Raw genomic sequence first — 288,358 nt, forward strand, 5'->3', positions numbered from 1 at the left:
GATTCAAATCAAGTAATCATCAAGGCTTGAGCCTTAGGAAAATGTTTTTGTCCTTGCCATAGGATGTTGGCTACTTCTTTCAGCATTCATAAAAATGAGTCACAAAGACACATGGTGACTTACCTGAAAGTTGACAGGAAACAAAAGGACAGTTGATGTAGTTTTGTTAAAGAAATACAACTCTCCACGGCCTCCAATAAACTGAGGCCTCTGAAGTTCAGCTAATGATACAATCTGATGAGCTGCTACAAACTCTGTCTCACCCTAAGTGGTGAACTAAAAGACAAAACACTGGCTCCCAGTAATTGGAATGGGTATATTCTGGAAGTCCAGGGTTATAAGCAATATCTGATTTCTTGGCACTTCCTGTGTACCTACCACCAGAACAGTTGGATAAAGCCTCCAATAAAAAAATTTATTTGAGCCCTGGTTGAGGTTTCATAGTGGTTAGAGCATTGGCCTGGGCAACTAAGGGTCATGGTTGGGTGTGTGCAGAAGACAACCAATCAATGTGTCTTTCTCACCAATGTTTCCCTCTCTCTCTCCCTTTGCCCTCCTTTCCACTCCCTCTAAAAATCAATGGAAAAAATATCCTCAGGTAATGATTAACAACAACAAAAATTTTATTTGAGTTTCAATTAAGCATGGCAGATTAACCGTAGGCTCCTCTTTCTCCTTGAACCCCAATAATGTGATAGTTAAGAAGGATAAAAGGATATAATCTCAAAAGCAAAGAGAATGAGAGGCAAGACAATTTCAAGGGAAGATTTAATAAAATTTTTGAGGATACAAAATGGATTCAGTAACTAACTGACTTAGCAGAGTTGAGAAATTTTTAACTAAACACTTAAGAAAGAGAATACTGACAGGAAATATGCCAACAACACCCCCACAGCACCCATGAAGGGTGCAGGGCTTAGAGATACCAGGTAAGTGTTAGTGTGAAATTGAACACAGGTAAATTTATTGACAGTTTAGATGGAGAGTAGTTGACTTCCCAGCTCTCCTCCCCAATCAAGCAGAACAAGTAACTACCACTTCACTAATTTCCAAAAAGAAAATGAAAGATTTATTCTTTGAAGAAACCTAAAGAGAAAGGACCCATACTGAAGAATGCAGACTGTGGCAAGGTATAAGAATGAACTAAAGTGTACATATTGAACTGTTGGACTCTAAGACCTGATATTGTGACCAGAATTCTCTAAAGAAACTGAATTGCTTGAAATAAAAGATATCTACTTAGTGATTTTTGGCATCCTCCGTCAAAAAGACAAATTCAATATCTACACATCCTACAGTAAACTCTATGAGTCAAGCAGCTTGATGTACATGTACACAACTTCCAATACACTTTTAAGTGATTCACTCTTAATTATAAGCAGACAGCTAAGGATTGCCAGACATTCGAGGAAATCTTGAAATGTCTAAGATGAATACCAAATTAAACAAAAGGATCTCAGAGGAAGAAAAAAACATGAAACCATAAAAAAACTACACTAATAAAAGACAAAGATGCTAATATACCATACCTTCGCCACACCCACCAGCCAATCAGAAGAGTATGCTAATTAACCAACAAAGATGGCAGTTAATTTGCATACACAGGTGCCCAGCGAAGACTGAAGACAGTGTAGAAGGAAGCCAAGCACTGTAGAAAGGAGCCAAGCAGGGGAGAAGGGAATGGATTGGAGGTAGCAGAGACGGGAGCGGAGCTGAGGCAGTGGACACGGGAGGGAGCCAAGGTGGTGGGGAAGGGAAGGAGCCAAGGCAGCGGGGAAGGGAGGGAGCCGAGGCGGTGGAGGCGGGAGGGAGCAAAGCGGCGGACACGGGAGGAAGTGAGGCAGCAGAGAAGGAAGGGAGCGAAGCAGCGGAGAAAGGAGAGAGCTGAGGTGGCAGAGACGGGAGGGAGAGGAGGGTGAAGCGGCAAAGGGAGAGAGCGAGGCTGCGAAGAAGGGAGTGAAGCCCGCCTCCCTCGGTGGGCTTCGCTCCCTTCTCTGCTTCGCTCCAGTCTCAGGAAGCCCTATTCTTGCAGGAATCTTCCTGCAATGGGCCTCTAGTTAATCTTATAATTAATAACCTCAGAGAGATAATGAGAGTGGCAAATGCTTATGGAGGCTCTTGCTTTGGGTCAGGGACAGTTCTAAGCACTTTAAATGGTTAGAACAGCTCTTAGAAATGAAAATATGCTAACCATAATTCAGAATGCAATAGAAGATTTAAAAGATCATTTCAAGAAATCTCCCACAAAGGTAAATCCCAGGAGAAATAACAGAGTTAAAAGTATCTACCTGTAGAGGTAGGGCTAAGGTTGGGAAGAGATGGGGAGGAAAGTCTTAAACATGAACTTTTTAGTAATTCTTTGATTTAAAAACTATGTGATGATATAACTGTGATAAGGATAAAAATGAAATTTTGTGAATTTCATTTAACTAGGACTCTGAGTAGCAACATTCCAGGGCACTCCATTCTCCCCACCCCAGCCTCTGGTCTCCCTTCTATGACCTATGAATGGCAGAGCCCACAAGCTTAGTATTAAAAAGTGGAAACTCTGAAGGATACAGATACAGATTCAAAAGGCTTAGCTGAATATACTTTCTAGCATTATTAGTTATGCAACCCTCCAAGTTTAAGTTGACAAGAAATTGACTAGGATATTAAGTTGTACTGTCAAAGGGAGACAATAACAAGTCTGTGATTGTTTAACAACCCAGGCAATACAAAAGTTTAAGTGGCTTGACCAGTGGGAAGGGGCTGTCAAGTCAACACAGCCTGAGCAGAAAAATTGACCCTCATGCCCCTTCACAATGACCTTGAGGATAGTAGAAAAGGACTGTGTGCTGGTAAGTGGACTGTAGGGTGACCAAAAGACAGTCAAGGACTCAGAGATGCCCATGAGATTCTCAGGTCCTGTCATGTATCCCAGTGGTCTTCAAACCATTTTACACTCTTAAAATTTTAAAAAGTTATGTACCTTGGCATTTAATATTATTAATTAACTAGAGGCCCGGTGCACAAAACTTTGTGCACTCGGGGGGCGGGGGGAGGGGGGTCCCCCAGCCCGGCTTGTGCCCTCTCGCAGTCTGGGACCCCTCAGGAGATAACGACCTGCTGGCTTAGGCCTGCTCCCGGGTGGCAGAGGGCAGGCCCAATCCCTAAGTGCAGCCCCTGGTCAGGCTCAGAGCAGGGCCGATTGGGAGGTTGCAATGCCACCCTCAGTCATGCTCAGGGTAGGGCCGATTGGGGGGTTGGGGCACCGCCCCCGTCACACTCAAGGCAGGGTTGATGGGGAGGTTGCGGCGCCACACCCTGTCACACACAGAGCAGGGCCAATCAGGGGGTTGGGGTGCTGCCCCCTGTCACTCACAGAGCAGGGCCCATCAGAGGGGTTGGGGCTCCATACCCTGTCACACAAAGAGCAAGGCCCATCAGGGGGTTGGGGAGCTCCCCCCTGTCACTCACAGAGTAGGGCTGATAGGGGAGTTGGGGCACCGCCCCCTGTCACACACAGAGCAGGGCGGATCAGGGGGTTGGGGCGCTGCACCCTGTCACACTCAGGGCAGGGCCAATGGAGAGGTTATGGCTCTACCCTGTCACACACAGAGCAGGGCCCGTGGGGGGGGTGGTTGGGGCGCCGCACCCTGTCACACACAGAGCCACAGGGCAATCAGGGGATTGGGGAGCTCCCCCCTATCAGGCATAGAGCAGGGATGATCAGGGGGTTGGGGCACCTTCCCCTGTCACGAACAGAGCAGGGAGGATAGGGAGGTTGTGGCCCCTCCCCCTGTCACACACAGAGCCACAGGGCGATCAGGGGGTTTGGGCGCTGCCCCCTGTCACGCTGATCCCGGTGCCGGGAGCCTTGCTGCTCCACTGATCCCGGTGCTGGGAGGCATATTACCCTTTTACTATATAGGATAGAGGCCTGGTGCATGGGTGGGGGCTGGCTGGTTTGCCCTGAAGGGTGTCCTAGATCAGGGTGGGGGTCCCCACTGGGGTGCCTGGCCAGTCTGGGTGAGGGGCTGAGGGCTGTTTTCTGGGTGGCGAGTGACTGAAGCTCCCAACCGCTCCTTGTTTTCTTCTTGTTGTTTTTTTTTTTTTTTTTTTTAATTCTGGGCCAGCTTTAGCTCTGAGGCCTCGCTGCTGAAAACATCGATACAATGTTTCGGTCCGGCTGGGTTTCAGTCCGGCTGGTTTCTGGGGTTTTGTTTACCTTCTTATTTGCAACATAGTACATAGTTGCTTAGAGTTGCAGCTGAGAGGCCGGCAAGTGAGGCGGGGAACCTTGGAGTCCGCATCAAGCAAGCCTCATGTTCACTTCAGTGCCTGGCTGCCGGCCGCCATCTTAGCTGACAGTTAATTTGCATTTACTCACTGATTAGCCAATGAAAAGGGTAGCAGTCGTACGCTAATTACCATGTTTCTCTTTTATTAGTGTAGACTAGAGACCTGATGCATGAAACTTTGTGCAAGAGTAGGCCTTCCTTCCCCTGGCCGCTGGCCGCTGGCACTGGCTTCCCTCTGGCACCGGGACCCAGGCTGGGTTCCCTCTGGCCCCAGCTTCATCAGGAAGGACGTCGGGAATGAAGTCCAGAAGACTCCAGTCTAATTAGCATATTGCCCTTTTATTATTATAGATATTAATTGTTATTTATTGTCTTTCATAGTAAGTGTAAATTGTTGCAAGTAATATAATCCCTGGTATGTCATAAATATTGACACCTTAAACTAAAAATACATAATTGTCTAATATTTTCCATAATAAATTTCAATGATTAAAGTAATCTAATTCTTGGCATATTGCCAATATTGATATTTTAAATAAAATAAAACTGTTAGATTACTCTCAACTGTATCAAATGGACTGTAACACTATGGAGATTTTATATCTATCATCACTCACTTAAAAAATGCATGAACATGTCTATCTTTGATAGTCAGAAATTTTACACTTCTCTCCTTGAACTTATATTTCACTCTATAGAGTGGAAGGTACTTATGATATATGCATCCAATAAAGGACCTGTATCCAAAATATATAAAGAACTACAAACCAATAAGAAAAAGAACTCAATTGAAAAAGGGGAAAATTACTTAAATAAGCACTTAAGGTATACAACTTGATTAGGCATCATGATTATACAAATTAAAAGCAAATGTAATACCACTATAAGAAGGAAACCTCAAAGAAGGAAAATATCTAATATTGGCAAGGATGTAGCGCAATCAAAAGTCTCATACACTGATCGTGGGAGTGTTAATTGATACACACACGTTGGAAAATTATCTGGCAATATCTATTATTGCTGAACATATGCCTTTCTTATAAGCCTATATACACAAAAGATGTGTGTACATATGTTCACCAAAAGAGACAAAAATCATGAACATAGCAGCACTTTTATAATAGCCCAAAACTGGGAATTACCCAAATGCCTATCAAAAATGGAATAAAAAATAAATGGTGGTATATTCACATAATGGAATACTATTTAGTTATACTCTTCAATGATACTATTCAGAAGGATCCACAGCTTATCACAACAGTACAAAAAATTCTCAAACATAATTCCAGGTGAAGGAAGCCAGATACAAGAGTAAATACTTATTTCATTTATGTGGAGTTCTTAATTATTTCTTTTCTGGGTGTTAGTTTATGCAGATGAATTTATTTTGAAAAAACTTATCAGACTTTACACTTATAATTTACACATTTTTCTGCATGTGTATTAGGCTCAATTTAAACATTAAAAAAAAAAACTCTGCCCCATGAAAAGTGTCTGTATTCTTAGCAGAGCATTATTACAACCTAGAGGCCTGATTCATGCACGGGTAGGGTCCCTAGGCCTGGCCAGCAATCAGGGCTGCTCTATGGGGTGACCAGCAGGGCAATCGGAGGCCCCCACTCAAACCTGCCTTGGCAGGCCTGGCGCAGCCCACTCACCAGCCCTGCCCCCCACCGCTGCGGACGGTCACCTCTCTCTGTGGGGCAACTGGCAAGGTGATTAGGGGGCCTACCAGCTGGGGCCTGAGGGAAGCTCCTGCATTGAGCGTCTGCTCCCTGGTGATCAGTGCATGTCATAGTGACCAGTCATTACGCCGGTCGTTCCTCCAGTCGGTCTATTTGCATATTAGGGTTTTATATAGATAGAGTAGAGGCCCAGTTCACAAAATTCATTCACTTGGGGGGGTCCCTCAGCCTGGTCTAAGTGCTCTCGCAGTCCAGGACCCCTTGGGGGAGATCCGCCTGCCTACTTAGGCTCAATCCCTAAGCCAGCAGTCAGACATCCCACTCACAGTCCAGGGCTCTCTCAGTCCGGGACCCCTCACTCCTTACCACCTGACTGCAGTGGAGGCTGCTGTGCTTGCCAGCCATGAGCCCGGCTTCTGGCTGAGTGGCACTCCCCCTGTGGGAGCGCACTGACCACCAGGGGGCAGCTCCTGCATTGAGCATCTGCCCCCTGGTTCTCAGGGCACATCATGACTGGTTGACAAGTTGTTTGGTCGCTTAGGCTTTTATATATATATAGATGTTGTTGTTGTTGTTGTTTTTATTTTGTGTCACTTACTCTTGACTGAAAATTGAATTATATGCAAATAATTGTTGGAGAGCCATTTTAGGTTGTAAGTGTATAAAATCAAATACACTTTTAAAAGTTCATAACATTTTCAAATGTGAGAAATTCAACCTTGACCTTAGGCTTTTACATCCAGAAGTCTTTTTCACATCCAGAGTTGGCTATTGTTCATTTTCAATTTGGCCCCTGTTCATTTTCAAGTTATTCATGTCATTAATCACCTCAATTCTACACATTTTCCTAAACTTTCACCCAGGATTTGGTTATGAACCCTGTTATCTGTCACTAAAGTTTCTGGAGTTTTCTGAAAGGCAAGATAGACATCTGACCTCTTGGCTTCTGCTCCATGTTCCCACAGGGATATTTCAGAGGTTGGGGTTTGACCCAGGCTTCGGTGGCAGTGATGTAGGCTATGGAGTGCTCTTGGGACTGGGTAGTTCAGATGTCTGGCTGGAGAAAAAGAGAGACAGACATTTGACTCTGAGGAAAGCAAGGGTCCCTGAAGTAATAGTTAATGGTGGACTGAGGACCAAAGCTTCTACTGCCTGAGTGTTTCTGGCCTAGTTATCTAAACTATATGAGCTATACCGTTTCCTCATTAGTATATTGGTGATAGTAATACCCACTTGCATCATAACTATAAGAATTTAAACCAAATTGACAAACACTCTGTACTTGAGTAGATGTTCCACAATCCCTGCCTGTTATTTAGCTATTAGACTGGAAGCTCCTCAAGGTATGGACTATGCATTCAGTTTTGTCCTCACTGAGCAGCAGTATAAGTGCCCAGTAACTAATTGTTAAATAAATTGGTTAATGAGTTAAACTTAGGCTGTGCTACCTACACACACACACACACACACACATACACACACACACACAAAACCCAGTTATGGCAAGGTTCTTGAGGAAAAGATGAAGGATTAGAGATGAATTTCCGGTTAGTAACCAAATAGGATAGTTATGACAAGTACAACAGCCCTTTGGCCACCAGAGCTCAGCTCTTTTACGAGTAGCCTGTTTCTCTGCTACTGTTTATCAGAGCAGGATGGTTGTTTCATGAGTTTGTTTCATGTGTCTTGCAATTAATTCACTACATGGCCACCAGGAGTCGGCATTAATGTCAGAAGGTCAGTGTGCCTATTGCTCCACACAACCTTTCATAAGGAGAGCTGGGAAAGGGCAAACTCCAAAGCCAGGAAACTGAGATTATTGATATTCATCATTAAGGAAATACAAATGGACTTTTTTGTCTCAGCAATTTTAATGTAATGCTCACAAGTATTATTCATTCAGTATATAGTCATGTGCCACTGAATGGTGGGGAGAGACTTCTGAAGAATGTGTCGTTAGGGGATTTTGTCATTGTATGAATGTTTAGGAGCCACAATGAACAAAACAACATGAGCTAAATCCAGCACAAGAGAGAATGATGCAAACAAGACTCAAGGTAAGCACCAGATATATGAGGCCACTACATGCAAAACACAGCTATTGTTTTACAGCAAACTTTTTTAATAAATAGAAAGAGTACATTCTAAAGCAGCAATAAAAAGTATAGTGTAGTAAATACATAAACCAGTAACATGGTCATTTATTATCAGTAAGTATTATGGACTATACATATTGTATGTGCTATACTTATATATGACTGGCAGAGCAGTAGGTTTGTTTACACCAGCATCACCACAAACACGGGAGTGATGCATTGTACTAGGATGTTAGGACAGCTACAGCATCACTAGGCCATAGGAAATTTTGCACTCCATTATAATTTTATAGGACTACTGTCTTATATACAGTCTATCATTGAGACACAAGATTGTAATAACTTTTCTTCAACTGGAAATTCATGTGCTTAATACAATTGTCTTTCCATAGCTTGTGAGCACCTGTTTTTCTTTTTAAAATAATATTATGAAACCAAGGCTCCTGTAAGAACTCAACCTGTTTCACTTTATGGTAGCAATTGACTTTTGTTTGTCATCACTATTCACTTTTATGGGGCTGCCCTCACTTCTCCTCTCAATACTACCCCAGAAATCTCTGAAACTATCATTGTTCCCCAACAACTAAGATATTCCAGAATTACCTTGCATTTCCTGCCCACAAATTTAGCAGTAGCTACCCTCAAAGGAGACTTGACTCATTTTGGAGAGAGATAGTATAAAGTTCTGAAATCTGGATTTTATATCATTCATACCATCCCTGGCAGTAAACTACCTAATATTAGAATCTGTGTAAGTGACTTTAGTAACATAGGAGGGCACTTTCATAGTCAGTAAGTCAGCTATGTATGTGAACTAATTGGTATTTATCAGGATGGTTATAATGGTGGGTTTTCACTGCAATGCATGTTGATCTCCTGGTAGTAGTGAAGTAGGTTCAAAAACAAAAACTGAGTCCTCTAAACTGGTAGAAATGCATAATGTGTCCAAATCTATACATAGCCAAATACATTTCTAGCTAATTTCTCCCTACATTATCAAGTACAGTATAGAAAATTTTATTAAGACACTCTGGCAAAATATCCCTTGGTTCTCAGTTAACAGAAAAGCAATTCAATCAAATTAAACCCATTAGTCTCACTGTTCTCACCATTACTGCCCTGGGAGCACCCTGGGATGGAATATTTATTCTGTACAGTTGACCAGTGAGTATAGCGGCCCTGGGTTTCCTTTGACTTTCACTTTGTCCGAAGTAGGACGTTTTATTACAGCCTGCCTAAATTTTTTTCTATTACCTATCAGTTATGACTGCAGAAGTTAAATTTGTTATTTCATGCATAGTTTACAGATAAACCTTTTTCTCTATAAAGAATATCTTTTTTTAAATTAATCTGCTTGAGCTAATTCTATTACTTCATACCAAAGGGTCTTAATTTTTAAAGCTGGGCTCAAGTAATTGGCTATTCTAAAATAAAATGTCTTCAACATTTTAATCATGGACAGTCATGATTGAAAAGCTGCTCTTTTCTGACAAAAGTCTACAGGAATCGGAATTCATTGGCACATTTCCAGCAGGGTAAATTGAAAATTTTAATCAGGGTCTGAGAATCTGACCATTCCCAAAGAGTAGGGAAGTCAAAGGTGGAAAGACATTCACCTCAGCTGTGCTCTTTTAACTGAATTATTAATGAAGGAAGAAGATATTAAACTCTTATAAAAGTCTCTTCATGGGCTTCATTAGAATCTTTCCTCTCAGTCTATCTGAATCTTCCAAGGGAATCCTGCTTAGGGCAAATATTGATTTCAGGGTCTGCAAAATCTTCTAAGCGGCTTCGTCTTTGGGATTCTCAGTCCAGGCAACTCATCAGAACAACAGCGGCTTTTAGAAGAAACTAACTCACCCTGTAGAGCATATTAAAATGGCCCATGCTGACCCGTCCCTTTATCCTGAGACCCTCATCTGGAACAAAATTCTGTAGAGCAGAGGTTTTAATGCAGATGCTTGCAGAGGCCAGCAGACAACATAAATGGCTTAGGCTGACTATTGAAACGCAATTGGGGGAGGTAAGCTATGGGGAATTGCTTCACATTTGTCCACCTCCTGGCTCCCATAGGGCCAGATCTTAGGATGTCAAATCTTCCTACTTCTCAAGAGAAACTGGCTTGTCTGTAAATTTGTTTATTGTAGAGATGTCAATGAACAAGAATGGAATTGATCATGCCATCAACTCATGACTTATTATCTTCATTTGTTCTTTATTTTATTTTATTGAGTTTTATCTCCATCCTGTATAATCCAATGTATCTCTTTCTCCATCGGTTCCCAATCTAAAATATTTAATATTTGTACTTTTAATATACCTTCAATATTTTTATTTGCATATGTATGTGTGAAAGTGTCTTTAGAATATGGACATTACTGTTTGTGTATGTTAAATTTACATATAGTATTGGACTATAAAAATTATGTTTACCCATGTGGCTGAATAACTACTTAGTTCATTCTTTGAGATTGTAGACTACATTTAACCTCATTATTTCCTGTTCTTTGCTACCATAAATAATGCTGTGGTAAACATCTTTATAAATACCTCTTGTTTCATCCTTGCAAAAATGTCCCTAGTGTTTATCCAATAATTACTTAATTATCAACAATTACTTAATTACCTAATTCCACTAAGTATTGCCTTATTCCCTTTAAAGTGAATATACCAGTCCACCCCACCAGCAGTGCATGAAGTTTTCTATCCCCTCACCAACATTTGATATCCAACTTTCTAATTTTTTGCTCTTCAGTATACAGTATATCAGAGTTTAATTTGTATTTTGTTGATTATTATGAGGTTAAACATTTTCTGTCTATGTATTTTTAATTATTAGGATATCGCAACCAAATTCCTTGCCATTTTTCTGTTGTTTCTCTTTCTTGCTTATTTATAGAAATTCATTCTGTTATTTAAGAAATCAATTCTTTGTGGGCACTAAATTTTTTCTATAGGTCTTCTTCCATCTTCTCAGACTCTGTTGCAGCTAGGAGTGGCCAGGTAACAACTAATTTTTGTGTAATGATATAGATTATTTTTTCCCTTTGTAGTTTATGTTTTGAAAGATTTGTTTTTAAAATCTACATCTTAAATAAGAAAGAAACCTTCTTGTAATTTCTTTTATTAGCTTTAATGTTTTACCTTTCACATTTAATGTTTTAATCTATCCATTGATCCAATTTAATTTTTTACCTATCCTATATTGTACCTATTCTATAGTCTATCCAATTTTTCTAACACTATTTATTAAATAATCTATCTATTTTCCAAAGATCAAATACCAAGTATACTCATGAAGGTGTTTGTTATAATTTCTGTGCTTTGAATAATGTCTTAATATTAGGTAAGATTTCTGCTTCTCATTTTCTAAATTAGCCTTGCTACTTACAGACCTTTATTCATCTATATACAGGGTGGGGCCAACGTAGGTTTACATTTGTGAGTACATGCAAAACTCTGTTTTATTCTTGTATTATTATTTATTAATTATTGTATTATTTTCCATATGAACAACTGTAAACCTACTTTGGCCCCACCCTGTAAATTTGGGAATCAACTTGCGGAGATGAACACTCAAACCAGTTTTGCTGGGATTTGCCTTGAATACTTAAAATATTAAATTGTCTTATCCATGATTTAACTTTCAATTAGTTTCAATTAGTTTCTTTTATATGCTTTACTCATATAGATACGATGCATTTAAATTAACTCTAAGGTACATTATAGATTTTGTTTCTGTGGACACAGGGATTAGTATGCAAAAGTATTTGAAACCACTTTTTTTCTTGCCTCTATGGTAGAGACTAGAAGGTAAAACACTCAACTTTCAGACACTACTACAGCATGAGGGCCAAAGAAAGTCTCTGTGAAGGGAATTTCTTCCCCACCCCACTGCTGCAACAGACACCAAACTGATATCCACCTGAGACACTGCAGTCCTTTAATTAATAACTAGAGGCCCGGTGCATGAAGTTCATGCATGGGTAGGGTCCCCAGGCCTGACCTGCAATCAGGGCCAATCAGGGCCTTCCGGCTGGTGGCCGGGGCCTTCTTTCCTTCCACACTGCCCCCTGGTGGTCAGCACACATCATAGCAAGTGGTCAAACTCCTGAGGGGACAATTTGCATATCAGCCTTTTATTATATAGGATCTGTATGTAACTGTATTTAGTATATTTGAACTATATATATGACGTAATGATGTAATTTAATGATAGCAAAATCCTGGCTGAGATTTCTTCAATGAAAGAATCTCAAGGGAAAGAGGTGGGGGAGAGGGGGAATTTTAGAGCTATATTAGCCAATAGCAATGTTTGGACCTTATTTGGATCTCAACTCAAACATAGAAACTGAAAAAAAAATAATTTGTAAGACAATTGAGGAAATGTGAATATTGAAAACTTAATATCATTAAGGAATATTTTCAGGTTTGAAAATGGTATTATATTTACTCTTTAGGGTTCTTATATTTTATATATATACACACACACACACACTGATGGTGTCTGGGATTTCTTCAAAATAATCTTGAGGCCACATCTTTATAATTATTGAACTTGGCTGATAGGTGCATTGGCTTCATTAACTGCTATCTTACAGGTGTGGTTGAAGTTTTACATTTAAATGTTTATTTTAAAAGAGAGTACTAATTTTTTGTTATTTGTATTTTCTGAATTACATCTATTCTTTCAAGGGCCAGTTTTTTGTTTGATTATCATGGTTCTTCTTTTCCAATATATTAACCCTCCTCAAAAATATCTGGTGACTTTTGGTTGCCTGCTTATTTATTAATTAATGACTAAATTGATACCTGGAGGTGCATGACATGAATTTCCTCTGCTGTTGGTATATCTTGTTATCCCTTTTTTAACACCAAAGTGTTGTTCCCCAACTTCATTGATCACATTTATAACCACAAGTCAATAACTCTCTATATAACATTTTGATAGAGTACCCAGAAACTTGGGAAATAAGCAGTTTACCCTGAAGGTGTTACAAGAGCTCTATAGATCCAGGAAAAGTAAGGTCCCTCCTGCAAAGCATTAATGTTTCTGAAAAGAGAGTGTGGGGACAGGGAGGAAGCCGTAGATTTTTCCTTCATAGGTCCCGTAAGAATAAATAAATATTTTATTAGGTAATCTGGGTTTGGTCAAGATGAAAGAAACCCCAGAATTAACTGGCTTAGACAAAGAGTGGAGTTTAGAGGAAAAACATGATAGTGTCTCTTGGCAGAACCAGGGCAAGGAAGCCTGGATGCAAGTGGGCCCTGGGCCTTTTAGAGCCTGGCCCAGGCTCTAAACCACAGGATTACTGTCTGGAACAGGATTACTGCCTCCCATCTCTGCTCCCACTAACTGCTGACTTTTTTTCTCCCTCCATACTGATCAGTTTTCTCTTCCTGATGGAAGTCATCATAGATGCTATCAGTTCGAAGCTTTACTTTTTGCAAATAGAATCAGTACCAAAGGAGGCGTGGTCTATCTCCAAGGGCTGGGTCAGTGGCCTGATCTGGATTTTTTTTTAATCTTGTTAATTTTGAGAGTATTTTTGCCTCTAAAGTTTTCAAAGTGTGAAATCCCATACTCTCTAGGGAATATGGTTTTATCTCTTCTTTTCAATAGTTAGCTTTGTCACTAGCTTCTAGATTAGTAGTGTGATGCTGTGTTGAACATCCAGGTCAGAAGCAGAAGCAGAAGAAGGAAGAAGAGGAGGAGGAAGAGGAGGAGGAGGAGGAGGAGGAGGAGGAGGAGGAGGAGGAGAAGGAGAAGGAGGAGAAAGAGTGGAAGGGGACAGGGGAGGGGACAGGGGAGGGGGAGGGGAAGGGAGGGGAGAGGGAGAGGGAGGGGGAGAGGGAGGGGTAAGGGGGAGGGGGAGAGGGAGGGGAGAGAGGGGAGGGGGAGGAAGAGATAAAGATAAGAAAAATAATGCGTTAATTGTAACATCTTTCCAGTTTGCCAGTATAAATACCTCCACCATGGCCATTTGGAAGCTACCAGCGTCAGTTATGGAACTCGGTCTTGGGAAGAGCTGCACACAATCAGTGCTCAAGCTGGTGCAAGCAGCATTCAGTACAGGGCTGCTTATCGTTTACTTCTTTAGCCTCTATTTGCATAATGTTAGGTAGCAGCAAGCAGCCTTTTCTTGATCCTGATGCTTCAGCATCCAGTAGCAAAATGCTTGTAACCTTGGTGCTACATTTAATTAAATGTTAGTGGGCCCTTGGAACTCGGTGTCAGGACTGAGAAGGAGGATGTGCCATGTCAGTTAGAGATGCTGGCCAAGGACTAGAGGAAGGAAATGCCCCTGCAGTGCCCACATCCGTCAATTAAGACTAGGTGTCTCTGAACCCCACTGCTTAAATCCAATGTCTATTTTTATCTTTTTTTTGCTATAAGCCACTTATGGAGAAAGGGGGCGTGATAATTTAGCAACTTATTTAACCTCTTGCCTTTAATCCTTTTAAGCCTTATCAATTCTTTCCCTTTTGTTTTCTGAGTCTTAAAATGAGGGTATTAGAATACACACCCCATATGGCTTTTGTGAGCATGAATGAAATAATTCATGTACACATGAGTTTAGAGCCTGGCACTAAATGTTCAATGTTTCAATTATTTGAAACCTTATTTGTGTTTTGTTCATGAATACTACACCAGAGCATTGTATAATGTGGTCTATTTTACATTTTAAACGTATCCTTCTAGTACTTGTTTTCTAAGATTGGTGTGTTTTTTGGGGGGGTGGAAAAATAAAGAATAGCTGTTAATCTTTTCATTTTCAGTGACTATTGTTTGGTTTTTCACATGGAACTGAGAAGGAACTTTCAGTTAATCAGCGTAAGCCCAGGTGCACTCCCCACACAGCACCTACTGTTCATCATTAGGTCCCTCTGGCCCCTCCCATTATCTCACTGACAGCCACTCCCACTTGCTCTCCAGGGAAACACCCTTTCAGTCCATACAAAACACCCTGATCAAAGCAATCTACCTCAATTTATGACTAAGGAAAAAAATTAAGAAAGCAAACAAAAAATAATTTAAGTCCTTCTAATACTGGTGAATAGAGCAGTACTATTTGAAACCAGAAATGACTGAAGAAGTTTGTCTCTCTCAAGAAAGTAAAGGCAATCAGACCTAAGTTATCCTACATAAAAAGTCAGAATTTGAGTTTTCTGCAAATTGAATTTTCTAAATTTCCTGGGCAGGAAAGGAGGCTGTCTTTTTGGATGGGCATCGAGGTGGTCAAGGCAAAAGCAATGGCTACAGGCTGTGATTGCGATCTGGGATCAAGGTCAGCTAGAATGGTTATGAGATTTTTACAAAACCTCAATATCTAATATCCGGGATTTGGTTGTAGGATGCATCACACATATCCTGTCAGTCATCCTAAAAATGGAAAACCCACTAGACATATAGCATTATGTTCAGAGTACTTTAGAGAGAGAAGGTCAGATGCTCAATGGGGTTTCAATGTTGCCTTCTCCTGGCTGAACGAACTATGTGTAATGAGGGAACCATCAATGACAGCAAAAAAACATCATTTTTGCCCTGGCCCGTGTGGCTTACTCAGTTGGTTGAGTGTCGTCCCATGCAGCAAAAGATAGCTGGTTCGATTCCCAGTCAGGGCACATGCTCAGGTTTCAGGTTTGATCCCCAGTAGGTGGCATGCAGGAGCCAGCCAATCAATGTTTCCCACTCTAAAATTAATAAAAACATATTTTTAAAAACAAAACAGAATTTCAATAAAACACACACACACAACTTAATTTTCCTCAAGTCAGTATCTAGGAAAATTCCCAAAAGTGGAGGGAAGGGCTGGCAGCAATTCTGGCCTGTGGACAGGAAGAGGTGTCCTTAACGGACTCCGTGATGAAGGCTCAGCAGAGTCCCAGGGTCCATTCTTCTCTCCCACTTAAACCTCCCAGCAAAGGCCAGAGCAGAAGCAGAGCACTTAGGACACAGAGCATGAGGGTGAATATCCTGGGGTCATCAGCATTCAGCAAACTCTAAGACAAAGGGGCTGTTCAAAGGCAGTGACCTTTAAGAAGCAGACATTTTCACCATTTTCCCTTGTTGCTTGCTATGGAAAAAATCTGGTCTTTTACTTACAGAAAATTCTAGAACCAAATATTAAGAAGAACATGGACTTGGTTCACCATAGTGCACAATCGCTTCAATATACAGTTTGGGATAGGATCAGAACTGATGATGGAAATCTTGTGATCAATGTGGGGAAGTGGGAAAGAGTAGTAGACAGAATGTCCAGAATGCCCTGTGTTTGGTTAACACAGGGAACTAATCTCAGCTAAGACCCCCCTCCTCCCTCATTCTTTCCTCCCTTTTTTTTCAATTGTTCCAGGGGTTGTTTGTTTTAATGCAGATATGTAAATTAAATTAAAATGATGTAAAAATTCATTTTTAATTAATTTATTAACATTTAATTAATTTATTTTAATACATAAATAAAATTAAAATACACCGTGTCCTTTAGTCCCCACCAGCATCACTTGGGAACTCATTACAAATGCAAATTCATCCAGGGATTCTGATGCACAACCAAGTTTTGAAACCAACGTTCTAGTCCAGTGACCCTTAATCCTGGCTGTGTCTTGAAATCACCTAAAAAGTTGGAAAAGTACCACTGTCTGTGACCCATCCCCAGAGATTCTAATTTGATTGGTTCAGGATGTGGTTATGGGTGTGGGAATTTTTTAAAATTCCTTCACGTGCTTATAATGAGAAGCCAGGACTGAAAACCCACTGGTTCAATGTAGTCACTCAGATCAACTAGATTCTGGGAGTGTGATGATGGGATGGGGACGAACCTCCCTCCCAAGTAGAGATTTTGGGGTCCGTGTAAATTTTTCTGTCCCTGACGTACTCCCTTTCTGGCCCTGGTAGGTAAGACTGAGTTGCTCTGACTCTGCCCTCGGGTGGAGCTCAGCCCAGCTCTTACCTTTCTTTTCTGGTATCTCCTTGGCCTTTTCGAGTTCCTCTTCCCCACCTAGCCACAGTTTTGGTCGGTTATGCCAACCGAGGCAGGTTTGGAAAGGTAATGGGTTTCATCCAAGAATTCTGTGTCTGAAAGAACATTGTTAATTTCTCACAAGCAGATGCTCAGGAAGCCACCGTTGTCTTCTTCTCCAGGCAACTTAGGACAGAAAAACGGGCGCAAAGGTTCCAAAAAGAAATTACTGCACTTATAGATGAGGGCATCATTTCTAACATCAAAAAACTTGATTTCTTCCATCTCAACATCTAGAAAAATCCCTACCCGGCTAAGGCTGGGGCTTGCAGAAATGGTGGTTTCTGGGATGGAGCTGAAGTGGATTGTTCCTGCCTTCATGCTGATGACCCAGAAGCCTTGCTCAGAGGAAAAGCCACTCTTCCTCCTTCTGTCCACTGATTCCTTGCAGACTCCAAGAGCCCACCCCCTCCCCTCTTCCACTTCCACCTCCCAATAATGGCGACCAGATGAGAAGCATGGGGTGCCTAGAACACAGGCCATGTAGGCAAACCTCTGGGTATCTTCTATTGAGTTGTGGTAGATCTTCCCACAGTGGACTTGTCTCAGGTCATCAGAGAGGACTATGCTAGAGTTGGCGGTGGCTGCATCCAGAGTCATATGCTCCTGGAACCTCTGGAACACATCTCGCCTGGACAGACTTCGCTCCAGTAGAAACCCATGCTGTTGGATGCAAATAGTGAAGATTCTGACTTGCCATTCCACCAAAGGAAATTCTGAGATTACTTCTCGACATAAGGGGCAGCTCAATTTCAGATCCTCCCTTTTCAGCATCCATTTTTGGATGCAATTATAGCAGAATATATGCATACAGGAGAAAGAAATGGGATTGGAGAAAGATCTGAGACAAACTGGACAGATTATATCCTCTTGCAGACTTGCCATGGTTTCTCAAGGTCATGCCTTAACAGTAAACTGAGCTGAAATGGCCCTTTATTAGCTTCCAGGAGTAATCGGGAGCCTCAGTAGAGTATCTGCTCTTCAACAATCAGGATGTGCCTAAGTGCAAAACAAAAAAACCTATACTAAAAAAGGGTAATATGCTAATTAGACTGGATGGACCAGACATCTTCTGGATGTCTGACTTCCTTCCGGACAAAGCCACGGTGGTGGGGGTGAGGCAGAGATGGTTAAGGGAGATCAGACCGGCAGGGGATGGCAGTTGGGGGCAATCAGGCCAGCAGGGGAGGCAGTTGGGGGCAATCAGACAGGCAGTTAGGGGTGATCAGGCAGGCAGGCAGGCAGGCAGGCAAGCGATTAGGAGCCAGCGGTCCCAGATTGTGAGAGGGATGTCTGACTGCCAATTCAGTCGGACATCCCCCAAGGGTTCCCAGATTGGAGAGGGTGCAGGCCAGGCTGAGGGACACCACCCCCGTGCATGAATTTCATGCACCGGGCCTCTAGTCCTATATAATAAAAGGCTAATATGCAAATTGGTGGAACAACCAGTCGCTATGATGCGCACTGACCACCAGGGGGCAGACGCTCAAAGCAGGAGCTGCCTGCTGGTGGTCAGTGTGCTCCCACAGCGGGAGCGCCGCTCAGCCAGAAGCCCTGAGCTGGGCTCACAGCTAGTGTGCTCAGTGGCGGTTGCAGGAGCCTCTTCTGTATCTGTGGCAGTGCTAAGGATGTCCAACTGTTGGCTTAGGCCTGCTCCCCAAAAGGCCTCCCAGACTGTGAGAGAGCACAGGCCAGGCTGAAGGACCCCCCTTCCCCAGAGTGCAGGAATTTCGTGCACTGGGCCTCTAGTAAATAATATGAAGCTTTCTATAGTGTATACATGAAAGTGACACTAAGTCACTGGAGAATCATAGTCAAGGCACAATCTTTGGGGGGGGGACGGGGGTGAACTATGAAAACTCTCCAAACTCGAGGTGGTCAGAATAGAGAGAAATAGGACAGCAGATATTGTCTTTTCAGTTAGGGCAGTGTACCTTGTGTATCTTCAGGACAGTGTATCTTCAGGAGTGGAGTCCAACTTAAATGGGATCTAGGAGAGCAGTCCCTGCCCCTGGACTGTATTCCTTTGTAGGTTATCTGCCTTCAAGAAAAATTATTTCCACACTTAGATACAATCATAAAAATAAAGCCGGAGAACCAAGATGGCAGCATAGGTAAACACCTATACTTGCTGCCTTTCACAACCACATCAAAATTACAACTAAAAGGCAGAACAACGACCACCCAGAACTGTGGGAAAGCTGGCTGAGTGGAAGTTCCACAACTAGAGAGGTGAAGAAAGCGCATTGAGACTGGTAAGAGGTGCGGAGGCGCGGAAAGTGCTGGTACTTGGATGTGCTGCTCTTTTAATCAGGAGGGAGTACAAGCTCCTGCTTTCTCTGAACTCCAGTCCTGGGCGAGATGCTGGGGGATCCAGACACATATGGAGAGAAACTGGACTGTCTGGCATCAGGACAGGCACACAAGGTTGGCTTTTTCTCAGAGGTGCTCACAGTGATCATTATTCCTGCATGGGAGCATGGGACACAGAGATCCAGGGACCTCTCTAGTGCAGAACTGACTGGCAGCCATTGCTGTTTGCTCTGCCCTGGTGATTCCCAGAGACCCCGCCCACCCAATTTACAACCCCACCCAAGCTGTGTGCATTGTCTTTTGCATATGAATGGCCTGTCCTTTCTCTGCCTAAAACCTGTCAAACTGCAGCTGGGTCAGAGAGCCCCAGAGCTTCCAAAAGAAGGCCCAAGGCCTGGCAGCAGCAGCCTGACTTGCTTCACAGCTGGGCCTCGTCTGGGCACTTCCAAACACCAAACAAAGAGGAGGAATCTACAGATTTCTCTGTAGCTTTTGCCGGGCAGCCCCAGATAGTGGCTGACCTTGCACCTTCTTGGAGATCTAAGAGCCAGTGTACCCAGTGGTCAGAGTGAGATCATACCGGATTACAACTCTCTGTGGGTTATGTGCACAGTCTTATAGTTAAGCCTTGATTGTTGTAGGTATCACTGGGAGGAATTGACCTCCAGGCCAATTGGCTGTGAGATTCAGCTGTGTCTACAGTGGGAGAACTTCTGTGCTGGAGACACCCTTCTAAGGCAAGACTTGCTTCAGTGGGGCTTTGGTGCTCACTGAGTCTGCCCCCTGAGTGTGTCCCTTATGGATCTGAGGAGTTGTAATTGGATGGTCCCATTCTGACCACTGGGTACACTGGCTCTTGGATCTCTAAGGAGGTGCTAATTTAGCCTCTACCTGAGGCTACCCAGCAGGAGCCAGGGAGAGATCTTCAGATTTCTCTTCTTTGAGGTTTGGAGGTGCCCAGATGAGGCCCAGCTGTGAAGCAATGCAAGCTGCTGTGGGGCCTTGGGCCTTCTTTTGGATGTTCTGGGTCTCTCTGACCCAGCTGCAGTTTGTTAGGTAATTTTAGATTGTAAAGGGCCTGGCTATTCATATGCAAAAGCCTCTGCACACAGCTTGGGTGGGGTCTCAGGGAATCAACAGGGCAGAGAAAACAGCTATGGCTGATCCTCAGCCCTGCTCTAAGAGGCCCTGGGTCTCAGTCTCCCAGTAATCGCTGCAAGCACCGCTGAAAGCCACCCTCGAGTTCCGCCTGCTGCCAGACAGTCCAGTTTCTCCCCGTATGAGTCTGGGTCCCCAGAGACTCGCCTGGAGCTAGAGTTCAGAGCTGTGAGGGGCTTGTGTCTCCCTCCCGATTGAAAAAGACAGCCGTGTCCTCAGTTGCCAGCCCATTCTGCTCGCGCCTCCGTACCTCTGCACTTTACATCTGCACCTCCTCTGAGTCTCAGTGTGCTTTTCTCTTTCCTTTTAGTTGTAGAGTTTCCACTCAGCCAGCCTTCCTGTGGTTCTGGATAATGTCCGTTTTGTCTTTTAGTTGTATTTTTGAAGTGGTGTGCGAGGCAGCAATTTCAGGTGTTTACCTATGCCTCCATCTTGGTTTCTCTAAGCTGACTTTTTAAAGGCAAATTGAAAATGGTGCTTGTAATCTAAAAGTGCTTGCCTACCCCACCTTTGAAGGTTATCTAAGCATAACATTTTGTAAAAAGAAAGAAATGCTATATGTATAAAACTTGTCCTTTGCAGTGTTATCTATGATCCCAAATGACCCAAATTGATGTAACTTTATTATTGTATACAATAATGAAGGGATTCAGTTCATTATAATACAGCTAGCTATTGAATGTGATGGGTATATTCAAGTGAAAACCCAGAAAATTCTTAAAGAAATAATGTTATAAAATAAAAAGGAACAATTTTAAGACCATATATGTAGTTGAAAACACAGACAACTATATGTACATATGAAAAAATGACCTACAGTTAATATGTAAAAATTTAAATAATGACAGAATGGAAATTGAATAAAGGTCTCTGACACAGAATAAGATGGATTCTTTCCTGAAATCCAAAGATAAAGGTATTTAAATGTTAAGTTGTAGCCAAAGAGAGGAATGGGACAGCAGAAATATTTCAGTTGGAAGTTACCTGGATGTAGGGACTTTCAAGGAAGGTCTGAGCTCTCACCTCTGCCTCTCTTGGACTTTGTTTCACTCTGAAGTAGATTTGAGCTCAGATGCTCTGGCTTTTATAGTACTTAAGACACACAGTATCCACTCAAAATGAGGGTGGTGATCCCAAATGATTGGCTCAACTACACCCAATCAAGTAAACTCCATCTTAATCTTATCAAATTTGCAACCAATATCTGTCATGATTTTTTTTAATTTTCAATTGTAATTTATAGTCAATATTATATTAGTTTCAGATGTACAGCATAATGGTTAGACATTATATAACTTGTGAAGTGATCCTCCTATAACTCTAGTACCCATGTGAAATCATATATAGTTATGGCAATATTATTGACTATGCTGTACTGTACATCCTCGGGATTATACTGAGTGGCCAGATTATTATGTCCACCCCATCAGTACAATGAAGCAAATTAGTTATGCAAATAATCCTGTCTAATAATAGACAAACATGGTAATTGACCGTACCTTCGCTACACCTCCCATTGGCTAACCAACAAAGATGGCGGCTAATTTGCATACTGCAGGCAGATCCCACTGCACTGCCTTGCCTGGGGCTGGCAGCAGTGCAATCCCCACCCGCTGCCCTTAGTTGGGGCGGGCGGGGGGGGGGGGGGGTCCGGGCCTGCCATGTGCAGGGCGGGGCGGGTGGGCAGGATCCCGGCCTGTGTGTGTTGGGTGGGTGGGGTGGGCAGGGCGGGGCAGGCAGCAGTGCAATCTCCACCAGCCGCCCTTAGCGGGTGGGTGGGGGAGGGGTCCAGGCCTGCTGTGTGCAGCCAGGGGTGGGCGGGGCAGGCGGCAGCAGGATCCAAGCCTGCCATCTAGGACCAGGGGAGATGGGGCAGGCACCTCGGGATCGAGCGTGGTTATCTCCCGAGGGGTCCCAGACTGTGAGAGGGCACAGGTTGGGCTGAGGGACCGCCCCGCCCCCCCCCCCCCCCCCCCCCGCCAGTGCACAAATTTTTATGCACCAGTCTTCTAGTAATAATAATAAAACCTTGAGAGTATTTGCTTAGGAAGTTTTCAATATTCAGTATTTTTGGAAGTATCAATGAAGTACTGATGGGGTGGTCATAATAATCTGGCTACTCAGTGTATTTTGTAACTGCCCATGTGACATTCTCAATCCTTTGACTTTTTCACCCAGCTCCCCAACCCTTACCCTGTAATATCTTAATACCGCATTACAACATAAAACAATGTGCATAAAGATCTTATAATTTTTTGAATAAATGTTAATTATGAATGCTTCTATGAGCTAAGATTAAATCACAAAGTTTAATTCCATAGGTTCCTGATTAAAAATGAAATAGATTTTCAGCCCGTCTGGCATGGCTCAGTGGTTGAGTGTCCTCCTATGAACCAGCAGATCATGGTTCGATTCTCAATCAAGGCACCTGCCTGGGTTACAGGCTTAATCCCCAGTGTGGAGCATGCAGGAGGCAGCCTATCAATGATTCTCTCTCATTATTGATGTTTCTCCCTCTCTCTTCCTCTCTATATGAAATGGCCTTTCACACAAGCTAGGGAGATAAGATTCAGCTATGGTGAGGGAGGGTTGTATGTCTGCCCTATCAGGAATCTGATACATTTACAAACAAATGATATGTTTGCTCAAAACACTATTTGTACTTTTCAAAAGGCAGCAGCTGTAGTGAGATGACTTTGCAGCCTCCACTTCTCTGCAATCCTCACCCTCCCATCCTCTCTGCCACCTGGCTGTACATAAAGTGGACCCTCTCCCTGTTTGCCTCTCTGAATTAGAATGCCATCAAAGCCTGGTAATGGCACTCCCACTCTCTCCTGTGGTGCTCCAGGAACATAATATTTTTGGCACTTGGAATATGTAGAAAATTCCACTTCTACACTTATGTTAAAAGACAGACTCTACTAAAAAAAAGTTAGGGATGCTTGGGGGGTGTACTCAGTGGTTGAGCCTTGACGTATTAACCAGGAGGTCACAGCTAGATTCCCCGTTGGGGCACATGACAGGCTTTCATGCTAGATCTCCAGTGTGGGACCTGCAGGACGCAGCCGATCAATGATTCTCTCTCTTCTTTCTTTCTTTCTTTCTTTCTTTCTTTCTTTCTTTCTTCCTTCCTTCCTTTCTGTCTGTCTGTCTGTCTGTCTTTCTTTCTTTCTGTCTTTCTTTCTTTCTCTCCCTTCCTCTCTGAAATCAATAAAAACGTATTTTTTTTTAAATGTTAAGGATGGTTAGACTCTAGAGTTGCATGTAATATATAATTCTCTCTCTGATCCTATTATGGAGCTCTTACTTTTCTTCTGAATTGGTTTATATTTTTTGATAAAATATTTTGGCAGAAAAATAATGTTTACATATTTTATTTACAATGTGTGTTCCTGTCTGTATAATGACAGGCAACAGAATTCCGTACCTACAGCAAATTATCTGTAAAAATAACAAGCTCCAACCTGAGGGTTTATGTAAGTTTCAATGACCGTAGGCTACTGACTCTCACATAAAGTAGTACTGCTTAGTCACTCAAGTGGGCCCACCCTTTTTCCCTCAGGATCAGACCCTGAGCAGAGCCCAGTGGGGGACAGTGTGAATTTGAGTGAGTGGTGAGTGCAAGAATAAGGACACACATGTGACCCTGCCCCTGAGCCATTTACCTTGTGGTTTCAAGAGCCAAATAGAAGTGTTTTCAAATTATTCATATGCTTTCTCCTCTGGCTTAGGGCTGTTGAAATATTTTTGTGTAGGTGACAAAGTCTGAGTCAAAATAAATTTCCTTTCCACCTAATTATCTGACATTTAATGTATTACCGAATGCAACCTGGGAATCTCTTAAACTGAAATGAGCCTCACCCCCACTCTGAGAATAGAGGTACTTCAAGGCAATTGCATCCCATCCCACTTACCAGCCTCACAGATGTCAGAGACTAGACAAGGATCCAGGTACCATAACGTCCTCTTCCACCCATTTATCTTTGGTGGCTGCTTACTGCTCTTCAATTGTACACCAGAATCCCTACCATGTCCTCCTGGCTCCCACCCCTCTCCAGTCTCATCTGAAATCCAGACACAGAGCCTCCTTTCATTCCTTCCCCCATACTCCCTCACAATTCATACAGTTTGGTTCTCGGCTGACCAGAATCAGCCCCAGCCAGCAGCCAAACTAACACCTATTCTTCCATCATTCACATACAATGGATGTGTCAGTCCTCCAAGGGAGTGTTCCCCAGACTAGGGTCAGAAATCCCTATTATACCCTCATTGTACCCTTCATCTTTCCTCCAGGTAAATTGTCACCATGTTACACATTTTTCAATTGGAGCACATGATTCACCTGTGGCTCCCTCACATTAATATATCACCCCTACTAAGCACTTACTATGTGGTAGGCATTTTTCTATGTACTTTACATGTTTTCTCACACTGATTCCTTGTAGGTCTATAAAGTAAATGCTGTTATCAGCTTAACCTCTCAGATGATGCATTGAAGACTCGACTACCACCAAGCTGTAAGTCCTTGGTGTGTTACTAATTCTCTCTGGATTGTCTACCTCTGCTCATCTTTCACATGAGACAGTAATAAACTTCTATCCTATTGAAATCGGTGTACCTTAGTGATTTTTCTTTCACAAATCCAATCCAATCCAATTGAAGTCTAATTAAAATAGGTGCTAATCTAATTATTTCTGTTTCTGGAACTATGGATCCATGCTGTCTTGAGAGTCATAGTAACTCATAAAACTTCATTTGGGGATTAAAAACCTGGATCCAATCTACATTTTCTACCATATTTTGCATTTCACTGATAGTTTCTCACCTAACTCAAGAGACAGGTATGACTCATTAGATCTTCTATACTTCTAAATATCCCGGCCAGTACTTGTCAGCTACACATTAGCTCTTGGGTTTTTTTTACAATTCCATTAGTGAGTTCCTTAGCATGGCATCATTGCAAAACAGGAAATGTAATGACTAATTTAGCAGAGTCAGCACAGTCCTGTGAACTCAGCAGAGGATGCCTGGTGCAGTCGAATCTCTCAACTATCATGTACACACAGCACATCATCTTAACAGCATGCTGACCGTGGTCATGGGGTAAGTCCAAACAAACTAATCAAAATAACTGTCCACCTTCAGATGAGCCAGCAACACACCAAGCCTTGCACACAAATGTCTATTGAATGTCTGTTATCTTTGAGATTCTCTGTTAAATACTGAGGGGAATCCAAGAAAAATAGAGTGATACAGTCAATGCCTTGTATGTTACAGCATAATTAAGAGAGGTAAGAGAAATCTATGAGAAGGTAAACAATGTCATGAAGTAAACAAACAGTGTGTGGGTTTTTTGTTGTTAATCCTCACCCAAGGATATTTTTTCCATTTATTTTTAGAAAAAGTGGAAAGGAAGGAATGAGGGAGGAATGGGGGTGGGGAGGAGGGGGCGATAGAAGGAGAGAGAGAAACATCAAAACATCCACCTGAGAGACACATCCATAGGTTGCCTCCTGCACCAGCACTTGCCCTGACCTGCAACCCAGGTACCTGCCCTTGATCAGGAATGGAACCCAAGACCTTTCGTTTCTCTGGCAGATGCTCCAACCACTGAGCCATGCCAGCCAGGGTCCATATATACCTTCTTAGCCACATCTTCATATAGATACAAAGGACAATATATTTTGGTTTGTTTTTAGATATCCTCTTTTTAGAACCCTTATACACTTTAATGCTCATTTCTTAAAATAGCACCAAAGATCTCTGAAATCGCTATCAGCTAATCTATCCTATGTGAAAGAAATGGAGGAAATTGGTATAGCTTTACTTTTCTATCCAAGCCCTCCTCCCACCTAAAATAATTCTAATTATCCATGACTATCCACAGGAAGTGTCCAACAAGTATCATGAATTGATAGTTCATAAGGAATTTACTTAGTGATACATCTAATCCTACCACAAATAATGTGCTACTATATCCCTGTATCCTATGCTTCTACTATAGGAGCTAGCAAGACATATAAGTATTATGTGAGGTATGCATAGTTCTAAAACTCAGAAGAAGGATCTGGGCTATAGACATGGGTGCAGAAGGGATTAGCATGTACATTTACTGGGAGAGAGCAGAGTGATTGGGATTACCTGTGCAAGCTGTGCAGAGTGAGAAAGGAGGGACTAGGACAGAGCCCTCAGGAACAGCAGCATTTAGAGTGGAGGTGGGCAAAGTCTGGCCTGCAGACAGTGAAATCATTTGGTCTGGCCCTGTCAAGGCATTAGAGGTGAACTAATTAAATGTCTGACCAAATATAGCAAGCTAATTTTTTTGGTTGTTGTTAATCCTCACCCCAGGATATTTTCCCCATTGATTTTTTTTTTTTTTTTTTTTTTTTTTTTTTTTTTTTTTTTTTTTTTTTTAGACAGAGTGGAAGAAAGAGGGAGAGACAGAGACAGGGAAACATCAGTGTGAGAGAGACACATCTATTGGTTGCTGCCTGCATGCATCCCAGGGGACCAGGGTAAAGCCTGCAACTGAGGTACATGTCTTTCACAGGAATGGAACCTGGGACCCTTCAGTCCGAGGGCTGGTGCTCCAACCACTGATCCAAGCCCGTTAGGGCTAACAGACTAAGTTTTAAGTTGATAATGTTGTATAGCCAAAGAATGATGTTATAAATATCCAAATGGCCCCTGGCAGAAAAGCAATCCCCAAAAGAGATAGTGTCAAAGACATTGGGGAAAGAGATCCCCTACAATCAATAGTCCATTGGGGGCACTTCTGAGGGTGCCTGGCAATTCAACCTTACTGGGCCTTAGGTGCCAGCAGAGTGAATCCGGCCAGGAAAAGTCAAAGCCGGGAGTCCAGGAGATTGTGGAATTGGACAGAGTTCTGAAATCTAAATGGACAAAGAAGTCCGGAAAAATAAATATGATGTAGTATATTTGTCCAAGTGTGAAAGGCCAGGCAGGCCACACACACTGCAAAACAGAGGTCAGAGCAAAGCCTCCAATCTAAGGACACAAATCCAGATAGGAAGGAAGTTGGGAAAGTGTGAATGTGGGCATGTCTACTTAAATTATGAAATCTCAGTGTAATGAAGTGCTGCACACACTTACATATAACATCTCTCCTTTCCTCTAAGAACTCTTATTCTAGGGAAACACTCTTTTTACAAATGCCTGTTACAATGTTGACCAAGGTCTCCTTTGTTACTGTTTAATAATGAGCAGGTATTAGAAATTATTTCTTTGCTTACTAAGTTTTTGAATCTTTAGCAAAACTACCCAGATGCCTGTCTCTTCTGAAATAAAAAAGTTAATTTATCCTGCATACCTTTTATTTATTTTTTTTCTTGATCAACTTTTAATTATTTATTTATTTTTAATTATTTTTTAATTTTTTTATTACAGTTGACATACATTATTACAGTTTCAGGTGTACACCCCAGTGATTAGACCTTACATAACTTGCAGTGATCATCCCAATAAATATAGTACCTATCTGCCACCATACATAGTTATTAGAATATTATTGACTATATTCCCTATGCTGTACTTTACATCCCAATGACTATTCTGTGACAACCAATTTGTACTTCTTAATCCCTTCACATTTTTCACCCATTTTCCCTCAACCACCCTCAAAACACTCTCTGTGTCTATGAGTCTGTTTCTGTTTGTTTGTCCGTTTATTTTGATTTTTTAGATTCAGTTGTTGATAAATATTTATTTATTGTCATTTGATTGTTTTTTGGTTTTTGTTTTTCATTAATTCTCACCGGAGGAAAAACATCCACGTGAGAGGGCCACATTGATCAGTTGCATCTCGCACAGGCCACGATGTTCATTGAGCATCCTTATAACCAGTGTTTTGAGCTCTGCATCTAGTAGATTGCTTCTCTCCATTTTGTTTAGTGTTTATTTTGTGGACCAAAGGGGCCACATGCTGACCTAATAAGCTCAGGAGGGTCCTGCATGGCAGTCTTGCAAACTCGGAGACCTAAAGTAACCACAAAGGATGGTCTGAAATTAAACTTTAACTAAAAGCAGCTATGGTGGGCAGTTACGTCCTAGGCCAGTATCTTCAACTGACAAGGTCAACCTTTACCTTAACTGAGCCTATCTGTCTTTTTTGCATCTATGATAACATACCCTTGAAATGTCTGGGTAACTTGTTAACTTTCCTTTTTCTGGAGTCCCTGGGGCACAACCAAATGTGCTGGGTGCCAGAACAGTTATTACAAATTCCTTCATTAACATGTTAATTGACCCTGCACCCACCTAAGTATGTGTCCATCATTTTACTTTTTATCTAATCCCAAGGGTTTCCCCTGTTTTGCTTTATCCCCCTCCTTAATCTATCACCAATGAATTTCATGTAACCCGCCTTTGATTGCAATGTATAAAATGCAAATGTAACCCCGCCATTCTCCGGAGCATTATCTCAATTCATTGAGGTTCTACTTCCCGGCATATGTCGACAGTTTGGCTCAAATAAACTCACAAAAATTCTTTTCAGGTTTCAATGGGTTTTTTTACGTTAACAATTTTATGGAGTTTTGTTCTGTTCTTTCATTTGGAATATGTTTCTTCATCTCCTCCTTTTGGCAGCCTCCCTGTGTTTATTTCTATGTATCAGGTATAGTTGCCACATTTTCCAGGTGGAGTGGTCTAATGTAGTAGGTGTTCTCTAGGACTCATGACACAACCTCCCCAATCGCCCAAGGTGGCCCCTCAAGGTACACACCCCGTGTGGGCTGTGTACACCCTCTTCTTGCAGTTGAGCCTTGATTGCTGGTGTCACATCCATGGGAGGGATTTACCCTCAGGCAATCAGCTGCAAGGACTGGCTGTGGTCCTCTGACCAACGTGGAGGACCAGCTGTGCAGAGGTCTCCCACACAGAGCAGGACTTACTTCAGCGGGGCTCTGGTGCCTGCTGAGTTCACCCCTGAGTGTGTTGCTTGTGGAGGTGGTTGGGTGGTCATGCTTTGACATGGTCTGAAGCTGCCCGCTGGGTGCATTGCATACCTTTTAAGGCTATTGGAAAATGATGGCTCAGTTTAGAGGAGATGTCATGTAAAAATATAAACATGTTTTAAAGTAATCAAAAAACATAGTTGACTAATTAAACATGGCCTTGTGAATACACACTGATGCTCAAATTAGTCGACCCATGATGTTGAAAAGTCAAACCACAAAGTCCTGGTATTTTCAGCATGTGCTTATAAAATGGCTTTTCTTTGTGTTACCCGACATAATCTTTTTCTAGGGATTAATAAACTATGAAGCACAGGGCGGTCAGCACATCATATAACTGAAAGATAACGCCATGCATTGAAGAAGAGTTTTGAAGCACAGATTTTTTCAGACTTAAATTAGAGAAGCTTAGCATTCTTTGGGGTCATAGTAGTTCAAATCACTGCAGTTTACTGTACTGATTCAGCAAAACCAAGTTCTTCCTCTGACAGGGCTGGAAAAAAACAACATTCATGTCCAGAGATTCAATGTCTTCCCAGTCAGTCGCCCCTGCAAGGCTGAGATGCTCCGGAATTTGTGTTGCATATTGCCATCTACTGGGTCTTTTTCAGAACTGCAGCCCAGTCTTCATTATGATCTTAATCTTGATGGCAAGTAGAAACCCAACCAATGAACACCACTTGCCTTTAGCTTGTGGGAGGTTTTGTAAATATTATTTAAAAATGAAAATGATATGCGCACACTTATGCTGTTAGATTCATTGAGACCCACAGGATGAGGATTTTAGGAATGTTAGGGTAAAATTAGATAAGAAATTGTTTCACTGAGGAGAAATCAATTTATAAAATTTATAATCACTTTTCTTGGCATCAAAGAGAACAGTTAATAAGGTATTCAGGTTTTTAAAAAATAAATCCAAAAACATACAACTCTAATTAGGATGACTGAATTATGTATGTGGAGAAGAACATAATAATACAAGTCTGTTTTATTTGCTCTTCTAGCATTATCAGGCATCAATTGTTCAAATATCAACAGTCTACATTTGTTCCATCCTCTGCTATTTTCATTTGGGACCTAACTTCTGGTCATTTCTCTGCAATAGTGAGGCCAAAGGAAAGGCGGTAACACACATCCACATCGCTGAACTGTCTCACACATTAGCTGAGTTTGTTAGCAATTCTGTTAGGTCAGTGGGGGAAGAGATTTTGAAATTCAAATACAATTCCATTATGAATTTAATCCACCACATCACTAATACTCCTAACTGAATACTGGATTTCAATTTAAGAGGTAATTATAATCTGACTACTGCATAGTTGACACACAACTTGTACCTAATACTAGTGACCCCTGGGTAAGGCCAGATTTGCAAGGTGCCAGCTGGCTACTGAGAGGCACTGTGCATTAGCAGAGAGCCTGAAATGACACAGTTCCAAATACGTTTTTTCCTGACATGATAGGCATGGTCTTGCAGCAATTGCTCTGGGCAGAATAACAATGTGGGATGATTCCTTGAGTAGGTAGGTAAGAATTCAGTCCCTGGGAAGTGTTGGAAAAGAAATAGTCACCACAGCCTGGTGGGGAGGAGAGGAAGTGTTAGAAAGAGGAGGGAGGTGTCACTCCTGCTGTGCAATTTCATTCATATTGGTTCTTACCCTCTTGTTCCTCAGCCCAAACATTGACAAGGCTCCATTACAATATTTTAAATTTGTTATATAAAAGGAATGAGTTGTTTTGTTTTGATTTGTTTTGCATTTTGGCGGCCAGTTTTACTTAAAGAACTTTTGCAAGAAGGACTTGTTTTTGAAACTTCAGATCTCTACAGATATTCCAGAAACAATTTGAACTCCCTTTTAAGGAAAGCTAACAGTTGCAAAGGCAAAGTTGCCCCTTAAGGAGAGGAGAATATGGCAAAAATTCTGTGCTTTGGCTGTTCCACCCATTTGTTTCCCTCTGGACTGATTCAACATTTCGGAACAAACCAGCTCCTGTAGAGTTCGAGGAGGCTTCAGACCTCTCCCTGTGACCATCCACTGCTCTCACTCCTCAAGGGACTGAACAAAATCGCCAATTCCTCTCCCCTGAAGTAAGATGGGTTTGTAGATGAGGGAAGTTTTTCATCCTTTCTCATGCTCCAAATATCTATTTATTTCATCATATTTCTGAATCGTTTTTAGGAAGGGCAAGGCCAAGCGAAATGTCATTTGGACCCTAATTTTAAACATCTGCTAGAATGATGCTCATACAACTTAAGTCTGAAACCCTCCAAGCCTCCTGCTGTCCCCTCCCCTCTGCATGTGCTTACCCAGTTTGCTCACCTGTCATAGCCAGTCACATCCCCTCACACTCTACCATTGTCCCAGGCTAAGACACCCCTTTCTCTGGTTCTAACTGCAAGGTAGCCCTGCATCTATCTGTCCCTCTTCCAGTCTTTCTGTTACTGAGAACCCACCATTCTTTGACTCTTGGTTAAAACTCTCCAGTGTATCCCCATTGTCCCCAAGATAAAGACCACAATCCTTACCCAGGCCATGTATTGCTCAGTGTCTAGACATTGTCTACCTCTTTGGTCTGAGTACCTACCACCCTCCCCCTATATTCTCATGCATGGTCCTGCATTCACATCAGTGAGGTGCTAAGGCCCTCCCAGTGTCTGGGCATGTACTGATGAAATGTGTTTTTGGCCTGAGAGGCCCCTCCTTCCCTTCATCCCTGCTTTATTTCTCCTCATTCTTTAAACAATGTTTTCCCTGAGCCTCCATCTAAGTTTCACTCCTTTGATAACTGCCTCAAAGAATCTTCTTCTTTTTCTTTGGAGCAATTAGCATATGATTGTTATTAATATTGTGTTTTTATTACTACCAAATAATAAACTTATTCATAATCTCTTTCTTCTAGTAGAGCAGTGGTTCTCAACCTGTGGGTCACAACCCCTTTGGGGGTCGAACGACCCTTTCACAGGGGTCGCCTAAGACCATCGGAAAACACATATATAATTACATATTGTTTTTGTGATTAATCACTATGCTTTCATTATGCTCGATTTGTAACAATGAAATTGGGGGTCACCACAACATGAGGAACTGAATTAAAGGGTCGTGGCATTAGGAAGGTTGAGAACCACTGTAGTAGACTAAGAACAGTTTCTGCTCACCTTTACATCCTGAGCCTCTAGCCAGGATATGGTCTATGCAGTTTCATAAAAAGTTTTGAAAGACTCCACACCTGCTCTTCTTAAAATTCTTAATTTTTTAACAAGGGCTCTTCACATTTTTACCTTGAACTTGAGCCTGCAAGTTATGTACCTGATCCTGCAGCTAGCATAATGCTTGACACACAGAAGGTACTCAATAAATGTATTCTCAACAATGATTAAAGAATAACTACACTTAGAATGATTAATATACAGGTGATTATGCTGCCAGTCTTACAAAAAATTACAGTCTCATGAATTTCATGTGCAATGGGAAGGCCTTATCCCTGGGTTCACGAAGCAAAATCAGTAACATATTGAAACCAAAGGCCTCCAAACCCTGAAGCTTGTATCAATCTGATCATGAAAGAATTAACAGACATCCAGGCTTTTTTTAATCATCATTGACCCATCCATCATTCATCTTATGCAACAATAATTTTTAAGGCTCTACTATATACCACAAGATTTGATAGATACTGAAGGTATTACATAAAGTGTCATGGAATTGGCTAAAGAAACTCACACTCTAAACAGGTAACCCTACTAACCATAACTTTAATGTGTAGTTGCACTACTCTTGATGTGTGTGTGTGGGTGGGGGGCAGGGGCGGTGAGGGGGACGAGAACGTTTGAAACATGAAAGAGGGTATGCTCAAATAATGAGTAAGGAAGCTAGTACAACTCCTGTATGTAATATACCATACTCTTTGTAACATAAGAATAATGTGTGTGTCTTCTGTTCCCTGATGGCTCACAGTCTCCTTAGAAACCAAGAAGGCACATTGTACTCCTCTATCTCCCCACTACATGCACAGCACAGTACCAAGCAATGTATTAAAGTTCCTATTGAAATTAGTTAAATTTACAGACACTTTTTGAAAAAAAATGATACTTCAAGTACAAGTCGCAAAAAGTTGAGTGATGGATAGAGAGAAGAGCTTTTCAAAGGTATCAAATAATCAGGGAAAAACTTTAATGCTATTTCTCTTGCCAAGAAGCTGCTGAAATCAGTCTTTATGGATCCATAAAGATACTCAAAAACGATGACCCAACAAAAGAGTAGAATGGTCAGATTTGTGACTGAGCATCCTTTTTTTAAAAAGTGAATTTATATCCAACTGCTTTAGATATTTATAAAGTAAGAAGCCTCAGAAGCTTGCTTTAAAACCATGTTCAAAAACTACCACATGTGAACAGGCCTAGTACCCTGGGCTATTTGACCTATTAAAACACAAAGATTCTCCACTACTTCAGATAGTCATGGAATTTTTCTTTCAAATTTATGTATCAAGGCCTTACTATGAATAGATAGTGAGGGGACTTCTTTATGAATCATTTCCCTATTATCATGGTTCATGACTTTTTATAATGTAATTATGGTGGCACATATCATTTCATAATTGTGATTCTAGAAATGGAAATGAGAGGTAATTGAAAGGACAAAGTTACTCAAGAAAATGCAAATGCCATTTTATTTGCAAATTAAATTCAAAATAAAATAAAGTGGGTGTAGAAACTGATTGCAAAATTAATTGAAAGAAACATTTGGAATACTTCTGTGAGGGACATCTGTAAGAAGCTCTTCTGCTCTGAGATACTTTTCAGACAGTAAAGTTCTTATTCCTGTAAGCTAAAACTTGAGTGGAAGCCAGACTAAAGGCAGATCTTCAGAATATATCAGAATAGCCAGGTTTATACTGAGTCCAAATGGGGAACTTGTAGGCTTGTCTGGCCTTGAACCACATGGAATAGGGAATTTTTCTAATGTGAGTGCCTCAATATTTAGGCTAGAGTGTGTTTGTTTTATAAAATATATTTTTATTGATTTCAGAGAGAAAGGGAGAAAGAGATAGAAACATCAATGATGAGAAAGAATCATTGATTGGCTGCCTCCTGCACGCCCCCTAGTGAGGATCAAGCCCCCAACCAGGGCATGTGTCCAGACCAGGAATCAAACCTTGACCTCCTGATTCTTAGGTAGACACTCAACCACTGAGACACACCAACCAGGCTCCAGAGTGTTTGTTTGTTTCACATTTGCCTTCTCTCTCTCTCTCTCTCTCTCTCTCTCTCTCTCTCTCTCCCTGCTGATTAAAAAAATAATAATAAGTTGGAGACATCAAGGCATTTTGTCTCTACTTTTGTCACATACTTTAGCATGTGGCTCTTAAGAACAAAGAAATTCTCCTTCATAATCACAATATCATCATCACAATCATAAATTAAGGTATAGCCTGGCTGATGGTTCAGTTGATTGGGGCATCGTCCTATGCACCAAAATGGTTACAAGCTCAATTCCTGGTCATAGGTTGTGGGTTCAATACCTAGTCAGGGTGCATACAGGACTAAGTGATCAATGTTTCTCTCTCACATCAATGTTTCTCTCTCTCTCTCTCTCTCTCTCTCTCTCTCTCTCTTTCTTTCCCTTCCTCTCTCTCTAACATCAATAAGCCTCAGGTGAGAATTAAAAAAAGAATCAAGCTGTAAGGCTCTACATTCTATTTGCTTGGCGTGTCTCTTAAACCTCTTTTATTTTACAACAGCCCACTACCACCACCACCTGTTTTTTAACGTTTTTCAGGACACTGACATGCTGATAAGTCCATGACAGTTGACTTGTAGAATGTTCCTCCTTCTGGGTTGTGTCCTCATGATTAGGTTCAGGGCAAACAGGGTCATCGTTTTTAAAAAGTAGACCACAACAGTGTTTACTGCTCATTGTATCTTTGAAGGACAGACAATTCTTAAAAAAGAAATAAAAAATATGAGTTGATCTTTTTAAATATTTAAAATATCAAAGAGAAGTATTGTTGATTTGTTTTAGTACCAGATTCTTTAGATTAGGTTAGAACAGTATATTCATGAGATGTGTGTGAATCTTGAAATTTCTGAGCATGTTTTCAAATCATTCATCCACACTCACTCAAAAACCCTCTTTTCTTCCTTTACTGAGAGATGTTTGAACTCGAGAATTTAGAAAGTGATTGTTCATTATCCAAATTCTTTTTAAAAGAGAAAAAGGAGTAGGCAGCACTGCAAAGGACGGATCTTCATTGCTGGGATAAGAGACAAAATTTATGACTTTCCCACTGAATCCTCAGCCAATTTTGCCCTTCCCCAGTCCCCACTTCTCCAGAGATTAATACATGCTTGAATTGGAGTAGTCGTTTCCTCCCTCTGCTCAGTGCCAGTTCTCAGAGGAAACATCCATTTCGCTCTTTGATTCTGGTAGCCCAGAGACAGCAATGAAAGAACCTGCTGCTTCCTTGACTGTAAGGATTTTATTTGGGGGGCTGCAGGGCAGGAAAGAGTTGTAGGATGTGTGTGCAGCAAGCGTGGGTGTGAGAATGATTTTCCCCAGGACCAGCTAGTTGGCCTGGAGCCCAGAGTGAGCCATTCATCTACCTTAAATTGCACCATGAAGCAGAGATGGCCAGGGGAAGTCACTAAATGGGCCTGCCACTTGCTGCCAGTTTTTATTGTGTTTGTCTCCTTGACATGGGATGTCCTGGAAACTGATGCAGTTTCCAGCCTCCTCCTCTAGGGGGAGTAAAAAATCCATCTCTCAGTGGCTCAGTAATCCATAGGTGAAATAAACTAAAATATGAGTATCTATATATATAAAGAGGTAATATGCAAATTTGTCCAGGATGCCTTAATAGTCACGACCGGCTCCAAGCTTTAACAGTCACGACCAGCGTGGCTCAGAGCACACCCCCACCCAGCAGACATACACAGGGGTGGAGGCCTGCTCCAAGCTGCCCCGGCACAGCTCGGGGAGCAGGCCCTCAGCAGACACACACAGGGGGGCCTCTGTGCATGAGCTGCAGAGGAAACACCTTTTCTGACCGCTCATTGGCTAAGCTCCCGGTACACCACTCACAGTGTTCTTGGTAACTTGGGTAATAAGAATCCAAAAAGGTGCCCTAGCTGGTTTGGCTCAGTGGATAGAGCATCAGTCTGCGGACTGAAAGGTCCCAGGTTCAATTCCGGTCAAGGGCACATGCCTGGGTTGCGGGCTTGATCCCCATTAGGGGACATGCAAGAGGCAGCCAATCAATGATTCTCTCTCATCATTGATGTTTCTATCTCTCTTTCCCTCTCCCTTCTCTCTGAAATCAATAAAGATATATTAAAAAAAAAAGAATCCAAGAAGGTGATCTAGGGTTTTTCCACCTCACTCCTGGAGGAAAAAACGAAGGTCTGCTGCTGGAGGGGCTAAGAAATGTCATATCCTACCCTATCCAGTTAGGCTCAGTGGATAGAGCCTCGGCCTGCCAATCACAGGGTCTGGGTTTGATTCTGATCAAGGGCACGTACCTAGGTTGCAGGCTTCTCCCTGGCCAGGGCCCAGGTCAGGGCTCATGCACAAGGCAAACAATCGAAGTGTCTCTCTCACATTGATGTTTCTCTCTGTCTTTTCCTCTCTCTTCCACACTCTCTAAAAATCAATGGAAAAATGTCCTCAGGTGAGGATAAAAAAAAGAAAGAAAGAAATATCATATCCTATGAAAGAGACGTCTTGAAAATGCCTAAAGAAAGTTGTCATTTTTTCGTGGTGAAGGGACTGGAGTCCGTGTTCATGAAAACACCTTGGCAGCTGCGGCAGCCAGCAGTGGCAGCAGCAGCAGGGTGATGGGGGTGACGCCTTCCCCTGATCAGCCTGGTCACCTCTTGCAGAGGGAGGCCAGACTGTGGTTTAGGCATGTTCCCCGTAGGCTGTCCCTATAGGACATCCCCTGAGGGCTCCCGGACTGTGAGAGGGGGCAGGCTGGGCTGAGGGACCCCTGCCACCCCAGTGCACGAATTTCATGCACCGGGCCTTTAGTTTTACTATAAAAAGCCAAAGATGGATCTACTCTCACATTCCTATGGTCCTCTATTACCAGATGCAAAGATGGTCTCAGTTGTTGATGAGCAGTCCAATTTCTAAGTCCGGAGTGAATGGTAAAGATGAAAGTGCTCTTGATATAGACATGGAATCTATCCAGACATCTGATGGTCAAGACTAGATCCAACTTAATCCATTTTGATCTGAAAATGTTTACCTTTAACATTCAGCATCAGGTTGCAGGAAAAAGAAACATGAAATAATGCATATAAATAAACCTGGCTGAGCTTCTTAAAACATGAAGCCAATGTCTGGAACCGTTTCTAATCAAGGACACATGAGTTGAAAGCCTAGGGTTTTGTTTTTGTTTTGTTTGTTTGTTTGTTTCTTGGTTTCAGTTTTGTTTTACATTTGAAACAAGGAGAAATTTTTGATCAGGCTACATGGTGGATTTAGCCAAGCCTCAGTTGGCCAATTGTCCTGGCTGCCTGGGCCTAAGGAATTTCTCAGGACAAGGGATTTACAGGGCTAAACCTAGGACAGTCCTGGTCACCTGGCAAGCCTGTGCACAGCACCTAAAACATGGATTGCTTTGTCTTGTCCTATTGATCTGATATTCAGACCAAAGAATTTAGAGAAACAAAGTACTCACTCTTCAGTGAATAAAAAGTCACCAAATAATATCTTAACATTCCAAAAGATTAATGTACATTTAGGAGAGTCTATAGACTTTTGATTAAAATTAGTTAAGTTGGGATTTGGGGGAAAAATGTTCATCAGGAATCTGAAATATTGACATAGATTTTAAATTTCCTAGAATAGCCATAAAAATAAAAGAAATATACAATTACAACTGTAAAATTTTACTCATGTATCTAAATTTTAAGAGCACGTGAGCGGTGATTTGCACTAATTTATGATGGGCTCCACAGATAAATATGAAATCAACCTAAATTAGTTAAAATATATATTATTATATTTGTATATAGAAGTCAATAAATCCCTACTAACTGTATTAACTTATCCTATATAATAAAAGGCTAATATGCAAATCGACTGAACGGCAGAATGACTGGTCTCTATGACACACACTGACCACCAGGGGGAAGATGCTCAATGCAGAAGCTGCCCCCTGGTGGTCAGTGTGCTCCCACAGGGGGAGTGCTGCTCAGGCAGAAGCTGGGCTCATGACTGGTGAGCACAGCAGCAGTGGCTGGAGCCTCTCCCGCCTCCATGACAGCACTAAGGATGTCCGACTGCCGACTTAGGCCCGCTCCCCTAAGCTGGCAGTCAGACACCCCCTGAGGGCTCCCACACTGCAAGAGGGTTCAGGACAAGCTGAGGGACCCCCCCCCCCCAAGTGCATGAATTTTGTGCAACAAGCCTCTAGTCAGAAATAAAGTTTGAACTTACCTATTTTAAATCTAATAATGGCTTGCTTTAATTATAAAGATGAATTTAAAAAAATGTTGTGATTCCAAAAATTCAAGTGCTTTTGAAATTTTGTGCATTTTTGAATCTTCTTTTTAGTTTTAGCACCTTTAAAAAATGTCTGTTAGATAAACATAACTAGATATCCATTTAACCCAGTTATTTTAAGTTTCAGACACCCTAAAACTCTGCTAAATGTTCCCCTATAACTAAAATTTAAATTCTGTCACTGACAAATTCAGAAAAGCACCTTTTTTCAGTTTGCAAATACAAATGCTTCTCAACTTACAATGGAGTTATGTCCTGATAAAACCATCATAAGTTGAAAATATCCTAAGTCGAAAATGCATTTAATACATCCAATCTACCGAATATTATAGCTTAGCCTAGTCTACCTTAAATGTGTTCACTCTTATACTAGCTTACAATTGGGCAATTATCATGATTTTCATTTCAAGAATAATTGTTTTCCTCTTCTCACCAGAAGCAAGAGATACAGATGGGCATTTTGTAGACATGATGGGATGCTAAAACACAGAACACAGTGTGCAAACAATGCTGGCAACACAGTCCATACAGTATCGGTTGTTTACCCTCATGATCGCATGGCTAGAATGGGAGCTCTGGCTAGGCTGCCACTGCTCAGAATCACAAGAGAGTATCAGACTGCATATTGCTAGCATAGGAAAAGATCAAAATTCAACATCTGAAGTATGGTTTCTACTGGATGCATATCACTTTTACATAAAGTCAAAAAATTGTAAGTCAAACATTGTTAAGTCAGGGAGCACCTATCGTTCCTAGGGCATTTACAGTTGGAAATGGGATATTGGTGAGCTGCTATTGCAAACTGGAAACTTAGTATTTCATTTTGGAATGCTTCTTTATATAATTAAGTTAGCGTATAACAATTAAATGTTCTTTTTGAGATGAAAAATCCATATTAAATGCTTTACATATGTTATCTGATTTAATCCTCATAACAATGAGAGATACTATTCCTATTTAAAAGATAAGGGAACTGGGGCATAGAAGGATTAGGAATCTATGGAAGCACAAATAGTAAGAGACAATCTAATCAAAAACCCTCGCTCTTAATTACCACTTAATCTTGCCTGCAGCAAACATTACTTTGGTTTCTCCAACACAGTGGTTCTCAACCTGTGGGTCACGACCCCTTTGGCGGTCGAACGACCCTTTCACAGGGGTCGCCTAAGACCATCCTGCATATCAGATATTTACATTACGATTCATAACAGTAGCAACATTACAGTTATGCAGTAGCAACGAAAATGATTTTATGGTTGGGTCACAACATGAGGAACTGTATTTAAAGGGCCAGTAGGGTGAGAACCACTGCTCCAACACTAAATCCTGGTTCTCTCCATCCCAACCTGGTTACCAACTTTACCAAGTGCAGCACACAGACCCAGATAGATAAGGACTAAAAAGCTCAATCGCATCTCGGTAATGAGGGCAATTTTGGCGACTTTAGCAAGAGCAGTTAAGGAACAGTGGGGCAAAAGCCAGATACCTGTGAGTTAAGAAAGCAGAGTTGAGGGTCTAGCCCATTCCTTTGAAAATTTTAAGTTCTCAAAAAAAGGTGAGAGACTTGATGGTGGCTACAGAGAGAAGTGGCCTCGAAGCCAGTTTACTTATTTAAGAACCTATAGAAAGGGCGAGATCGGAGAGAGGGAAGGGTTGGGACAATGACTTTAGGACTGAGAAACCAGAAAGTTCTAAGAGGCTTGGAGGATGTGACTTAGGTCAGTGGCCTAGAGGACTTGAACTTGAGAAAGATGCAAGTTTCTGAGACAGGAAGGCAGATGGTGGAATCAGTGAGGGTGTGGACAGAGGGAAGCATGCAGATACCCAGCTAGTGGGGATGAGGGGCTGCCCTGGGACCTTACTGTCCTTGATGTAGGAACAGCAAGGTCACCGCCAAGACAGAGGAAAAGGGCACTCAGAGGGGGTCTGAAGAGTCCTCGTGAGGGTGTGGGAACAAGTGAAAGCATTGGCAGGAACTCGTGAGGATGCAGCTGAGACAGGAGACGGACCACCGCTGGCAGTGTCCTTGATCTGCCAGGGGGCGTGCCTTTCCATCCTGATTGTTGACACTTCTGAGCTCCGGAGCAGAGGCGGCAGATAGACTCAGGACTCCGTTTTGTGCAGAAGCAGTGAAACGGTTTAGTGACGAAGAAGTAACACAACTGACAAAAATCATTAAGATTCTCCACTCTGCTACTCAGGCCAGAAAGGAAATGAGGCCCGTGTGCCAGCTGTTGGTGCGGTCCTGTCTCCCTGTCACATATTTTCTAATGCCCCCATTCAAGACCTAGTCAGCCCGAAGTTAAATCCTATGTCTAGAATATTTCCCAGAGAGTTCAAGTATTTCACAGATTGTAAGCTTGACCTACAAACACTGCTCCTGATGTGTAAGGAAACGGACTTTTAAATCAGACCCTTACAGCAAAATACCAGAAAACAGAAAATACATGCTAACCTCTACCCATCCTGCAAAGAAAACCAATGGGTATGACTCTGAATCCTGAACAACTTCTGTAGTGTGGTCCTTGGAAGGAATTTCTCCCCTGGCTGTCACAGTCAAGAATGTGTCCAGCTTCGACAGTCACTCTAATGTAACAACGCCCTCTGTTGGTTCATATCATTGACAGAAATGTCACATGTCCTTACCTGAGATAAAAGAATCTTCAAAGTGGAAGACAGGTTTGAGATTATTTAAGTGACCTCTTTTCATTTTCAGAGAAAGAAACTGCAGCCCAAGGGGGTTAAAGCATTTTTTAGCCAGAATCAGGATAGGAATCGAATTCTGCTCTTATACCCTCCCATCCCTGAAGTTAGAACTCAACTCCTTTTTTTGGTGGTGGTGTTTCCTTTCTTTGAAATTGTTTAATGACTCTTAATCTGAAAAGCTTGAAAATAAGCATTTAAAAGCATTTTAGAAGCCACCTAGAGACATCACTCAGGAAGTATTTGCTGACAACTTAGACAAAGAGATTGTAGCTTGCAGGTTTAATGTAACTGAAAGCAGGGATGTATAAAGAGGCAGAATATCAGACTAACACCCTTATTCCAAAACTTACTGAGTGACTAAATTATTAAGTTAACCTCTTTAGATGTCTGTTATTTTTCTGCAGAATAGGTAGAAAAATACTATTTTACAAGGTTTTTCTAAAAATGTATATGCAGAGTACCTAACAGAGAAACTGAAATCCAGGGACTATTTAAAAGAACAGCTATTACTGGTGCAGTTGTTATGAAAAGACTTTGCTTCAATTCTGTGATTGTAGAGAAGACAAGCAGATCTTATTTCCCTGATCAAAAGCTGTCAGGGGGCTCAGAGCTGGCTTCCTGTGAATCAGCAGGGAAAACTTCATCTCTGAGATCATATTCTTTACATTTGAGATGCAAAGACATCAAGTCTGCAATATCTCCAAATGCTAAGGTTTAAGTTAAAGATGTTTTTTTTTTTTAAATATATTTTATTGATTTTTTACAGAGAGGAAAGGAGAGGGTTAGAGAGTTAGAAACATCGATGAGAGAGAAACATCGATCAGCTGCCTCCTGCACATCTCCTACTGGGGATGTGCCCGCAACCCAGGTACATGCCCTTGGCCGGAATCGAACCCGGGACCCCTCAGTCCGCAGGCCGACGCTCTATCCACTGAGCCAAACCGGTCTCGGCAAAGATGTTTTATTTGCCTTTTAACCACCAGGTGGTGGGGGCTGGTCCCTGCACTCGCCTGCCTCTTCTCTCTCAGTCTCGGCATCTGGCGTGAGGTACTCCCAGCCCACCTCATGCCCTAGGAATGCTCACAGCTCACCTCTCTCCTAGCACCTGGCACCATTGTTGATTTTTATCTGTCTTTCTCAATGCATCATGAGTGCCTCAAGGGCAAAAAATTAATTTCACTCCTATTAGTATTCCCAGCCTTTAGATAACAAATAAGTGTTCGTGGTGAATTGATAAGAGCAGGTCCTGCCCAGCCTTGCCTTGTGCTTCGGCTCTTTGGAACACTCAGCTTCAGTTCTCGATTAGCTTAATGGGCACTTTGGCTGGTTGAACTGAGGCATCTGCACACAGATGGTTGAAGAAGGTGGGCAGACCGGACAGTTGCACCCTCTGCTTCTCTTCCATCCAACGTGTCCTGATTTCCAGCTATTTCCTTGAACGTCCCTGTCCAGTGAGAAGCAACTTCGAATAAGAAAAGAATTGTAAATGAGAGAGGCTGCTTAGGCCATATCCCAGTACAATTTAGGTATTTATAATAGTGTTGAAGAAACTCAAATCCCTTACTATGTCAAAAGCTCATTAAGTTACTAGGCCAGCATGTACAAGCTAACTTGGGATAAGTTAGCCAAAAATTAAAAATAAAGGCAAATCCAGTTTCCCCCATGAGCAGGTGTGTACCCTTAGAAAATCTTCACATGCCTCAGCTGGTCAGTGGCTGCTCTGAAAATGTAGAAAGGGGATACGGCTCTCATCTATATACAGGGAGCCAGGCAATAAAGGAAGAAATGCAGAGTTTTATTCTTTCTTGAGGAGGAAAACTAAAAAGAAAGAAATTCTCACACATCATGTTGTTGTCCAAGGTGTGAAAAAAACTAGAGAGAGGCAGGGGTCGGACGACTGTGGACGGTGCTGTTTCACAATCTACTCGGGACCCCACAGAGGCCCTTTTGCTGCCAGACGTGAGCACCTTTGGGATTTAGCCCTTTTCAATCCTCTTTTTGGACCAAGTTTCTCCCGCACCCTTTCAGGCAGCGGGGAAGGATTGCAGTTGGCGCAGTGGACTGTGGCCTCAGGGCATGTGATACAGTTGAACAAACCCAAATAAATGGGGTGACCTGAAGTGTCAGGGGCTTCTAATGAGGCCACAACATACACTGCAGGCTGCTCAGGTGGAGGGAGTCTGCTCACTATCTTTGAGCAACTTGTCCAGGTATTTGCCTCCTAACTCTACCTAATCCCATATGATCCAATTTTATATTTACCTTATAGTAATTTTTAAGCACTTCTGTGGTATTGCTCAAGGGACACTTCTGGAAGCCTTCTAAAATTTCCGAAATCTGTAATACAGTTAATTACAAGTAATTATTTCCTTTGTCTTTCCTCAGTGAGAGGCTAGGAGATGCTTGCACACCAACTTTCAATGACATTGACAGGTGGTCAATTAGGCTCACTCTCACTAAGAGATTTGTTCCCATAATCCTGCCTTTGTCACAGCCAGTGAAATTCAAATTGATTACAAATTTCGACTTGCCTTGAGTCCTCAAAGGTAACTAGTGAATACTAAAAACTTAAATGTCCCAGCCTGCCACAGCCTTGAGTAATATTCACCCAAGGCAAATGTCTGCTTTGTGTCTCATGTATCAGGTATTTCTGCTTATCTTGTTTTCTGCATTCATTTATTGATTCATTATTCAATAAAACATTTGCTTGGCCCTGACTATGTGTGAAGTCCACAAGATACAAATTAAATAAAACACAATTTATCCTTACCAACTTCACAACGTGCTGAAAGAAGATAAATAAAAATGTATTACAACATGATGAGAAAATTGCCATGGATCAGATTGTTTGGGGTTTTTGTTTTGTTTTTGTTTTTAGAAGGATAACCTTTTTCTTAGTTATGAGCCCACAAACAAAAGAGGTTCTAAGAGCAAAATCCTGGACTTGGAACAGATTTCTTCCTGGAACCATAGTAAATTATTTTAGAGAAATTGAGAATTGGGAAGGGTTCACCTTTATGGCATTTACTATCATTGAACAAACCCTGTGGAGACATCCTTCATTATAATGTAGTCAAATCTGTCTTTTTCAGTGCAGTCTCTGTCACTGAAACATAAAATCTTATTCCATAACTTTACTTAATGGCATCTAATGCTCCAGAGAGGTCTAAAAGGATGAGGACTGAAGAAGAACAAACAATTTGATCAAACAATTAGAATGTCTTTGATTGCATTTAGAGAGCAATTTCTGTAAATTTGTGCGTTTGGACCCCAGATTGTTAGAGTACAAACAGTAAGCACAGCCTGATATTTCAAGAGGCTTTGTGTGGATGGAGTAAACACTAGCAAAGTGTATGGGTGGGAGGAATGCTGACCTCAGGTCATACTGACCTCAGTCTTTTACTCTAGCAGATCGCATGCCTTTAGAGAGATGGTGTCCTTTTCTCATGGTGTGGCTGTGACCCTCTTTGGTGATTAGTTCTATCTTCCAAAAGAAGTTCCATGACCCCTGTATTAGGTGACATCTCAGGGAAAATGGAAGTCATGCATCATCAGTAGTGGTAACAAATGAGTTTGAACCATTTATCCACATCATTTCATTTCAGCTTTAAGTGTCAAAATGAGATAAGTAGAAAGGTATCATTTCACAGAAGAAGAAATGAATATCAGAGCATTTAAGTAACTGACTAGGCCCACTGTGGTTCCTCAGTGTGAAATACCAGACTAATTCTTAACCTCAGATACATATAGTTTTGTGAGTGACATAGGTATATTAAAGAAACAACAAAAAGTTCCCAAGAGAATACATACTAGTATCAAATTAAATACCATAAAATACTATAATGCTTGGAACTAATAATAGATACCAAACAGGTAGCTGAGAAAGGGTCATATCAATGTTGGCTGACTATTATATATATTCCTTATAGTAAATTTTTAATCACTTTTGTAGTATAGATCATTGGTAGTGCTCAAAGGATACTTCTGGAAGCCTTTATAAGATATAATGGAAATATTAGTATTTCGAATGAGAGTTGTATTTTGGCAAGTAGAGAGAAAGAGAACATTTCCTACAGGAACATAATGAGAAAGAATGAAGGTAGGAATGTAAGGCCTGGTATGGAAAACAAGGGGAGGTAATGAAGGGCTGGCCTGTAGAAATAGCCTCATTAGGAGCAGGATATCAGGCTGGAGAGGTAAAGCCCAAATTTGAAGGACCTAGAATATCAGTGTGAAATGCTTAAAACTGAATATTTAAGTGATGTAGAATCATTGCAGGTATTTTCAAAGAGAAAGGAAATGATTAAAGAAGTGCTTTTTAGTAAGAGTGGGGTGACCAAGATCATGCAGAGCAGATAGAAGGAAAAGATGCTGGAGGCGAGAAAGAAGAGTTAAAATGCTAAAGCCACCATCCACATGTGAGGTGATGAGGTATTTAGGATGATTGTGGGGATAGAAGGCACAGGAATAAATTCAGAATCACAGATGCTGAAAAACTACTTCCCAAGAACAGTCCCAGGGAGTGAAGATAGTCTCATGCCAGTGAACAAAGAGAGGCAAAGGGATACATTTTATATATATTATACATTTTACATAACACTAGATGCCTGATGCATGAAATTCGTGCAAGGGGCTTGGCCCCTGCCACCACAGCTTCGTCCGGAAGGTCATTCAGTCTAGATAGCATAATACGCTTTTATTATTATAGATGTACTTTTCATGTAGTATAGTTTTTCCTATAGTATATATATTATATTATATTATATTATATTATATTATATTTACTATATTAATATATGCATACATTCCACTGTGCTCAGGTTGTAGGCACCCAATAAAGTGCTGTTCTTTGCTCCCCCTCCAGTGCCCAGGAGATGACACAGCTTAAGAGTAGAGCCCTAGCTGGTTTGGCTCAGTGGATAGAGCGTCAGCTTGTGGACTGAAGGGTCCCGGTTCAATTCTAGTCAAGGATACATGCCTGAGTTGTGGGCTCGATCCCTAGTGGGGGGCATGCAGGAGGCAGCCAATCAATGATTATCTCTCATCATTGATGTTTCTATCTCTCTCTCCCTTTCCTTTCCTCTCTGAAATCAATAAAAAATATATTTTAAAAAGAGTGTAGACATGAAACTAGGATTGTGAGAATAGATGAGCCCTCAGATGCAATAAATGTAGGTGGGTTTTTTTTTTAATTAAAGTCCTGAGAAGTAGGATCCCAGGAGCACCCACAGTTAATGGATAGGAGAAAATAACAAAGGCGATTAAAGGAGCAGGGGAGAGTGTAGTTTCCTCTGACAACTGCACAATTAACCTCTAAAGCATTAGCTTTAAAGCCTTAAATGCACTGTAAAGGGTGTCAATGGTGAAGTTAATCACGAAAGCAGAGTTATTCTGCCAAAGAGACCCATTTGAAAGTGAAATAGAGGTCAAAACCCCACTCTGACATGGAAATTGGAAACTGCCAGATGTTCCCATGCTGTGGGATAGTTCAAAAAGGGCAGAATTGACAGATTATTAACCATACCAGCTGGCATGGTGGAATTTATGTTTTCTATGTTATGTGACATGCACAATCATAACAGAAACATTAAAAACCTGAGTAGGTTCAAGGCAGGTTACAACACAATATAAACCAAATTTCCCTGTAATAAATATAATTAACAGCAGAGGGCACACTTCAACGCCTGGCAAACTCTCAAGGTAGACAAACTCCAAAGGGAGGAGCTTTTTATTTTCTGAGAACTTCTGCTAGCAATAGAACATTTTCACACACAAGAAGAAGGGGGGAAAAAAACTATGCCTTTGTAAATAAATTATAAACACAATAGTTAGATCCTCAGGTCCTAAGGCTCCATTTTTTACAATTTTTTTCATGCTTTTTGCTAATGAGAAACTTTATCTGAAGTTATTAATACAATAAATCAGGATGGACTAGTTATAAAATGCCTCAAGACAGTAGAGTGATTTCTATGGCCTTTCTAATGTATTTCAGACTATTCACCTGATGACACAGACAGCATTTCCATAAAATTGCAATTTCTTGGCCTATAATGTCTGTATCCAAACACACAAAACAAAAAAACAAGAGGGCTGTGCTCTGCAACCAGGGCTCTAACAAATTGGGGCTGGTTAAACACCAAGATGTTTTACAATTAAATCAAAATCCTATTTATAGTCTTTAATTTTTAAATTAAAGTATTTTGAATCATTTACAAACCACACTGGCAGATCTACTACTCAAGGCAATAGACTGTGTAGTTTGTCCATATTTTAAGCCAGCTATTTTCGAATTATTATGAAAAATATGTGTAAAAGTAGGCTTTGTCTCAAAATGTTATCATTGGATTTGTACCTTGTCCTTAGAAAGTACAAGGATTTTTCAAATGACAGTTTCTGCCAGTCAAGTAGGACACTTTTTTTTATTATTAAATCTTTATTGTTCAGATTATTACAGTTGTTCCTCTTTTTTCCCCCATAGCTTCCCTCCACTTGGTTCCCACCCCATCCTCTGCCCTTCCCCCCCTTCCCCCCCCCCCCGCACTGTCCTCATCCATAGGTGTACGATTTTTGTCCAGTCTCTTCCCACACCCCCACACCCCTTTCCCCCACAAGAATAGTCAGTCCACTCCCTTTCTATGCCCCTGGTTCTATTATAATCACCAGTTTATTCTGTTCATTAGATTATTTATTCACTTGATTTTTAGATTCACTTGTTGATAGATGTGTATTTGTTGTTCATAATTTGTATCTTTACCTTTTTCTTCGTCTTTCTCTTCTTAAAGGATACCTCTCAGCATTTCATATAATACTGGTTTGGTGGTGATGAACTCCTTTTGCTTTTTCTTATCTGTGAAGCTCTTTATCTGACCTTCAATTCTGAATGATAGCTTTGCTGGGTAAAGTAATCTTGGTTGTAGGTTCTTGGTATTCATCACTTTGAATATTTCTTGCCACTCCCTTCTGGCCTACATAGTTTCTGTTGGGAAATCAGCTGACAGTCATATGGGTACTCCCTTGTAGGTAACTAACTGTTTTTCTCTTGCTGCTTTTAAGATTCTCTCTTTGTCTTTTGCTCTTGGCATTTTAATGATGATGTGTCTTGGTGTGGTCCTCTTTGGATTCCTTTTGTTTGGGGTTCTCTGTGCTTCCTGAACTTGTAAGTCTATTTCTTTCACCAGGTAGGGGAAGTTTTCTGTCATTATTTCTTCAAATAGGTTTTCAATATCTTGCTCTCTCTCTTCTTCTGGCACCCCCATAATTCGAATGTTGGTACACTTGAAGTTGTCCAGAGGCTCCTTACACTATCTTCATATTTTTGGATTCTTTTTTCTTTTTGTTTTTCCGGTTGGGTGTTTTTTGCTTCCTCATATTTCAAATCTTTGACTTGATTCTTACGATCCTCTAGTCTGCTGTTGGAACTCTGTATAATATTCTTTATTTCAGTCAGTGTATGCTTAATTTGTAGTTGGCCCTTTTTCATAACCTCGAGGGTCTCACTAGATTTATTAAGGGTCTCACTAAATTTACCAGCGGTTTCTAGAAAATTCTTGAAAAACCTTATAAGTGTGGTTTTGAACTCTATATCCAGTAGTTTGCTTTCCTCCATTTCTGTCATTTGTGACCTGTTTCTTTGTCTCTGCATTTTTTATGCTTCCCTGTGTTGATAGAGTGGCTTTTTGTGCTAGGTGTCCTATAGGGCCCAGTGGCTCAGCCTCCCCAATTACCTGAGGTGGACACTCTTGGTGCACCCCTTTGTGGGCTTTGTGCACAGTCTTGTTGTAGTTAAACCTTGATTGTTGTAGGTATCACTGGGAGGAATTGACCTCCAGGCCAATTAGCTGTGAGAATCAGCTGTGTCTGCAGTGGGAGGACTTCTGTGCTGGAGACACCCTTAGGGGCAAGACTTGCTTCAGTGGGGCTTTGGTGCTCACTGAATCTTCCCCCTGAGTGTGTCCCTTATGGATCTGAGGAGTTGTAATCTGGATGGGCCCACTCTGTCCCTTGGGTACACTGACTCTTGGATCTCTAAGGAGGTGCTAATTTAGCCTCTACCTGAGGCTACCCAGCAGGACCTATGGAGAGATCTGCATATTCCTCTTTTTTGTTTGGGGTTTGGAGATGCCCAGATGAGGCCCAGCTGTGAAGCAATGCAAACTGCTGTGGGGCCTTGGGCCTTCTTTTGGATGTTCTGGGTCACTCTGACCCAGCTGCAGTTTGTTAGGTAATTTTAGATTGCAAAGGGCCAGGCCTTTCATATGCAAAAGCCTCTGTGCACAGCTTGGGTGGGGCGGGGTCTCAGGGAATCAACAGGGCAGAGCAAACAGCTATGGCTGATCCTCAGCCGTACCCTAAGAGGCCCCGGGTCTCAGTGTCCCTGTAATTGCTGCAAGCACCTCTAAGAGGAAGCTGCCCTCGAGTTCCGACCGATGCCAGACAGTCCAGTTTCTCCCCATATGTCCCCAGAGACTCGCCCAGAAGTGGAGTTCAGAGCAGTCGGGAGCTTGTGTCTCCTTCCCAATTGAAAAAGACAACCACGTCCTCAGTTGCCAGCCCTTTCCGCCTGCGCCTTCGTACTTCTGCACTTTACTTCTGCACCTCCTCTGAGTCTCAGTGTGCTTTTCTCTTTCCTTCTAGTTGTAGAATTTCCACTCAGCCAGCCTTCCTGTGGTTCTGGGTGATGTCCTTTTTGTCTTTTAGTTGTATTTTTGAAGTGGTTGTGCGAGGCAGCAATTTCAGGTGTTTACCTATGCTGCCATCTTGGTTTCTTTCTGTAGGACACTCTTTTGAATACCAATGTATTTTTATTTAAATGCACACTTTTTTATGGCTTCATTGGCTTCTACAAGGTATGTCATTAATCACATCAGGAGTCAGCAAATTTTACTCCTTCAACTCTGGAGCCAAATCCAGCTCCCTGCCTATTTTTGTATGACCCAAGCTAAGAATAATTTTCACATTTTTAAATGGAGATAGATAGATAGATAGACTACTTTGCAACATAGAAATCATATGAAATTCAAAGTTCAGTATCTATAAATATTCAAATTTCATTAATAAAAATATTGTACATATTTATTTTCTCTTTTGTTATATAAATGCCTATATGACATCCTCAATTTTGTCTCTTAACCTACATAGCCTAAAATATTTTATTTACTATCTGGCTCTATGCAAAAAAAGTTTTGCCAATCCCTGAACTATTCCAAACCCCCAAACCATTATTTAATGATTTTTAGACTCTTTATAAATAATTAAAGACTTTGCCCTTTTAGCATTAGAAGCAAATAGTCTACAGTAGTGGTTTGCAAAATTATCTGTACTTTAGAAACATCTGGGTAGCTTTAAAATATATTGACACCTATATTCCAACCCAAGAGATTGAGACTTAATTGGTTTTGCTCATTTCCTGAGCATTAAAAGTTGTAAAAGATGCATAGATGATTCTAAGGTGGAGTTCAGGAGCCACATTAGAATCTACCCAACTTGACCTGGCCCCTCCCTTCTGCAGACAGCCATGTTGTTCCTCTTGCTGATTCCTTAGCACATGGCCCACCATAGCTGCTCCAAACCCTCCAAATTCTCCATAAGCCTTTCATTCTCACTCCCCCAGGCTCCATTTCTACTAACAAGTGACCTCCTCGTCAACTTGACTGAGAAGATCAAAGCCAATTCATCACAAGCCTGAATATATTACTTTCTGAATGGAATTCCTTCCTTAGTCCATCCTAATCTGTCCATCCCTTCTAGAAGGAATACTCTCTAGTGGTTAAAAAGAGGTGTTGAATCAGGCAGACCTGAATTTGAGTCTCTGTCCTTCTACTTACAAGACTTGCTCACTAATTAAAGTATGATCCTCAGACTAGCATCGCCAGCATCCCCTAAGCACTTGTTAGAAATGCAGAATCTCTTGTCCCACCCAGACCTTCTGAATCAGAATGTGCATTTTAATGAGATTTGCTATTGATTGGTGTACACATTAAAGTTTGATAATGATGGTGCTAGGAAGCTTTTCATTTCACTGCACACCCAGGCTGAGTCTCTTCTTGGCCCTTCGACAACAATATCTGATGTATTAAATGCTGGCGGTGCCCTTGATGGTGACTTCTATGTACAAAAAAAGGTTTTCTCGAGTTAAAAAAAAAAAGTTGATCTATTGGCCATGCACAACATAATTGAAATTAGAAGAAACTAGGTTGGGGAGAGGAATGGTTGCAAAATGCAGGGTCACTTTGATGCAACTGAGAAAATGATACTCCCTCTGAGCATTCATGACCTCGTAGGTGCACACCTGGTGAGCTAACAGAGTTTTGTGCAATTTAGAAAAACATATTTCTCCAGGCTCCTGCTGCCCTGTTTCAGAGTGCAAGGCCAAATGCATCAGGTGCTCAGCCAGGTCTCCTTAGGCAGTATGTGGCAACTTCAGAGATAAGATTTCAGGAGGTCCTGAACTAGGGTGTTGTCAATTAGAAAGAAAAACAAGATTGGATTCCAGAAAATGCCAAAATGATGGAGGGAAATGGGGGAAAAGGTAGGGTAGAAAATGGGCCTGGGATTGTTACGTAAGACTTCTGAGAAGAGGTAGGATCTGACTCAAATCTCAAAGTTTTGTATAGCTGAGATACAAATACTCAATATGTTCTGAACAGTATTGGATTATGAGAGAGACAATTTTTAGTGAGGACACCAGACAGCAAGAAAAAAGCAGTGGACTATTTTAGGAGAATACTGAAGAGTCTGGACTCATTAGGCTATGAATATGAAACCATTTTATTTTCTTCCAATAACTGTACCCGATATGCTAGAACAAGACCCCCTCCCCCCACAACATCTTAGCCCTACTCCACTTCAGTCACTTTATTTGATTAAGATTTAATGTTATATCCAATTCACTTTCTTCTCCCTTTTCCCAGCCAGGGGCATGGTCTTTAGCAGATGCCTTGCCCCTTCCTCCTCTTCCCTGTAATATGTCATCTAGAGTTGGGGCAGGACAGAGTGAGGTTGCATTACCCCACCCCACCCCCCTTAATCACCATGCCCTGCATGGCTGTGTTTCCACATGCTTTCCTCTCACCAACACAGTCCCTCTAAGTCACAACTCCAGACCCTGGCAGTGCCTTGCAAAATGGGGCCTCATCTCTGGCTGGCCTTGGATGGCTTTGTTGTGTCACATTCTTTTGTCCCTCACTGTAGTATTCCTCTAGAGACCATTGCCTCCAAACGCTAACTTCCTTGGCCAGTTCCTAGACCTGCAACACATACATATGGGAGCTACCTCAGTATTTCTTGAAAAAGGGTACATGTCAATGCAGAGAATGAGCAACCTGGTGACCTCTCCAACCAATGGACTCTTCCCCAACATGCAAGTGCATGTGCATGCACATCTGTGAGCATGTGCTCATACACACACACACACACACACACACACACACACACACTCACGAGATTAGAAGCAGAAATGAGCACTTCACTCCCTCAAAAGACTTTTCTTGTCAGTTTTCTTATATTAGCAGGAGTGAGGAATGGTGGGGTGCTATTGCCATGTCTGCTGGAATAGTCCTTCTCAGTGAGCTCTGTAAGGAGATAGCAGGTCACAGTATGTGCATTTCTTAGAGTTTAAAATCTGGGGTACATTCTCAGCTTTGGGTTTTACTGATGATTCTGGGACAATAGAGAAAATCCCACTTAGACTTGATGTTACACTGTTACAAAATCAAGAAATTACTTCTCCGAACAGGGAAGTTGTTTGCCCATTATCAAAAAAGATATGAATTGAAATACCAACACCACGCTCTTTCCATTGGTTCTTGATAAATTGATTTACCTGCCTTTAACTTGAAAGCTTTGAACTACCTGACTGCAGAAAAATTAGAGGAAACACCCATATTTTGTAAGCACAGCCATCAGTTTTTCCCAGTGAATACTACAAACTGATACAACTAGCCATAGAACTGAATGTTAAGCTTACTCATCAGCTGCAAGCACATTATGTGTTTTGTTGGTTTAAGAGAAAAAGTAAAATCCGCTCCCCATTATCCATTGTATCTATTACCCCCTGTTAACGGTGAAATGGGTCCAGGTGTTAGACCAGTGGAGTCAGACCAGGCCTTGATTCAGCAATCTCAGTACTTGAGTTCTGGCTAAGAAAGAATTCAGAGCCAAGACTCAAAGGATAAGAGAAAGTTTATTTAGAAAGTCAGAGAGGTAGAAGTGAACTTCAGAAGAAATGGGCTCAGGGAACAAGTTACAGAGGCAAAGATGGGCTCTTGGAGCTTAGGACAAAGAGAGAAATAAGGAAAGTACACCTGGGGAAAGTGCGTGTGGAAAGGCATAGGTGTGCTCTGTACAGAGAGCTATGCTGTGTCCTCCATCTGAGGACTTTTAAAGGGAGGGATTTTAGGGGAGATCCTAGGGGAGGATCTCAATAGAATATTCATCAGCTTTCCTAGTGTGTCCTTTCAGGCTCATGATCTCCACTAACTGGTTGGCGCCAGGGCAGGGGGTCATTAGTCAATGTAGCTGGTCCTGATGTCAGCCTGTGGTCCTGTGCCTGGTTTTGCTGCTTTTCTGGGCCTACAGCTAAAACATAACTGAGGCCTAGATGTATTAATTGCAGAGCAGAACCTCATTGTCCTGGTGGCTTAATGCCTAAGGGCTATTCTCTGCCCCCTTGTTCATTCTTTCTCTAAGGAGGTCTAACTCGAAATGACTGACAACATGCTAGGGGAGGAAAGGTCAGGAGGCAGTAAGAACTGCATAAACAGCAATCTGCTGGGGGAGGAAAGGTTACCCTGGGGGCGAGGTCCTTTTTTCCCAGTTTTGCCCATTGCTAGGCACCCAGGGCTTTCTTCCCTGGTGACCTGCTGTACCTGGCCCATTATTCCTGCTCTGCTCATGTGCTACTGCCTGCCACACCCCCACAGATGTTGACTTGTTGAACACTGAGCAAGCATTAAAGGGCATGAACACTTTGAGCAGCTAATAAATGAGGAAGAACTTTCCTGGAGAACACTGTTCCATCGACATCCAGACATTCCAACCTATAGCCACGAACACCTCCAGAAAGGCCAAGTTGGAGATCATCTTAACTAAACATTTAGTTTGCAGTTAGGACAGGTCTATCCAAGCAAAGGGAGAAAGAATGTTCTACCACTAGCTACAGCATTTGGTTCATCTCGGAGAAACAAACCAGGATCATTTGCAGACATGTTTAGAGGTAGGGAGGACACTGAGCATTTACATACTTAAATCAAGTTACTGAATATTTATGCAATTTTTTATTTTACTGGGGATTAGAAGGTTTGCCTGTGTGGAGACACTACTCTGAGAAAGCCAGTGCACGGCAGTGTCCAGAATCTGGTTCATAAACACTACCAGGTCAGATGAAGATGGTTTTGAGGCAATGTAAGTTAAATATTACTTCAGCAAGCAAGTATTTATGAGCACTTGCTCTGTACAGAGCTCTGTGCAGGGGTTGTACTTTCTTGCTCAATATAATTTCTCCGTGAGCCAGAAATATTTTCTATCCATGTTTTCAAAAAGCACAGTGGAGAGATATGGTGGTTTGGCCCAAGTTCTCGATGCCTTGTCCATCCCTATCATTGCACTGGTCCATGTTGTGCAGGGCCAATCATTGGTGCTTTCCAGAGAGGAAATCTGCTTTCTCTTTCTTGATGTAATTTATTTTGAGTTGGCACCAGCTGGGAAATTCTTGCTTGCTTCACTTAATTGAGCTGTCAGTCCGATCTAGATTTTTTAAAAAAGGAAGAAAGGAGGAAAAAAAAAAGGGGAGAGAGGGGGACTAAGGTTAATTCAACCCCTATGTTTATAGCTTAACCCATGGCTTTTTGAAGTGGAATTAATATGCCATTTACAGATACTCAATTTTGTAGGGGAAGGAACTCCAGAGAGATATTCAAGCATTACTGTTAAAGAGCCATCATTAAGGATCTCACTGTGGTTAAATGATGCATTTCCCTCATTTTTATATGTATCCTCTTCCCCTTGACAAGTGGTGATCAGTAAATATTTAATGGATGAATGAAAAAATAAATGTCCTAAGGCAACCTGAGTGCTTATGTTCCTGCCCGCAGGAACTAAGAATCTTTGGCACCAGGAGAAAGGAGACAAAGGCTCAGCAAAGGGCTGGTGCTACCCAGATGAGATATTTTTGGCCAAAGAATAACTCATAGATTTATAACATTTTAAATTATAGCAGAAACAGTAAAAGTTGCTATTGCTAGATCTTTCTTATATCCTAGAACAATGAAAATTCAATTTTCTTTGTATAAATTGCTTAGTCCTGTTTAATTCAAAGAACCAAGAAATCAATTATCTTATTGAAAGAGATTTTTTTAAATGCAGAAAAAAGGAGACAGATTTCTTTCTTCAGAGCTAACCTGAGAGTACAAAGCCATGAAAAAGAATATGCCTCTTACTTGAGAGGTGGCATTATGTTTGAACTAATGCCACATATAAGACATCAATTTTCTGCTAATGCCACTGAGAAAAGATGAAGAGCTTCCAATGGTTTGGAGGCAGCTCAGTGATGACCAGGAGCCTACAGTCCATTTGCCAAATTTATCTCAGAAATGGAAGAAGAATGAAGTGAAAAAACAAAATTTATGTCTCCTCCTCACCCCCCCAGTCCACAGCTAAAACATCAAGCTCCAGTGTGAGAGATTAATGCAATATTATTCTTCAAGTGTTTTGTTCTCAAATATGTGCTTGCCTGCTCCAGGGGCACTGATATTTAGGAGAAATTGCAACATAAATAATCCAACTAACAGGCATTGTTATGGTGTCTTTGTTTTTCTTTAAAATAATTCAACATAAACAGGATGTGTTGAGTAAAGCCTTAGGTGTCCTCTGTTGTGCTAAGCAGAAATTCACACCGCAGGGATGGTTAGTAAGCTAGCTAGTTAGTAGTTAGTTGGGGGGCCCATACTCCAGAGGCCAGCACAAGTCTTCAGGTTTCTTTTACTCCGTTCACCCCAGAGGCTGGGAAATTAGTATAAAGCATATTAGAAATGGGCTGTCCATTATTAAATTATATAAGGAAGAGCTCAAATTAAATAGTTTCAAGAAACTTCCTACTCTAGAATAAGAATTTAACATGACCTCTCTGGCCTGTGCCCCTTGTCCTATATGCAGCTGAAAGGTCAAAAAGACTTCTGTTTGCTTGATGTCAACTCTCAGGATAATGGAATCCTGCATCCAGGAAATCATTGTGTCTGCATCCACTAAACCTCCTATGTCACATGTAGTTGATTCACCTAAAGACACAGAGCTAGGACTGATAGGGGGACTTATAACCTGACAGATAGAGCACCTACATTAATCTGAAAAATAATCATATTATTTTAAATCTTAGAACACATATACTAATGTGAATAGGGGGTTAAGTGTTTCTTAAGTGTCTTTTTCAAGGCCTGTGGGAAGCAATTAGGGAGGTGACTTAGTTGTGACTCCAGCAAGCAGAACCGATAAGCACATTCAGACTGACCCACCAGGAGTCAAAATATCATCTCATCAATGTCATCTCATCGCCTGATGACTAAAGGACAATAGCTGACATCTATGGACCTCCTAGGTTGCACCTAGCCCCTTCCCTTATAATCCTGTCCCCTGCACCTTGCTGTAAGACAGGATCCGAATGCTTGTAAGCATCCTGTCTTCTTGGTTGGCTAGCCTTCTCAATAAACACCTTATATGATTCAACCCTGACTTCGTTATTGGACACAGCAATAGACAGTCCAAGCCCAACCGGTGGTTTCCTGGTAACAGGACTTCCTCAGCTATAAAAGTAGAGTAAGCTGGCCTGGCTCTACTGAGTATCAAATGGTAGCAAATGTCTGCATGTGACTCTGAATTTTCTTTGAGAATTTCTTTTATCATCAACTCTCATCAGAGTGGTGAGATAGGAGCCTTCATCAAACTTCTGGAATGTCCTATTATCCACCAAAAGTAACTTCAGAGATGTGCATTTCCAAAATGGTCTGGGTCAGTTTATAATAGATAATTAAGTTTAATAGGAAGAGCAGAGTCTGCTTTCTAATTTGCTTTTCAAATGTTGAAAAGTACAGCTCAGAAGAAAGTTCCTTGAGTTCCAGGCCTCTCAAGCCTAAACATTGACAATCCTAGCTGCTGATTACAGGGACCATCCCTGCTGTGACTTCAGCCTAATCCTCAGGATCACTGACACAGGTTGTTTCATGCTACACTCACCAGTTGCTTCCAGCTATGAATGCTGCTTTCAGCACTTTGGCATTTGCTTTGATTTTCTATCTTGCAAAATTTACATGTTCCCATGTGTCCACATATGTTCCCATAGGCCTAGAATATGAATGCAGAAGATTAGTCTAATGAGGAAGATTAGTGAACATTTAGACAGACTATATTCCACTAACATGAGCACTGGCTTCCAGGAATGCCAAACATGCAATCAACAATTCAACTTTAAGCCATATTAAATACAAGGCATCAACGTAGATTGTGTTCAGCAACTACATTTTCAGCTGAGACCAAATCATCTCAAATGGACCAAAACTTTGGGTTAGAAGTAGCTTAGACAAAAAGTATTTGATTCAACATTTTGAAGGTTTGATGATGGCAAATTGGCTCATCACAAAATTTTTAAGCGTATTTCTCAAGAGGGTCTCCAAACATTTTACCAGAGTTTTTATTTCTTAGTTTTTAAAGCATTGTTGTGCTCACTTAGCAGATGAGTAAACTAAAGAGTAAAAATTCCTATGTTTAGTCCTCCAAGAGTATACACAAGGACAAAGACCAAATGAAAGTAGTGACTCTGAGCTTATTTTGTTTAAAATCCAAATCTTACAGGTAGATAGTCTTTAAAAACTAAGAGCTACAAAGATTATAAAGAAAAATAGCAGCAGATTGCCTCACCCTTGCCTATACCTATTCCTGCTTTTCAATATCCACCATGTCTCATTCTTTTAACAATTTCTTCTAATGTTCATACACATTTATAAATAATATATACATGCTGCCATTCTTAGTTTACACTGTAATCTATTAGTTTCCTATTTTGGAAGTTGAAGTTTCTACCAGACTCTTGAATCCATCAACAAGATTAAATTTATACAAAGAAGTCAGAATATGAAGAGAAAAGAAGGTTTGAGGAGAATTCTTTGGAGAAATTTATGATAGACCACCGTTTTTTGTTGTTGTTTTTTCCACCCAAAGGGTAGGGATGCAATGTCAGTTTCAACTTCCTTTGCTTGAAGTCCAAAGACAATGGGCTTCAAAGCGATCATCACAGGGACTCACACATGGTCCCTCCAGTGGAACACAAAAAACATGTCTCTAACTTCTGTCCAGGAAATCCTGAGGGGAAGAGAAGCCAGCAGGCTGCTTTGGCAGTAAGACACAGTAAAAGCTGAGTCTCTGTTGGGAAGAAATTGTGCTCCTCTCTGATAACAGGTGAAACGTCTGTAAAACTCAGAATCAGGTGTAGAACCAATGGCGGTGTGGTTGATACAATCTAAGGTGACCGCCAATGAGTCACAACCCTGTACAATCCCTCTCAGAATGTGGGGAGAACCTGTGTCTTGCTATTAGCTGAAAGCATATGGAGAAGTATGTCACTACCTTGATTAGGTAAAGATGGTGGGATAGTGACTCCTGTCATTATATGACTCCCTCTTTGTAAACTGGAGAGAGAGATTGTCCTTCTCTCTTTGAAAGAGTCGCCACCTTGCTGTCAAAGGGCCTATGGTAGGAACACATGGCAAATGGCTTCTTGGAGCTGAGAACAGCCCCTGGCTGATGGCCAGCAAGAAAACAGGGATCACCATTCTATAACCACTCAGAACTGAATTCTGCCAACATTCACATTAGCCCATCGGACACCTTGACCACAGCTTGGTGAGACCCTGAACAGAGGACCCCACTGAGATAATAAATGTGTGCTATTTTAAGCCACTAAGTTTCTGGTAATTTTTTTTTAAGCATCAATAGAAAGCTAACATGATCAGAATGCTGTTCTGAGGTGATACAGAAAGGATCCTGTCCAAAGCACAGGAGGGCTGTGGGGTAATCATCTAAAACCAGAAGTTCAATAAAGATTCCGAGTGTCCTGCCACAGGACAACATGCACTGCCCGTCAGGGCAGAGGGACCTGATGACAGGATCTCCAGGTCAGGGCAGGAGAGGTGAACTGCCTGACAAAGTCTAGAGAGCACAAAGCCACCAACGGCCATTCATTCCCTAACCCAGTAGTGTGTTAGTAAAACAGCTATCCAGAGGGGGGAAATTCTGATTTATATAGTATTTGCCAATGTCTGTCATATAGATATGCCTACCATAACTGACTTTAAGCTACCATCAGTTTAACAACCAGCTGATTATTTTCCGGATATTTAACAATTGGCTCTTGGGAACTAGTGTTGTAGCCCACACTGCTGCCCCTACTTCCTCCACCTCCTCCCTTCCACTCTGGATGGCTCAGCCAGCCAAAGGAGAAGGAGAGTGAGGGGAGAGAGCAGAAGCCTGACATCAACAACAGGTCTCCAGTGGGGAGGGGGTGAGAAGAGACTTAACCCTGAAGGGAGATTGAAGTGTTGGTTAATACCTCCTACTTGACTGTTAGAGCGTTGAGATGCCATGTTTGTGACTTCAGAAAATGAAGAATTGCCTATTATACAGGAATGGGTGAAAGGTCATGGATGAACCCAGATTTTCATGCACAGGCTCACATGCACATGCTAACTCCCCCCCCCCCCCCCCACATATACACGCACATGAACACTCTTATAATATGCTAACAAAATAGATTTTCTCTGTAGGTTAACTATTCACAGTAGTGATACAAATACAGTGCTATCATTTTGTGCTTTTTTACTATTTCTTAATAGTCTCCTCTTTTCTCCAAATGAATGGGGTTTCTCATAAATTCCAAAGCTCCAAATATACAAATGAATGATTAAATGAAAAGTCAATTTCCTAACATGCTTCTCTGTTTGAAAGTGCTGCCACAGTGTCAGGAAGCCAGTCCCCTGCCCAACACTGCTTCCCTAGTTAAGGCTTGCAGGAAGGCAAGCTGCTCCAAGGCATCTCAGGAGACACCAGGGGGAAAAAAAACCCATCAGATTTCAAAGGCAGTGAGAACCGAGTGGCTTTGCTCCGCTAAACAGACCTGACAGCTAAATGAGAAGAAACATGGGACTAAGCATGACTATTTGCTTCAGGAAACTCACAGGATGCAGAAGAGGAAAGACATTTAAACTTTGGGTGGAGCTGGACCTCTGGAGTCAAGATGAGTCTATACTATTTCCCCTGGATTTCCACTCCTAAATTCTCTGGTGAGTTATTTGGGAGCAGTTTGTGCGGTTGCCATGGGTTACCCCCTTTTAGAACATTCGCCAGGGGAATGAAGCCCTGAAATTTCCCTCCATGTATGCCGAGCTCTGGAAGAATATCAGTGTGAGTCATACGTCAAACAGCTGTACATGAGCTGCACATGGTAGCTGCTCTTTGTACACATTATTATGGCACTTCTCAAACTGAACCCCTGCCTCCATTGATTCCATTTGAGTGAAACTCTGGCAAATAAACAATGATTAATGGAAGGAGCTCAAAAGTAATAAGTTTCATTAATATATGTATATCTTCATAGAATTTTGGACTATCCTTGCTTTTAGCTGCTGACCTTAATACTCACTTCACTAAGAAAAAAGAAGCAATTAGACGAATATCTCCACAGGTTTCTACAAATTATCTACCTATATTCTCTGTGTTCTCACCTCCTCCACAGATGAAATTTCCATTCTCCTAAGCATCAGCTCTTCTCTCTGTTTGCTGGATCCCAACCTTCCTGCCTAACCAAGGATGTCAGTCCACCAATTCTTTTCTCTATCTCTTCAACCATTAATTTTTCACTAACAGTTGAATCATTTCTATCAGGATGCAAACATGCTATCATTTGTCCCATCTTAAATAGAAAAAATTGCTTGTTTTGACCCCACTTATCCTATCAACTCCCTTCCTTTGCTCTCCTGTGCAGCACATTTTCTGTCTGTCTCTACTTCCTTTCCTCATTATATCTTGGATCTACTCAATCAAGCTTTTGCCCTCACCTCTCCACTGAGAATTTTTGACAAAGTTATCAGTAGTTTCCAAGTTACCAAATGCAATGGTCAGTCCTACTTATCTGTCAGCTCAGCATATGACAGGGTTGATTGCTCGCTCCTCCTCACGTGGTTTCCAGGATGTAACACTTCCAGTTGTCTTTCTCCCTCACTGGTCACTCCTTCCCAGTTTCCCTGATTGGTTCTTCTACTTTTCCCTGAAGACTTAGAATTGGAGAGTCCCAAGCTCAGTCCTTGAACTCTTCCCTTCTCCATCTACCCTCACTCCCTTAGTGGTCTCATTAAGTCCCAGGATGCCCTCATTTATATGTTGATGACTCCCAAGTGTAGATCTCCAATGCAAACCTCTCTCACAAATGCTAGGCTCATTTAGCCAACTGCCTCCTCTATATCTTCATTAGGATGTCTAATCTCTCAAATTTAACATCCAAAATTGAACTTCTGACCTTCAACCTGCTCCACCTGCAGCCTCCTCGATCTCCTTTCGGGGTGGGGGCAGCTCCATCCTTCTATTTGCTAAACCCAAAAACATTGAAGTTATTCCTGGCTCTTCTCTTCCCCCACATGCCCCATACAACCAGTCAGCAGATCGTGCTCGCTTTACCTTCAAAATATATCAAGACTCTGACCACTACTCATCAACCCCACTGCTCCGAAACAGACCTGACAGCTAAATGAGAAGAAACATGGGACTAAATAGTCACTGTTCTCTCACATCTGAATTACTATAATGGCCTCCTAAATAGTCTCCTGGTATCCACTTTGCTGTCTAGTGTATTTTGCAATACAGCAGGCAGAGCAATTAATTTGAAACATAAACTGTGTAAAGCCCTACAGTCCTCAGCATTCCCCTGCAGGACAATTGCCTCAAGGGAGGCCACTGCAGGCTCTCCAGGCTGAGACCAGCTTCCTGAGTCAGAGAGGAAAAGCTGCTTCTACAGGCAAAATAAGCAGAATTTAGATGTTCAATTTCTTCAGCTACATCAGATCCACCTGCATGTTCCTATCCCAATTTTCAGGGTCTACTACTTCCCAATCAATGCCATAACTTCAACATAAGAGATCCTGAGTGGGTTTCGATTCAATTTATCGCTTCTGGTTAGAATACTGACTGTCACATAGGTTTCTTGTCATTAATTGTTGTCTAGTTTGTGATTTGGTTTGATCTCCTCGTTCAACCAAGATATCCTGGTTAAATCCTTGTTTGAAAGAGTTATTTTAAATTTCTAAATGAATATATATTTTTAAAACTATTCTATCCTTGTAAATGTCAGCTTTTGTTGTACTGTTGTGAGATAATATGTTCTGATGGTTTCTTATTTCTTTCTTAACTGTATTAAGATTTTATGTGTAGTCTAATATCTGGACAATATTTGTAACTGTTTCTTGCATGTTTGGAAAGCAAATGCATTCTCTACTTTTTGAGCTGGTTAATACATTAATTTGGTTTAGCAAATTTCCTCTAGACTTCCATATTTTGTGTTGGCTTGATTTGTCAATTTCTGACAAAAGTACAATAAGGCTTATACTTAAAAATCTGTAAAAAATAAAACAAAATAGAATATCAGTGACAACTCTCATTTCATACAGAGAGAAAACCCAAGTCCTTATCATGCCTACAATGCACCCACTGCCTCATCACCCCTCTCTCCTTTTCTCCTACACTTATCCTTCTCTCCACTCAACACTTACTCAATTCCTTCCAGAAGTCTCCTTGCTGTTCCCCAAGCATGACCTTTACTCTGTTTCCTCTGCTTAGAATGCTCTTCCTTAGGAGCCACATGGCTAATTCCCTCATCTCCTTCAAATCTCTGATCAAATCTCACCTCTTCACTAAGGCTACCCTCTCACCTTATTTAATATACAATTGTTCCCCACTCCTAATTGGCTGTTTCAACCCTGCTCTATTTTTTTCTATTTTTCATAACATTTATATCACCATCTAACACCCAATTTAATTTGTTTATTCGTTCTTTTCCATCTTCTCTACTTAAAAGAAAACTCTGTGAGAAACAAATGTTTGTCTGTTTTATAGACTAATAATAGGTACATTCCAAAATCCTAGAACTGTGCCTGGCTTTGTAAACATTAATGATTTAAAAACTATTTTTTAGACCAAGGCTTTGATTTTGGTCATCCTTTCTGGGAATGTTCATTGCATTCTAAGACTTTTCTCAACTCTCTTTGGAAAAAAATTGAGCTCTACATTTTCAATAGGTCTTGTTATGATATCATGTCACAATGCATAAATGTTTCAGTTCTGTGATTGAAAAGTGTAATGTGGTTAATATAAAAGTATGCATTGCTTCTCAAAAGATTACCCATGGTCTGTGCTCCTTCATTCTTTTTGGCTAACTGTCCTCATTGAGAATTCCCAGGAAAATGTACATACATTTTTTTTTCAATTTCAGAGAATCCAGGGAACCCTTGACACCTCTTCATGAATCTCTACATATTTATGGACCTCAATGAGAAATATCATCACACATATCCTCACAGAGACGGGTACATATACTTAGGATTTAATTTACACAATCTCTCTGATTTCTATCTTTTTCCAATATTTTTTTAGCAGTACATTTTTCTTTTTTTAAATTTTCTGCCACATGTGACCAACTTGGTTTGGTTTGGTCTGTTTATTAAAATAACTTTAGAGTGCTTCAGTTTCACAAGAAGCTTGCATGTACAGGACAACCATATGAAAATCCTGCTTGAACTGTGTATCACGTATAAATTTTCACTTCAAAGCAAATGGACTGCAAGATGAAGATGTGGAAAGAATTCCCTCATCCATAAATATTTCATAAGCTTTGGGGCTCATGGTTGTCAAGTGGCAAACTTACAAAATTCTGTATTTATAAATAAAAAGCACAGGTTTCATGCAATTTGTGTGAAAAGCTACTTAACCTAACAATTATATTCCTTATGCTACTGGCTATGGTCCCTGAGCAATTGTTTATTATAAAGACTTAGAAGTCCGTATAGGGAAATGTCATAGGCACTCTGTTTGATAACAAGTGATTTTGTAACACTTGGAGTGTAGGAGACACTCCTGCGCCACAATTATGCAGCTTCCCTGACTCAACAATAGGGCCATTGCATCAGAATCTCCCAGGTGGGGCCCAGGCATGTAGACTGATAAACCTCCAGATGCGTTTTTCAAGATAAGTTGATAAGCACTACACAGGCAGTGGGAAGCCATGCTTTTGTTCCCCTCTTTTTTAGCTTTTATTTTGGAATAATATTTGATTTATAGGAAAGTTGTTAAAATAGTACAGATTCCCATATGCCTTGCACCCAGCTTCCCCTAATCTTAACACTTTACACATCCCTGAATGCTTGTCAAAACTAAGAAATTAACATTGGCACATTGCCATTAGACAAACTACTAACTTCATTCCGATTCCACCAGTCTTTCCAGTAATGTCCTTTTTCTGCTCCTGGATCCAATCACCACGTTGTATTTAGTCGTTACTTCTCCTTAGTCTCCTCTAATCTGTGAAAGTTTCTTAGTCTCTCAAATTTTTATGAGCTTGACACTTTTGAGGAATACTGGTCAGATATGTTGGAGAACATCCCTCAATTTCAGTTTATCTGATGTTTTCTCATAATTCAGAGAAAGAATACCCCAGAAGTGACATGCCCCGCTCATTGCACCATATGGGGACATAATGTCAAAATCACTTATTGCTGGTGATGTCAACCTTGTTAATGTGGTTAAAGTGCCATCTGCTAAGTTTCTCCACTCTGTAGGGACAATCTCTCTTCTAATGACAATTTGACTAGGTCTAGCCTACACTGAAGGTGAGGACAATTAAGCTGATTTCCTGGAGAGGGAAGTAGTTATCTATATCTATTATTAGGAATTCTTCTCCAAGAAAGATTTGCTTCTTCTTCTTTATTTATTTTTTGTTTATTCAATCAGTTATTTATACTAGTATGAAACTAGGGATTTATTTTTAATTTTTAGAATTATAATACAACTTTTTTTTCCCCTCAAATTCAACCAACTGAGCCAGTTGATCAGCGAAGAAGACCAACATGGAGAAAAGTGGTCCAAGAGCTAAAAAAGAAAAAAAGAAAAGAAAGAAAAGCCAAATGGGAGTGGTGTCTAGAAAGGAAAAAGGGTAGAGAGCTCAGAGAATGGAGTGGTCAACTCTGTCAGTGCCACAGCCACAAATGAGGGGGAGGTGTCTAAGGACTGAAAGAGGCAAGAATGTTGAAGTGACATGTCAACTCACCTTCCAACAATGTGAAGAGGGGGGAAAGGGAAAACGTAGTGTGGTATTTTGAAGTTATATAGCATGAGAGGTATTGTCTCTTTCTTCCTCTCCTTATTAGGATAGCAAGACTGAAGGCCCAAAGGCAAGACTGAAGGTTACTGAAATATGACTGGGCCAGTTACCTTTATAGCCCACAGGCCTAATGAGGAACTATTGTGAAATGTGAAGAAGATGCAAGTTTTTAGTGTGGGTCAAGTGAGGGCAGAGCTGACAGAAAATACTGTGAGCCTTCACAATTTACACATGGAGAATGCAAGAAGAAATAATAAAGAAGGTCATTTCTTTAAAATGGTGTTTGGGGGAACTATTGTTATACATAATTAGAGCAAGAGTTAAAAATTCTGGGATTACTTAAAAAATACACACACAATTATACAACTTTGTGCTTTTTACCCATGATATGTTTTCTTAACTCAGTCAATCTATAAAGCCCAAGTAGTTCAAGAACAATAAATAATATATTGTGTTTCCTGTAGTTTCAGATATGTAAGAACCTTGAGTATGGATAGAACTCCAGTTAACCACTATAATACTGTGAGAAACCTCTAAACCTCAAAAGAAAAATCTACATTTCATTCCTCACGTGGGAGTAAATGTTTTAGATTCATCAAAACAACTTCAACTTTATTTATGCTACATTTCATAGAGGAATGTATTAAAAACATAAATAACACTGAACTGAAATATAATGGTTTATTTATTGAGTCACTCTTTAAAAAATAATGTTAGTCACAAGAAGTTAACTATTTCCTTTTGGATTACAAGCTGGTATTTCTTTTCATGTGAACAGATGCATTTATTTACAGTTAAATATTTTAAAATTTTTTAATTAAAATAAAAACACTGGTTTAAGTCCAACTTTGAATGCATACATAAATTCTACTCTATACTCTGTTCTTAATATACTACTATACTATACCATACATATTATACTCTACTCTGTACCTATTACAATGTAAATATATTCTGCAGAAGAGCCTTCACGGTGAAGAGTGACAGAGTCTTGAGTCACAACCGAAGTTCTGTTGCCAAGTGACAAATCACTGGCCCTCTCTGGATTTTGTCGGAGGACATTTTGCACATTCTTTGATTACTCTCCTACATTAAACATGTGTACATCCATTTTCATCTCTGGAAAGCAGAGAGATAGAATCTTTTAATGAGTAGACAAAGGAAAAAGAAATGTATGGACTTACTGAAGATAACGAACAAAGACATCAAAAGAACCGGCATGAAGATAGGAACTCTCACTTCACACCAACCAGCATAGTACAGCGGCCAACAGCACAGTCCCTGGATTCCGGAGCACCTGGGCTCAAATCCAATCTTTGTCACTTACTAGCTGAACCCCTGGGCATTATGTAACATCAGTATCCCCATCCTAAAAATGGGCTGACAATGGACCTTACTGCCTAGCATTGATGTAAGGATTGAAGGAGTTAGTATAAGAAAGATGCTTAAAACACTGCCCAATACATGTAAAGTCTCAAGAAATGTAGCTGTTCATGTTATCTGAACTTTTTCATATTTAACCTTTAAGGGTTTGAATTTCTTAAGTCAAACCTGGTGTAGAACTAGTGTTCAAAAAGCCACACAACCTGGGCTAGATCCAGATTTTAAGTGGCCTGAAGATTGTACAATTTGGGAGACCTTTGTAAGAAACTAGAACACAGAACACAATTATGAATTATACATGCAGCAGAGCCCCTGTTAGGAGCCAGGCATTTGACGAGCCTGAAGTTTAAACATCATTAGCATCTTCATATATCCCTCCGCTGCCCTCCATGGTCACGTTATAGAATACAGCACGTTGCTATACTTGGAAACTCTCCGTGCTCTTGTAAAACAGAACAACTGTAAGAATTCTAAAAATCAACCACAACATAGCCCTGACTCCACTGTGAGGTTCTTAGATCCCCTAGAGCTCAAGGCGCAGAGACTCACAGAATGCTTGGCGTTGGAAGAGGCCGCCTGGATGTTTGTACGGTTAAAGCATGCTGTACGTGCAGGCCAGAGGCTAGCTCTGGAATTGCTGGGGCCTGAGAACCGGGAGGAGTTGTGAGGCTGCCAGGGAGCCGGCCCCAAGCAGCTGCGTGTGGTGCGTGTGTTTAGAGCCAGCATTCTCAGACAGTTTCTGGGAGGGCTCAAGTTACAGAACGCCTGAGTGAAGTTAGCTGTTACTTATTCCACAAGAACAGAGCTGAGGAGGAGGAAAAAGGGAGAAGGATAAAGGAGAGAGAAAGCAAAAGGTATTTCCTGTCTTTCCTCTTGAAAGGCAGTGAGGCATGTTCCCTCATGGCTTCCCTGTGACAGGACAAGACTCCCATGAGGATGTCACCAGCTAGCAGTGAATGGAAAGCCAGGCCGTTGGAGAACAGGAGCATATGGAAGCAAACAACCTGGGAGAAACTTCTTTTTCATCTTTTTCCCCTTAGTTTTCCTTGCAAGCCATCCATAACCCTTGCAGTTGTCATTATTTATCTACACTAAGCAAGCTTAATAGTGAATATACTGATTGAGTTTCCTTTCCTTTGGGGGAAGGCGGGCAGTCAAGAAGGGGGTGGTCTTGTGGAAGAAGAAAAGAGGAACATTGCAATTATCTTTATAGCTCATCTGAAAACTTTTTCTCTGTTGAAGAGGCAGCATAGGTCAGCGATTAACATGGCCTGGCTCCACTACTTTTTAGCTGCTTCCTGAACAATGGGTAAACCTTTCTTAACCTTAGTTTCCTTGTAAGTGAAATGAGGAGGAACATGGCGCCTGCTCATGGGAGTGCTGGAATGGTAAGACTGAATGAGACAAGACAAACCAACCTCCTCGCAAGGCACCTAGCATCTATTCAGTGCTCTAAAGTGTAGCTATTATTATGATGACTATCATGCATGATATTTTCTTAATCCACTATATCAATTACTTCATGGGCCAAAGGAAATATGGTCTAAAGTTTTCTTGAAGGTCACAAATACTAAACCTTTTCTTCTTTTTCTTTATTGTGGGCTTTCCCCCTCAAATTGTAGACTTGTTCTTTTAATTTTTTAATGTGAGAAGTCACCAGCTAAAGGTCCCCAAGTTGACATTTCTATAGAATACTGGCTATTGCTGACTTTTTAAAAGAAATATGCTTTAGATAAGAACATAATGTTTGGAAAGTTGTCATTAACATCTTATTAAAACAGTACTATATGTTGAAATTTCAGTCTTCCCGAAAGCTTTTCTTGGAAAGACATCCAGACCAGTTGCAGAAGAAAGCCTGGCCCTTGGCCCTGGGGAGTTTATAATTTAATAGCACAACTGACTGTACACAGAATCATATAAATAAATGTGACAGAAGCACATGAACAGATATTTATACGTGGCTGAGCACAGCTGCATAGGTTTACACAGGTGCTAAATAATATATCGAGAAGGAAAAATTAAGAAAGTGGTGGTTGTTACAGTGCTTGGCAACTAGAATACAGAGCAATATAAGTTTGAAATTGCATAGAACTACACACACATGGTCTTCATGGTTGCCAAATGGAATATGTTGAGCTTAAGGAAGCTCAGAGTATAGTGAAGAAAAACAGAATTCCAAGTTATGGGAAGAGCAGGTATAATGGATTAGAAATGAGGGGAGTTGAAGTGTTCTGTTGACAGTTATCTGTGACTAACATCTGAGCACTTTCATTTGCCGGGACTAGGGCTTTACAGGAATCATCTCATTTAGCTCTCACAATAACCCGAAAGGTTGTGTCCTTGGTACTCACATTTTACAGATGAGGAAACTGATGCTTAGAGAAATTTATTTGACCAAATGTGGATCTAAGAGTCAGCAAATGCCTCTACTGGGACTTGAACTCAGGTCTGTCTGATTCCAAAGGTCCCTCTTAACCTATTTTTCTACTTATTGCTGAAAACATAAGAGAGGTAAAAGGGACCATTTTAAAAACAGACAGTGGGATGAAAAACTGGGGAAGAGGAGCCTTGGATAAGGAGAAGCCAGCGAGAGGGACACCAAAGTCACACATCCATCTTCCATCTAAAGCATCACTAACACAGTCTTCCTTTATTATTAAGCAAGTTGCGTTTACCTGAAAACTTTATCTCCCTAGCAAACACTGCAGCATCACAACACCACACAGTAAAAAGCAGGCCATCTCAAATATGCATGTAGATAACCAGAGAGAGGACTGGTTTCCACTTGGTGACCTGGCTAATTGGTAACTAAACTAGAAAAACATCTGCTGCCTAATAACTACTCTACCAGGCAACCACCTGTCGAGTTCCCTATACAGCATTCTCTGTAAACCTACCTATTCGGATGAGTGGAGTCTCTGGGGAAGGATGGGCCTGGATTCAATAGAGTCCAGGCTTGAATGCCTATTGGCTTTGTGACCCTAGTCAAGCTTTGTAAGTGCTCTAGCCAATATCTCTAGCATAAGCATAACAATCCTATCCTATCCTTATGGAGTGGATTAACTGAGATGATACATGTGAAACACTTAGTACAATGCTTAGCCCAATGCCCATAATAAGTGTTCAATCATATTAGCTGTTGTTATTAAAGAGATGATATGACAAGTAAAGCTCTTTATAAGCTCTTCAAAGCATTTTTCTCTTTGCTACTGAAATCAGCAATGTTATTCTTATGTTGGGGATATAAAATTCTGCCATTTAGTGTCTTTGTATTAGGCAAGCACAGTTTTGCCATGGGTGGCACCACTTAGGTGGGATAAAGATCCAGTTAAGTACATACAGTACATTGGAACTCCAGCAATCAAATCCTACAGCTTCAATTGTTGTGGGGAAGTGGGGGAAACCACTGCCAATTTGGGCATTTTCTCTCAGGCTTTTTGTTTCCCTCTGGCTTCCTATGATGCTCACTGCAACCGGGATTGCAGTGCAGTTTAATGCTGGGGTGCTGTTGGGTCAAAATGATGTGGGGGGTGCAGGGGAGTATAATCTATGCAGCTGCTCATCATTACTCAGATAAGCTACAAAAGCCTCCCAATTAACCTTCTTGTGTCATAAAGCCAATCAGGACATGAAAACAAGAATTTCTCATTTACTGAAATGATATTTAGCTTGTAATTGCTGTCTGGGAATGTTGAACCAAGTAGAAAGCATTAAGAAAATTGCCCTCCTCCCCACAAATTTAAGCTTGGTGATTATTTAAAACACACACACACACACACACACACACACCATGAATGTCATTTGGTAGCCTTCAGAGGAAGAAAACACAGTAAATAAAATGCAGCATTTACATAAATAAGGAACCTATCACACATCACCATAAAAACTTTATAAGGCTAGTCAAATGATAGCATTTTTTGAGATCTTACTGTGTATATGTCACTGTGCTAGGTTGGATGGACAATATAATATTAAGAGTGAGAAGATTAACCCTTATTAATGTTGCATCTAGAAGGCCCTGAAATATTTATTGGAGTGAATTGAGTTTAACTGCATATTGAATTGCATTAGGACAATTATGAGACACTGTTATTATACTTAAATCTCTAATCTAGCTAAGGAATCAAAATATAAATGCATGAAATTTTAAATAATACAACTAATGAATAATAATATAAACTATAATTTTTAAAAATTTGAAATAATAGTAGACCTACCGGAAGTGCAAAAATAGTACATGGAATTCCATGAGCCCTTTACACAGCTTCCACGGTGCCATCTGATATGGTTGTAGTACAATATCATATTCAGTTTTCACCACTTTTTACCTGCCACTCATTTGAAGTGTGTGTGTGTGTGTGTGTGTGTGTGTATGTGTGTGTAGTTCTATACAAGTTAATAATAGGTACAGATGTGTGTAATCATCACAAAGAAAATCCTTCAGACTACTTTGTAATCATACCTACTCCATTCCTGTCCTCTGGCAACTACTAACTGTTCTCCATTTCTATTGTTTCTTAATTTCAATAACATTATACAAATAGAATCACATAGTATGTAACCTGAAAAGATTGACTTATTTACTAAGCGTAATGCCCTTGAGACCCATCCAAATTGTTGCTTGTGTCAACAGTTTATTCTTTTTTATTGCTGAGGACCATTCCTTAGAATGCACATACCAATATCTGTTTAACCATTTTCCCATTAAAGGACACTTGGTTTGTTTCCAATGTGGGGCTATTATAATTGAAGCTGCTGTGAGCACTCATGTCTATGGGATTTTGTCAGTTTCCATTCCCATTTCTCTGTGTTAAGTGACCAGGGGCACAAATACTAGGTTGCATGGTGGGTCCGTAGTTTATAAGAAACTGCCATACATTCCTGTCATCTATGCAGGAGAGACCCAGTTGCCCTGTGTGCTCTCCAGTGTTTAGGTTTACTGCTAGTTTTTATTTTAGCCCTTCTGGCAGGGATGTGGTGATATTTCATTGTGGTTTTTAATTTGCTCTCCCTCAATACACAATTCCAATTTAAGAGATGTTGCAAAAGAGTCCATTGATTTCCAAATTATATGGACACATTTTCTCTTGCATTTTGGTAGCTCTCAGTATTGACTTTATGTAGAATCACCTTGGAAACTTTAAAACCATCTGAAAGCCCAGACCATACCTCAGACCAATTAAATCCAAATCTCTCAGGGTAGACCCAGGCATCATTACTTACTTGTTAATATGCACCCAATGTTGAGAACCAGTGTGGAATCTAATTACTACATGGACACCAGAAATCGAATCATACTTTGCCGGCTCCACACAACCTGTACTGCAGATAAAGCCCCATCTCATCTTCAGGCTCCTCTAGATCTTATTCCCTGCCTGTCCCTCGAGCCTCATCAACCTCCATTTTCTGTCTCCCATTTTAAGTTCTGGTGGAAACGAAGTATTTGTAGCTTGTTGCATATATCATTACATTTTATGCAAAATTTCTGCAGTTAGAACCTGAGATGTGTGTTTTTTAGCAAGTACTCCAAGTGATACACAATATCTGAAAGATACTCTATTGCCACAGATTACAAAGGGAGTTAGTTATTTGTTCATTCCTCTATTTTTCATTTATTTACTCATCAAATAAATATTGAGTACTTCATATCAACCAGACACTGGAGAGAATAGCTTCTGGTCAGTGGTGGAAGGTCCTGGCAGACAAGTAAAGATGTGACCAGTGGTGAATTAGGACAGGGGTTCAGAGAGCTCACAGGACTGGCACTCCACCCAGTTACAGAGTCAGTAGCTGTAGCTTGAGGGTTGAAGGGTAGGTAGGAATTAGCCAGGCAAAGAGAAGCAGAGGAAAGGATAGGGTTTTTCTAAAAGAAAAGAGCATGCTTAAAGCCTCACAATAAAATGACATGTCTTGTTCAGAAAATTTTTAAGACCTTTGGTATGACTGGAGCAGGAAGGGAAAGGAATAAAGATTAACATTGAATATTCAAATGCTGTAATTATATTACTTCTCTAATAAGGAAAGATCAATACATAAGAATCAATGGCTGTGAATGGGTTAAGTTGCTGTTCTAAAACAAACAGGAAATACTAAGTGCAGCTTGAAGGGTTTTTGAAGATTCCATTGGAAATAGTCCTCACTTCATTAAACTCTATTAACAGTATTTTTTAAGCTTCTAACCCTGCCCTGGGATGGTTGGCCTCAATGTCAGGGTCAAGAGATTTGCTTCAGGCACTTACTTCAGACCCTAACTTTTATGGGAACTAAGTACTCTCTCTTAATCCAAGTGTTCATCTCTGCCCCTAAATGACACCAACACTTCACTTTTCAAATACATGTTGGCTGTGCAGCTGAGCGTCCCCAGCAGATGTCATGCTGCTGCCTGCAGACTCAGAGAAGCTGCCCTCCCAGCAGTGATTGTATATTGGGGAGGGCATAGTGGGGATTAAAACATAAGATTCAAATCAAATCGCTTCAAATGGCTAAAATTACCACAACACTGGATGGGAACCAGAAGGAGATAAATTCTTCCAATGAATTGCTTAAAAATATATCAAGAAAACTAAAGAGGAAAATAAAATGAAATTTCATTTTTAAAGCATAATTTTTTTTTTTTTTACAGGCAAGTCCCATCTCACTGGGGAGCTTCATTGTTTCAATATGAGTTTAAGTTCATTTCAGGATATTTTAACTTTATTCATGTTTTGGCAAAATTTATGAGCTACAGATCATTTCCTGAAAATAAGATATTCTGACAGTCGCTGCCAACACTGAGGTAAATTTCACTTTATCAAGCAAAATTGACCAGGCTTACAATTTTAAAAAAAATTATTTCAGATGCTCTGAAGGGACTTTTCTCCTTCCTCTAAATCTCTGGGAAAAATAAAACCATGTTTTCCACTTATGGGAACAATTCTGCAGCAGGAGACCCTGACCTGGATGTCACCACTGACTAGCTACAGATTAGGACTTGCCAATACCATCACCATTGTGGACATAAGAAACGTCCAAACCTATAAGAATTTTTATGGATTATTTGAGCCAAACTGATGACAATTGCTGGAAAACAAAATCTCAAGGTATTGAAAAAATGCTCCAGAGAATGAATGGGAGTTTGGCACCTTATTTTATTTATTATAATCAAAGGAGAAGGTGTAAGGAGGGTTACATGAAAGCCATTGTTGATAGATTAGAGAGGCAGGAGAAAGCAAAGGATGGGGAGAAGGGTTGAATCTCTGAGACTGAAAAGAAGGAAAATGAAGCGATGAATGCTTCTCTTACATTGGTGGGTACAGGACAGTTAACAATTAACACAACAACCAATAACAATAAGGGGTTTTGTGGTCTCTGCTCCGGTGCAGTGATTGTGCCTTGAGGGGTCTGGAAAAAGAAAACTACCCTGACATTCCATAGATGCAAAAAGGCAGTAGAAAGGCTCAGTTACAGCAAAGAGTGACCTTTGTCAAGAAAAATTCCGGCCTAGGACGTCACTACTTGCCTTGACTCACTTTCAGCTAGAAAGTTTTAATTTCAGACCATCCTGTGGTTACTTTAGGTCTCTGAGTTTGTCAGGCCCACCATGCAGGCCTCCCCTGAGCTTGCCAGATGCAGTGTGTGGCCCCTTTTGGTCCACACAACAAAGTTTTAATGAAGCACCTTTCTGGACATGAGGTCATGTAGAGAGCATAGCAATGGGGCAGATATTGTAATGAACTTGAGGGTATTTCAGAGGCTCACAGAGCAGGACATCTGAAATCAGGGCTATCTTAGAAAATCTAGGGCATCCGGTCACTGCTGCTGCCCTGGATTGATTTACAATCTAAACCATGTTGACGTGGGTAAAGATGAGGTGAAATGAATATTAATCCTTGAACATGAAGTAAGAATGGTTAAGAATTTATATTCTCAACCAATTATCTTTTTTCCCATAATTTGCAAATCCTTTGAGGGCTCAGAACTCTGATGGAAGGGGACACCAAAAAGGCCTCACTGGCCAGCCTCTTCAGCTACTCATCTTTGCCACATTATGTAACAAAATGAAAAACAAAACTCTCTCTTAACCAGAATTGAACCATGGAAGGGTATGTTTGTGTGTGTGTGTGTGTGTGTGTGTGTGTGTGTGTGTTGGGAGAGGCCAGAGCTTGAATATAATACTAAGGAGATTCTACCATGTCCTTATCACATATTTTAAGCCAATATTTATTCCATTCTTGACTGCACTTTTTGAAAGTTAACTCTCTGAGAGGCCAGCCCTAGTTCTTCCTGGGGACAGTCTGAGTGTAGGAGGGTCTTTGTCTCCTGATATTAGTCCATGTTCACCCAATTTTGGCCCTTTGGTTAATGGAGCATTCAATATGAAAATAAATAAAAATAACACTGCCAACCTTGAGGCATTGGCCTTCCCCAAACGACTACATTTTCTCTCTTCCCCACCCATCTCAAAAATTAAGTAAGACAGTCAGAGGAGCAGCAAATATCAAACCACCTTTTCCCTCCCTTCCTCCCTCCGTTCCCTCACCCTCAACAGTTCTTGAATCTTCCTCCTCTGCCCTAAAAGTGTCTTGTTTTTTTTCCCCCTTGCTGTACTCTGACAGCCAAAAATATTGAATGTGATTTGAAGAAATAACATTATATTATGGAAACATTCTTCTATTAAGACAGCTGACAACATATGCTAGTGCACATACTCATTCGTTAGATTGCTATGCCATTTTTAGGGCAGAGAGAGGGTTTGGATGCAGTCTTCATGCTATTTTTCAAATTGTGTGTGCTGTGGGGAAAAGGCAAAGCTTGAAATTTTCCATTTTTGCAAGTTTATGAGGATTAGGGAGTATTTTCTCCACCCCATGATTTAATATGACTAAAAATTGTCTGTTAATTCCTAACAAGATTTTAATATAATAAAGCCCTAATAATCTCTGAAAAGCAAAACATAGCCTATTAATAGGATTCCTTTCAGGGAATGGCATAGGTACCTTGCCAAGGTCTGGCTCAGCAAAGATGGGAAAGTTTACTCATCAATGTGGCCAGTTCAAGTCTTCAAGTTCCATGTCTTTCTGCAAGTGTGAGCTTTCTTTCAAGCTCTCAAATGAACTCCTGGCATGTGTATAAGCTGGCTGTTTTTCCCTGCCCTTCCCTCCCTTTCTCTTTTATAACCCTAACTCCTCTCTCCCACAAGATCTACGCTGCAGGATGGTGAAAGGAAATGATTTCATCTGGGTGGAGAGGGAAAAGATATAACGTTAGTCCCAAATCATGGAAGTCAAATGTGCTGTACAAGACGAGCAGCTGCTGGGCCAAGGCTGTCTCTGTAAGTGGTAGGGCCTTGTTGTTGCAGCCTCTCCAAGGGATGGAGCAGCACAGTGTGACCAAGACTACACAATTCTCTATCCTACGGCCCTTTCCCTTTTTATTTTAGCAGGAACATTTCTCTCCAGAGGTCTAGATTACTGCTCTGGCTGCCACATCTCTCCTAAACTGTAGAGAGAGGTAAAAAGACATGTAATGCTCTCTGCCTTGGACTGTGCAAAGTATCTGTTGCTTAGATCTTTGCATAATGTGCTGACGCTGAAAATGAATCTAGAAATATATTCCGAAAATAAGATGCTTTTAAAAACTTGGATTTTATTTGATCACAAATGAGGAAAGCACAGTCAATCCTTGGGGGGGGGGGGGGGGGGGGACATTACAAGGCATGTGCTAATTAGACTTGTTCTTGCTCATGCCATCCTTTATCTCCAGCATGCTACACAGTGGAGTGGAACACATTGAAGTGGCCTGGGTGTCAGGGTGACAGGCGCACCCAGAATGGTTGTTGCTGGGCTTCTGATACACATTAGAGGACATGGAGTCAGCATCTGGGCTCATCAAACCAACCTTCTGGAGAGTGCAGATTGGGAATAGCTGTGAACTTACTACCTTAAATGTCAATTTTGTTCTTGTGTGTCCGTTAACCATTTTTGGATGGATATATTTTAATATTTGCATATCTCTGTCCTCACAAAAATGATTTTCAGATTATTTTGTTTGTTGACCAGGGTTTTTATTATAAAAGTTCACCATCTGACCTACCTCTCTTTTATGTTCCTTTGGAGCCAGGAGAGGAGACAGTCTTCACAAGAAAATAAAAGAGCTGGCCAGAGGTTTAGACCTGAGATGAGCTCATTAAATGTAGTGATTTGAGGTGAGTAGGAGCCTTTCAGAAAGCATTATGACATTATGGTGAAAACCTAAAACTTATGCAAAGGCTTAAGAATCGAAAGAGTGGAGAGGAAGTGACGACCATGAGCACTGACTTTGTACATCAGTGATGAAGGGAATGAAGAAGATAGACTGATAACTTAAGAAATAGGAAAATAGAAGAAATATTTACATTTTTAAGATGTAAGATGGCCTAACCATTTTGTAGACAAAGGAAGTGCTTACAGATGCAAGTAAAATAGGAGATAGTTGATAAAGAGTCAAAGAGGCTGGAGGACTGAGGTCAGGAGTCTGTTTCCTATTGTTAGAAGAAAAATTGATATAGTGTTTTTAGAGAGCAATGTAACACTATCCATCAAAATTTTAAATGTGTATATCCTTCAACCCAGCAATTTCATTAATACTATTCTGCCCCACAAAAAAACTAACGCAGGTATACAAGAATATCCATTATAATATTAGTTACTAGAGGCCCGATGCACAAAATTCTTGCAAGGCCTTGGCCCCGGCCCCCACCCACTGCAGCTTTGTCTGGAAGCAATGATGTCCAAAAGGACATCTGGTCTAATTAGCATATTATGCCTTTAATATTATAGATAATGGAAAAATATAAAGAACCTAAGTGTCCTTCAACAAAGGAACACTTAAATGAATTATGGAAGACCTCTTCCACAGAATGCCATATAGCTATTAGAAACAATAAGCAAAATATGTATATACTGAAATGGATTAAAACTCAAAATATTTTTCCACTGCAATGTAAGCTCTACTGGGGCAAGAACCATGTCTGTTGTCTCACCTTTGTATACCCACGCCCAACCATAGAGCTTGACCCACAGTAGATAGGTGCTCAATAAATAGCTTTTGAATAGAATAGCTGTTGAGTTTTAAAAACATGTTGCAGAATAACGTTTATAATGTGAAAAATTCATGTTTGTTTTATGTATTTATATATTTGTTATATGTATATGTATATGTATATGTATATGTATATAAAAATTCTGGAAGACTACTCAGCAAATTAAAGTAATTATCTTTGAGGAGTAAGATTGATTAGAAATGGAGGAAGAGAAGCACATCTGCTTTTACTCTAATTACCTCTGTTATTCTTAAATTTTTACATGCATTCATTTATTGCTAATTTAATTATGTCAGTAAAATATATAAAATCACTAAAAAAAATGGAAGAAGAGTGCAGTACAATGCATTAACCTAAGCAAGGTTCAAGAGCTGCTCTTTTCTAAAAGACAATAGTGAATGATGGTAAAGTTACATAAAGGCGGAAAAACTAGGAAACCCAATTGTTTGTTTCAATAAAGTAGCAGCCTGTGTCATCCATGAGAGTGAGAGCATGGGTGACAGACTGGCATTTGAGAAAGGTGGAGAAGGTTCAGAACATGTACTCAGTTTTAGAGCCATGGAATCCAGCCACTCACTTGACAAAAAGCTTTGCCAAAGAACACATGGTTTGTGAGTGATAGTGTCAGTCCAGTACAACAGCTTCTAAAAATATGCAAAAAGGATTCAAAACAGATGAACACGTGGATTGCTGGGCATTGCTGAGGACCCTGATAAGGAAGGACTTGTGATATAGAGTCTGCCCTATACGATGGCATTCCATGTTAATGCCAGGTACCCTGTGAGCTGGAGTAGAAGAAAGGAGAAATAGGTGTCAAAAAGGCAAGCTGGTGAGGGGAGATGGTGATGAGTCCTGAGAGGCAAAAAATTTTTCACAACAATAAATAAATAAGCAGAACAAGGGGCTGGAACTTGTCAGCTAGTGAGAAAAATTCTGAGCTTAGGAAAATGGCGGCAAAATGAGAGACTGACTGTTGCACTAATGATTGATAGTTTGGCTTTAGACTGATTGACTCAAATGAGTGGCAGGCCACTTGGTTGCTCTACTTCTTTTTTTAATTTATATTTATTTTTGAAAGTATTACAGATGTCCCCTTTTTTCCCTACTGACCCCCTCCACCCCACACTCACACACACACCCCAGGCCTTCACCACACTATTGTCTGTCCACTTTCATTCAAAGAATCATAGCTATGCTTCTTTACCTAATGTTATGATTAGGTAAGTAGAGGGTGGTGTTACTCCAATTGTAAAGGCAGTACATACTAGCTTAATAAAGCATGAAATAACATCAGTGAATCAAAATGTCTGCTGGTTCCCAGAATTGTCGGGATGAATCCAGACCTGCTACTTGGACAGGTTTAGCTACAGTATCAGACCTTCATTAAAGCAGTGGTTAATCAAGCTTAAATCTGCCGGGTAACCTGCTGATATTGTGCCTTCTGCCCAACTCGAACTGACTTCTCCGATGTCCTACCATGATGTCCAGCCATGATGCAGTGAGGGAATTGCCAGGATGGGGGGTGGGGTGGGGAGACCAGAGCATATGGTATTGTCCAAGAAGGGAGCAGCAACAGCTGTTTAAGTTATTAAAAGGAGATGGAGCTAGGGAGACGGAAGGCACAGACAATGTTCTTCTGATCTCTCTGAGATTGCGTTGTGTTTTAATGCTTCTGGCCTTTTGCTTCTTATTTTTAAATTTCTTTTCCTTTTTTAGTTTATCCACATGTCTGCATCACATGTAGATCAGAACGGTTGAGTTTGCCTGTGTCTTGCTTTGGCCATATGTGCTACTCAAAGCTACTACATGGTCTCAAATTCATTACTGTTTTATCGGGTTAAATAATAACATTTTTCACGAAGACTGAGTTCTACTTAGTCTATGTAATAGATTACATAAAATCTGAGTAAATAAGTAATCCACAGCCCAAATTTCATAATACTGTTCCCCCATATTCCTCAGCACCCTCCACACAAACAGATGTTCCTTGTTCTACTCAGTTCAGTCAAGCTTGTGTCTATACTTGGCATTGGGCTTATGAACATCTCATGTATTTTGTCATAGTTTGCCCTTTTGCTTTTTACCAATTGTATTTATACATTTATCACCTTTCTCAAAGAGCAAGGATAAAATGATTCACAGCTAAGAAAAAATAGGGGCTCAAGGAGATAAATGAAATTTAACTTTTGAACATTATAACTCAATAAAATATTTTTTGAATGGCCCTTCAGGTGACCCAAGGGCTGCGAGCAACTACCCTTTGTGCCAGTAGTCACAATTTCCTGTTGCACTGTCCTGTGACGTTTGCCTGGTCTTTTTCCATCTCCAGCACTACATGTTTTGATGGCCTATTGTTCTAGGAAGGGCCAGTGAAGGGCTGTATAATAAAGGGTTGAATCGAGGACAGGAGACATATTTCCAAATTCTTTTCCTTTTGTGGTCTCCAGTGGCATTTTTTTCTTTCTGGACCACGGTTCTGTATCTGGCAGGGTTTAAAATAATAACTCAATTTCTCTTCTCTTTGTTGCATTTGATTTGTTACATGACAAATCCACAGATTTTCCTAAGGCACCTAAAATGTAGCTTCAGGCACAAATTACCAGACCCTGTGCTTAATTACCCCAGCAGGGAAGGCCATGGAATAATCCTCTGGGTGTTGCTCTCTGAGCCATCCATCTGTAATTGGCCATGGCCATCACAGTCAGAGTGTCTGGGGATTCTTCCTTTCCTAGAACATGAGAGCCTTGAAGCTGAATGGGACCCTAGGCTCATCTTGTCTCATGTTTCATTTTATAAAAGGAAAGTGTGAAAGCCAGAGAGCTTAAGAGACTACCTCTAGGTTGTGACTAGTGAGGGGCAGCCCTGGGATAAGAACACCAGGTGTCATTTTCTCTTCCTTGTGCTCTTTCCCAGGCCCTCCATGGAGCTGATGGTCATCACTCATCATAATAGTAGGTTAAAAATCACACTAAACCTTTCCCAAAAGCTATACATCTGTATTAAGCACAGAAATGTCATAGGGCCCATCTTCAGTAGCCAGCTAGAAGAAATGCTTATTTCAAGGTCTTTGGCACAGAATCAGTTTCACCCTGGAGAGCTCTTCTCTTAGAATACAAGCCTGAGCCATGGTAAATCCAGTTCTTAAATTGTCTATGCTCAGGTATCCTAGTTAGTAAAGAAGCGAGAAAAGAAGCCCTTGTTTTTATTCAGTTGTTTAATGAATTAAATGTCTCCTTCCAAACATGCTCCTCTTTCCTCCTATCCCATAATCCATTTTTGCCATCACTATTTTTATTTTCTAATAAATAATAAATTAAGAGTAATAATAAGTGAATTATTTCTCAAAAACTGATAGCAATCTTGAATGCTGCTTTTTTGATATCCTGTGACTCAGCTATGTCTTAATTTGGGTTGTACAAGTAAAAATGTCACAGACTGCTGACTTTGCAAGCCAGGTGTAATGGAAATAAATCAATGCCTGGCTGAGAACTTGAAGATCAGCCTTCTGGCCATGGTATACTACTTACTAATGCTGCCCGCTCTCTCAACTTGAACTTGGATGATGCCACTCATTCCACAGAGTTGTCAGGAGAATTACTTGGGGAAGTGTAGGTGACAGCATCTACATATTCAAAAGGTTGAAAACATGAAGACCAATGTAAAATGCCAGCGTACTAAAAACTTTAGTAACTATAGAATCTGAATTTGAGTCACTAAGAATACCAGACAGGGCATTGTCCCTTAAATTATGGTCTAGTTGCCTAGATTCACTTCTAGGTACTAATCCTACCAAGTTTTACTATGCCTGAGTCTATAAATGAAATTGAAATAGAGAACTGAGTCAGTTAAGGACATAATTCATACTAAAATCACTTTGGACTGAAAGAGCCAAGTAATTAAGGACAGAGTAGTTGGGGCCATGGATTACCTAGATAGTGCTAATGGTTAATATGGAACCTTTAATAAAGGACTTGATGTTGTCTTACGTTGACAATGAGACCATAACCATGGGATAGCCTGGGTAGCAGCCTCCATGGGAAATGTTAACAGCTATTAAATGTTACATTGATATTAAAGCATCTGCAATTTTGTCGTAGCTCTGAATATTAAAATGACTGAAAGAAAAGTGAAAAATACTTACTGGATTACACTATAGATAACAGAATTCTATTAACTTTCTATAATTATTAACTTATCTCTCTGTCTTCTTCTCCAGGATATATTAGTCATATAACAACAGCAATAATATGAAAATTACTAGTAATAACAATTGCAGCAATGAGACCCTAGCACAGGTGCTTTGTGGAGGAGGTATGAATGCTCCATGGAAAACAGGAGTAGTTACCAAGAGCTCTCTTTAAATCCACTAGTTTTAATCAGCATCTCTAGGTCCCAGTGATGTCAGGGTGTGAATTCATCTAGAAATTCCCATAGAGAAATCTGACTTTATTTAAAGGTGAGAACCTATGTTTATGGGTTAATTTATTATTAAGAAACTACATGGATTATAATCCCAAATACCATAATTGTTTCTTTTTGCATATGTATATACACACATATTCCTATTAATAATTTAAAAGAAAAGAGACCTGTCCAGCTAGCGTGGCTCAGTGGTTGCACATTGACCTATGAACCAGAAGGTCACGGGTCAATTCTCGATCAGGGCACATGCCTGAGTTGTGGCCTCAATTCCCAGTGTTGGGCGTGCAGGAGGCAGCCTATGAATTATTCTCTCTCATCATTGATATTTCTATCTCTCTCTCCCTTCCCCTTCCTCTCTGAAATAAATAAAAATATATTTTCAAATGTAATAAAATAAAAAGAGGCCTTAGGAGCTGGTTTAATAGGAAAAAAAATACCCTTTTATTAAATAAAGAAAATATGTATGCACTTAGCTTGAGATAAATATAATTAAAGTTAGTGTGAGACTTTTGAGAAAACAAATGAGGGTGAAGTAAAGAAGAAAAGAAAACAAGACTGAGAGACAGAGGAAGAGAGAGAATGCGTAGGGGGTTATTTCGAAGTAGTCAGAGTAGACCCAGGGTCAGTAATGCATGAACTTTACTGAGGGATAAAATGTGTAATGGATAGAAGTTGTCTCATAGGACTTACTGTTGGGCAACATCTGCTGCTGGCAGAGGACCCCAACGTGCTGTGGTTTGGTAAATATGTGACAGTATGTGTTGACTAAGAAACACAAGGAACAAACGTTGCTTTCTTTCCAGGCCTATCCTTCCCCGCAACAGGAGGGGATGACCCTTTGAAGCTAAAATTCACTTCAGCGTCAAATTAAATATCAGTTTTACAAATTGAGTTGTCTGTGTTGCATCTGTATTGTGCCAGGGATGGGGAGTCATGTTCGGGAGACATAGTGACAGTTCATATTCTGTGTTTGTCATCTGAGGCCTAGACTGTTATTGTAAACATCTCCAACTGGTCCCCCAGGCTCCAGTCTCCACTCCAGTGTGCCCTCCACATGGTAATCCAATGAATCCTTCCTAACTCCCCTGTGCTCCTCTCCCTCTTCTAGTAGTAAACTATAGAGTAATCAGCACCTTACCTACCTGTTCCATACTATCTCCCATTATTCACCCAAATGAACTCTGTGCAAGGCTTCGGCCAGCCCACCCTTGCCCTTGCCTGAATATGCATGTGTTTCCCCACTCAGATGCTTATGTCTATGTTTCTCCATTTGCCACATAGCCCCCTCCCTTTCACAGGTACGGTTCCTGAGCTTGGGGCTTACAGAGCCAGTGTGAGAAGAAAGGGCTTCCCACTTCCTATTGGTCTCACAGCAGGGCCTTCCAGTCCAGGCCCCATCCACACAGATGGTCCTTTCAACATGCAAACCTGAGTGCTGGGAGCTATTCACAGTAACACAAAGGAGTTACAGTGACCTAGAGGGAAAGTTTAAAATGGTATGTACACTTGCTTATATTTTTCTAAGAAAACAATGGATGAAATATATCAAATAAACATATGTAAAATGTATTTTATATATACAAAATATATAAAAATAGGGGGCACACATGTATATTGATGTAACAGAAGTCTGAAGGTATTTACACCCAAACATTTTCAGTATTGAAAGTCAATACCCCACAGTGGGGTAACCATTATTCCCCCTTTTTTAATATCTGGAATTTCTGACTTTCCTCTAACTATAATATCTAGTACATTTTAAATTCTTTAAATACAAATATGATCATGTCATGCCTGGGCTTAAATTACTTCACTTAAAAAACAAAAAGAACAACAATTTTATGAGATTGATCAGAGAAGCCAGCAGGAGCGACTCTCCCCACACCCCCCACCCCCATATGGTCTCTAACTGACACTCAAGTGGCAGGACGGTAAGGTGGAAGAGGGGGTCTCCTTTTCTGCTCACTCTGCTCCCCTCGGGCCAAGCTTCTCCTCTGTGAAAGGCTCCGGCTGAAGTTCAGAGTATGGACTAGCAACAGCAAGGGTGCTAGGTGAGGAGGGCACCTCCTAACAGTTGTTCTTTGCTGTACACATCGTGCCTGTAGATAATAATGCCATACACTCCAAAACCAGTTAAGAAGGCGTATCTCGTGTAAACTGTTCTTATCACAATAAAGTTATAAATTTATTTTTTAATTTTAAACAAATTGTTTCTCCTCCCATTAGGTTTAACAAGCTTTTGTTCAGGCTGTAAATAGGACCACAAAGAGCTCCCCAGTATTCAGATTTGCATCTTGGGAGGATCTCTTGGTTGCATAGAGGCCTGGACTGCAGGGCAGCGCTGAGACCTGGAGGAGGCTGGGAAGCCCTTTCTTCTCACACAGGTTGGTCACCCGGCCCCGAAGACATTGACTGTGCACTGTGAACAGGGGGCTCAGAAAATGTTTGGGAACCACATGGCTTCCTCACCCCTCCTGTGGCACCAGGTCCCTCTGCATAAGTGGTTCCTTCCTGGAGCACTCTCCTTTGCCCCTTTTTCCTGAAACTTGTCCTGACTCCCCCTAACCGAGTCCAGGTAAAGGGCTTGTCCTGTGCATTTTATTAGCAGCATGTCTGGACTCTCCCTTTGAACTCCTGTTAATTACTCTGCATTCTTTGCAGGGTCTATTTATGATCTGTCCCACCAGACTCTTAACTCCTCGAGAGTTCTCATCATGATTTTCATCATTTTACCCGCAGCATCCAACCTGCAATACTGAGTTCAATAAGAACTGATTAGACAAATGAATACATGGATGGAGGGATGGATGGAAAGGATGCAAGGAGAACATGCTAAAAACCAAAGGAGGCTGTGACAGTGTCACAGTCAGGAGAGGGAACATGGATAGCTACATACTATCCACATCCTGAACAAAAGCCTGGGGAAATAATGGGCAGAAGAGCAACCTTCAGGCGGTCCCATCCTCACCTGCACCCTTGCTGCTGCTCCCCCTCAGAGAGCCTGAGCTTCTACCAGAGTCCTTCAGAGAGAAGAAGCTCAGCCGGAGAGGAGAGGAGTGTGAGCAGAAAAGGAGACGCTGTCTTCTACCTTACCTTCCTGCCACTTGATTATCAGCTAGAGATCTCATGGCAGGGAACCGCTCCTGCTTGCTCCTCTGACCAATCTATTGTTGTCACTAACACACAACAATCCTCTGTCTAATTATGTCCAAGATTAGCACCTAAACATCCAAAATAGCAACTGACATGACTTTTTATTTATAGAAGGGCACACGGGATGCATTAGCAACACCCTCACTAGATTCCTGGGCGCTGTGGACAGGCCCAACAACCAAGTGCTGAAGGAAATGGGCCGACTTGATATTTATCTGCTGATAACTGTACCGGGAAACTCAGAAGGGAATTCCAGAACCTTCTTTCGATAAAGCCTTCAAACCACCAGATCTGCTGCTGCCAAAACTAAAAATAGCTTGGTCTAGCAGGGAAAGCATTGGTCTGGGTGTCAGAAGATGTGGGGCCCTCATTTTGCATGAACTGCCTTAGTGTCCTTGTCATTTAACCTCTTAGCCTCTCTGAACATAGGTGCTCTCTACGATGCATTGGGGATGATGGAGCAGACTCCTTGGGTCCTGGAGTAGGTAAGAGTCCCAAAGGAGATAATGGACAGGAAAGCACTTGGTGACCGCCTGGCCTCGATCTCAGGAAAGAGAGAGGGTTGTGATAAGAAAGCAGCCACCCTGGAGACACTCCCCAGTTGTAGTTTTAGCAAGAATGAAATCCTCCCACACTCAGGCCTTTGATGGTCTGGGAGCAGCTCTTTGCTGTAAAATAGTCAGCCGTGCTCTCTCCTGACCTGCCCGCCCTATTACTCTATGGTCCGTGACTGCCTCATTCATGGTTATCACAGGGAAGGCCCACGTAGCAGCCAGAAATGCAAAAGGCTATTTTCAGCAAATGGGAGGTTACCCAAGTCACAGAATAAATAAACATAGCTATTTTTTTCTTTTTAAAAATAGTTATTCTGTTCTTTTTTAAGACTTTAAAAATACAGTGTAAAGAGTATATATTGAGCACTGACTATATGCCAACCTGTGTTAACACTTTATATTATTTCATTTACTATTCATAATTAACTCAGTGGAAGAGGTATCAATATCCCCATTTTACAGATGAGGAAAGTGACATCCAGGGAAACTAAGTTATGTGGCAAGGTCTCAGAACATCTTTAAGCCGATCTAAAGTGTATTATTTCATATAAAAACCCATGCTCCTGTGTATTATGCTGTGTTGCCTCAAAAATAATGATAGAATCTGAGAAGGAAGAGTTAGAAGCATATATTTAATAAAAATAAATAAAAAGTCCATAGGTCCAAGCCTCTCACATAATCCAAGCACCACCTCGTGAGCAGGTGTCAAATTAAAAAAAAAGTGTATGATTTATTGACGGTTAATGAAGAACAGGACCTACTCCTTCAGAAAACAAATGGAAGCAGTTGTACACTGAAGAGGTCTATCTCTGACGTCAGAATATGATGTAATTAGCATTTGTCATCATCATTATTACTTACAGTTCGTTTAAAGGGACAGCAGGGCAGGATAATTGAGAATTCTTTTCCCTCTTCAGACTCTAGCCATCTTGTCTCCCAATAAGTTTTGCAAAGACCCAACTGTGGATGAAAAAGAGGTGACATGCAAAAGCTGACAAGCTTAGGGGAGGCCAGCATGGTGAGCCCTACTAACTCAGAAACTGAAAGTAACCACATAGGATGGTCTGAAATGAAAATTCCTAACTGAAAGCTGTCAAGGCAGGTAGCCACATCCTAGGCCTGTAGCTTCCTTGACAGAGGTCAGTCTTACCTAGGTGAGCCTGTGTATTGTCTTTTTGCATCTAAGACAAACATACCTTTGAAATGTCAGAGTAATCTCCCCCAGACATTCTCAGGGCACACCCTGTACCAGAGCAGAGACCACAGAACCCCTCATTGTTATCTTATTTCCAAATGCCAGTCCTCTGTGATGTAAATGTTATTAACTAGCCTGTGCCCGCCACTGTAAAAGTAGTATGTGACTCTCCCTTTTACTCTTTATCCAATCCCATAGATTTCCCGGCCTTGCTTTCTCTGGGCCACTTCATCAACCACCAGTGGATTTCATGAAACCCTCAAGTCTCTTCCTTTGATTATAATGTACAAAATAAGCTGCAAAACTGCCATCCTTCCGAGTATTTTCTCAACCCATTGAGATTTTTGCTTCCCAGAAATTGTCATCAATTTGGCTCAAATAAACTCACAGAAATTTTCTACAGGTTTGGATGTTTCTTATAACCAAAACATATTTTTTTAAGTTCTTTCACTTAATCAAGTGGGTTAATCAGTTTATATGGAAGAAAATGATCATACTTTGGCTTACTGGTCCATTGCAATACTATTTTTATATCTTAAAATGAAAACATTACAAATGTTTTGGAGTATATGAAAACTTTTGGCTTGTTCCAGTTTTGGCTCTTTTGTATCACACCATTTTCTTCTTTAAAACCAGTGACTTTAGCATCAGATTTACTGGATTCTGGTAGTACTTTTACCACTTACCAAATGTGTATAAGAATACCTATCTCATGCGATTATAGTGAAGATGAAATGAAATGAGATACTTTATGCAAATTTAGGGCCACATAGAAGGTATTAAAAAATGGGAGTGCCATCTCTCCTTCCTCTGAATTCATGGCCTTTATTTTGGGAGTTTCAAGCAGCATAGATGTGAAAGGTAGTTTGGAATCAGAGAAGCCCAGGTTTAAACCTCAGCTCAGCTTTTGCCCAACTGTGTGACCTGGGCAAGTGTCCTAGCCTCTCAGAACTTTCCTATTTTGCAGCAAAGCTGTGAGGTTCGCAAGTAACCTATGCAAATATCAGACATACAGTTAGTACAAAATTGTTGTTTCCTTTATTCGTAGAGAAAATGACTGTTGTTCTATAAAACAGAGCTAATGATTAGGTTTTGTGAAAATGCTCCATTGCATAATTGTGGGTGATTTCAAACACCTAGAAACTTACCTGGGCATCGTTTCATGGTTGTCTCATCTAATCTTTGTAAGTCATGTTTTGGTCTTGGAATGTTTAAAGCTCTATCATGAGGACAATGTGACTAGAGATACCTATCAGCTATCGTGGCCAGTGACCCAGCCGTGGCGGTACCCCAGCCAAACTAGAGCCCAATCTCTCCCCCAGAGTCTTGGAAAGGTTACAGACAGATGTGGTAGGCATGAGATTACAGGCCCAGAGGAAGAGGTCTGTGCTGTGGGCAGTATATTTGACAGGCTCACACACTGCAAGCCTTGTTCTGGGTCCCTTACAAAGCACCTCTTTAGGATGAAAACAAGATGTTCTTTGTAAATAAAAGTTCATGCATTTGAGTAATGAAGTCATTTTCCAGCGCCGCAGTGAAAGATATTCTTCTCCCAAGCCTCTGGGTGAGGATTGTCAGGAGGAAGAGGGGTAGCCAGTCAGTCCCCAGGGATGATAATAGCACAAAGGGTGCAGCGGCCCATCTCTGAAAAAGGAGAAACTTGCCCGAGGAGGTGGGTGCCCTTCCCCTCTGCCATCTGAAATCATCTACCTCTGGCTCCTGCCCCCAGGATCCCCTTTTCACCCACTTTCCTGCAAACTAGGGGATACAAGATCTATCTAAATTCAGATAAAACAGCCAGTCACCTTGGCTAAATAACTAAGAGATGTGAGCTAGCAATGGCAAACGCTGAATATTCATCTGGGTTCCTTGGAGGGGCTCGGGACTGAGAGGGAGGAGAGCCGAACCGGGTGTGTGAAAGGCGGGCTTGGAGGGGGAGGGCCCGGGAGTAAAAGGTACAGAGGGAGTGGTGAGGCTGGGCGTGGGAAGGCAGCCAGGCCCGCAGCCCTCAGTCCAGCCCCGCAGGGACAGGAGGTGGCCAGGCTGGCCGGGCTCGCCCAGTTCAGTCTGCCTTTTGATGCTCAGCTTTTAGTTCCATCCATCTGTATGTTCTTCAGCCAGAACCTCTGGGAAGAGAGAGAAAGAGAGAAAGTGAGAGAGGCAAACCCTGGGGAAAGAGAGGAGAGAGAAGGAGGGAGGGAGGGGAGAAAGAGGGAGGGAGGAAGAGGAGAGAGAGAGAGAGAGAGAGAGAGAGAGAGAGAGAGAGAGAGAGAGAGAGACTCCCTTACTCCCTTACTCTCTCACTCTCCTTTTCCCTTCTTTTTTTTACTAAGTTGCTGCTTGGGCTGCCTTGGGTTCCCACATCTGGATTCTGCGAGCGCAGGGAAGGTGAAGTGAGAGGCACCTCTGCACCACGGAGTGTCCCAGCGAGGACAAACGTCTGCCGAGCCCCGAAAGCCTTGCTGGATGCCCGCGGCCGGATGGCTCTGAGCTCAGCCTGGCGTGCGGTCCTGCGTCTGTGGCTCCTCTGGGGCGCTGCCTGCTCCGGCGCGGCGTCCAGGGACGACAACGCTTTTGCCTTTGACGTTGAGGGGAGCTCAGCGGTTGGCAGACAGGACCCGCCTGAGACCAGCCAGCCCCGCGTGGCTCCCGGAAGGCTGCCGCCTGCTGCAGAGGTACAGTGTCCCTGCCATTGTCACCCCCTGGGCACCTGCCCGCGGGCTGTGCGTGCCGCGCTCCTGTCCCTCTCCTCCCCCTACTCTTTCCCCTCCCCCATCCCCCTTCCGTTTCACCTGGATGAGGTCAGTTCAGAAACTTTTGAAATGAAGACTTTACTTTGTACGTTGGATTGGGACGCTGTGAGCTCAGAGCTGAGGCTTTGGAACGTGCCAGGTTCAAACTGGCCAAAGCGCCTCCTCTGAGTCAGTCTGCCTGCACCTCTGCGACTTTCTGCCCTTGCTGCCCAGGAGAGTCGTGTTTGTCCGGCCACAGCACTTGCTGCCTGTGCCCTGCACTGGCTTCCTGCTGCCCTGTCGGGTTAGGACAGTGGGAACAATAGGGCAGGACCAATCCTTTTGTCACAAACTAAACAGAAGATCCTCCCTGGAGAGTGAAGGGGTGGGTGAGGGTGATGGGCACCAAAGCAGCAGCGGTTAGGGAACTGCCAGCAGATAAAGATAAGCTATGGATGATATGTTTACTCAGAGCTGCTGTTTATTGTGCTCAATTACAGTAGCTTTTTTAAAATTCTTTATTAGTTAAGGTATTACAAATGTGCCAATGGACATGGACAACAGGGGGATGAGAACATGAGTGGGGGTGGGGGTGGGGGTTAAATTACAATAGCTTTTATGTTGAAGACATTAGCAAAGGGTAGAAATTGGGTAAAGGAAAATGAACCCAGCGTAAGTGGTTTAGGAGCCCCTGAGGCGAGACGGCCGACAGCATGTCCAGGGTGTGGGAGATGCTCAGTAGGAGGAAAATGAAGTCATCTAAGTTCGTGGGAAAGGAAGGAGCAATTGACCCAAAACACACACACACACACACACACACACACACACACACACACCCTATAGTTATAGTTGTAGCAACTATAGAACCAAAGCTGTTATGTGGATTGACACCATTCCTAACAGAGTGGAAGTCTGGATTATTGCTATTAAGTCTACTAATTGTCAGTGTAACTGTAGTTATTAACTATTGCTGATAAAATAGGGTGCATGAAGATGACCCTTCTCCAGGAACGAGCCCTACCCACGCCCAAGAAAGGGGGGAGGGTGGGTAGGCGTAGAGCATACCAATGTCCTATTGTGGTGCAAACTGCAACCTCGGGGAGAAAGAGGGCAGGGCTTCTGGTCACCTTAGCACTCAGACAGGGGGCCCAGCAGAGACTCCTGGGAAGTCCTAGGAAGGCATCCCTTCTCTACAGGCTTGGATTTCACCCCCAGAGGCATTGTCTCCACCTGTTGTTTGGGCATGGAAAGTCCCTGAAATGCTTAACTTAAGAATAGAGTTGCCAGAAAAAAATACAAGCTGCTCAATTAAATTTGAATATCAGATAAACAACAAATAGATTTTTGGTTATGTCTCAAATATTGCATGGGAAGTATTTAAACTTAAAAATTATTCATTGGGTATCTGAAATTCAGATTTATATGGGCATCCTGTATTTTTGTCTGCTAATTCTAAAGAGAGAGGCATACTTTTTGTAGCTTTTTTCCCCACAAAAATTAACAAAATAATTATTGGATTTTTAGGGAACCTTAAGTTTGTTGTTAAGACCCTGAACAATTTTTTATATACCCATTTGTCCAGTAAAATAATAGGAAGGTGGCACACTAAAGTGTTTACTTGCAGGCTTTGTGGTCTAATGATCCCAAGTTCAAACTTCAACTTATCTGCTCTTTACCTTGGGCGAATTATAGATGCATAAGTTGCAGATAAAGAAACTGAGGCTTAGAGGAGTTATTGATTTCTACTTCACATTCAGTTATTGTGATGAAACCAGATAAAATATATAGAGTGCTTAACGCAGTGCCTGACATAGTATAAATGCTTTATATATCCCAAGTGTTGTTGTTATTATTATAAAATACATGGATGATTGGATAAAAAGAAACACTTATCTGGGAATAGTTCTTAGAATTTTTTTTTACGGTGCTGTTTTGTTTAATATTGCTATATCTCTGTCTATATTCTTCCAGCCAGAAAGAACACTCTATAGTGAGTTAAATTTGTAATACTGTTGGTCTCATAGGTTCAGGATACCAGAGCCTTTGGTTTAGGGGAAACAGACAGAAATGATTAGTCATTCCAGGAGGGTCAAAATATATGATGTAGAAAGGGTGGGATTGGAATCATTACGTTCCCACTGCATAGTTTCACATAATACCTCCAGTTAGCCTGCATGCAGTCCCCCAGGATCCCAATGCCCCCACCGTCAGGTTTCCCATGCTCTTTATAGCCAGTATGGAGACTTTAAGCCAAATACATTCCGGAGATTTAACGACACGGTACAACCACCCTACTGAATTGGTTCAGGAGACTGTATTTATATCTACAGAGAGAGAACGAGAACATGGACACATCTAATATGTTGTTCCTGAGAGGTTGGAGATGTGACTGGAAGGATATTCTAAAAATAAATTCACTTATTTCAATTGGATTTATATGAATGGTTATTCCTCAATTATCCTTCAAGGGAAGGAAGAAAAGTACTAAAGCCAACATGCAGCAGTGGGAGGCACTTGGCTGAAGGCCTTCCTAAAGCTCCCAAGTTCCTCAATAGCAGGGCTTGTGTCCTCTCCACCCCTGGTCCTCAGCCTGTGACATGGACTCCAGCACACTGTGGTGCACAGTGACAGTTAGGGGAACAAATGCATGAAACATGCATTGGATAAAATGTTGGAGAGCACTGACTGTCCAAGAGAAAGGTCCTTCCTTTCCTTCCAAAACAAGCCCCAGCTCTCCCTGGGAGGCAAAGAATTTTTTTACAAAGAGCACCCAAGGGTAAGGGTAACTCTGTGCTCATTGGGAGGATGTTCTCGCCTTCTTCTTTTTTACAAGCAATTTATTAAGTCCATTATTGATGAGTTTATGGTGAGAGCGGTGATTCTTAGGAGGTGGGGGTGGGCAAAGGGGAAACTAGGCGATTTTTAAAAGTATATTCAGTATTCTGTTATTTCACACTTAAGAAAGTCTTTATTTTGTAATAGCAAGACTTAGGTATAGCAAGTAAAACTAAGTCTTCTTGACCATATAGATGCGCAACTGGAGGGGTGGAGATGGGAACAGTTCCCAAGGACAGAATGTCAGAGTGTCCTTGGAAGAAGTGACATTCTGACTTATCAAAAAGAAACAGGAGTTAAGCAAGGTCAAGAACACTAGGCTAGAGGTCCAGACTGCATAGCTGGAAAGAAGCCACACAGACTCAGAAGGAGAGGGTGGGGACTCTGTTGGAAGAGCAAGGTGGGAGGTGGGGGGAGGCCATGGGGCTGTTACTGCCTTTGGCAGATAATTGAGAAAATAAGGGACATAACTGACAATATGAGCAAACTTTCCTGAGGGGAAAACCGGAATTCATTTCCTGGCAACTGACTGGGTGTTGCTGTTGTTGTTGGCTCCCCTTCAAGAAAATCTATTGGGCCCTGATTTTCCCCACACTAGACAAACTTACCTACTAAAACAAGCACATGAAACTAGACTGGTTCTGAGGGACTTTTCCTCTGGACTCTTTCCACTATTGATATGTGATCCCCACTCTCCAGCATGTAAGTGGGAGCCAGGCCACTAAAGACTTGCAGAATGTTTATTGAAAGACAGTTTAGATCTCTTTCACTATCTGCTTTCCTTTTCCTTCTCTTGGTCCCTTACTTTGAAAAAGGACATGCAGAATCATACTAGCACCTCCAGTCACTGGCCTGGGCCATCATTCTATACTGCTGTTCAGCAGATCAATTAGGTCATTTGAAACTCCCATATTCAATCATTATTTCACTCACTTAATACTCATCCGATGAGCAGGTTTGAACCCTTACCGCATACAGAGCAAAAAAGTAGGTGCCTGAAGGGCCAGAAAGAAGGCAGTCACATCCCTACCCTCAAGGAGTAAGAATTCTAAGAAAGAAAAATACATACATAGTCACTGTATAAGGAAGAATGAATCAACGTTCTGTAAGAGTGGCTACAACCTAGTGCCATGATAGCAATGTGGAAAAAGTATTACTCTTAAGATAGACCAGTAGGGTACAATCACCTACTCACCAAACATCAAAGAAGATTCCCAAAAACATTATTTTAGAAGGACCGGAATATAGTCATGGCAGTAGTAATAATAGCATGGCTTATAGCTAATACCCATTGAGTATTTACCACGTGCCAGACACTGGTCTAAGCACTTTCTACGAGTTATTTCCTTTAACCCTTATGACAACTTAATGGGACTAATATAGTTACTTTCTCATTTTGCAAACCTGGAGACTGAGGCATAAAACACTTGCCCTGGCACCCTACCTGGTAAGTAACACTGCTACAAAGGAGTTTATAAGGTAATTTTGATTATGCAGGAGTATCTAGAAAAAGGTAGTTAGGTAAGTAGAACTCTCTGCAGGCATAATTTTAGCCAACATTTTGGAAATTTCTTAAAATTAAGATATATAAAATGCCGTTCAAAGATCATTTACATAGTACTTGCTAGATGAGTAGCATAGGGAGCATAAAATTTTAGGATTACCAAAGAATTGCAATAACTTTTCTTCCCTGTCGATTAACTGCTTTTTAAACTACTACTCAAATAGAAAAGGAAATAACACTTATAGACTTCTACAAGGTCCTATGAACCTACATGCATTATCTTATTTAGTACTCAATAGTGAAAATTATACCCATTATACAGATGAGCAAATTGATGGAGATGGTTCACAGCATGGATTACTGGACTAGCCTGCAAGAGACTTGGGATGCCAAATTCTGTTCTCTTTTCCCAGCATATCACTGAGTTTTCCTGATAGATTTCTTTCTTTTTCTAAAACTATAGAATTTTCTTGTATCTTGTGTTGGTTTTATAAGCATGTTATAGTATATGTTTCCTCTACATGATGCTACAGTCTACATTAGAAACTCAGGATTTAGATTAATAGGTAGAAAATTAAAAACAAAAAAAAAAAAACATCTACAGCAATACATACATGGTCTATCTTATAGAACTTTTATAAAATTTCTGGAATATAAAGACTAGCTTTTGCTATAGTTCCAGAGTTCTCTGCTTTAACCAAAAGAAGGTTTTTAATTGTCATAAAGTTTACATAGCATAAAATTTAGCATTTTAACCATTTTAAGTGGCATTAGGTCCATTCACATTGTTATGCAACCATCACCACCATGCATCTTCAAAACTTTTTTCATCTTCCCAAACTGAAACTCAATACTTATTAACAACAACTTTTCATTAACCCCTTCCCCCAGGCCCTGACAACCACTATTCTATTCTCTGTGTCATGAATTTGACTAATCTAGGTACCTCATATAAGTGGAATCTGTAATATTTGCCCTTTTGTGCCAATATTTGTCCTTCGTGAGCTTTATTTCACCTACTATAGTGTCTTCAAGGGCTCATTCATGTTTTAAGCATGTGTCCAAATTTCACTTCTTATAAGGCTGAATAATATTTAATTGTCTTTGTAGATCACATTTTGTTTATCTATGTACCTGTCAGTGGACATCTGGGTTGTTTCTACCTTTTGGCTACTGTAAATAGTGCTGCTCTGAACATTAGTGTACACATATATTTGTTTGAGTCCCTGCTTTCAGTTCTTTTGGGTATATACCCAGAAGTGGAATTGCTGATCATATGGTACAGAGAAAGTTATAAAACTCAAAGTCTTGTAGGGGCCAAGCAAAAAATAAGTGGGCAGTCCTAGCCAGTTTTGCTCAGTGGATAGAGCATCAGCCTTCGGACCAAAGGGTCCGGGTTCGATTCCAATCAAGGGCATGTACCTTTTTTTTTTTTTTTTATCAATGTTGGTTTTTGTTTTTTTTTTTTAATTTTTCGCTAAAAGTATTACAAAGGGTATTACATAAGTGTCCTTCCCCCCGCCCTTGACAAACCCCTGCCCTCCCTTACCCCCCAGTGTCTTATGTCCATTAGTTATGCTTATAAGGATGCATACAAGTCCTTCGGTTGATCTCTTACTCCCCTCCCTCCTGTCCCCCAACCCTCCCTGGCCTTCCCACTACAGTTTGACAATCAGTTTGAGGCAGCTCTGAAGGGCATGTACCTTGGTTGCAGGCTGCTTCCCAGCCCAGGCCCTGGTCAGGGCTTGTGTAGGAGGCAACCAATTGATTTGTTTCTCTCACATCAATGTTTTTCTCTGTCTTCCCCTCTTCCACTCTCCCTAAAAAACAATGGAAAAATATCCTTGAGTGAGGATTAACAAAAAAAATTTAAAACATAAAAAAATAAGTGGGCAGTGAAAGGAACACATCCTGTGAGTGATGGAGCCAAAGCAACAGGAGAGGAAGGGGGTCCTCTGCCAGAGGGGCAGCCACCTCTCTGTGTTGCCAGGTCTTCTGTTTTTTCAAGAGAAGATAGAATGTGGATTCTTAAGTGAAACTGTTGATTCAGTTCTTAAAAATGCTCTGTGGAAAGTACATCTGATGGCCCAATTCAGCCTGAGGGCAGTTTATTTGCAGTCTCTGAATTAAAACATCTTAAGTTCACCTTTCATCAAAGGCACAATGTGGGCATCTAGCCAGACAAATGTACTGTGAACCCAGCTCCACTACTTTTTAGCTGTTTGACTTTGGGCAAATTTGTTCATCTTTCAGAAACTCTGTTTGTTTGATTGTAAACTGAGCAGAAGCACATTTGCCTTGCAAGATTGTTGTGAAATAAAATCTACATAACCTGCCTAACTCAAAGTCTGCCCTTAGTTCTCTCTCCTGTTCCTCTCACCTCACCCCTCTCTTTCTTCTACTTTGTTTTTATCTATCTGTAAGTTAAGATTTGTAGTATCAGTCTATTTTTATCTAAATTTTCTTATTCTGTTACTTTTATTACTTTCCATTTTTGCTTACAAATTTGCTGATTATCCAACATTTGAGAAGAGACTGTTTAGTTTTTATAATTATTGTATCCCTAATGGTTCTTTGACCATAGCTTTAGGATTACCTGAGCAGTTAAGATAAATGAATGAGTTTTTCTAAATCCCCAAAAATCTAAGAACAAACAAGTAAGCAAAAAATAGTATCTTTGATATGACAAGGACTGTAACCTTTTTTCCTCTTTCTCAATTGAGTTCTCAAACCTGACTTATGCCAGTTTCTTGATGTATATAATGCCAAAAACACTCCTCTCCTTTATGGATTTTCCTTGTTCAAAGTAATTATATAAATATAATGATAATGATGGCCACACATGATTTTGAGACATTTGATTGATTGGAAAACATTAAAATCAGATCACCAATACATGCTATAAGTTCCAAAACTTAGCATTTGCAGACAATTACTTATTTGTTTTCTAAAACAAGTAAATCTGCTAGTTCATCAAGATGCAGTGACCACATACAAGGATATTTATATATCTACTCCAGCATTTGCCAAAGAGCAGTCTTTTTTTTTTTTTTTTTTCAACTGTTTCTCTTTTTGCTCCTAGTGTGGTAAAGTTAAATTCTGGGAAATGCTTTACTAAAGGGAAGTTTAACCACAGATGTTTGTAATTCCAACTTAAGTTTCCCATCAAAGTTTTAATGAAATTCAGCTGCCAGCAGTTCGGCTCTGAATCAAGTCTTTTTCATGAGAAACTTGAGGGAAACAGCATTCCAAGGCTGAATGGTAGTGGGAAAATGCTCATCTACAAACCCAAATCCTCTGCATAAAGAAAAAAGACACAAAGAAACCAAAGGAGAGGGGAGTGGTCAGATGTACTTCGAGTCATGTGCAACAGGACCCTCTTTTCACTTCCAGGACGTTCTTAGTTTGTGTGATATGTTCCGGTGGAAGCTAGTGAGCTAGTGTTTACTTAAATGGAGTGAAACATCTCCATTTATGACTGCATGGGAACTGATGAGTTAGAGAAACCCCATAACAATAACAGTTGCATTAGCACAGTTCTCTCGCAGCCTAGACCAGTAATCCATGCTGTACATACACCACAGTTAAAAGGACCCTTGAGCATAGTGCAGATTTTGTGTATTACTATTTACTTCGAAATGATATCCTCCTTTAGATGGAGAGGCATGATTACTTTAACAGAAATCAGGGAGTCCAGAGATCAAAGATGCTCTTACTAAAACTCACCTCAAACTCCTGCTACATGCAATGCTGTTGTCTAGTTACAAAGTGAATTGCAGCACAGCATACTGAATTAAGCAGCTCCGTAAAGCCAAATGTCAGCCCAAAGGAATGCATGCTATAGACACCAGCAGAAGGCAAGAGAAATGCCCAGTGAGCCCCATATTGTCGGATGCTAGGGCTGTAGAACCATCTAGAATGACAGTAAGAGCCAAAGCACATAGTCGAGTCTTGAGCTTAAAATCATGCCTGGCCTCTTCTTGCACAGCAGAGTGGCTCCACGGTGCCCCTCAAGCTTCACAGCCACAATGTATGTGATTCCCCTTGACCAACAGAGATACAATTTGACAAGCTGAGTGCCCTAAGCATAGCCTCCCTTCCTGCTGATGTGACTTGAGTCCTGGGAGCATCAGAGTGGTTCTGTCATCAGTGATTCTGTCAATTCTCAGGTCACAGGTAAGGTGCTAAATGCCTGTTATTTGAAGATTGAACGCGTCTGAATGCCTGGAGATGGACCAGAATCTCTCTGTGGTGCATGATTATTGCCTCATTCCTTTTTGTTCCCTTGGAATTGTTGTCTGTCATGACCAATGTCAGTAGACATCCTGAAATCCCGTTCATAAGAGGCACACCCTGAAGCCTCTGCTGCAGCACAGAGTCAGCATAAAGGGGACCTGTTTGCATGCAGAGCCAGTGGGTGTTATCGCTGGATGCATAACCCTATTGGACCTTGCGGTGTGAACCATGAAATCAAAGGAATCATAGAATGTTATCCCTAGAAAGGATGTTCTGAGATTCAGCCCCCTCATTCTGTAGGTGAGGAACCTGAGTATCAGGAAGGGGTTGGGGTTCTTCACTCAAGGACACAAAGCTCTTTAGCAGCAGTGCCAGGATCAGTGCTGTCTGACTTCTAGCCTTATGTTCTCATCCTTAGCTTTAGAACTGGAGATAATTAAGTGAAGATAGGTATAGATATAGATATAGATATAGATATAGATATAGATATAGATATAGATAGATATTCCCCCAAAATGTGAAATGTGTACACACATTTTGAATAATTATAAAGGCAGTGTTTATTAAAATATATTTCATTTTCAAAATTGAACTATCAGCTGTTAAAGTATATATATGTATATATGTATATATATATGAGAAAAATTGTTTATTCTAATATGCTATCACTTTACTTTTTATTGTTTCTATTTATCCTTAAGTTGATTTATCAGTAAGAGAGTCTCACAGGATGGGGTGCAGTGGGACAGGCACTGCCCTGTGAGTCTGGAACTAATGATGCTGGCTCTTGGCCAAGCCACTAACAACCAGATCACCTTCACCCGTTAAAGGCACCTCAGCAAGTCCCTTCACTTCTCAGGGCCTCCGTTTCTACAGACTAAAAAGAACAAAACAAAAAGGTTATTGCTCCTAGCAACAGAGTTCTAGAATTGTCTAATAAATAGATCAAAACTTATACTAATTAAAGGGAGACTGGCTTAAGGAACAGAATCACTCAAGAGTCATAGCTGTTGTCCTAGTTAGAACCCCTAGTTCGGAGTCCAGAGCCTGAGGGAAGCAGGCTGATCTGGAGGGGCGGCTGGGGTGGGGCTGTTTTTATGGAATCCTTTTTCTGGCTTCCTCACAAACCCAGGTGCAGGGCTGAGGAAGGTTTCGGGCCACAGCACTGCCCCAGCCCCAGACATGAGCCTTTCCAAGGTGCCACAGCAAGAGGCTACCCAGCCAGCATTAGCGGCAAACACCTAAGTGTGTCCAGTGAAGTTTGTCAGTAGTCTCCCACACCTGGGTTCCTAGGTGCTGTCACCTGCTCTCACCCAGACCATTCAGGATGACTCTAAACATAAAGCTCCCCACAGAGAAACAGGAAGCATGGCAATGGAAGAGGTAAGGTGCATGGAGAACTCCTGAGAGGAGACTCAAGTCAGTGCGTCTCCTAACAGTTAAGCAGCACGTGACAGAAGGCCCAGAGAGGAGGATGTATTTCATGCAGTGCTGAAGGAAGGGAAGGCTGGGGACGGATTACTGGTTCATCATATACATCCATTAAAATCACTGCATTATAGCATTCACGGATAGCTGTCAATCATAAGGCAAAGAGGAAGTCTAACTCGATAATCTGCTCTAGATTGGTCAGAATGCAGCATTCAGAAGCAGATATTTTCAAGGACTTTTCTGGATGTCAGAATTGTCAGCAAGTGAGGGAACCTGCCCTGGTATGTGAATGCCCTGATTGTTCCTGGCTGTGGGGAAGAGGAGTCTAAATCATAGTGACTCGGAGTGTGGCCCAAGGACGGCAGCATCAGCACCACAGGGCATGTGTGAGAGATGCAGACTCAGCCTCCTCTCCTGAATCAGAATCTGCATTTTCACCAGATCCCCAGGTTGTTCATATGCATATTAAAGAATGAGAAGTGTTAGCCTCTAAAATGCAGCGGGGCTTGAATTTTAATGGACTCAGGAGAAATTGGTAACCAAGAAAAGCTGTTTGGATACACTGCAATTATAGGGAGGCCTAAAATATAAAACCAAATCAAGGCTGTGTGAGGCTAGTGAGGGGCTCACAGGTACTAGCCTCTGGCCTGAAAAGTTACACTTTAGAATAAAAATTTAAAAAGCTTCAAAGCAAACTGCTGCTTTAAGACATCTGAAGAAGGTGAAAAGGTTTTGTCACTTACTGGCCTGCACATAGTAGGTATTCAGAAGGGGTTTTAAGGAAAACATGAAATGAAGGGGAGGTTTCCCACTCCTGCCTACTTCCCAGCACCCGTAGCCTAGAAATACAGCCTCTAGAGACCCTGTGTTCTTGAGGGGAGAGGAGGCAGGGAAGAATATATTTGTGGAATTTGCTTGGAAATAGGGTGTTGCTCAGACTCTTCAGAAAATAGTGAGCTTGTAATGTTTTTCTTGCTAACAAGGGAGGCTTTCTAATTTAGTTTAATGTATCTTTAGGGAGTGAGGAGTATGGTCTATGGTCCTAGACTAGAAAAATAATGTTTACAAATATGGCAGAGCTAGTTCCTCACCGAGAAAATTGCCCAGGCTAGACCTCAAGCTGGAACTTTTCTGGACAGATTAATATCTGTAAAAAAGTGCTCTGAAGTCGAGGTCTGTGTCTCCTCCTGCATCAGAGAAGGCCTTGACATTCTCCTGGCAGATTCCAGGTCTCCTTGATGCTGCCTCAGCCCCGGGAGGGCCCCTTGCTATTTCATAACAGCCTTAAAGAACAGCAGCTATCCTTGAACCCATTCAGGGCGGCTAACTGGCTGATTTCAAAGATCCTTGTAGCTTTCATTCCTATGCCTTTGATTAGCACTTGCTAGGCATTGTTCTAACTACTTTAAATGTATTATTAATTCATTTATTTCTCATAATATAATAAGGAAGACACTACTATCAGCACCATTTTACAGATGAAGAAATGGAGTCATATATCAGTTGAGTAACTTACCCACAGTCATAGTTTAGGAAATCTGGCTCCAAGCTCTTAAACTTTGTCCTGTAATGACCCTCTAGCACAGTGCTTCTCAACCTTCCTAATGCCACGACCCTTTAATACAGTTCTTCATGTTGTGGTGACCCCAATTTCATTGTTACAAATTGAACATAATTAAAGCATAGTGGTTAATCACAAAAACAATATTAAATTATATATGTGTTTTCCAATGGTCTTTGTGAAAGGGTCGTTCGACCCCAAAAGGGGTCACGACCCACAGGTTGAGAACCGCTGCGTCTAGCATCTCTTTTTTTCTTTTTTTTAAACCTCAGAGTGCCTTAGACTATCTCAGCTAACAAGAGTCCCCCGTATCATCCAGGAATGCCAGAATGGTCTTAGTAGTTGAGGAATCTGTAAAGAACATTTAAATCAGTGCTAAGCATTAGTCATTTCAGTGGAATCCTGAGTTTACTATAGGGACTTACTACTAAAAAGAACTTGATAGAAGGATAAGGAAAGAATTTTAAAAGTAATAAAAGCAGAACCTCAGGGGAAATGATTAGACAGAGAATGTCAATCATAGGGAAACTGAGTGAAGGTTTAGAAAACAGTTTATTTTTAACTTTTTTTTTCTATAAAAGACAATATAAAAAGAAAGGGAGCTTAGCAACAGCAAAGATTTATCAGATCTAAAGAAAAAGGCTGTTAACTCCTTTCTTAGAAATTTTCAAGCACTGTATAAAACAATAGGTCTGAAATAAGTGAGCTATTGATTCAACACATAATGATTAAGAGCTAAGAAGCAGGTGCGAGGCACAGATGATTCCTTGAGATGGGACACAGGTAGCCTCTGCCCTCTGGACTAGGAGACTAGCTGTGGTAGCAGTAGTCACTCATGAAGGCCATTGTTAATCTGGGGGTGGGGGCTGTATTTATTACAGTAGTGGTTCCCCCAAATTTTCATGCCCAAGAACCTCTACTATTTCTTCTACTCCTCTAGCCTCATGTTTTGAAATATTTTGTGTAGTGTGTTAGCTTACTAGGGTTGCCATAATAACATACCACAGACTAGGAAGCTTTAACAGCAGGAATTTGTATTCTCACAGTTCTGGAGGCTAGAAATTTAAGATTGAGGTGCCCTCAGGGTTGGTTTCTGGTGATTGCTCTCCTCCTGACTTGCAGATAGTGATCTTCACTCTGAGGCCTCACAGAGCCTTTCTTCTATGCACATACAGAGAGGAAAAGAGGACCGCTATACTGACACCAGTTCTATCAGAATAAGGCCTTATCCTATGATCTCATTTAACCTTTATTCTCTCCTTTTAGGCCCTGTCTCCAAATAGACACGTAGGAACTGGGGAGGGGAGTGGGGAGCAAAACTGAGTCCATGCCTACCAAGTGAAGTATGTTAAGCAATAACTCATTTAACTGCAAAAGAGCTTCTGGTAAAATTAGATGTTCAGTGTTCTAATTCTATATTTACTTTGGTCAAAAGTAAAAACAAAATTTAGCATTTAATTTTAGTTGTACATGTTTTAAACAGTAGGTCACAATTAATTCTAACTAGATATTTTAAAATATGGAAAATAGTGTGCTGGGTTCTATATTGTCACTTTGTATTCCTTAGGTGTCCAGGGACACTTGATTGATCAGCATAAATATATTCTCTTATTGTTCTTTTAAAAAGGTACCCACTGCCTTTTTTAAAGTGCCATGTATTCTACAAAAATGAATAAACGTGATCAAAGAGATAAAACAAGTGCACTAACAGTGTAATACAACTTAATTGATATAAAAAAAAACCAACAACCTTTAGAGGGTCTAGAACAGTGGTTCTCAACCTTCCTAATGCCGCGACCCTTTAATAAAGTTCCTCATGTTGTGGTGCCCCCCAACAATAAAATTATTTTTGTTGCTACTTCATAACTGTAATTTTGCTACTGTTATGAATCGTAATGTAAATATCTGATATGCAGGATGTATTTTCATTGTCACAAATTGAACATAATTAAAGCATAGTGATTAATCACAAAAACAATACGTAATTATATATGTGTTTTCCGATGGTTTTAGGCGACCCCTGTGAAAGGGTCATTTGACCCCCAAAGGGGTCGCGACCCACAGGTTGAGAACCTCTGGGAAGGTTGCAGATGGGAAGGTCACAGGTGACTTCAGGGGAGAGATGTCATTTGAGTTGAATCTTTAGATTGAAGAATATTTAAGCTGAGCAGACTGCATTAGTAAAGACAAAAGACAAAGGATTTCTTCTAGAAAGGCATAAACTCCCAGTTACTGGGACTGGACAAGAGGGAGACATTGAAGATTCCAGAGCAGAAAAGAAATTCAGTGAGAATTGTGCTTCATCAACATTAATCTGGAAACAGGCTGTTGGATGGCTTGGGCAATAGGCAGCAGAGAGCCTGGCATCAGGGTAACCTATGCTGTCTGTGTATTGGTAGTTGTCCAGGAGAGAGAGAATGGCCTCGATTTGGGTGGTGGCCATGGTCTGGAAAGGAAAACACAGATACTGGAGTCATTGCAGAGATTTATCAAGATGACTTGCCATATATTTGGAGAGCAAAGATGATGAAGTCAAGGTGTTTGTAGAAGTGTATTACATCATGGGGAATCTTTTCAGAGAAATTTTAATATAAGACCTACTAAATCAGTGGCTTCCAAGCTAAGGTTTTATTGAAATGCCTCAGGTATAACTTGGGTTGAGGGAGGCTGAGCACCAAGAAATTAGGGCTCTGCTTTCTTCTATAAGAGCATCTTTCAAAATTTCTTTTAGAGATGAATTCCACATGAGATTTCACTAGGGTGCGAGATAGAAGATTTCTCTGTTCTAAAATTTTTGAAAACCATTATGCCGGGAGCTCCCAATCAAGAAATATCCAAAATGTTACCCAGAATCTTATTCAAATCAGTGCCTCCAAGGCACTTTCCCAACAGTACAGACACAGCCTCAGGGCCAGGACATGGTGCTGATAACCAGAGCTGCTGCTGCTCTGAGCTCCTCTGCAGCAGCTCCAAACAGGAGCTAACAATCTCTAAACAATTGGTGCTCTCCTGAGAGATATTTTTATGCTTCCTGTTCCTTGTCTGAGGATATTTTTGGCCCTTTCCTCGGAAATTAGGAAATTCCATTTTTGTCTCAGTTATTACCTGGGAGTGCTGATCAAAACAACAAAGGAATTTTAGAAAAAGAATAGAGTGGTAGCGAGTAGACAAGACAGCTGGTATATGTTGGACCTCATAAGGAGTGGTTGGATATTTACTTGGTTCTTATTTTTCTGAACCAATTAATCCATCACCATGAGCATCATCTTATCCTAGAAGCTAAACCACAATTTATTCCCCACACCCTGAGCTTAAAACAATTGTTCCTAATCTTTCTTTCTTCCTCACTCAACACAGGATTATACCTCTCTATGGTCCTTTACCTCCAAAAGCCAAAATGCTTCCACTATGAGTACTTCTACTATGTCTATTGAAAGAGAAAAAATGATTATTAAAAACTGTATTTTATCTTTACTTTTTCATTTGATTAAAAAAGTAACACCCTAAGCGTTTCAGTGTCATGAGGCAAGCTGCAGCTTGTTTTATTTGCTTTGTGACGTACGTGCAGAACACCGAGGGAGAACTGATCTTTTGATTGATTAGGAAAGCTTCCTTTATGGCTCAACCTATAGCTTGAAGCATTTAGCATTTAAAAATTAGCTATTGATGTTGCACCAATGTTATCCCAAACTGCTAAGTGTTGGAATTTGCAATAACTACTCAGTTGAAAAATAATGTGAACCTTGCTAGTATGGCTCAATGGTTGAGCACCAACCTAGGAACCAGGAGGTCACAGTTCAATTCCCAGTAAGGGCACATTCCTGGGTTGCTGGCTTGATCCTCAGTGGAGGGCTTGCAGGAGGCAGCCAATCAATGATTCTCTCTGATCATTGATGTTTCTATCTCTCTCTCCCTCTCTCTTCCTCTCTGAAATCAATAAAAATATATATTTTAAAAAATGCAAATCCCTTAAAATAAAAGAAAAAGAATGTTACTACTTATAAAGCTCCCATTACAAGTTAAATGTCTACATATTTCCACCTTGATTTCAACCATCTTACAAACCAGGTGGTTATTAATCTAATTTATGGAAACTTGGAGCTATTAAATCATTTGCCTGAAGTCTCATAGCATGTACCTAATTGAAGCAGAAGGAAGTTTTATAGATTTCTTGAGTGTTAGTATGGGAAGAGCCCAGAAATCATTGTGCCACTGATGCTGTTGAAAGAGGAGAAAACCAGAGCCAGAAGTTCAGGCACTAACTCCAGGTTTTTAGAACTGGAACCAGAACCACATTTCCTGGCTCTTAGAGCAGCCCTCTTGCCTTTCTGCATCAGAGCATGGATGCAGAATAAGTAACAGGGGTGAGGAACACCTGAATCAAACAAGAGCATATCTATGTTCACCTTCTTGTTACATAGTATGTCACCATGTATGCCTGAGTCCTAAGTAATTTTACTACTAAAATATTTCAAGTTTTCTTGGCCTTATAGTCATTATGTTTATCCCAATTTTGAAATTAAGTCATGATCACATCATTCATGCCTTTTATTTCAAGGATTTTTGCTTTGGCTCCATATGGCTATTGACCCCTTAAACTATGCTCTCAGCACGTATACTTAGAAAGCTTTCAAGTGCAATAAGACTTCAGAATTTCCGGCTAAAGTTTTCTGTCGGTCATGTAAAAATAAACAACACATCCTGGATCTTAAAAGGAAGAAAGAAAAAAAGCACTATTTCAAGAATGAACAATGATGTTTTTGTTTTAAAACAATATGAAGAAATAATTTTAAAAATTTCCCAATCACATCATGTCTGTTATTCCCTCTGCACACAGTCACCTTTCAGGTTTCCCTATGACTTCAAGAAAATTTCCTATCATGTAGCAAAGAAATTGCAACCTGAAAAATTAAAGAGGAAGGTGAAATATGTGATGGCACCAAAGTGGCCTACTCTGGCAGTCAAATCCCAATGAAACCTTCCCAACCAACTTTACAACAATCCTGAGTTTCAACAGCTCCATTTTATTTGTGGAGCTTTTTCACTGCTGATTTTGAAGCCGAAGTCCCCTGACTCTTCTAACACAAGGAACTCCATAATAGAATACCTGCTTCTCAAAGAAAATCTCCCAATTCCCAGCAAAACTATAGTTGGTAAAATCCAGGGACTGTCCCATGAATAACATCTGCTTAGTGTATCCTGAGTCCAATAGAGGAGAGGAAATAAGGAGGATTTTAGGGGGTTAGGGCAGCCCCCATATGGTCAGCAAAATAGGAAGGTCTTTGAAAGGCAGGACACCTCTAACCTGCTGCCCCCTCCATAGTTTATTTTCAAAATAGCAGGCACCCTCATCCCTTGATCTCTCCCCTAGTCTCTGATGTGAGGAGGATCCTCAGTATGGCGAGAGTAATCTATAATGATAAAAGCAAAATATGCTAATTAGACCGGACAGCCAAACGACCTTCCAGACATCATTCTGGATGAAGTCGCGGTGTTGGGGGCTGAGGCAGAGGTGATTAGGGGTGATCAGGCAGGCAGGCAAGTGGTTAGGGGCGATCAGGTAGGTAGGCAGAATGGCTAGGGGCGATCAGGCAGGCAGACAGGTGAGTGGTTAGTAGCCAGTGGTCCTGGATTGCAAGAGGGTGCAGGGTGGGCTGAGAGGACTGCCCCCTCCTGTTCACAAATTTCGTGCACCAGGCCTCTAGTACTGTATATAAAATGATATAAATAGCTTAATAAATCAGAGTAATAATCTCTATCAGGGAAGAAGAATACTCTTTGTAAGGTGCTTTAAAATCTCTGGGTTTTGTTAAAAGGCTGGATTCTTTCTACTCTCAAAGAGTATTTGTGATTATTTTGGCAAAAGAAGTACATTGTTCCCGTGACCTGTTTTTTTTGGACCTGCAATATACCAAAATGTTCACTGGAAATAAGCATTTTGTTGATTTTTTTTAGAGCATATTTTTTGCCTACTCTTCCACTTAGCTATTTTGAAAACTTAAACATGTTGGATCCTTTTTTAAGTTTTAAGACATTATATCTTCATCTCAGATTATCTAAACTGTTTTGCTTTTCCTTTTATTACAATCTCTCTTTTTTTTAATCTACTAACATAAGCTCATGTTCATCTAGAAAATGTGCTTTCTCTTCGAAGTCATGAGTCAGTATGAATTTCTTATGAGCTTAGTTCAAATTGCCTAAGAAATCTACAAATTTCCAAAAAAGGGAAAAACAAAAACAAAATAGTAGTGAAAGCTTTAAATAAGGACAGTTTTTGCTCTATTTTAGCTGTTCAGTAACTGGGCTATTGACAGTAGAATATTGAAAACCAAGCACCAGGTTCTTGCTTTAATTCTTGGTAGGTGCTAAGTCAATTAAATCAATCTTGCAGCTACTCAGAGAGCCACAAAACTAAGTATTTCCACCACCATTCTTTTGACCTTCTCGCTTTGGACAACATATATTAGATAGCAGAATAAAAGAGGATAGAATAAAAATACTGTTTTTTTATAGTTGGATGGCATTCTCCCTATGCATAAATTATAACTTGGAAGTTATTATTGATTCCAAAATTCCTAACTTGTAAGCTATGTGACAATCACTCATAAGGGCTGGTGACCACAAAGAACAAATGAGGCTTCTAGGCATACCTAGCAGTTATTTCAGGGGTTGGGGCATGCCTTCAGTGTTTTCTATAAAGTACAGAAAGAGAGCGGTATCTCCTCATGAGTAGTACACTGTAAGCCAGAAGGTTGCTGAAAATGTCACACAAGTTCAATTGCTGATATTAAACTAATCCTCCCAAAGAAGATCCCAAAAAGAAAGGCCATCTGGTGCCTTTATTGAAGGAGATTACCAAGACGGAAGGATGCAATTCAACAGAAAGAACATACCTTAGGAGTGACTAAAAAATTCCCTGTGCTTTTCAGACTTTCAGCTTCAGCTTTCCTCCTTCCAGAAAATCCTGCACACATGCTACCTCCTCCACAGAACCATTCTTCACCACCACCCCCTCATGTTAAAAGTAACTTGTCCTTGCTCACTCTCTCAGCATTTCTCTGTGCCTCTCATATTATGATCCTTAGAACTTTCTATCTCGTATTATATATATATATATATATATATATATATATATATATATATATATATATATATCTTAAATGCTCCCACTAAGCTCCTGGGGGCTAGCAGTGTCCATTATTCATATTCTGATTGCCCAAATTGGCTGGCCAGGTGCCTTCAGTGTCATAGGTGCTCTACAAATAATTTATGCATTCCTCAGTTATTTGTTGAATGCCTGCTTTGTGCCACACCCTAAACCAAGCCTCAGGTAAACAGTGGTACATGAAACAGAGAGATAGAATGAATGCGTGACCAAACCAAATACTGGAAGCCAAAATAGTGCCAAGTATTCTGTTTGTAGCGTGTATACACCCAAGACATAATTCTGCCATATAATCCTGATGAGCAAATCAGTATTTGGCTTGACCTCAACAGAGAACCATGATGTCCTAAGCTACCCAGTCCAGGAGCTCTGCTCTGCAGGCGAGAATGCCTTTTAAGCTAAAAGTGTTGTCTTTCCCACTGTATATGGAAAAATTGACTGAACTTTCATGGAGAAGGTCTAACTAAGAAATGTTTATATTGGAACAAGCCCCATCTCTAAATCTGGGCTTGTTGCTGAATGGTATTTTGTTTCCTTGGATCAGGGAAGGGGTCTGGAAACATCTGTAACTAGAGTATTGTTTTAAAATCAGCACAATTTTCCCCCCTCAAATGACAGATAACAGAATGACTTTAAATCAAATAGTCTCAGCCTTCCCCATCCATTTCCTTTCATAAATGTGTAGTATTTTATTGTCATTAAAAAGGCAGTGAATAGAATAGACTTGTAGCACTTGAGGTATTGGCATCTCCTTTGCAGTAATTTTCTTTTCACTTTAGTGTGTATACTTTAGCTCCACTTTTATAAACACTCCATAGCAGAATAACTATCTGAATCACAACAGTATTTGGAGGGAAATTTTAAAGCTACAAACAGATCATATCAGATTGTGAAATGATTCTGAAACCATCCTCCAGAATTTTCACTAAAAAGAAATGTGCGGATTATTTATGCCATTCATAAATGTAAAACTGAATGAAAAAAATATGCAAATTAGGTAGTATTTTATCAGAATCACAAAATGAAATCTTAGGGGAAGGAAGTTAGGGAGAAAAATCACAGGTAATAATTCCAAATAACAAGGAAAGAGTGGAAATTCTGTGCCAATCTTGGATATTATTCATTTTCTAAAAAGAATAAAGTAGCTTATGAATAGTTCATGATATTGTAGTTAAAATTTTGTTAGTATAGATTTACCACTTCTTGGAGAAGCTTTTTTAAAAATTAGTTCCCCAAATTAAGGAGCTAAATGTTCAGGATAGTAACTCAATTACTTTGCTTTCTGTAAGCAGTGCTGTTTGATATATTTATGAACTATTTGAAAATGGCCCTGTCAACAGAGCCCCTGAACAGACTACCATTCAAATATGCTGATCTTGGTCTAAAGATTCATTCTTCTGAGGCTTTTAGGTGTTTAACACATAGTAAGGGTGCAAAATATTGTTAATGAATTCTACTGCTTGCATTTTACAAATAAAAACACTTGGAGTAGAGTCTCATTGTTATTTGCCTCAAAATTTGTCTCATAAAATACATCCATGGTAGCATGGAGGGTCAACACACAATCCTATTTTGGACCCATCACCAACCCTCTGTAGGATCTAGCCTCCCTCAGTGTTGAAGGGTGAAAGTGTTAGTTTCATGGCTTAGTCAAAATTGTAGTGATGGTATTTTATTAGTATCGTTTATGGGTCTTAGTTTTCTCGTTAGGTGGGATCAGACATATATCAAGCTGTCATACATTCTGCCTAACCAGACATCTGCTTCTGATTCATAAGGGAAACACCTGCACACATGCTGATGAATATTACACAAAGGAGCACCCTTTCCCAAGACTCACTGAAGATCCCTTGCAGAACAAAGGAGGTGTCAGGAACACAGCTGCATGTCATACAACCAGCTCCTAACAAGGGTCACCTTCTCTAATGAGTAATCTACATTCCTTGCTTTGCAGTCCATTTCTATCTCCCCTACATAGAAACTGTTAAAAATTGAAACACCAGCTATAAATTATTATATTTAAATTAAAAATAATGGCCATATGCCAAACCAATTACTGAGGGCTGCGAGGCAATGTTGCCTATCTTGAATGAGACACACAGAGCAAACCTGAGCAAGGCTTAAAAGTGTTCCCTCTCCCTTAATCCACCTCCACTCTTCACCCCACCACACTACCATTTCCTTACCCCCATGCCTGGGGGATAAGGCAGCGCATAGAGCAGATTTGCACACCACCAAAGGTAGTAAGACCTTCTGATGATGGTGATGGCACTAATGAAAGTTTTAATTAGATTCTTGATAAATCTGATAACCATGAGCAGAGTTTATCTTTATCCCAGATGTGATGGGAAAGACAGAAGCAAACAGTGTGCCTGTTTGTAGCCCAGAACACGTATGAGCTACAGCACAACCCTACAATTCTCAATATTATATTCTTCTTCACCATCATCAAAACGTGTGGTTTAGTGGGAGGAGCACTAAGGGTGGCATTAACCTGCTCTATGCAGATGACTTTTGGTAAGTCTCTTACTTCTCTCAGTCTCACTTTCCCAATATTTAAAACGAGAGGTTAGATGAGGTAACCACTAAGATCCTGGCCAGCTCTAGAATCCTGTGATTCTGTGATGCCAAGATACATTCAATACATATTCATTAAGCACCTGCTATGCAAGGCACTGAGGATATAGTGACAAATCAGACAAATTTCGTTTCTGTTCTTTTGGTGTGAGTCTTCTGAGGAAGAAAGACAATTAGCCAGTAATCTCAGGGGTCATAGTGAAGCTGTGGCCACAAAGAAAGAAAGTGTTGCAGTTAAAACGAATAACGCTGGCACAGGCACATCCAAAAGGAAGGGAAGAAACTAATAGCTACTGAAGCTCTTCCATGCCCTTCTATTGGACTTTAAATGCACATTAGATGAGCCATAGCCAGTTTGGCTCAGTGGATAGAGCGTTGGCCTGCAGACTGAAGAGTCTCGGGTTCGATTCTGGTCAAAGGCATATGCCCAGAGGGCAACCAATCAATGATTCTCGCTCATCATTGATGCTTCTGTCTCCCCCTCTCCCTTCCTCTCTGAAATCAATAAGAATATCTTTTAAAATAAATAAATAAATAAATAAATGCACATTAGTTGATCCTCACAACTACTCTAGGAGTTAATATACTGATCACTACTATTTTTTCAGAAAGGGAAATTGAGACCCAGAGTTAAATGGTCTGGGCAGGGTCACCCAGTGGTGAAGCTGGAACAGGCATCCAGATGATCTCGTTTCCCACTGCTCCAGTTCTCTCCAAGGGATGAAAGTCCAGGGGATTATGGCCACTGCAGATTGTAGATTGTAGTGCATCCCATAAGTGCACATGGGAGATAAATCAGTGAGGTTTAGACGCTGCGGGTATCCTAAAGGCAAGCAGACCTGGAGGAGAGATTGATCCCTTCACTCCACAAATATTTATTGAGTGGCTGCCAGATGCATAGTTAGCAAATGGGGATTTGAACATAGATACATGTGTGCCTTTCTTAAAATGCCAAAGAGCAGGTTTTCATCATATTCTGACAATTTGGGGTGCAAATTTTTTTTAAAAAATTACATACAGGTATGTGCTATTGAGGTGGGGGGTGGGGTTGTAAGCTGTTAGAATAAGAAAAAGAATAAGTTTAAAAGGCAATTTTTCCCCTGCCTATGAAATGCTCTTAATTTCCTTGCTTTAACAAGTAATTTATCACCTTATATTGAGAAACCTATCAAAATTGATTATTTGAAAATGATCCCGCCTTTGGATACAAACCGTTATCTATTTAGATTCCCTGAAAATATGTTCTGTCAACTGAACAGGGGAAGTATGTCACCTTTTTAAAAATTATTATAAATTATGATAAAAAGAGTCCAAATATGTGAAGTGCAATCCATCTTTAGAGCCTGCAATTTCAATTCTAAGATGGATAGAATTCTATTTTTTATCTCTTTTCAGTCGCTTACAAGCTATTCCAAAAACATGTCTTGTAAAAAGCTTACATATACATATACGTATATGGTATATATTCATGTTTTGTCTTGACAATGGCCCCTATTGAAACCACTTAAAATACTGTTGTCACTACCAAATTAATGTTTGGACTAATTAGAGCTAAAAATACCTTTTCACTTCAACAAAGAATAGTTATCACCCAAGAGTTGATTGAATTTAAATGAAATGTAAAGTTCAGATCAGGATGTTGGAGGAACTAATGCAGTGGTTCTCAACCTTCTGGCCCTTTAAATACAGTTTCTCATGTTGTGACCCAACCATAAAATTATTTTCGTTGCTACTTCATAACTGTAATGTTGCTACTGTTATGAATCGTAATGTAAATATCTGATATGCAGGATAGTCTTAGGCGACCCCTGTGAAAGGGTCGTTCGACCGCCAAAGGGGTCGCGACCCACAGGTTGAGAACCGCTGTAATGGATGTGGTTATGGTTTTGCCTGTGTCAGAGCCTTATGCCTGAGGAAGGCTGAAGAACAGGGCTCTCTAAGGAGGCAAAAACCACGAAGGAGCTGCACTGCTCCCCACCAACAAAGACAGCGAGGAGTGGAGCCACGGGGGGGAGGTGTGATTAAAAAGCAGCAGGATGTGAATAATCTTAAACTTTTGGCCCAGTTCTAGCTCAATCCACAAAGCCACAGGAATGTCTGGTATCACCTTTAACCAGTTTCCAGCAAACACTGATTTTGCTTCTGTTTCAAGGTTTAAAGCCATCCTAATTGGTATATTAACATTTTTAATGAACCATCAGAGATTTGGTGAAAACAACTTATTTGAAAGAGCCCTTAGCCTAGGACTGTCTGAGAAAGTCAATCAGCTGTCATTTCACACATCCACTGGGCCATTTGAATAGTCCCCAGATGAAGAGCTGGCAGCTGTTATCTCCTACTGTTACTTGAGTACTCCTGCCACACCCCCGGGAATGAGGGTGTGTGTTGGTTACTCTGCACCTACCCCATTCATTCCCCATAGATTCTAGCTCTGCCTGCCTTGTTCTGTCTCCAGAGGCCAACCTCAATGGACTGCAGCACTCAGACTCCTATGTTGAGCCAGAACGGAGAAGAGAGAGGTGGACAGTTCTTCCCTACTCCCTCTCTGCCTCAGCTCTGGCTCTTGAGCAAAAGCTATAACCTTCTCAAGACTGCAGCTCCTCTGGTGGCCTCTCCTCCCCAGCTCTAGCCTCTCCCTGGATCAGTGTAACAAATGTCTTTTGCTTCTTGGGCCCCAGGAGCCTCTCCGTTCCTTGCTGCTTTAACCTGTCCACACTTCTGCAAACCATCCATTTGTTCTCTATCTTCATTTGAGCCCTCTATAGTGAATTCTCTTCCTGCTGGCCCATGACTAACTAATTGACTAGGTCAATGACAAATCCATGGCTTTTATCATTTCCTTTCTGGTGAGGGAACCTTTTCCAAAAGTGTCTGTTGCAACCAGCTGTTTCAGTTCACAAATTATTTTACTTTCAAGTAAGGGGATAATGGCGAAATATTTAGCAAATTATGAGAACAAAAATCTTAAATTCCACAGTTCAGCCTCATTTGGTTTGAATCATTGCACAATCTTTCCCTGTTCCCCCTTTGCAGCTGCAGAAGGGCTGGAGAGGGCAACCTTTAACCGGAGCTTGTGGGTCACTCTGCCATGTTCTGCCCATCTAGCCAGGGATGCTTGGGGCTCCCATCATTACCTGTCTCAATCCCCGAGGAGACAGGGCTCTCTGAGTTTGGACTCCCAACCCCCTCTTACAACAGAAATCCAGCCTGTAAACCTTCTAACTTGGATTCTAACATTTTTGCTTCTCAGACATCGGAAAAATTGGAGTAGTGTGCACTACTCTGAGAATCTTTTACCCCTGCCTTCAATTAGTAAGCCGCAACCAGAATACGTGCCCCAGAGTCCTTCAGGCTGCACAGGTAGTCTGATACCTGCTCCATGAATCAGATGCAGACATGTGGAAGGCTTCCACAGGGGGTGAGATCGCTGCTTGCTGCAAGATGAAAAACAAAGGAAGAACAAATTAAGAAAGGGATGTTCCCTTGCTTATTTTTTTTAACTGTGTGTAATGGTAATGATACATCAGCGAATAACAAGGAAGTTAGGGAAATTATGCACAAGCATCTGAATCTATTGTCAAGACCACATTAGTCACTTCCTAAAGATGGTGTTTTAGAGACCTCACCGGGTCTAGACATGGGAAGCCAATATCCAGCCAACCTAAGTGGGATCTTTTGTTTTCCTTTTCTATTTTCTCCCTTCATTTTTTTCTTTCCTTCTTTCATAAGCATTTTATCTCCTCCATGTAACTTAAGGAATAAAATATTGCCAATATAATGGAAGCCCATATACCCTTTTAATTTCATTCCCCTCTTTTACCCTTAAATGGCCTGATTTCTTAGATTCCCATTTTTTTCTTTATAATTTTTCTTTACATATGTGTATGGAATAGTATTATTTTACATGTCTTTGAATGCAATGTAAATACAGTATTGTATTGTTTCTATTTTGCAGCTGGCTTTCATCCTCAATATTATATTTAAAAGATACATTCATTATTGGAGATCTTCACTTGTGATATTTGCCAAATTGCCAAAGTTTTTACATGGTTTGAATATTTTCAGTATCTACTTGCTATTTGCTAATCACTCTGATAAGTGATGAGGATACAAAGATGAATAAAACACTCTCCCTGTTCCCAAGTTGTCCACAGTGATTTCAGAGACGCGCAAGTGTGAATTAAAAATTGTAATAGCATGTTCCATGTGCTCTAAAAAGTATGTGTAAAGTGCCATGTGAGTGCAGAGGATATGCAAATGAGTCTAAGACCAAGGAAAGGATTCATAGTGTTGGAGGGGAGAAAAACACTGTAAGTCTTTATGAAAGTGTGTGCAAAGTGAAGGTGGGAAAGATAATGGTATATTTGGGTAGGGGCAGGGGGGAGAAGGTAGATGGTTTAATTAGGGCAGAGGGAATAGAGGTTGACCCTAAAAAGACAGGTTGGGGTTGCATTATAAAAGAGGAAACTTGTATGTCATGCAAAGGAATTTTATGTACTCATGTAATCAATGAATGAAGAGCCAGTGGGAGGTTTGAAGCAGAAAAGTAGTATGACCGATGTGTATTTTTTTAAATTTTGGTGATAAAGGTTAGACTGGCAGGAAGAAAGTCTGGTAATCAAGAGAGTAGAGTGGAAGCAATTATAATAATCAGAAGTGATACATCATTATCCTGAATTAAGCCATGGTATTGGGATAAGGAGAATTGTCTTGGTAAATATCTCAGAGGTAGAGTGTAAACTGACAACAGTCTAACCTAGGTGCAGACAATAAGGAACACATTGTATATAGAGAATTTAAAAACAATAATAAAACTTACTAAACCTCAGTCTGCTTTTTATTACCACCACGCGCCAGCAATTCTAAACAATGTCAGTGACAAAATTCTCCTCCCTGAAAAATCTTTTGTTGTCTAAGTTCTAAGCAGTCGCTGTGGTTACCATTGAGTATTAGTAATATAACAAATATGGAAGCTTCACATTAGCACATTCTGATTATGTAACCTTTAATAAACATTGTATTCTAGACAGAAATTAGCTCAGTGAACTTCCAGTCCTACAGTCCACCCCAACACAGGTAGGGGTATGAATTTAGAGAGTAAATTTATAACAGTTTAGAATTGTGTAAGGTTATTTCTAACTAAATACCCTACCATTTGAAAACCACAGATTTGAAATAAACAATGATAGCACCATGATTGTGAAAAGGAAGACACAGAACTTGAGTACTTAAATTTTGTCATTCTGTGTGCAAACTATTCTCTGATCATTGCAGGGTTCACTCTTTTGGAAGCATTTCCCAAAACGACATTAGTGCAAAATACATTAATGTAATTTAAAAGTATTAACTGATTACTTTTTCCTTTTATGTTCTATAATCTTTATCACTAACTGAGATATAACACAAGGAGAAAATGGAGTGGGGAGAGAATACAATAAGGTCGGTGTGGGAAGCAGGCAATTCCAGTTGCCTATAGAACTGGAGACGGGCTTGTCTAACAGGCACTGGAAACAAGAGTGTGGCATAAAAGAGCAAGATCAGAGATTTGTAGAGAGATTTGGGAGCCCCCAGAGATTAGATGGAGGATGAAACTGTGGAGAGGTTGACGTTACAAAGTGTGTACACAAAATGTGTAGAGAGAAAAAAAGAACAAGAAGGTTATCTTGGAGAACATCAAAAGGGACAACAAAGGAAAAGAAACAATCATCCCTTCCTTCCCCCATTAAATGGTCATGATCAAATTGGAATGTCTATAAAAAGCTCTCAGCGCAGTGCCTGGTGTCTGTCAATAAATATTTGCTGTTATTATTCGTAGAAACCCAGACGAAGATGCCAGAGATGTCTGTCATCTCACAACATTGATTCCTGCTCTAAGTGGTTAAGGAGTCATAGGAGTCATATCATAATCGATTAAATGTCTGTAGCTCTGAAATCATTTCTCTCTACCCATTATGACAGCTAGCTCTTGTGGTCCGCATCTCTTCCTTTCTTGGAAATGTGTCCAGGGCATTTGCACTAGTAAATTAAATAAAACTGAGCCAGTTTTCAGATATAAAAAAAGTCTGGCAGAGGCTGTGTTGTGTAACCACAGTTTGGAAAGCGAGGGGTGAAAAGAACAAGCCAGTGACATGAGGCAGTGTGAGGAGGACCCAGAGCAGAAAGCCAGACGTTAGAAGATTTTTTTTTTTCAGGAAAAAGGGCACCACCAAAGCCCCATTATGTTATATAAGTGGCTATCGCTACTATAAACACACAACTTAAGTGTTTTAAGTAATTCTTCAAGGAGAAAGTTTTAAATATTTTCATCAGAATTCCTGAACATAATCATCCCAAATCCAACATTTTACAACAAAAGTCTATATAGTTTGGGGGGGCTCTAAAGTTCTAAACTTTCTTGTTCAACCCTTTTAGTTATATAACTAAAGAGAGCTATTTATTAGCAAGCCTGCTAAGTACTTCATCACAGGCTGCCTCTGTTGGTAGCTATCGTCCAAATAAGCATTTGATCAAATGCAGGGTTTGAGAGCAGTTATTTGAGATCTTTGAGAGGAGCACTGGTTTTCATGCCTGAGAGGATGTGCACGAGGCCCATGAAAAGTGCTGAGGAGCGTTCACATAAATACAACATAAATGCCGCGATAAATATCTCTCCACTTTTCAAAATTAAGGGACCTGGCTTAACAGCTCTGTACTCCTCAGAATTCCTCAGGACCTGAATCACTGCCTCTATTTCATTTGGTGATTAAATTGAGAGCTGGAGTGTTCTGCGAGCTGGCCAAACACGTGGCTGACAGGAATCCCAAGCGATAAGCACAAAGGAAGCTCCAAGAACCAACGAGGAGAAACTGGCCCCATAGGTCGTGTGTAGCTGATGCCCTAGTTTACTATGCCAATCTTAAGAAGAAAAACCTTTGAACTGGATAAACCTCTGAGGAATGCTGAAACCACTTTCCTAATCAAGCTATGGTGAAATCACTGTCAAAATCTAAAATTTAACTTCGCCTATTGAAATGTGGGGAATTTCTATTGCGCAAACAAGAGCTTAAAGGGACCCAAGGGAGGATACATGGGTAATTCTCTCCATAGTCAAGTAAATTCAATCAAGAAGCCAACTTCTTGCTAACTGGAGCATGTTGCATAATACATTTAACTTATGTTGGCACTTTGAGAACTGCTTTGTATATGAACAATCAGGGCTTGTTAAGCCCTACATGAAAAAATTTAGAACCTAAGTTATCAATAGCTTAATTCAGAACTGCTTTCCATCCCAGACACTTTATCTTTTATTTTTATAGTCACAGAAAAAGATGGCCTGTGAGATGCCTACCCATGTAATAAATGCATATGTCCTTAGAAGTAACTCCTCTCCAGCAAAGGGTAAATTTATATTTGTAGTAAATTAAATTGAACTATTAGACCTTACTGGAGGATTCCCGAATACTACCTGATTCTTAAATCTGCCCAACGTTTAAGCATATGGACATCAGCAATGTGCAGGACCCATGGACTCTGAATAAAGGCATAAAGTTTTAGCTCCCAACTGCACATAATATTTACTAATAAGGTGACTAAATTTTATGCTGACTCATTTAATAAAGCAAAAAATGGATTTCACTAAAACTAGAGCTAAAATCATTGTTTCATGGAAACAAGAGAAAATGGATTCATCATATACACACAAAAACCTAAGCTAAAACATGAAAGATAATTGAATGTGTGCTGTTAAATTTGAAAAATGCTAATTTGAAGGTAGCAATAACTTTGACACATTTGCATGAATTCAGAGAGGTTTTATTTTTTAATGCTTTCCCATTGAGCCTCAGTGAATTAAGCAAAAGGTTATGAATAAAAATTCTAGAAGTCTAATTCAGAAAGCGAGATGAGTCAACATTTGTAAAATGTTTGTAGATCCTTGGTTGAAGACACAATGCAAATATCTGTTTCAACTATAGGTCAGATCCTATTAGAATAGGCACTTAGACTATAAATATGCTCTTTATAATGGAATTTTATTTTAATCAATTCATTGTTGTTTGTTGAAGCTAAAGATTAGGGTGTGATTTTCTGGGACATAAGTACCTACTCGGAGATCTCAAAATTTGTCTCACACCCTCAGATCACCACTTCAGACCTCCTAAATCCCGTCAATTTTTGCCCTTGTCAGTTATTAGCTAGTTTGTTTTCATGAGTGATTGGGGACCTTAGAGTTCTAGAGAATTTACTAGAGCATTTTATTTAGTCAATCAGGCTTTTTAACAGAAATTCTGAACCTTTAGAAATTTAGTGTCTATGCAAAAGTAGTGGCTTGTGGCCAGTTAATTAGCTCCTCTGTGACAATATTTGGAAAACACAAAGAGATTTTTGTGAAAGTTTTCCATCTAAATTGGTATTACTTCGTTTGGTACTCACTTTATTTAATTACTACAACTAACTTTACAAGTTTGCTACACCTGAAGGATACATACTGAACTATACCTCAAAAGAGCACAATTTAAGAATTTTGAGAAAATACAAAAATGTTTAATACAATGATAGTATTACTGACTTAAGTCTAGTATTCCCAAGGGGACTTCTTCAAATGAGGACAAAAATGATCAATCAGCTATATAAATGTTATTCTCTTTGTTAAAAATAAACAATCTTACATCATCATAATCATATCTTATAAAATAATTAACATCATGATTGCATATTGGACCTCTGGAAATAATGCCCTCTGCAATGATATCAGCATATATTCTTATTCCCAGTTTCTTTAAATATAAGTGGCACAAGGACATATCACACTAATTTACTCCTAAAATTCCATCTAGTTCTAACCTATGAATGTAAAACTAGTCAACCACACAGACATTGATTTTTACTCCATGCCAGACATTACACTAATCATAACCAAGTAAGTAAATGGCAATTTTCACTCTTATTCTTCAAAAGCAGAAGTAAATGTTATGGATTAATCCAATCTTAGTGTCAGAGCAGAAGATCAGATGTAATAATAAAGTGGCCCAATAATGGAGAACTGTAAAAGGTCTATGAAATGACTTAGTGGAAAGTAATTCATTGGTCAAATGACAATTTGGCTGAAGTAATTTTTTAAAAGTAGATATTCCTATGCAATGGTTTTTGTATATTAATAACTTTATATGTTTCAAGTATGTATGTATTTTTTAAGATTTTTTTCTGGGGCTTAAAGGGGAGATTTTACATTTTTTATCCATTTCAGCCAGCTTTGGACTGAGGCATCTAAAAACTGATTGTAAGACTTTTTCTCTTGCTCACATACATGAATATATGTAAACATTTTCTTTGTTTAGTAAATTCTGGAGACTATTCCAAAATAAAGCAGATAGACACTAAAACTATTCATTGTTTGCAGGCCTCTAAAAAATACAGGTCTTGAAATTACTTAGCAAAGAGATTGTTAACCAGGAGCAAAACTAAAACAAAAACAAAAAAGTGTTTTCTTTTATTCTTGAAAAGATCTACCTTGTAAATACTATGACAAAGGTCAATTTTACCAGTTCCTATAGAATTTCAATAAGAGATTCAGTAAAAGTTAACAGAACTTTCTAGGGGGGAAAATAATAACTTTTTTATATAAAATAAACAGCTCTTCCTTGAGAATACTCAAACTTTCTTGAACTGTGGTAGGTGAGCAGAGCAAGGATGATGGCCAGGTACAGAAGGTCACCAGCCCTGGGTGCCTAGTGAAGGACAATTGAAGGGGGGAACCTTGCCCCCAGGGTGACCTCACTCCTCTGGCATATTGGTCATGTGGTTTGGATCCCCTGACATTTTCTTCCTGGAGATAACATCTAGGCCTCAGTTGTATTTCAGCTCCAGGCCCAGAAAAGCAATAAAACCAGCCACCCCAAGGCTGATGTTAGCATCAGCTGCATTGAATATAATGACCCCCTGCCCTGGAACTGGCCCATCAATCAGTGGAGACCTAGACCCTGAAAGGACACACCTGGAAAGCTGCTGAATATTATAATGAGATCTTCCCTTGGGACCTCCCCTAAAATCTCCGCCCTTAAAACCCTGAAGAGCAGTGGTTCTCAACCTTGGCTCATCCTCCAGAATGAGGCCCAGAAATCAGGATTTTAAAAAGATTCCCAGGTGATTCTAATGTGCAGCCAAGGTTGAGAACCACTGCTTAAGAGGAAGGACACTTTCCAGAAACAAGCCTGCAACTTTCCCTTTCCCCTTCCCCTATCCCCGTTCCTCTCCCCCACCAGACACTACCTTTACCTTCCTCAGTCCCAAGCTCCTAGGGCCCTTCCTTTGCCTCTATAACTTTTTCTGAAGCCCATTTCTTCTATGAATTACTTCTTCCATCTCTGAGATTTTCCAAATAAATAGAAATGTCCTCTTATAGTTTTGAGTCTTGGCTCTGAATTCTTTCCTAGCCAGAACTCAAGTACTGAGGTTGCTGAACCCAGGTCCGGTCTGAACCTATGGGTCTAACACTTGGTGCCTTTCCCGCCACTGCTAACAGAACCACTTAATAATTTACCACTCCAGGGAATACTCTAAAGTTCTAGAGCACAAGGTTAGAGGGGTTCAGAATAGGCCTTCCCAAAATGTGATACTTTGACATGTAAATTCTTTTGAGCTGAAGACAATCAAGATACAGCAATCTCATGCCAAAATTTTACTCTTCCATTAAAGAATTTAAATTAAGAACTTTGCCCCTAAAAAGAGTTATCACCAGAAAGAACCATTTATGACCTATCTATAGGGCAGGGCAAATGTCCAATTACTGAACATCCTGCACATGACCATCCTTCCCTTTTAAGCCCCAAGGCTCTTACTGCATCCCTTAGCTGAGAATATCATTATCACTCCATTTTCCCTTTCTGTCTCTGAACCTCTCATGTGGGGTCTCTGACTCTCTTGTGTGTGGGGGGCTCCTATATGTAAGAGTGCAATTAAGTTTGCTTATTTTTTCTTGTTAATCTGTCTCATATCTGTTGGATTATTGGACCAACCAAAAGAACCTAGATGTGTAGAGGAAAGTTTCTTTCTCCCTCACAAGGACCAAGGTACTCAAGTATATGGGCTCTAGTAATGGCATCAGAAGCTCCTTATGACCAGGGTTTCCATTAGCCTGTGTGGTGCCTTTATATGAATTTAAAAATGGTGCCTCCCCTCTGAATAGATGAATTAGAAAATATAATCCTTTCAGGTGTACAAAACCCAGCAGGAAAGGAGTTGGCCAGGTTTCCACCCTCAACCTCACCCTCTCGGCAGGAGGCCAAATGACTGCTTCACACAAACTTATCCCTGCCTCCCTTTTCTTCCCATCTCCTATAGTAGAAGAGACTGGAGCCAAGTCATCCTTCACACAAGGCCTGGGCCTGGGGAGTGAATAACGGATAACCACAGATTCTCAGAGTGAAGTTTCCTCCTAAACTTGGCATAACATAAAGATTTCATCTTGCACACATCCAGTCTACGCATTGGCTGTCTGGACTGTGTTGAGAAAGATTGGAGACCCAATCCAGCACAAACAGCAAGCAGTGGGTGAATTAGCAGTAAAAACCTTTGGTTTCCAACAACACACATGTCTCAGATTTCCTGTCCTGATCCAAACCATTCAAATCACAGGCATTCATTGAGCAATGAACATGTACCAGGCACTGTGAGTGATACTTGGAAGCAGTCCTTCCAAATCTGGTCACACACTGGAATCCTTGAGGGGCATTTATTTTATTCAGAATGTCATCAAGTTAGTTTCCATGTTGGGAAACTTACATCACTCACACTAAAACCACTGGTGCATTGGAATCACTGGTTCAACACACCTGCATCCACATGCATTTGTAGCTGTTGTATTCCTGATGATTCGCTGGGCTCTGCCTTCTGTAGTCATGCTCTAGCACTTATGTATTGAGATATGATGCAGAACCAAACAATTTTCCCTTGATTTACATGGTAGTTGTGTACTTGGAAAATGCACTGCATATTAAAAGCTTGCAAAAACATTTTGTGTTTAACATGAAAAATGAAGTTAGCTTGTGGGTTCAGAGGAACAGGCTTTTAACCTACAGGAATATTGTGTTGGACATTCCCAAATCCCATAGAATGAAAGATAACGCTTTATTGTGTGGGACTCTCATACACTGCACCATGCCCAGCATGCCCTCTCTATGGCAAGCCAGAAGTGCCCCACATTCTTCCAGAATGCCCCCTAGGGACAATAAAAAAAAAAAAAAAACCCAGAACAGATCCCTTGTAATTTTCTGTGAACTAAGCTATTCTAAAATACAAAATTTACCACTTTTTGGGGTTTCTTTTTGTTTGTTTTTTCTATGTTGTGACAACTTTATTTTTAGAAAATGAGTCTTGATTTAGCCAGAGCCTTGGAGATATAAGGGATTAGCCACTGTCATATTCAAAATGATGCATTTATTAAGGGAAAGCTTGAATTTTCTTTGTCTTCTTCAGAAGGAAGAGCTATAGGAATGCCTAAAAGACTGGAAGTAATATCAATTTAAAACAACTTTACTGAAACTTGAGTTGATGGTCCATACCGTAGTTGATGGTACAAGTGGACCTCATGTACTGTTTCCAGGCATCACTCCCAGACTCCTTGCCACCATCAGTGTGCTTTTCTGCTGCAAATACACCTCCAGTCTCTGCCCCACTCATTGGAACTCATAGAACAGAGATCAGAATGGCGCTTATAAAGGCTGGGGTCAGGAATGAAGGAAATGGAGAGAAGCTGGTCAAAGTGTACAAACTTCCAGTTATAAGGTTAACAAGTTTTGGTTACTTAATGTTCAGCACTGTGATGATAGTTAATAATACTTGAAAGTTGCTAAGAGAATACATCTTAAATGTTCTCAAAAAAAAAAAAGAAATGGTGATTACTTGACTTGATAGAGATGGTAGCTAATGCTGTGGTGGTAATCATTTTGCAGTATGTACATGTATCAAATCAACACATTGTGCACCTTAAATTTATAGAATGTTACATGTCGATCATGTCACAATAAAGCTGGGGGAGAAGAATTAATTAAAATAATATTTTAATACAAAATTTATCTTATTAAAAAATACAGATTCTTTGGCTTTACCATCAGAATTACTGACTCAGAAGCTCCCCAGATGTCTGTAACATGGTCAGGGAGCTCAAAAGCCACTCTTTTGGCAGCTACTAAGATGACTAATAGGAATCTCCTCACTTCTTTTATCCATTTATCTTATAATTAAAACGCTCTTCATGTCAAACTGAAAGAAGAAAAACAGTTAACATCATCAAATCAACTTTATGTCTCATGACCAAGATATATTTTTAAATAAAATGAAGACGTGTTATATATATATATATATATATATATATATATATATATATATATACAGTATATAAAACTCAGAAAAAGTATATATGTAAGTATATAGGGTGTCCCCAAAAATGTACTCACATACATTTTTGATAACTTAATTAATGTTACTTTTCAGATTTATCCCATTGGAATTAATAATTATTCAAAGTGTGTATATTTTGGGGGAGACACCCTGTATATACTGCGTAACAATGAACACCAGTATTTTTATATTTTGAAACAAAAGTCAAAAACATGAAATTAGATGGCCTAAATTAAATGCTTCCAGTGCAATTTTAGCACCTTTTCCTCTCTTTGGTTCTCTAGTGGAAACTGAGATAAAAGCTTACTATCATCCGCAAACTCTCAATGACACATTATAAATTTGTTCTCTCTCAGCCTTACTTTCTCTCACTTAGTAAAATGGTATTTCTTTGCCTTTTCTTCATGGGCTAATGTCATTATCCTCTATTAAAATTTCTCCAAATGGAATATATTATATTTTAATTTTAGGATCCAAACTGGTGGTGTTTTTATACTGTGAATGGTGTCTAGTGATTTTTTCCTTCTTTACAGATTAAAAAAAATAAGAGGAAATGAGTTTGCATAGCAGTCGGAGGAATTTCCGCCAAATATAATGAAAAATTTCCTGGTAGCCTAGACAGCACAAACTGCAATGGGTCAGTTGAGGAGGTGGGGGTGGGAGTGAGGTGGTGATGTGAAATCTCCTGCTTTGTAAGTTTGTGATAACAACCTAGATTCTTATCTGCCTGAAATTCTTTAGATGTACATCTGTCTTGTGGGCAGGCAGTAGACTTCCTGGTCTATAAGGCCATTTCTACCATACATCATTGAGACAGAAACACAAAATACATATCTATAAACCAATTGCATGAACCAGGAACAATCTCACCACGTTTCTCAGCTGGAACACTGGTGAAAATTCATCTCTGTGCATTGGAAGGTGGTTTAACATTGCCACAACCCACCTCTGGGCCTAATTATCTAATTACTAAAGTGAAGGGAAATAATGTATTCCTCACAGAGTTGTGAGGATAAATGAAATATAGCAACACTGCCCACGTAAGATCTTTCCTTTAAAATTTTAGGATCTGAAAAGATAAAAATGTTCAAAAGCCCAAGCTATAAAAGACACAGCTCTAAGTTGTTTATACCATAGCCAATAATCTCTGAATCCACGCATTTTTATAGGGAGCATGATGCGATTCCTCATCCAAATAGCCATGGCTTTGTTTCCTGTTTTGTTTTGTTTTATTTTGGAAGAAAACATTTCTTCTCTTTTACTGTTACCTAAAGTTTTCTTATTCTTCCTTGCAATGATGGGACACTATTAAATTTATTCCTAATTCCCAGCAAAGTGAAAGAAGAGAGGAAAAACGTGTAGCCTAGACAGCACAAACTGCAATGGGTCAGTTGGGGAGGTGAGGGTTGGGGTGAGGTGGTGATATGAAATCTCCTACTTTGTAAGTTTGTGATAACAACCTAGATTCTTATCTGTCTGAAATTCTTTAGATGTACATCTGTCTGGTGGGCGGGGAGTAGACTTCCTGGTCTATAAGGCCATTTCTACCATACATCATTGAGACAGAAACACAAAATACATATCTATAAACCAATTGCATGAACCAGGAACAATCTCAAAGAAAATTGAATATACAACACCTATCCCTGAATGGTAGTATAAATCTTTTAGTATGTTTTGTAAAGAAATAGATAGTTTCATAATCATATCCTCTTATTCTTCTCAGAAAACATTGACCAAAATTGATCGTTTCAATAACGGAAATACTTTTGTTGTGTCTGTTTCAGACATGTGGCGCCGGGTTCTTTCTTGCCCAGTCGGGAGAATGCTTGCCCTGTGACTGTAACGGGAATTCCAACGAATGCCTGAACGGCTCTGGACTCTGTGTGGTAGGTCGGGGGCACTTCTCACAGATTTCATTGGCCCTTTGCATCTTGGGTGGGAATAAAATATTTTTCCTGGACATTGGAGCTACCTAGGAACAAACTGCTAATCAAGCTTTTTCTTACCCTTCACCTTTTCCTGTAAAACACCCCATATAAACTGCTTATGATTGCAAGTGGCCACCGAGGCCTGTGTCTGAATGGGCACGTGCCCCTCGGGGTAAGTGCCTCACCGCCCTCTGCAGCTGGCTTCCTGCTATGGGCCAACAAGCCATTGAAAAGAACACACATAGAAGGAAACCACCCATCCAAATTCCTCTGTAATAATATAGTTTGCCATATGTTTGGCTTCGCTCCACATAAACTGGGAGAGTAAAACAGTTGTTTCATAGACTATTTTACAACTTATAAGGTAGTCAGGTCTACAGGTCAAAATTTAAAAAAATAGGTTCGAACCAAATTACTAATAAAAATGAAAGCTTTGGCCTTGTGGTCTTTGTAATCTGTGATCAAACCCCCAGAAGACTTTTTTTTTTTTTAACTGAAATGAATTCTCCAATAGGCTGTTCTTCAGTGAAATATGGTAGAGACTTATGAAGAAGACTTAGAAGCCTTCTAGCAAAAAACTACTTGCTACATATTTTCCATTTCCACTAAATGGACTGGCAACTTAGTGAAAATGGGAATTGAAAAATTTACCAGAAATAGTTTATGTAGGAGTCATAGCAGGCATTTTTAAAGACTTGTGCCCTAAGATCATATTTTTCCTTCATAAGCTATATTGCATATGAAGGAAAATTAGGTTCTTCAGTTTCCTATGAGACAAAAGAGGCTTTCCAGAACTGCAAGAGTATTTTTGCATAAAATATAAGAATATTTAATTAAGTATACCTATTTACCTTAAAATTAACATAATTGTTCTTGTAAGCAGGTCATTTTGACTATAAGTGGGCTCCAAGGTGTGTACATGAAGGTGTTATTTTACTCATGATTTACATTAAAATGCAAGTTAGAATGTTTTCATTTATTTTAAACCTAGCAGTTGCCGTTGTTCTAGGGACAGAGAGAATTAAGTGGCAAACAATAACAGTTGTTGTCTGTATTTTTGCTTAGTCCTGGCATTTCTGTATTCCCTTCCCCCCTCTTCTTAAATAACCATTACATCCAGGATGTCCTCTGTAGCAGTGTAGGCACATGCAGCTGCCAACATCTACCCCTTTCTAATGCTTCCATCTCCGGTTTCCTGTTATTTTAATCCCAGTGACATTTGAAAAGAAAATCCCATGGATGCACTTGAACTAATAATGTACAGCTCTGATAGTTTGACTAAATAAAGGCTCTTTGTTATCTGGCTTATTAAAATATAAGTCAATAGGGACTTGGAAGTCCATCAGCTATTGTTAGTCAGGCAGTCAATAAGAGGGAAGACAAACAGCTTAAAGGGAAATAAGTTCCTCCTGCCAGTGCCTGTGGAGAGCTACGACAAAGCCGCTCTTGCTGACAGTGACACTTGTCAAAATAGCAGCTCTCACGGGTTTCCCCTGACTAGCCATGAGCTTCTGAAGGGACAGCCATCCTGTGATTCCTCCACAGCACCTGGGCCATAAGAGGTTCTAATAAAATTAGAGATGGGCTATGGTGTAAAACACTTTTATGCACACTCGAGGGAGTTGCCAATCTTCCTACAATTACTTTTTTCAAGACAGAACAATGGAAAAAAGAGATAAAGAATAGCCATCCTATTCATCCTAATGGTGATTCCTCCACCCCACCCTACCTGGAGGGAAATATTTTTCTCCCTAGTTAAAGTAATATATGTTAAAAAAAACACAAACAAAACAACAACTACACATATATACTGTACATGAGATCCAAAGGAAAAATCAAGCACTATCTCATCCCCCAGAGCTAAAACATAATAAGTATATTCTTATAAGTTTAATTTTGAAAGACAAAAAAATGTAATTTGTGTTTAATTAAGCACAAGTGAGGGAGCAGAAGAGGTAATATAGAAAGAATATGTTGCCATTTAGCTGGCAAATATATTGTCTATGGTATCACACAGGAATCAAACTCATATTTATTTGTAATTCTGGCCATCTGGTCGACCAGAGCCAGTGCCTCAGCTCCTGCTCTGTAGCCCCACCTCCTTCTCAGTTCTCAGAGAGCCTGAGAAGCAACAGCTCCACATGAACACTTCCTTGCAGCTCACTGCAGGCACCAGAGTTTCAATAAGTTGCTGCAGTTCACCTGGCCTACCTCATGCCTTTCATCTTCCATAAGAAACTAAAAATAAAAGGCCTTATTTTATTTTATTTTATTTTATTTTATTTTATTTTAAAGGCTTATAATGCCTCTGCCTTGTCCTCTCTCAACTGTTTCTAATTCTTTCAATGTGACCTTATATTTTACAGGCTGCTTTTAAGGAACTACGACCTTTGACAATAAAATATAAAGTAGATAAAGTTATATTACCATTTTTAGAAATTCTTTCACAAGAGGAATGTTGTTATCAAATGCAGAAAAGTGGCTTAACTAATGCAGTCCAACCAGTATTGGTGTCTTTCAAAAAGGCCACCTTGCATCTTATCAGAACTGGAACACATTGGGAAGAGTTCTCAGCTGAGTCTTGCAGGCAGGGCCCCAAAAGCCAAGCAACTCTAGTGCATATGGCAGGTCCCCAGGAAAACTCGAGAAGGAGGCCTGAGGAAGGAATTATGGGGCAGAGAGATGGCTGGTGGTAGGAATGCCTGCTCCAGACTCTTCTTTCCCTTTTGTGTCTTCCTCACTAGCAACGGAGACACCTTTCAAAAACACAACCCAATCAAGGCATTCGCCTTTTTAAAATTCTTCAGGGTTTTCTATTCCAGCCCCACTGAGCTTCTTGCTACCCTCTAAACTCACTCTGTGCTCTTGTACTCTGTCCCAATTTGTACTTCCAAGTTCTCTGCCTCTCCCCTGTTCTTGCTCAGCCCTCAAGGCCTAATTCAAATGTCACCACCTCTACTAAGCTTCTCCAACTTTCTCAGGAAAAGCTAGAATCTTTCCCTCCTCTTTGTCCCACAGCAGGAATGTACTGAATGTATACCTCAGAGCACAAACACTATATTATTCCTTGTTTATCTCTGTTTCCTTCACAAGTCTGTGAGCCGATGAAAGAAAGGAACCAACGTTTTCTCATTTTAGTAACAGTCACAGCTCATTATCTATCTGGATATCAGCTTAATCTAGGCTGGTTAAGTGAATGAATTGATTGATAAAATAACTAACTTAATTGCACAAACCTTTGATTTTATAATTTATGGGACACTTGAGTCACTATTTCAGGAAAAGGTAATGTCTGTTATGCTAGAGATTCAGCTCAAGTTCAATGCTGAAGAACTAGCCAGACACTTGCTTCTCAAAGTACAGTCTAGGCCAGAAACAGTGACGTTACTTGGAAGCTTGTTAAAAATGCAGACACCCAGGCCATAGTCCAGACTTCCTTAATTAGAACCTGCATTTTCACAAGATGCCCAGGGCATTCATGTGCACAGTAAAGTTTGAGAATCACTGATTCAGACAGAGCAGCATATCTCCAACTTTTTTGTTTCATGAGCCCTTTACACTCATAAGAATTATTCAGCTTGCCAAATGACTTTTCTTTATGTGGGTTATATCTATATTTTCAGCATCTGACATTTAAAACTGAAAATTTTAAATAATATTTTTCTATTAACTTATTTGAAAACAACAATAATAAATCCATTGCATGTAAATTTACATATTGAAAGTATATTTAATGTCCGGTTTAATGGGAGGCAGCTAGATCTCACGTCTGCTTCTGCATCAATCAGTGGTGATATCTTCTGTCTTGTAGCCTCAGGAGGACTCCACCTTACACACATGAGAAAACTAGAGTGTCAAAGAAAATAAAATCTAGGTATTATTATGAAAATACCTCCCTGGGCATACTTCAAAAAACACAGATCTAGATAGACTATAGTCTTGCACAAAGCATGTGACAAACCACACCAAGGCTAATCTGATCCTTCAGGATTTCTTCCTACATTGTGCTGGTACTGTGGCCAAATCAGTAAGAGACATCACTTTTAATGTAAAGGAGACACAGCTCTTATCCAATTGGTTGTCTACATAGTAGCTTTCTTAACCACTGTCCAAAGATTCAGAATGCTTTTTACATTTTTGAGTGAGGTCAGGTTTATTTAAAAATAACTCTTCCCTTCTAACAACATACTTATTGATTGCTGTCATTTTTGTTTTCTGATTTTTTAAGTGGCAGAGCATTGACGGTAAAGGGATATTTGCAATATCAGACTAAACAATTTTGAGAGCTAGAGGAAATTTTATAGGCCTTCTAGTCTAGATCCTGAGAATAGAGACCCAGAAAGGGCCAGTGACTCGTTCAAAACCAACTAGCTAAAAATGGAAGAGCCAGTCCCTTCCAGCATTCTCTCTGCCCATCTCCCAGACTTCGCATCAGTGCCTTTTAGGAAATTTCATTATAAACCCTTTAAAAGGAGACAGATGAGGAAAGTCAGTGTTTACACTCTGCGCATTTAGAGGCTGGAGAGATTTGGTTATTGCTCCTGTGGCTGCTCTGGCAGAATTAGAGCCCTGACAAGGAATCCAAAGCATCTGTTGAGCCATGAGGGGACAGAATTGGGAATTAGCTCATTTTTTGCAACTTAATAGGCATTCCAGGCACAAAGAATGGCCTGCACAGATGGGCTTCATCTGTCCAACAAGGACTCAGACAAATTTGACCCCAGTCTACAAGTAGCCCTGCCAGATTGCTTATGGCTTAGATTCCTGGTGGTTGGACAAGGCTCATTGGTTTTCCATGGGATGAGAGATTGCCACTAGTTTTTAGCTGGCTTTGGGTGAGTGTTAATTTCCTTTATTTGCTCCAGATATCAATTGACTAATTCGCCCTATGCCAATTTTTCTTTCATTTTTTTTCCTGACAACTGACTTAGCACAAGACACAGTGAGGGAACTATGCTAACATCCTGTTGTCTGCACATCAGACTTTATTTTTCAGAATTTTCACTGATCTATTGGGCACTCTGAACTATCCCCTAAATTCCATTCTAACATAATTCTAATCAGGAGCCAAAGATGACCAATTAAGTATGCAAAGGGTGTTCGACTAGGATAGCTTGTTGCCACAATAGTATCCCTCTTTTTTTTTTTATTAGTGTGCTGTACTTTCTTTGAAGCTCAAACTATTCATAAAATAGCCTGACAACTTCTGATGCAATGATTTTGTGATTCTTCTGGAAAGAAGCCTTTTTTCCCAACACACTGGAGAAGCAGTATATTGTGGGAATGAATAGCCTAGCCATCTGCCTGACATTGGGCAATGTCCTTAACTTCTCTGTGCTGTCATCTCTTCATATGTAAAACGGGGGAGGAAATGTAACTTTCCTTAGATTTATTGTGAAAATCAAATTAATCTATGTAAAATGTTTACAGCAGGGCCTCACCATTATTTTATTTTGAGCCTCAACATAGCATATGAAGATTAAAGACCTCAGAGTTCAGCCTACTATTGCTCCATTTTACCTTCCCCAGGTTTCCTCACAGAGCACTGTTTGGAAAAAAACTAATTCTATTGAAGCTCTGTGCATAGGTCTTACTAAGGGAATTGCTCAAACAGGAGGGTGTCTCTTCAATGGCATTCTGATTCTAACCCTATTGAATCTTTAAACACTTTGGTGAATGTAAAGATAAACATATCTTAACTAGTGGCCCAGAGCATGAAATCGCACACAATAGGCTGCCTGCCACTTCTGCAGGAGCTGGCGGGAGCCACAGGCAGCTGAGGGAGGTGGGAGTGAGCCGCTGGCACTCGTGGGAGGCGGGCGCAAGCGGCCGCCACTACCCGCAGGAGCCAGGGGGAGGGGAGGACCAAGAGGTGCTCCATGCATCTCCTGGTGACCAGTCGCGCAAGCAGCCCCCCCACCCACACACGCAGCCCTGCCCCACCCCTGCATGTGCCTGCTGCGCACCCAGCCTCCTGCTGATTGGTCGGTCGTGTGAGGGTGTGACAACCATTTGCATATTAGCCTTTTATTACATAGGATGCTAATGGCATTGCCTTGTGCAATCCAGGCTAGTCCAGGTGGAGAAACCTACCAGTGAACTAGCATCACTTACAGAGTACTAGTCAGAAATCAACCCATCAGCTGGACAAAGAGCTATGAGTGCCTACTCCATTCAAGTTGATGTCAGTGCACTGGTTAAAGACACAAGCTGGGAGCAGATGATAACAGTATAATGTGTGCAGTGGCAGGAGAGAAGCATCACGGAGGAATTCCTGGAAGTTTTGAGACCAGATAAAGATCTCAAATGATGAACAGGCATCTAGGCAGAAAAATCAGCCTGTTTTGTGCTTTTTTCTAATTACCCTCACAACAAATGGATAAATCATACAAATAAACCAGCTTACTATTTCTTGTATGTCACCATACAAGATACCAGTCCATTAACAGTATATTCTTTATCTACTTTCCATTACATTTATACTTCAGAATAACACATTTTTTTCTTCCATGCCCATAAATCAAGCATGTCAAACTCAAAGGCTAACACGGGCCAAATAAACAAGGTTTAAGTTTATGTGGGCCGCAAAAAAAACAAAAGCTTCAATTTTCATAGAAACATAGGTTTATTTTGATAGAGACATACTGAATACAAAGGGCTGAAATAAATAAGTAATCATTAACATAAAATAATAGAACATTTTAATAAAAATTAATATTTTTTCTTGAACATTAACTTACCGGACACTGAATAACTGCACAAATTAATAAACGTACCGCAAATAAACCTAGTTTTCTTGTTCTCTGAAAGCAAAATATTTCCTGTTGTGCACACCAAACAAGTCAGTACAAGGCTAATGATGTGGCAATCGGCTGCTAAAATATTCGCTGCTAGTATTAGTGGAGACAAATGGTGCGCCTGTGCATAAGGCACATAAGGGAAATGAATACAACATGAGTATAATAAACAGTCATTAGTGAATGTTGTAGTTCATTATTAATGATTATGTATAGCAGGATATTGTAAAAATTAAGTTACGAAATTTTTATTAAAATGTTTCTTACATATCGTTATATTGGCTGGGCCACAAAAATATTCATTGTGGGCCACATGCAGTCCGCGGGCCACAAGTTTGACATGCTTGCCATAAATTCTTAAATTGTTCCCTGTGTCATGGGTGAGCACAAGGAAGATTTTTTTTTCCATTTCATATCCATTCCAAGTCAGTAAGTTGATGCTTCCACAACATCCAGAATTTGACATTCTGATTAGCATTCTGAATTGAAAAAGCACACAAACTGTAACGAGGATCCCAGGCTGCTAGTGCTCACACAGAAGTCCAGGTCTAAGTCATGCATCATTGTGCACACTTTCTAGCACTGACTGGGGGCAACGTGTATCCTTTGTGATAATTTAGTACTGATGCACACCATCTCTGTCAAGCCTGACATCCTCTTTACTGGAAGTATCACTTGGTTCCCAGATTCGCTGTCTGTAAAATTTCTTTTGTGTCCTTGTCAATTTTTCTATCTTTTGTCTTATAGCACTGCCAAAGGAACACAACAGGAGAGCACTGTGAGAAATGCCTAGATGGTTATATTGGAGATTCCATCAGGGGACCGCCCCGGTTCTGTCAGCCATGTCCCTGTCCACTACCATACTTGGCCAAGTAAGTCCTAAAGGAAGATGATCCCTTCTACTGCTTATCTCTCCCCACGCCACCCACATTTTTTCTATTCTATCCAGAGTTCTAAGGTTTTCCCATTGTCAAAACTGAGTACCTCATGCTGAGATGAGATTGAAAAAGATACAGGAAAGATATCTAGCCTAAATATACTTTCAGGAAAGCTTAAGTGCTTACAGTATACTAGTATGTGATGATTTCATTCCCAAAATATTGGGGTGCACCATAAAGTTAATGAAGTCTCCCAAATTTTATAAGCAAGGGTAATCTCAGCTATTCTTGGTTTACCCTTGACCTAGAGAGATCACAACTGATAACGCCAATAGATTCATTATAATCCAATATTTTCTTTAAACTCTGATAGAGCAGATATTTCCCTATAAATTGCAGCCAAAAAGGATTTTTAATCAGAATTAGAACACAAACAGAATGCATGCTTTAACTAATCACCTCATAGAAGATATCCAATAAAACTAATTTTCACCTCTGGTTGTGTTTTGGCCTGACTGAGAAGTTAAAGAGCATAGATATACATCTTAATGGAAATAGTGAATATCTTTCCAGGTAGCTAATATGCATACTAGTAAATTCGATAGTCATGGTTAGCCATTTTATTGGCTTAAAAATGATAGGCTGTAGAATTAAAATGGTGTACTGGTATTTGGTTCTCCAAATATCAACCAATTCTTTAATTCTCTGATACCAACTTGGTGTCCTACAATCAATCAGTTCTCACTCTAACTACCCAGAGTTAGTGCAGACCCCAGAGCTTAAGGGTTCATTCCACTTGAGAAGCAGCTGAAATGGGGTCCTAGGCTTTTCACATTTTTTCCATCTAGCTACAAATGTAGGGATCCCTCAACCCCACTTAGGTTTGGTAATTCTCTAGAATGACTTACAGAACTCAGAAAAATGAGTTTTATCATAAAGAAAATAACTCAGGAACAGGCCAATGAAAAATATGCATAGGGCAGGGTATGGATGAGGAGATAAGAAGGACCAGAGCTTCTGTGTGCTTACCCTCCAGGGCCAGCATCTTTTCAGCAAATCAGTGTGCTCACCAGCCCAGCAGCTCCCCAACCCTTGCTGTTGAAGAGCTTTATAGAAGTCCCATTACATAGTCATGATTGATTAAATGACTGATTATTAAACTCAATCTTCAGCACCTCTCCCCTCCCCTGAGGTTGGGGGAGGGATGAGGTTGAAAGTTCCAATCCTCTAATTGTGTAGTTGGTTCCTCTGGCAGACTAGCCTTTATCCAGAAGCTATGTAGGAGATCACCAAGAATCACTTCATCATCATAAACTCTGATACTGTTGAAAGGAACTCATTATGAAGGACAAAAGACAGTCTTGAAATTCCAAGGGTTTTAGGAACACTGTACTAGGAACCCTGTACAAAATCCAATTATATATATTACTTCAGGTAGAGTAATGAAACTAGGTCAATATCTGTGCTCTGGCACATAAAAGCTGTATGATCTCAGACAATTTCTCATTTTCCATGGGGTTGGGGTCAAAGAGACTAGATTCAGATCTTAGTTCCATTTATTGATTCCTTTAGCCCAGTGATGGTGAACCTATGACACGTGTGTCAGAGGTGACACACAAACTCATTTTTTTGGTTGATTTTTCTTCGTTAAATGGCATTTAAACATATAAAATAAATATCGAAAATATAAGTCTTTGTTTTACTATGGTTGCAAACATCAAAAAATTTCTATTTGTGACACGGCACCAGAGTTAAGTTAGGGTTTCTCAAAATGCTGACACGCCGAGCTCAAAAGGTTCGCCATCACTGCTTTAGCCACTCTGGATCTCAGATTTTTTTAGTAAATCAAAGTTGCTCTCAGAATCTGCCTCAGAGAGTTAGACTATGATAATATGTGTGAACCATTTGGGTTGGTGCCTTGCACATGGAAAGGAGTATGTTGGATGTTGGCTTCAGTGAACACATACTTTATATATTTTCTTAACACTTATATTCCACCCACTCTATGTCAGGAACTGTTCTAAAGGTTTGGATATAATAATTAGTTGACAGCTGTTATAAAAATTAAGTTAAACAATGCATATAAAATAGCTTAAAAGGCCTCAATAACTGCCACACACACACACACACACACACACAAACACACACACTCTTAAAAAGAGAAAAAAAGAGGAGATAACAACCAAATGTCTCCCTAATGTTTTGTCCTTAATTGAATACCAATATTGATTAACATTTCTCCTAATGACTTGCCATTTGTTCAAGTCCTCTGAGGGTCTGACAGTCTGGGAAGAAGTCAGATGTTTTATAGCCCCATCTTTCTTTAGAAATCATTAAACTGCCTCAACCCTTCCTTTGTAATTTTTCATGTCCAATGGTATTAATAACCTGCACAAAATGAATGGTACTGAGAGTGAGAGTAGAAAACTCCAACATTAAATGTTCTGTTATTTCCACTCAAGTGTGTCCTGATTTATGTCGCCTCATCTAGGTATATTGTTTTACTGTTCATTAATATTCTGCTCTTAAACATTAGTCTCAACCATATCTGATGACATGTTTAGCATGTCACTCTCTTATGTGATATAGTTATTTTGATAAATATATTTACCTCCAACCTCCTAATAACAGGTATCACTCATTTGCCCATGTAAACAAAGATGTTATAAAGCACTAACTGTTTTAAACAGGTTTATAAGCTTTTAGAAACTAACAGGAGAATTAAAAAGGCAATCCCAAATGCTAACTGTGTTGTCTAGCTTATGCATTTTTTATTCCTTTCCTATGACAAGACTTTTTAATCTAAATTACCTGACATTAATGTCTTGAGATAAAAGACTTTTGGAACTCATTTCTATTGACTGAGGAATTTTGTCTACACGCAATGAAGAAATATTTATTGAGTGCGTATGTGCCAATCATGTACCAGTTGCTGGTCACAGTAGTGAATAAACAATCAAAAAGTCATGCCTTTACTAAGATAAGCCAAAATACAGCAGTATTATGAAGCTCCTAAAGCAACTTTTTCCCTTTTAGGCCAGATTATCCAGTATTTCAGTTGCAGTTACTTCAGCTATTATGAAGGCCATTAATTCTTTTATTTATCATTTATTTTTTAAATATATTTTTTATTAATTTCAGAGAGGAAGGGAGAGGGAGAGAGAGCTAGAAACATCAATGATGAGAGAGAATCATTGATCAACTGCTTCCCTCATGCCCCCTACTGGGGATTGAGCCCACAACCCGGCATGTGCCCCGACCAGGAATCAAACCATGACCTCCTGGTTCATAGGTCAACGCTCAATCAGTGAGCCACTCTGGCCGGGCTGTTAACTCTTAAATAATTGAAGCAGAAACTTGCCAATTGGGTAATAACCTTCTTGCCTTGAAAGAGAAAAAGTTCCCATAGGCATCAAGGACCTCTGTGTGTGAGAGTGGATCCCAGTTCCAAAGAGTGAAGGTCTTAGGAAATGTGCTCTGCAGTTAGGAGCATATTCACAGACATGAACACTGAAGTCTCCAAATACAGATCTGAGGTTGAAAAACCTGCTCAACATGAATACAAAAGCAAAAATACAGCCCCAATAAGTAAAGACCATATGTGGGAATGTTGAGGAATTGGGAAGGGTGTGAGAATCCTGCTCTCTTTGTAGTGGCAATAGTTCTACTTCCCAAATCCCTTGGGGGGGTGGAAGGACTGGGACAAAAATGGGGGTGGGGAGGTAGTCAGTGATCATAAAACAGGACAAATTTGCTTGGACGCTATGAAGTTCCAGCCTTTGATCTGACCTTATTATTGACTCAGTTAACTGATTTCAAACACTAATCAAATATATTATAAAAAATCAAATACACCATCGCCTCTTTCAGTTGTTTTAAAATTCATATTTCTATTTTCTGTAAAAATGAAACTGCCAGGACTTTTATTTGAGTTCAGAAAGGCACACGTGTGGAATCTAAATCACACTCTCAGAGATCTGCTATTTGACCCGGGATTTGGATTTCTAGTTACAATAGCCACATCAGAAAGCAAGGAAATAAAGTCTGAGGGAGTTCAGCAACACACAGTGCTGAGTCTATTTTTCTTTAAGTTCCCTTGAGGGTTTTCCAAGAGCAAAAGGCTCCCTTCCTCTTAGAAAGGGCGCCATGGCTGCTAGTGCGGGCTGAGAAAGGCACAGTGTTTTTATTTCCCCAGCCAAGACAGACTTTCCTCTGAATAAAACACAAACATTTAATGCTGATGAAAAACAAAGAAGGAACCCTCAGCGGCTGGCATTGCCTCTGAGTCTCCCACCACAGAGACCAATGGTCACGCAGCTATTCCCAAGGACCATTTGCCCAGAATTCATTTATTTATTTTGGGGTTGGCCAGACATCCACCATGTCTGCTATTAGCTATGGTAATGGCTCCAATTAAGGAAAATGTCATCTGTTTGAAAGAGCAGGACATTAGCTCAAGGCAGATGACTCCAGACACTGGCAGATGTTTCAGCTCTTCAAGCAGTATGCAGGCTGCCGGGAGAAACGTCTTCAAAGAAACATGAATGTCCTGGACTCTTCACTGACAGTGTTTCTTTAAGACAGCTAAGGAATAAGAACAAGCAAAATGAAGAGTACAGGCCAAAGAAATGTAATTTCATGGAATGTTTTTAATCAAACTGTTAAAGGAAGTAAATTGTGGGTATTACCTTTCACTGAGAAGCACATATTGTTTTCTTACTTCATTTTATAAATATCTTTAAACAAAGCAAACACATCCATTTTCTTTCTTCTGAAAGCCCATTAGGGTAAAATTGCTTACACATGTAGTAATGTGAGAACAGCAGATCACACTCCATCGATTGTACAGTACCTAGGCCAAAACTAATTTAAGAGTCTGTAAAAGTTTTTATACCCACCTCATATGGGTGGATTCATGTGTCAGTGTAGAATTATCCAAACATGTGCAGAGTAATATTTCACTTCCCCTGCCTTAATAATTCATTTGGTTATTTATTCTGCTGAACTAATATTCTTATTACTTTCCTGACCTAAATTTTATTATCTTATGAAAAATGAAGATGAAGAATTAAGAGAGGGGTTCCATGGACTAGAATCCTTTTACTGTGGGTCCTATTGCTTGAGTGATTGCTTTGTGACTTTGATCAACTAAGCCAGTCCCTCCATCCTTTATTTCCATTCTTCAAGGTGCACATAAAAGAAATTAAGGTTCTGTGAAGATTATAGAGTACTAGAGGCCGGGTACACAAAATTCAGGTAGGGTCCCTAGGCCTGGCCAGTGATCAGGGCCAATCAGGGACTTCCTTCCCCCACCCCCCACCACCACCTCATTCCCCCCCCCCCCCCCCCCCCCCGCTGCTGGCTGCTGGTGGGACCTTCCTTCATTCTGAGCCACCCCCTGGTGGTCAATGCACATCATAGCAAGGAGTTGAACTCCTGATTGGTCAAACTCCTGAGGGGACAATTTGCATATTAGCCTTTTATTATATAGGACTAGAGGCCTGGTGCACAAAAATTTGTGCACTCGGGGGGAAAGGGGGTTCCTCAGCCCATCCTGTGCCCTCTCCCAGTCTGGGACCCCTCGGGAGATAATGACCTGCTGGCTTAGGCCTGCTCCCGGGTGGCAGAGGGCAGGCCCAATCCCTAGGTACAGCCCCTGGTCGGGCTCAGAGCAGGGCCGATTGGGGAGTTGGGGCGCCGCCCCCTGTCACACACAGAGCAGGGCCCAACAGGGGGTTGAGGAGCTCCCCCCTCTCACTCACAGAGTAGGGCCAATAGGGGAGTTGGGGCGCTGCTCCCTGTCATGCACAGAGCAGGGCCCATCAGGGGGGTTGGGGCTCCATACCCTATCACCCACAGAGCAGGGCCCATCAGGGGGTTGGGGAGCTCCCCCCTGTCACACACAGAACAGGGACTATCAGGGGGTTGAGGAGCTCCCCTCTGTCACTCACAGAGTAGGGCCAAAAGGGGAGTTGGGGCACCGCCCCCTGTCACACACACAGCAGGACGGATCAGGGGGTTGGGACGCCACCCTCTATCACCCACAGAGCAGGGCCGATCAGGGGGTTGGGGCGCCGCCACTGTCACACTCAGGGCAGGGCCAATGGGGAGGTTATGGTTCTACCCTGTCACACACAGAGCAGGGCCCGTGGGGCGGGGGGTGGGGGGGAGTTGGGGCGCCGCACCCTGTCACACACAGAGCAGGGCCGATCAGGGGGTTGGGGCTCAGCCACTGTCACACTCAGGGCAGGGCCGATGGGGAGGTTATGGCTCTACCCTGTCACACACAGAGCAGGGCCCGTGGGGCAGGGGTGTGGGGGGAGTTGGGACGCCGCACCCTGTCACACACAGAGCAGGGCCGATCAGGGGGTTTGGGCGCTGCCTCCCGTCACGCTGATCCAGTGCCAGGAGACCTCTTGGCTCCGCTGATCCCGGTGCTGGGAGGCATATTAGCCTTTTACTATATAGGACAGAGGCCTGGGGGCTGGCTGGTTTGCCCTGAAGGGTGTCCTGGATCAGGGTGGGGGTCCCCACTGAAGTGCCTGGCCAGCCTGGATGAGGGGATGATGGCTGTTTGCAGCTGGTCACACACCCTTCAGGGTGGGGGTCCCCACTGGGGTGCCTGGCCAGTCTGGGTGAGGGGCTGAGGGCTGCTTTCAGGCTGGCGGTTGTTGATTGAAGCTCCCAACGGCTCCTTTTTTTTATTTTATTCTGGGCCAGCTTTAGCTCTGGCTCTAGCTCTGAGAGCAGGTATCTGGTTTGTTTCGGTCCTATAATCGAAACAATGTATAACTTCAGCTCTGAGATCCCGGCCTATATTTGTTAGAATGTTTCAAACTGCCAGCTCAGAGGCTGGCAGCGCAGGCGGGGAACGTTGGAGTCTGCAGTCACTGCAGCAAGCAAGCCTCATGTTCGCTTCCAGCTGCCTGGCTGCCGGCCGCCATCTTGGCTGACAGTTAATTTGCATAAGGATACGCTGATTAGCCAATGGGAAGGGTAGCGGTCGTACGCCAATTACCATGTTTCTCTTTTATTAGTGTAGATAGTTTAGAATTGGCTCATAACTGTGAAGAGTGGAAGAGATCTAGGGAATAAAAAAGGGGGAACTTTCAAATTTATACACAGAAAGTGATGGGAATAAGAGAAAATTCTCACATAAATCTAAAATTGCAGGCAAAATTTGCTTATTTTATCTGCCTTTGGAATGTGTTTTAGACTTTATATATAATATATGGTTTTCTGAAATGCCCACTGCTTCAAGTAAAAATAATGAAATGCCCCTATGGAAAAATAAGTAAGGTGAACCTGGAAAATGGCTTCACAAATGGAGTGGCATTTTCTGTCTGAGCCTTCTTGTTCTAAACTTTTCCAAAAGGAAGAGGATTTACTTTAAATAAAGCAAATGACCACACCCATTTGAAGAAGGTCTCTTCAGTGATTTATGGAATTGAGTTCTAATATCCCCTTACAATTCTAGTTTTGCAGAATCCTGCTATAGAAAAAATGGAGCTGTTCGGTGTATTTGTAAAGAAAACTACGCTGGACCTAACTGTGAAAGGTAAGCTAATAAAATGTACCATTTTCTGTGTGGGTCAAAGGAAGCTTTCTGTTGCTTGTATTCATCAGCTCTGCCTTACTCCCCTTCAGTAGATGCTGAAGTGGATGATTGAGAGGAAGGAGTAGGAGATAGCATTTCATAACCCCATGCCCCAGACACAGATATAACAATATGCTCCCTAGGGGCCCAGGCTAGAGCCACATCATGATAAATGGACATGGAAAGAAGAAAATGAGTATGTGTATTTTAAAAAGATTCTCTGGATGGTTTTGGTAACACTCCCCTCTCTCTCTATCATTGAGAACCAGTAATATAATTAATGGAGAGTGAGGCTGCCTTGTTAAATAAAAAATAAATCATATCCTCTATTAGAGCAATAAGTTTAAAATACATTGCAATGCACTGAAATAAAATTGAAAGTCAAAATTAAATCCTCTATGAAAGCAATCCATTGAAATACACTGAAAAAAGCACGAATCTATTATTCAACTCAGTCTTTATACCATTTCCTCCCCTGGAAAAAAAAAAATTCATGAGAGTGCATTTTCTGAATCCCCGTTTGGTATCTACACCTAACTTTCTTTTTTTGAGTTGCTCTGAGCTCTGCTCAATCAAGAAAGGCCTTGGGGACTAAAGATTCGAGGCTTCCCACTGAATGATTTCTTGGCAAGACACTTCCCATTCTCCCCACCTGTCAACTGCTCACAGATTTCTATGATAAAATGGTTTCACAAAAAAAACTCACATAGAGGCCTTATAATTTTCAACAGAAATGCATTAACAATGGTCTCATCATTATGTTTAGACAGCAAAATGTTAGGTGGTGTCATAAAGACAGAGAGGGAAGGGCAGGAGGGACCAGTCCAACATCTAGTCCAACATCTGCAGTGTACTCACCTCTACACATCACACTCCCGACCATCCTGAATGTGACTTAGCCTTGGGATCAAAACATAAACCTTAAATGATAAGCCAACTCACTTCCAAAGAAAACACCCTCCACTTCTCAAAATGTAGTTCTGCAACTCTTTTTAAAAAGCCACAATGTCTATGGTACAGAGAAAATATCTACACTCGGAGGTCATTGTTATTATGATTATTAAATGTGCAAAATGTGGATAATTCTTTCTCTAAAGGGTCGTGGGATTTTTCCCTTTTTTAAAAAATTAATCCTCACCTGAGGATATTTTTCCATTGATTTTTAGGGAGAGTGGAAGAAAGAGGGAAAGACAGAGAGAAATATCGATGTGAGAGAAACACACAACACACATCAATTGGTTGCCTCCTGCACGAGCCCTGACCAAAGAGGAGCCTGTAACCCAAAGTATGTGCCCTTGACCAGAATCGAACCTGGGACCCTTTGGTCTACAGGCCTACGCTCTATCCACTGAGCCAAACCGGCTAGGGCAGATTTTTCCTTTTTTGCTATAAAGGAAGAGGGAAAGTAAAAGCTGAGGGCCATGTGAGTTTCAGCTTTCAGAGATGATCAGATTACCTTTGGTTGATTAATGTTGGCGACACACTCATTCTATTATTTCCTTACTGAGGGACCCAGGAATATGAGGCACTTGATTTATTCTTTTTTTTTCTCAGTGGGGGTCTGAGAGGATTGTTAATCATCCAGGGGTGGAGTTTTTTTCTCACCAGTGTTTGAGGTTAAACTCAATTTAGTCTGATAAGAATTGAGCTGTATTCCCAGATAATGGTGTTCCATAGCTCCTGTGGGGGGAACTACTGGCCTTAAATAGGTTCCTGCTAACCTAATGCAAGGCCTCCCAGAAGTGAAGTAATCTCAGCCCTAAGAGCTCATTTCTGCAAAATCGCACAGGGTGCAGCTAAAGGTCTGTCTGCAGCAGTGAGGGTCCTGGCACAGAATAGCATGCCCACCTGAGATGTGGGATTGTGGATGATAAAACCCTGGCCCACAGCAGAGGCTCCTAGGATCTCCTGCCATTACCCCACTAGGCTGGATCAGATTGGGTGCTTATGATGGACCTGGATTGATAGGATGGAGGAGAGAGCACTTGTTTGGAAAATGGAAGTAGAGAGCCTGGCTGAGTTTGAATCTCAACTCTAGCCCTTTGTGATCCTCCTGGGCAAGTTATTTTTGACCTCTAAGTTATTTCCACATCTCCAGAATGGAGAAAATGAAAATATCCACTTTATAAGACTGTTGTGAGGTGATGCTGCCAAGTTTTTAGTATGACACCAGGTGCTTAATACAGGCAGAATAAAAACTAACTGGTGACAGTAGGAGTCACTGTGGTCATTGTCCAGTTTCCACCACTGGCATATGTGTGTCTGGGACATGATGGCTCATTTCCCCCGACTCTCAGTTTCCTTAATAGAAATTCTGGCTTTGAAGTAAATAGTGTCCTTCATTGATTGTCTCCTGTGTCTCATAGCTTTACATCCTCATCTCTCAGCCTCATGGCCATCCTGAGAGGAGCCTATAAAAATCTGTAGTGTTGAAGGTTGGACTCTGACTTCAGAGTTGCCGCCAAACCTATCACCAAAAGATGTTCTTGAAACTCAAAGTAACTTAAAGTAGGTTTCCACTGTGATTGAGATTCTGACTTACAGAATAGAGAATGTGTTTTTTTCTCTTATGGAAGACCAGGGGACAAGCTATGAAGATCAAATACAGTGAAATTAAACAGAGAAATGAAAGTACTAGTAACTGGCATCTGACTTATGAGAGCTTGGGCAAGTCCCTTCACTGCTGGACCTCAGGATTCCCAGCTGCACATTAAGGGGGTAGATCTGAGTTCCATTTCAATGAGTCTAATATTCTGTTTAGTGAACTGCAGCAAAGGTTAGAAATTCAATCCAGCCATGTATTCCGTAGAGGAATGATTTATGCTGTCTTGGGGACCAGAGGCCCAGTAAATTAGAGGTGCAAAGACATGAATGAATATGAGTAACAAAATTCATTAAACATTTTCTCTTGGGGATATCTCTTTGTAGATTGTGTGACACTTTAATTCATTCTTATCTTTATATAGACCTCAATTTCTAGAATTTAGATATTATATATGATTGTGCTTCATTTGTTTCCTGTTCTTTCAGAATGGGCTGTGTATTTTTCCTCTTCCTGTCTTTCTGTGCCTTGCATAAAATAGACATGAATTGTCCCTCTGTTGGATGAATTCACTCATTCATTTATAGTAGCAGCAGTGTGGTCCAGGGTGGAGTGAAGGAAAGAACATGAGGGTCAGAAGGTCTGGGTCTTGCACTGTGACTTCCTAGCTATGTGAGGCTGGAAAACCAAGTAGCCTCTCAACCTCAGAATGCCAGGCCTGTGTGGCCTACCCCCCAGTTGTCTGTGGTAACTACGTAAACTCACCCAGGTGAAGCTATGAGATACAAGGCAAGTCAAGGGTGTAACGACTGAACATACACCATCATTACAACTACACCAAAAAAACAAATGTAGAAATAAAGGCTGGAAGATCATATGCAAAATGTTCAACAATTATTTCATTAGGGCCTTGGGATTACAGGTGTGATATTTATTTTTCATTTCTCTATTTTTCAAATGTTCTGAATCATATTTTTATTACTTTAAATGGAAGCTTTTAAAATGTAGTATCGTATTACTACAGACCAAGCCTTACTTATTTCCTTGGAAAGTCCTCCCTTCCTTTCCATTCCCAAGGCCAATGCCCTTGCCCAGGCTCTCCACACCCCACCCTGGTCTCCCCATTCCAGCCTGCAGTCCGCAGCCAACATAAAATCCAAATTTTAACTTCTCTGTTTAAAAATAGGAAAATTTAGCAATGCAGGTCCTCTATTCCCTCACAGCTACAATTTGGCAACAGTTGACAGGAACCAAGTAGCAGCTGACCCTTAGATGGGACCTGCAGTCCCACCACTCACAGCAGGGCCTTTGAAAAATAGAGAAAAGCATTTGTTCCTCTGAGCAGAGGCAGCCTCACCTAGAGTGCACAGTTTGGCCAGGCCAGCAAAGGTTGGATGGATTTCAGTCACCACTCTCCAACGGGGCTAGGCTGTCTCATGAGGGGCCCAGCCAGCGTGACCAAAGGCACCAGCTGTGCCCCCACAACCAATGCAGTAGTTAGGTGCCTGGCCTCTGTAGACCCAGAGATCTAAAATGTCCAGAATAATGGCTACTTAGGCTCCAGCTCTGTTTCTCTGTGGTACCCTCAGCTCTGCCCTCTGCCTTGTCTCCACATTGCCTTTCCTCGGTCACAAGATGGCTTCAGAACTAAGAGCACCAACTGACTCTTCATTCTCCCACAGATGAAAAGAATGCCTCCCCAGAGCCCTCAAACAAGAGCCCTGGGCTACACTCCAATTGAATCACCTCTGAGCCAATCCATTTTGGACAGGATAGTGCCGGGCATTGAGTGGCTCAGATTTAGGTTAATCTGAACAATTCACTACAGCAAGGTGGACAGTGACTTATATCGGTGTTTCTTAACAAAGGTATTATTAAAACTTTGGCCGAGATCATTTTTAGCTGTGCACTAGTAGAGGGTCTCATTTAGCGTATCTAGCACCACCCATCATATGCCAGCTGTGCACGCCAGTTGTTGGAATGACCAAAAACTCCCACACATTGGTCATATCCAGACACTCCTACATCTGGAGGGCTGGCCACGCTGAATGGGCTGTAACACACTGGGGAGGGGTGGTTCATTAAAAACAAAGTCTAGTTCTATTAGGAAGATGGGAGATGTGAATGAATTCTGGAAAAGCAAACCACAAATATTAACTACGCTTTTGTTCTAGGTGGGAAAGAAGATTAAAAGGAAGAAAAACTATGGCTGTTAAATTTTTAACATGTGATTCCCCTTCAGATGTGCTCCTGGTTATTATGGAAACCCCTTGCTTGTTGGAAACACCTGTAAGAAATGTGACTGCAGTGGAAACTCTGATCCTAACCTGATTTTTGAAGATTGTGATGAGATCACTGGCCAGTGTAGGAATTGCTTACGTAATACCACTGGATTCAAGTGTGAACGCTGTGCCCCAGGCTACTATGGGGATGCCAGGATAGCCAAGAATTGTGCAGGTACAGTACTGTAAATCCGTAGACAGCCACCCGGATTTAGATGTATTTATCTTGGGAAAATGTCTCAAGTGACCCCTTGTCACTTTTCCAGGGCAATGCACATTCTCAGGAATGTGCATCCCATACTCACCCCTGGTGGATATTATCAAGGCTACTAATGTAACCTAGCTCTTAAACCAAGAGACACTGACACAAATGAGCTCTTGCCTTGCCATCTTATATCCTTCCCATTTTGATCAAAGAAGAAAAGCAGACTTCCATGGACAGCCTATGATTGGCCAGAAATCTGAATGAAAACCTGCATGGTTCACATCACTTTTCTTATTCTGGAAGCTAAGTCCCATTTTTCAGTTATGTTTGGTAAAACTGACATTTCAGTGCAATAAGTGAGCAAATCAATGGTAGAGTTTACTCATCCCCCAATTTCCTCAAATTGTCAGAGCAACTATCTCAGGTAGAGTATAAGAATTGACTTCAGTTAGACTGAAATGTATACATTTCATTGATAATTTCTGTAATCCATTTGCTACATAGAATAAAGCTCTTCATAGGTAAAGTTAAATTGCCTTCCTCTAGGAATAAGGCTGAGACTGAATATTTCTTATTCGTTTGTGACTTTGAGGGGAAGAAGGGTGAGGAAGAGGTATTGTACTCTTGTGGCATGCTCCTATTGGAAATCCCCTCACTAAAACGAAGTCCCACTTAAAAAGATTCTAAGTGTAAAGGTTAATATTGAAAAGAAAACACACGTGATCTTCAGAAATCACAATAAAAGTAAACATGTCTACAAGAAAGCAAAGTGCACAAAGGCATAATACCGAAAAGGACACAGAGTAGATAGTGTTCTGTGCCCAAACAGACTAAAGAAGAAAAGCAGGCATCAGAAAGAGTGCTGGCAGCTCTGGCTGGGTGGCTCAGTTGATTAGAGCATTGTCCCACACACCAAAAGATTTTGTGTTTAATTCCTTGTCAGGTCACATACCAATGTTGTGGGTTCATTCCCTGGTTGGGGCATGTACAGGAAGCAACCAATTGATGTTTCTCTCTCACATACATGTTTCTCTCTCTCTCTTCCTCTTTCTAACATATATATATATCCTGAGGCAATAATTTTAAAAAACTGCTTGCAAAATCAAAGCCTTAGACATTGATGAATATTCTGATTCTCAAAACATTTACTAAACTTAGGTTTAAACTACATAGAAGCAGATCACTCTTAGAAAAGAAGCTAATGCTAAAGGCAATAAAGCATGATCTTACTGAATGGTTTAATAAATCTACATTTTGTGGAACATTAAACAGCTGAAATGTAATAAATGCATTTCCCCTTACAGCTAAATTTTTTATGATTTTTCTCTAAAGACAGTTAAGAGATGGGGAAAATTCACAATTCTAATTCAGCTTATTGTTGATAGCTCAGAAATTCCTTTTTAAATATCACAAATTAATTTCTACTCTGAAATGGGGGCTTTGTTTTTGTTTTTTTTTCCAAATGACTATCTTGAAAATCCTCAGTAGATGAATAGAGGGTTCTCAGGATTTCTAAATTTATGTAAATATGTTCCTAATTTTTTCCACGGCATTATTCCTAGCCATCCCACTGAGAACTATCACTTGGAGGTTTGGAGTCAGCTTTGCCAAGGGTCAAGCACTGTGGAAGCCAAGATTTGCTCTTGGGCCTCCTCACTCTCTCCTCGCTGGACTACTCCTCCTTCACACCTGGCAATGATCAACCCCGAAGTTGGATTAAACTGGAGAATCAGGCTGCAATGAAAGGCTGGCTTTCAGAGTCCAGTTGAATAATGGGCTCCATGATTATCTTGTATCTTGTGAAATTTACCAGGATTTTTCTGGACTGAAGCAGCTATAATAGTCATGTCAGGATCCCCCCCCCCCCCGCCCCCCGCCCCCCTCCCCCCGCAAAAATTGTGAGAGGAGTCCTAGAAAATTTAAATTTGTTTTTGCCCAAGGGTCTCCTTTGAAAATTTCACTGGGCTGGGGCTTAATTGGGTGAGGGGCACAATCTCGGTATCATAGAATATAATTAATGCCCATTGAATAATTATATACTGATACCCAGTATTTCTAGAAACCATGAGAACATTACCATATTTTAAGCACTAAGAAATGAATCCCTAATCTCTTGTTTTTGTTTCCCACAGTGTGCAATTGTGGAGGAGGCCCATGTGACAGTGTAACCGGAAAATGCTTGGAAAAAAGTTTTGAACCCCCTACAGGCACGGACTGCCCAACCATAAGTAAAAATAACAGTACATGATTGACTAACCCCACTTTCTCTAAGGTTCTGCAGGTGGAGGATTAAGGAAAGTTATGCAATACCCCTCTCTAGAAACTGCCTGAGTTTCACCCCTGGCTTTAACCCTGTCTGTGCCTCAAACAAATGTACCCTAAACAAAAAATATTCAGTTGTCCACTTGATTCTAATTTTCAAATAGGTGATTTACATTTAAACACCTCTACACACTTATCACGTCTTTAAGTTTAGCATCTTACCTAGTGGATAAAGGCAAATTCAGAAACATAATTCCCAAAGACTGGGTTTATTTTAGCTCCCTTTCTCCCTTTTCTCTTCAGTTCACTAGATAATATGATATACAGACAATGCTTTACAACTCTGGGAAAACTGAGATACCAAGAGATTTCAGTGGTTTTTCCAAGATCACTCCAAATCTGAAGTGGCACCAGAAATAAAATATTCAGGCCTTATGAAAAGGAGCTGCAATCTTTCTTTCCTGGATTTTTCTGTCACTCCTATCAATCAAATAGTGATCAATTCTGATGGTGCAAGGACCTGCTGAAACATTTCAAAACAAATTTCCAGAACTTGTCTTAATGACTTTTCAAGCACCATCTATGATAAACCCTTAGCCAATATCATACGCAATGGTGAAAATCAGGAATAAGACAAGGATGCCCACTCTCACCACTCTTACTTAACATAGTTTTGGAAGTCCTAGCCAGAGCAATCAGGCAAGAGAAGTAAATAAAAGACATCCAAACTAGGAAGGAAGAAATAAAAGTGTCACTTTTTGCAGATGAATGATTCTGTATATAGAAAAATCTAAAGGTTTCACCAAAAAAAAAACCTACTAGAAACAATAAATGAATACAGTGAAGTTGCAGGATACGAAATCAATGTACAAAAAGCCATTGCTTTCCTATATACTAACAATGGAACTTCAGAAAAAGAAATGAAAAGAAAACTCCTTTTGCAATTGCAACCAAAGGAATAACATACCTAGGAATAAACTTAACAAAGGAGGTTAAGGGCCTATATACTGAAAACTACAAAGCATTATTAAAAGGGATTGCAAAAAACACAATGAAATGGAAAGATATTCCGTGTTTATGTTCATGGATTGGAAGAATCAACATAGTTAAAATGGCTGTATTACCCAAAGCAATATACAGATTTAATGCAATCACCATCCAAATCCCAATGTCATTTTTTTAATAAATAGAGCAAAAAGTCATCAAAATTATATGAAATCACAAAATACCCTGAACAGCCAAAGAAAGAAGTTGGCGGTATCATACTACCTGACTTGAAATTATACTACAGAGCTAAGATACTCAAAACAGCATGGTACTGGCAGAAGAACAGACACACAGACCAACAGAACAGAATTGAAAGCCCAGAAATAAAACCACAGGTACATGGGCAAATAAATTTTGACAAAGAGGCCAAAAACGCACAATGGAAAAAAGAAAGCACCATTATCCTCAATAAGTGGTGCTGGGAGAATTGGAAAGCCACATGCAAAAGAATGAAACTAAATTATAGCTTGTTCCCTTGTATAAAAATTAAATAAAAATGGATCAAAGGCTTGGAACAATAAAGTACATAGAAAAAACATAGGTACTAAACTTATGGACCTTATGGACATTTTATGAATTTAACCCCAAAATCAAGGGCATTAGAGGCAAAAATAAATGAATGGGACTATATCAAACTATAAAGCTTCTGCACAGCAAAAGAAAACTACAACAAAATAAAAAGATAACCAACCGAATGGGAAATGATATTTGCAAACAGCAGTTCCGACAAGGGGTTAATATCCAAAATATATAAAGAACTCATACAACTCAACATCAAACAAGCAAACAATGCAATTAAAAAAATGGGCAGAGGGCCGGAACAGACACCTTTCCCAAGAAGACATACAAACAGCCAACAGATAATATATGAAAAACATGTGCAACTCCACTAACTATTAGGGAAATGCAAATCAAAAGTATAATGAGATACCACCTTACACCTGTTAGAATGGCTGTTATCAACAAGACAACTAATACAGTAACAAGTGTTGGAGAGGTTACAGAGTAAAAGGAATTCTTATTCATTGCTGGCAGGAATGTAAACTGTTACAGCCACAATGGAAAACAGTGTGGCAGTTGCTCAAAAATTAAAAATAGAGTTACCATATGACCCAGAAATCTCTTCTAGATATCTACCCCCCTCCCCCCCAAAAAAAACCCCACTCAAAAGACATTTATTCCCAAAGATATATGCACCCTATACTCATTGCAGCATTATTCACAGTGACCAAGACATAGAGACAACCAAAGTGTCCTTCGATAGAGGATTGGATAAAGAAGACATGGTATACAATGGAATACTACTCAGCCATAAGAAAAGATGAAATACTGCCATTTGTGACAACATGGATGGATCTTGAGAATATTGTGCTAAGCAAAATAAGTCAGTCATAAACAGCTAAGAACCATATGATTTTACTCATGTGGGATACAAAACTGATACTCATAGGCACAGACAACAACATGGTGGTTTACTAAAAGGGAAGGGGGAGGGTGTAGTAAAGTGTAAAGGGGGCCAAATATATGGTGACAAAAGATTACTTGACTTTGGTGGTGGACACACAATGCTACACACAGATCATGCATCACAGAAACGTACACCTGAAACCTATATGACCCTATAAACCAATATCACCCCAACACATTTAATTTAAAAAAGTAACTAATATTTATCTTTAAGTGGAGTGATTTAAAGACTATATATTTTTTTAACATTAGGTATTCCCTCCCCCAAACAAAAATATCTTGATATCTTGACTTCTGAGTCCTCTGGACACAAGAGATTAATATTACCAATGAATCACATTTTAGAAGATGGCACAGAATGCGAGACACAACCAGGGTAAAGTTTACACACTGATAACCTAGGTGGTCCCCTAAGCAAGGTCACTTTAAGGACATCATGATACCTGCCTGGCCCTAAGCATTTGCCCCTCCAGCCTGATGTTCCTCTAGAGTCAATACGAGTAAGACCATGTTAAACTTAATTAACATACTAACAACTATTAACATGTCAGTCTCCATTTACCAGTTCTCCAGAAGAAAGTACAATCTGAGAGAGAGATAGAGAACAGGAAAGTTTCCAAGGGTGTACTCGTGAGTGTGCCCCAGGAGGGCCCTGGGATCCTGGTGGGTGATGACCATGGTCAGAAGAACTCAAATGCGAAACGTGAGAAGCAATGAGAAACTGCAACTACTGCACCAGACAGGAGGTCAGGCCATGGGGAGGTGCTCAGGGAGTCACCCTTGGGGTGAGGCCAAGGAGTAAGAAGTGCTAGAACCTGAACTGAGACGAGAAAAGATGACAGGAAAGGAGGAGTGCCTATCAAATAGCCGCCTTCACCAGTGGACACCAAGCAAAAGCCCAAAGCCTGACATAAAGAGAGTCATCCCCGAGGGCTGTCCCTTTCATGCTTTCTTTCTGTCTCAGTGCAGCACTCAGTGTTCATGTTAACCTACTTTCCCTGTTGCATGTGTTGTTTCTTTTTGTTATGTGTTAAGTGGGGATAGTGCTTGATGTAGTTTGGCTCATCTTGGACTCTACTTGACTTTGAGTATAAGGACTAGTTCTGTGACCCAGAACAGCACCTCATGAAACAAAAGTGGAAATAGAATTAACTAAGGAAGTTCATGTAGTGATCTACTGAAGGCAGCATGCTTCCCAGCTGACTTTTCATTTTGAAGAATTGACCTGCCCATTCTACTTCTAGGCTGTGATAAGTGCATTTGGGATCTGACTGATGACCTTCGCTTAGCCGCGCTCTCCATTGAAGAAAGCAAATCCGGTGTGTTGAGCGTGTCCTCCGGTGCTGCCGCCCATAGACACGTGAATGAAATGAACTCCACCATCTACCTCCTCAAAGTATGCAGAAATGTTTACCTTCTGCGTGTTTTCATTCTGGTTTCACTGAGTCACTCCTAGTAACCCCTATCAGTTTTGGTATCTGAGTCCCATGGCAATATTACAGATGATTGGTTAGCCCTAGGAAATTATGACAAGTTAATTGTAAGCATGATCTTCAGCTCAACCAAGAGCTGCCATCTATAAAAGAGGTTAAATACTGAAAATGAAATGACTAAAAATCTAGTATCTGTGTACAAAACTATTGAGGGATGCAAACCACTTATTTCCTTGAAGCTGTATATTCCTCATTCAAGTGATTGCCACACACTTACTGTTACCTTTCCCTCAATGTGCAATGTTTTTGAGAAGTTTCTCTAGAAACATTTCTCTCTGTGTGTCTCTCTGTTTCTCTATCTCAATTTTTATCTCTATCTCTATCTCCTACCCTTACCTTACCTTCTCACTGTCATATTCCTCCTCATTTTCCCACACTCACACACACACTCAAACACACAACATACTCACATGTTCTGTTTCTCCTCATAGATCCTGTGGTTAATCTCTAATAAACGAGTTAAAGGCAGGAAACAGATGAACTGTGCTTGTATATCTAAGCTTTAAGAAGTGGTTTTATTTTCCCCCTCTAAATCATGGGCTTCTATCACAACCAACAGATTTTTTTTAAAACAATGATAATTAGCTGAAAGGACAATAGAATTAATACCAGCGTAATTTTTTTAACTTTGTTAGTCAATTTAGTATAGTAGTTAAGAGCATAGACTTTGAATTTAGATTGTTTGCATTCAAATGCTGGTTATGACACTTACTAGCTAGGTAACCTTGGATAAGTTATTTAACCTCTTTATTCTTCAGTTTTCTCATCTGGACTTGAGAAAAATTATTGAACCATCTCATGGATTGTTGAAAGAATTCAGTGAGTTGATATGGGTAGTGTCTTAGAACAGTACCAAGCATAGTAAGTGCTCATTACTTTGTGGAGGTGCAGATGACATGCACAGCAGCTGTCCATATTATGCAAAACAAAACAAAAAAATGACAACATTGTTGAGGTGAATGGAATCTTAGTGAGCATTCTGTTCCAAACCTAGTAATCTTTCTTGTCCAAACTCATCAGTTTGGACACATGAAGGCACTAATTTTCAGGGGAGTCACCCAGATTCAGGCCCCTTGATGCCACTTGAATCCTCTTTCCCCAACAACACAACTTCAATATAGATATAATTATAGCTAACAGAAAGGCAGTGCCAAGTTCGGTGAGCCTACTCCAAAGTAATCTGAGTAAAACCACATTTGGACTAAGCTCCATTTACTTTAATTTGTGTGGTTGATCATTTCTTCCAAAGCCTTCCAAAATTGGCATTTTAAAGGTCAGACACCCAAGGCCACCACCAGTCTATATTGTGCATTTGTACAAATTAGAAAAAGGTACCCTTTCCCCACGGCCAGCACAGCACAGCCCAGGGTCTGCCTGGTGAGCAGAGCTGGAAGAATTTTAGACCTTAGGGCCCTGAGAACCCCCATGCAGTCCCCAACCTCTATACCAGCCTGCTACAGCCTGCAGACCCACCACCATTTGGGGAACAGAGACTCACATTCTACTCTAAGTCCTCTAACACGGGAAGAGTTTTGTGTTTATTTTTACAAACCTGGTGTGCACATCTACTGATTATTTTCAAAACATTTTTTTCCACAGACAAAATTGTCAGAAAGAGAAAACCAGTATATCTTAAGAAAGATACAAATCAACAATGCTGAGAATACAATGAAAAGCCTTCTGTCTGACCTGGACGAATTAGCTGAAAGGGTATGTATTCAGTTTCTGGAACTACCTTCAGAGAAAGGACTTAGCTGGTATGAGCCTAGCAAGTCACAAACAACTGAGGCTCAGCACAGCTCAGAAAATATGCAGTGACTCAAGTACCTTAAAATAAATCAAGAGTAGACTCTGTCTCTACTGTTTCTTCCCATTTTGACTGGTTCCCTTGAAAAACTGTGTTTTATGAGGAACTATTTTAATATTTGCTGTTGGTTAATATGGTTGATATATTTCAATTAGAATAGTTGTTCAGCTGTTTGCCTTAGCATTTTATGACTAAGAGCTATAGAGAATCCAGAAATAAGCTTTACTATGTAGAATATAAAATTTAAATGTCTGCTAAAGGATGCATTAAATAATAAACAGAAAGAAGAGGAATGATGCTGAGAAAGCAATTTTGCACTTTGGCAGGGAAAAAAATCACTTTCAACCCTCACCTTACACCATATCTATAATAATAAAAGTGTAATATGCTAATTAGACTGGACATCCTTCTGGACGACCTTCCGGACGAAGCCAGGGCTGCTGGCATCCGGGGGAAGGAAGGCCTACTCTTGCACTAATTAAGTGCATCAGGCCTCTAGTACTAAAATAAAATCCCAGACAGATTAAAGACTTGAGTTTAAATCTCAAATTCGCAAGAAAACAGAACTAAATATTTATTTGAAATTAAAAGAAAATGACAATTACATTTAAATACAGCATGAGGAATTACAATAAAGAGATATAATAGATATGACAAGATAAAATTTCAAATACCCAGTAAAGACAACTAAATAAATGAAAAAGTCAATGAGACTAAGAACAATATTAAGGGAAATATGACATAAAAGCTCTCAGAAATTAACCACAAAAGCATTGAAATTTGAGTAGAGTCAGTGTGAGAGACTATTAAATACACTCCCCAGCAGCCTAATGTAAAAATATCCTGCCTCTGTAGTAATAAAAAAAAATACAACTAAGCCACAAGGCGCCATATTCAACATTTAAAATGTTTAACACATTTTTTTCCTTGTTATGCTCCCCCAGTGCTGTCCAGAGCACTCTGGAATTTCTGCTTTCCTATACTGGTATTTCACATAAACTGTGGAAGTGCTTTTCAAAAAACAATTCTCACTTTCTACAAAAATAAAGATTAAAATAACTTTGATAATCTCTTTTGACCTTGGAGCTCTTAAAATTTTAAGAGATTAAGCTTCTAAAAATGTTAATTACTTGGACCCTTGGAAGATTCAACCACTTTGAAATGCACATGAAAATTGTCCTTGTTTCCCATACAATGCCGCATATTAACCCAACCATCAGCATTTGAAAAGCAGTGAGATCTCTTAGGAATCAAAGGAAGTACCCAGAAAGAAATCTTTGTGAAAAGCTCATAGTCATTTCATTCTTGTATCATGGTTGGAACTTGCCAAAAGTGTCTCAATTCTTGAGGATGTGTTTTCACCAAGATTCGTTCCTCCCACAGCTCAGACAGAGTTACAGATCATGTTGTTGGGTAGCTTTTCTACTTTGGATATACTTCAAATGCAGGCTTTCATAGAGAAAAATAATGCAAGCTTGAAAATAACAGCCCAGTAGAAAAAGCTCCAAGACAACAAGAACACCACCAAAGCAGGAGGTTGATGAAAAAGCTACTGGAATGTTCGCCCAGCTGTTTCCGTTTTTTCTTACTGAAACTAATGTCCTTCTGACTACAACAGTCCTGATGGTACAAGAACCTGCTAAACATTTCAAAATCAATTGCTTGGCATTTGTCGTAAGGACTTCTCAAGCATCCTCAAGCCCTTAGTCTAGAAAAATCCATAGTTTATTCTAAGAAGGATTTAAGAAAAACTTTGTCTTAGAAAGATTTCTATCAAGAAAGTAATGTTTGGCTTCAGAGTGAAAGATTTCACGGTAGGTTCCCACAGTGATAAAAGTCACACTACTGTTGCCTTTTGAACTTGAAAATACCTCTGTATGCAAATTACCTGTCACATGAACCTCATGTGACCCAAATCTCACAATTTACATTAACCTGAAGTTATTGGTTTTATCCCAATTCATATCCAAGTCCTCTAGCCCCCTTTGGGGAAATGCTATAGCCCTTTCCCACCCCTATTTCTGGGGACTTCCTAAGGGATACCCATGCATTTGATGAAAAGAGATCTTTAGGAATGGAAGGAAAATAGGTCACCTCCACACATCAGAAGCACCTGAGCCTCATTTCTGATCCTGAAAAAAGGGCAGGACAAAAAATAAAAAATGTTTCAATTCCAAAAGCATTACTTAACACCTGGTATATAATGGTCATTGCGCTAGGTGCTATAGATACTGAAATGAATACAGTAAGACCCCTGTTCTCAAAGAGCTCATGGTCTAGTAGGGAAAACAGGCATGTAAAAATATATATGTAACAGCATTTGATAATCGAGGCATGATACAGCCTAAAGAGATAATTCTAAGGAAGAAATAACTGTTTCAGCAGGGGCACCATAGGGAGACTTCTCAGAGAAGATGAGCATAGGCCTGTGCATTGAAGAATGACTAGGAGTTTATCAAATACTTCCAAGCAAAGGAAATTTACCACAAAGCAGAAAGATGTAAAGTACACTGTATTCCTGGGACTAGAAGGACGTTGGCCTTGGCCTTCTGGAAGATTAACTGTAAATCAAGGAGCAGGAGATAATGCTAAAGAAGTTCTCAGAGGCCAGATCATGAAGAACCTTGTCCACCAAGCTAAGAACCTATGAATTTCACCCTGTGGACTTTGGGAGACACTGAAGCATTTACTTAGAACAATGGGCTGATCAGACTTGGAATTTCAGAAGCATTCCTCCTCAATAAGGGTGATAGATTGGTGAGTAAAGATCTGAAGATAGGGACACAAATTAGGAGACTGCCCCAGGAGAAAATGGATATACTGAGCCAAAATTAAGAGTGGTTGATTGCTACATTGTCTTCATTTGAAAAGCATTACAGTGAATAGGGATCGACTGAGACTGTGGAAGTGGGGAATTGGAAGGGAGCCAGAAAGACAAGTGGAATCAAAACAAATTCAGTGATCAATTAAATATGAGGATAAACAAGGAGGAAAGCTCTGGCTTGGAGAAATGGATGACTAAGACTAAAAGTATGGAATGGATTACCTTGGACATTTTAAGAATGAAGTATCTATGGATGCCCAGAGGGCAGTTAGAGATCTGAGTCTGCTCCTCAGGGAAGGCATAAGGCTGGACAGGCATTTGGAAGTCTTAATGTGTAGGAGGCAGGCAGACCCACAGAAGTAGATGTCACCATACAGATTCTGAAAGGCATGCCGATATTCCTGCTGTTGTTTTGTTCGAGACTGTCTGTTCCTGTTTATGCTGATCTCCCAGAGTGATTCTTAAAAGATCCTCCTTTCACTCTCAAAAGTGTCCCCATTTAAACAATAAAATATATGATCACCCTAGGTAGATCTGATTATCACCCTCAATCTGATTGATTTTTTTTAGTTAGTATTCTAGATACATTACTCTTTATACACTTACTTCATTTGCAGGTTAAATCATTAACTGATTTATGGTTGTGAGATAATTTTTTAATCTCAACTTTTCTTAGAGCAAGGTGCACCTGTTTTATCATATGTCTATGTCATTAGTTTTCTTCCATAAGCAAAGTCACAGAAAAAATATAACATTCACATAGGCACTACTATATATTATAGCCAGTAATTTTGCAATTTATTTATTTATTTAGTTAGTTCTTAAAATATTTTATTTATTTATTTATTTATTTATTTTTAAGTAATGGTGGTTCCTCTGCCACGGAGTCTTTTGTTAAACATAAATACGCGCCCTCTGGTGTTTGTCAGGAAGAAAAGGTTTTCTTAGAGAGAGGACATCCTCCAGCTGTCTTCCATTGCTTCAATTCAAAGTTTCCATAATAAGTGAAATGAACACATTAATAACAATAGCATTTTCCCTTGAAGGTTGAAGCCAAAGCCAAAAATATGATGTTGTGCTGTTCAAATATAATTCAATTTAAACTAGATCAAAAATCAACTTGTTAAATGTTTTAAAGTTTTAAACTATTGTATTCATATATTTAAAAAGTGGAGAGAGCCCTGACCAGTTAGCTCAGTGGATAGAGTGTAGGCCTGTGGATTGAAGGTTCCCGGGTTCGATTCTGGTCAAGGGCATGTACCTTGGTTGCGGGCATATCTCCAGTGGGGGCTGTGCAGGAGGCAGATCGATGTTTCTAACTCTCTATCCTTCTCCCTTCCTCTCTGTAAAAAATCAATAAAATATATTTTTTAAAAAATAATAAAAAGTGGAGAGAGGTGACATCAAGAATAATATTAATCTTATGCCCTGCATCATTTAATTTTAAAATGACCACAAATTTTGTGTCACTGGAAAGCCTTAGAATAAGCCAAGAGGAAGATAGGAATTGGATGAAGGAAAGCATTGACTCAGAATACAGTGTCCATTCAGAGAGCTCGCTGTTTAGGGAAGGGACTGATGGCTGCATTACTGCTGCACAGGGCGCTTTGTGTGGAGGCAATTTCAGACTTGCCTGAAAAAAAGCTTCTAGAGCTTATGCTTGCTACTATATGCTTTCTTTATTTCTTTTTTGTTTTGTTAATTTTCACCAGAGGATTTTTAGAGAGTGGAAGGGAGGGAGAGAGAAACATAGATGTGAGAGACACATCCATTGGTTGCCTCTTGCACGCACACCAAACCTGCAACCCAGGTACCATTCGGTGCACAGGCTAACACTCTAACCACTGAGCAACCGGCCAGAGCTATGATATGATTTCTGCATTCTCTTCCCTGACCAAGGGCCACTTGCTTGGGTTAGGCCTGGGAAGTATAAAAACATTCCAGGTATAATCATGGCATAATCCACTGGCTAAAACCAGGTGGAAGGAGAGAAGTCTGAAACGGCCACTTTTCTGTCCTGGGGCAACTGTGCAGTGGTTAGCAGTGGTCTGTGTGGCAGGTCACCCTGCAGTCCATTCAGGTGCTGTAGCCCTTTATGACAGAGCTGAGCCAAAACAAAACCACACCACACCAGATGCAGCAAGTGGGCATCCACCAAGTGTCAGACTGAAGTTCTCCTCCTCTTAAATAGGACCCATGAGTCAGTCTTTCTAATGCCAAAAGGAAGTACCCGGCCCCCATGCCTTGCATGCAGACAAGTGTCCTGGCCTTGAACCATGTCTTAGATCAGCTTCTGTCCTTGCACACACAGAGAAACACGCACATACACATGCACCCCCACACATCCTTTCTTCAGGAGCCACATTTGGGTTGGGATTTCATTTTAACAAATGCTTCGTGGGAACTCCGAAACAGAAGCTCCTGAATTGAGAAATGGAGTCAGCTTCCCGGAGAAGAGCGCCGTTCGCTCTGAGCCAAATCTGCCTGAACAGTTATTTGTGCTCAAGTGCCATCGCTGTTGATGGGAATCTGGAGTGCAGCACTGAAAACAGCATTTAGCCCAGTGAGCCTAAGCCTTTGAATCTCTGTGGTGATTCAGTTTCACCAGTGATTGGACCACCCAGGAGCCACGGGATGCGTGGAGCATTTCAAGATCTGCCTGCTTTCTTGACAATTTTTCCTTTGAAGCTTAAAGCTCTTGAGTGTACAAAGTCAAACTGCTCAGCACACTTGGGAAATTTCCTAGTCTGTCATCTTGAGATACAGTAAAAATTCAAAGGGTAAATTAACTATGAAGGCCAGCTGGTTTGGGTTGAGCTGTGACTGATGGCAGAGGAATGCCATCTGATTTTGCAGCATTCTGTAGCATTCTGTAATCCTAAAGCTGGTCATCACAGCAGCCTTCATGCATGGTTTCTGGGACCATTTTATGCTATAGAATTTTCCCATGTCAGGGAAATTTCCGGTTTTGAAATACATTATTCCCACCCACCCTCACATATACATATACATATACAACATTTCCTTCTCCTAAATTTAATCTGGTGTTTACACGGATTATTTATAGGAAAGTCAAGCTTCAAGAAAGAGCCAACTGGCTGAGAAGGAAAGTATGGATACCATTAACCACGCAACTCAGCTCGTAGAGCAAGCCCACGACATGAGGGATACAATCCAAGGTAAATATATCCTCTTCTGGTTCAGCTCCATGTCAAGGCATCATTCCTGTTATTAACAACAATAAAAACTAATAGCTACCATTAGCTCTTACGATCGTGCCAAGAACTATTAGAGTGCTATAGGTTTGAACTTATATGAGGTCTGCATTTCAAGTTTGTTACCTGTGATTTCTGAGCACTCATCCTTCCTTACAACCTGTAAGTTTTCAAGACTAAATGTACAAAGTCACCTACTTTCCAGGCCTTTTACAGAAGGGGAAATGCCAAAATATCTTTTCGGCAGAGGAAATCACATGCCTTGGTGTCTCTAAAATGCAGCAGTTGAGCAGGATTCACGTTTTTCTTAATGGCTGGCAGCAAAAACACTGCTTTCAGAGGGGCAGTAAACTGTCTACTACCCCAAATGGCCCTGAGCTGTCTCTGACACACTTTCCCAAGAATCAGGCAGGCAACATGCTCTGGTCCTCAATCCAGACAAAAACAACAGGGAGGGGTGTATGTGTGAGATTTCTTGGCCCAAAAGCTTATGGTCATTTGACCTTTCCCCTTGAAGGTTCGCTTACTTGTGCTCTGGCCTCTGGTAAATACAGGTTGCGGTTTAAAGCCTATTTTGATGGTGCATTGAAAACCAGCTTTCATTTACCAACAGAAAAGAGGCAACTTTGTTCTAAGATAAAGAGAAATTCCTTGGGTTACAATCTGCTAGGAAGCAGTGTGTGTGTGTTCCCGTAGTTTTTATTATCCTATATATTCAGAGCTGGATGACAAGACCAACTGCACCCCAGGGCACAATGGCAGTAAAGGGACGCACAGTGGGAGATTCATATCTTTATACTGAGGTATAGGGGGCATATTCCAAGAAAATGGATATCCTGAGCCAAAATTAATCATTTGCTATATTTCCTTTGGTGCCTATAATGCACAATAAAACAAATGGCATACATTTGAAAAACTTCCCACTCCCATCCTAATTATTGCATGCTTTTGCATCTCCCAATAAAATACTCTTTTTCTCTAACATTTTAGAGTTAGTATTGGTTTGTTCTAAAAGTGAGATTAAGCCTAGATTAGCTGACCTCATCTAATTAAGGAATAAATGTCCCTCTAGGTAGCAAATAAAGCCAGCATTCATCCTAGTAAGCCATTCAGAGAAAATAAGTTACTTTTACTTCTGTAACTCAAAGTTTTATTCTACAGCATTTCATTAGGAAAGTTTCTAAGCCTTCTCATTTAGAAAGTTTCTAAACCCTTTCACCCAGTGATTTTTAACCTTTTTCATCTAATGGCACACATAAACTGACTACTAAAATTCCTTGGCACACCAAAAAATTTATGATATATTTTTGCCAATCTGACCCCAAAAAAAGGTATTTTGATTCATTCTCACCAGACAGCTATTGCCATCTTTTTATTTGACAGTCTAAGGGAAAAGAGGTCCATATACCTGACTAGATGGGTATTGCATGTTTTAAAAATTCTTGTGCACACCCGTGTGCTCTGGCACACAGGTTGAAAATCACTGCTTTAAGCATAAGAAAAAATGGGAAAAAATTACAAAAGAATGTAAATGGGAAACTAATTTCCATCAGTTTTTACCTTTTTTAAAAAAAATAGATTTTATTGAATTTTTTACAGAAAGGAAGGGAAAGGATAGAGAGTTAGAAGCATCGATGAGAGAGAAACATCGATCAGCTGCCTCCTGCACACCTCCTACTGGGGATGTGCCCGCAACCAAGGTACATGCCCTTGACTGGGATCGAACCTGGGACCCTTCAGTCCGCAGGCCGACGCTCTATCCACTGAGCCAAACCGGTCAGGGCCAGTTTTTACCTTTTTATAATAATGTATGAACAGTCTCCAAAGACCAGTGGCAAAAATGCTATTGTCTACATTTCCTTTTTCTAATATCTACCAGAAGTGGCTGAAATAAAACAGATCAGAATTGTATATATAATATTTTTATCAAAACACCAAAGAATTAGCCTTGCAAATACTAGTTCTAAGGGGGGGGGGGGGGGAACCTATGTTTAGTTTATTTCAGGAGTTAGTGTTTTAGACTTTCTTGAAAAGTGAATGTTTAAACCCCTTTATAAGTTTTGTTTAGCATATCTTGGTGTCCCTATAATTTTCTGAGTAGTATTTCTAGTATTAAAACTTCTTTCTCATTTATCTCCCTTTCTTCACAATTCAGGAATGCTGCACAACACCACTAGTGTGTCATTCCTATTCCCAGCCATCTCTAAAATAACCACTGGCGACCTTCAAGCTATTAGCCATAGAAAATACAAGCCCTTATTTGGTATGACTTATGTGACAATAGTGTTTGTCTGCCAAACCACATATCACAGTAAACCACAGACACGCAGTTTCATTTACGCCAAGAAGATAGAATGCTTCTTCCTGGAGCTCCTATAGCACAAGTTGGCAATTCTATCATTTTCATCTGATCATCTGTAGTAGAAACAGGGAGTCAAAGAGCTATTCAGCTCTTCTAATATTTCGGCAGCTCATTTAATCCCTCTGAACCTCAGCAGTCCCTCCAGTTCTAAAATTCTCCATCCTACTTCTGGACATGGGGTGAAAATGACCCAGAGTCAAAATACCAACAGTCATATACAGAAGGCAGATAGCAATTGCAAAAAAATGCATATGAGAAGAAATTCATAAACCTATTTGGTATATCTACTCTGTAGAACCATCTGAAAGACTCACTTGAACAACTACAGTATACTCTAATTTTGGCTTAAAGCCTTGATAACTCCTTGGCTAAAGTATGATTAATATTGCCAATGTATCCTACATATGACAGGAGATACCTCAGAACATTTTCCCCAAGTTATGCATTTTATGTAAAAGGTTGATCAAAGACTGCAGACTTGTGTGCCTTAAATATTAATGTTTTTGAACCACTATGTAAATGTGATTCAAAAACCAGACACAAGTTTCCATGAAATCAGGGCAGGCATTGTGTTAATCCCATTCCCATTCGGAAGACACCAAATAGGAAGCAAAGAGGAGTGATTTCCTCAGGTTTTACTTCTCCCTGGAATCAACATTGAACTCAGATGCTGGCATCAGTATTTGCAGTGTGAACATCAGTATGCCCGTCCTCCCCCGTGTTTTCAATGGCATCGCTGTAAAAGGCCCAGTCATCTCTCCCCGCTGCCTTCTCTCATCATGTCCTTCCTTTCAGAGATCAACAACAAGATGCTGTACTACGGGGAGCAGCAAGATCTTAGCTCTGAGGAAATCTCCAAGAAGCTGGTGTTGGCCCAGAAGATGCTGGAAGAGATTAGAAGCCGTCAACCATTCTTCACTCAACGGGAGCTCGTGGATGAAGAGGCGGACGAAGCCCATGAATGTAGGTCCATTCAGCTCCTGGAGCCCAGCACATTTCTGCTTTCTTTGTGGGTCCAGGAGTGAGGAAATAAACTCCACTCTTGATAGGAAGAGTTGCAAGGCATTTGTGTCCATTTTAATCTGCATAATCAACAAAAGAAGCAACAGGTTTGCATATCATATTATGGCTATTGCTGGTATCTCAAAACATTAAGCTCATCAATAATTCAAAATTACAGTGGTTATTAGTCCCACCTCTAAATCTTGTTACTTAATGCATTACTAAAGAAGCACATATATTACCAAATTGTTTTTTAATATATTGGTCTCCCTTGTCATTGTATGTATTTTACTTTATGCATTTTAATAAACATTTTAAGAAGGGGTCTGAGGGTTTTACTAGATTACAAAGGGCCCTGAGGCACAAAAAGGATTAGGAACACCTGCCCTAGATCATTTTCTTGCAATTGTCACTATCAATTTCTGCTAACAATGAATGTGAACACTCTAGAAGAGGAATATTCTCAATATAAGGCAAAGTACCATGGCAGAAATATAAAGTCATAGAAACAGTAAAACCAAAGTAGAATCTCAGGCCCCATGTCTGAGTCAGGATGAAGCCAGCAGTCAGAAAGGCTGAAGTCTAATGTCACAGTCAGATACTTCTATGTTCTTTGCCTTTTTTGGAATTTAATAAGACTTCCCTGGAGAAATGGGACTAGTGAAGGCATTTTCAACCACTTTCTTTACTCAGCCATGAACTTTTGTCTTCTGTTCATGGTGATGAAAGAAAATACAAAAAAACTGAACAAGTCAAGTTGATATTCCCTGAAGGAAAAGTGGAATGAAGACACATAGTCAATGCATGCAACTTTGATCAGAAAGCTAAGACACATATACCATTACCATTTAATCTTCTTCCCACCCAAAATAATGATTTAGATTTGACCTAAAGGAGCTAACTGGAGAGAACAGAGAAAATGAATGGTTGTAAACATCATTTGTCAGTAACACACAAGATAATTTTCACTATTTTAATAATAAGACTATAATATATCCAAATGCTTTTTATATGGTAAAATTAGAAATAATCTGGGTAATAATCAACATAGTATAATTGCGTGGTTTCCACATAAAATGTAATCTCATAGGAAAGCTAATCAAACCCTCCTTTTGGCTGACTGCCATCCAGGGGCTCTCAAATCCGACAAAATAGTATTATTTTTACTTCAATATGAAGCATGGACTTATTTTGTGATCAACACCATCCATCTTTATTGCTTTTGAAGGCATGGTCTGAAAAGTTTTTATCTCTGCTAAATGCTGGATGGAATGGGAGGAGACAAGAGAAGCCCAGACTGAGTTTCCATGTCATTTTTCTTCCAGTGTTGAGCCAGGCTGAGAGTTGGCAGCGGCTGTACAATGATACCCGCTCTCTGTTTCCTGTGGTCCTGGAACAGCTGGAAGACTACAATGCTAAGTTGTCAGACCTTCAAGAATCACTTCACCAGGCCCTTGACCATATCAGGGATGCAGAAGACATGAATAGAGCCACGGCAGCCAGGCAGCGGGACCACGAGGTACAGTGGACGATGCTAACTGGAAATACATTTCAGGCATGAACAACACAAATGTATGCCAAATGTATAGTTGGTATACAATTTTTAAAAATACTGGTACATTTAAATATTCATATTTTTAAAATATTTTTGCCACTGTAATTTGCTGATGTGAATGTGTACACCTACAACCAAGTGGAGGCCGTTAGAATTGTTTGCCTTTTGCATTGATAAGAATGCAGTTGTTCTTGGTGCTTGGGTCCACATGTCTGAATGTGTTGCTCTTGCAAGTGAGAAGTATGGCACTATTCCTATGCCTGACTCTTTCTTTTTTTTTTTTTTTATAAATATATTTTTATTGATTTTAGAGAGAGAAAAAGAGAGGGAGAGAGAGAAACATCAATGATGAGAGAGAATCATTGATCGGCTGCCTCCTGCATGTCCCCCCATGGGGGATTGAGCCCACAACCCTGGCATGTGCCCTTGACCGAAATTGAACCTGGGACCCTTCAGTCTGCAGGCTGACGCTCTATCCATTGAGCCAAACTGGCGAGGGCTGCCTAACTTTTTCTTATACGGAGAGCACTAGAACACCAAATCAGCCCAGCATTATGTTCATGTAAGGATGTGTGTAAATTCTGGAAAGGCATGGTAAGTAAATCTCACAGCCAGGCTACTCAGCAGCTGCCGACATAGGGCGTCTAATTCAGGCCAAGGTCATGCAAATAAGAAGAGGTGAGGAAAATCCCAGATGTGTCCATAGCTTGCAAAGGCAGTTGTCCTTATGGGGCCAGAATTTGTGCATGCCCACAAATCCAGGGCTCAGAATTGCTGTGGTCACATGTGTGCTTCAGGCAATGCATGCACTCACAGCCACCACCATCGAGGGCAATCATCTGATAGGAAGACATGTGCATCTTTGGACATGCTTATAAATATTAGAGTGAAAAATAGGAAACAGCTATGAGTAAACTCATTGATTCAGTTATGTTTATTTTTATGGTTGGCAAAATCGGCTTAAATTAGGCTCTCTACCCTGATTTTGAGTCATCACTATCTCCCATGACCATCCGACCCTTTGACCTCCGATGGTAGCTATGACACACACTGACCACCAGGGGGCAGACGCTCAATGCAGGAGCTGCTGAACTGCGGTGACTTGGCAGCTGTAGTTCTCAGGTGACGCACCCAGAACCAGAGAGGAGGGAGCCTGATTCTGGGGTGTGTCACCTGAGAACCGCCCTCTCAAAATCCGGGACTCCTCAGGGGATGTTGCATGGTTATTTAATAAACCAGAGAGCTGGTTTCAGCCCAATCCCTGCAGGTCAGGCTGAGGGACCCCACCTGTGCACGAATCCTTGCACCAACCCTCTAGTTTTTAGAATAATGATGGCCAGGATAGCATCCTTTGTTAAGTAAATGCATGATTATCTTACACAACAAAATTTTATAAGTATAGCACAAAATAGTAATTTCCTCAAGTAGATTTCAAAGGAATTACTGGGCTTCATCCTTATTCTTGAGTTTCTCCTCTTTCTCGCCTCCCACATCTAGTCAACCACAAGTTCCTGCCAATTTTACCATTGGAATATTTTTAGCTCTTTCTATTTTCCATTTCTCTATAACTTCTCTAGTTTGGGCCTTCATTTCTCAACCAAAATAGCTTCCTCCTGTCTCTCCTCCATTTTTGCTCCCTTCCAACCCATCTTCCACATCCTGCGAGAGTGTTCCACCTAAATCTCTGACCATTACCTTTTGCTCTTTCTAAAAGCCTTCATTTGCTCCTCACGAGAGTGCCTTTGACACTACAGCTTGTGAACCATTAGTGCAGCGATTTTCAACCTTGTACATCTCATGGCACACATAAAATAATTACTAAAATTCTGAGGCACACCACAAAATATATTTTGCTGATCTGACAAAAAAATAGGCATAATTTTGATTCATTCACACCATATAGCTATTGTTGTGTTGGCTGTTGTCTTTTTTTTTTTTTTTTTTTTTTGACAATCTAAAAGAAAAATAGTGACCCTGACTGAAAGTCAGATATTATATTTTTCAAAATTTCTTGTGGCACACCAGTGTGCCTGCCTCAGCACACCGGTTAAAAATCACTAACTTCGCGAATCAAAATAAGTTTTGAATGCTATAGCCAGCATTTTTTTAAAGGGGGGGGGGGGTAAGAATAAAATAGAAAATATCCAAGTACATAATCTAGACTAAGGAATAGTTTCACAACATTTCTACTTTAGTTACATATGTTTACTGGATTGCGACATAAAATACATTTTTTACTGTGGGTTATGGTCAAAAACAAGTGAAAGACACTGTCCTATAGGAAAGTCTATGCTGTTTCACGTGGCATGCAGATGCCTCTCTGATGGGCCCGTGCCAGCCTCCTCAGCCATACCTCTTGCCTTTTCCCTGCTTCACACGTTCAGTTCAGACAATCTCACTCTACAATAATCCCATGTGCCTGGAAGCAGACTTCTTCTCCTTGATACCTGGGTGATCCCCAGGTTTCACCTCCTCCAGGAAGCTACCCCATCCTTCCAGATGAGCGGGAGCTCCTCTCCAGCAATCCCATAGTGTGCCTTGTGCTCATTTCCTTCTGTATTGTGACCATCTGTTAGCGGATCTGTCTCCCCCACTCAACCAAAGCTTTTTAATTTTATTAATTAGTATAACCCCAAAATCCAGTCTTTATACAAAACCAAAAAAAATCATTTCGATGTCTGCTAACAGCAGCCACAGATCTAATAATTACATATTTACCTCACTATCCTACTCCCAACACCAAAGGGTAGCAGCATGATAAAAATATTTTTCAGATAAATATAAAATTTTATATTTCAAAAGTAGGTTAAATACTCTTTTAAAAGCACTGTTAAAGAGTCTTATAAGCCAAAGCTCTGCCTTCCCAGGACTGTTTCTATAATTTATTTTAGGATCAGGAAACTTTTTTTTTTTGTATATGTGCAATGGATACTTAGCATGCAGAATAGTGCTAATTATGTCATTTTCATAATTATTTTGAAAACTTTCTTTTGTTCAAGTTGACCATCTTTCTGTAGGAATATCTTTATTTGTTTCAAAGCTAATTTTATTCATTCTGTCTAACGGTATATATGATAAGTGGGGGAAACCCTTTCATTTGAAGCATATCATTTTCCAACTACTGCAAATGAACTTGCTATACAGTGCTGTGAACACTCAGCTTTGAAGTTTGGCTATGACCTTGGGGTGTTAGCAGTGTTCCCTTAAGGTGACCCAGACTCAGGGCTTCCAGATGGTGTTTTAGCTCAGACTCTGTCAAAATAAAACTGCTCTGATAGAGCTAATGCCAACCATTTTCCATCTCCCTTCCTTATATACTTTAAAATATTGCTTTTGTGCAGAGCTGTATAAATACTGCTCCTTATGGAGATAAGAATAATTAACCCCAGATAGTCACACTGTATTAAGCTTGATGGATATTGAGGGGAAATTGATATTTTTAATGTCCTTGCATTAAGGGGATGTTCAAATGAGATTCTTTTCTGTCCCTAGACCTTTATCTTCCCCTGTAGCAACACATTTGGAGAAGATGGACTCCATCTTTCTTTCCACTAAATAAGGAAAGACCTCAGGAAGTAAGGAAGACATTAAGATGAACTTAAGTTTTAATGAATGTCCTACTATATCTGAGCTTCTGTAATTATTTCTAGGATATCCTAGATTATACCATAGCTTATATATTTCAACCCTAACTTAAATTACCATTTTCAAAGTAACTTTAACTCATTTTTTTATTGTAATTAATTTTTTACTTTTTTCTCTTAAAGTTTCATTCTTGTTTGAATTCACTTGAAGCTCCATAATATTTCTTCAGAATCACAACACCCCTGTCCAACAGTGAAGGTGGAAATTATAACATTCATCAAAAAATACATCAGTGCCCTAACGGTTAGGGACTAACCGGTTTGGCTCAGTGGATAGAGCGTCGGCCTGCGGACTGAAGGGTCCCAGGTTTGATTCCGGTCATGGGCATGTACCTTGGCTGCGGGCACATCCCCAGTGGGAAATGTGCAGGAGGCAGCTGATCGATGTTTCTCTCTCATCGATGTTTCTAACTCTCTATCCCTCTCCCTTCTTCTCTGTAAAAAATCAATAAAATATATTTTTTAAAATATATATATATATATCAGCAACTTAGGCAGGTTCCCTCCTCAAAAGTTCTGAGCATCTAACATAATGAGCTCAGAATGGGAGAAAGCAAAATCACAATTTTGTGCTTTAATAATAGAGCCATTTTAAATTTTACAAAGGACATTAAGATTATTCTGTATATGCTTTATTCCTACCCAAATGAGCTATTTGTGCCCCAAGTTAGCACATGATACTTTTCTGAATTAATTCATTTTCCAATTATTGCAAATATAGAGCCTACATTCAATCCTGTCTTCATAGTTCCACATTACATTTATGGAGAAGTGAGTGTTAGCTCTGAGATGATGATGTTTTAAATATTAATCTACAAGCTTCAATGCTCCCAAGGTGCCTCCTTTTGTTATATCTATGTCATGGTGAGGAAACTAAGCATTCAAAGGGTAGAAGTCCCCAAAGTCACACAGCAATTAGGCGGTGGGGCTGAGATTGGAACCGGATCTGTCTGGGGCAAGGACAACGAGTGGCCATTGACCACTCTCTGATGCTTTCTCTAAAGCCGCCTTCTCTTCTTCTGTCCTTTACTCTTCCTTCCTACAGAAACAACACAACAAAGTGAGAGAACACATGGATGGGGTGAATGCCTCCCTGAGGACATCTTCAGACTCTCTGGTAACGCCTCGTCTGACCCTTGTAGAACTTGATGAAATAATAAAGGTAAGGACACATGTGACCTGTTCAGGTTTGTACTGGTAGCAGATTAGAACAGCAGCTCAGTGCCACAGAATAATTGAATCCAATTCAAATCTATCAATTTAGCTGGCATTATAAAACTAAGATCAGGTGACTAAATCTTTCAGTTTCTTTTTTTGAATGGTGGCCGCTAGCCATATACGGCTACTTAAATTTAAATGATTTTAAATTAAATTAAATAAAAACTTTAATTTCTTAATTATGTTAGCCATAGCTCAAGTGCTCAATAGTGCCACGTGTGATCACCATCTCAGTCTTTCAGCACCAAACTCCCTGTCTTCCTCTCCATCCCTATTCCCTTGAACTTGTGTTCAACAAGCTTTTCCTCCAGTCCACCTCTGTCATCTCTCTTATGGCCATACTCTGGTCATCAATAACAGTTCCTTCTCCCAAACCCAGTTTCAAGCACCTCCCACCCTAATCACCATCTCTTATCTTACTCTAGAATGCCCACTCCAACAATTCTCTAGCCACATGGAGACCTCCTCTACTTCATTTATCCTCTTCTCCTATCCTCTCTCCCCTCCTTAAGCAGCTAAAATTATCAATATACTCATTCTTTGCAAACACCCTTAACTTCCATACTATGCCCCTACTGTACTCACCTGAGAATTCTAATCCTATATCCCCAATAAACCCAAGTACACCCAGCATCCAGTGCAGCCAACATGACTGGTGGGAAACCCACCTCCTCCTCTATCAGTCTGGCTGGTGAATTTGCTTCATGCTTCACTAAAAAATTAAGAACAAAGAGAACCCACCTCATATTTCCTCCCTAAATCTACCAGCTCACCTGTATCTGTATGCAGATGTCTACCTTCCTTCCTGTAATAAAGTGTCCCTTCTCCGGATACAGCCTCATTCCTCTACCTGCTTTCTTTATTCTATCTTTCCTCACCTTGAATATTGGGCAGTAGGGTATGGCTCCCGAAAGCATGCAATCTCTCTTCTGATTCACCCAGTTCTTACTCTTCACTGATCATTACTGCCTACATACAGACCTGCTTTAATAGCCCTTATCTTTCAAAAATTAAAAAGAAAAAAGACCTGACTTACATCCCTTCTAATTTCCACCTCAATACTACTAGTATTCTCAGCATCACAGCAAAATATCTTGAGCCATTTAAAGTTACTGTTTCCACCCCACCCCCCAGCTCCATGCTGTGTACTGTACTCAACCCACTCCAAATGGGAGTCCCTGCCCCTTCGCCGAGGATGTGCTTGTCCAAGTCACCAGCAACTTCAGCATAGCCAAAACCATGGTTGCATCTCTCTCCTCAGCATTCTCAGCCTTGCACTGCTAACCTTCCTTCCTTATTTAAAGACCCTGTCCTGGCTCCTCCAATACCCCACTTACCTGGCTCTCCTCCCCCTCATTGGCCATTTCTTCCCAGCCTCCTTTGCTGGCTTCACCGCTGCACACCCTCTCAGAGACAAATATTTGAGGCTCTGCAGGCTACATGCAACTGCTCTCCCTTATTCTCTTCTTGGTTTTTGTTTGTTGTTACTTTTTTACAACCCCTTAAAAATGTAAAAAAATATTCTTAGCCGGGAGCTATACAAAAAACAGCCTCAGGCCATACCTGGCATTGGGCCAGGTTGATCCCTGCTCTGGATAATGAATGGCTCAGTACTCAGTCATGGGGCCTCTTTTCTATTTATATTCTCTCTTCATTTATTCCCATTGAATCCCATGACTTTAAAATCTAATTATATGTATTATTCCACAATGTATACCTCTGATTCTGATGCCTTCCCTGAGGTCCAAATTCTTACATCTGAATGCTTACTTGACATTTTCAAGTATGAACTCAGCATGGTTTGTAGCGAAATCACAATTTCATCTACCACTTTGATATGTAATAGGCATCTCAAATCTAAATATTCTGAATAAAATCTGCTTTTTCCCTAGTCTCCCCCACCTCAATACATGGCACAACCCAATAGCTCAGTTCAAAATTCTGGAATCATTCTTGATTTCTCTTTTCTTCTCACTCCCATTTCAGCAAGACCTGTTGGCCCTGTCTCCAGATTGAATGCTTAGCCTCTTCTCTGCTACTCCTCTGTAGTCTAAGTCTCCTCATCTCCAGTGTGACCTGCCACAGAGCCTCCTACTGATCCATTTGGCTCTACTCTTGACTCTCAAGACTTATTCTCTATGCAGTTGCAGAACAATCCTTTAAAAGCATAATCAGATCCCATTATTTCCCCCACATAAAACCTCCTGTGACACTTAAAGAAACAAGCTTATTTTACCATGGCCCATGAGTCCCTAAGTCTCCGCATGCCCCACAATTCCCCTCCCTCACAACACTCAGACTGTTTCACTCTAACTCCTCTCTAATTTTCTTACCCACTATCATATTTTTTCCTACCTCAGGACCTTTTCACCTCTGTCCTGAAGTTTTCAAATGGCTAGTGTCCTTGTGACCATTCAATCTAAGTGGGCCTCTTACTTTCAATCACTCTCCAACCCATCTGACCTGTTGTATTTTATTCAAAGTACTTTCACTCCCTGAAATTAACTTTATCAGTTATTTGATCCCTTTTTTTATCATCTGCATCTTCCCACCAGATTGTAAATTCCTTGAGAGCAGAGAATGTGTCCACAAATATCTATTCTATCTCCTAAAAGAGTGCCTGACACATAGTAGGCACACAATGAATGTTTGTTGAATGAATTAATGAATAAAGGTGAAATATCCATGGCATTTTTTCTGCTTATATAATCAAAAATATTTTCTTCATTGTATTGTTCCCCATATGAGCAACCAAATGGCTAGAGGTTTAATACTGTCTTCATAAAAATAAACCCTATATGCCAAGAAGTGTACTATACTCTGGGAATACAAAAATAAACATAGTTTCTATCTCCCAGGATTGTGTAACCTGGTGAGTGTAATATTCAAGTGAAAAGATTACAGTAATGAAATACGTGGCTTAAAAAAAATATGTGGCCATACTGAACTCACCCTGCAGAAGTCAGGGATGGATGGCTTCACCAGGGAAGTGATCATTTGAGCTGAATTTGGAAGGATGAGTAGAATTTTTCCAGGTGGATGAGACAGAAAAGAAGGGAACAGTATTCCCCAGACAGATAAAATAGTATGCGCAAGGACACAGTGGTCAGAAAAATTATGGAGCATTGAAACAACAATCAGTTACTCAAGTGTGGACCATAGGTGTAGTAGAGAGAGGAGTGGTGAGAAATGAAATTCAGTGGAGGAGGAGTCAATTCATGAAGACATGCTAAGAAATTGGATTTGCACCTGCAAAGCAATGGCTGATTTTGAGAAGGGAAATAACATAATCAGATTTGCTTAACAGAAAGACCAGCATTCCTTCAGGATGGCAAAGAATGAGTTCGAAGACTAAAAGACTGGGCTCACAGAGAGGAGTTAGAAAAGGGCTGAGTCAAACCCTGAGGAACACCAGCTTTTAAGGTTTCTTTCCTGGCCAGAGAAGTAGGAATCCAACCAGGAGAGAGCAGCATCACAGAAGCTAGCTTTGGTTAGTTTAGTTTTCTTTGCTTTCAGATCAGAGATGGCAGAGCATGTCTGAATGCTAGGGAAGCAATCAGCAGAGAAGAAGAAGTTGACTATGCAAGAGAAACAGATAAACATTTACTTATATTTATCATGTAGACCTGACCTGAAATTTATTGAACTTCATAATGACGAAGAATGGAGATTATCTTTTGATACTTCCTGGGGAAAATGTTTTAAGTTTTTCTAAATTCAACTCATTTTTTAAAAATATTTTCTTTAGAATGCATCAGGGATTTATGCTGAAATAGATGGAGCCAAAAATGAACTACAGGGAAAGCTATCCAACCTAAGTAACCTCAGTTATAGTTTAGTCCAAGAAGCTGTTGACCATGCACAAAATCTTCAACAAGAGGCCGATGAACTGAACAGGTAATATCCTGGCTTGAGAAATGCAAATATCTACATGGGCTGATTAACTTATTTTTATTCAATTCCATATGCCAGAGTTATTGGGATTCAGTGTTAGCAGGTTGGTTTGAGGGTCGGGTTTGCTTTTTTATTTGTTTATTGATGGGCAATCTGAGAGCCAATCACTGTTTATTGTAATCACTTCGGGGAGACAGTTTTTCAAATTTAAAAAAATCTGTCAGATCACAGACCTGTGCTTGGTGTGAGGGGATTTCTGCTTCATAATTATTAATGCATTTTAAAATATATTTTTATTGGTATCAGAGAGGAAGGGAGAGGGAGAGAGAGAAACATCAATGATGAGAGAGAATCATTGATTGGCTGCCTCCTACATGCCCCACACTGGGGATCGAGCCCACAACCTAGGCATGTGCCCTTGACCAGAATCGAACCCTGGACCCTTCAGTCTGCAAGCAGATGCTCTATCCACTGAGCCAAACTGGCTAGGACTATTAATGCATTTTTCTTAGAGGCATAACTTGCAAAATATCAAATAAATCAGATCCCTTTATACAAGGTCTAAATCTACCATAATTGCCTATTTACTTCGTTGGCAGTATTAGCTTTCCATACTCAAGTTTCTTAAGTAAAGCTGGTTGGAAGTTGATAATACAGCTGACTTCTGGTAAATACTCTCATTACACTGCCCCAACTGGATCTATTTGATTTCAACACCTGTTAAGAGAAAAATCAATGGACATTTTTTCCTCGTAGCATTTAGAAGAGAGTCATGTACCCTTTGGGCACTCAATTAATGTTCATTGAAATGTACTGAAAGATTGGAATTGAATTCATGGCCTTGAAATAATAGATAAATAACGAGATAATTACAGAGAAAGGACTGCAAATTTGGCCATTAGAAATAAGAATCAGTCAAGGTCATGAACAACATAAGAACCAATAGTAACTTCTGTTTAAAACTTAAATCACCTTTTTATTCCTGACTGCCAAAAATTTCAATATCCTACAAATCTCCTGAGAATTGAGAGAGAGGGAGAGAGAGAGAAGTGGGGGAGAAAGGGTGTGTGTGGGGGGTGGAGGGGAGAGGTCTTGTCAAGCTTTGGTGTGTTATATCCAGCTGTGTCATGCTCCCAGGAAATATGCTTTTGATAAAGCCAATAAAATGGAACTTGGCTAAAAGATGCTTTGGATACTGTGCTGCATCAGTAGAATGTTATTTTGAGGCCCATCCCTGTGCGCTCTTCAAATTCTTTGGTCATTGTGATGGCCATCCTCCTAACTGGGAACCCAGCACACCCTTCCCGAAACGCTGCTGCGGCAAGCAGTGTCCCAGCGCGATTCTAAGTTATCACATGCTTTGCTATATGAAACATGATGGGGAACATCAACCACCCTGAAACCCTTTTGTGTTTAGGATATTTCTGATTAAATATATGCAGGGGGCCATCCAAATTTATAGACATATTTCCTTCAAAATGTGAATATACCTCAACATCTATCTGGGTACCCAATGATCTGCATGTTGTGCCTCAAAAAAGAGATAAACATAATTCATCAAGAAGCTCCCATTTCAAAAACACGTTTTATTTTGATGTAGTACCTGTTTTGTGCCTTGTAATGAAAGCAAGTAACAAAGGCTTTGTTTCAAGCTCTTAGGTACATCTACTTACCACTCTAGCCAGCCACATTTTAAAATATTAATACATATTTATAAAATTATATTCCTTTTATCCTTTAAAAAAAAGCTTACTCAGGTTTTACTTTCTGAGCAATTTTTAAGAACAAGGGGTTCTGGGGAGGAAGAAATGGCAAGATCAGAATGACCTCTGCAGAGCAGGGCTGTGTTCCGACTTTCATGGGCCCTAGGTTCTTTTGCCTCCTGGGCCCCTTCCTCCATAAAAGGTTAAAAATTATATGGCATGAGTGCCTTAATATAAAAACAAGTGTTATTATTGTCCTCCCTACTAAGTCAGCCCTGGTGTGGAGGAGCCAGGAAAGTGACTTGAACAAAAGAGAAGGATGTAGCCAAAGAATTGCAGAGGAAGTCACTCTAGCCTTAGAGAGCATGCAAGACCTGACGCTGGATGCAGAAGGCTGAGAAACAATTGACTGAGCTCACCAGGTCAGGGCATTTGAAGAGATAAGCCAGCATGACATCTGCAATCTCATATACTGGGTGACAGAGAATCTTCTGGAAGTTACTGATGAATTAAGGCAGTGGTTCTCAACCTTCTGGCCCTTTAAATACAGTTCCTCATGTTGTGACCCAACCATAAAATTATTTTCGTTGCTACTTCATAACTGTAATGTTGCTACTGTTATGAACCATAATGTAAATATCTGATATGCAGGATGGTCTTAGGCGACCCCTGTGAAAGGGTCGTTCGACCGCCAAAGGGGTCTTGACCCACAGGTTGAGAACCGCTGATTAAGGGGTACTACTCACCAGTGTTTGGAACTGAGAGAAAAAGGTGGAACTGGTGGATTTAAAATTGAGACAAATAACTGAGCATAAGCTGCAGAAAGGGGGGGGGGGGGTTATTTATGTTATAGAGGAAGAAGTACGTGTCAATAAAATGAATTATTGACTAGCGTGGAATTCCAATTCAGGAAATACCTTAGGTATAAAAATAAATCCTGATGTTTACTGGGCGCCAGGCATGGTGCCAATCATTTTACACATTTTGGCCCTGTGTAGCTCACATCAATCCTCTGAGTCATATGCTGTTATCAGCACCTATGGGATTGTTCAGTGCATGATGGGTACTCAATAAATGTTAGATGAACCTTACAGAGGCCAGAAAGGGGCAAATGCAGAGAACATGGTATATAGGGCGAGGGAGGAGGGGGCATGAATGGAGATGTGTGCTTAAGGGAGGCAGCCAGGCCTCAGGAGTGAGACAAACCCTCTCTCAGAGCCTCACTTGCTTCTATGAAAAGGGAATAATAATATCTAGGTCATAGATGTGCTAAGTATTAAAAACATAATATATGTTTTAAAAACATAATCTATAGAAGAGGGCTAGCCCAGTATCTGTCCATAGATGCCCCATGCATGTTATTTCTCTTCTCAAGGAAAAATATGATCTGTTATGTGAGGGAAATAGGGCCATGCAAGAAAAAAAGGAAGAGCCCTAACCGGTTTTGCTCAGTGGATAGAGCATCGGCCTGCGGACTGAAGGGTCCCAGGTTCGATTCCAGTCAAGGGCATGTACCTTGGTTACGGGCACATCCCCAGTAGGGAGTGTGCAGGAGGCAGCTGATCGATGTTTCTCTCTCATCGATGTTTCTACCTCTCTATCTCTCTCCCTTCCTCTCTGTAAAAAATCAATAAAATATATTTAAAAATAAAATAAAATAAAATTTAAAAAAATAAAAAAGGAAAGTAAGTTTGAATGAATAGTGAACCCAGCTAATGCCTAACACCAGACTGAGGCTGTGCACCTCTCTGAGAGCTTTAGTTTCTTTTATGGAAAGGGAATAGCAATAGGTAAGGAGTAGATGGGGATGACTGGGTTCATTCCTCTGCCTGACCACCAAGCATAAACTCTTGCTTGAAGAGGGGTAGAGGGCTGTTTTTAACTCATCATTTCCTTTTCCTGTGGCTGCTGCCAGGCAGGCAGCTGCCATGGAGCCACAATAGGATGGTTTTGTGGTCACCAAAGGCAGGGGAATGCAAAGGAGATGAGCCTCTAGGAAATGAGTTTAGGAAAACCTTGTCAAGCCAGGTGACTTTGAATAACAGGAAGTGCCTGTGGTCCTGGAAGCATTCCAATCAAGCCCTACATATGGCCCAGTTTCCCAAAGAGGTGAGATAGAACAATAATGACAGGTTTGTTCATTAACAGGAATTTACACAGTTCAGATGCAAACGGGCTGGTTCAAAAGGCTTTGGACGCTTCCAATGTCTATGAAAACATCGCCAATTACGTTAGTGAAGCCAACAATACGGCAGAGTTGGCTTTGAACATCACTGACCAAATTTACGATGTGAGTATTCTCTTATTTTAAAGTTCATTTATATGTTGCCTTTTCTCAGATATGACTTTTCTGTTTTCTAATGTCATCTCTTGGTCTTCCAATGTAACACAAGTGGCAGAAAGAACAGAACTAAGAAAAGACCATTTTATTTATGTAACGAATGTTTCAATAGTGCAATTTCTTCAAGATGTGCCCTACTCCAGACAGCAAATGCCAGTTTTTTAGACAGTTGTTTGAAGCCACAATTCCTGAATAAAACATATTTAAGACTAGTTCCTGGTGAGGGAGAATATGCTTTATGCAGACATTCATATTTTTTTATTTTTTTCCCACAATTTATTTCCCAATTGCAGTTGACATACAATATTATATTAGTTTTGGTGTACAATATAGTGATTAGACATTTTTATATATATGTACCCTTAAGAAGTGATCAACCCTATAAATCTAGTACCCACCTGGCCCCATACATGGTTACTACAATATTATTGACTATATTCCCTTTGCTTTTTTACATCTCCAAGACTATTTTTATACCTATTAGTTTTTACTTTTTAATTCCTTTCATCTTTTGGTTTTTTTCAACTCAAAAATTATTTGTTGATGGTTTCTACACGACAAGCATTTTGATGAGGCCTTGGCCAGGCGCTATTCTTAGTTTACTGAATTTTCCTCAAAAATCATTTATCTTGAAAATGCGAGGACATTGTTGTCTCATGTTCACCTTTGACCTTGAAAGATGACCTATGAAAATAAAGCTGCATGAATTTTGTTTGGTGGTTAGCAGATAAACTGCATCATTTAAATCACAAATAGCTCTTCTACCATCATTCTTACTTTCTCCACTCAATTCCTTTGTAGGCTGTGAGTGGGATTGACACTCAAATCATTTACCATAAAGATGAAAGCGAGAACCTCCTCAATCAAGCCAGACAACTGCAAACAAGGGCAGATTCCAGTAAGTATCTTCACTTTCCCACCTCCTTCGGGTTTACAGCTGCTTCCCTCCTTTCATATAATATTTCTGCAGGTAGACAGGTTTTAAAATTCTAGGATTAAAGAATAAGTCATATTTCAACTGAATAATACAATAATAGTTTCTGCTCAGAGTCAAGGTGTAACAAAGCAAAGATTAGATATTTTGAAATAAATTGTGGATTAAAACACACACACACACACACACATGCCTTTTGCCCTAGCCGCCATGGTCCAGTGGTTAGAGCATTGGTCTGTGCACGGAAGACTACCAGAGTCTCACGTTCCATTGCTGGCCCCAGCCAGGGAGCATGTGGGAGACAACTGGTAGATGTGTCTCTCAGATCAGTGTTTCTCTCTCTCTCTCTCCCTCTCTCTCTCTCTCTCTCTCTTTCTTTCTCTCTCTCTCTTCCCTCTCCTTTCCCCCTCCCTTCCACTCTCTGTAAAAAATCAATGGGGAAAATATCCTTGGGTGAGGATTAACAAAAAAGCAAAACAGACACACACACACACACCCCTTTTATATAGTAAAACATGTGGTCGGAATTCTTGATAATCAAATGGACTAATTAATACAAACATCAATTTTTATCGAGATTATGTCATAAAGACACTTAACACTAAAACTATATTGCACATCATTTATTCTTTCTTGTACAATTCAGAAGTTTCCTTAAAATTTTACCCATGATGACCCATTTGGGTCACCACTGTGAGGGTCAAGAGGATAGGGTACCCCAAAGCCATTTGGTTATTTCTGCTTTCTTGTAGCTTGTGTTTTTCAAAGTTATTGTATTTAGGACAAGCCGAATGGCCATAGGGAAAGAAGCATTTTCAAAGGCTGGTGTTTGCATCTGCTGAAGCAATACCTCCCAAGAGTGGGAGAGGGAGGAAAAACTTAAAGTGAATCATTTTAATCAATTCTGAATCTTAAAAATAATTGAATTGAATAAGAATTTCCCTGAACATTATTCATCACTGACGTAATGAACTCATTTCTAAGGATAGTTGAGCATTGACTAATGAGGTTGGAAATCCATTATCTAGCTAACTTCTAATTACCACCTAAAAACAAAAGGCCAAGCTTGAAACTGAACACTTTATGTAATTTTATCAAAGCAATTAATCTCGAGTATTACTGTGCCTTTTTTTTTTTTTACAAAGAAGTACATGGAAAATAAGTGCATTGTTTTTCATATGCAGAATATTTAACTATTTAATTACCACAAAACAACTATTATCTTATGCCAGTCTTGACCATACTCTTTAGAAAAGAGTTACATTAGTAATAGTAAAGAATTCGATGAATAGTAAAATATTTTAAGTAAATGTTGCCATATCTATGTATTGCTTTTGTTTCATGTTTTGTGAAGACCAGAATATGCAGGTCTTCATGATTCAATGACTTAAATATTTTATTTTCCTCGATAATTTGCAAGGTATTGTCCCAATCCTGTCATTATTGAGTTATTGAACCTCATGAAAGCAATTTTTCTATTTTAGGAATGCTATTTCTTTAAAATTCAATGTTTTATATACAGATAAGTCTCTCTGCATTGGTTTCTTTGAATATATTGTAGATTTTGTCATCTATTTCATGATCTTGCTAGTTAAATCCCTTCATTTATTTATTTGTAAAAGGGACACTGAAGAAAGTTAAGACTGTGTGGTTAAGAACTTGCCTCCCTTTAAACAATACACATGTTTGTGATATACATTTAAATTTCCAAGTTGAACCATATTCATCTACTGAGTTACATTGTAATTTCAGATCACTGTTAATTTAGATTCAAATGACTTTCAATGATCAATCATCTTCATTTTCTTCCTTTTCTTCATTGTCAAATAGTTAATAAACTCAGGAAGCAGCTATTTAAAGAAATCTATTGAATTCATTTGTAAAATAAAAAAATGTTTATGTGAGACAATAAGTTCCAAATAGGACATACTCTTCATGAAACATTTCGTCTTATAAACATCCAGCTCAAAATAGATTTTCTTTATCTTATTTTTACGAGTTCCAAATACAGAACTAAATATATTATTTCTCAGTATATCAGCTAGTGTTTTTTGCAGTCAAAGGACCCAAAAGAAAGAGATAAAAAGATTTTTTATACCACAATATTCAAGAAGTGATGTTAAAAGAGGGAGAGAGAGTTCAATACAATACAAAATGTTTAAATCCCTCCTTGAATTCTGGGAAATTCTCAGGCACTACCCAGAGTAAATAAGAAAGAAATGCTTGTACTTTGGTTACATTGTACTTGGTGACAGAGTCAACTAAGCACCACCCATTGTATACCCATTGTACACATGTGGGGATAAAAATAACTGAACAATAAACCAAGCATACTAGATTATACAATAAAAAGGAGTAAGTACACCATGGGAGAGTATTTATTTACAAGCCCATTAGAAATAAAGAGAAGTATATAATGGGAAGTGAAAACGGTATTTTTCTGTTTATCAAGAAGCATTATTTCTTTGGTGGTTTGTAAAGTAAACAAAGCATGAACACATTTTTGGAAAGTTGATTCTTCAGTTCAGATGAAAAGTTATTATATCCTGACTTTTTTGGATTAGGTCCCAGATAACACAGTTTAGGACTATGCTACAAGCACACTTTCAATAATAATTTTTTAAGAAAAAGACTCTTAAAACTGAAACAAGAACAAATAGAAAATCTGACAGGCTGTATAATAAATTTAATCAGTAATTAAACCCTCCCCACAAAAGAAATCTCAAGGAATCAATGGGTTCTTCCAAACTTTTAAAGAAAAAATGACATCACTCATATATAAATTCTTCTAGAAAATAGAAGAAGTGGAAATACTCTCTAACTTCCTCTATGAAGCAAACAAAATACCAAATTCTGACAAGGATATTATCAAAAAGGAAAATTTATAAGCCAAATTCTCTCATAACGAGACCAAGTTAAGTTTATTCCAGATTTCAAGGATAGTTTAACATTTAAAACATCAATAGTAACTCACCACACTTACAGAATATAGAAGATTTATATGACCATCTCACTACATGCAGGAAAATTATTTAACAAAATGCCATACCCATTCATATTTTTTAAAAACCTCATAGCAAACTAGGCATAGACTTAAGCTTCCATAATTCAATAAAAAATAATAAAACGATATTCATCAAATTAAAACTGAAATATTGAAAGCTTTCCCACCAACCTTGAAAGCAAGACAAGGAAGCCCCACATTACCAATTCAATGGATAAAATCCAGTTTAGTTCTGTGTATACCAATGAGAAATTAACTTTTAAAAATAACACCATTTGCAATACAATACCCAGCAATAAATCTGATGAAAAATGCTAAGATCTCTACATGTAAAACTACAATATGCTCCTGAAAGAAATTAAAGAATTTCTCAATGGAGATCAAATGAGAATTTAGATCTAAAGAAGAATAATTAAAAGTGTGTAAATTAAGAGGAAGGTTCAAATTTGTAAAAATGTCAATTCTGCAAAATTTATCTATAGATTTAATCTCAGCACTGTATGCAGAATAATTGTAGAATTTATATGGAAATGGGGTAGGAGGCAAGAATAGCCAGCACAATTTTGAAGAATAAAAACAAAGATGAAAGAAAAACTGCAGGTATCTGTAGACTTACAACTCTACAGAAATTAAAACAGAGATACAAAAAATATTTTAAAAATACAGTACTGTATTATTTCCTTTTAATAAAATTTAGAAACAAACACAGCTAACAGCCAGAGAGAGAATCAGAATAGTGGTCATCTTTGGGTAACCATAGAATTCCCAGGAAATTGTAAGGGTGCTAAAATAATATTCTATTTTCTTGACCTGGACTCTGGTTATATTTTATGTTTGGTTTAAGAAAATTCATCAAGATGTGCATTTATAATGTGTGCCCTTTTCAAGATGCATGTTGTGTATCAATTAAAATTTTATTAAAACAATTCAGAAAAAAGAATTACTCTTACATAACCAGCCATCACCATAGATCACCCTCATGTCATATTCACAATGCTGCAGATGACTCCATGGTACAATCAGAATTTCTCTTGTTGAAATGGAGTTTTTTCTCCTGGCATTCTGGCCCCACTGGTACTTTTTTTGGCTTCTTCTCCTCAGGCAATGATGCGGCTGTGGCTGACACCAGCAGGCGTGTGGGGGGAGCCATAGCAAGAAAGAGTAACCTTAAAAGCAGATTAAATGATGCCATTAAGCAACTACAAGCCACAGAAAGAGGTAAGGATTGGGCAGAATTTAAGCCTCATCTATTTGTTCACTGGTATTAGATAAACCTTTGAGGAAGATGTAGGTGATTCCTTGCTTATCAACCTTTTTATAAATAAACTAGGGGCCTGGTGCACGAAAATTCATGCACTCAGGAGGGTCCCTCAGCCCGGCCTGCACCCTCTCACAATCCAGGACCCTTCGGGTAGGGTCCCTAGCCCTGGCCTGAGATCAGCGCCTATCAGGGCTTTCTTTCCCCCAGCTGCAGGCAGCTGGCCCCACCCCCACCACTGCCACTGCTTGCCATCTGTGCAGAGCTGCCTCCCCCCCGACCCCCCCCCACCCCCCGCCACCAGTGGCCTCCCTCTGCAGGCAACAGGCATAGGGTGCAATGGCTTGACTGGCCTGGGCCTCCCTCTGCGAGGTGATCGCTGGCCAGCCACACCTGCCACAGAGTCGCCGCTGGTAGCCTAGGACTCCCTCTTTCTGTGCTAGGGGGCGAGGCCAGCACTGTGAGAAGCCGTCTGCCTACCTGATTGCCCCTAACCACTCTGCCTGCCTGCCTGATTGCCCCTAACCGCTTGCTTGGGAGCAGATCCAACCCAACGAGGAGCTGTGGTGGTTCTGGTCTCTGGTCATTCTGGTTGTTACGCTTATGGTGGCTGGCCTTTTATTATATAGGATATTGTTTTCTGATGACAAAAGAAACTATGTTCATTACACACACACACAGAAAGAAAATTCTTGAAAACTATACCATCTAAGGGTGACCATTCCTCCAATTGTGTGTGTGTGTGTGTTGTTTTCCTCAAATCATACTGCTTTTATGCACTGTTCAGTAACTTACTTTGTTATGAACATCCAAATATGGTTATTGGGTTTCTCTGGCCCCAACTGTAAACAGCTGCCCTCTGTTACATGTCACATCATTTTTATAGTGAAGCAGGGAGACAAGTGAGCAAAATAGAGAAACAAGGGCCCTCATTTTGCCTAATCTGAGACTGCAGTGGTATTTTAGAAAGACATGATTGGAAGCAGATGTGCCTTCCCCAGCAGTGAGAGCTAAAACAGGACCATAGGGAGTGGATGCTTTACTACACAATCACATCCAGCTACAGTGCTCAAGTACACCCAAGCCCTGCCAGAGAGTGTCATCCACGGGCAGTCCCTGTGGTCAGTACCATCAGGGCTATCACATGCTAGGCTCTAGGCCAGTGGTGGCGAACCTTTTGAGCTCGGCCTGTCAGCATTTTGAAAAACCCTAATTTAACTCTGGTGCCGTGTCACATATAGAAATTTTTTGATATTTGCAACCATAGTAAAACAAAGATTTATATTTCTGATATTTATTTTATGTATTTAAATGCCATTTAACAAAGAAAAATCAACCAAAAAAATGAGTTCGCGTGTCATAGGTTCGCCATCACTGCTCTAGGCTGTGTTTTACCCACGTTATCTCACGTGGGAAAGTATCACCCTAACTAACCTTTAGGCTGCTGTGAACCCCAAGGCTTGTCAAGGTTACGGAACTTGCTCCAAAAGGCACAGTTCCAAAAGAAGCAAACCCAGGATTCAATGCTACTTCCACCAGAGTTCAGAGCATATACAGTTGAATTAAATGTTTCTTCACTTTTAAAAAACTGAAGCTACAACCCATCCTGAGTCATTTTTTATTGTTTTTGTTACAGAAATAATACATGAGCATTTTAGAAAATAGAGAAGAAAAGAAAGAACAAGGGAAGAAAAATATTTTATAATCTCATACCTAGGAAAAGAGCATTTTGCTGTAAACATATTACTTTATAAATGTAGATTTTTAATGAAGTTGAATTTCAAAATATATTTTAAATTTGCTTTTCTTATTCAAATATATCTTTCCTTACCAATTTACTTCTGTATTAGAGCATTGTTTTTATGGCAAAAATTGTTCCACATAGAAGAAAGTGATATTTACTATCAATTTAAGACACAAACATATTATGAGTTATCTCTCATATAAATTTTCTGTGGCTTTCTCACCAGGTCTCTAACCTGAACAAATACTAATTACTTTTTCATTTACCTCTCACTAGAAAGTGTTCCAAATGCACTACGTGATTTTAATGAGACTCTAGAGCAGTGATGGCGAACCTTTTGAGCTCGGTGTGCCAGCATTTTGAAAAACCCTAAGTTAACTCTGGTGCCGTGTCACATATAGAAATTTTTTGATATTTGCAACCATAGTAAAACAAAGATTTATATTTTTGATATTTTTTTTATATATTTAAATGCCATTTAACAAAGAAAAATCAACCCAAAAAATGAGTTCGCATGTCACCTCTGACACGCATGTCATAGGTTCGCCATCACTGCTCTAGAGTCTTCCAAGCTCACTTATTAATGCTGCTTACAGTAGTCTTGTGAACCTAACTTACATCATAATGAACATATGTTTAAATATCTTCGTTTGGCTTAAAAGCTCAACATTTAATAAGGTCTGTGTCACCCAGTGAATAAATGGATGTTAATGTTCCCACCAAATGCCCTGCTTCTCTGCAAAGTGAGTGTCCTTGTGCTCTGTGTGCAGGTGACGCTCAGCAGCGCCTGAGTCAGTCCAAGCTGGTCACCGAGGAGGCAAACAGGACGACGATGGGAGTCCAGCAGGCCACCGCCCCGATGGCTGACAACCTCACCAACTGGTCACAGAGCCTTCAAAAGTTTGACTCTTTTGCTTACAACACTGCAGTGGACTCTGCCAGAGATGCAGGTATCCCTTAGAAATTTCTCAGTTTGCATCCAGTTGAGGAACTGGCCATTGAACTCTACACATACTTTAAGGAGTTTTCTTCCTTTGGGTTTCAGATTGGAATACTGTAGAAGTTAGCTTACAAAAGGAGAAAAACTTTTGCTTAGTTTGTCTATCAATATGTATGGGTACATATGAAATATATATATTTCACATAAACACTAAATAAATTGGTTAAGAGTCATGACTATCTTCTATGTAAAATATGGTAGCATTTGTTTTTGTTCATGTAAGCCTGATTCTTTCAGGAAGAAGGTCAATCACATGTTAGAGTAAATAATCTTTACAATCTTGCTTTTAGGAAAAACATTTACTAAGCAGCATTGATTTTACTAAAGAGCATTACTTTATCCTTATCCCCAAAAATCAGGCTATTACCAACAAGTACTGAATATGGCCAAATATAACGGAAGCTTCTCACTAAGAAGACAGTTTGTTGGCTAGCTTGAGCACAAATTTATAGCAATGAAAAGGAGATACTTAGATGCCCACCTCATTTAGTTAGTTACATATAGATGTTAAAATCACATATTGAGAAGTTTTTTCCAGTCTCATATTTTTAAAAAATGTATTTATTGAGTTTTAGAGAGATAGGAAAGGAGAGAGATATAGAAATATCAATGAGAGAGAAACATCTATCGGCTGCCTCCTATATGGCCCCCAACGACAACCAAGCCCACAACCTGGGCAAGTCCTGACCAGGAATCAAACCAGCAACCTCTTGGTGCATGGGTCAATGCTCAACCACTTCTCTCAGTGCTCCCTTGTCTCTTCCGTCTGCCTCCGCCTCTGCTGGGACTGCTGCAGCAGCAGTGTGACCTGTGAATGAGCATCCGGGGAAACAACCTCTCCACCTTCTTTTGCCCAGAATTTTTAAAGCTGTTATATCAGTAATATTATCAATGCGAACAACCTGTGTGTGGTGTGTGGTGAAAAAACATCTGCATATTTATTGTGGATGCTGCCCTTCAGACATGTGCTTTATAAGTCAGCTTGTTCTGCATACATTTATAAATCGATATGTGCTGTAAATGTCACAAAAGAGGAATTAATTATGCCTTGGGCTTAACTATTAATTTTGCAGGATTAAAAATAATTTCTTATAGTTCTACCAGAAGTAATCATGTGTTTGTTTCTTCACCTCATTCCTGGAATGTAGTCAATAATGAGATATTTACACAAGTGATTAATTTTTATTAACTACAGTAAGAAATTTGACAGAGGTTGTCCCTCAGCTCCTGGATCAGCTTCGCACAGTGGAGCAGAAGCAGCCTGCAAGCAACGTTTCCGCCAGCATCCAGAGGATCCGAGAGCTCATTGCTCAGACCAGAGGTGTTGCCAGCAAGGTAAGCCATGAAAAGACTCATTATTATTGATCACTGGGGGACAATGAGGATATGAAGAGCAGCTCCCAGGTCCATAGTTCTCAGCTCCCTCTGTTCATCAGAATCACATGAAGAGCTTTGAAAACTAAACCCGTTCCTGGTCCCAAGCTCAAAGCCACATATCAGGCTCTCGAGAGAAAGGGTTCAGCACCTGTATTTTCTTAAAGCTCCCCAGGGATTCTAAGGCATAGCCACGACTTAAGACCACACACTTAACCTAGTCAACATGGTTTATACAACAAAAGAAATCAAGTGAAGCCAACCACAATAAAAGATACAATTTTTATTATTATTATTATTCATTTTAACAGTTAAAATGTTTTAGTGCAATTGCTATATGGAATAATCTTGCCCATCTATCTCTTCAGATAATTTTCTGGTACAACACAGAGGACTGTGTTGTACACAGAACTGAGGAATCACATATCAGCTAAGCTGAATAATCTCAAAAAAGGCCCTATTCTGAGATGCTTATACAGAAGCAACACTGCAACTGGTATAACTAGCACTAGTGTTGGTAGGAATATAGCCTGACACAACAATTAACATTTTGGTGTGATGAAACAGGGCTTGTTCTTAGCCTTCTTTTTTTTTTTTAATCTTTATTGTTGAAAGTACTACATATGTCCCTTTATCCCCCACTGACACTGACCTCTTCTAGCCTGCCCCTGCCCCCATCCTCAACCCCCGACCCCTACCCCAGACCTCACCACCCTATTGTCTGGGGCCATGGGTTATTCATATCCTATATAATAAAAGCCTAATATGCAAATTGACCAAACAGCAGAACAACCGGTGGGACAACCAGTAGCTATGATGCTCTCTGACCATCAGGGGGCAGCTGCTCAATGCAGGAGCTGCCCCATCCCGCAGGCCCTGACCCAGCCATGGGGGGGGTTGGGGGAGAGGCAGGGCCAGCAAGCTGATGGTGCCAGGCCAGCCAAGGCAGGTACCAGCAGGGGCCCCCAATAGCCCACCAGTCACCCTGCAAATTGGCCCTGATTGCCAGCCAGGCCTAGGGACCCTACCGTGCACGAATTTTGTGCACCAGGCCTCTAGTATGCATATAAGTTCTTTGGTTGATCTCTGCCTACCCACCCACCCTCCCCCCCTTCCCTCTGAGATTCTTTTTAATTTGTTCTTTATTGATTTATAGACCAGCAACATTTTTTACAACCAAATTATATTATGTTATTTTCTCAATTGAGAATTGGCCTGAACAGACTATTGGCCCAAATTACTTACAGAAAAAAAGAGTTAGAATTCAATTATTTTGTAGCAGAGGGAGATAATGATTGTTAAATATACCCACCTTTTAAATGATATATGGTAATTGATTTCACACCACAAATTACATTTTTTAGATACCTTGGAGAACATTTCAAAAAATGTTTATCATCAAGAAATGGCATTTCTAAAGCTAAGTTTTCTTTGAGTCCTTTCTGGTAGTTTTATTCATATGGAGTAGAATTTGGGGGCCTTACAAACCTAAAACCATTTTCTAAAGAGAGTCTTTGCAATGACTTTTGAACCCACGAGGCTCCTTAAAGTGAGATCTTCCTGTGTAGATAAGACATCCTTCTCTGACTCTCAATTTTTATGTTAATCCCACACAGTGTGATGGTTTATTAACACGCATTAATGTTTAACCTGCTGGCAACATAGGACAGCTGTACTGTAGGCACCTGGTAATATAATCTTGAGCTCACTCACCATCAGTATTAACCAAATCAATATTAATTAATTGATGTAAATACATCCAATCATTGAGAAATATTTGCACAAATGGCATGGATATACATAGTCTTATCTTCTTCTGAATACTCTGAAAATCACCTCAAATCCATTTAGCATATCATACTGGGCCTCTTAGAAATGCATTTACTGAATTGTGCTTTCTTGTGATGCCTTTCTGCAAATCATTATAAGACACATATTCATGAATTCGTTCTGAGAATTATTGTAATGATAGAGCCAGGCACTAGAATGCATTTTATAGTTATTGTCTTATTTCATTCTCACAACAAACTTATTGTCCTCATTTTACAGATGAGGAAACTGAAGGTTAAGTGATTGTTTGAGCTACATGGCTAGTAAGCGGGAGAGCCAGGTTTCAAGACCCTGTTTCAGACTTCAAACCTGGGTCTAGGCCCCTCTCAACTGTCCATATGCAGTCAAGGGTGTTGCTTACAGCCTCGCCCCATGCCCCTCTTTTAAAGATCCTGGGGAAAAATTCTTAACTGTACTAGTACCCAGTGTTAGTTAGTTATACTTCTCCTGATGAATTCATTGTTTTAATCTTATAGGTCTTGTGAATTGTATAACTAAGTGTCCCTTCAAGCTGCTTAGTTCACCCCAATCAAGTATGTAGTTCATTGTGGAATTCCTATGGATCCTCGTTCTTAGACTTACTTCGTCACCGTGTTTTAAACTTAAACTACTATAATACAATATGCCTTAAATCCTTTGTTCGAGGAGGTGAGGACATAAGCAAATGAAGCGTGGAGGAGAGGAGAGCTCAGAGGCCCCATCAGGAATGAGGGAGAACCACTGAGAACCATGCCCATTTCTGCAGCGTACTTTTAATGGAATGATTTTGTAACTCCAGATCCAAGTCTCCATGATGTTTGATGGCCAGTCTGCAGTCGAAGTGCACCCTAAAGCCAGGATAGATGACTTAAGGACCTTCACGTCCCTGAGCCTGTACGTGAAACCTCCTGTGAAGCAGCCAGAACTGGCTGGGATTGCAGATCAGTTTATCCTATATCTCGGAAGCAAAAACGTAAGAGCATGAGGTTTTATTTATATTTTTCATTTGTTGCGTTTTTTTCTTATTTTTCAATGACAGTTTACATTCAATATTATTTTGTATTAGTTTCAGGTGTACAGCACAGTGATTAAATAATCATTTACTTTACAAAGTGTTTCCTCCAATATTCCTAGTACTCACCTGACACCATACATAGTTAGCACAATATTATTGACTATATTCCCTATGCTTGACTTTACACCCTTGTGACTAGTTTGTAACTACCAATTTGTACGTCTTAAAAAGAGAGAATACTCTTAAAAGAAAAATTTGGTGCTTTTCCTTTGCCTTACAACAAAGCTACCCTATCCCAACGACAAAATCCCCATTCCGAAAACTCAAAAAGTATAGATCATTTTAGTGCCAAGACTAAAGTAGTGATTTAAAGGAAAGTAATTCCTTTTGTGTGGGATACCCCTTGGCTTGCTTTATATCAGCCTCACACTGCTATCTCTGAGGACTCTGAAAGTAGCATATCAAAGACTTTCAGAATACAGAGGCCTATTATGTTTGAAGATACGTAACAATTGGTATTGGCAGATTGCATTATATCCCTGCTTAACTAACCAAGGTTAGCACATCTCGGCAGCCATCAAATGTCCATAAGCCTACAGTTGCTTGCCTCCCTGTCCAGATGCACTTGGACAAGGCTGGGATGTGGGTAGTGGCGGGGACAGCAGACTGATGCAGCCACAGGGAGGATGGAGAGGAAGAGATGCTGCGCAATCTATCAGGAACTTTGGTTATAAATCAGAACAGACATGCCTGGATACAGCCAAGTATTGGAATTGCTTATTGTCCTTTAAAGAAATGAAAACAAAAGATGATGTTCACTCACTTGTATTTTATTTAAGTGACTTATTGACATTTCAGGCCAAAAAAGAGTATATGGGTCTTGCAATCAAAAACGATAACCTGGTGTATGTCTATAATTTGGGAGCTAAGGATGTAGAGATTCCCCTAGACTCCAAGCCTGTCAGTTCATGGCCTGCTTACTTCAGCATCGTCAAGATTGAAAGGTAAAGTGAATGCATGACACAAGACTGTGTGCACATTTTATAACACACACACCACTCACAGTCTTCCTAGACTTCTTTCCAAATACCTTATTGAAAAACAAAAGGTTAGAAAAATAGACATCATTTTTAAAAAGCAATCTGATTATTATATTTTTTTATCTGGTCTATCCATGAATTAATTTCGAGAAAGAATGTCTTCTTTTTTCCCTTCCCCATTGATTGCTGACATTCTATAACTGCTTATGAGAGTGACAAAAACCAAATCACCAGTTCTGTGACAAGGAAACATAAACATTTGACATTAAAAAATATGTATTTTCTATAAATTATCAGGCTAATAAAGAGTAACAATTCTTCATCTCAACAGGGTAGGAAAACATGGAAAGGTGTTTTTAACAGTCCCAAGTCTCAGTAGCACTGCAGAGGAGAAGTTTATTAAAAAGGGGGAGTTTTCAGGGGATGACTCCTTGTTGGATCTGGACCCCGAGGACACTGTGTTTTATGTTGGTGGTGTGCCTTCAGACTTCAAGGTAAGCTCTCCAGCTATATTTTGACTTATTGCGAATCTACAGTGATTGTTTTCAAAAGTCTATAAGACCTACAATGATTTGGGCATGGGATAGAAATCTTGATATTTTAAGAAAGAGCTTACTCAGTAGGTAGTAGATTTCTGAGCCAGGATCTATAAATCTGGTCTCTGCTACCCACATTTTCACAGTGTCAGATGCATTCAAGCTTTAGCTAACACTGGCCTATCAGTTCATTTCATTCTGACACATGAGTAAATAATTAATAGTATTCCCCACCTACTGCAGAAGTAGCTGTACTTCCTGAGTTTGTATCTAGCCTTCAGGCTCACAGATGATAGGCTCAAAAATTTAGTTATATCAACTAATATAAGCTTAAAATAAAATATAAAGGGGGGGATGAGATCTAGGGAGGAGTGTGAGACCCAAAGAAAGACAAATAAAGGAAAGGACCAAGAAAACAGTTGATTTAGGATTTGATTCCAGAACTGTTATTTACTAGTTATAGGCACGTTATTAAGCCTCAGAATTACTTCTCCTTTATATGAGAACAGAAATAATTACTTCACAGAACTGGTGTAAGGATCAACTTGGGTCATGAATTCACTGTCCAATGTGTAACTGGCACATAGTATATGCTCAATAAATCCCACCCTCTCTGCTAAGATATGTACAATGGAAAAATTATGATGGATATAAATGATTTGGCATAGAGTAGATGCAAACTTAGGGCTAGAAAGATATTTATACCAATGGACAAATCTTCTGGGCTTGCTGTTGGTTTCATTGCCTGTTCTGTGTAGCCCAGGTGAAATGTGATCCTGGGACAATTGACTTTGCTTTGTCTGTTGCACAGCTTCCTGCCAGCTTAAACCTGCCTGGCTTCCTTGGCTGCCTGGAATTGGCCACTTTGAATAATGATGTGATCAGCTTGTACAACTTTAAGCATGTATATAATATGGATACCTCCAAGTCAGTGCCCTGTGCCAGGTAAGGAAGTGTTAGGAGTGCTGAAGACTTTGCTAGCCATGAAAGAGCAGCAGGGAGACACATGTGGGTCATTATTCAGGTTCCCAATCTTTTCTTGGGGGAAACCAGTCTCGAAACCGATAATAGTCATACCTGCAAAACACTTTTTAGGTCTTCTCTGCCATAGATGAACATGCACAAGTATAAAAAGATAACTTGTTTGTAGCTTTGATTTTGGATTCCAGAGACTGAGATTTCACTAGAGACTTCTGTTGTCTCAGCACAAAGGTTAGAGAAGAAATCTATTAAAAACAATTCATTTAACTTACCAATAAATGCCTCTTTATGTCACCCACGCAGACATCACGACTTCATTTAAATGCTGGAAGGCCCAAGGAAGATGTCATGAGATGGGTTAAAAGGGCCTCACTTGAGAAGCATGTCATTGTAATGTTTATATGATCCTTGCCTTTTTATTTCAGAGATAAACTGGCCTTTACTCAGAGTCGGGCTGCCAGCTATTTCTTCGATGGCTCTAGTTATGCCGTGGTGAGGGATATCACCAGGAGAGGGAAATTTGGTCAGGTGACTCGTTTTGACATAGAAGTTCGAACACCAGCTGACAATGGACTTGTGCTCCTGATGGTCAATGGAGTGAGTAATAACAAAAGTGCTACATTTTCTTTATTTCCTTTACTTTCTGCTATGCATATTTCTAGGAACCTTCCAAGGTTGTGTCATGCCATCAAACTGAAGTTTTAGTTTAGAAATCAAACGTGGGTTATTTCCTTCAGTGAAGTGATGTCAGCAATAAGTAAAGCAGCCCTAAGACGTGTTTCTCTGCACTGCAGTTTTGGGTGCATATTAAATATATCCTCTTTAATATACTGAAGGAATTTTGAAGAAAATCAGTGCCAAAAATTAGGAAAAGCTATATGTCTATGGAAATTTAACACTGACTTTTTAAATCATATGCCCTAATCAGTAAAAAAAAGATTTGCATGTCTATTATATATGTATGTGTATATATACATATAAACATTTCTTTATTAGTGATTTGCATATGCCATATATGGATATAATACATAAACTGGGAATAAAAGACAATTTATATAAAGATAGTATTGAATAAAAATAAATGTTATTTTAAAATAAAGACAAAATCAAATAAAATTATTTTTATTTGTTAATGATACAAAATTATTGTTAATATCAGTGTTAAAACAATGTAATTAAATATGCTTAAGTATTTTTGAAAGTCTCATTAAACTCTCTGTGATAGAATGATTCAAAAGTCTTGTCCTAAGTCCAGTTTATTTCAATATAATGTTGTTTCTTCACTTATCTTTATTGGACAAGATACCTCATAAAAATAAAACTGTAAGAAGTGTATTATTGGCTTTGTTTACTATATCATGATACCATTTTATCATCTCATTCATCAGTTGGTAAAAGTTGTCTTTGAAATTTGTCTGGTACATTTCCAGCTTTCTTGATGTCAGTCTTACAAGCTGATCAGAAAATATGTCATTTTGTACACTTTAACAAAGGGGTTTAAGACCATTGGAAATCTTCATTGGAAAGATTTTAAAACAGAAATTTCTTTCCAGAAGTATTTTAATAGTGCAGACATGAGAATTTTTATAGGAAGTAAACATTCATTGTGTTCAACAAGTTCACTTAACAATAGAAACATTTCCAAACACATTTTTTAAAACCATAAATCCAGTACTTCAAAATAATAAAGAAATTGACTTCTTTTTTAATATCCATATTTGTTGATAATTATTTAAGGTTTTTTTTTACATACCTTGGAATTAATTTTCAATATCACCAATGTTCCTCTAAAATGAAATGCAATCACATGTATTGGCTTCTTATAGTTTTCAAATTTGCCTACAGAAAGGGCAGTTGAATACATATGGCCTATAATACTCTGTTTTTTAAATTTTTTAAAGGTCATAAGCTAAACATAAAATTTCATTAATTCATAGGGTAAATTAAAAAACAACAGAAGATAGTTGCTTTAAATTGTATATAAATATTAACATTTTGGAATGCTAATATGAAGCATAACTGACGAAGTGGATGTACTTGTAATTTTTAAGAACTTCATAGGACATCCTTACTCTTCAAACAACTTCAATAATAAAGAATACAGTGTTATATTTCTCAGATTCAGCTAAATCTGCGCTTTTGTAAGAGCAGATGCTCACATCTTATACATCCTTCTCTCTGCAGAGTATGTTTTTTAGCCTGGAAATGCGCAATGGTTACTTGCATGTGTTCTATGACTTTGGATTTAGCAATGGCCCTGTGCATCTTGAAGACACTTTGAAGAAAGCTCAAATTAATGATGCAAAATACCATGAGGTACAAATCTTTGCTATTTGGGTAGTTTTACCTGTTTGATTTGGTTTTTTTTGAACTTATATCTATTGGTCTAATCCAATTGTCAACCTCGATAGGTAGAAAAGTAATTAAACTAAAAACCTTCACATTTAAAGACTGGCTGAAGGGTTCTCATCTACTTAACTCCAGGATAACATTTGCTTTAAAAAGTGGCTTTTTTGGTCATATTGACCTTACTAAGAGTCACTGAAGGTTCATTTTAGTTGCTTCATTAACCCAAAGGCTCCAATTATACTCAAATCGTGATTACAGTGACACTCCTATAGAATCCTTCTATAGAAAATGCCAGGTCTAATATATGTAAACAAATGCCATTTGTTTACTTATCCTTTGAGTCCCAATAAATATAAAAAGAATATATATAAGTAAATAGAGGATCACCTTTTAATCACTTATCTAAAACTTAGAAAATACTAACACAGATTCCACATAAAGAGAACCCACAAAGAATGCTCTTTAGTCTTGAAATAGATATTCAGTAGACTCATAACATGCTTCATCTATTTTTATTAAAAGTGACTTTAAATTTACAATTTAATACAATGTAAAAAAGGCACAATATCTTTGAGGCTGAACCAAAATACAGAGAATAAGAGGCTGTATTTATCTTTTCAGTTAAAATTCCATATCTTTCATGAGGATGGTTTACAAAAAAAGATTATTTTAACTATTTCTCTGTATAGCATTTTTACAGATTTAGTAAGGAGTCTCACTATGTTCCCAAAAAATAACACCTGGTAACATGCAGTCTAGTGTCCAGAAAGTACCTGTTTCCTAAATCTCCTCAAAGGGGTTACATAAATAAATTGGTCTCATGACAGAATTTTCCTGGGCTAGCTCCTTCTCCACATGGAAATCCTCCAGGAAATGTGAACTTCTGCATTTATAAGTAAGAGCTTTCAAGTCTGTGAGTAAGAAAGGAAAATATATTCCCCATTTTGTGAACAAGCATAAGAACATGGAAGTTCAATTGTTTTAACCAGAATAATTAAAATATACTGTCATCTTTCACAACTTGATTGTTCAAGAGTGACCAAGATTTACCACATATTATTTCTTCCAGATTTCAATCATTTACCACAATGATAAGAAAATGATTTTGGTAGTTAACAGACGACATGTCAAGAGCATGGACAATGAAAAGATGAAAATACCTTTTACAGACATATACATTGGAGGGGCTCCCCCGGAAATCTTACAATCCAGGTAAGTTTTCTTTGTTAAGTGGTTATTTGTTCCTAACAATGTATTGGGCTGAGTATGCAACACCCAGGAATAGATCTAGTAAAGGTTTAAGTCCCCCCAACACTTGCTACTTCTACACGTGCACAGGCACATGCTCACACGTTTATGCACCTTTGGAGCCCCTGTAGCCAGTTCTCATGTCCCCCTTCATTTAATATCTACTAGATGAGACCTACAGGTTTCTTTAATTATGTCCTGATACTCTTGTTTTGGTCTTAACTTAAACATATTTGAATTCTCAAATAGCATCTGAGGGTAAAAATTTTAAGCTTGCCCTAGCTGGTTTGGCTCAGTGGATAGAGCATTGGGCTGCGGACTAAAGGGTCCCGGGTTCAATTCCAGTCAAGGGCACATGCCTGGGTTGCGGGCTTGACCCCCAGTAGGGGGTGTGCAGGAGGCAGTCAATCAATGATTCTCTCTCATCATTGATGTTTCTATCTCTCTTCCTCCCCTTCCTCTCTGAAATCAATTAAAAATTTTTTAAGCTTATCTAAGGGTTTGTAAATTATGTATAATGAAGCTATTCTAATATATTTAAAAAGTCACTGTCTCTTATTATGATCAATTCATAGCATCGGAGACCTTTAAGACTGAGAGACATATTTTAGTCCAGTGGTTCTCAACCCTGGTTCTCATTCGAATAACCTGGAGAGCTTTTATAAACACCATTGTCCATGACCACTCTCCAGAAATTCTGAATGCTCTGAGGTAAGGCCACAATATAATATTAAAAACAAAACAAAACCCTTCCTTCAAACTTCTCTTTGAATATATCTATAGTTACCTCTGAACTTTTTTAAAAAATCAATTTTAATGACTTCAATTTTTAAAAGCTTTTCCTTATTTTGAATCACTACTAGCGCCATTCCCCTTCCATATCACCATGCTTCATATTTTTCAAAGGGTCCCCACGCTTCCTTTTCTAAATAAATAGCCTCTTCAGTCCTCCAGCCATGCCACATTGGACCTTTAACCACCATGGCTATCACTATGTCCACTATGTGCACCTCAATCTGTCCATCAGTATGGCCTTCCCAGTGTGGTCTTGTCGGAGCACAATATAGAGAACTATTACCCCTTAGTTTGTCTAGTGTTCATCTAAAATACACTGAAGGAAAAACTAACTTCATATCCATTCAATATCTGATAACATGTTGTGGGGCACTGCCATGGTATAGGTAGTAGGACTACAGCACTGAGAAAAATGCCAGCCCTGATGTTAAAGATAAAGGATTTCTTACTCTGCTAATGATCCCAAGGCCTAACATTGACACTAGCCTTAGTTGATTACAGTGTGTTGCAAATAAAGCCAAGAAGATAAGTTTATGACCCATGTGGATTAGTGGAAGGCTGAAGACCGAGTTTTCTTCCTAACTTAACCAGTTATGACATAAGAAATGAATGTGTCTTAGTTTACTTTTATAGCTTACATGTGAAATTGCCAAGAATTGACCTTTTTTTCAGATATATTTTTATTGATTTCAGAGAAGAAGGGAGAGGGGGAGAGAGATAGAAACATCAGTGATGAGAGAGAATCATTGATCAGCTGTCTCTTGCACGCCCCCTACTGGAGATCAAGCCCACAATCCAGGTATGTGCCCTGAAGGAGAATCAAACTGTGACCTCCTGGTTCATAAGTCAACACTCAACCACTAAGCCACACTGGCTGGGCAAGAATTGACCATTTTTTACCTTTAAATGTTAGTTATAAATGATTTTAAATACTATTAAATTCATTACCTATATATGTAGGGTGGCATCATCATCAGGGCTATATTAGTGAAGACTAATTTTCTTCCCCAGGACTCTAAGAGCACACCTCCCCCTAGATATCAACTTCAGGGGATGCATGAAGGGTTTCCAGTTCCAAAAGAAAGACTTCAATTTATTAGAACAGACAGAAACCCTAGGAGTTGGTTACGGATGCCCAGAAGACTCTCTTGTAAGTACCAATCAATCAAAAGCTTTTTAATAATAATAAACAAAAACAGCACTATCACTCTCAAAAGCTGTACAACTCTTTTCAGCTTCCTTGTAATTCTAGGAGTCATTAAGCCAGGAAGGCTCATGGGGTGCCTCTATGACTTGTCCAGTTGGCTCAGTTTTCTATCAGTGTGGCTTCCGAAGCCCAGAGAGTCTGTGAGAACACTGTTACTACTCAGGGTAGAGGGAGGGAAGACGTTGAAACCCCACCTGTTAGAGGCCCACAGAGGGAAGGTTAACATGCCTGAATTCCAGTATAAACCAGAAGGTTTTGTGTGTGTGTGTGTGTGTGTGTGTGTGTGTGTGTTTTTAAACACTATTAATATAGAAACTAAACCTTTGGTGTGTGAGAAATTCACTTAAGCTTTGATAATTATTACAAACACTAAATTCACTGTTTGGGCACACAGATATCTCGCCGAGCATATTTCAATGGACAGAGCTTCATTGCTTCAACCCAGAAAATATCTTTCTTTGATGGCTTTGAGGGAGGCTTTAATTTCCAAACATTACAGCCAAATGGATTGCTATTCTATTATGCTTCAGGGGTATGTATTTAGTTTTTTTCCTGAGGAAATTTCTTTGTGATAATTGTTTTGTCTATTAGAAATACTATTAAGCATGTTAACAGTGATTTTCAATTTTGACTTACACGTACTCACATAGAATTCCCCATTTCAGACACTTTATAAAATACTAGAAGCCCACTGCATGAAATTCATGTACAGATACAGTCCCTAGACCTGGCCTGCGATCAGGGCCATCTTCCCTGGCTACCACAGCCAGCCCCACCCCCCACAATCACCCACCCCCAGTTCCCCGTTCGCCATCGGGCAATCGGAGTCTGATGGTCAAGGGAAGGAACCGAGAGGTGGTCAGTGCACCTCATAGGAACTGGTCGAGCAGTCATCCTGGTCTTTCTACCACTCGGTCGATTTGCATATTACTCTTTTATATATAGATTATATATATTGTACATCAGGGGTTCTTAATCTGGGGTTCATAGACTCACTCCTCAAGGGTTAATGAGAAGAATTTAGGAAGTCTGTAGATTTGGGAGGGGGAAAATTACATCTTTATTTATCTAACTAAAATTTAGCATTTTCTCCCATTGTAAATGTGGGCAACAAATCACAATAGTATTAGCAATACCTGTAACTTTTTCATTAATAGAAATGACAAGTATTTTTCATTTCATGATTAAGCTGTCACAGATATCTCAAAATATTAATATTGCTCATTGCTACTTCTAAATTACAGTAGTTATTAGATCTGCTACTAAATTTTATTATTTAATGCCTTAATAAAGAAGTACATATATTACTATATCAGATTTATTGTTTTAATATTTTGAAACTGTGTTTCAATGTAATTGGTTTTCCTTTGTGTTCCTATACATTTTGTTGTATGCATATTAAAACATTATTTTATGAATGGGTCCATATGTATCACCAAATTGCCACAGGAGTCCACAGCACAAAAAATGTTAAGAACCACTGTATGTTAAGAATAAACATATGTGTGATTCAACTTATAAAATAGTAAAAAGAACATACTTTTCTCTTCATGCATTTGCTACAGAACACTTGAGCTCAGCTTAAAGACATCTTATTTGAAGAATAAAAAAGCCTGGCTGGTGTGGCTCAGTGGTTGAGCGTTGACCCATGAACCAGAAAGTCATGGTTAGATTCCTGGTCAGGGTACATGTCCAGGTTTTGGGCCCGATCCCCAGTAGGGGGCATGCAGGAGGCAGCAGATAGTTGTTGATGTTTCTCTCTCTCATCAATGTTTCTATCTCTCCATTACTCTTCCTTCCTCTCTCTAAAATCAATAAAAATATATATTTAAAAAGAAGAATCAAATAAGATCTGTACAGGTTTAATGATGCTAAGATTCAACCGATTTATCTCTGAAAAGGACCAAGAGCTACACTGATGGACCAGGCCATAATAGCAGCTTTCACTTTTCATATTTATTACTTTGTATCTATCACATTTATATTGAATTGAATTTAAACCAGTAGCATCTGTGAGAATTTACTCAAAGCGCTTTGTAGAACCTCTGTTACATAACCTGCCTCAGATTACCATGGTTAATTAAATAGCACTGTCATCCCCCAAAAAGTAATATGTGCTGGGCTAACTGTAGAGTTTGGTGCCCATATAAGGGAAGAGAAGCAAGATTATCATTTTGCCAATATTTTAAGACAAATGATAAGCAAATTCAGAAAAAGAGATGTTAACCTGCTTTTATTTAAAATTTCTCTCCTGCATCTATAGATGAAAAGTGAAATATTTAAGAGGCCAAACTAGCAAATTAACTTTTGTCTGGTAATCTAGCCACATTCCCAAAGGGATTCAAATATTGCCCTTTCAAAAGGGATTAAAGGGAGACATGATAGAGTAGGCAACTCTCAACATGACAAAATCACCAGAGGTTTTAGTTCTAAATGTATATAGGAGATTTATTTTTCCATTGAAACATGTCTAATTTTATAGGCAACACCAATACAAGCAATCAAGTATTTTGTTTTTATTGTTATTCATAAAGAGTATTTTACAAGCAAACTTCCTTCATAGTGGATGTTCCTTCAAGCAATAACATTAAGTAAATGTTAAAAACATGTTCTTTTGGATACCTGGCTCCCTACTTAAAAACCTGTGCTTGCATTTCAGTCAGACATGTTCTCCATTTCGTTGGATAATGGCACTGTGACCATGAACGTAAAGGGAATCAAGGTGCAATCGGCAGATAAGCAGTACAATGACGGGCTGTCACACTTCATCATTACCTCTGTCTCACCTGCAAGGTACGGTCCTCAAGATTTATTCTTTCCATGTGATGGCCTTATTTGTCAGGCATGATTCTGCCAAATGACCACTATGAATAATTGGCTATTCTATTACTTTTCTAGTGTTTAGAAAAATGATGGAAGGAGCTACTTACCTCCTTTAAAAAAAATTGCTCTTAATTTTCAAGACATGCAAAATAAGTCACTATGAAATTACTTAACAAAAATATAACACACACACACACACACACACACACACAGTAAAAATAGGCCAAGGACATGGAAGCATGGAACAGACTGACAGATCTCAGAAGGAAGATAGGGTGGGTGGGAAGAGATTAACCAAAGAATTTATATAAAGACACGCATAGCCCCTGGACACAGACAATAGTGCAGTAAATGCCTGGGGTAGGGTGGGAGCTGCGTGGAGGTGGGCAAAGGAGGAAAATGAGAGACATGTGTAATGCTCTCAACAAAAATAAAACAAACAAACAAACAAAAACCATAGACTATAATCTCCTTGAGGAAAGTGCCTGATTCAGTGGAGGGCAGTGTTCTGCATAAAGGAGCTCAACAAATGTTGGTTTCATTTAGTTGTACATCTGGCAGTTGAGAATGGAATACTTATGGTCCCATTTTAAAATCTCTAATTTTATCTTTAAAATATGTGATACTGAATTTCTTTTCCATAATAAGAAGCTTCCTGGGATAAGACATGAACCTCTGTTGTAGACTGCTCCTATTCTATGTCCACTTCCGTGGAGCCCTCCATCAAAGGAAAACATTAATAGGTCTTTTCAGGACTCCATGTCCAATCAGGACCAAAACCATTCATTAGGCTTTACAATGAAAATAATCTCCCACAAGCATGTGTAAATGATCACCAGGAGGAAGGTAGGTCCTGATTTTTTTTTCCACCAAAAAGAAAAGCAAACAACAAAAACAATGCTGATGACTAATCCTCTTAACTTCTTTTATGTGTTTAAATTCTAATCCTGGTTTGGAGGGCCTTTTCTGTGTATGGAAACATTCTGTCGTTTCATCCTAGGCCTCAGAAAGAGTCTGGAAAGCTACTGTCCTTCTATTAACCAGATGTCCCATTGCAATTCCCTGAGAACACCTGCAACCCAGAGTGGCACTCAAGGTAGACTGCTAGGTATGTGGGCTGTAAAGATGCTTTTTCTCTTGCAGATATGAACTGATAGTAGATAAAAGCAGACTTGGGAGTAAGAATCCTACCAAAGGGAAAGCGGAACACACACAAGTAGATGAAAAGAAGTTTTACTTCGGTGGCTCGCCCATCAGTCCCCAGTATGCTAATTTTACCGGCTGTATAAGTAATGCCTACTTTACCAGGTATGATATTTTTATTTTTTTATAATCCCACATGGTTAACAAAGAAGATCAAGTCAATAATGAAAATATTTGCATTATTCAAACAGAACTATGAAATTTATCAGAGGCATTAGGGCAGTCATTAGAAGCTTGTATCGGCTTGAGCAACTGACATACTTAGGTTTGTAATTAGCTTTTCTAGCCCTTTAATTTCTATTTGACTTTGGCAAAGTAAGCCTTTTTTTATTCACCTGCAAATTCAGATAATAATAGTGCCTGCCTGGGATGCTTGTTATGAGGATTAAATGAGATAATGGGCATAAAGCACCTGGCATACAGCAAGCTGTAAATATTAGATGTGATTATTTCTGTACATCTTATTAATGATAGAGTACAGAGCAACATACCCAGATCCTTGTTACAGGTTTAAGAAAGTGTTCTTAATTTACTGCCTGACTTTAAACAAAGCCATTAATCTAGGTCCTTAACAAAGACAGTGAGGGCTCCCTGAGTACAAGAACTAGCAAGGGAGGAATTTAACACAGATTGAGTAATACAGAGGCGGCCGCAGTCATCCAGGGTGTGTTGAGGGAAACGACGTTCATCTGTCAGAATGTGTTGGTACCAGGCATGAAGTTATTAATTAATTGGTTAAATGATCATTTTAAATATTCTGATTAAAATAGTGGTTGATGAATAAAGATCATCACACACACAAGAATTGTTTTAATTGCTCATTTCTCTGACTTCCGTAGTTTTCATTATGTAATTCTGAACAACATTTGTAAGGTTTTTCTCCCCTTTGTTACAAACACAGGTTGGACAGAGATGTGGAGGTCGAAGATTTCCAGCGGTACTCTGAAAAGGTCCACACTTCCCTTTACGAGTGTCCCATTGAAAATTCGCCATTGTTGCTCCTTCACAAAAAAGGAAAAAATTCCTCAAAGCCTAAAACAAGTCAGAATAGAAAGGTAAAAGTTAATGCTGTGCCGAGTGCCCGAACGCCCTAGGGTTCCACGCATGCAACTCCAGACACTGATGTTTTGTAGAATTTACTCTCATTTGCAACTATACAAAGATAAGGTTCTTGTAGTAGCAGATATTCCAACTCACTGGCTTTGTAGCATCAATTCTTGTTCCTAAAGAAACAGTTTGAATCAGCTTTTACTCATACTTCCAACTACTTTTCACTAGCATGGTTAAAACTGCTCCATGCTTAACAATTGATATGTATATATCATATTATTAGTACTATTTATTTGCTTTTGTGTAACAATGGCAGGCTTTTGTCACAATCACGGAAATTGTTAAAGTTTCTGACCTTACCCTTATTTCCCCCTCGTTCCTTCACCTTCACTTCAACCACTCACATGTATAATCGATCTGTGGCATCAACCAGAGCTGCTCCATCATCGAACCTTGAGTTCTTCCATTGCATCCTCTGGCTACCCTTCTTTCTCATTCTTTTAGTCTAACCTTTCCCACCCACTGCCCACACCTTCCTGGTCCGATTTTAACAATAAGCTCAGGTTCCAATGTTCTCACCTGGTCCAAGCCACCGTCACCTCACATCTGTATTGTGGCAATAGCCTCTTACCAGGCCTCCCTGCTTCTGTATGGTTTCTCAAGAGTTTCTTCTCAACACAAGGGCCAGAGCCTTATAAACACAGCATATCCCAAAAACATGTGTACACACTTTCACAGCTGATAGCTCAATTGATGTCTCTTTCTTTTCAGCCAGATTAAGCTTTGAATAATTGAAATTCGTCCTAAAATGCTACTGGGAATTTGAAAACACAGTTGTAGTACAAGCACTGCCTTTATAATTATTCAAAGTGTGTATACACTTTTTGGGATACCCTGTATTTGTAAGGTGATAACTCACTGAATTTTCACTCCTTTTCAGGTTTAACTGATTTGAAATAATGGGTGAAGCCAGACTAAGCTTTGAACAAAGAAAATTAATCCACTAGACTTTTTATGGGGACACATAAATGATAAAATTTATGGCACAAAACCGGCAACAGTTGACGGATTGAGGGTGCACAAATACCAAACAAAATGATTCTTAATGTTTGCGATTCCATTGCTTTGAGTTATCAGCAGTGCCTGGACCAGAACAGTCATCAGTTTGAAAATAGGCGTTGACAAAAGTATTCATTTCTGCGGATTCTTTTAAAGTCTGAAAATGAACTGTATGTTAATAAACACTGACTTTTATAATCATTCAAAGTGTGTATACATTTTTTGAACCTTATATAAGGCACAGTATGTCACTCCTCTGCTCAAAGTGGACCCCAGCTGTACTCAGAACAAAAGCCCACGTTCCTACATCGTCATGAGTGGCCTTATATTACTACCCAGGCCCCTTTTCCTCACCAGCTCTTCTCCCCACACTGATCTCCTGGCTATTCCTAGAGTGGACTATGGACACTCCAGCCTTATGGTCTTTACTGCAGCTTTCCTTCTGCCTAGACCACTCTTTCCCCAGTGTCTGCACAGATCGCTCCTCCTCCTCTTTCTAGGATTACTCAACTCTCATGTGCTCAGTGAGGCTTACTTTACACCACAGCCTTCCTCCTGCCTTCCACAGTACTACTGGCTTCCTTTTTCTGGTTCTTTTTCCCATAGCATTTGCCATATTTTAATTGATTATATACTTTATTTATTATGGGGTTTTTTTGTTTGTTTGTTTGTTTTTAGGAGAGCTGGCTGATACCTTTATTGCTTTAGGGGGAGGGGTGCTCAGGAGCTCTTGGTGGGGCGGGCCCGCTTCCTCTTCACCATCACAGGCTCCTGGCTGCGCAGATCCTGGTGGTACCTGTTCTTGCGGATCATGTGCCGGAGGCTGCTCAGGGTGGCCCGCGTGTTCTTGTTGAAGGTGGTCTGCAGGTAGGAGGTGGCCGGCTTTCGCTGGCCTGATCTCCGCTTCATAATGACCACCACACCTTTGCCGTGGACGCCAGCTCCACGCCCACCATCTTGCGGTGAATGAGCCCTTTGTAGCGAAAGGAGTTTCGGGCCTTCAGGTTACTGGGTTCGGTGCTGAACGCCTACTGGTTCCTCTTGATCAGAAGCCCGAGCAGTTCCACACGATCATCCATGGCAGATGGGCAGACCTGGCGGCAGCTCCTTTATTGTCTGTCTCCTCAGCTAGAATACAAGCCCCTTTGTTTTGTTCATTGATTTATCCTAAAAGCCTATGCACATAATAGGTGTTCAATAAATATGTAGCAATCTGCATCATAGAGTTGCTATAAGGATTAAATGAGTTGATGCATGAAATGCTCTTAACACAGTGCCTGGCTTGGAGTAAACATTGGGTAACCGTGAGCTGTTATATTTCTATAAAGTCTCAGGAGTGTTCCTAAAAGTGGAATTGCTTAGATTAAGGGAATGTGCATTTGCAATACTGACTTAGAGTCTCACAAATGACATTTGAAAAAAACCTATTGTTTCACACAATTGCTAACACTGGATATGGTCACATTTTTATAATGTAGTCAATTTAATGGGCAAAGTTGGCATCTGATTGTGGTTTACATATTCTTGAATGCCAGTGAGATTGAGCATCTTTGCAGGGGAAGAAGTGATTTCTTTCCAAGGCTGGCTTTTGAACTATCAGCAGAGGGAAGCACCCCGCCCCCCACCCCCACCCCCAGCTTCTCACTTCGGATGGTTTTTCACTGCCCATTATAGCTTGGTTTTTCACTGACCATATAGTTCAGCTTACAGTAGAACACTTTTTAGAATCCCCATGAAACTTCCCTTTGTTCATACATGATTTCTTAATCAATGTTAATAATTTTGTTCATGTACTAGTATAATCAAATCTTAGAAGTTTTTTGGGATTCTTATCTGAATTTCACATGGAAAACTTTATAAAGTGATTCAGGCAGATAAATAATTTCATTTATTTTTATGAAGGATTTTGTTAGAGGATACTTTGAAGGATTTTTTCAGAGGAGATTATTAAATTCTGATGAAATCTTACTGTCACCTTTATATACTGATACTAAAAGATTTATCCTGAGAATTTTTTAGCGGGGACTTGAACATTGTCAGGTGATTGTAGACAGCAGGTTAATGTCATAGGCTGATGAGGAAGATCAACCTTCTAAAGCAAACACAGTTTATCCCTTTAAATGAATACAGTTTTCTGGATGAAGCTGTCTATCAAATGTAATTTCCTAAACAAACATTCATCATCTCAAGGTTATAATCAATAGTTGCTATTGGAACTATTAACACAAACTTTTCAATATTATAATAGCCTCTTAGTCTTTATGGTAAAAAGTCTTAGAAACTCAATTTTGTAATAAGACACAAAATCACTATAGATTTCACTTATATTTTTTAATAATTAGAAGGTCAGTGTTTTCTAATCTTCCCTTGTATTTGCCCTTTTATCAAAAGCTCCTTAAATAGCTACCAAGAAAAACTTGTGGCCTCAGGTTTAAGTTTTCATCAAGGCTGAATCATAGCAATTAGGCCTCATAATAATTTAATTTCACAATAACTTACTAATATTCCATTTTATGCATTTATTATAATTAATTTAACCACGAATAGACTCTCAGTTGTTTCCAGTTTCTTCTCTTTTATAGATGAAGATCATAGTACATTAATCTTTAATCATATTACTAAATAACTTGTTAGGATATATTCCTAGAGGCAGAATTATTGGATCAAAACAAATTACTTTCCAGAAAGGTAAAAGTTATTTTATATTTCCTCATGAGTATATAAGAGTACTTATCTTACTACTATGTTCCTGCCTGAAATTTTTTTGTGATATTTATGTTTTCAAATTTAATTGGGAAAGTATCTCCTCATTTGGTGTTTAATGTGATAATAAACGTTCTCTACATTATAATAGACAGTCCAGATATCTGGCCAACTACTCCCTTCTCTGAAAACTGATTCCCTCCCTACTGGGGGTCCCAGTATTTTAGTTTTGTGACTTCATCTACCTTGATATAGATGATTGGACCAGGGTACATCATGTCAACTCAGCTGAGCCATCATGTTCTCTTCTTGGAAACTCAGAACCCAAAGAGACGCCTCTGGGCTGGTCATTGACTAGAAAACATGCAAACCTAAGAGCTCTGTGTTAATCATGCTCAGATAAAGAAGAGAAAAAGGCAGAAAGCTGCCCTGCAGAGAAAGAAGAATGATAACAGACACTCTGAGAAAAACAAAGCTGAGATTCCAGAAACATCCAGAAAAGGAGTGTCTTGATTCTTCCTAGCTTTCTAATTCCTGATTCTTGTCCCTGGTAGGACCCACTCTACTATCTTCCCTTGGATTGTGTTCTTAAGATACTACCATAGCTTTATAACACATTGCCCTCTTTTTCTTAAGTACCTTAACTAGTTTGGCTATTGTCTGAAACAAAATAATCTTGCTAAATTGAAATTGGTGCCACCAATTGGATTGCAACTAATAGACCCTCAGAAAAATAAATTACATTGATAAAGTCGGAGTCTAATGGGGTTCAGGGAGAATCCCCACACACATAGCCATTTTAAATAATAAGCTGAGTCTCTATTATATGGTAATGAAGTACTTGATTAAATTATAACTTCTCTTGTTATTACAATTAATATTCAGAGCATATATCCACAGAGGGTTTATGGTATTTAGTTGCCATATATAAAGATATCAGAGTTCACTAATTTTCTCAGCAGACAAGAAACAGATCCTAGTCCATATATTCCCACATTGAAGCAGAGAAAGGCAGGGCTGGTGAATTGAGACTGTCATGGTCCAGTAACCTCCTGCTTTGCTGAGCCCCTGTGATCTAAGTCACTGTCGCTCCTCCCGTAGTTAAGTGGATGCACTGACTGAGAAAGAGTGAGATCATCCCCGTAGAAATGGAGAGAATCAGGAATAGCCAGAATTGGAGAAAACTCCCAGTCCCCCACCAATCTCTCACCCCAACCTTCGATGAGGCATTTCCTATGCCCTTCGATGAGGCAAACGTGATCATATCTCCCATTATAAGGCATGCTGCTCCACTGAGGTTGGAATACAGCATGGAGTTTGGGGAAGTTTCCAAAGATATGTTAGAGGGGAAGTTTCCAGGAAGCCCCACTCCATCCCATTCTGCCCGCTCATGACTGGGATGATGAGGGCCTGGGCCAAAAGAACATTGGTAACTGCACGTATTTACTCCCCCAAGAGAAAAACCTGCGTCTGTACCTGAGAACCAGGTTCTGAGTCCTGACTCCTATGTGAGGAAGGGAAGAGGGGACGGTGGAACCAGGTGGGTTTTTCCTTAGGAGGTTGAGTCTCCAAGCACCACCCCACTTTCTCTAATCTAACGACCACCCTTAGATTCTCCAGGGCCAGAACCGGACTGAGATATCAAACCATGAATCTTATGCTATCTCTTGGAAACATCTCCTGGAAATTTTTACACTGCTTTGTTCTTAGAAACCCTCCTAGATTTCAGGACTATGATGGATATTATTTTAATGTGTATAGTTCTTTTGATATTTCAATGGGAAGTAGGGAGGGGTGAAAACTAAAGGTGTGAGTTCATTCAATAATCTGGAACCAGGATTTTCCCCCCTGTCTAATCCTGGATGTCATCCTGATTTGCTGTGTTCTCCAGTTCTCTCTACTACAAACATTTCCCCTCCTCTCTTCCCTTCCTTTGTTGCAAGCTTTCTTCCTAAGTGGGTCAAATCACACCACTCCCCACTTTTCAAACCTATGGGGCTCCTCACCACCTAAAAAATAAAACCCCAAGCTCCAGCAACTCATCTAAGGTTCTTTCTACCTGGTAACAACCTGCCTTCCAATTTGCTATTTATATATCCATTCTTCAAATAGATTTTCAGTTTCTTAAAATCCAGGCAACCATTTCTCACTCACTTTTCTATTCCCCACCACACACCACTGCCCATGGAAGGCTTACAGAAACATTGATTTCTTTCTCCATCACTTCTATTAGGTAATCAATAAACACTTGCTTGAATAAATGAATCAATGCCTGAATGATCAAATTTATTTGCATTTACTTTTGCTTCAAAAAGTAAGACTAAATAACCGTAATTTCACAACTCTAAATTTTAAAATCAGCAGTGCAATTTTAAAGCACAGGTAATTTTTTAAATTGTTCTATCTCCTGTCCCATAAACGTTTACTACATAGCTTATTACCAAAAAATATTTTGAAGCTGTTGCTAGGTATTTTAACGTTTTGCACAGCATGTGTAAATAATAATATGTGTGTGTTAAAGTGATATTGTTGCCTATAATATTTATTGTTGCCTACAATATTTATTTATTGCCTATAATATATAATTGATTGATACTCTACGTTATTTTATTGCCAACTTTTTTTAGGGATCAATCAATTGGCTGCCTCCTGCATGATCCCTAAAAAAAGTTGTCTAGCTCATGATATTACTTTCTTTTCCTTTTTCCCTACTAAAGCACCTACACTCACATTTCTCAGCCCTTCATTAAATTTCAGTGATAAGAACTCAGAAACATGGACAGCTTAAAATGCATAGCAACTAGCACAATTGATGTTCCCCATAAACATTAACTATTAATAGCAGGAAAAATTAAAAAGTGATTTATAAGGAGACATATTGAGTGAACATTACTAAGATGCCCCAGTTTGCAATAGGTCTCTTGGAGTGAGCATGGCTATTCTCAAGAAGAATTCATTTTCTTTCATCGCTGCAATAGCAGCTCCTACCTGCATTTGCTGATCTCACTTCTTCTTTCCTATAAAATGCTCATCAGCAGCACTGGTGGAAGCTATCTTTATTTGTTTAAAAATTGTTTTATAAGACAGATCTCATCAAGTCAGCTTTATCGTTCAATGAATTCAAAATAAAGTCTGACTTCCATATTTGCACACTAGAGCCCTTCCACCATGCCTTCTCCTTCCCTTACAAGGACAATCCAGCCACACGGGCCTCCACAGTGCTCTCCAAACACTCCAGCCTCTGGACCTATTGTACCCTTTCCTCCTTTCTCACTTTGGACATATTAAATGGTCCTCCTCCCCTGAGCTCCCACAGCCATAGAGTATTTTCAACATGCTGTCCCCACCCCATACTCCACAAGAGTGATGTGCTACTATCTCAGTTCCCCACAGAGCTTTCCACAGTGTGTTTGACATAAAAAAAATTCCACTTTCTACTTTTCTACTAAAAAAGGCATCATACTTTCAAATATACATACAAAAATATATTTTTACAAAGCGACACTATAGTTACAAAATTGAGGTTGCTGTTCTTGAGGCCTACTAGTATTTCTCTCCACAGATGAGTCTTTCAACATTGGATTGAAGTTTGAAATTGCCTTTGAAGTCCGTCCCAGCAGCCAATTGATGATTCTCTCTCATCATTGATGTTTCTATCTCTCTATCTCCCTTCCTCTCTGAAATCAATAAAAACATATTTTTAAAAATAATAAAAAATAAATGATAGAACATTATCCTTATAGCTTCAGTTTAATTCTGCTTTACTATCATAGACTAGAATTTTGGATTTGTTAACATACTGTATTGTTGCCTGTTGCTGTTACTGCTTCATCTCCTGCTGTCATTTGCTTATAGTGGTAAGCATGAGTAACCATATCATTAATGGGAAATGCACAAATAGTGCACACTTTGTTTTATTATTGTTGTTGTTGTTGGATAAGGAAAAATAACAAATGAATTTTTGCTATTGGTATGTCACTTTTATCCCTTAGTATCATTTATTTCCTATTCTTATAGGGAGAGAAAAATAAAGATGCACCTTCAAGAGATCCTATTGGCCTGAAATTCCTAGAGAAGAATGCTCCAAGAGACTCTCACTGCCACCTCTCCAACAGCCCTAGAGCAATAGAGCACGCCTATCAGTACGGAGGAACCGCCAACAGCCGCCAAGAGTTTGAGCACTTGAAAGGAGATTTTGGTGAAAAGTAAAGTAACATACTATCTCTCCAGAAATGTAATACCCTGACCAGTCTTCATCTTTATTTGCATATGTGTATTTCCAGGGTCTTTCCTTATCAACCTTCCAGCAGTTCAGAAGCATTCCCACTTACAATCTGAAAGCAATTTGTTGCGGGGGGGGGGGGGGGGGGGAGGTTTAGGGGAAAAGGTGATATCAAGGTTAGATGAGTCCTTGAAATTTGCCCCATCTTTCTCTCTTTGATTGTCTTTTTTTTTTTTTTTTTGTCTTTTCTTTTTGATAAGACACAGCAAATTCCTAGGATAATGCTGTTTTATGCACCTTACTTTGGGGAAGAAAGTCACAAAGAATGTAATTTATTGGAAAGTATAAATCATGCACTATTTAGTATTTATTTTGATGTCAAAAAATATGATTCACGTGGCACCAAAAGGGAAGATAATAAGAAAAAGATGATCATCTCTATTGGCCCTCAAGCTATCACTGAAGCTCCTCATTTCTTCCTGGTATTTCACAAATCTTCAGGCTATTTAGTATTATTAAAGATTCCTTTTTAAATGTTAGCACCCAAACCAGGCCAGTGTGACTCAGTGGTTGAGTATCGACCTATCAACCAAGAGGTCACGGTTCCATTCCCGGTCAGGGCAAATGCCCAGGTTTCAGGCTCAATCCCCAGTAAGGAACATGCAGGAGGCAGCCAATCAATGATTCTCTCTCATCATTGAAGTTTCTATCTCTCTCCCTCTTCCTTCCTCTCTGAAATCAATAAAAATATTTTAAAAAATAAAATTTTAGCACCAAAATATTCTTATATAGGTCTTATATAGCTCTTTTGCTTAGACAGGCAGTACATTCAATAAGAAATGTCTAATAACTTCTAATTTGCTATTTGCATAACAGGCGAAATCAGTATTTTGTATCCTTCAGGAAGAATGTGGAAGTTAGCCTAGTAAATGTATTTTATCTATGGCCTGGAGCTAAAGTTATAGAAAGTTTTAATTTCTACACACTTTGGTGGCCATGTTTAATATGTGCTATTCATTGATTAATTTTTACTGTGGAAAAATTGCATCTGTATTTTAGATAGTATACAAATCATATTGTTTATATGCCCGTATACATATTAATCAATCACTAGTATTTTGTCTACATGGATAAGCTTCCTTAACATAGATTTTTGCTAAACTAATTGCAACCACATTTTTAAAGCAAGATATGACATGATCTTTAGTTGAAACACTTCCTTAAATGTGGAATGTATTCCTATTGTATAAGGAAATGGAGAGGGATTTACATTTTTGCACTAGCAGTGCTTATCCATACTTCATTAATAATGCTAAAGGATCATTAGAAGAAACACTGCTTGGAAGTACAGAGAATGGCTACTTACTTATTCTCCCTTACTGGGTATTGCTTTGGGAAGTTAGAGACCACCCTCAGTCTCATTTCACACGTGGCAACCTTTTTCTTTTCATTCGCCAGATCTCAGTTTTCCATTCGTCTGAAAACTCGCTCCTCCCATGGGATGATTTTCTATGTCTCAGATCAGGAAGAAAATGACTTCATGACTCTATTCTTAGCCCACGGCCGCTTGGTTTTCATGTTTAACGTTGGCCACAAGAAACTGAAGATTAGGAGCCAAGAGAAATACAATGATGGATTGTGGCATGATGTAAGTTGAAGGCAGAGAATATTATTCTCAGCAAATATTCACCACTGGCAAATGGACTGGCACTAATGCCCCACTATTGGTTTCTCTAGAAGTTTCTATTTTAAACTTGTTTCCATACGCTCAGAGTTCAATTTCAAAAACTTGTATTAATTTCTTCTAAAAATCCTGAAGCACACTCTTTTAAAAGAGATACAGTCTGAGTATAATTTTTGACCAATCAGTTTTAATGCAATTATTTTAACCAAAGAATCAATGGCCAACATAAACTGAAGTTTGGTGTCTAAGGATTTTTCACTTGTGTTTTTCCTACTGCCTTAATATTCTAGATTTTCAACAACAATTGCTGAATGTCTTTCCTGGACTAAGCTGTGGAAGATACAAAGTGAGGAGTGTATCTGTTAGGAAGATAGGACATAACAGGGAGAACTACCTGAGTACTGAAGCAAGTCAGTGTGTATATAATGAAAAGAGTAAGCAATGTAAGCTGCCTTAAAGCAAATTACAATAGATTAAGGAGACAGCAAGTAGGCTGGCCAGCTGGAAGAGCTTGATAGAGAACTCTGCCAAATATATGCTACATTCAGAAGTTAAGCCTGTAACTTTGAATCAAGCCTCAAAGCAATAGACAAACTCCTGACCTTCAGAGAAGGACCCCTTTTCCAAAGGATTTCTGCAGATTTCCCACAGTATTGAAATAGTAAAGTTGGGAGGGGAGGCAACATGGTCTTTCCCCTCATCCAAGGATGTACTGGAGATGTGCTATTTACCTTCTCTCCATCCAGGTCATATTTATTCGGGAAAAGAGCAGCGGCCGACTGGTAATCGATGGTCTTCGAGTCTTAGAAGAGAGTCTCCCTCCTACGAGAGCTGCCTGGAAAATCAAAGGTCCCATGTATTTGGGAGGTGTTGCTCCTGGGAGAGCTGTGAAAAATGTCCAGGTAAGCCAGGTTGTGACTGGGGAGAGTCGTTGACCTTTAGAGCTGGAAGATCATTTACTCCAGCCCTCCTTCTGTGATTAGGAAACTGGCCAGAGTGAAACGGTAGTTTGGCTGGAGATGAGTGAGTGTTGTACACCCTCTGGCATTACAAAGTCAGAAGTGATCTTTTAATTCTAGGTAAAGGTGAGATGAAAAAAGTTTCAGAGGTATAAATTATCATGAAAATTTACGTTTTCAGAAGATTCTTATTTATCCTGCATGTACCCATACCTTTAGGTTAAAAAAAAAAAAAAGGAAGTCATTTGATTATGTATTATTGAGTGAAAAAAACCTTTCAGGCAATTATGTAAACCATGATCCCATTTTTGTTTCTTAACACACACACACACACACACACACACAGTTTGTAAATGTGCAAGGAAATATGGTTACCCTGAGAGAAGTGAGGGCAGAGTAAGAAATATGTTATTTTTATAATTTAAAAGTTTAAAATATTATACTTTTAAAAAACAATTTTATAATAAAGGGACTGCATTAAAGGACTAAATTTTCATATATAAACATAGATTTGATTTTAACACAGTTAATACATTTCTAAGATTCATTACATATGGGATAACATGAAAAGGGAGGAGGGGTTTGTGTTTAATTAAATATTAGGCAAGTAGTCCCATTTTATGACCACCTCTTTAAAAGATTTTAAAAGCAATTATCATGACCTGTGGTATGATAAATATTCAACCACAAAGACAGCCAATGGAGCCAGAAATTTGAGCTTTCTGATGTTTATTTAGCCATAGTAAATTTAACAAGAACGTTGCTAGCCCTGATCAGTGTTAGATGATCTTGGACACAGCTATCATTCTTGAAGAAAAACAAACTAGGATATTTCTAATATTTACTTGGAAAATCACAACTACAATTTATTTGGTCATGGTATACGTAAACATTTTCATACTTAATTACAGGAGGCTGACATTATCAAGGAAAATTCCAGCTTAAAAGAACTAGTTAAAAAGCAACTACCTGGAAAACTATTTATCATTCAGATAGCTAAGATAAATCAGGAATTACTTGGTTTCTCTCGAGACTCAAATTCCTTCACTTTTATTCCCTTTGGGGCATCTGTGAGTGTTGAGAAAATGGATTTTAAGAAATGTCTTCTTCCCGTAGATAAACTCAGTCTACAGTTTCAGTGGCTGTCTCAGCAATCTCCAGCTCAATGGGGCCTCCATCACCTCTGCTTCTCAGACATTTAGCGTGACTCCTTGTTTTGAAGGTCCAATGGAAACAGGAACATACTTTTCAACAGAAGGAGGATACGCAGTTCTAGGTAACAATGACTTATGCTAGAAACATGAATCATGAAATACTTCTTTCTTAGGACTGGATAACAGGGATATTGGGGCCCATTAGTTAGAACTTCAGAATGCCAAACTCACTCAGCCCTAGAAAACGGCCTCTTTCCACAAGGACCACTTCCTCCCTTCCTACTACTCCAAACCAGAAACCCAGGCCCATCCCTGATTGCTTTCCCTGACCAGAGCTTCTCCACAGCTTCTAAACCTCTGGATGTAGACCATCTTGGCTCCTTTAGAATTGTCTATGCTGCAATGTGGTCTGATCCATGTCAGCTCTTGACCACCTGCTCTCTAGGTCTTCCTCTCCTCTCTTATAGCATGACCCATTGTCCCTACTAAAGGAAGTTCCACTTCCTCCTCTTGCGCTATAACAGCAGCAGACAGTGCTAACCTTCAGAAATTTTATTTCTGAACTAGAGGCCCGGTGCATGAAATTTTTGCACGGGTAGGGTCCCTAGGCCTGGCCAGTGATCAGAGCCAATCTGAAGGGCAACCAGCAGGGCAATCAGGGGCCCCCACTGGCACCTGCCTTGGCTGGCCTGGGGCCTGCAGGCTGGGGGCAGCTCTTGATTGAGCATCTGCCCCCTGGTGGTCAGTGCACATCATAGCAACTAGTCATTCTACCGGTCAATTTGCATAATAGGCTTTTATTATATAAGATTTGTATTCTCCTTGGCTATTACATTCTCTCTCATTCAACAGATTTTATTGTATGCTTCCAATATGACAGTCCCTCTGCCAGGTGAAGGAACATAAAAGTTCTAAAAATAAATAGAAGCTTAACTGACTACACACAATCACCATCCAGCACATTCCAATGAACATTCCTTATCACAACCATTAGGTGTGAGCACCAGGGTAGGTGTTGTGAAAGAGGATAGGAAAAAGGTATAAAATGTTCCACATATTCCCTGCTCTCAAGGCCCTTAGGTACTTTGTGCTCCTCCTGAATAAAGACATTCCAATGCAGCCAAGTAGACCTTCTTAAACCACCACAATGTCCAATAGAGTAACTAGAGGGAATATTTCCTCTCTTTGTCTAGCTCATGATATTTCTTTTCCTTTTTCCCTACTAAAGCACCTACACTCACATTTCTCAGCCCTTCATTAAACTTCAGTGATAAGAACTCAGAAACATGGACAGCTTAAAATGCATAGTAACTAGCACAATTTATGTTCCCCATAAACATTAACTATTAATAGCAGGAAAAATTAAAAAGTGATTTATAAGGAGACACATTGAATGAACATTACTAAGATGCCCCAGTTTGCAATGGGTCTCTTGGAGTGAACAAGGCTATTCTCAAGAAGAATTCATTTTCTTTCATCACTGCAATAGCAGCTCCTAACTGCATTTGCTGATCTCACTTCTTCTTTCCTATAAAATGCTCATCAGCAGCACTGGTGGAAGCTATCTTTATTTGTTTAAAAATTGTTTTATAAGACAGATCTCATCAAGTCAGCTTTATCGTTCAATGAATTCAAAATAAAGTCTGACTTCCATATATTTGCACACTAGAGCCCTTCCACCATGCCTCCTCCTCCCCTTAAAAGGACAATCCAGCCACACGGGCCTCCACAGTGCTCTCCAAACACTCCAGCCTCTGGACCTATTGTACCCTTTCCTCCTTTCTCACTTTGGACATATTAAATGGTCCTCCTCCCCTGAGCTCCCACAGCCATAGCGTATTTTCAACATGCTGTCCCCACTCCATACTCCACAAGAGTGATGTGCTACTATCTCAGTTCCCCACAGAGCTTTCCACAGTGTGTTTGACTTAAAAAAAAAATTCCACTTTCTACTTTTCTACTAAAAATGGCATCATACTTTCAAATATACATACAAAAATATATTTTTAAGAAGCGACACCATAGTTACAAAATTTAGGTTGCTGTTCTTGAGACCTACTAGTATTTCTCTCCACAGATGAGTCTTTCAACATTGGATTGAAGTTTGAGATTGCCTTTGAAGTCCGTCCCAGAAGCAGTTCCGGAACCCTTGTTCACGGCCACAGTGTCAACGGGGAGTACCTAAATGTTCACATGAAAAATGGTCAGGTAGTGTGTTGAAAATTTTGTTAACAGGCTGTCTCCTGTGACCTTGGCTTCTAGATCGAAAGAAGATATATTTTACAGAAGGATTTCATCAATCTTTCCTAACTGGGTGGGGAAAAAAACAGGGAAGCTATAACGTGAAATTTAGATGCAGGCAATATTGAGATTCAAATTTAGGTATATGCTGGGAATTGATTTGATTAGAACAAAGAGCCATGAAAATGTGACATAGGTTTTTAAAAAAACATCAACAATAACCACATAATTAAAGGGTTTTAACAAAATAATTGGACCTTTTTTTTTTACAACAAACAGAAGCAGCAAACATACCCAACTATCAAAACCTACAAACATTAAATCAACTATCTAGAATCTATGCATACTAGACGTATATACATACATATATTATGTTCAAAGCTAGAAATTTTAAAAAATTGTTATAAATACAACTTTCATTCTAAAATATTACTAATGAACTTCCATGAGATCATTCAAATATAAGAAAAAGCAACATATGTCATTGGTGTCCCTAACTTGATATAACTGATTTTGAGTTCTGATACCTTCTATTAAACCATATAATAATAATAAAATGAATCTTTCTATGGTGCTTCCTATGTGCAAAGCACTATTCTAAATGCTCCATATGGACTAATTCATTTAATCCCCAGTAGTTCTGTGAGGTGGGTATTATTATCTTCCTTGTTTTACAAATGAGAAAACTGGCAGAGTAAGTGGGAGCATGGGGACATGAACCCAGGCAGTCTGGCTCCAAAGGCCATGCTCTTCGCCAATGCCACAGGTGCTTTGTCTAACACCTTTAAAAAGTAAAGGACTTCATTCTGTTACCTTATTCTTTCTCTTCCTCATCTCTCCTGTCCTTATTTTGTTCTCTCTTCTCAGAGCATTCAGTTTAAACTACTTCATAGCCTATTGCAGAGTGACCCCTTGTGTTCAAATTGCAAAGCATGTATAGATGTTTGTTAACCAATGCTTCCCTCTGAGTTAAGAAATTTCGTTTTATCATGATAAAGAGAAATTAATTAATATATATAATGTAACCTGGTCTTTTGCAGGTCATAGTGAAAGTCAACAATGGCATTAGAGACTTTTCCACCTCAGTAACTCCGAAGCAGAGTCTCTGTGATGGCAGGTGGCACAGAATTACAGGTGAGGAGAGCTGTGTCCTGGGTTTCCTTATACAGTGATTCCACACACCCACCTGTGGGACGCTGCTGGCAGAACTTAGACTATAACCCATATGATGGGATAGATGATCAATGCGAGTCTAGAAGTAGCTGAGAAGAGAGTCAAATGTTATTGTACTAAAATGTATATTGAATCCACATGTTATTTGAAAATATGAATGCTGCCAAAATAGCCTTAGGGAGTTATTTAAATAATGCATAACTTATGGGGAAAAATGTGGCAGTATCTTAAGTATTCTTAAATATCTATATGAAAAGAGTAGCAAAGGAAAATGTCACAATGATTGCTTGGTTAGACATTGATGTTTTCAATGATATAAAAGTAAGTGTGGGATTTATTCTGAATAAAACCTGTTGCTGTGATAAATAAGTTTATGTGAAAATGAATCACTTCAGTGCCATCTTTGACCAGTCTTTGCCTTGTATTTCAGTTATTAGAGATTCAAATGTGGTTCAGTTGGATGTAGACTCTGAAGTGAACCATGTGGTTGGACCCCTGAATCCAACACCAGTTGATCACAGGGAGCCTGTGTTTGTTGGAGGTGTTCCAGGTAAGAATTGTTTAAAAAGGACAAGTTCCAAATCCGAAAAACAGTAAGTTCTCATCATTACCGTTATAGTTTTGAGAATTGAGCCAAGTGTTTTCACAATTCATCTAATAACTATAAGGATTTTATATACAATGTCCTTTCATGGGAAAAAGTATACTGACACCTGTGACTCCTCATACAAGGATTATAATGAAGTAACACTGAAAAAAACTATACTCCAACACTCTAACCAGTAGATATTACTCTCCCTCTGCCATATTTGTTTATCTTTTTCTTTTCCCTTTACAAAGCCTCCTCACAGACACACAGTGAAACACTATCCCTAGCACAAAGAAAACTCATTTTCTAATACTGCTCTAGGATCTGAGAACCTTGGACTAAAAGTTCGCTGATAATTGCTTCCATTACTTAGTAGGAAAGAAGAGAATACAGTGTTCTCCCTGTCCAGGATTAGGCTCAATTTTCACAAAAAGTTGCAGACCTGGAGTTCTGTTGTTCCTATGTAGTGGCATGTCCTAAAGGAGGTTCCCAGTTGCAATTCTGTAAACATCATCAGTAACATCGCTGCTGTCATCTTCCAAGAATGGTGTGTAATCCAGGATGGTGAGAGGACGACACATATGAACAGCCCACATTTGTTTTAAACCTCAGAAGCAGGCACCATGACCTATTTTTTTCAAGCTGTTTTAGTGTTCTTTTTTAAAATTTTATCTGTTTTAATACTCTGTTTAAAGTATTACAGATGTTCCCTTTTTCCCCCCATTGACCCCTCCACCTCGAACCTGCCCTCCCCCGACCTTCACTACACTATTGTCTGTGTCCATGGGTTACACATATATGCATATAAATTCTTTGGTTAATCTCTCCCCACTCCTCAAGTCCCCCACCTTTCCTTCTGAGATTAATCAGTCTGTTCCATGCAGGTTTTTGAGAGAGAAACAGAGAGAGCCATCAATTTGTTGTTCCTCTTGTTTATGCATTCATTGGTTGATTCTTATATGTGCCCTGACCAGGGATCAAACCTGCAACCTTGGCATATCGGGACGATGCTCTAACCAACTGAGCTACTTGGCCATAGAGAAGAGCAAATTTCAGATAATGAGCCAGCACACAGGAACTAGCATGCGAGGGGGTGTCTAACCACTAGCCCAAAGCTTTTAATTCCTTCTAGGGATCATGCCAGCAAACCTAGAACAAAAGCAATTTTGTAAGAACAAACAAAAATTATAGTTTAAGCTGATGTCATTCATTACATCATTTTAAGCTGTTCAAGATTAATTCCACCAAGATCACATCAGAAACTGGGGCATGAAACAGAATAACTAGAGGAAATTAGGCATAAACTAAAACCCCCATATGAAATTAATTCTCTTAGAATCCCAATCAGTTCTTCTATACCATGTGGAACCCTGGTGACATTATTTCTATTAATAAAAAGTTAATTCATTAAAATTCAATGAAGTACACACCAAAATAAGTCAACTTTACTGTATGATAATTTAAACGTCAACGTTAGAAGTAAAAAAAATTTTGTTACTATAGTCCACAAGTACTCGCGCGCGCGTGCGCGCACACAGACACACACACACACAGATCTGACCTTACATTCCATTAGTGAAAATCCTGAATTATCCTGTATATAGCCAGGCTTTCAGCCTGAGGAATGTGCACTCTCAAAATCATGTATTGATTTTATTAATCAATTACCTTAGGGTTCTGGAGCACTTTATTATTGTCATTACCTACAGTAAGTCGTGTCGTGAATTATGCATACCATAAATTTCTGTATGAATTATTTCCTCTAGATGACGTCCCCCATGAGCTAAAAAGTGGTAAGCTTGGACAGAATCAAAATCCGGGTTCTAAAACTAGTCTCCAAAATGGGCAGAAGACTTACAGTCTTTCATGTTTGCTCATTTTTATTCTGATGATGTACACTGAGCAGGCATAAAGAATATATATATAGTCATACTACTCTAGAGAAAGGGGGAGTTGATCTTTCAGGCCCCTTCCAAATCTAAAACTTTATAATTATCATGCTAGATATGAAATGCTATTTCCATTATTTATTTTTAGTACAAAGCTTCTGTGTATCCTTAATCTACATTGCATAGAAAACTTATTCTAGCAGCTTGATGTTTAATTTGCTGTGTTGTTTTATGTTCCTTCCTGACTTATTTCTAAGTATTTTGCATCTTTTATCTGCTCCTGCTCACATAGCTTTTTGTACATAATAATAAGCTTTGGCTTAATGGATTTTAATTTTATAATATTTCTAAGCTCTTTAAATTGCTTTAAATTATATTGCTTCTATCATCCCAACACATTTAATTGCGTCTGTGCAATTAATAAGCATAAGGCTTCTTCTAGATCTCTAATTAAGATAAAAAAGTTCTCCTGGCATACCGCAGGGCCCCTTCGCCCACACAAAGACTAGGCTGGTTATCACTACCCTATTTATAGTTCTTAAACCCTGAGCTCAGAAAAATTAAAACTTGGTTTATTCGAATTCATTATTTTCTCATTATGTTTTATGAGCTTGGCAAAAGTGTGGAGGCTTAAGGGTGAACAATAATGATACCAATTAAATAGAAACATTAACCAAGTCCAAAAATAGTATGGAAACTAAAATCTCTTCCCCCTTCTCAGCAAAACACACAAAATAAGTGGGGCTCCGGTAAAATTAACTCCAAAAAGTACAGGTAGATCCTGAAAATTCACTGCTGAGGCTTTGCATGTAACTGGCAAATTTCTGTTTTGGAAGACGGCTGAAACATACTTAGAAATTTATTGTGAAGAACATGGCAAAACTTTATAATTACCACATGTTTATATTACTTCAAAAGCAGATTATGTCCCTAAGAATATTAGTAAGTAACTGTATCTCATTTTTGACATGTAAATCATCCTGATGTGAGCAGTTTTTACCATGAAATAATATCTGGGCTTGGAATGCCTCAATTGCCATCTTTGATTGCTTTCTTTCTTCAGAGTCTCTACTGACACCACACTTGGCCCCCGGCAGACCCTTCACAGGCTGCATCCGTCACTTTGTGATTGATGGGCGCCCAGTGAGCTTCAGTAAAGCAGCCCTGGTCAGCGGCGCCGTGAGCATCAACTCCTGTCCAGCAGCCTGACACAGCAGAGCAAAGATGCCCAAGTACAAAGTTCTTCAGAGCACTGAGAGGGCCACCAAGCCAGCCGGAGGACCAGCAGCTCTTCCTCCTACGAGAGCTTTCAGCCACGACTTAAAGGGATAATCAGGGACTGGATGTTTATTATTTCTCATTTGGATTCTTACTTTGGATCTAAAATGTCTGCAATCAAAGAAGTGTTAAACTTACTTGTATTGTATTACTTCCTGCTGGTGAAATTACTGTTCCTGTTTCTAATAAAATAGAAGAGACACATTTTTAAAGTGTGGCTAGATTCTCAGATTCATCTTTCTTTTGAGGAAGATAATGTTCAATCTATACCAAAATATCTTTGGTATGCTCTTCGTTATCCTAGAAAGATTTACTGATTTACATAACATGTAAAAACAGATGACAGATTTGCTTTTAGCACTTCTGATTTGTCTATCAATATAACAAGAACTAGAGGCCTGGTGCACAAAAATTTGTGCACTCGGGGGGTCCCTCAGCCCGGCCTATGCCCTCTTGCAGTGTGGGACCCCTCAGAGGATATCCACCCCAGCGGGGACCCTACCCCGTGGAGGTTTGGCCAGCCTGGGTGAGGGGCTGATGGCTGTTTTCAGGCTGGCCACACCGCCTTTAGGGTGGGGGGTCCCCACTGGGGTGCCTGGCCAGTCTAGGTAAGGGGCTGAGGGCCATTTTCAGGCTGGCCAAGCACCCTGGCGACATAAGCTCCCAGCCTCTCCTTTTTCCTTTTTTTTTTTATTCTGGGATTTATTTACCTTCTATAATTGAAACTTTGTTGCCTTTAGTGGAGGCCTGCGGAAAGCTTGGCTTCCTCCATCACCAGGGGCAACCCACTCCTGCTCACTCCAGCTCCATGGCCACGGCTGGCTGAAAGCAGGTATCTGGGGTTTGTTTACCTTCTATAATTGAAACTTTGTTGCTTTCAGTGGAGCTCAGAGCCAGGCCGCGGCAGGCGGGGAACCTTGGCTTCCTCCATCACTGGAGCAAGCAAGCCTCCTGCTCGCTCCAGCTCCATGGCTGCCGGCTGCCATCTTGGTTGGGTTAATTTGCATATAATCGCTCTGATTGGTTGGTGGGCGTGGCTTAAGGCATAGCAAAAGTATGGTCAATTTGCATATTTGTCTTTTATTAGTATAGGATGTTTTAGGTTTACAGCAGTTATTAAGCTTTAATAAAGTAAATTTCTAACAAATTATTAGAAACATTAAATTATACTTTAATTTTTCTAAATAAGAAAAAAGGAATTAAACAAACTTCTTTTTTTCCTTATTTCTTTAAAATAAAATTGTACATAAGGGGAGGCTCCTGTGGGATATTATTACGGTGTTCTATAGGAATACTGGAGGGGGGGGGGGGGTGACAGTAGAGACAGTAGGACAAAATAATGAATTCAATTTAAAATTATAAAAGTCATTTTACTAAAAGCTTTTTACCCTCACATATATGTAACACAACTAGTCTTATCTCTAAAATTTTATAATATTTTAGGTATATATATTAATAAAGTCTGAAAAAATAGGCTTGAATAATGGGTGGAATATTAAAATACAGAAAATGAAATAAAAGAATTATACATGAAAAGGTAATCAAACTTGAAAATAAAAATAGGCCCTCATATCAACAGGATTAAAGATATGGGGTGGGGAATAACTGGGGCAAGGGGGGATAAAATATTTTGAAGAATTACTAAGGGAATAAAATAAACTCTTACCTTGAAATGTTATATATGTATATTTAAATTCCCTGCTACCCTTCTGTCTCAGGCACATTAATACTAATGTTGAAGATATCAATAAAAATATCTTCATAGAGGACTTACTACGTGCCAGGCTCCATAATAAACTAAAGTTAATTTCATTTCATCACCCCACTAACCCTATAAGAGAGCATTTGCAGATGAGAATCTGAAACTTAGAACAGTGAGGTAACTTTTCAGCTGTCATTCAGCTAGACTGAAGAGCCAGAATTTGAATGAGGAGCAGCATGATTATCCCTTGCTTTGCGTCTCCAGAGGACTATCTGCTTTAGGCCTACTCTCAGCTCATCTGTAAATCTGGAGTCACAAACCTAAATGCCTATACAGCCAGAGAAGTACCATCGGAGCAAAGCTGGTGGAATCTGACTGAACAAATCAATAGGCACTTGTCATGGCTGGTCTAGAAGCACAGCAGTGCTCAACTCAGCTGACTGGCACCATTAAAGAACACAAGTCTTAAAGAGCCAGAATTTCCAAAAGTAGCTGGAAATGTGAAATGGGGTTGCGTGGGGGTAGAGGTTGAAATGGCCTGATTTTTCAATGGGTAATTAAAAGCAACAGCAACCACAACAGGAAAATACCAGGCTGACCAAACAAAACCTTCTGAGGGCCATATATAACTTTTGGGCTGAAAACTCTGAATCCAAGAGTCGAGGGCAGCCATGGGTAAACTACGGCCCGCGGGCCGGATCCGGCCCATTTGAAATGAATAAAAAAAAAGACCATACCCTTTCATGTAATGATGTTTACTTTGAATTTATATTAGTTCACACAAACACTCCATCCATGTTTTTGTTCCGGCCCTCCGGTCCAGTTTAAGAACCCATTGTGGCCCTCAAGTCAAAAAGTTTGCCCACCCCTGGTCTAGGGCCTTAACTGGTAGAGGTTGAACCAGTGCTTAAAACACACTGAATCCTCACAATATTCCCTCATTAGATGCAAGCAGGAGGAAGTGGCTCTAAAAGCACTGACGATTTTCTTTTCCAAAAGTTTCCTGAGGCATCCTGGAGGGCCACGCTCCCCTCATCCTCAGCAGTAGCACAAAATAAACTAGTCAAGCTGCACCTCCAGCAGGTCCCACAGGCATGCACACAGACTCACATATATACAGACTAAAACCACAACAATTTTTATACCTCCTACAAAATTTACGAAGGAATTTGCATAGTTAGTATTTTACGTTTTTATGCTTAGCAAATGAGAATCTCCTGACCCATATACCTCTTACCAACCACACAATGACCTTCTGAAACCTTGAGTTTACCATTTATAAGAGTTTGATTTAGTTCTGAGATGGGACTCCATCTTCTCCAGCTTCTTTCTATGAAGAAAAAGCTAGGATTTTTTCCTTTTAAACATAGGATATCAAAACTTCATATTGAGAAATATGGGCTGGGTGCTCCTAGTAATTTTGACCACTTGTTTTCATGGTCCCTGTCAGTTCAGAGTCCCTTCAAAATGGAAGAGGGGTCCCATAGCCCCAGTATGAAGAAATAGCCCCATTTGGGCTGGGTCCCACCTCTTCCTCTCATGGCCACAGCTGATTGGATGAGGAAACCATCCTATAGATACCCAATGAAACAACACCCTATTATCTGGTGGTAGGAAAAGAGGAATTTCAACAATTGAATATTTTATCTTGAATTTTTGAATTGGGAAACATGCAAAGAATAAAGCACTTACCAGTAAAAGCTAAAGCCAAACTGAAACTGAAAGTATGGTTTCAGGTGCTTACTACATGCATGTATAGACACACATTTAAAAAAAAACAAAAACTTAGTGTTTTTTCCATTCTGTAGACCTAGGAGAATATAGCAGCCTGACCTTTATCTACTACAAGCCACCTCAGTTCTCAGCCCAGAGTTTGTAGGGGTGAGGAAGGGGGACATATTTCAGAAGATAGTGGGATATATTTGTTCTCTGGGCCCCCATATTCTTGTATGTAACATGGTAATATAGGGTGTCAAGTAATCCTTCCTGTTTCCATAAATTGGTCACTACAGCCTAGAGCTGGGACCATCTATACTAATAATAGACAATATGTAAATTGACCATCCCTCCACAACACCCACAGCCAGTCAGGAGTGAGTATGCAAATTAACGCGACAAAGATGGTGGGCCTGTGGGCAGTGAGCATGTGCGCAGGTCCAGAGCAGCCGGGGGTGGGGTGGGACACCTGCCGCATCGCCATGGCAACGCAGAGGGCATTCCGCCCCCCGGACACTCCAGGCCTACACATGCCAGTGCCGAGCAGCCGGGTTCCCGGGAACACCACTGGAGGGTCCGGTCCTGTCAGCCCAGCCTGGGGGCGGCTGAAGTTCCCAGTCCTTTTTGTTTCTGCAGCCCCTGGACTGGAAGCGAAAACCAAGAGGGCTAGGAGCACCAGGAATTCTGGGAATCGTAGTTCTGGTGGCAGCTCCAGAACTGGAAGCAGAAGCCCAGAGTGCGGAGAACACAGGGAATGCTGGAAATTGTAGTTCTGGTGGCAGACACGTTGCAGGATCTTCTAGACCAGTGGTTCTCAACCTTCCGGCCCTTTAAATACAGTTCCTCATGTTGTGACCCAACCATAAAATTATTTTCGTTGCTACTTCATAACTGTAATGTTGCTACTGTTATGAATCGTAATGTAAATATCTGATATGCAAGATGGTCTTAGGCAACCCCTGTGAAAGGTTCATTCGATCACCAAAGGGGTCACGACCCACAGGTTGAGAACCGCTGTCCTAGACACTAGAGCAAAGTGAGCCTGGAGCAAGTTACTGTTGTGGGTGGGGAATGGAGAGAAAGCAAAGGTGAGAGACATAAGTAAAGTCAGAGTGTCGAGGAAAAATTAAAAGGAAGATACCCTGAAACTTCTAGGAAATCTCCACCAATGGAGAAAGAAAGAAAAAAGACCTCTATTATTCTGTGAGCACAAAACCAAACTGGGTTGGGGTCTCAGACAATTCGTTCATATGATTGCAAAGACAGACAGAAACTCCTGGATTGGAGAGGGCTCTCCCGAGGGATCCCAGATTGGAGAGGGTGCAGGTCGGGCTGAGGGACCCACCCCCGTGCATGAATTTCGTGTATCAGGCCCCTAGTAAAACAATAAATAAGTTCTCCAAACTGAGGTTTAGAACCAATCCCTTGTCCATTAGGATTGACTCAGAGAAGCCATATCAGTACAACTAGCAATTTAACATCATAATGCCCCCAACACACACACACACACACACACACACACATACACACACACACACAGTCTATATAGACTAGAAATGCAACAGGAGAAACTTTCCAGAATGTAAGCTCCACAAATTTTTATGTTATGCACTGATGTGCTGTAAGAGCCTAGAATGGTGCCTGACATTGAAGTATATGCTCAATAAATATTTGTTGAGTGAATTTCAGGAAAGCAGAGTTTTCATTAAAATTACCCCTTCACCTCACCTCCCAAGGCAATCACTTGTAAAGTGCCTTGGAGTCTGAAGAAAAGAAAAACTGAAATTGACTTCTCCAGTTGGGTTTCCCCAAGCCCCAGAGATTGCTGGTTTTCCTGAGGTTGTGGGGAGAAGGTGAGGGGGGAAATGGTGCAGCCCATCATCAATACAGAAGCACTCCCTCAAGTCTTTGGTAACCTGTGAAGTCCTGAGAATCCCAAAAGGTAAGAAAGAAGATTGGCTACCATGGATAAAGCCACTTAAGTTTATAAACTTCATTCCCAGACGACACTATTAGGGAACAGGGATTGATGGGCTGAGGCTATTTGAGGTTGAGAGATGAAAGCCAGATATGATCTGCCAAAGCATGGGTCAGAGAGGCACATGCACCAGAGGAATGTAGCATGACACTACCAGTCAGAAGCAACAGTTGATTCCCTCAAGAAATGACTAAAGTGTAGTGATGGTGACTGCTCAGCATCAAGTCCCTCAGCAGCCCAGCCAGACATAGCGAGTTTACAGTAAGCTAAATCAGCCACTTCAACAGAACATGTTTTCAAATGATCATGTCCTAAGACAGCTGATTAATGAGCCCATGTCAATCTGGAGGAAGATTATAAAAGAACTAGAAGCCTGGCGCAGGGATTCATGCACTGGTGGGGGCGTGGCCTATGGGGATCGGCCTGCTGTGGGAGTGCCGCTCATCCCGGTCAGCCAAGTGACTGTGGACCCACCCTCTGAGCAGCTGCTCCCGCTGTGGGTGCGCACTGAGTGTCTGCCCCTGGTTGTAAGTGCGCATCACAGCAACTGGTCGACTGGTCATTCTGGTCGTTCTGCCGTTGAGTCACTGGGCTTTTATATATACAGACTAGAGGCCTGGTGCACAAAATTTATGCACGGGAGTGGGGGGTCCCCTCAGCCTGGCCTGCACCCTCTCGCAATCCGAGACCCCTCAGGGATGTCTGAGTGCTGGTTTAGGACAGATTCCACAGGGATCCCTGTGGGAATGGGCCTAAACCAGCAGTCGGACATCCCTCTCGCAATCCAAAAGTGCTAGCTCCTAAGCGCTCGCCTGCCTGCCTGCCTGATCACCCCAAACCACTCTGCCTGCTTGCCTCATCACCCCTAACCATTCACCTGCCTGCCTGATTGCCCCAACCACTCGCCTGCTTGCCTGGTTGTCCCTAACCACTCTGCCTGCCTTCCTGATCACCCCTAACTGCCTCTTCCTTGGCCCCCACCACCACAGCTTAATCCGGAAGGATGTCGAAATAATGTCTAGAAGGTCATTCGGCTGTTCGGTCTAATTAGCATATTATGCTTGTATTACTATAGAGGATGCCACTGGGTTACCCTAAGACCTGTTTATAATAGTCCCTTATAGTAAGAAAGATATCTAGAAACATAAGGAATGTGGGAAAGCAATTACTCAAGGCAGAAGCTTTAGAAGATTAAATAATTCAATACAGTGGGGCCTTGACTTACGAGTTTAATTCGTTCCGTGATGGAGCTTGTAACTCAAATTACTCGTATATCAAATCAAAAAGTGAACGAGTGAGACACGTGATGCTGGGCTAATGTTGTGGCATTCACTGTGACGTTTGCTGCACCAACTAGCAGTGGGGTATCTGAAGCTGGCTCATAACCCTAATTTTAGCTCGAAACTCAAAGCAAAAAATCGGCCGAGAGAAGGCTCGTATCTCGAAAAACTCGTTAGTCGGGACACTCGTAAGTCAAGGCCCCACTGTATTGTAAAAAATAATTTATTTATCCTTTTAGTGTCTTTATAATCTGTAGTAGGGCCCCCACTCTCATTCCTGATGTCAGTAATTTGTGTCTTTTTTTCCTGATAATTCTGCCTAGAGGTTTGTAATTTTATTGATCTTTGTGAAGTATCAGCTTTTGGTTTCATTGATTTTCTCTACCATTTATCTCTCTTCTTTCATTGATTTCTGGTCCTCATTCTTTCTTTCTGCTTATTTGGGGTTTAGTTTGTTCATCATCCCTGCTTTTTTAAAGTAAAAGCTTACATCATTGACTTGAGATGTTTCCTCTTTTCTAATGAAACTATTTGCTTTCTCAGCACTACTAAATTGCACCCCATGCATTTTGATAGGTTGTATTTGCATTTTCACTCATTTCAAAATATTGTCTAATTTCTTCAGTCATTTCTTCTTTTATTCATGGGTTATTTGGAAGTGTCTCATTTGGCATCCCAACATTGAGAGATTCTCTAGATATTTTTCTGCTATTGATTTCTCATTTGTTATGAAACATACTTTGCATACTCTGCATACTTTGCCTGCTTTTCAATTCATTGAGACTTGTATTGTTCCCTTCATATGATATATTCTTGGTAAATGTTCCATGTGTTTTGGAATAGAATGTACAGTATTCTATTGTACTGTCATTTTTCTACCAGTTGTTGAAAGATGTTAAAATCTCCAACTGTAAATATTGAGTTAGTTCTCTTTTCAATTTCATTGTTTTTTATTCATATACTTTGAACTCTGCATATTTAAGATTGTTATGACTCCTTTATCATTATGAAATATCTCTATCCTTGGTAGTATACCTTGCTCTAAACTCTTCTTTTTTATTATTAATATAGTTACTGCAGCATTTTTTTTTACTGAAAAGTCTTGTCTTCACAATATTTGATACTTTTAAAGATATCATTCTATTGCCCTTTTGCTTGCATGTTTTCTGATAAAAAAAAAAAGTGCTCTTATTCTTATTTTTCTTCCTCTGAATGAATGTGTCATTTTTCTATATCTAGTTTTTAAGATTTTTCTCTTTATCATTGGTGTTCACATCATTTATTTACATGCTTTTGTTTGTTTTATTTTCTCCATGTTTCTTCTCCTTAGGGTGGTTAACCTACTTGGATATGTGAGTTTATAGTTTTCATCAAATATGAAAAAAAATTAGCCATTATTTCTTCAAATTTTTTTTACCTTCCTCCCTCCTCCTTCTCAGAAGCCACTTACTTACTGGGTGGGACAACAGCAGGTTTACAGTTGTTCATGTGGAAAATAATACAATAATTAATAAATAATATACAAGAACAAATTGTTTCTCATACTCACAACTATAAACCTACTTTTGCCACATCCTGTATATGTTAAACTACTTCATATTGAAATACAAAATTTATATTTTCTTTTTCAGCCCTTTTTTTGTATTTTGTTTTGGATAATTTGTATAACCATGTCTTCACATTCATTCATCTTTTCTTCTCCAGTATCTAATCTGTTTTTAATCCCATCCAGTTTTCATTTTTATTTCAGATATTGTATTTTTTTATCTCAAGAAGTTCAATTTGGGTCCTTTTTATACCTTCCACCCATCTTTTCATCATAATTATGCTTTTATCTACTACTGGAATATTTGTGGTAGCTTGTCTATTAATGCTATCATCTGTCATTCTGAATCTGTTTCTATTGACTGATTCTCTGGACTTAAGATTGTATAGTCCTTTTTTCCATAAATGGTAATTTTTTATTGGATGTTCATCATTGTGAATTTTCCTTTTTTGGTACTGGATTTTATTATAGTTCTTTACATTTTTGAGGGTATGTTTTTCCCCTCCTTGAATGCAATTTGGTTACTTGGAAATAGTTTGATCCTTTCAAGTTTTGTTCTTAAGGTTTGTTAGCACAGGTCCAAAGCTGCCTTCAATCTAAAGCTATTCCTATTCCCCAACCCCACAGCCACCCCCCACTGAAATAATATCTTGCTGAGAACTCCATACAATGTTCCTGCATTAAGAGATTTTTCCACTATGGATTAAATATAAATTATTCCTAGCCTTTTGTGAACTCTGAGAATTTTTTTATCACTCCTTTCTCCTGTCCTGTTATACTTTCCCTAGCCTTGGGCAACTTCTTTTCTGGATTTTGTTCTCTTCCTTTAAGGAGTAATAAATTTTTATTTGGCAGGTAATTAAGTTACTTAGGGATCACCTTGAGTCTCTCAAATTTCATTTTTAAGCTTTGTTAAAGTGTGTATGCATTTCGACCTCCTTCTAAGGCGTGACTTTTCTGACGTCTCTCTATTCAATTCCCAACATATTTAGCAAGGTCTTTCCATTCTGGCTGATTGGAATTCAAATACCTCCCAGCACTGTGTAAACATTTCTAGTTTATACATAGAATATATAAAACTCTCAGAATTCCTCCATTTATAAATCCCTGGCAGTTTTTTCTTTTTTACCTCATATAGTACACATGCATCTACATCCATGCAATTAAAAACCAACAAACTTTTCATTTTAAAAGGCTTATGTGTATATCTTCAGGAGCAGCACGGTAGACAAGAAACTAGAGAAATTACCTGATGCTAAAGTCAGTCTTTTGTAGAAGACAATTCTATGGGATGGATGGTGGCAAACATCCAGAGGAAAGGAAATCAGGCTGAATTTCTTGGGACTATTACAAGAAGAAAAAGAAAACATGGAGAGCTGGCCTAGACCTCAAAACTGATCCTTAAGTCAAATCAAATAAAAAACATCCATCTGAAGTTTCTCAATACCAATTGTAGACAATTTCAAGATGACTGGCTGGGACTTGAGGTACAGTGTGATGACAGCCTATCATTTTTCCAGAAAAAAAAAAAATTGGGTTAGAACCATAGCCTTCACATTATTATAATAAATTTAATCAATAACCTGAGCCCCTATATGCAAGCATTTTATATGCTTTGCAGATTAACCATGACTAAGAACTTTCTTTGATTTGGGGTATTCTTCCAAAATACACAATCCACTGAGTTCCATTTATCACCTCATATAATTATTCCTGGGCAGAGCATTATCAAAATATATCAAGTCAGAAACTGGCTTAGGGTATGCAAGTGAAAAGATTCAGCTAAATAGCAACTCAAGTATAAACAAAGGAAACAGGCCTATAACACAGTAAGCATTTAGAATGGGTCCGTCCTGACTGAATAAACATCCTGAATTATTATTAAGGATCCACTCTGAGCAAGATAATCTCTAAGGTACTTTCTAATTGTGAAATATTATTTTGTCTTATCAAATATAACTGATGGCTTATTACTACACATGTTTTCAGACTACATTTCTGTCTTTTCCTACTAAAAATAAATATTTCAACTTTTGTCATCATCCAAAGGTGCCACAACTTTTATTTGTTTACCAGATCATAAGACCCTACTGCTACATGACCCTGGACCTAGTCAGCCTCCACAAAAGACTCAATGATGTTATTTAGGATGCATTTCCTTGCTGCTTTGTGCAGGTAGCTTTCGCATTGTTGCATAGACATTGATGGGAACATCAGTTATTGTCAGGCAGTGACTTCCATGGCATCTTCGGAGTTGCCTGAGTAAAAGAGCAGATGACATGCGGTTAGATACCACAAAGGAAACTTTTCAGAGCACCAGTTTGAGTACATGTTCAACTGTTTTAAATATTTTTGATGTCTTTGAATGTCACAAAGTAATTATAACAAATGTTACAAAGGAGTTATAGGGATTGCCATACATTTAATCATAAGAAATTCATAAATACAAAGATGACCCTCCAAGTGTTCATTTTTAAAGATATGTCATGATTGCTAAATGATAAAAAAGGCAGGGGTGCATAGTTGTTAAACCCAAGTGATAATACCAAGACAATTCATATGTATATGCACCGTAAAGTCACTTCAGTTGAGTCTACTTAAAAATTAGAATATTTGTGGAAAAATATAAAACTGAACATATTATTCTATATACTATTCAAATGTTAATAGAATCGCAGATTTAAAAGAGCCCTTAGAGAACATCCTATATTATAAAAAGCCTGTGGTTATGATGCCCTCACGTTGTAACAACTGATCACTGGGAGGCTGCGTGCGTGGCAGGCATGCGCGGGTGAGTGGGGGCTTGACACTGCATCCCCGCGGATGCTGGAGGGGGCCTTGACACTGAGTCCCCACAGGCGCTGGCCCAGACTCTGACAGGAGGGAGGAGGGAGCCCGATGCCCACACCCAAGACTTGACTCTGGGTCTCACGGTGCCAGCAGGACTTGACACTGCGTCCCCACAGGCAATAAATTTATGTATTATTTTCATATACATTTTACTAGTTTTCTTTCATCTCTGACACTTCTATTATAAAGGGCAAATAACAATATTAAAATATTTCCTCTAATTAATTCCCTTTTAATGTGCACGAATTTTGTGCACCGGGCCACTACTCTAGTATAAACATACATCTAGTGCTTGAATTTCCTTTCCAACATTCCCAGTAAATAATTAACCAACATTAAACATTTCTAAAGATAAGTGCTCAGTACTTCCCAAAGTAGCCTATCCCATCCTTGAATGACTCTGATTTTTAAAGTACCAACCTTATTAAGCTTAAATGTGTGTTCTAAAGATTTTCAAGCCATGAGAAATCTAACAATGTAGTATTTGATGTTTTGCTATGTTAAAAGCAGAAAAGTGGAACAAATTCTATTATAGTTCTCTTCAATTTTGCAAAAATGATTTTGTTTTATAGAATCTTCATACCCTATATCACCCTCTGCCGAAGTCAAAGTGCCACTGAATATGAGGTCTGAGTCTTCATATGTTTAGCCTTATGCCAAGAACAGAGCCCTGCACATAACAGCACTAACGGTTTCCTTGTTTAATTGAAAGTTATCTGTTCTTGAAACTATCAACAAAAACAATCTAAAAGTTTATAAAAGAAAAAGAAGGAGGAAGAGGAGGAGGAGAGAAGAAGAAAGAAGAACAGGAGGAGGAAGAATTGGCCTGTCATTAGACTTACAGAGGTATAAGATACAGACTCTATGATAAGAAAACCTAAGATCTGTTAATACTAATTTAATAACAGCAATGTTCCTGGGCTTTTTTCTTCTAATATTGAACATCAGATGAAGCTTGTACTGATGACAACCATTACACATTTCCTCAGTTGTCAGGATAAGAAGACTTTACCTGGCTGGTGATATCTCTTTCCCGTTATAGGCAGCACCGGAGCTCAGTCCAGGTTCCAGCCCTATAGTAGAATCTCCTCCTTCCACTGGAAACGTCTGTGGCTGGGTCCCAATCCGAAAAGGCATAATTCACTGAAAACCTAGATTAGAAAGATATAATAATGGATGGGGGGATGAATTGTCTTCCAATAGTTGTTTGGAATTTTTAATGTTACTATTTTGCTACAGGCATATTCCAGTATTCTGAAAATGACATTTTAAAATATCTATAAAAGTGTATAAGAACTATATTATACAATAATTCCTTACATAAAACATTAAGTCTTGCAACAAATACAGACGAGCCACTAGACAATAAAAGTAAACTGTGTCCTATGATTAACATAACTGAAGTCCATTTCTGCTGTGTGAAAAACTATTCCGTTTGCATTATGGTTATTGTGATCAACAAGCTTGAGCCCCTACTCCTATCTCCCACTATCTCTTTGCCTGTCTAAGCCCTTGTCTTCCTTTGAAGGACAGCTGAGTTTCATATCACCATAGTATCTTCAGCTAACCCTTCTGTTCCTAGTTATCATTCATTCCCAAGAACCCTGCCTCTACATTTACAGTGCATTAGTTAAGAAAGTGTCTGGGGAGAGTTGGATTGACTATGTGATCTTAGGCAGAGTACTAGTACTTAATCAAGTATGCTTCCCAAAGATAAATTGAGAATAACAGAATCTACTTCCAGGGTAGTAGTAAGGATTAAATAAGATAATGCATGTAAAGTGTGGTACCTAACACATAGTTAGTGCTCAATAAATGTTAACTATTATTATTAAGCAGATGCTCTGAGCATTATTAAATATATATGCATATATAATCTATACTAATGAAAGGGTAATATGCAAGTGGTCGGGACATTCTCACGCATAACAACCAGTCAGCAGGAGGCTGTGTGCACAGCAGGCACGGGTGGGCGGGGACTTGCAGCATCAGGGACTTGCATCACGCTGTCACAATCCATCACCAGGAGGTCTGGGGCCTAGCAGAGGTGAGCAGCTCCGCTGGGGGTCTGGAGGCCTCCGTGTGGCCTGGCCCAGGGGCTGGGCCAGGCAGAGCCTCCACACGCCTCTGCTGGGGGTCCCACGGGCTCCGTGCAGCCTGGCCCGGAGGCAGGGCCCAGAGGAGGCCTCTATGTGCCTCTGCCAGGGTCTGGAGGCCTCCGTGCAGCTGGGAGGTGGGGCCTGGTGGAGGCCTCTGCGCAGCAAGGCCTGGGGGTCCCACAGCTCCACATGGTGCAGAGGCAGGACCCCCGGCTCCAGCCTACCTCTTTGGGGCAATCCTTCAAGGAGCCCTGGATGGGTGGGCAGGGCCTACCTCTTTGGGGCAATGGATTGCGGGGCTACTGCACTGTGACAGGGCACAGGCCAGGCTGGGCCGCCCCCCTTCCAGTCCACAAATTTCGTGCACCGGGCCACTAGTGTAGTATATATGTAAAACACACTTATATACACAGAGAGAGCTATCTAAAATAAGCTCCTTACTGCCTACTGTTGCCTCTGCTTGGGACTTTTTCTCACCCCACTGCTCCCACCCTTTATTTGTTAGAGTCAACTCATTCATTGTCTGAATTTATATTTCACTTCCTCAGAGGAGCCTTCCATAACAGCCTTCCATAATATAAGTTTTCATAGCCCTCTTTATCTCTGCTTTGGAAGTTATCACTCTAATTCAGGATCTCTCAACTGTGACACTATTGACTTTGGGGCCAGATAGTCTTTGTTGGGAAGGGAAGAGGCTATCCTGGACACTGTAGGATGTTTTGCAGCATCCAAGGCTTCCACCCACTGCATGCCAATAGCACCCCTCCCCAAAACTCGGGACATCCAGACATTGCCAAATGTCCTCTAGTGGAGAAGGGAGGGGTGAGGGGGAGGTCACCTTCTGTTGCAAACCAGTACCCTATTTTGTGTTTTCGTTTAATCATTGTAACCTTATCCCATTCCATGTCTGTCTGTGTCACCACTGCCTGGCACAAAGTGGGTAATTAACAACTCTATCCTGTACAAATGTGCATGTCTTCAGCAAAAGACAGGAAAAATGAAAAATGTCTTACAACTGTTTCTTATGCCTAATAAGTAAATGTTTATTGTGGTAATAAAAAAACTAAATCAATAAAGCCTAGGAATTTGATTATTACATTATGGTTTTTATGTACTGGGTGTCAATTACTATGGAAAAAATGTTTATGCTCAACGACAAGTTAGTAAAAGCTATGGTTTAGTATAACTATCTTATGTAGATATTAAGTTTTAGCTAACTTGATCAAGGATACATAGACTTACCAAAATAGGCCGAGTCTGATTCCTGTAGAGGTGAATAAATCAACTGCTTCTACTGACCTTCCATAGAAGCCTGGAATTGCCGAAGGAATGATGATCAAATGTTCCAGTGACACCCAGAAATTATGACATCAGAAGATTCTTTTACATCGTTTCCTACCTATTCAGTAATAAAATATCACATTTCATAGCTCCACCAACAACATGGAACTTAGCTAAAAATTTAGTGTCTCTAAAGCTTGTTTGAAGGTTTATTCTTATTGCCACTGCCTTGTTTATTTTTTAATAATATACAATATTTTAATCTGTGAATATATATATATATATACCTATATTAGACAATCTAATCAATCTGCACAAAATCTCATGATATTCTTGTCACTTTATATCCCATTTTCTTCCCTATCTTTATCTTCCAGACTTTCCCTTAACTAGTAACACAAATTATAAATCCTATCTACCTATACCCTCATCCCACTCCAATGGCCTCAAACTACACCTGTACAAACTTCTCTCTAGCTTACCATGGATGATTCTCTACAGCTCTCTCTAATGCCTGGACTACCTCTTCTTTTCTGTATCATTAAAAGAGCCTTGAAATTCCCAAATTATTACAATAATGACAGTTGAGAAAGGAAGAATACATCTTGTACTGTCCTCTCTATTCTGTTCCCTGGACCCTGAAGTTCTCCTCTGTTCATGACATCTTTCCAGAGGAATGATAATCAACTGCCCCAGTGACACCCACAAATTATCACATCAGAGATTCTTTCACATAGCTTTCTACCTGCTAAAGAATAAAATATCTCAATTCATAGCTCCAACAACAAGCTGAAATTTATCTTCTGGACTTCTCTCCTCTCCCAATTTCCATATCAACAGTAATCTTGCTGAATATAATAATTAAGTTTAAACCTTAAGACAGAACTTTGCTCTTCAATTAACCTTTTTTTTTCAATTTTCATAGGCTGATGACTGAACTATTAAATGTTAGCAAGCGAGTTTGCATTTAATGAAAATCTTTTTCAATACCTACATTTTATGTTAAGTCCCTACTGCTCTGTTTTCAGGTGATTATGTTATAGGAAATTGGCATTTTACATAATTAAGTTGATGTTAGACAAAAATCTTACCTCTACCTTTTTTTTTTTCTTACTAGGGTGCTATCAGTGAGTAAATGATCACAATTTTAGCTTAGAGAAACTATTTAACTGACTGTGTCATAGACAAATTGAAATAATTGCTGGCCATTGTTAGGTCATTAGGACCTAAACATCTGATCATTAGGATGGGAAAATTTTGTAATAGTTTACATTTTTTAGTGAAGACGGCAGTGGAAAAATAATGGGTTTGGCATCAGAATTAGGTTTGAATGTTAAGACCATGTTAACTCTGAGACTGAGCAAATCACTAAAAGTTTGTCTGTAAAATAGTATTAATTCCTATATAGAATTGTTTTTGAGGAATAAAAAAGTCTAACATAGTAAAGACAATGTCTGGGATACAAAAATTAAATCAGCATGTTCTCTCATCTCTTTGCATAGTTCTTGAAATTAGATTGTTGAGGCATGATTTCACTTTTTTGGGACCAATATATCTTTAAACTATAAAGTAAAGTCTCTATGTGAGATATTCTACTGTGGAATAGTTTTTAATTCCTCTAATTTACCTTTACTAGTTTATTTGGCACAAGTTGTACCAAGTTTCTTCTTTTAGCATGAGTGATACCATGAAACAAACCAAACAGTAGCCTTAATCATAAAACTTTCTAGAAGACAAAGTGAACTTGACTTTCCAGCAGATCTTCACAAAGAACTGAATAAGTGAAGTCTAAATGATGGGGGTGGGGGAGGGAGGAGATGGTAAAATCTCTAAATACTCTCCTCATAGACCAAGAATAATGATCTTTCAATCCTCAGAATATTGATTCATGAGATTCAGAAAAGGAATGGTGTTTGAACTGGTCATATCCTAAGAAAATAGATCCATTATTAGCATTCACTCATATAACAGATAATTGTTGAGAATCCACCAGCATGCATGTGTTTAGTGTTGAAAATAAAATATTGATAAAAGCAAACACAGTGCCTGTCCTAGTGGAGTTTGCAGGTTAGGGCAGGGTATGTGCTGGACTAAGACTTCAAACCTAAATCTAAAAGACAAATAGGCATCAACTAGATGGAAATGGGTGGGAAGAAAAGACATTGAGACCCTTAGGGAGGGGGAAAACAAAGGAAATAGCGTATGTAGAAGTCATCTGCCAGTAGAGCGGACAAAAGAAGGTCTGAAAAGACAATCGAGAAAGTTAAGAAATCGGTCAGAGAGATAAGTAGAAGTTAAACCATGCTGAGATATAAATCCAAGTTAAAGATTTTAGACTTTATGAGCAAGGAAGTCCACAAAAGAATTTTAATCTCTCAGGAAACATACATAGGTTTCACTGATTTTTCTCTATTAATTTTCTGTTTTCTATTTGATTTTCACTCCAATCTTAAGTATTTACTTTTTTGTTTAATTTGGGCTTAATTTGTTTTTCTTTTTCTAATGTCTTAAAATGGCAGCTTAGGTCCTTGACTTGAGACCTACCTTCTTAACATCAGCATCGAATTTTATAAATTTTCATCCTAGCACTACTTTACCTTCATTCTACAAATCTTGAAATTTATTTATTTTATAATACTAAATTTATCTATTTCTCCTTTCTATTCTGCCAATTTTTGCTTTATATATTTGGAGCTCTGCCATTAGGTTTTTAAATATTTAGTAGTGTTATGTCCTCTTCATGAATTAAAAACTTTTATTATAAAATATCCTTCTTTATCCCTAGTAATATTCTTTGCTCTGAATATGTTTTGTCTGAAAGATATATAGGTACTTTTTTATTAATGTTAGTATAATGTATCTTTTCCAAACTTACTTTTAACCTATTTGGTTTCTATTCAAAGTGTCTTTTTAAATAAAGAACATATAGTTCAGTTTTGCTGTTTTTATCTATTTTGATGATCTCTGGCTTTAATTAATCAAATGTTTTGATTATTCACATTTAAGGTGATAAATATGAATGAATTTAAAACTGTTCTCTTGCCATTTGTATTCTATTTATGTCATCAGTTCATTGGTTTTTCTTGTTATTCTGTTCTTTTAAAACAACTGAGTATATTCTATGAATCTATCTTATCTTCATTACTAGTTTATTGCTATGCAATCTTTGTGTTTTGCTTTGCTTTGGTTTAGTTTTGATTACTTTAGGTTTTACAGTATATATTTTAACTTTCAGTCTGCCTTCAATAACATTATACCACTTCATATATACTAACAGAACCTTTCAAGAGTATATTCCATTTCCCCTCTCCCACCCTATTATTTTTAAATATATTTTTATTTATTTCAGAGAAGGGAGAGATTGAAACATCAAAGATGAGAGAGAATCATTGTTCCGCTGCCTCCTACACTACTGGGGATCGAACCTGCAGCCCGGGCATGTGCCCTAATCGGGAATCCAACACAGTTGAAGTTCAACCACTGAAGCACATCGGCTGGGCCACCCTATTATTTTTGTCATATATTTCACTTCTACCTAGATCAAAAACCCAACACTGCATATAAATCAAATGTTTCCATTTCATCTCTTTCATCAGACTTCTATCTACCCATTTCCATCGTCATCCACTGAAGGCACTTAGAGTCAGCATTACACAGTATTTAAAAGTCACAGTAACTTGAGCATTCCGTGTGTATCTTCAATTAGATTGTAAGTTTCTCGGAGCTGGGGATCTATGTTTCAATTTCTTTTGAACCCTCCAGAGAGCCTAGAAGTTAATGAACTTCTGTTCCATCTTGCCACGCCTGTGAGTCTGAGGTTTCTCGGTGCTCACCCACATTCTTCGTTTTCTATTAGAACAAAGGGCTTGTTGGACAGAGACGCGAACGCAGCGCCGAGGAAGCTGAATAAACGGAATCTGACCCACCCCCTACGACTGAACGACCACCCTCTAAACAGGGCCCGCTGACAGTTTTAGGGCACAAGGTTTAAAATCCGGCTCCCAAGCCTAACAACCCGCCAGTTACCCGGGTCTCGCGCGCTGCCAACGCGAACGGATGTTGACAGGGCAGCGAGGCTCTGCAGTCCGGAGGTACCGTCGCTATGGTAACAGTGAGACGCGGGCGTACTTGGCGGCCTTCTGACGGAAAGTGTTAGCCCGAACCTAGACAACAAGGTCGCGACGGCCGCCATGGCAGCGACTGGCGGAGGCAGCGTGACTTACGGCCGCCCTGCCCCGCGGTGGGCGGGGAATTCGAACGCGGGAGCGGCTGCCTGAGGGCGCGGGACCGGCCGCTCGGCGGGATGACCCAGTCGGTGGTCGTTCAGGGTGAGCTGCCCCGGGAGGGTGAGGACCCGGGCGGCGCGGAGCCCAGCGGGGCCGCCTAATGTCTGTCCTCCTTCCTTCCCCTCCCCGATCGCAGTGGGCCAGTGCGGAAACCAGATCGGCTGCTGCTTTTGGGACCTGGCGCTGAGGGAGCACGCCGCGGTCAACCAGGTACCGGCCGCCCCCCTCCCCGGAACCCCCTCGCCTGTCAGAGAGGCTCCTCCAACAGAGGAGCAGGGTTTTCTCTATTGGGCTTGTATCTGACCGATATGCGTTATATGGGATCCTGTCAGTAAAGAACAAACTGCAGAACTAATTGGCATGTAAACCTATATTGGCGTTAGACACCTAATAGACTACACGAAACTGAACACCTTCCCCTAATAATCAGGGTCTCATCTTTTATCAGGATTCTGGTGAAGACCAATCAGATAGTATGTAGGTCTGATGCCCAGATGTAGGTCTGGGTCCTGGGAGAGAGGTCGGGGCACTGGAGGGCGGTCTGGGCCCCAGGTGGAGGTCTGGGTCAGGGGCTGGACAGCTGGGTCATGGAATGGTGGTCTCGACTACTGTGCATGCCTGGACTACGATAAAGGACTGGATACTGGGTTCAGGGTCCAGGACCCGCATGACTTTCCGGCCCTGGAATAAAGGTCTAGGATTCAGATGTAGGTCTGAGCCCCAGATGTAGCTCTAGGTAGGTCTTGGGAGGGTGGTTCAGGCCCTGAGGGAGGTCTGGGCCCAGGGGGAAGGTCTGGCTCTGGGCTGGACCTCTGTGTTATGGACTAGGGGTCTGGACTACGGGTGGAAATCTGGCCCGCTGATACAGGATTTTGGGTTTGAAGTCTGGGCCCAGGGAATGCCTTCTGGACCCTGGCATGAAGTTCTGGGACCCTGATATAGGTCTGAGTCCCGGATGGAGGTCTGGGTCCTGAGAGAGAGGTCTGGGGATGGAGGGCTGTCTGAGCCCTCGGTGGAGGTCTGGGTCAGGGGCTGGATCTCTGGGTCATGGAGTGGTGGTCTGCATTACCGTGGATGTCGGGGCTAGGGTAAAGGACTGGATACTGGGTTGGAGGTACAGGCCCTGAGATGGCTTTCTGGGCTCTGGCATGAAGGTCTGGGACCTGCATGTAGGTCTGAGCCTCCGATGTAGGTCCAGGTACTGGGAGGGCAGTTGGGGCCTCGAGGGAAGGGTGGGCCCAGGGGGAAGGTCTGGCTCAAGGTCTGGAACTCTGGGTTATGGACTGGTGTTCTGGACTTCGAATGGAGATCTGGCCCCCTGATACAAGCCTGGATTCTGGGTTTGATGTCTACGCCCTGCGATGGCCTCTAGGCCCTGCCATGAAGATCTGGGACCCAGATGTAGGTCTGGGTCCTGGGAGGGCGGTTCAGGCCCCGGAGGGAGGTCTGGACCCTGGGGGGAGGTCTGCTCTTGGGCTGGAACTCTGGGTTATGGACTGGTGGTATGGACTAAGGATGGAGATGTGGCCCGCTGATACAAGACTGGAGTCTGGGTTTGAGGTCTGGGACCCAGATCTAGGTCTGAGCCCTGGATGTAGGGCTGGGTCCTGGGAGGGCGGTTTGGGCCCAAGACGGAGATCTAGGCCCTGGGGGGAGGTCTGGCTCATGGGCTGGACTTCTGGGTTATGGACTGGTGGTCTGGATTATGGATGGAGATCTGGCCCCCTGATACAAGCCTGGAATCTGGGTTTGAGGTCTGGGCCCCGGGATTGCCTTCTGGGCTCTGGCATGAAGATCTGGGACTCCGATGTAAGTCTGAACCCCAGATGTAGGTCTGGGTCCTGGGAGGGCAGTTTGGGCCAGGGAGGGAGGTCTGGAATCTTGGGTGAGGTCTGCGTCATGGAATGGTGGTCTGGACTACTGTTGATGTCTGGACTATGATAAAGGCCTGGATACTGGATTCGAGGTTTAGGCCCCGAAATGAACTTCCGGTGCCTGGCATTAAGTTCTGGGACCAGAATGTAGGTCTGAGCCCTGAATTTAGGTTGGTCCTGAGAGGGTGGTTCAGGCCCCAGAGGGAAGTGTGGGCCCTGGGGAGAGGTTTGGCTCATGGGCTGGACCTCTGGGTTAGGGACTGGTGTTCTGGACTACGGATGGAGATCTGGCCCCCTGATACAAGCCTGGGTTCTGCGTTTGAAGTCTGCGCCCCGGGATTGCCTTCTGGGCCCTGGCATAAAGGTCTGGGACCCGGATGGAGGTCTAATGCCTGAATGTAGGTCTGGGTCCTGGAGAGTAGTCTCGGCACCGGAGGGAGATCTGGGTCCCGGGCAGAGTTCTGTGTCAGGGGCTGGACCTCTGGGTCATGGAATTGTTGTCTGGACTACTGTGGATGTCTGCACTGTGATAAAAGACTGGATTCCGGGGTCGAGTTCTGGGCCCCGGGGTGGACTTCTGGGCCCTGGCATAATGGTCTGCACCCGTATGTAGGACTGAGTCTCTGATGTAGGTCTGGGTCCTGGGAGGCGGTTCGGGCCCTCGAGGGAGGTCTGCGCCAAAAAAAAAAAAGAATGTAAAAGAGGTAACATGTGTGCCATTATTTATTCCCTGATTTAACCAGTTGGCTTTTAAAATGATCACCTGGAATTCAGAGAAAGCTCTCTTGATTCCAGGGTTCTCGGGGACTTCACCACCCTTCCCTGAACTGAACTCCTAGATCTCAGGACATTTTGTCTTCTATGGATTGGAAGACTGGGTCTGAGCACCCTGTGATAACTTGCTTTTTCTTGTCATCGTCAGGCTCCAGCTGTTACCGTATTGTGGGGTTATTAAATGGCAAGGACTTCCTTTGGGAAAGAGGCAAAACTTAATGAAATGCTGTCAATATGTTCTTTCTTTTTAGAAAGGAATTTATGATGAGGCAATAAGCAGCTTCTTTAGAAACGTGGATACCAGGTAAGATGAGAGGATGCAAATCACATAGAGTAATGATTACTCTTCCTGCCAACAGATTGGAAGAGAGTTCTTCAGAGCTGATAACTAAAGAACTTGTCTGGCTTTTCTTGTTTGTTTTTCTTATTAAAAGCATATTTCTCATTATTCTCATAACATTACTGTTCTTGTGTCACTCTTCAGAGCAGGACAATGCTCTGAAGACTATATTAAGCAACAAAAAGGACCTTGAGTACACCTTTTCTAAACTTGACCTCTAAATCAAGTTTCACTTAAACGACTGCTAAAAATTGCTCTTTGTGTATCTTGTTAATGCATCCAGTAATGGCTTATCTTTTGAAAGAAAAGTATATTGTTTACATTTCTGGAATGTTATTTGTGGTCAGGAATATGTGCTCTACGAGTAGAATGTGCTGAGAGGGAAAAGGGTGATTGTCAAATTAGTTTGGTTTATTTAATAAAGGGTATATTTCCTCATATCATCTTTTATCTGAAAAAGTAATTTGACATTCAAGGTTTGTTCATAGCTTTTAATGTTAAATTATTAAGTTCATGCATTTTCAAAACACTTAAAGCCAAACTGTGGTGGGCTTGAGCTGAAAAATATATACTTCATATCCAGTTTTAATCTAGTTCAGTAAAAATTCCAGTTCTAATTTGAATTAATTGTTTGGGTATTTGAGGCAATTACCTCCTTCATGATGAATTCCAGAGTCTGACCCTCAGGCTTGCAAACCCAGAAACCTGTGGACTTGGGTCCAGGGCTGAATACTACAGACAGATGCACCAAACTAAAAGTGGAAAATCAATGTGTTAATTGGCAGTAGAAACTATAACTCGAGAAGACTAGTTACTCATTTTCCTTCAGAAGCACATTCTCTTCTGTAGGAAATCTACCTGAAAAGCTAAGTAATAGAAGGTTGTTTAGTGACCATAGTGACCAAGAGTAGTTCAGTGGATTGCCCTGATAGCTGGTGTCATTTGCCTTCATTATATGGAAATACCTAATCATGGACTAGATTCCCTCTTGTTTGTGAAATGGAACATCCTCTCCCTTAAATCCTATTAAGAGACTCTAATTTGCTGTTGTAATACTTCCTTTCAGATGCTTCTACTAAATTACAACTCCCACCCCCTCTGCTCGTGGTGGGCAGTCCTTTCATTGAATGTTACATAGTTGAGACTCAGCCTGGGAGCTAGTCCCTCTAAATAAGGTGACTTCACATAACTATACTGTCATCTACTGTTTCATAATTAACCTGCGAGCATTCTTATTTCCCCTGTATCGAGTTTGGGATGAAGGGGAGAAGGGCTTGGCATATTGCTGTTTCCATGTACTATCAACATATGTAGAATCGATTCCATAAATTAGTACAAAAAAATCTTTTGAAAACAAGATCACTTCTTTGTGTACGCTTCTTTATCTATTTAAGGAAATGATCATACCTTTTTAACAGCATGATAGGAATTTACCTATAGCAGATAGGTAAATTTGAGGCAGACCTTTCCTGTAAATGGTCAGATGGTAAATATTTTAAGTTTTGCAGATATAAAGTTCATAAACAAACGGGTGTAGCTGTGTTCCAATAAAACTTTATTTAAGAGAACGAACAGCTGCTCAGAGGATCCTAGTTCATCAACCTTTGACCTATAGCATTTTATGCTTAATTCTGCTGCCTTTCATATATTGTGTCTTCTTGTAAACAACATTGACTCGTACACTATGTTTGGTCCTAGATTATTTACTTTGGTAACTATGTTCAACATGAAATTCTAGGAACACCCTTAGGTAGTCAATGGTATATAGTCAATAGTACATTCGTTGTTAAGTGTTTAGCTACAACAGGAAACGTCATTAATGGTGGCTTAAGCAATAAAGGTATCCAGTTATCTCAGATAAAAATAAACCAGGAATTTGTATGTTCTAGGGTTGGAGAAGTGCCTTTAACACCAAGATACTGTCTATCATATTATTATCCTTAGTGTGTTGACTTTTTGTCTTATGTTTGTTACTTCATAACTATGAAATGGCAGCCTCCAATCTATGAATCACACCATAATCTTGTTCAAGGTAGGAAGGCAGAAGAATTGGCACCAACTGCATCTGGGCCTTTTTGTCTCATTAGCCAGAGCTGGATTACATGGCCAGCACTAACTACAAAGAAAGCCAGGGACATAAGTACCTCATTTTTTTAGTGTAATGGGAGGTAGGTAAGGGAGAAGATTAGGAATGGTGGCTCCTTTGTTATCTTTTGTGTCTGTCTCACCTGGCCTATGAGTAGCTTTATTATATAAATGGAAGTTAACTTTATTACCTGATAGCGCTAATAACCATGGAAGATCTTAAGATTTTTTTTTTAATTTTTTTTATCTTTCAGAGTGGTTGGTGATGGTGGCAGCATTTCCAAGGGGAAAATTTGTTCTTTAAAAGCACGGGTAAGATATATACACTTGGATTCTTATATCGAATGTATTTCTAATATACTGTGTAATACTATTTTAATTGCCAGTTTACAATAGCAGAGTTAATTAACTACATAAATAATTGAATTCACAAATTGTAACTCCACTGGACTCAGTACTCTATAAATATCAAACTTGACTGTCTCCCCTCAATAAAATGGTAGAGCATATAATTTGGTGGTTAAGAGTCAGTATTCTACACCCAGGCTATCCAGATTTGGATCTCGGCTCTACCACTTACTAGCTCAGTGATCATAGCCAAGTTAGGTAACTTTCCCAGTTCTCAGTTTCCTGGTGTATAAAGTAGGTTTGTGAGGTTTAATGGGCTGGTATATATAAGCACTTACAACAGTGGCATATGTAGTAAGTGCTTAACATGACATGATCACAAGCACTTAAAAACCCCTCTATGACACTGAATCAAAAAGTTAATAGCTTTATAGTGTACTCTAAGATTATTTCATAATATTTTTTTCAGCTTTGCTTTATTTATTTAACTTTTTCCCTCTTTTTCCTCACTGTGGAAAATAGGGGAAGTAAAGCACGAGACAGCAAGGGTAGGGGGTATATAATCCTACTGCCACCCTATCCCTGCTATATTTCCTTTGGCTATATATTTTGCTATGTTTCTTTCTAGTCTTCTCTGTTTCTTTCCATAGTTACGTTTATGAGTTTTTTATTCTGGTGTTCTTAGTAATAGAGGTTATCTCCCATGTCAGACAAGTTTGTGGTAATGAATTAGATTGTGAGTTACTTGGGGAGGGACCCTGTTGTCATCTTTGACATCTACCTGGTGCTTTGGCTTTGCACATAATAGTAAATTTACAGCTTGAATTGACAATTTCGGGCTGCAATTCACAACGAGCAGCATGGTTGCTCCTAGTAAACAAATGCATTAATGCACCTTACATTGAAAATTTTCTCTGGTAAGGTTACCTTCTAGATTTCTGAGACCTTGTTCTCAAAAAATTTACAGTCACATAAGCACATGAATAAAAGAATAGTTAGAACATCAGTTGAGGGGATTATTCAATTCTTTTTCCCTCCACTTGGTAATTTGGAGTAGGGTAAGAGTTTAGAATCCATCTTTTATTGGATTTCGCCTTTCAAGCAGAGTGAAATTATTTTTAATTCTTATATCAGTGTCTACATAAAGATTCAAATAGAGATCTGATTAAGCTTAAATTAGAAGAACAATGCAACTTTTAGCCCATAAGTTATTTTCACTTACAGAGTGACTAACTAAAGAAAAATATGTTAATTCAATTTTATTTCTCCTTCTCAGGCTGTCTTAATTGACATGGAGGAAGGGGTCGTCAATGAAATTCTGCAGGGACCTTTGAGAGATGTATTTGATAGCAAGCAGCTCATCACTGATATTTCTGGCTCAGGGAATAATTGGTGAGAATATGCTGACCATTAAAATGGAAATGTCGCTGAAACTGATTTGGCTCAGTGGATAGAGCATCGGCCTGCGGACTGAAGCGTCCCGGGTTCGATTCCGGTCAAGGGCATGTTTATGGGTTGCGGGCACATCCCCAGTAGATGTGCAGGAGGCAGCTGATCAATGTTTCTAACTCTCTATCTCTCTCCCTTCCTCTCTGTAAAAAATCAATAAAATATATTTTTAAAAAAAAATGGAAATGTCTTCAGAAAAAAATGAGCAATCTTTTCTTCATTCTAATAGGTACTGCTGACATGAAATCAAAATAGAACGTGCCATACCTAACGCTAGGCCTTTCCCCTATCATCTTTTCCTTGATAAAGAATGGTGTTTCATGCTTTTTGGAAATTATTCTTATTTTTTTAAAGAAAAACATGATTCATGAAAAATTGATTTACTAAATTCCTCGTAAATTGATTCTTGCATAATACTAAATAGTGACAAAAGTTTTAAGTGTTGTTATAAACTGTACTCTTACCTATAGTATTTGGCTCTATCAAGTTCTCCAGTAGAATTGATACAGAGATGCAAGCCAGACCAGTGTCCCAGTATTCAAGTTCAGCCTGAGGCTCTGTTTGGCCCTTAAAGTACAATGGTTGCTTCTCCTTAATGGGGAAAAAAGCTCTAACAATGATCATTTAATTATTTACATTGAGATTTTTAATAAATTAAGTAGCTCCTCTCTATTTGCAAATCTAATATTTATTATTTTAAATATTTGCAGTCAGTCCCTCAGCTTCACAGTGTGTAGTGATGTATAATTTTACTAAAGCATGAATTTGAATCTTGTGTTTTGGGAGGGTCATTTTAGGAGAACCAGTCACTAAGTGAATCCACCTGACTAACCAACTGGCTTTTTTTAAAAAATATATTTTATTGATTTTTTACAGAGAGGAAGGGAGAGAGATAGAGAGTTAGAAACATTGGTGAGAGAGAAACATCGATCAGCTGCCTCCTGCACACCTCCCACTGGGGATGTGCCTGCAACCAAGATACATGCCCTTGACCGGAATCGAACCTGGGACCCTTCAGTCCACAGGCCGACGCTCTATCCACTGAGCCAAACCGGTTAGGGCTAACCAACTGGCTTTTCTCTAATTGTTGGAATAACTTATTCTGTAACTTTTGAGTTACACCTGACTACCAGTTGCCGGGAAATCATGCTTATTTTTTAGTTCATCATAGTGAACTTGCAAATTTGGGCAGGTAAAAAGGCTTACAGATCCTCATGAATATCAGTTTTTACTGTGTGCCATTTCTTCTAGTAATAACATGATGTGACCAATGTTTTTCTCATATTTTAAACCAAAATAGCTTTAAATTTTTTGTCTTTCCAGTTGACTACATTCTGCTTTTTAATATGTAAAATTCTCTGCAACTGGAGTTTACTTAAAATCTTGTTTTGTTGTAATTATACCTTAAGCAAAAATTAAGAGAGGAACACCATAGTTTAATATCCATTGATAATGAGCTCTCTTATCAGGATATCTGAGGATTTATAAATATATATTTACTAAATTTTCTACCTACTGTCATTGAGATATCATATTATTTATTGATATGAAACAGGAATAGGAGTTACTTAATATGGTAAAAATACTTTTTCAAGTTTTCTGTAATATTTTCATTTAGATCAGAAATAAAAATCTTGAAATAGTAAATGTAAGGAATGTTTTTCAATCTTTTTTTTTTCCAGGGCTGTGGGGCACAAAGTTTTTGGCAGTCTTTATCAAGAACAGATTTTAGAGAAACTCAGAAAGTCAGCAGAGCACTGTGATTGTTTGCAGAGTTTTTTTATAATACATTCCATGGGAGGAGGTAAAGTTACTCATTCGTTTACCTGTAACAATGTGAAAATGAAACTGGGAAGTCATTTGCAAACATAAGTCTTGTTTTCAGTTCTATGCTTGATAAAGAGAGAACAATTAAGAGAGTGTGTGTTTATGAATGTATATACATAACAACAGGTTTTCATCTTAATGTTTATCAAAGTATTACCATTTAAAAAAGTAATCCTTTTAAGAGTCAATAGGAAAAAAAGAGTCAATAGAATGGAATCTGAAATTTTTTTCTTCTTCTACCTTTAGTTTCTTTTACTACATTTCCAGTTACATGTTATTATATATGAGCTTTGGGGGAATGCTGACTTTCTCCTAAGAGTTTGCTTGTGCAGTCCCTTATCCTAAGTAAAGCTAAGTATTTCTGGCATGTTCACAGGTATGCTTGCAAAAGAATATCAGAATCTACTCTAGCCGGGTGGCTCACTTGATTGGAGCATCACCCTACACTAAAAGGATGCAGATTCGATTCCTGGTCAGGGCATATACCTAAGTTTCAGGTTAGATCCCCTGTCTGGGCACATATGGGAGGCAACCAATCAATGATGTTTCTCTCTGTCTCTCTATGTCTTTCTCTTTCTCTTTCTCCCTCCTTCCTTCCCTTCCTCCGCTCCTTCCGCTCTCTCCAAAATCAAACATATCCTTGGGTGAGGATAAAATATATATATATATGCTATATCAGAATCCATCCTTTCTCTAACCACCTTCACACCTTTGTTTTGTTCAATAAGAAATAAGTAAAAGAAACAATTTTAGCCAACGCCTCTAAATCATTTCTCATGTGGTAATTAATTACCTTTACCTACAATAAGTGGTTTGCATTGCTCTTTTCCCCCTTGCAAGGGAAGTATTTTGCTTCTCTATTTAGGAAATAGAAACAGATCATAATCTGCTAATTTCATACTAGGATTATCCAATTTTAAAAGAAAAATTTGCCGCGTTTTTTTCCTCCAATCTGAGATTAAGATTTTATATTCAGCAGGTTAAACATATCTATTTATTCAGTAGGTTAAACATATTTACGATTTTTAAGTTAAAGTCATAATTGCTATGAAACCATGCCTATGGAAGACCATCATTAAATTAAGAAACAAATTTTCTTTGTGATTGTATAATTAACATGCATGTTTGAGTAATTAAAATAAAACACAGTTTGATTTATAGTTCATTATGGTACCTTCAAAATCTCAGAAGATTATAATTCACAATTCACTGAAAATAACAAAAATAATTTAAATAATACTGAAGGTTAAAAATGATGGTCTCCTATCCCACATTCAATCTCTAGTGCAGGGGTCCTCAAACTATGGCCCACAGGCCACATGCAAATACAAATATTGTATTTGTTCCCGTTTTGTTTTTTTTTTACTTCAAAATAAGATATGTGCCGTGTGCATAGGAATTTGTTCATAGTTTTTTTTAAACTATAGTCCGGCTCTCCAACGGTCTGAGGGACAGTGAACTGGCCCCCTGTTTAAAAAGTTTGAGGACCCCTGCTCTAGTGTCTCTCTTTACAGGTAATTAAGTTTGCCAGTGTCATCCTTCCAGATATTTTCTATGCCTCTTAAAAGTTTGTGTGTGTATTTTTACATAAACAAGATCATGCAATATGTATTATTCTATAATTTTTCCACTTTATATTTTTCTCACATGTCTTTCAATATCAACTGTCTCAGAGATTCCAATTGTGTAAATAGGTAATAATTTTTAAAGTCAGTCCTCCTTAGTGGATGTTAAGTTATTTATGGTGTTTAGTTATTACAAACAATCCCCAATGAACATCTGGTACATACATCTCTGTTCACTTGTGCCACTATAGCTGTAGGCAATATTCCTAGAAAGAGACCAAAGAATATGTACATTTAAAATTTTGATTCTTTACTAAATACCTTCTTACATTATTGCACCAATCCATATGATTAGCAACAATTTATAAAAGTTTATTTCCTGATATTATCATCAACACCAAGTATTATGAGACATAAATCTAATATGTTCAAAATTATATTGTTTTAAATTGTATTTCTTTATTTAGAAGATAGGTTGAGCATCTTCATATCTCTTTTCCATTTGATTTATTTTGAGATATTTATATATTTAGCCCATTATTCTTAATTTTTTGGTTGTTGATGTGTGCAACCTCTTTATTAAAGAAATTTAGTCCTCCATCATATGTGTTGAAGATTTCTTCTTAAGTTTGCCTTTTTATTAGTTTATGGGCTTTCTTTATCTATGTAAAGAAGTTTTTATTTTTCATGGGATCAAAACTGTCTTTTCTATAATAGCTTTGGTTTTGTATAATGCTTAGAAAGTCCTTCTCCTTAAAGATTAACCCAAAAAACCTCCCTCACTTCTATCTAGTATTTTTAACATCATCACCTTTTTTGTTTGTTTGTTTTATAGAGAGGGAGAGAGCAGGAGAGAAGGAGAGAGAGAGAAAGACATTGGTTTGTTGTTCCTCTTATTTATATATTCATTGGTTGGCTGATTCTTTTTTTTTTTTTTTCTTTTTTTTTTTCTTTATTTATTTTTTTAATTTTTTTTATTTTTCGCTTAAAGTATTACAAAGGGTATTACATAAGTGTCCTTTTTTCCCCCCCGCCCTTGACAAACCCCTACCCTCCCTTACCCCCCAGTGTCTTATGTCCATTAGTTATGCTTATATGCATGCATACAAGTCCTTTGGTTGATCTCTTACTCCCTCCCTCCTGCCCCCCAACTCTCTCTGGCCTTCCCACTGCAGTTTGACAATCAGTTTGAGGCAGCTCTGCCTCTGTATCTATTATTGTTCAAAAGTTTGTAATGGTCTTTATTATCCATGAATGAGTGAGATCATGTGGTATTTTTCCTTCATTGACTGGCTTGTTTCACTTAGCATAATGCTCTCCAGTTCCATCCATGATGTTGCAAATGGTAGGAGTTCCTTCTTTTTAACAGCAGCATAGTATTCCATCGTGTAGATGTACCACAGTTTTCTAATCCATTCATCTACTGATGGGCACTTAGGCTGTTTCCAGATCTTAGCTATGGTGAATTGTGCTGCTATGAACATCTGGTTACATATATCCTTTCTGATAGGTATTTCTGGTTTCTTGGGATATATTCCTAGTAGTGGGATCACAGGGTCAAATGGGAGTTCCATTTCCAATTTTTTGAGGAACCTCCATACTGCCTTCCATAGTGGCTGCACCAGTCTGCATTCCCACCAGCAGTGCACAAGTGTTCCTTTTTCTCCACATCCTCTCCAGCACTTGTCGTTTGTTGATTTGTTGATGATGGCCATTCTGACAGGTGTGAGATGGTACCTCATTGTTGTTTTGATTTGCATCTCTCGGATGATTAGTGACTTTGAGCATGTTTTCATATGCCTCTTGGCTTTCTGAATGTCCTCTTTTGAAAGGTGTCTATTTAGATCCTTTGCCCATTTTTTGATTGGATTGTTTATCTTCTTTTTGTTAAGTTGTATGAGTTCCCTATAAATTTTGGAGATTAAGCCCTTATCAGATATGACGTTGGCAAATATGTTTTCCCAAGAGGTGGGTTTTCTTGTTGTTTTGTTGATGGTTTCTTTTGCTGTGCAGAAGCTTTTTATTTTGATGTAGTCCCATTTGTTCAGTTTCTCTTTAGTTTCAACTGCCCTAGGAGCTGTATCAGTGAAGAAATTGTTTTGGCATAAGTCTGAGATTTTGTTGCCTTTGTATTCTTCTAGAATTTTTATGGTTTCCTGTCGTACATTTAAGTCCTTTATCCATTTTGAGTTTATTCTTGTGTATGGTGTAAGTTGGTGGTCTAGTTTCATTTTCTTGCATATATCTGTCCAATTTTCCCAACACCATTTATTGAAGAGACTATCTTGGCTCCATTGTATGTTCATGCCTCCTTTGTCAAAAATTAATTGAGCATATTGGTTCGGGCTAATTTCTGGACTCTCTATTCTATTCCACTGGTCTATATGTCTGTTCTTGTGCCAGTACCAGGCAGTTTTGAGAACAGTGGCTTTGTAATACAGTTTGATATCTGGCATTGAGATCCCACCTACTTTGTTCTTTCTCAGGATCGCTGCAGCTATTCGGGGTCTTTTTTTATTCCAGATGAATTTTTGGAGAGTTCGTTCTAGATCTTTGAGGTTGGCTGATTCTTGTATGTGCCCTGACCAGGGATTGAACCTGCAACCTTGGCATGATGGGACTACGCTCTAACCAACTGAGCTATTCTGTACTCTACCAAAGATGTTAAGATAGTTTTGCTTTTTGTTTTAAGTTGCCTGATATCAAATGTGGATTGAATGCTGTCTTAGTTGAATTTTTTTTGTCCTTCAATCATTTCTTTGACATCATATAGGTATAACTTTAATGTGAAAAAAAGTGAAATATAGAAAGCCCTCCCAACCTCACAGTAAGGGCCAGACATTGAATTCAGAACTTTAAGCCTCACTACCCATGTTGTCTTAATCTCCTTATCTGAAATTAGATGAGTTAATATATAATCACAGGAATAAGTTTAAAAGTTCTTAATATATATTTCCACCAAAAAATGAACACCATAAAAGTTCAAGTTCCTCACATTACATTCTGAGCCATTTATGCTGTTTGTTATCGTTTTGAAATTTAATCCTCAGGCACAGGATCTGGACTTGGCACATTTCTTTTAAAGGTACTTGAAGATGAATTCCCAGAAGTATACAGATTTGTGACTTCAATATATCCTTCTGGTGAGGATGATGTCATAACTTCACCTTACAATAGCATCTTGGCAATGAAGGAACTTAATGAGCATGCAGACTGTGTGTTGCCCATTGACAACCAAGTAAGAAATGACATTGTAATTTATGTATATACTAGAGGCCTGGTGCACAAAAATTTGTGCACTTGGGGGGGGGGTGTCGGTCCCTCAGCCCATTTGCAGTCCAGGACCCCTTGGGGATGTCCACCTGTCAACTTAGGCCCACTCCCCGGGGGATCAGGCCTAAGCTTGCAGTCAGACATCCTTCTGGCAGCCAGGGAGCCCTCGGGGGATGTCCAACTAAAGGCTTAGGTCCCCAAGGGAGCTGTGATGAGGAAGCTGGGGTGACAGAGGAGCCACGCTCTCCCGCCCAGCTGCCCTGGGTTGGGTCGCACACAGGACGCCCGGCCGCCCCGGGTTGGGTCACACACGGGTGCCCGCTGCCCCGGGTGGCAGATAGCAGGCCCGGATGGCAGCAGGGCAGGTGGGATGGCACTGTCCTGCCCCACCACCCTGGGTCGCAAATAGCAGGCTCAGATGGCGTTGGGACAGGCGGGATGGTGCTGTCCTGCCCTAACTGCAGTATGCAAATTAGCCACCATCTTTGTTGGTGGTTAATTTGCATATCGTGCTGATTAGCCAATGGGAGGCATAGTGAAGGTATGGTCAATTACCATGTTTGTCTATTATTAGATAGGATTGCGCATACAGTCATTCCTGTGTTATGCTTAGATGAAACATTCTTTACTTTTCAGCCTTCCCATCTAAGAGAAAAGTTTATATATTTCTGTTTTATTTTTGTTTTATTTTATATTATATATTTTATATATTTTTGTTTTATTTCTCTTCTTTCTTTCCTGATAGAATGCTATCTATGTCCACTCTTCTTAATAACTTCTCTCTCAATATTTTTCTCTTTAAAGTCCTTATTTGACATCATTAGCAAAATTGACCTTGTGGTGAATTCTGGAAAGCTGGGTACAACTGTAAAACCAAAGAGTCTAGTTACTTCAAGTGCTGGGGCTTTTAAAAAGCGGCAGGAAAAGCCCTTTGATGCGATGAACAACATTGTGGCAAATTTGCTGCTCAACCTAACAAGGTAATCCTATAGGTGGTATACCTAAGGACAGTTTCAAAACTTCAAAACTTCACTGTGCTTATAATAGCATTTTTTAGTTATTCTAAGTTGTCGAAACTTCTTGTTTTTACTAGTGCACCAGTAGCTCCCCCTACCCCCTCTCCCCTCCACCCCCTCATAGCTTGCTGCCCTGCCCCCTCCTGTAGCTCTCTGCCACCCGCTTGTAGCTCGCTGCCCCACCCTCATGCTGATCCGTGATCCGGTCGTTACGTGGTCAGTTGTTACACTTCACAGTGTAACGACCATTTGCATATTACATCTTTATTATATAGGATTTTATTTTTTCTAGTGATTTCAAATCTTTGAGTGAAGAACCAGAATTTTAATTTCTATGGCTCCAAACGAGCATTTCCCTAGGTATATTACATGGAATATTAATAGGTGTTAAAATAATAAAAGGTTTTGTGGTAGACACACTTGAGAAACACTTGTTTAGACAAAAGTAAACATTTTTTTTTTTTGCTATAGAATGTTTTAATCTTTAAAACCAGCTGATCTATATCTTCTCATTAGCTGATCCAAAATATTTCCTTGACTTTAATCTAAAAGATTGCTTCGACATCATTATATTCTAAAGTATAAAACTTATTAAGCAGGCACCTGAGGAATTTAGTAAAGATTACAGAATAAGTAAATAATTATTAACTAATGTGTTTAACTCAATCTAAAGTCTGTTTTAAGTAAGATATTTTTATATACATATGTAATGAGCAACTGTAATAGTGTGTTAGTTATACCTCAGGTAAGCCAGAAATAAGAGTTGCTATAGAAGTTGTGTTATATTTTAGTTATCTTTATACATCATATCCATGATACTGAATTTTGCTAATATAGGGGGAAAATAGTATATGTTCTCTACTGAATAACAGAGCATTGAGAGGATTTAAGAACATGCCTGCTAAGTAAATCAAGCTACACTTAAAGTATATAACTTTAAAATTAAACTTTTTTCTCATGCTTTAATATAATGTTTTAGCTCTGCGAGGTTTGAAGGATCCCTTAATATGGACCTTAATGAAATCAGCATGAATTTAGTTCCTTTTCCTCAACTGCATTATCTTGTGTCAAGCCTAACACCTCTGTATACACTGGCAGATGTTAACATTCCTCCTCGAAGGTAAGCTGTAGTAACTTTATTCCAATTGAGAACCTGAGTTATCTTTTAAAAAATATTTTTAAAAGAAATGTTTATATTAACTATTTTTTTGTGAGAAACATATAAAATATAGTTTATGCCGCCATTTTTCCATTTAATGAATGCTTCTTTATTTAGAAATTATTACTTTTAAAATGTCAATATTAAACTATTTGAAGTTAATTCTAATAACTAAACTTTTAAGCTTATGAAAAATAATAAAATACAAGATTTAAGAGCATTGAAGTTTGACATACTTAAGTTTGAATCCTAATTCTTTCACATACTACTAGCAACTGTGCCACTACTTTTATTTTAGTTTTTCTCCTCTGTAAAAATGAGAGTTTGAGTACCTACCTCATATCCCTGTTGGGTGTATCTATAATAATAAAAGCATAATATGCTCATTAGACCGGACGTCTTTCCGGACAAAGCCAGCGCTGTGAGGGAAGCCCGGGTCCCGGGTGCCAGAGGGAAGCCGATGCTGCAGCTGGGGGAAGGAAGGCCTACTCTTGCATGAATTTGGTGCATCGGGCCTCTAGTTAAATAATAAATGTTAGTTCTGTACCCAGTTCATTTTTATCAAATGAAAATAATAAGTACATGAGTGTGTATGTTTTTTTGAAATTTCATGTTTCTAATGTAAATAAAGTATCCAATAATTACAAATACCTGCTTACTAGTTTTTATGTTTTGTGACAAAAGATAAATTAAGAAATGAGTTTGACCACTGTTGTTCAGCGATTCTTAACCTTTCCTGGGTTTCCTTTACTCCATAAAAATGCCAGAAAGCACATACAGGCCAAAATTTTGAATACAATAATGGAGGATTCATGAGTCCCTCAAATTTCACCATATCCTAAGGGAGTCTTCTATCCTTCTTGCTATAGGATAATCAGGATAGGATGTAGGCTCCATTAGAGTAGGAAATTTTTTCTTGGTGTTCACAACTGGATCTCTTGCACTTAGAACCATGCCTTGCCTGGTATTTAGTAAATATCTGTTGAATGAATAGGCAGCATAGTGTGATTCCAGTTGCTTTTCCCAGGCTTTCTGCAGAATCAGCACATATAGCTCTGGCAAGAGCTATCAAAGGAACCTTATCATAATTGTATTGAATTAAGTGGGGCCATGTTGAGGACCAACAAGTCTGTATTGTTAGATATAAACTTTGTCAGTCACCCTCACCTTCCCCTCTTTAACTAAAGGATTAAAGAATGACGTTAAAAGACTTCATTCACGCCCAGCCAGCATGGCTCAGTGGTTGAGCATCAACCTAAGAACTAGGAGTTCACGGTTTGATTCCTGGTCAGGGCTCATGCCTGGATTGTGGGCTCGATCCCCAGTGTGGGGCATGCAGGAGGCAGCTGATCAATGATTCTCTCATCATTGATGTCTCTATCTCCCTCTCCCTTCCTCTCTCAATAAAAAAATATATATTTTTTAAAAAAGACTTCATTCACTTAAAAGTCTCCCTCTTCAGGAACACTACAACAGAGTTTCATGTTTTATAGGGGAGCCTAACATTGTCTTTGATAGTTTCCTCATGATTATTCCTGATTTATGATCATTTTAAAGAGACAAAGTCATTTTCTCTTAGTGTTGAGGCTTTTAATTAGTTTTGATAGTCTGGTACTATGCAAGTAGATAAGCATCTATATATATAAAAGCGAAATGACCAGAACAACCAGTTGCTATGATGCACACCTCAGGGGCCAACAGGCCTGATAGGGGCCCAGATCGGCCCCTGACCCCAATCAGAGGCGGGGCTGGCCGGCCAACCTCCTGCAGCTGATCAGCCCCCATCGGGGCCAGCCAGCCGGACCCCACCCCTGCACAAATTTGTACACCAGGCCTCTAGTACTGAAATAAGTGATAATGACACAAGTTCCCGAAATCAGCATTTCATAGAGCTCACTAATGATATAGTTAACATTTTGTAGATACCTGAAATCACCAATATATTGTAGAAGCTTTTTATTTAAAAAAAAGATATTATGTCATTTCCTCTCTTCTCGTATTCTGTAAAAGATTGCTTTGAGAAAATTATAGCAGAGATTTAGAATATATTTGCATGTAAAGTTTATTTATCTACAGATGACTGTCTTTTCATTTTATAGTTATACATAGAAGAAAGATGTAATATTTTGTATAAACAGTGACTCTTACTGTTCTAGGTTGGATCAAATGTTTTCAGATGCTTTTAGTAAAGATCACCAGCTAATTCAGGCCGACCCTAAACACAGTCTCTACCTCGCCTGTGCCCTCATGGTTAGAGGAAATGTCCAGATTTCAGATCTTCGCAGAAATATTGAAAGGTTTGAGTTTGTATTTTTTCAAGATAATTTGTTATGTGTACTGCTGTGACAGTGTAGCATAATAATTAGGATAGTCTCTCTTCGAACTCTAGCCATTTAAGTAAAGTATGACCTTGAGCAAACTACTTAGCCTCTCTGAGCCTTATTTTTCTCAAATGAAGAATAAGAATAATAATAGTACAAAGTTGTTATTTTTAAGTACTAAATGATATGTTTTATTTCCTGAGAGTGTTCAAAAAATTTAACTATTGTTACTGTATTTATTACTACCACTACACTCTTCTAAGTTAATGTTTTACTATTTATTCTCAGTCTACAGAAAACTGCTCTGTTGAGTTACAAAGTAAAAAAAAAAAATTATAATACTTTTCTTTATTTTCATCCCCAAATTTCTAATGTTAAGGAATGTGTTTCTAGCTTTATGAATCACCACACAACTAATCTAATGTCCTCCTACTAAATGTTTCTTAGTTCACTGTCAGACTGTACCACAATACTGCTGATAGTAAAAAATAGATAACTTACATTATAAACTAATGGTACCATCGGTAACGCAGTGATGTTTACCTAATGTGAGCTGCTGTAATATGACAGACATTTTTAGTACCTTAATTCTTACCTTGAGTCTTTGTATCTCAGATTAAAACCTTCTCTACAGTTTGTCTCCTGGAATCAAGAAGGCTGGAAGACCAGCCTGTGTTCAGTACCTCCTGTGGGCCATTCCCATTCATTACTAGCTTTAGCAAATAACACATGTGTGAAGCCTACCTTCCTGGAACTGAGAGAGAGATTCATGAGGCTCTACAAGAAAAAGGTAATTTTCAGCACACTTTTGTAACTATGTGTGTTTATTTTGGCTATTTCTGATGTATTCTTAAGAATTGTACTATTACAAATCAGAGTGATTCTGTCTCCTATATTCATGGCACTGTTATAACTGAAGAGCAGAGGCTAACTCAGACCATCTAAATGAGAAATCTCATGAGTTTATAGTTCTCAGTTCTCTTGTAAATCTGAGTGAACTATCATTTTAATACAGAATGTTTACATTATAAGATAGTATCACATTTCCTGAAAATAGTCAACATTATTCGGTTTTTTTAAATTATAGGCTCATCTTCATCACTACCTGCAAATTGAAGGGATGGAGGAAAGCTGTTTTACAGAAGCGGTGTCGTCCTTATCAGCTCTCATCCAGGAGTACAGCCAACTGGATGCCACCAAAAGCATGCCCATGGAAGACTTGCCCAGACTGAGCGTCGCTGTGTAAAACAGAACCCAAAAATGCGTTTCCTTTTCCTGTAATCTTACCTTGCTTTTTCAGAACTTTTGTGATTCAGAGAGCCCAGTTTGTGTTTTTCATATTAGGGAGTATTTTGTCTGCAAAAGTAGTTCTGTTTAATCACCGTTGATAATACCAGTGTGTGAAATTTGTAAGTCCTAGTACCTTAACTTCAAACATTGTCTTCAGAAAATTCCCTTTTTCTAAAATAGAGAGAATGCAGTTCTTTAGTATTTTACTTTATTTATACTCATAGTTAGGTATTTATACAATAAGAATCGTGTCTTAGTTACAAATCTTGTACAGATATATTTTTATATTTATTTATAATTTATGTATTCACATTCTGTTTAAATTCTTCTGATTTTTAAAAAATAAGTATAGGGAGTTGAAGCCACAATATAAATATTTCTGTGTAACAGCCACTAACCTCAGGGAAAGATTTTATGACAACTATTGAGTTTTGGTTTCTTCTTTGGATATCCTTGTTTTCACTCAAAAGAGTCACAATTTACATTTATTTTAACATGTATTTGTATTAAATTCTTTTTAGATATAATGCTTTTTTATCAAACTAGCTGATTTTGAAATAATAAATGTCCATATTTTTTAACAGTGCCACTTGTTATCATTGTTTTGCTTGTCACTATACAAACATTAGAAAACTTGTCTTCTTTCAAACTTTATAGTAAATGGCTATCATAGCCTAGAGAAAGTGTTCCAGTTACTATCATTTCCAGTTCTAATCTTTAACATTTATTTATCTTTAATTACAATTTATATTTCAAAGCCATATGTGGATTTATCATTTCAGAAAGCAATGTTGAGGAATAAATTATTTTCAAGTCGAAATAATTTTTTGTGTGCTTTCTTTAGTGTTACATTTTTAAAATTCCTTTCATTTTCAAAGTAAGGATACTTTACTGTTCTTGGTCTTTATCTTGGAAATTTTGTTTTTTATAGTATTTGGTATAAAAAACTGGTATTGTCAACAGTAGGCAATGAAATTTCATTTTTCTCTTTCCAGAAATCTTAATAAACTGATATTCAGGACAGTGCAGTGGAAATTATAAATTTGTTTACAGTTTAACTTTACTCCTATTTAAGAAAATCTAGAATCTTGCTCACCTTGCTTACCATCTGAGTGGAACCTAGGCTACATTGTTGAAGTGCAGATAAAGTTTTAAATTTTTAATATGTGTTTTACACATCTTCAACAAAGTATTCCAGATTGTTTTATAGAATGAAATATTTTCTTATAAATTGTGTAGTTTTTCCATTATATATGGAAAATGTAGGTGAAACAAAGTATTGTGTATCCTATAATTATTAGAGGTCCGTTGCACGAAGAGATTCGTGCAATAGGCCTTCCTTCCACTGGCTGCCGGCACTGGTTTTCCTCCAGCACCTGGGACCCAGGCCTTCGCTCCAACCACAGCAGAGAAGCCAAGCCTCTTCAGTCTTCAGTCATCTTTAGTCATCTTCTGTCTTCCCTCGGGCGGAGCCTTCAGTCTTCACTCTGCACCTGCATATGCAAATTAATCACTATCTTTGTTGGGTTAATTTGCATACTCATCCTGATTGGCTGGTGGGTGTAGCGGAGTAACACCAATTTGCATATTTCTCTTTTATTAGTGCAGATAAGATACATTTTAAAGTAAGTTCAATTTTTAGACTTTCAAATTCTACATATCTTTGTAGGAGAACCTTTTTAAAAGCTCCTAATGCCTTAAATACAGTCAAATGAGAATAGGCATTCTTTACTATTTTAAACCAATAAGGTCGTTTTGCCACCTTTTTAAAACCATTCTAACATTTTGATGTAATGACATGATTGACTAACCTTGAGTTTTCCCCCATGTGCTTGGCTTTAGAGAATCTTGAGCTCAGAAAATATATCTCCTGAATCTCTGCAGTTTCTCTGACATACACAAGATGTGACCCACAGCATCTTCCACTTAAATGACCCTTCATTTGGGCAATCAAATTGAATGGTAATCATCTTAGACTTATTAGGAACACAGCATCTCTTATCCATGCATAGTCCACAGAAAGTGGGTTTATAACTCTGGGTGCTTGAACATCCAGAGAGGACAAATTTTTCAGCTTTGAAGAGTTGGAAAGTAGGTTGGCATGTTTTTCCTTTGGGGATCTAAAAATATACATAACATTAAGAAGTCATTTTTAAAATTTGATTATAATAGTTTAGAGAAGTGATTCTACATAGAACATTTTATAACATAAACACACAGATACAAATTATTTCCAGGACATTAATAGTTGCTATTTAGTAACTTTCAGCACTCTCTTTTCTACATTTGAAACCCCTCTCAACAGAAGTCTGTCTCCCTGTTCTTGCTCCATCGTGTTATAGGACCCACTTCCCAATGATTTTTGCTATCTTTTTTACCTAGTTCCAGAATTAATGAAAATGTCTTTATTTTGTTTACTATCAAGAGCCATGTCTTATTAAATGTTTATTTACCTACAAATTAACAAATTCCCTTACACAGCTCAGACAGTTTTCAGTGGATGAATAGGTGAATAAATACCTTAATCTCTTTAAAATTGAGTTAACTTTTTTTTTTATCCTCACTGGAGGATATTTTTTTATTGATTTTTAGAGAGAGTGAAGAGGGAGGGAAAGACAGAAATATTGATATGAGAGAAACATCATTTGGTTGCCTCCTGCATGTGCCCTAACCAGGGCCCTGGCCAAGTTGTTAATTTCTAATAGGGAATAACTTGGGGATGAGAAGGGTGTTGTGCATTTCTAAAAATGATGGTCATCCTGTATAATTCTAGAAGTAGTACCAACTCTAGTTATACCAAACAATCTTAGAGTATTTTATCATCATTTGGAAAGTTTACTATCTAAACACAGAGCATTTTGGAAATGGTATGGTTCCCCCTCCATGTTGATAATATATAACTAAGAACAGAACTTCTCTGATGTCAATAATACCTGTTTTCATAATTAACAACCAAAATCTTCTATCCATTGCTTTGATAAAATTAATATTTAAAAAAAGAAGTTAGAATCTAAAAATAGTCTACTCTTAAAAAAAACATGTGGTGAGGTACCGCAGTAGTTCATGCTGACCATGACCCACACTATTAGGCTGTAAGAGTTTCTAACAGATTAATGTTACCTTTGCTTGATAAAAAATTTCCCCCACAAAGTGCAGTTAGAGTAATATCTGCTTTCCACTGAGACAGTTTGACTTTTAATAGTCATACTAAAGTGATTTTATTTTTATGAGAACCAAACACCATCCATCCCTTCAAAACTCACATACATGCACACATACTCTTTTAATATTAAATTATAATGAAGTTAAGTCTAATTAAACTTTACCTGTACTGTCTTTAATATATTACTGTCACAAGGCTGAATATAGCACAGTCTTTTCTCTGTTCTCAGTTGGCACTTGTTATTTTCATTGGTTACCCTGTTAGAAATTCCCATCCCACATGTTCTGGAGCAAGGGGTCCACTTTGTAGCTTGAATAAGACATTTTCTTTTCCAAATAAGTGGTAGATTCCTATAAGCTAAAATAAAGGAGAAAGTGCATGTGTATGTACTCATGTAGATATATAATTTTAATCATTTTAAGCTAGTAATAGTTAATAGATCTGAAACTTTATTTTTATATAAAATAACTCAATAAAATAAGCTTATGGTCTAATCATCATTCCCCACTCCCCAAATTACTTTTCAATCAAGTCTTACAGTCCACACTTCCATTACTTGCTCTGTGGACTGTGGGCCGCTGGGGTTGGTGAAGGATTTCAAGACGGCTGGGCGAAAACTTGCTCTAAAAACCATTGACTGGGTAGCTTTTGGGGAAATCATACCCCGAAACTAGAAAACCATTGCTAACACCCTGAAATCCTGGAATGAGACCCTCACCTTCAGGTTGGCTACTCTCCCTGAGAAACCGCCTACAATCGACTGGGCTTACTACAAGGCCAACGTAGCAAAGGCCGGCTTAGTGGATGATGTTGACAAGAAGTTTAATGCCCTGAAGGTTCCTGTGCCAGAGGATAAGTACAGTGCCCTGGTGGATGCTGAAGAAAAAGAAGATGTGAAAAGTTGTGCTGAGTTTTTCTCTCTCAAAGACCAGGATTGAGCAATTCGAAAAAGAGCTAGAAAAGATGAAGGACATAATTCCATTTGACCGGCTGACAATTGAGGATTTGAATGAAGTCTTCCCAGCAACCAAATTAGACAAAAAGAAGTATCCCTACTAGCCTCACAAGCCAATTGAGATTTATAAACTTGAGTCTGAGAGGAAGCTCTGGTCCTTGTATTATAAACTCTGGACATTAAAAATAATCATATAAAAAATAAAAAAGTCTTATAGTCCAATTTCTTGGGAGGAATAAAATTCTTTATCTTTGAAAAACACAATAGATATACCCATTTGCTTCTTTCTTCCTGCCCATCTTCTGAGTAGTAAAGCTTATGTTCTGATAGATATCTTGCCTTTTCCCTGGTCCTGGCCTCATGCTTGATATTTCCAATAGACATTAGTAGGATTAGGGAATTTAAGATATCAATTAGAATGATGTGGTTTTAATGTTAAATTTCGTTTGTTAAAATCTGAAACACAAAAGTTATATTTGAGACTTAAACTATCAGTAAAACCAGTGAATTTTCCCCCTCCACTTTAATCTAGTCTTTTAGAAAATACATTATACTGAAATAATCTAAATACACATATGCTATGTGTAAGCTATTTATTCATTCATTCCCTGTAGTATCAGCCCCATAGTATTCTCTCTATTGCCTAGCCATTTCAAATCACGTATAGGAAGACATGGAGAATGAATGGATTGATGGATGGGTGGGTGTGTGGGTAGATAGATGGACCCCCCCTCCACTGCCTGCTCCTTAGGAGAAACAAAAGGAGGGGAAGAGGGTAAATAATGAGACTATAAAGAAAATATAAAGAGGGCATAATATTCTTCCATCTCCTTGTAAATCCATTGGGAGCTTCTTGTTCTGTTCATGAATGAGTCTGGTCCTTGGTTAATTTTAAGCAAACTACAGGTTGGTTTATTGTCTCAAAGCATTTCCTGAAGGTTAATATGCATCCTAAAATGGATGTTTTGGGAATAAGGTTGTTGTGATGTGAGTTTGCAGTTGAACACTGCAAAATTCTGGCTACATTACTTCAAAATGTCAATTTAAACTTGAAAAAGACCCCCAAAAATGCCTTCTTGATAGGGAATATCAGTCACTGAAGTATGTACTATCTTTGAGTAAAATGATACTTTGATACTGTTTTCAGTGTTATTACAATAGGATCTTGCAATTGCACATAGAACTGAGGGAGAAGAAGCAGAAACATGAAGATACCTGGAAGGTAGACAACAGTTAAAAGATCGCCGAAACCGGTTTGGCTCAGTGGATAGAGCGTCGGCCTGCGGACTGAAAGGTCCCAGGTTCGATTCCGGTCAAGGGCATGTACCTGGGTTGCGGGCACATCCCCGGTGGGAGATGTGCAGGAGGCAGCTGATCGATGTTTCTCTCTCATCGATGTTTCTAACTCTCTATCTCCCTTCCTCTCTGTAAAAAATCAATAAAATATATTTAAAAAAATAAAAAATAAAAATAAAAATAAAAGACCTCAATGCAGGAAGCAGATTAAAAGCCTGGCACGCATCTGCAATAAATAAAGGTAGGTTAGAGAATTGTATTTCTAATAACCCCACTTAAAGTTAAGCAAAGAACTTCAGTTCAGGAATTTGCTTAACATTCATTAAAAAGCAAGGAGAGATTTTTAAAGTCTAAGTTTAGTGTTGGAGAGCAGTAAGAAAAGCATGGGGGCATTATGTCATTGCATGCTTCGTACTGACCAAGCAAGCTAGATTCTAACCATTTGGAATTAACTGTGCATATAAATTACTATCACAAATATATCTTAAAGTGAGTGTTTGTCACTGTGCTTAATTTTAAAAGCCAAACTCCTGTTTGGGCCCGTACTTATAGTTTCACAGTTAAGCAAAAGAGAGATATTAGATTGAATATATACTTTCTTTGAAACATATCCAACACTCAATTACCAGAGAGATTTTCTCAGGGTTTGGTTTTGTTTTGCTGTTGCATCAAAGCACCAATCACTAAGAATGACCATCTGACACCTCCAAACGGGTACCCAGTGAATCCACCCTCACGCTACAAATGAGACCAACTTGAACTACATCCAAAAGTCTCCATTTGTGGCAAACTGCTTCTCTAAGGTGTTCTCTCTCACCAAAGAGATTCTAAGGACTTATACTGATTCACTCAGATTCAATGCAGAAAACCAACTGTTATTGTACATCCTGGAAAAAAGAATAATTTGGCTTATATTTTTAGAGCATTAGCAGTGGCATGCTGTTAGCTGAATAACTATGCATGGTAAATGCAAATTCACTACAACCTGTTCAATTTTTTTCAAGTTTAATGGGCATCATTGGAATCCCTGAAGATGGTCTTTTCATATAGCTTTTAAATTTCTAAAACTCATTTCACATGATAAAGTGAACTTGGGAGTTTTCAGCATACGTATTCTGCATTTCCTTGGCTCCTTTCATTCCCTAAGCTCTAAATTTCAAGAAAAAGGCATTGATTTCTGGATGAAAACACAGATGTGAATAATAAGGCATCAGCTTTGCACTTTTTAAGTCCTTCCTTGTCTGTGCCTCATATGCTGGCATTTTTAAAATTCCTGTCCCCAAAACACCCTGGCACTGACAGAGATGCTAACTCAGAGCAGACCAGAATACAAAGTTTATGAGCATACTGACTAAATGGCCAGGTGTTCAAGATGAGAAACAAAGAATCTCATTACATGTTCCTGACTACATACGTACCTGGGCAGCCTACTTAAGAATGCCTAGGATAAGTTTATATCAGCAGTTTTCTATTTGTAGAAATAATATTTATAAATTCAATGCATGTCCTCAAATATTTTTAAGCAGTAGCTTTCCATTTCTGCTTTTATCATATAGAAAAGTCACCTTTGAAAGTTTTTGATTCTGAATAGCTCACACTTCTTGCCCATAGTATAACGATACAAATAAAAGTTTTTCCAGGTTACATGTGAACTACATTTGGCTAATCCTCCTGAGAAGAGGTTGAGTGGGAATAAGCAGAGTAAGAATTTTCCTGACCTAGTAGGGTTTTTAAAAACAAGTATTTTACTGTGAAAAAAAAAAGAAAACATTACCAAGTTTCCTTTTCAGATACTTAATACTATACCTTCCTAAAACAGACTAAGAGGGCACACTCAAACTAAATCTCACACTGACCACCAGTCAGGAAGTGCCGATGGAGCACCTATGGTGCATAGAAGGACCATGAAATAAACCTCAAGAAGCAGACATGAAACCAGTTCTACTTATGAGCACCTGGCATTGTTTTGTAGGCTGTTGAGAGCTGCTGTTGCAATGGTCCCAGGCCACAGTTTGGTTGATCAGACTTCTTTCCATCTTTAGCCCCAGAGCAGTGACTATCAGCCAGCTTTGGGATGAACAAAGGGGTGCATCCAATGGCCCCACTCACACAGAGGCAGCTAAACAGGGGGTTGGGCTGAAACACTTGGCCATTATGATAATGTACCCTGTTGAACTCGCATCCCACAGCCACAAGATCTGAAAAGAGAAAAAAGCAGAATCACCAAAGAAGCCATCACTGATAACCTAGCCCATAAACCACCGAGGACTATCTCCTTAACAAAGTGCTGTTCTCGATTTCTTAGGCCCCATCTGGAACCTCCTTCACAGAACATCTGGAGAAGGTGAAAAATGAGACATTAGCAGTACATTGTAGGCTAGCAACCTCAATGGTCACTTCTGGAACTCAGACCCAGGCACAGGCCCTGGTCTAGAGTGCGGTTAATAAAAAATCCCTTTGAGTACAGCAGTGAGATAAAGATAGTAAATTTGAGAGATGGGCTGGGGGCTGGTGAGACTGAGGTTTCCCCAGATGTCCAACAATAGGCTAGGATATATTCTTAGTAAGTTAAGATGTGAATGGCTGAAAAAATTATAATCTGTTTAACTACAGTACTGCATGGTAACTGACTTTTGTCTTAAGAGAACTAGAGGAAACTTTCACTTCCTCTGAGCAGGATCCCTGACCTGGGTCAGCGGTTTTCCAAGTGTGGCCACTGACTCCTGGGCAGTGCCTGAGGCCCTTTCAGAGAATCTGCAGGTCAGAAACTGTTCTCACTGTATTGATATTTGCACTGATGGTGCGAAAGCAATGGTGGCTAAAACTGCTGTTGGCTTCTAAAACAGCATGAATCAAACTGTACAGGTTAATCACTGTATTTTTCCTTGCTGTGCACTTGTATATAAATGTACTATAACAAAAAAGCTAGTTTTACTTAAGAATGCCCTTAGTGACACAGTAAAAAGTAAAAATTTTATTAAATCTTAACCATCAAATAAATATTTTTAATATTCCTTGGGACAAAATGGGAAGTATACACAGAGCATCTCTGTAGGTATTGCACCGAAGTACAACAGTTACCTTAGGAAAAGCACCTATGCTGCTGTTTGAGTTGTGGGCCAAACTACCCATGTTTTTTAGTGGGAATTTCACCTGAAAGAATGACTCACAGGTAAGCCATGCTTATTCAGACTGGGTATTTGGCTGACATTTTCTTGAAAACCAACAAAATAAGGCTGTAACTTCAAACAAAACAACTGACAGTATTTATTGCCAATGATAGAATTCAAGCTTTCAAGCAAAAAAATTAGAATGTTGGAAAATTTGTATCCACCTCTGAGAAGTTTATAGCTACTCAATATATAGACTTTTCTGACAGAATTAGGATTAATTAATGTGATTTTTAAAATATTATATAATTATGTGTATCATTTGGAACTTCTACATAACCCATTGTTCCAAACTGTTTTCCAAATAACCAATTATGCATGAGTAAAGGACCCATTCCAAGTAGGTTTTGGATGGACCAATGTATTTTAATGTCACAGAGTTTGACATTGATGTGATTCAATGTTATGGTTTTAGACTCCATGATGCAGCTAATTTTTAAGAAACTACCACTTCTCAAGTGTTAATATAATATCAAAAAAGAATATTAACAATTATCTGAAAAGTCTGTTAAAATATTCCTTCCCTTTCCAATAATATATCTGTGTGAAGCTGGATTCCCTTCATATATTTCGACCAAAACATCATATAGCAATAGATTGAAAGTAGAAACAGATGGGAGAATCTAGCTATCTTCTGTTAAGCTATACACTAGATTTGCAAAAATGTAAAACAATCCCATTCTTCTCACTCTATTTTCCTTTGTTTTAGAAAATAAATTTTTTCATAAGTAAGTCAGCATCCTGAATTATTGTCAAGATGTTGTAGGTTTAGATGGTCTCAGTCAGACTCCAGAGCTAAGACCCATAAAGCTGAGGGTCAGGTTGTGATTTGGGGTGAAAGCATCTCTCTCTCTTCAGTAAAAAGTACAGTGACTTGATGGTTAGTTGGGAAGGCTGAGATTAAAGCCGTAAGTCTGAATACCAGATAGACATCCTTACATTTTAAGCAAGATTACTTTTCAGTTATAGAAAAGGCTGAATTCAGATTGCTTTTGACAATATTAACAAAAGCTGTTATTTTGTGGCACTTTAAGAAATTAGACTCAATTTCTTATATCTTAATCATTAAAAGCAATTATTTTGAGAAAAACTGTGAGATCACTTTAAATGCATTTAAAATAACAGGTTTCTGAACATGTGTAAACATCTGTTAATTTCACGTGGTGTCTAATATGACAAAGCCAGTCCCCCTTAGTGTGTGAAAATTAAAGCCGCCTTATAGTTAGCCAAACTAAGTTAATTATTCCAAATTAACAGTTGCAGGAAAAATATCCTGTCTAGACTCAACCTCTCCCAGCAGGTCCAGAAGACACTTACATGCACACACTCCGGTCTCGTACCTAGGCCTGTCTGCTGAGTAGTCACAGTACAGTCCTTTGTGTGGATCGCAGAGGTCAGCTTCATTGCAGATGTCCCCTGGTTGCTTGGCACAGATTTTACAGCATCCACAGCCATCCCTCACCAAGCTCACTCCAGGAGGGCAACTGGGCTTCTGCGGACATATACAGGGCCAGTGACAGACCTGCTTACGATGCCGCACTTCCGGTGCTTCTCCAGGCCTTCCTTCAGGAGTCACAGCTAATGGCCCGGTGCCCTGTGCCCTGCAGCAGAACTTCATTTGATAATAAAGGTGATGTTAGAAATGATTTCTCAAACTAATTCCAGAGGTTTAATAGAAATAGATTTCCCTCAAACTGATAGAATACAGTGTGCTGAGTTATAATAACATCTATCAGTATTTGACACAATCACTCTCAGTTTAAACTTTTCTTCACTCAGCTGCCAAAACATCACTTTCTTGCTCCTCCTTTCTCACTGATGGCTTCTTCTCAGTCTCCTTTGCTGGTTTCTTCTCATCCTCATTTCTAAATGTTGCTACCCCCGTGGTTAAGACCTATCTTCTCTCGCTATATCTCATACCTCCCACCCAGACTTGTCTTCTGAACTCAGACTCACACTACCTACTAAACAGATCTCCGCTTAGATGTTTGGTAGGTATAGCAAGTTTAACATGACCTAAGCAAGCTCCCAATGTTCCCTTCCAATCTACTTTACCTACACATCCCTGTTTGAGCAAATGCCAATTTCATTTTTCCAAAATACCTTGGAGTCAGGTCATTCTTGACTTTTCTTTCACATTTTACTTCCAATCCCATCAGTATATCATGTTGGTTATATCTTCAAAATATATCCACTCTATTTCTTAATAACCACATTGCTACCATAGTGATCCAAGCCACCATTATTTTTCACTTAGATTATTATAATAGTTTTGTAAAGGTTCTGCTTGCTTCCCCTTTTGTCCTCTATCTTCTCTACCCAGAAGAATTGTTCTTTTATTTTTTTAAGAAAAGGCAAAAATAAATAAGTGGGATTACATCAAACTAAAAAGCTCTATACAGCAAAGGAAATAATCAACAAATGAAAGAAAGGGCAATCTACATAATGGAAAAAATATTTGCAAACTATATATCTAATAAGGGGTTAATATCCAAAATATATCAAGAACTCATACAACTCAATGGCAAAAATAATAAACCAATTAAAAAATGGGCAAAACACCTGAATAGACATTTCTACAAAGAAGACGTACAAATGGCCATCAATACATGAAAATGTGCTCAACATCACTAATCATCAGGGAAATGCAAATCAAAATCACACCAAGATATCATCTCACACCTGTTAGGATAACTACTACTAAAGTAAGTAAATAAGTAAGTAAATAAATTAAAATAAATAAATAAATAAGATACTTGTTGGTATGTGGAGAAAAGAAAACCCTGGTACACTGTTGGTGGGAATGTAAATTGGTACAGCCATTATGGAAAACAATATGGAGGATCCTCAAACAATTAAAAATAAAACTACCATGTGATCTAGCAATTTCACTCTGGGTGTTTATCCAAAATATTAAAATCAGGAGCTCAAAGAGATAGCTGTACTCTGTACTCCCATGTTCACTGTAGCATTATTCACAATAACCAAGATATGAAAACAACCTAAATGTCCATTCATGCATGAGTAGATACAGAAGTTGTGCTATATACATAAAATGCAATATAATTCAGCCTTAGAAGAGAAGGAAATCCTGCCATTTGCAACATCATAGATGGACCTGAAGGACATCATCTAAGGGAATAAGGCACACACAGAAAGACAAATACTGTAAAATCTCACTTATATGTAGAATCTAAGATTGTCAAATCTAAGATATTTTGCTAAATCCCCAGATTTCCAAAGCTCTGTCTTCTATGCAAGCAAAAACATTCACCATGTAAATAAATCCACAAGTAATTCACCCTGTTTTAATATTCTTATTAAAAAAATGCCAAGGCAATGAATCGGTCGTATTAAATTAAACTTCCCTTTGGTCTATTGCTTGAAAAATTCCAAAGTCTCCATGGACTGATTCCCTTTCATGACAAGTGAGAAACACATGGGTTGGGAAAAGACAAAGTCATAGAATGTTTTCAAAATATAAATGTTTCTTCCAAAGTGCTCCTTTCAAACCAGAACAGGCTCCACTGAAGTGGTCACAATCATATTTTCCAGTGGTTCTCTGCTCATTTTGCACACAACTACGGAAAGTTGAGCCCCAGCCTGGAGCCCACAAGAAGAAGCGCCCTTCATTCCCCCGCCAGGTAGGGCTGCGGCTTCCCCGAGGCACGCTGTGTGCTATACTCCAATAAAAATATATACATTACTAAAGTCGTGAAGCTGTTCAAACATATCGAAAGTTGGATTAAATGCCATTACCTGAAAGGGACAAATGTTCCCCCCTTCTTTGCCGAAGCTACTAAACTGAAACAGCACTTTATTTGGAGAGGAAAATGGCTCCCTATTTCTCAAGAGGTAGTTCCACAAGGAATTCACCCTCTCTTCCTCCCCCATCTTCTTCTTTCCAGATTTTTAAACTGAAAAAATAAAAACTGCTGCAGTCTCCTGAAGGGAAGGAGGAAGGAGAGAAACCTTACCTGTGACAGGGCTGCCAGGAGAAAGGTGGCCAGGAGGAGCCCCTGCATGTTCCCAGGACGCACAGCTAGAGATAGGAGGCCAGTGCCCTGGGGCCAGCGCACAAAGCTCCCCTCTGTCTCCTCTGCAGAACTCGCTCGCCTCCACCTCCCAGGCCACAGACTTTGTGCTCATACTCTCAGGCTCTGCTTTCGCTTTCAGGGATCTGTTTTAATGCCCTGTTTCCTTTCTCCAGGCTCTTCTCATATTTACCTCTGCAGCATCGTGGGGGGTGTCGTGAGGGTGAGTGAGCACTTTCCTCCCGGTGCCAAGAGGTGACTTTTCTTTGAGTAAAGGTTCTACCTACCTGTCCCTAAAGATCAGAGTCGGCCTGTGGCCAAACTGTGAGGTTAGATGCATCCACCTTCCTCACCCTCGGCCTCTGGGGTCTGGGTTCGCCCTGCCCCAGGCCCTCCCCGTGTTGCCTTATTTTCCACTGGCCCTCAAGCCCAGGTGCTGCCTGGTCTGTGCCCGCACTCCACCCGCAGCCTGCTCAAGATTCTCCCCTCACATCAGCAACAGGTCTCCCCAGGCCTTCCCTGGCTCCTCCAGCTTCTATTCCCTCTCCCCGCTACCTCTATTGCCCCCACAGTGCCCTGGACTACCTCTATCACAGCACATTTCTCACACCAGGGGGATTATGATTGGGAAAAATGTAGCTGGAACAGGAACAGGTGGGGGCACCTACGGTCCCTGCCCCAGAGAAGCCCCCTTCTGTGGCCATAGTCCCAGAACAGAGAGTAAAGTTAACCCCACTCTTTGGGGGCTAAGATAAAACAATTATGCTAGTGGCAATCATTATGTCAACAAATTAGGATTTTTAAAAAACAACACAAAACTTATTACAGATTTGTACCCCTTCTCCTATTGTCATCCCTTGGGATGTGTGGCCACCCCATCTCCTCCTGTGTCTGGCCTTGGGTGACCTTTGTTTACCCCATTAGGTGACCTTGGTCTTTGTTCCTGTATCTTGGTGTGCATCTGTGATGAGGCCTTGTCTGCTTGTGGATGGAGTGTTTTAGGCCACCTTTCCAACCCGTCCCAGGGTCTATTTCTATTCCCTTTGACCTTTACCCAGACTGTCTTTTCCTGTTACCTGACCTCTCCTGGACTCACTGCTCACATTTGCTTCTGCCCAAGGCAGTCACAGCTGTATAGAAACAGTAAGTAAACCCCACTCGGGCCTGTGCTGAGGGGCTAGGGGGAAACTGGGCTCTCTGCCAACAACCAGGAATCTGGGGACCTTGGAGAGCCAAAGACGCCACAAAACATGCAAACTCTAGGCATCTTCCTAAGTAGTTAATTAAACCATAATTATGCATACCAAACAACAAGGAATACGCAGTGTGGTTTTATGGTGCCAGCTCCTTATTGTGCCTCTCCAATAAATAGGGCAAAGCCCAAGAATGGCCTCGTGAAGCAAAATGTGTCTGTTATGGTCCAATCTGATCAACTTCTTTCTAGTTTAACACCGTTTGATCTTTAGGTTCCTAGCCTCTGGGATTCAGGCACCACACTGTCCGTGGGGATGGATCATTTCTCATTTCCTGGCTGGTCCATCAAATGCAGAAGAGTCTCAGCCCAAGACTAGTGTGTTCATCAGCTACATCCCTCCTGCCCAGCTCTCGTTGTTCCAAATGTGATGCTGCACACAGCTATGCACTGTTTGAACTGAGGAGACTCATGCTCCTCCCAATTGCTCTCTGTGAATTTCTGGCGGCAGCAGCCATTGTTCTGGAAACAGCTTCCCTCTCTCTGCAGTATCTCTACCATGGGCAGAGGAAGGTGTCATACTTACCATCTTTTCTTCATGGTAGTAAAAGACCATCTTAATTGAGAACTAACTTGTAAAACCTCAACCCCACCCCCAGTGCACAGAATTGATGGGCACTGGGTTGCTTACTGTCACATGTGTTTAGACATCTGCAGCCACAGGTGTGCTCTTATTAAACCATTCCACACTTACTATGGATGGACTCAGCGAATGTGATATTTGCAAAGGTTGGGACGGCCATCTTCGACTTCAGACAATAAGAGCTATCACGCTGTACATTCTGCTCTAAGTACTTTCCTCTGTTACCTCATTTAACAGAATGCTAATCTGTCCCAGAGCGCATTTCACAAGTATTCAGCTTGTGATGTGCCCTCAAATAGACATGGTACTGAGCATAACTAATATTTACATCATGTTTTATGATTAATAAGGAAGCTTCATACGTATTAACTTTTTTTTTAATTTCACAGCTCAGTGAGGTAGGCAAAAGCAGTATTACCTCCCTCATTTAACAGATTAAAAACTTGAAGTTAAGTGATTGTACTCGATCAATAAAACAGGTAATCCCTGCCCTCTGGAGCTATGTCATCTACTGGACCAGAAGACACTAAACAAAGACACCCAGTATCCATAATTAAATTGAATAAAGACTAATCATAGACAACAAGAAACTGTAAGAGAGCGTGACAGGTAGGAGGTAATTTAGATGCCATCGGTGAGGAAATGTCACTTAGAGAGTTGAGAGATGGAACCAGCTGAAGAGCTGGGGAAGACTGCTGCTCCAGTCCTCTTCCCACTGGCAAGACGCACACCTCTCATGGTGACGAGCTCCATCTGCAAGAGCATGTCCCACTGCCCTTCCTGTAGGTTCCCGAAATCACTCTGTGAGGAATCTCATCACAGCTAGCACATCCCCTTCTCCTGGTTGGAGCAGGCACTTGGAGCAGGCAGAGATCAGAACCCATACCTTCTATCTGCGCACTTAGCACGCAATGAGTTTTCCTTTCCTGTCCCCTCTCCCTTCATTTCCTCTGATTGATTGTGGAGGCGGAGTTATTGTTAGTCCTGAGAAGAGACAGACATTGTTGGTGCTGAAATGCACTGAGGATGAGCGATGAGGTAAGGTCCATCGGTGAGACTAGAGCTATTGTAATAATAGCAGTTAACAGTCAGTGAGTGCCCAAGGCGCCCAATCACTGTGCTGAGTGTATTGACTCATGGCAACCTCATCACCGCCAGACAGGTAGTGTTAATGCCATCTTTGTTTTATTAATGAGGGAACTGAGGCCAGGACACATGGATAGCAAGTAGAACCAAGAATCCAAGCATTGAATCCCCAGGCTCCACTGCCTCTCTGCATGCCCTGTCATTTGCATCACATTCTGTAGTAGGATGATTTATTTTACTAATTTGCATTGTGTTCGAAATGTTTGTCTGCCTCCTGCTCCCTTCTCCAATTTTAAGACATTAGTGAGGCCTTTCACATTTCCCTCCATCCAGCCTCCAAGCAGAAAAAGGAAGTGCTTTCTCTTGTCTTTCAGGGAAGATTGATCTCACTGAGGAGGTGATGCTGGGAGAGGAGAGTGGGGAAGGAATGTGAGGTAGCCCAGAGGAGGAGGAAGCAGAGGAGGAGGAAGTGAGTGAAGCCGTGGCTGGTGAAGACTGGACACTCAGCTGTCCCCATGGCAATTGCAAAGCCTAGAGGGACCCGCATGCCATAGTGCTCCCAGGCGACCGACCCAGTGCCAGGGTTCTACAGTGGCAAGTGTCCAAGGAACTCTGTGTGTTTGCAAAGCCTTTAGTGCCTGCACACACATGGTCCATCAGGGTGTAGGCAGAAATCTCAGAAAGGGAAGACTGGCGAGGCCTGGCCCTTTCCTAAGCACCAGCACGGCCTCCTGGGTTGGTGTGCAACCTCTGATGGTGGTGGTGGTAGTGTTAAGGGGAATACACCAATGAGAGCTTAGAACAAACTTATCTGCAGATGGAGATGGGGGAGCCAGCTTTCATCTTCATTTTAACTTTAACTAAGAATTAATTAATAAAAAATTTCACTTTAACTAGAAGAAACGGATATTTCCAACACCCATGGATTTGTGGAGCCTCAGTCCACAATTTGCTACAACATACCCTAAGTTTTACAAAATCACCATTTTCCTTGAGTGTATACTCTCCCCTGAAAAATCACAGGCCTCAGAACCAAAACAATGCTGGGGCCCTCTGTCCCATCAACACTGGCTCTCTGTCAGCTCCCAGCAGGGCCTGCAGCTGGCGCTCTGATAGTTCAGGGATTCTTGTATCCTGGTGGCTACCGCAGGCCCAACAGTGCTGCAGGACAGCATGGCAGCTGTGCAATGAAAACTTGTTGATGCTTTTAAATGACTCCTGTAAATTCACCCTATCACCACCAAAGCTAAGCATGTCTATAATTTTGCATACATTTGTTTATCTACTGCATCCTTTCGTGCCCATTTTCTGTTACTAATTATTGCACTCTCACCTTTTTCCTATACGTATATCTTCTGTTAAATGCATCTCCAATTTTTTTTTTCACAAAGCTCTAGCCTCAAGATCTCAGCATGATTTTCATGCTACAGGCACAAGAGTGTAGGTGTATCCTCTCTTCCTCCTCCGCAAGCCTACTTAACCAGCACCTGTGCATTCTCCGAAGGGCGGCACTGTTCGCTGTGCGTGGGAAGGCGCTGCCAGTTCCCCACTTCACAGGGAGGCTGGGAGAGTTGCCAGGCTCTACTTGGCCTCTCACCCAGCTTTTAGTGAACCAGGTCCAAGAACCAGCAGCCCCTGACAACCGCGAACGCCAGGCCCTGCCATCTGCGTGGGCCTCACCACAGAGCCTCCTTGAAAAGAAACAGGTGCCCTCATTCCCAGGGCATCAAAAAGTCAGGCTGTGGTCCAAGGAAAACAAGGCCAAATACCTCAGCGGGGTCTAATTCACTTTGTCACTTGGCCCTGTTAGTCTGGTTTGCAGGGGGAGCCCTGTGTGGGAAAGAGGGCTGAGTTAATCAGATGCAGGCGTTGAGAGCAGCCACAGGAGAAGCAGGCAGGGAGAGAAGGGGAGGACAAGGTATTTGCTGTATTTCCAGAAGTGGGTGGAGCACATCTGTCAGGGAAGGAAAAGCATGCATAAACTGCTGTGTTGCTCCTGATCTTAGAAACCATTGCCTGTGCGAGCCATAATCCAATCAGGTGGACAGGCCCTTGGCAGGGTGACGAGCATGCTGGACTCGGAGCCAGAAGAACCCAGTTTGCATCCAAGCTCTGCTGCTTATGAGCTCGCTGACCTTGGACAGTCTCCTCCAGGCCTCCCCACCTCCAGGCTTCTTAGCCTCTCTAATCCATCTTTGACATTGCCGCCAGATTCATCTTCCTTAGATGCAAATCTGACCACGACCCTCTCCTACGCCAACCTTTCTTTCACTCCCCCTTGCATTTGGACTAAAATCCAGCTCCTGGGAGCATGGGAGAAGGCCCTCTGTGATGTGGCGACCTCCCTGGGCCTCTCCCTCCTCACCCCTGCGCTCCAGCAGTGCAGAGCTGCTATGCTGTGAGTCCCCCCCCCCCCCCCCCCCCCCCCCCCCCCCGCTTTTGGCCTTGGCTTGTGCTGTTCTACCAGCAGAAACCTGCCCACCAGTCAGTGGTCCTGTGAACCTCCCTAACAAGAACCCCAGCAAAGTTCCTCAAGCCCTTTGTGCACCGCTGCTGGGCCCTGAAAACCCTGGACTGCAATCATGCATCTCCATAGAGGACTGCCCGGGTTAGTCAAAACAACGAGAATGGGAATGGTAAGATGCCCAGCTAAAATGTTAGTAAATAGCAGACATACGTAAATCATTTGTTGTTCACCTGATACTCACATTGAACTGGGCATATGTGTATCTGGATCTTCATCACTGGATTGAGTCACATGAAAGTGGAGATCGCTGAGACCTGCGGGTATATCCTCGGTGCCCACAAAATGACTGGCAGGTGCTTGATCATCTTTACTTACTTTACATGATTGGCACTTGGAGTTTCTAGCCTTAAAATTATTCATTTTACAGGAAAATGAATAAACATTTCACGCATCTTTTCTTTGTCTTTTAACATTTATATCTATTTTTTAAGTATTGCCCCATTGCACAGACTAGATGGCAGTTTCCACCTTTCCAGATCCAACCTACAATGAACACTGACGGACTCTAGATGGCGCGATGCACTAACGCACTAGCCTTCCCGCTCCCGGGCGGCGCTGGGGAGGAAGACGCCGGGTTCTGCCGCAGAGCCCCGCATTACTGACGGTGACGCTGCCGCAGAGGCGGGAGGAGCCGCCGCCATCTCGCCAGGTCTCCCGCAGCATCGGGAACGCCGCTTCGAGCTGCTTTTCCTCTCAGTCAAGTCCTTTGATGTGTGAGGAGGGAACTCTCTGTTGCACATGGCTGTTTCTTCCATTCATAGGAAGATCCCGCTTATCAAGAGTCAGAATCATATTTATTTCACATTGTCTTTGTGAATAACGACACCAAAGCACCGCAGCTGTACTTTTGAAGGCCTTTTAAGTGAACATTTATTTACAAAATGTTACCGAGTGTAATAAAACAATAAAAATCGTGGGGAGGGGGTGAGGATGTTCATCACCCAATCATAAAACATTCTTATCTTTTATAAATAGATGAAAGGACTTTGGATGTAAAATAATTTCAGTATACTGTTCTACTACAGTTTCAGGCTGCATTGCAACCGGAAATCTGCACATTCTAACAAAATAAATAGATGCTCTGAAACTAAACCGTGGGTGGGGCTTCCATGTGATCCGTGTGTGGCATCCCTCCCTCCTGGCCAGTAGAGGGCGATAATCCATTCAGACAAAAAGAATCAGACAAAAGAATCAGACATACATCAAACATTGTACCCGGGAGCTTAAGATGTATGTTCACTCACCAATCCTTTTATTAGGCCAGGATCTTTTCTTTGAATATGGATTTTCTTATTAGAGTGCTGTATTGTTCTCTCTCTTTGCAAACCACACATAAAATGCATCCTTTATGTTGTCTCATTGGGTTTCCTTAGTGAAATGACACTTTAAAGACAGTGTAAAACCTCTAGACTCAAGAATCCTCCTAGATGCTGTACTGGTTGATAACCATCACATGTAATTCAACAACACTTTTAAATGTGACTCTTCTTCATTGAGTCTCTCCCAAGAATTACACCTAATTTTCATTAGTAATACATCCCTCTTTCTTTGTGTACTCGTGTATCACTGGTTTTAATACTATTTGGGCAAACTGTGTCATTTTCAAAATACAGCCAAGTGAAATGAACAGGAAAGAAGCATACAACACTAGCCTCCTGTCATAGCAGCCACCAGCCCGCAGTGGGCGATGGGCACCAGTGTCTTAGCTCAGGCTGCTGTAAGAGAATACCAAGACTGGGTGACTTATACCCAACAGAAATTTATTTCTCACCGTCCTGGAAAATGAAAGTCTGAGATCAGGGTCATGGTCAGATTCTGGTGAGCGCCCGCCTCCTGGTTCAAAGGCAGTCTTCTCTCTGTACTCTCACATGCTGACAAGAGGACACGAGAGCTCTCTGGATCCCTAATACAATCACTTTGGGGCTTAGGATTTCAACCAATGACTTTTGAAGGAATACAAACACTCGGTCCATTGAAGTCAGTATGTTTCACAAAGAAAATGGACACTTAGTTAATCTGGCCAATCAGTTACATGGAAGTCAATTAAGAGAGCTTCTACTTGAATTCAGAAAAGTAATAATCATTTTTCAAAAAAAAACCACAATAAAAATATGTACTAATCTACCACTTAGCCAAACCCACAGGCAATGTATTGGAATCGATTGCTAAATCACATGCCACCCTAACTTTGACCTGGCAGGACAAAACTGAGCTCATTCTCACACCCAGTGGGGCTGTCAGTTGATGAGGCCTATCCACTAAGGATTCCCCACAGGGAGTCAAAACTTCAGAGTGTGAAAACAACTCTTCAGTCCTGGCTGTTGGCATGCCATCTGCGATCTCTGCCAGTCACACAGACACTGTCTTCACTAGCCCCTCAGATTTTATGTCAAAACCTACTATACCCAATTGCAGCAAACAAGAAATTTTAGTTTTGAAACTCAGGTGCATAAGAAATACATATTTTTAGAATTCCTTAATTTAAGTTAAATGTGACTCCAAATCCCCCTTCCACTGAGCTCATGGGCAATTGAATCATAATTATTACTAGGGGCCCAGTGCATGGATTCGTGCACCTTAAAAGAAACGGTGGGCTGCAAGGCTTCGGTGGGCACAGGGGTGGGTCTCAGCCCATCCTCTGTGTCACCCAGCCCCTCCTGCCATGGCCCCCAGTCCCCTGTCTGCTGGCAGCTCTGCTCCCGCTTCCTCTGCGGCTCCCATGCACTGCCGGCACAGAGCGATTGGGGCCAGCGCCAGCAGTGGGTGTGAGTGGCGGCTGCTGCCTCGATTGCCCCTCAGAAGCCCCGAGAGGCAATTGAGGAAGCAGCAGCCACTCACACCTCCTGATGGTGCCGAGCAATCAGGGTTTGTGCCAGGTGCCAGCAGCAGGTGCAAGCACCCAGCAGGACCATGGTGCACGGGAGCAAAGAATTTTCAGTAACCACCAGAGGCTCACCCTGATGACAGTGACCGGCACCCCTCTTTGTTCTGGCGTCCCCACTAACCTGCTCCACCATCCTGCCTCGGCCGATGCCTGCCATGGTCCGCATACACCCCCTGGTGGTTAGCGCACGTTGTAGCGACCGGTTGTTTGGTTGTTCCGCTGTTCGGTCTATTTGCATATTAGGGTTTTATAGAGAGAGATTGGGTACTGTGCCATCCTGGTTTGTGTCAAGGGTTCCAGGTTCCTGCATCCCGGGTAGTCCTCCTTGTGGAGTCTGATCTCTCTGGTGACGGTCCCCCCTAGGGATGTCCTGCCATCTCCCCAGCACACAGCCAAGGAGGACATGGTGAGAAGCTCCCACCATCAAAGACCTCTGACCAGTCAGTTGTGGGGGGAATCTCTCTCACCACCTCCCTGCTTCCAAAGATTTGCCTCTTTCCCCTCCACTCTAAAGGAGGATTCGCTGTAAACCGTGACCGCTGTAACCCTTCCAGACAGGCTACCAACCCCTAAGAACCAAGGGTGGTAGAAACAGTTTGGGATTGGCACTGCATGGAAATAAGTTTTGTTCTAATGGGGACAAACTAATGTTAAAGATCCAAAGCAGCTTTGATCAAGACTATCCTGTCTTTTTCTGGGCAGTTATAAAAAGAGAAGGGACAGAAAGGGCCCCACCATGGAGACCATGGGGTTTCTGCAGTTGGGCTGTTGACACATTTCCACATCTAAACATTTTATTTTATTAGCCAGCATTTCCAGTTCTTACATTCCTCCGGTCCCACCTCTAATTAAGCAAGTTGCGTTCAATTTTCAGTATCAGCAACAAATGTCCCTCCAGCCCCCAAAAGTGCCTATTACAGGTTTTTGTGGGTTTTTTATTTTTACTATAGAAAACAAGTATCTCGAGTTCATGTGATGCAAATGTTGGCTTTGAGAAAACAAATATAGAAGCAAGTCAAAAAGTAATCAGCAGGAAGCAGAGCGGTGGGAAAGAAAACTGGAACTCACAGCTCCTGGGAGTGCGAGGGCATCCCAGGTCAGCAAGCCACTTCCTGCAGGGAGCTCATGATTTCAGAAGACAGTCCCTGCCATTGTGGGAGCCTCTGCGGCAACACTGTCCAGTGGAATGATTTCAATGATGGAAATAGTCCATAATATGGAGCTATATTGTGTTTGCTGTTGGACACTTAAAATACCGCTAGTGCAAGTCAGACATGAATTGTAAATCATTTAATTTTAACTAATTTAATTTAAATAATCATACATGGCTGGGGGCTAGCATGTTGGACAGCACAACTCTGTAGTCATTTTCTCTATTCATCTATGATTTATACCTCACTTCCTTCCATAAAGGCTCCAAAATATCAAGCACAACATGAAATAGGAAACTTGAAAAATTTTTAACAAAACAAAAGAAGAAAGCAGTTGTGTAAAAGAGAGAAAGAAATAGATATTCCCTGACATATGGAATGCGTTAGTCGTTGCCTTTAAAAATTAAATTTGTTTCTAAATTGCGGGAAGTAAGGCAAAATGAAGTCACACAGGAGGCAAGGTTGAATCTGTAGTTAACAATTGTTTGGCTGTGAGCAGCCCTTATTTTCCTGAAATGGTTGACCTGCCCTTGAAGCCCCCAACCCTACCTCTGGCACCTAACCTAACAGCAGTGACTGGACACTCACAATCATTTCTTTGAGAGACTGGACTTGGGACATAGGAAGGTCTGACTCATCCTGGGCTGATGGACAGCAGATGTGACATTCAGGGTCCGTGGAAGCTGAGGGGCAGAGGATGGTGGTCCGCACCGAGGCAGGAGAACACTCTGAGTCTACACCGGCTTTCTTACTTACTAGCTGTGTGACGTTGGTCCCATACCCTAAAAACTTCTCCAGACCTTCTCCTCCCTAGATTGGGAGTGATTTTAGTTCAGATTTCATAGAGTTGTTGTGAAATATAAATGTAAGGACATAATAAGTGCCCCAGAAATAGTACTATTAGTTTTAATAATATTAGGGACAGAATTCCAGCAGCATTCAAATCACTGGGTTTGTGTCATGGCCAAAGTCTTAGCAATTATCAGCCCTTGGGGTCCATGACACATACTCCTCCCCCATATTCTTAAAATAATATTTCTGTTTCCCTTAAGCTAATTTAGGTTGGGTTGGGTTTCTGGTAACTGTATCCAGCAGAGTTCTAATTTGTTCAGCATTCTGTTTGGAAGTCCACGTCCTCTTTCCTATGTAGAAGGCCGGGAGAACATAACCTTCTGCAGTCTCTTACCACAGGAAAAGGGCACAAACAGGGGGCTCAGATGGACACAACCTTAAAGTTACTAGCTTTAGTGAACATTTGCCATGTGTTGGGCTGCCCAGCACTCACACCCATTTCTTATTTGGGAATAAGCCTTCCAGAATATGCCTCTTGGTGGGAGACAGGGCCTGCCTCCTCCTCTGGGCGTTGAAGATTGCCAAATGGCACCTTGCTCTGCCCCTTGGAAGCTACATGCCAATATATGGCCTGGGATGGACTAATTGAATGCTCTTGTGGAAGGAGACCACCAACATGACCTGTGCTGGCCATCGTCACTGAGATGTTTATGTCCAGAGCCCAGCTCTAAAGGGGGCAGCGCCAGTTTTGATCAGATGGCTCCTTCGACGTGACCCTCACTGGCTCCCCCTGCCCAGCCTCCCATTTTTCAAGCCTAAGTCTGCAGCCTTCCTGCCAATTCTGTAAGCTACTCACTGTGTTTCCAGTGAATTCCTTTTCTGCATAAGCTAGCTAAGAGGAGGTCTTTAAGTTGTATCCCATATCTTTGTTTTTCCCTTTCATCCCCTTGAGTAATTCAGTGACCAAAAGCAAACCTGGCTTGCTCCTTGGGGTTTTGCTGCATTACCATCAACTAATATTACTGCTCCAGTCCCAAAAGTGGGCACGTTTCTATCAATTCCTGCGCAGTCCTATGGTGCATGGACTGCCACTTGGCCACATTGGCCTGATGATCATATACGGCACAGCCTGTGATGGAAGAGTCCAGAAGGACCGTGCAGGAGCCAGACGTTGCTCCCAAAGTTACCAGTATCAGATTTGGGGCTGATGATGTACTCTGGAGAGAGGAAAGTGAGTAGTTTTCACAATGACTGAAAGTCGAATTTTCATCTTCTATGTAAAATAGACGTGCCAGACCATCTTTTGGCGATTTTATCATTTAGATTAATAAATTAGTATTCTCTATTGATAAAGTATTATATTATGATTTTGCATAAAGTTCTTCCTAGAAACTTTTAGTTCAATAGTTTGTCCACTATGGGTTCTTCTCTGAATTTTAGGTGGACAAGGGCGTATACCCAGTGCCTAGGACTGTTCCCAGGGAACAGTGGGTGATAACTATTGGTTGAACAAATGAATAAGGGAGCTAATTAATGAGCCCGTACATAAGCACTCTACCAGAGTGGAATGAGGAGTCAGCCATTTGCTGACTCCTCCCCTCCCCACACCCCTCCTCCATCCCACCCCTGGCCCCAATGACAGACCTTCCTTGAGCTCCGTAATGGAGAAAGGAAGAGCAGGGCTGATGATCCAGAACATCTGCTCATTACAAAACTATGAGACTGTTTTGGTCTGTTTGTTTTTCATTGTGAGGAAAATTCACAATTAAATCCTTCTGGGAAGGTAACAAGCACACCCAGTGGGAGACACAGACTCAAGCTGTAAGACCGTCATTGATGGGGCAGGTGTGATCACATAGGAGGTGGATCGTGTGATGTGTTAACACAACCCTTTACAGTGAAGAGTTCACCTCTGGCATTGGGTGGTTCTACTTAACTCCTCTCTCTTCCTTCTTCCTGTTAGCTCTCCAGGAACACCTGGGTAAGCAGACTATTCTGTAGCTTGCTCAGATTCATTTCAGTGGCCTGACTAATCTCTTAGAGTCTAATTTCTGTTTTTCCCCCATTTTTTACTTAATTAAAAAAAAGGAAAAGAACCATTTCTGGCATCATTTGTCACCTATAAAAATACACTTCTTCTTTTTGTTTTTTTGTTTTGTTTTCTGTTTTGACCACATCAGGGAATGCAGCTAGACATATGTTCACCAATTCAGGATTTCCTTACTTAAAATATTGACGAGCTGGTCTGTGAAAAATTTAAGTTGAGGACCCTGGAGGCTCCTTCCAGAGATGGGCAGAACTGGAGGTGGCAGAACTGAAACATTGGAGGCCAGGGTGACTGCTGAGGGGAGGGATGTGCCTTTGAGTTCGAGATGAATTAAGAGGCAGCCACACAGGTAGGCTTGCCAGGTCACAGGTTTTAAGTGAAGTGGAACTACTTTTCACAGGGCCACTCAAACTAGATCAGAGCTTCTCAAACACAAGTTGCGCAGGGATCATGATTCAGGATGTGGCTGGGACATTTCCATCCAGCTCTGGGGTGGTGTCAGTCTGTGGTCCTCAGACACCACTGGAAGTAGGAGGCTCCGGCTCCAAGGTGAGCAACACAGACAGTTACATACGTAGCAGCAGCTGACGATTTCCCAGAGCAATTTCTGGTACAGCAGATAGACTCAGTAAAGGAAACCTAGAGCATATTTAAAACATTCTTTTAAATATTCCCATTTCCCTGAAACAGTGGCTCTCAACCTTGGCTGCAATTAGAATCTCTGGGGAGCTTTAAACATCCCAGTGCCTAGGACTCACTCACACCAATGGCATCAGCATCTCCAGGGGCAAGACCCAGGCGTCAGGATGTTTGAAAGCACCCCCAGTGATTTCAGGGCGTGGCCACGGTGGAGACTGGCTGTCCAAAGCGAGCCTGTACTGAGTCATTGGTATTCACGGCCAGCTCGACCTCGCACGGCTCCTTCTACTGGCCTGTTGGGCTTGGACTATGGCTCCACCTGCCTGCAGAGTCATGTTCCCCACCTGAGGCTTGGGAGGAGCAGCCATCAGGCCATTTGCCACGCAAAGTTCATCTCTCTGACTTCTAGGCCTATCCATGCTCTCAGAGCTGACACAGACCTGGCTATCTGCCAGGGCATGGCTCCCAGAATCTGTTCTACACAAAACCAATTCCACAAGGATGCTAAATGATGCTATTTTAAAAGGAAAAGAAATGTATTTTTATTAAAGTAGTTTAGGCTCAATAAAGTCAACCAGATTTATTTACTTTTAGGACTCCTCAGATCTTTTCATATTTAATAGGCCAGTGTGCTCATCCCCAATAGAAAGATATGGCAGGCAACATTTTCCACATAAATTTGACCATAAAATCTTATTTTAAAAAATAACCAATCCAGGAAACAGGCTTTGAAATATACTGCTGCAGGGTATAATTTAAGTTTTAAGCTTTTCTGGATAAGTTTCCTAATATTTTCAATATTGATGTTATCATGCATGTGCTTTACTCAATTGACTAGTGTTTTATGGGTAACCACCTTATGCTGTGTGTTATGTCAGGTACCAGGAAGTAGGAATTTGGTATCTAGTGTACATGAAGCAATTAGAGAATAGCTGTGCTTAACTGAGTTGTATTGATAAAATACAATAAAATTTAATTTAATTTTTAAAATAAAGGAATTG

At 40.1% G+C, this 288,358-nt stretch overlaps 5 protein-coding genes and 2 pseudogenes across 7 annotated transcripts; 3 read left to right on the forward strand and 4 right to left on the reverse strand.

Moving 5' to 3' along the window:
- Window positions 1–17,165: 17,165 nt before the first annotated feature.
- RFPL4B (ret finger protein like 4B) lies at window positions 17,166–17,861 on the reverse strand. Its single transcript, XM_070419085.1, has one exon. It carries the CDS (start codon window positions 17,859–17,861, stop codon window positions 17,166–17,168), a length of 696 nt encoding a protein of 231 aa, XP_070275186.1.
- Window positions 17,862–89,934: 72,073 nt separating this feature from the next.
- On the forward strand, window positions 89,935–223,924 carry LAMA4 (laminin subunit alpha 4). Of its 2 annotated transcripts, none has more exons than XM_070417879.1 (39): window positions 89,935–90,068; window positions 90,251–90,592; window positions 127,120–127,221; window positions 134,808–134,932; window positions 142,416–142,496; window positions 147,320–147,534; window positions 149,697–149,792; window positions 153,585–153,736; window positions 155,433–155,543; window positions 161,532–161,643; window positions 164,837–165,004; window positions 166,369–166,562; window positions 171,288–171,404; window positions 175,209–175,357; window positions 179,206–179,347; window positions 180,200–180,296; window positions 184,438–184,554; window positions 187,109–187,288; window positions 188,534–188,673; window positions 191,321–191,494; window positions 192,395–192,540; window positions 192,908–193,070; window positions 193,924–194,057; window positions 194,519–194,690; window positions 196,278–196,409; window positions 197,512–197,654; window positions 199,497–199,635; window positions 200,087–200,224; window positions 202,352–202,485; window positions 203,659–203,823; window positions 204,620–204,773; window positions 212,548–212,735; window positions 214,211–214,400; window positions 215,183–215,338; window positions 216,512–216,671; window positions 218,627–218,757; window positions 219,831–219,924; window positions 220,394–220,513; window positions 223,505–223,924. In XM_070417879.1, the coding sequence occupies exons 1-39, from the start codon at window positions 90,024–90,026 to the stop codon at window positions 223,648–223,650; spliced, it is 5,664 nt and encodes a 1,887-aa protein (XP_070273980.1). In that variant the 5' UTR covers window positions 89,935–90,023; the 3' UTR covers window positions 223,651–223,924. The 2 variants fall into 2 exon arrangements, with proteins under 2 accessions (XP_070273980.1, XP_070273981.1); XM_070417880.1 differs by having other exon boundaries at window positions 149,697–149,771.
- On the reverse strand, window positions 206,548–209,813 carry LOC139012779 (large ribosomal subunit protein eL28-like; annotated as a pseudogene).
- Window positions 223,925–232,815: 8,891 nt separating the features above from the next.
- FAM229B (family with sequence similarity 229 member B) lies at window positions 232,816–242,348 on the reverse strand. 2 transcript variants are annotated; one of them, XM_070419288.1, is made up of 4 exons: window positions 242,198–242,348; window positions 238,190–238,289; window positions 235,804–235,942; window positions 232,816–234,199 (listed from the first exon to the last, which is right to left on the reverse strand). In XM_070419288.1, exons 3-4 carry the CDS (start codon window positions 235,926–235,928, stop codon window positions 234,082–234,084), a joined length of 243 nt encoding a protein of 80 aa, XP_070275389.1. In that variant the 5' UTR covers window positions 235,929–235,942; window positions 238,190–238,289; window positions 242,198–242,348; the 3' UTR covers window positions 232,816–234,081. The 2 variants fall into 2 exon arrangements, with proteins under 2 accessions (XP_070275389.1, XP_070275388.1); XM_070419287.1 differs by having other exon boundaries at window positions 238,133–238,289; window positions 242,198–242,341.
- A 111-nt stretch (window positions 242,349–242,459) lies between these two features.
- Window positions 242,460–261,994, forward strand: TUBE1 (tubulin epsilon 1). The gene is made up of 12 exons (XM_070419286.1): window positions 242,460–242,499; window positions 242,594–242,667; window positions 245,357–245,409; window positions 247,785–247,842; window positions 249,155–249,270; window positions 251,010–251,131; window positions 255,770–255,957; window positions 256,797–256,972; window positions 257,988–258,128; window positions 260,324–260,464; window positions 261,104–261,278; window positions 261,576–261,994. Exons 1-12 carry the CDS (start codon window positions 242,475–242,477, stop codon window positions 261,732–261,734), a joined length of 1,428 nt encoding a protein of 475 aa, XP_070275387.1. The 5' UTR covers window positions 242,460–242,474; the 3' UTR covers window positions 261,735–261,994.
- A 1,622-nt stretch (window positions 261,995–263,616) lies between these two features.
- On the reverse strand, window positions 263,617–274,387 carry CCN6 (cellular communication network factor 6). Its single transcript, XM_070419289.1, has 5 exons — window positions 274,340–274,387; window positions 271,680–271,974; window positions 269,148–269,390; window positions 265,105–265,298; window positions 263,617–263,898 (listed from the first exon to the last, which is right to left on the reverse strand). The coding sequence occupies exons 1-5, from the start codon at window positions 274,385–274,387 to the stop codon at window positions 263,617–263,619; spliced, it is 1,062 nt and encodes a 353-aa protein (XP_070275390.1).
- Window positions 265,320–266,093, forward strand: LOC139012780 (ATP synthase subunit d, mitochondrial pseudogene; annotated as a pseudogene).
- Window positions 274,388–288,358: the final 13,971 nt, after the last annotated feature.

Source organism: Myotis yumanensis, unplaced genomic scaffold (genome assembly GCF_028538775.1).
Source record: "Myotis yumanensis isolate MYYU_CA2020_CCGP unplaced genomic scaffold, mMyoYum1.0.hap1 SCAF_6, whole genome shotgun sequence".
NCBI lineage: Eukaryota > Metazoa > Chordata > Mammalia > Chiroptera > Vespertilionidae > Myotis > Myotis yumanensis.

Coding starts and splice junctions, on each gene's coding strand:
- FAM229B (XM_070419288.1), bottom strand. CDS start 235,928: ATGCCTTTTCGGATTGGGACCCAGCCACAGACGTTTCCAGTGGAAGGA. Junction 234,200..235,803: donor AAAGAGATATCACCAGCCAG/GTAAAGTCTTCT, acceptor TCTTTTACTCAG/GCAACTCCGAAGATGCCATG.
- RFPL4B (XM_070419085.1), bottom strand. CDS start 17,861: ATGCTGAAAAGGGAGGATCTGAAATTGAGCTGCCCCTTATGTCGAGAA.
- CCN6 (XM_070419289.1), bottom strand. CDS start 274,387: ATGCAGGGGCTCCTCCTGGCCACCTTTCTCCTGGCAGCCCTGTCACAG. Junction 269,391..271,679: donor CGAGACCGGAGTGTGTGCAT/GTAAGTGTCTTC, acceptor TTCTCTTTTCAG/ATCTTGTGGCTGTGGGATGC. Junction 263,899..265,104: donor ATATATTAAAGACAGTACAG/GTAAAGTTTAAT, acceptor GTATATTTTTAG/ATCCCCAAAGGAAAAACATG.
- TUBE1 (XM_070419286.1), top strand. CDS start 242,475: ATGACCCAGTCGGTGGTCGTTCAGG. Junction 256,973..257,987: donor TTGCTGCTCAACCTAACAAG/GTAATCCTATAG, acceptor ATAATGTTTTAG/CTCTGCGAGGTTTGAAGGAT. Junction 261,279..261,575: donor TGAGGCTCTACAAGAAAAAG/GTAATTTTCAGC, acceptor TTTAAATTATAG/GCTCATCTTCATCACTACCT.
- LAMA4 (XM_070417879.1), top strand. CDS start 90,024: ATGTTCTTCAGCCAGAACCTCTGGGAAGAGAGAGAAAGAGAGAAA. Junction 142,497..147,319: donor GCTGGACCTAACTGTGAAAG/GTAAGCTAATAA, acceptor ATTCCCCTTCAG/ATGTGCTCCTGGTTATTATG. Junction 202,486..203,658: donor ACCTCTGTCTCACCTGCAAG/GTACGGTCCTCA, acceptor TTTCTCTTGCAG/ATATGAACTGATAGTAGATA.